The 288,358-nt window shown below is 38.1% G+C and overlaps 12 protein-coding genes across 22 annotated transcripts; 5 read left to right on the top strand and 7 right to left on the bottom strand.

The window, feature by feature from the left end:
* Window positions 1-63,205: 63,205 nt before the first annotated feature.
* n4bp1 (nedd4 binding protein 1) lies at window positions 63,206-75,802 on the top strand. Its single transcript, XM_084409347.1, has 7 exons — window positions 63,206-63,786; window positions 66,928-68,441; window positions 72,661-72,791; window positions 72,907-73,003; window positions 73,429-73,536; window positions 74,180-74,281; window positions 74,364-75,802. The coding sequence occupies exons 1-7, from the start codon at window positions 63,478-63,480 to the stop codon at window positions 74,668-74,670; spliced, it is 2,568 nt and encodes an 855-aa protein (XP_084265473.1). The 5' UTR covers window positions 63,206-63,477; the 3' UTR covers window positions 74,671-75,802.
* A 4,588-nt stretch (window positions 75,803-80,390) lies between these two features.
* Window positions 80,391-99,207, top strand: siah1 (siah E3 ubiquitin protein ligase 1). Of its 2 annotated transcripts, none has more exons than XM_084409833.1 (3): window positions 80,391-80,714; window positions 91,848-91,904; window positions 97,087-99,207. In XM_084409833.1, exons 2-3 carry the CDS (start codon window positions 91,895-91,897, stop codon window positions 97,935-97,937), a joined length of 861 nt encoding a protein of 286 aa, XP_084265959.1. In that variant the 5' UTR covers window positions 80,391-80,714; window positions 91,848-91,894; the 3' UTR covers window positions 97,938-99,207. The 2 variants fall into 2 exon arrangements, with proteins under 2 accessions (XP_084265959.1, XP_084265958.1); XM_084409832.1 differs by lacking the exon at window positions 80,391-80,714 and adding an exon at window positions 87,254-88,050.
* Window positions 99,208-100,385: 1,178 nt separating this feature from the next.
* Window positions 100,386-126,375, bottom strand: lonp2 (lon peptidase 2, peroxisomal). The gene is made up of 15 exons (XM_084409831.1): window positions 125,955-126,375; window positions 123,562-123,796; window positions 120,458-120,589; window positions 120,220-120,342; window positions 119,969-120,132; window positions 118,651-118,745; window positions 115,167-115,425; window positions 113,386-113,527; window positions 110,355-110,505; window positions 110,030-110,156; window positions 108,793-108,920; window positions 106,032-106,150; window positions 103,222-103,429; window positions 102,438-102,622; window positions 100,386-102,361 (listed from the first exon to the last, which is right to left on the bottom strand). Exons 1-15 carry the CDS (start codon window positions 126,185-126,187, stop codon window positions 102,140-102,142), a joined length of 2,523 nt encoding a protein of 840 aa, XP_084265957.1. The 5' UTR covers window positions 126,188-126,375; the 3' UTR covers window positions 100,386-102,139.
* Window positions 126,376-127,688: 1,313 nt separating this feature from the next.
* On the bottom strand, window positions 127,689-134,715 carry il34 (interleukin 34). Its single transcript, XM_084408636.1, has 7 exons — window positions 134,385-134,715; window positions 132,930-133,039; window positions 131,477-131,583; window positions 130,968-131,045; window positions 129,653-129,856; window positions 129,218-129,380; window positions 127,689-128,544 (listed from the first exon to the last, which is right to left on the bottom strand). The coding sequence occupies exons 2-7, from the start codon at window positions 132,967-132,969 to the stop codon at window positions 128,501-128,503; spliced, it is 636 nt and encodes a 211-aa protein (XP_084264762.1). The 5' UTR covers window positions 132,970-133,039; window positions 134,385-134,715; the 3' UTR covers window positions 127,689-128,500.
* Window positions 134,716-136,975: 2,260 nt separating this feature from the next.
* Window positions 136,976-172,302, bottom strand: sf3b3 (splicing factor 3b, subunit 3). Its single transcript, XM_084409830.1, has 27 exons — window positions 172,180-172,302; window positions 171,479-171,597; window positions 165,763-165,918; window positions 165,507-165,677; window positions 165,180-165,352; window positions 164,373-164,514; window positions 163,471-163,583; window positions 163,042-163,179; window positions 162,385-162,488; window positions 160,695-160,860; window positions 160,268-160,363; window positions 160,000-160,072; window positions 155,271-155,422; window positions 154,933-155,088; window positions 154,685-154,840; window positions 154,404-154,547; window positions 153,329-153,451; window positions 153,089-153,243; window positions 150,209-150,383; window positions 146,935-147,140; window positions 146,654-146,810; window positions 146,202-146,327; window positions 143,364-143,576; window positions 142,974-143,072; window positions 138,723-138,866; window positions 138,340-138,444; window positions 136,976-137,769 (listed from the first exon to the last, which is right to left on the bottom strand). Exons 2-27 carry the CDS (start codon window positions 171,546-171,548, stop codon window positions 137,629-137,631), a joined length of 3,654 nt encoding a protein of 1,217 aa, XP_084265956.1. The 5' UTR covers window positions 171,549-171,597; window positions 172,180-172,302; the 3' UTR covers window positions 136,976-137,628.
* A 2,377-nt stretch (window positions 172,303-174,679) lies between these two features.
* st3gal2 (ST3 beta-galactoside alpha-2,3-sialyltransferase 2) lies at window positions 174,680-200,768 on the top strand. Of its 2 annotated transcripts, XM_084408559.1 has the most exons (8): window positions 174,705-175,044; window positions 182,263-182,406; window positions 187,261-189,153; window positions 190,869-191,062; window positions 194,652-194,831; window positions 195,487-195,532; window positions 195,694-195,813; window positions 197,168-200,768. In XM_084408559.1, the coding sequence occupies exons 3-8, from the start codon at window positions 188,668-188,670 to the stop codon at window positions 197,339-197,341; spliced, it is 1,200 nt and encodes a 399-aa protein (XP_084264685.1). In that variant the 5' UTR covers window positions 174,705-175,044; window positions 182,263-182,406; window positions 187,261-188,667; the 3' UTR covers window positions 197,342-200,768. The 2 variants fall into 2 exon arrangements, with proteins under 2 accessions (XP_084264686.1, XP_084264685.1); XM_084408560.1 differs by lacking the exon at window positions 182,263-182,406 and having other exon boundaries at window positions 174,680-175,044.
* Window positions 200,769-203,371: 2,603 nt separating this feature from the next.
* Window positions 203,372-215,278, bottom strand: aars1 (alanyl-tRNA synthetase 1; the record flags this gene model as incomplete). Of its 2 annotated transcripts, none has more annotated exons than XM_084409342.1 (21): window positions 203,372-204,213; window positions 204,983-205,096; window positions 205,203-205,289; window positions 205,383-205,502; window positions 205,596-205,709; window positions 206,180-206,288; window positions 206,616-206,800; window positions 207,020-207,226; window positions 207,388-207,501; window positions 207,588-207,766; window positions 207,856-208,000; window positions 208,303-208,427; window positions 210,022-210,172; window positions 210,355-210,463; window positions 210,546-210,691; window positions 210,769-210,913; window positions 211,732-211,923; window positions 212,008-212,153; window positions 212,327-212,515; window positions 212,598-212,765; window positions 215,182-215,278. In XM_084409342.1, 20 exons carry the CDS (start codon window positions 212,739-212,741, stop codon window positions 204,034-204,036), a joined length of 2,901 nt encoding a protein of 966 aa, XP_084265468.1. In that variant the 3' UTR covers window positions 203,372-204,033. The 2 variants fall into 2 exon arrangements, with proteins under 2 accessions (XP_084265468.1, XP_084265469.1); XM_084409343.1 differs by lacking the exon at window positions 215,182-215,278 and adding an exon at window positions 214,615-214,665.
* Window positions 215,279-217,057: 1,779 nt separating this feature from the next.
* On the bottom strand, window positions 217,058-234,743 carry LOC311290575 (protein-glutamine gamma-glutamyltransferase 2-like). The gene is made up of 13 exons (XM_084409150.1): window positions 234,375-234,743; window positions 230,372-230,548; window positions 222,961-223,191; window positions 222,295-222,413; window positions 221,509-221,637; window positions 221,193-221,370; window positions 220,462-220,600; window positions 220,124-220,227; window positions 219,790-220,032; window positions 218,850-219,116; window positions 218,595-218,755; window positions 217,738-217,874; window positions 217,058-217,610 (listed from the first exon to the last, which is right to left on the bottom strand). The coding sequence occupies exons 1-13, from the start codon at window positions 234,547-234,549 to the stop codon at window positions 217,433-217,435; spliced, it is 2,238 nt and encodes a 745-aa protein (XP_084265276.1). The 5' UTR covers window positions 234,550-234,743; the 3' UTR covers window positions 217,058-217,432.
* Window positions 234,744-240,048: 5,305 nt separating this feature from the next.
* Window positions 240,049-245,291, top strand: pllp (plasmolipin). Of its 3 annotated transcripts, none has more exons than XM_084409146.1 (5): window positions 240,049-240,331; window positions 241,184-241,317; window positions 242,754-242,924; window positions 243,025-243,129; window positions 244,474-245,283. In XM_084409146.1, exons 1-5 carry the CDS (start codon window positions 240,319-240,321, stop codon window positions 244,579-244,581), a joined length of 531 nt encoding a protein of 176 aa, XP_084265272.1. In that variant the 5' UTR covers window positions 240,049-240,318; the 3' UTR covers window positions 244,582-245,283. The 3 variants fall into 3 exon arrangements, with proteins under 3 accessions (XP_084265272.1, XP_084265274.1, XP_084265273.1); XM_084409148.1 differs by having other exon boundaries at window positions 240,202-240,331; window positions 241,120-241,317; window positions 244,474-245,291; XM_084409147.1 differs by having other exon boundaries at window positions 240,215-240,331; window positions 241,193-241,317; window positions 244,474-245,291.
* On the bottom strand, window positions 245,288-248,268 carry arl2bp (ADP-ribosylation factor-like 2 binding protein). Its single transcript, XM_084409145.1, has 7 exons — window positions 248,112-248,268; window positions 247,772-247,841; window positions 247,630-247,691; window positions 247,264-247,370; window positions 247,081-247,166; window positions 246,476-246,572; window positions 245,288-246,268 (listed from the first exon to the last, which is right to left on the bottom strand). Exons 1-7 carry the CDS (start codon window positions 248,230-248,232, stop codon window positions 246,161-246,163), a joined length of 651 nt encoding a protein of 216 aa, XP_084265271.1. The 5' UTR covers window positions 248,233-248,268; the 3' UTR covers window positions 245,288-246,160.
* An 829-nt stretch (window positions 248,269-249,097) lies between these two features.
* arih1 (ariadne ubiquitin-conjugating enzyme E2 binding protein homolog 1) lies at window positions 249,098-268,400 on the top strand. 2 transcript variants are annotated; one of them, XM_084409143.1, is made up of 14 exons: window positions 249,098-249,586; window positions 251,924-251,991; window positions 252,109-252,253; window positions 256,828-256,920; window positions 257,928-257,983; window positions 258,572-258,638; window positions 258,959-259,065; window positions 259,366-259,408; window positions 260,739-260,810; window positions 260,892-261,022; window positions 262,163-262,229; window positions 262,321-262,581; window positions 262,689-262,801; window positions 266,651-268,400. In XM_084409143.1, the coding sequence occupies exons 1-14, from the start codon at window positions 249,302-249,304 to the stop codon at window positions 266,733-266,735; spliced, it is 1,593 nt and encodes a 530-aa protein (XP_084265269.1). In that variant the 5' UTR covers window positions 249,098-249,301; the 3' UTR covers window positions 266,736-268,400. The 2 variants fall into 2 exon arrangements, with proteins under 2 accessions (XP_084265269.1, XP_084265270.1); XM_084409144.1 differs by having other exon boundaries at window positions 249,099-249,586; window positions 262,163-262,220.
* A 1,780-nt stretch (window positions 268,401-270,180) lies between these two features.
* cUnh15orf39 (chromosome Un C15orf39 homolog) lies at window positions 270,181-284,445 on the bottom strand. Of its 5 annotated transcripts, none has more exons than XM_084409140.1 (5): window positions 283,894-284,445; window positions 282,869-282,993; window positions 277,517-280,444; window positions 274,351-274,387; window positions 270,181-271,761 (listed from the first exon to the last, which is right to left on the bottom strand). In XM_084409140.1, the coding sequence occupies exons 3-5, from the start codon at window positions 280,401-280,403 to the stop codon at window positions 271,710-271,712; spliced, it is 2,976 nt and encodes a 991-aa protein (XP_084265266.1). In that variant the 5' UTR covers window positions 280,404-280,444; window positions 282,869-282,993; window positions 283,894-284,445; the 3' UTR covers window positions 270,181-271,709. The 5 variants fall into 5 exon arrangements, 4 of the variants coding, with proteins under 4 accessions (XP_084265266.1, XP_084265267.1, XP_084265265.1 ...); XM_084409141.1 differs by having other exon boundaries at window positions 282,869-283,953; window positions 284,180-284,445; XR_014627409.1 differs by lacking the exons at window positions 282,869-282,993; window positions 283,894-284,445 and adding exons at window positions 271,875-271,974; window positions 282,166-282,414 and having other exon boundaries at window positions 271,621-271,761.
* Window positions 284,446-288,358: the final 3,913 nt, after the last annotated feature.

The following is a 288,358-nucleotide window of genomic DNA, read 5'->3' as shown; positions in this document are numbered from 1 at the left end:
TGTTGGTAACCAGACAGTTGACAGTAACAGTATTTTTTCCTATTATGGAAATCAATGGCTATTCAATTAAATTAAAATATCTTCTTTTGTGTTCAGCAGAAGAAAGAAACTCATTCAGGTTTAATACAACTTGAGGGTGTGTAAGTGATGACAAAATGTTCATTTTTGGGTGGACTATCACTTTAATGTCTATATGAGTAATCTTTAAAAGTGTATTAATACATGCATGGCTTCTCGGAGTTTTAAGAAACCTTTTAGCTCACAATGATCTACAGCTACGGATGTGTTGTACACTATAACTTGCCGTTTGTTCGGTTTAGTTGCCACGTCTCATTTTGCACATCAGAGAACCTGAAATCAAACTGAAATGTCAATGGTACGTTTATATAAAAGGTTTTCTTTATATGTCCTTGGAGTGCCCACAGTTTTAAATGGTCAGGCCTTTTCACACCCAGACCAGTAGAATAGCACACACCCACACACAACCCACTCACACACACACAACGTGAAAAGAGCTTTGACCTTGTCCACCGTGCCCTCAATACACGTCCGTATTTCAGAGTGAAATTTCAGTTCTGCATAAGATTCGCATGGTAATGGACGATGAGGTAAAATATCCACATCGACTTATTTCAAAATCCTCAGTGTATCTGTCTATTTTTTTTTTCTTTTTATTAAAGGAGACATGAATATTTTTCCATGTGTCATTCAATGCTACAGGCACAGGTGTGCGTTTGTGAGATCTAAGTTATTGCATTATTGCACAGTGTTGCCTACACACCCAGGGAATAGAATGATCAAAGAAAACAAGGCCTTTCTTTATGGCTCACTCTGTCTTTATTGTGGTTATTGTTTGTGCTCCAGTGGGGCTGAAACACTTCAGCCTTGTCAATTAAAACTCCCTGTCACCCCAACATAGATAAAACACTGCCACCTCTGAAGGCCACGCATTGCATTCGCTTATACACGCATTTGTAAAGTGGATTTGATATATGTCAGTGTTTGACAAAGAGTCTGCTATAGTATGCACAAGAAGGTCTAGTTTAATTTAGGATTTCTATTATATGACATTAATATTGAATGGCAATATTGCAGTGTTTTATTGGCAAATGCATTTACATTTACTTTCTTCCTTACCAGAGTAACTGCCCCAGATGAATTTTTATTGCTCATACAAAAGGTTGCTCTGTCATAGCTCAGGAAACCCGTTTCATCTAAGTCTCAGGTTTTTCTCCTTAATATCCCTTAAATAAATGAGACAGTTGTTGGCATACAGTTACATTGAATGAATGTGGATAGGATTGCTCAAACATTTCTAAATTCTAAGTTCTAAAATCCCTGACTTTTATTAATTTTTGTACCTTGACAAATCTAACCACAATTTGAAACACAAATTGAGACACATGTGAGATATGGGATTGTTTTGACAAAATTGTCGTCTGTTCGTGAAACTTTTCAAAAACTATACCTTTTAATAGAAATTCTAATTGTCATGATGATGGCTAATTAAAATTGCGTTTTATTGACTTATTGGCTATACAAATCGGTTTGAAAACATTTCTTTAATTTGCTTTTTGTAAAACAAAATTGTATCACAGACAACTTATTTTCAGTAAGTTGAGAGAACAAGTAAAAGCTAGGGAAAAATAGTACTACGATTTTTGTTGTTGTACGGGCTTAATTTTTTTGTGTGTCTGAGAAACTACACAGAAACAGGAGTATTTCTTTCTAGTATATATTCTCTACATGTACATATATATATTATGTTATTTTATGTTTGTGGTTATAATTTAAGTGGGTTTAAGGATAAAACTGCTGTGCTATGACAAAACGTGTTGATACAACCATGTACATTATACCAAGCTATAAGTCCTGTATCATGACTTGCCATCAAAGCAATCTGTTGTGCATTTTCTACTAATTATATACATTTTATACATATTTAATGTTTTTCAGAGTCTGTTAAAAGTGTTTTGGGGAATTAATTGGATGTGTCCTGTTCATTTTTTTTTTAAGATTCATCAATATGATGTTGTGAATAGTTGTCACATAATATAATTTTGCAAACATATAGCAGCAATTTGTTACACTTAGTGTGGAAACAACATGCTTTTTCTTATATGTATGTATATAAGAGTATTTAATCGATGATGGGAGTGCATAGATTCCTCAAAGCACCTTAAAGAGAGATAAAGCATATAAAGAAAGTGAGCTATAGACAGACACACACACACACACACACTTCAAGGTCTCTGTTTTAAATTAAAGCCATTTATTAAAGACCATGATAGCCACTGGAAAGGAACATATTGAGAAGAAAGACGAGGTTTGGTGTGGGGGAAGGGTCTTCTGGTGTCAATATATCACCCTCATTGTTGAATTGATGTCAGTATATCACCCTTTTTGCTTGGATAAAAGGACTTATGAGGATAAAGGGACAGAAAATGATGGAAAAGCAATGCATTAAAAAACATCAATATTTTTTATGATGTTTTTTTGGAATGATGCATACATTTAATGAATAAAAAACTGTACAGATTTCTCATAAATATTGAACATATCCAATCTATAGACCAAAGAAAACAAAATGTTAGACAAAGGAATATTTTCAAAGAAAATTCTCTCATTTACTCACCCTCATGTCATTCCAAAACTTTCTGCAGAACACAAACATTAAAATGATATTTTGTTTGTTGGTTTGGATCCCATTGACTTTCATTGTAAAATCTTCAAAATATCTTCTTTGTGTTCCACAAACAAAAGAGGTTTGGACCAACATGGAGGTGAGTAAATTATGACAAAATTATTTTTTTTGGTAAACTTTGCTTTTAATGTTGGTGCAGTGATACTGTCTGTTAGAGTTTTCAGGTCCTGATGAATGCGTCATGTCAAACACTAGACAGACTCTTCCGAGCCCCGAAAAATCCCATCCCTCTCTCGGCCCCCCACTCACATAAACAGGTGCGCTGGACTGCGGCACTGGATCTATCACGTACACCGTGACAGACCTCTCCTTGGTGCCCATCTCAAGATAGCTAACTTCATAATGTTGCTTTAATAAACAGACAGTCTGTTGTTCACGAACGACGCCATTAACTATTAGCAAAATGAGCGTGTGATTGTCGTATGTAAGTTATTTTGGTGCTCCTGTTCACCATGTTAAGAAAGATGCAGTGAATAGTGGCAGACGCCATATGGTCCAGAGGCTGCTTTCATTATCTTATCACGTAGTGTGTATGTGTGTAAGCTAGCGTGTTATTGTGAGTGAGTGAGGTGAGACAGGATTCTGTGTATAAATACTTTAAAATGAATGCATGCTTGGAAGATCATTTTAAAGTAGTGAGTCCAGTGTTCAAACACATTCATTCTCTGCGTTTTGCCATTTCAATATATATCTTATCTTCAGACTGGAGATACAGTGGCCTTTGTAGGGTATTCAGATAGATATTCCTGCTGAAAGGGACATAGCCATATCATTTTGCTGTTTGTTTTATGTACTTCTGGGTGTTAGCCTGCCTGAGGATATTATCTACTACAAATAGCTGTCATTCATGGCACACGAGTGCAAGAACGCGACTGCTTCAGGCTTTTTTATTGCTCTCTCACACGCTCGTTCCTGCCTTAATTTATCTTTCATTTATGTTCTCATCCTCCTTTCTCTCTCTCGTTGTAATGTGGTAGAATTGTTATCGGTAGCTGAGATGTTTGGTGAGGGCTCTATTTAATTTCTTTAGATCGGCAGAACTTATGAGAGTACGGAGAGAACTCACAAGAACAGATAGAGAAAAAAAGACAATAGGTTGGTTAAAGGAATGCTTCCTCTAAAGATGAAAATGAATGTATTCACCTTAATGTCATCCCAAACTTGAATAATTTTATAGTGTGGTACACAAATAGAGAAATTTTGAAAGAATTGCGCTGTTCGCTCTTTTTCAAGCAGTTAGAATGTATATGGACTGAGGCATTCAGATTTCAAAAAACAATGCAAAAGCACCACAAAGGTATCATAAATGTGTCCATATGACTTATTGATTTGGCAATATTCCAAATCTTCCGAGGACAAATGACAGCTTTGTGTTAGAAAGACTCAAATGTAGGTTGTTATTCTCTGATAATCTGTTCACTTCTTTAACCGGATCATTGATTCAATGAGACAGAAATGAACAGTTAGCGAAATCGTAGTAACTTGTCGCCCATGGGTCTTTGACAAGAGCCACATTTTTATGGTCAGGCTACTGGGTCAGAGTATCTATGAAAAGGTACAGTTTGTGTGTTGCTCCTGGTCAGCCGTGGTGTGAGGAGGGACAAACCACAAACCAGCGACAGGGTGTTGGGCTCCCAAGGCTTCTCAATGCGCAAGGGCAATGACGGCTATCCTGAAGGCTAGTCTGGACCAAACTGACAGAAGGCCTTCTGTGGCACAAGTCACACACTTTTTTAATGATCGTTATAGGAGGAATGAGGCCACAAGACACCCTGATGCATATAGGGCTGTGTAGCCGCAAACCAAGTCCCTATGAAGACCACCGTCGAAAGCTCCTGCGATGGGCACATGAACATCGGATCTGGAATTTGGAGCAGTTGAGGAAGGACACCTGGTCTGATGAGTGGATGGCTGTGTATGTGTGCGCCGTTTACCTGGGGAAGTGATGGGACCAGGATGCACTGTTGGATTGAGAGAGTGTGATGCTCTGGATGATGTTCTGCTGGGAAACCATGGGTCTAGCCATTCATGTGGATGTTAATTGGACATCTTATTTAAACATTAATTGTTGCTGACCAGGTACACCCCTTCATGACAATGGTATTGCCTGCAGTGGCCTCTTTTAGCAGGATGTTGTGCCCTGCCACACATTGTTCAGGAATGGTTTGAGGAACATGATGAAGAGTTACAGGTGTTGCCCTGACCTCAAATTCCTCAGATCTCAATCTGAATAAAGTGTGGGATATACTGGACAAACAAGTCTAATATATTACGGCTCCACCATGTACATGAAAGATCTGCTGCTAATGTTAGATACCACAGGACACTTTCAGGGGTCTGGTAGAGTCCATGCCTTGGCAGGTCGGTGCTGTTTAGCGGGACGTGGAGGACCAACTACATATTTGGCAGCTGGTCATAATGTGTTGGTTCATCTGTGAAGTACAGCACACAACATTTTATGGTGCTTTTGCATTCTTTTAAAAGCTTGAAAGCATCAGTCATCAGTGCCAAAAAAATACATTTAATGACCATCGCCTAAAAAACTATTTGGGCAGAAGAAAAGGAAGTCAAAAGTAATATGGTTCAAAGAACATTCACAAAGTGTGAATAAACAATGACAATTTTTGGGTGTACTATTCCTTTAAGTGAGTTTGTGAGAGAAACACCCACTTTTTCATTGAGCATCCCTCTATTCATTGCTCTGTCAGACACACACACACTTGAGTGGAATGCAAATGATTCCCCATCCACAGCATCCTTTCTGACCTCTACTGCATCTCTAGATGAAGATCACATAGTGTGTGAGCTGCTATAGCCTCAGGCTAATTAGCAAAATGGATGCAGGAGAGTGACTAAGATTCATTTGGCCTCTAAACATCTGAGGGATGTGCTTCCAGAGCCACTCAACACCTTGACCCTCTTCTCAAAAGAATGCCCTTTAGTTTTATAATTCTGATTCTTGAATGGCCTTCTCTTTGCGTGTTTAATGCATCTATATTCTGGCTCACTTCACTGTGTCTACATTTATACCCTAAGTTTCTCTTGCCCTATATCAGAAACACTGGTGTTGATCCGCACAGAGCTCAACATCATGTTCCTCATCTACTAAGCAGCTGTGTGTGCACAGGTGGACTGCACATCAAAGATGGGTATCGAGGTGGGCTCCGAGTCCATCCCCTCCACTTACTCTGACACTGGATTTCTAAAAGCCTTTCCTTCATGTAGTGATCTGAGACACAGCAACTTAAGTGGGCACACCCTACCCCTCTTCCTCTGTGCTGGTGCAGGATCTGGTGCCCTGGATCCATTTATTCATATTTCCACCACAAAAAGGGTGGAAATGTGCTCTCCACCACCCCCTTAAACTTGCTAGTGTTAAATTGATGTTTGATGAAGTCCTCGCAAGTTTGGATTCCAAAACAAAAACTTGTGGAGTAAAAATGCTAAATAAAAGTAGATTGCTCCCATTGTAGTCAACGAATGTATCTCTTCAAGTGCCTGATGCAAAGTTTGGTGTCAGTAATGTATTTTCAACATTGCTAATAATAATAAGAAATGTTACCTAAGCACCATATCAGCAAATTAGAATGATTTTTGAAGGATCATGTGACACTGAAGAGTAATGGCTGCTGAAAATTCAGCTTTACCATCACAGGAATAAATTACATTTGAAAATATATTAAAATTGAAAAACTTCATTTTAAATTGTAATATATTTCAGAAATCTTACTGTTTTAGTATGTTTGATCAAATAAATGCAGCCTTGGTGATCTAAAACATTTAAAAATCGTACTGACCCCAAACTTTGCAGTGTATTTTAAACATTAATCATATAAATATATTTAAATTAATTATTTGCATATCTATTTATAAATATACGTCTATATATTTTGTATAAATACAAAAAAATGGGTATATATATATATATATATATATATATATATATATATATATAGAAGGTGAATCATGATTGAGCTTATTTACTACTGAGCTGGCAAAATGATTCAGACTAACGCTAACTCATCGCTAACCTTTTTGGTGATTTGTTCATGAATCTCTAGCCAACCCAAATCACTAGACACAGTTTGATTGCTGAAATATTGCAATGGAAATGTAACATTGTAGTTCTTGTCAGTGCTGCGCACTTGCTATTTTAACATGTATGTTTTATTGGAGGAACTACGCCATAGTGTTATTAGTAAGTGCTGAATCACAGTAATGTAGAGAACACTTTAAAGCTGTAAAGAGTGAAGAGTCCTCTATTTCTACTTGTATTTATTTTGGACATTCACATTTTCATGCACAAACACATACACATGTAAGAATAGTTGAGATGGGCTCTTAAACAGGACAGGGGGACCCCTGCAGATTGAGGTGGGTGTTACATCCGCCCAGTGAGTCATCAGTGCTAAATTTGCCAAGATCACTCACACGCAAACACACTCGTAATTGTTATTAATAACATCATTGTCTTTTATCATTATCACCATCACAGGCTTCTACAGGAATCAACCACTATAACATCTATCTTAAAACCTCATCTTTATTATTGAATCTTGTATGATTGTATTGTTAGTGTTGTTGTATTTTCAGATATAGTCTTGGGCATAAAAGACTCTTGTGTCCATTGTGCTCTAAATAGCCATATTGTTTATTTCAGAATCTGTTTGTTGATACAAAGACACAGAGCAAGAGCAAGATCAGGATCAATATTAATATACACCCATGTTTTTATATGATATTGTTATCCTAGATGTTTTGTTGTTTAAATATGCACTTTTCTGCATAGATTTCCACCTAAAGTCTTGCTCATAAATAGCAAGAGTGAAACCAGTGAGGCCCTGTTTGCTCCTTCACCTGCCTTCCCTGGTCATCCAGAGCACTTCTGCTCTTTAGACCTGCTGACACAGGTTATTAATGTGGCTCATTTAGCTTAACCCTCCCTCCTTCCCCAGTCCAAAACACACACACTCATATGAGCCTCTGCAGCAATCAAACGCCTCATCCAGATGCTCATTAGAGAATCAAGCTCACTCACACCGCCATACACAAATTATTAAGCCATCTGTAAGCGAGTGATTTTTAGGGACAAATTCCATTTCCAAACTAACAAATATTCACGTTTGTAATCAAATGCAGATGCATTCTGGCACAAAGACTATGGGGGTCTCATCCTGTATTTGGCTGGCAGAGGCTGCAGCGCTCCGCCCATCTTTGAGCCTCTGGTTTCTGCTACAGTCGCTCCATCTGTTCTGCCTTGAGCTCTAGGCACCTCTCAGTCCCCACCACACATATCTGCACCCACTGCTGCTAAACTAGCATGACCAACATCCACATAAGTTAATGTTTGTGTTTTTTAGTCTGTTTGTTGGTTTGAAAATAGTTGCCAATGAACTGTTAAGTAAAAGATAGGCTGAAATCTATGTAAACACGCAGCGTTCTGCACGTACACATTCACAGACGTCTCTCTCTGCATGTGGCTTTGTTTGTTTACCTCAGCCCTAACTGCAACGCTTCTGCGCAGCGAGAGCAAAGTCTCACCCTAGTCCTCTCCAGATTGCAGCTCCCCCTTCAACCCCCTACCATTTCAGCAACTGCTCAAAGCTAAGCTGAGTCACTCCCTAACGTCGTACCCTCTTCCGGCCCGTCGGCTCTCTGGGACAACAGAGCAGAGAGCGGCGGCAGTAATTAAGCCGTGCAGCGGGGGGGCTGGGTTTGGACGGGGTGAAGTGCTGGGTTTTCGGGGGAGAGAAAAGGCCACTCCTGTAGGGCAGACTCACGATGCCATCTGTTGATCGGGCTCTCGGAGGAAACAGGGCGGCTGGGTCTGACGGAGCTGACCCCGGCACACCTGCAGAGAGATTCTCACACACCTAGACTCGCCCGAGAACACTGCGCTGGAGTGCCACGGCTGAGTCTGCTATAACAGAGCCTGTGGCGGTCTGTTATACTACAGAGATCACAAAGCATGTGCAGCTCTGCATAAAAACAATAGATAGAGCAGCATAGTGGTTCTTTTAAACCATTTGTGTGTAATTCTAAATTAGCATAGCAGCAATTGTATGTAGACATTTACGTACCCTCCTGAAAATTTATTATTATTTAAAAAATTTTGATTATATTTTTTTGTTTTATTTATTTTATTTTAATCAAATTGGTCATAATGAATTTGAATTAGTCAAAATTACAAAATATCCCAAATTAAGATCATTCATAGACATTAAATTAAATAATTTTTGGCAGATGAGTAAATCATTGAATAGACATTAAGCTACAAATACTTTCAGAAGTCAGTATATTGTTAATGTTTTATTTCCATATCATTGAACATTAGCCCGTCACTGACCTACAGCGATCCATTTTTCAATAAAGATTACAGGTAATAAGTCTACAGTTAATAATTCTTTTAATTTTTGGTATATATATGTTTTATTTATCTTTTTAACACATTATTTTTATATGTAATTATATAATTTTTATATACTGTAATAATTCTATTATTTGTATTTACTAGCGCACATGCACGCTGTTACACTCAAATGTGAATATGTGTGTGTTTGTGTATTTTTGATTCTGCTATTGGCCGTCCCCCTGGTGTTGTGTGTGTGTGTTGTGCGATGACAGGCTCTGAGTAATACTCTGGTGTCTGTCAGCATGCATTAGTGACATTTGTTAACGTCATGCCCTACTTCCACTGCTCCGCAAAGCTGTAGAGGTGCACATTTCACTGGAGAAAAGCCTGCCTACTTAACGATGATCACCGTTAATGAGCATCACCAACAACATCAGTTATTATGCTCAAATTTCAGAGCGTCGTAAAGCTGCAAAGCCACAGGGACTGTAAATACAGTATGTTGAACAAAGTCATTAATGATGAGCCATAAAAAGTTGATGAACAATGCATGATGTTGTTCAAGTGTTTAAAATTGTTTTATTGGGACAAAGGATACCAGATATATCAGCCGAGTTAAGCGAGTAAGTCAAGTTTATAAAATTGTATCTATTCACAGTTCAGACAGAATATAGATTATGCTTTCTGTGTCCAGGCTGCCAAAAATGGTACTTGAAGGGGAGTTATTACTAAGGAACTGAATGTTTTCTCTCTCTTTCTTCCTCTTGCTTCAGTCCTGTCTGATGCTTACACACACACACACACCGTGGTGGCAGGTGTGAGAGGCTGGGTTTGATGTCACATCGGGGGCCAGTCCCTTCCCTATTAGGCTGAGCAGACCACCTGTCTGGCTCTTGGATGAAGAGCTGTGCTTCAGGCCCGCCGGACTCATTAAGGCCCCGCGAGCAATTACTGCATCCTCCTGCCATGAAATCGACCCAGTGCCCCACCGTAGCTCAGCTGAAATCCCTCTGTTCTCTCCTCACCACCTCACCCTCTTGTGTTTTACCAATTCACAAAAAAAAAAAAAAAAGACCTAAAACGACCCAACTTTACAACCCACCTTCACATGATATTCATAGACCTCTTCCAGTAACACCTCCGTCTTCCCGATGACCCTCTGCCCTTTCTCTCAAACGCACTGTTGATTTGTTGAAATCTGGACATATGTTACCAGTGATTCTTTGTCATACTGACAAGTGGTAAGTTATTGTGAACCTTTTACCATCTCGGTTTCTTTAAGTTTTTGTTTAAAGGGTTAGTTCACCCATAAATGAAAATTCTGTCAGTAATTACTCACCCTCATGTTGTTCCAACCCCGTAAGACCTTCGTTCATCTTCGGAACACAAATTAAGATATTTTTGATTAAATCTTCTAAGGCATTATAACTTGCTGGCCCAGAAAATGTATTAAAGACATCGTTAATATAGTCCAAGTGACTCCAGTGGCTCAATCTTAAGTTTATAAAGCAACGCTGGTCATGTGTGTGATGCGTATCACGCACAAAAAGTATTCTCGTCGCTTTATAAACTTAAGATTGAGCCACTGGAGTCACTTGGACTATATTAACGATGTCTTTAATACATTTTCTGGGCCAGCAAGTTATAGTGTCATAGAAGCCTATGGAGGAGTGATCGAGCTCTCAGATTTAATCAAAAATATCTTAATTTGTGTTCCGAAGATGAACGAAGGACTTACGGGGTTGGAACAACATGAGGGTGAGTAATTACTGACAGAATTTTCATTTTTGGGTGAACTAACCCTTTAAGGACAAATTTGATGTGCTTAAACATTTAGGCTATATTGATATTTCCTAAATCATGTTGCTTCACCTCAAATGGAGAGAGCATGCAAAACTACTCTACAATCATTAGCATCAACTACGAATTCCACAGTGCAAGTGCTATTATTAACCCTAACTCTGGAGACAACAGAGCTGCCAGAAATTGATGTTCCTGTGGGGAAATTATCAGTGGGCCCACATCATTTATAAATGACACAAAGCAGACAGTTTTATAATTTATAAAACACTAGCTTTTCACCTTTAATAAGTCATATTGTTTTATTCAATTCAAGGTGGTGTAAAATAATTATTTGGTTACCAAGACAGCAAACAGAAGCAATGTTAGCTTTTTTTGAAGGTCCAAGTGCATATTTTGGTGTACGTGAATCACAAAGTAAATTTGTGCTCCCTTAAGTTTTTCTGATAAATAGAACACTTTTTTTATTTATTTTTTTATAATAATAATTCCAAGGTTTGGAATGTTTTTACATTTAAATGTGTATCACATAAATGACAGGAACCTGTCATGAAATACATATTTATTGCATAGCCTGGGTTGCACTGTAACTGATTTATTGACCTTGATATATCAGTACTGATATAATGGGCCCTATTTTAACGATCTGAAACGCAAGTGTCAAAGCGCAAGTAACTTTGTGGGCGGGTCTTGGCGCTGTTGCTATTTTCCCGGCGGGATAAATGACTCTTGCGCCTGGCGCAAATCTAAAAGGGGTTGGTCTGAAGTAGCTTCATTATTCATAGGTGTGGTTTGGGCGTAACGTGAAATAAACCAATCAGAGCGACATCTCACATTCCCTTTAAGAGCAGGCGCGCTTGTTCTAAAGCGGATTCCTATTATAACGGCGGATTTGCCAGGCGCACGCCAGGAGCGGTTCACAGCCGAGGAGACCGACGTTCCCGTCAGGGACGTTGGGGATGGAGAAACACACCCAAATTAACTTCGGTTAAACAGGCGTCTGATAATTTGGGTAAATGTGTAAGCTAGATGTATGCTTTTATAATAAAATATCTATCTATCTATCTATCTATCTATCTATCTATCTATCTATCTATCGTAATAATGTATGATTTGCAAAAATGATAACTGCTGCGTCTGTGTGTAGATGAGAGAATCAAAGTGTATGCGCGTTGTGCACACGCTACATTAAGGCCAAGCATGCGCCCTTAAAATAGCATGAATAACATGCGCAACGCGCCACTGACTTTAAACTGTTTTTTTTCGGTCAGTGGCGCAATTGTTTTCTAAACCTGTAAAATAGCACGAGGGAACGTTTGCGCCGGAACACGCCTCCTCTTTGCGCTGAACCGCCCCGGGGAGCGCAAGTGTATTTCTTAGTTAACCGACGTGCGTCTGTGGAGGGAAAAGTCCGCTGTGCGCGGGTGCAAAATAGGAATGATACATGCGTCGGTGTACAAAGTCATTTGCGCTGGGTGCAAGATAGGGCCCATTTTGTTACCATTCCACAGGAAATACACATAATGATACATGATGAGTTTTTTTGGAGACAATTCAAAGTAGAAGGCTAGAGCAAAAGTCCCACTTTGCTCTCCATTGAATATCAGTGCTGTCACGGAGAAAAATCTCACGGATCTCAAAGATGACCTGTGAATTTTTTTGGCATGTATTGTAGTTTAGTTGACCAACTTTGCTATTTCTGAATCTACACTGTAAAAAAATTCTAACCCTCCCAAATCAAAAATTTCAAGTGACCGATAACATCTAAATTTTTCAATTGGCCCAAGTGAAATTCTTGTTGCAATAGTCTGTTAACATTGGCTCAATGAGAAATAATACGTCAGACTAATTGAAAAATTTAGATGTTATCGGTCACTTGAAATTTTTGACTTGGGGATGTAATTTTTTTTTACAGTGTAACTACTGAATTAATAAAATATGATTGCCAGTGAATAAAAAAAACAAATGGCAGATTTTTTTTAAATTACATTTTAATTGACATTTAAATCCAAAATTAGTCTATTTAAAATTAAATAGAGTTTTTGATTGAGGAGTATTTCAGCACAACTTTAAAAAAACAACTTGAAATTCTTCAGCAGCTGCAGTTGTTGTGGCGGAATAGCAATTTGGGTGCTATCATGTCCTACAGGTGACCCGTTGTGAAAAAAAAGAAAAAAGAAAAACACAGAGAAAAAGCTGTTAAACCTTTTTTTGTTCATTCTGTTTGGAATTGCTGCCATAGCAGAACTACTAAAAGACTGTCACAACAGCTCAATGCGTATAGAGTAAAGGGATGAGGGATCACTGACATTTATTTTCCATATTCTTCAACAAACACAAAGAGTGTTTGTGTGTGTGTGATGAGAGAGAAAGAGAGAGAGAGAGAGGGCCAAAGAGATTGCTGAGGTGTGTGTTTGAGAATGTGTAAATGGGGGCGTGGTTTTACTGGAACAACAATTTCTCTTTCAAGAGAGCTGCATCAGCACAAAATGCTTTTGTCAGAGGTCATATTATGTAGATGCACAAAAACACACACACAGTTGTCTGAACATCTGTTTGGGTTAAGTGGAAGCCTCTAACAGACTGGCTTCCCTGCAGCTTAAAAGTCTCCTAAGCCATTTTTTCCTATTATGCCACGTACAAGCAAACACAGTCCTACATAGTCAGGTTTTTGCCCTTGACATTCAGACTTACCACACTGCTTCTTTATTAAGCAGATTGGACTGAACTATCTGGCTGTCTGGCTGCTTCATACACCTGAAGTTCTTTCATTATTCCATTGGCTGGTTAAATATTGTACACCTAATCAATATCTTCTGTAATATGTCCCCTTAAGGTGATGATCCCAAGGTGAAACTGACTGTTTGATTGGTTTATTAACAGTTGCATGAACTGACTGATTTCCCTCAGTGAATGTGTCTATGCTCACCTGTTTCAGAGCATGCCCTCCTCACCAAGATCCCCTGTTCCCATAGAAACAGAGAGCAGCTGGACTGTCAGACCAGGTGTGTTTGATTGACGGGGTCACACTAAGCTGTCCCAGGAGTGGACCGGAGGTAGAACCCCACAGTCTTTTGATCGGTATGATTTTTTAGCTGATGTTCAGTTGTGTGTCATGTACCTTCATTAATGATGCACAGTTTAACGTTTAACATTGATGGTTCAAATGAAAATGCTCACCTTTGAATATGTTACTATATTTTATTGCAAATGTTGTTTGTCACAATGCACTGAAACGTTTTCCTGATCCATGAAGAAAGTAAAAATTTGATGCATTTAAATTTATAATTGAATGATTTTTAACATTTAATCTATTTAGTTCATGAGTGTAGCAAAGTTCGTTGATTAAGGAAGGAGGCGGAAACCGACGAAGTTTTAACGCAATTTTGACCACAAAATACACATTGGAGATGTATTTATGAAATTAGATTGTACTAGAATAATAATTCCAAGATGCACGCCTTTATTTACTAACAGAAGAATAAAATTGAAAAAAGTGATTAAAATAAACTTGAATGGTACACCGCTCATAGAAGTGTACATTTTGAACAAGTATTTGTATATAAAATAATATGCATAAGGTAACATATTTTGCCCTGTCACTATTGCCCTTATACTTCTACATTATATCACTATAGTTCAACTTTTTCATTCATATGATTTTTAATCTCAATACATTTCTTTTAATACTTTATTTCTAAACAAATCATGTTGCTCCGTCAGTATTTAATAAATGACAAATTTGTCATGCACCTTGAGACCAGAAAGAAACAAGTTTTTATTTTTTTTCAATGTGTGTTTGTTCATCCAGTGAAGGTCATTGAGGTCCAATGTTGTTTTAAACCACTCTGACTTTCATTGAACGAAAAAAAAAAAAAAAACAGTAGAAACATTTTCAAAAATATCTTCTTTTGTGTCCCAGAGAAGAAAGAAAGTTATAAGGGTTTGAAATGACATAAGAGTGAGTAAATGAGGACTATCTTTGGTTAAATAATCCATCTATAGTGCCTTTACTCCACGATACCCTATATACACTTCAAATGCTAATTCATGAGTTTGCACTTACATATAATTGGATATAGTAAATAGTATGCATATTTGGCTTCTCCGAGGGGAGGGCTCCGAGCTCGGCAATTGGCCCAAACCCAGAGTATAAATATCAATAAATTCAGTATCTTCATGATTACAAAGAGCACATGTGCTCTTGCCTCCTCGATGACTAACACAGTCACATTCGGCTTGTGATGTATACATTCACCGACCGAGGAGAGACAGTATACTTTGGTGTGTGTACCCTGCTCCCTGTATATTCAAAGCAAACACGAGCCTCATACACTGTAGTGATGGAAAAGCACACACTGCTGGTTCTGGGATGAGGAGGGGTTGATTGAGTTTGCTTTAACAGAGGCTGGGACAGGAGGAGTGAAATATGGGAGTGACAATATTACAGAACACCGGGACACCTGGAGACCAGCCAACTCCCGCAACTAATGTCATCATCTGTTCCAGGGAGTGTGTGCGCATGCTGAGGGAATAGAGGGGGAATGCAGGAGAAAAAGTAATGCGTGATTGAATGATATGTGTAATGGGTGAATGTTTTGTTTAAAGGTGTAAATATACAGACAATTACATATAAACCGCCGTGCAAGTAATGCATGCGACTAAGAAGTCTCATTTGCAGTCTATGACTGGGAATATAAAGAAATAATTCAGGCGTGTGTGTGTGTGTGTGTCACGGGCGAGATGTTCATAATGGAGCCCTTCTGTGGAAGGTAATTGCAGCTTTCAGGTCATTTGCAAGAAAGCCCCCAATTAATGGAATCATAACGCTGCATCCTGCTCCACCTCCGCCCTCACCATGCATTTGATCAGGAACGCCTTCCTGCTCTCATCACTCTCTTACTCCTCCATCACTCCTGCTTTCTTTGCCCGGCTGCCTTAAAACCGTGAAATAATGATAGTTTTGAATTTGCAGACAATATTGCATTAACACGTCAGTTTGAAGAGCACAGGGAGCACGTGGAGACGTTCAAAAGAGGTTTTTTTTCTACGGAGAGCTTCGCCTGCAGGGAGCATTTTCTCCTTGCTGCGTGCTAGTAATGAGCGTGTGTGGATGTGGGAAGACTGCTTGACCCCGATGGTTGTTTGTGGTTTGTAAAAGTCCAATATTTGTATCCTACTTACCTAAAAATATCTCATCAACTCATAAATATTTGATCAGCTATTTCTTCTATTTACAGAACAAAGACGTTTGTTTTAAACCCCTTAGTCTCTCAGCGTCAAATTTACCAATCATATTCAAAGACTGGAAATAACCTTTTTTTTTTAAGGCACATTTATTTTAGGGGAGTTTATTTTATTTAAAATAAGGTTTAATTTTTTTGTTATGTTATCAAGCCTGTGTAAAGCATTTTGTGTTATTAAATTAAATTCAGTATATCAAAAAGTGATTTATGCTGTAGGCCTGATAATGAAAAAGAAAAACGAAGGCATATAAAAGTCCATTTAAAATTCAGTGAATGAATAAATTAAATTAAAAAAGACAAATAAATAATAAAAATCAATTAAAACTAGTAAAAAAGTAAAATTATAAATAAAAAAATTAAATACAATAATGCAGTCCAGACAGTAATGTAAAGTGCAGCACAGTGCTTAGTCAGAGAATGCACTAAACAAATGTGCTTTTTTGTTTGAACGTGGCTACCATCGGGGCACATCTGACATTTCTGGATATAGTTTTTTTGGTGATTTTCCTTTTATTGTGACAGGACAGTAGAGAGATGACAGGAAACGAGGTGGGAGAGAGACGGGGAATGGGATCGGGAAAGGTCCATGAGTCGGGACTCGAACTCGGGCCGCCCGAGCGCAAAGGCGCTACATGTCGGCGCACTGACCACGAGGCCATTGCCGCCAACAACATCTGACATTTCTGGATGCTGATTCCAGCTGTGAATAGCATAATAGCTGCAGTAAATGCTCTCCCCATGTTGAGAATGAATCCAGGGATTTCTTGCTCAACTATTTTACTATCGTTGAACTGTACTTTTATTTTATTCTGGCCTGATACTATAACTACACATTTTATCAAAACGAAAGAAAAGCAAAAGCTAAATGTGGCCAAATTTTCAGTGCACTTGCAGTATTTTGGAGTACAGTGTGTATAGTAAGTAGTATGTGAGGTATTTGCAATCTCTCCCTCTCTCTTTCTCTCTGTAGAAGGTGGATGGAGCGGTCATCAAGGGGCAGTTGAGAGACTCACTACAGAAGAGGAGTGGAAATTAAATCAGCAGGATACACAGGTTTGAGGCAGATGCAATGAGTGCCAAGTGCAAACTAATTTAATTGTGTGTGTGCTGCTATCCCATGATGCCGGGCCCAGACCAACCACCCCATGACCTTCACGACCCTACAGCCTGCCACAGGGAGTCAGTCAACAGTCTGCTGCAGGGGGCGGCTGCGAACACACTTGGTTAGTGGTCTGCACCTAATTTGTCAGAGAGTGTTTGCATGTTTGTATACAGTATAACACTAAATGTGTTTCATGTGCTCATACGGTTGACAAAGACATATACTATAGTTAGATAATCTTAGCATTTGAGAAAAGAAAGAGAAAAATGAAGCATCTCTTAGATAGATCAGATGGAAAAGGAGGCAGAGATTGAATAGAGATGAAGGGGGAAAGAGATCAGGGTGTGATGGAGAGAGGTAGGAAGTGCCACAGGTTTGTCGGTGACGCCGCATGCTGTTGTGTAAGCCAAACAAACAACAGGTGTTGGGCTTCTGTAAAAACCCTCTTGCTCCTGACTGTGAGGAAATTGGAGTCGGCAGACCTGTGAAGTTCAAAAGAGGAGAAAAAAAAACGTTAAACAAGAGAAGTATCACTCTCAGCATGGATGGGAAATCAAATGCCATGCTAACACATATATATGTATACATAAGTAGACACCCATGGGAGCAGACAAACACTTGCACACCTAGGGCCCTATCTTGCACCCAGCGCAATTGACTTTGTACACCGACGCATGTATCATTCCTATTTTGCACCCGCGCACAGCGGACTTTTCCCTCCACAGACGCACGTCGGTTAACTAAGAAATACACTTGCGCTCCCCGGGGCGGTTCAGCGCAAAGAGGCGGCGTGTTCCAGCGCAAACGTTCCCTCATGCTATTTTGCAGGTTTAGAAAACAATTCCGCCACTGACCGAAAAAAACTACACAGAAGCAGCAGTTTTCATTTTTGCAAATCATACATTATTACGATAGATAGATAGATAGATAGATAGATAGATAGATAGATAGATAGATAGATAGATAGATAGACAGTTTATTATAAAGGCATACATCTAGCTTACACATTTACCCAAATTATCATACGCCTGTTTAACCGAAGTCAATTTGGGTGTGTTTCTCCATCCCCAACATCACTTCTCTGTCTTTTACAGCCCTGACGAGAACGTCGGTCTCCTCGGCTGTGAACCGCTCCTGGCGCGCGCCTGGTAAATCCGCCGTTATAATAGGAATCCGCCATGGAACAAGCGCGCCTGCTCTTAAAGGGAATGTGAGATGTCGCTCTGATTGGATTATTTTACGTTACGCCCAAACCACACCTATGAATAATGAAGCTACTTCAGACCAACCCATTTTCGATTTGCGTCGGGCGCAAGAGTCATTTATCCCGCCGGGAAAATAGCAACAGCGCCCAAGACCCGCCCACAAAGTTACTTGCGTTTCGCGCTTGATACTTGCGTTTCAGATCGTTAAAATAGGGCCCCTAATGTTAAATCTTCAGTGTCACATGATCCTTCACATATCATTCATTCTGAATTGGTCCTTATGAATCATTTCTTATTATCAATGTTGAAAATAGTTGTGCTGCTAAATATTTTTTGGAAACCATCCATTTTATTTAGGATTTCAAAAGAACAGTAATTATGATATGCAAATGTTTTACTTTTTCTTTTGATCAGTTTAATGCGTGCTTGCTAAATAAATGTATTAATTTCCTTTAAGAAAAAATATAAGTAGCCTAGAATGAAAAGTGTGTAAAAGATATGTTTCAAACATTCTCCAGTTAAGATGACAATTTATTGTAGTAAAAACATTTAGTTTATGGGAAATATATGTTGGTTGATAATTATAAATCAACATCTTAATGAAAGATTATTTAAAGTGTTAAATATGCAAGCATTTAAGCAAGGTTTAACTGTTGTTTATTGCTACACAAATTAGTTTTACACTATATCCTCAAAAGGGTTCATTTAAAAGGAATATAAATTAAAACATGTCATGTTTAGTTTGACTCCCTGAGGCTGACAAACATTTTGGCACTTTAATGACCATTTGTTGAAAAAGAGACCATTTTTGAAGAGTTTCAGGCTCTATTTTTTACCCAATTTGCGGAAAGTGCCACTTGTTCTTATTTGCGCCTGACTTCCTGATGAGTTATGTAATGATGGGAAAAACACATATTCAGTCATTTGCACAATGGCCAATATAACACAGAACTTAATAACATTTATTTTCCATTTATCATGAATATAAAAGGCTTCCATGGTGAATTCAAATGTTGGCTTGCCATTAAAGCTTAGCTCAGCGGTTCTTCCACTCATTTGCATACTCTTTCGCCCTCCCTCCCTTTCTTTCTGTTTTTTTTCTCTTTACTTCCTCTTGTGTGAGTTGAAGTGAAGTTGATCATCCTGTGCCGCATGTGCTGTCATCAAGGCATTCGCTCTCACCGATTCGATTTGAATTTTCAATCAGTTCATGCTGTGTAAATGTTTCTGTTTTTCATTCACAATTAACCAGTTGGATTTCAATTAATCTTTTTCACATTTATAATGCCTTAAATATGATTACAGTAAAGTGTGCTATTGATCACATAACACAGAAGGTGTGCGTCACATTAAACATCAAGAAATAATAACATGTCTTTGCACAAGCATTTCATTTACATTTTGACACTTTTAATTAAAAGTGACTTATGAAGCATTCAAGGATGTGCTGTGTGACAAACTTTGTTATCTCCTATTACGTTTACCTAAATGGTGTAATTGATACCATGTCTTAATATGATCAGATTGGCTATGAATAGTGGTGATTGGTTGAGATATTTGTAATGTTTCAAGACACTGAAATTTACTTCCAAACATTTTAACATGCATTAGATGTTTTTGATAAATGTGGCTTATAATGCCGTGTGACCTTTAAAAAGCCAAGTCAGGCATATTGAATGTTGTCTGTGAGTGAAGTGGTTTGTGTGTGTGAGTGTGTTTGGATCATCCTGGGCACAATGGGGCATCGTCAAACAGAGGGCACTCCACGTGGGGGCATTTGAGCCAGAAATATGATGGAGAGTCCTTTCATTTGATGTCTTCTTTAAAGGACTCTCCAGTTTGGGTTGAGGTGGGTGGTCCTCTCTAATGAGGAGACCAACCTTAGACCAGGTTAGTTTTTTTCCCTCTGCTTTCTCACTCTTAAGTATGTCACCTTTCTGGATCATGCTGTTCATAAGTAATGGTTCAGGACAGCGAGCTGCGATATGCAATCCTGCTTCCTATTCAATCATTGGGCATAGTCAGTCCCACCCTAGTAACCAAGACTATCAAAGACATTCCCCCCACCTCTCAAATTTTCTACCATGTTTAATACACTCATATGAGGAATTACTATTTAACTGTATATCATATCATGGTATCATGCATTCGGTGCTAAGTGTTCTCATCTGAAACACGCAAGCATGACTAAACTTGTTTATTTAATTTGGCATAAGTGGTGCATGAATTAACAGCACACACCAAAAGTGTGGTAAGATTTGTGCAAAGTGCTCCAATTGCGAGGCTGTTGATAAAATGTGCAAACTTTTGAATTCTATATCAAATTTACTATACAGTACAAGGCTATGTAGAAAGTCAATAATCTAAAAAGACCGATTAGTAAAATGCATAATGAGAAGGCTTTTAACTGCTCATAGCCACCCTTACAGGAATTTTATCAAATTTAATTCAGTACATGTTGTAATTATTATATATTAGTTTTTAATCTACTGTTTTTCATAGAAACTGCTGTAGATTGTTTTTTAAAATGATACACATTTGCCTATAAGCATGGTAATGAGGTGGCATCAGTGGTCTTGCATGTAATTATAGTTTTAACAAATACCACAAGAACTGATACATTTTTATAAGGGCAAGTACAAAGTAGAATCAAGAGCTTTAAAGTCTGGACCATTATAAATTATGTGCATTATAAGTTATGTATTTTCTCTATGTGTAAAATGTGCTCTGTTCTAATTATGATTATATTAGGAAAAAACTGCCTTTCTGATAGGCTATCCAAAAAGATTACATAAATCATTAAAAGCCAGTAGAAATTCAGTAGAAATGCTTCCCATGGCACTTTAAAGTAGAAAATTCAATTGAACTGAAAAGGTTTCAGATGCTTAAATAATATAAAAAACTTCAGACCCGGGTATCCTATGGGATCAAGGAATTATGTTAATTATCAATTATGTTAATAACTAATTAATTGCAGTAATCAACTTTGCATGCGTGGGTTATAAATAAGTTACTACAAGAAACGTGTAGGGGAAAAAAATGTGCATTTCACAAGGGAGAATGCCCCAGGACTGCTAAAACACTTCACTATTCATCCCTCAACCCCCATTCCTATGTTCAAACCAAATCTACACCCTTGTACCCAATCAATCTATTGAAAATGCGCCAGCACAGCCACAACATATTTTCAAATGATAAAGTCCAAGGAGGTCTATAATACCTGGAGAAATATATCCATTAGCATCTGAAAGTATGGGAATCATATTTGTTTTTGAGCTGCTTTTGACTGGTAGTCAATTGGGGAAAGATGTTTTTAGGAGCCAAACGGTGTAGTCATGGCATTTACCAGTAGGGGTGTATTAACCAAACCGTGACTGCTAATCCAGTGGTTCCCTCTTGAAATCACAACAGGATGCCTAATCAAGCAAACCAACACACTTCATCACTGATTTGTGAGTAACCAGCATCCAACAAAACAGGACAATTATATCAACAATAATGTTTAATGATTGTTCAAATTGGCTGTGTCACTTTAACTTCCTTCCACTCTCTCTCTCCAGAGCCGGGCTGCTCTTTTTGAGCAAAATGGGGTCCTTTTTGGGGGTTTTGAAGATCAGGAAAGACATTGTGGCCTTTTGTGACTAGCAAGGTTTTCATTCAACCCACTGATTGAGCTTTCAAGCCCTTCATTCATAATTGAAGGCCATTAACTCCCATGGTAAGTGCCTGTAGTTTAATTAGCTGGTCTGATGGCCTGGGTGCTTCACTAGTGAGGACTGAGCTTTAATTGAGTCTTCGGTCAGCAGGCAGTGATCTAAATCACCTTCAGCACAAATAGAAGTCAAAGTGGACATTTTAAAACTGCCTTTTAAACATGGATTTTAAGTTTCACTGCTCTTTGTTCTGCCTTTAAGAACATCCTCGAATTCACCCTCCTTCTCTGTTCTTGTGTGTCCTTGAAAGCTGTATAAAAAGATGTATTAGAGTTTGAACTGACTAGTTGATTAGTTCTGCCGCTAGTCAATAGGTGTGTTTGAGTTGAACTAGCCTATACTAGGCTTCCAACGACAGGCGTGATTTGCCGGTTGCAGGCGGGAAGGAGTTTAAAAAGCATTTTCTGCCTCACGTAGTAATGCTCGCGAGGTGTTTGCATACTGAAGATGAAGTGGATTAGATGCAATACAGAATCACTTTTCATTCAATACTTATACTGCTTGCTTACAGTGCCATATGTACAAGAATAACGTTCAACATAAGCCTATACTATTTAAATACCAATAAAGTGCTCCATCAGAGCTCGTGCAGCCAATTTGGGGCAACTGCAGCGCCTGACAAAATTTCTAACCAAAATGCATTGTGTTTGTCAGGTACCGATCAGTCTGTGTGGCACCACATTCAGTCAAACACCTACTGTGTTGGGTCTGTGTTGACTAGTGGTGGATCACATGACTTAATTTGCTCCTTGCTCTATACTGTACATCTGAGATGCATTTGGAGTGCCAGAAGTCTTGTAAAACACTCTCAATCTAATCAAATGTCACCAAGGCTGAGTATAGCCTGTCACAAAAAATCTGATTGTTTTACTCACATCTGACACATCTGGATCTTAATTTGTTGCACACGTGTAAACACAGACAAAAAAAAAACACATAAGATTCGCATCCGTTCTGAGCCACTTCCAAATGTGGTTTTTACATATCTTTTTCCGATATCTGGACATCTGACCTATGTCTAAACATGTATATCCGATTCCCAAGGCGAGGGCGACACGTTTGCTCACAAAGACAGCTTTTTAATGTCGTATTATGAAGAAGGCGTTCCTGTCTGCGCTCACTCTATTGAGCTGGAAACTATAAATTGGTAAGAGATTGAGCACACACAGAAACGTTAAGGAGCTTAGAAACGTGTTTTCAACCTCTGCCCCATAAATTGTATAAACACAACGGCTTTGTTACTGAAAGCTACATTATATTTCTCAACAACAAGGTGATAACTTCAGTTTTTGTAATTAAACTGACAGCTTCACTATTACATAGAGGTGCTATACAGACACTTCACACTCACAATCTCTCTCACTCTCTCTCTCTCTTTCTCGTTAATTCATTTATGCGAATTCATTCAAATAAATGGCATCTTACTGCACTACTTTATTTCACTTAAGAATTCTAGATCTTAACAAATCGTTGATAAAATAACAATGGAAAATTACCTTTTTTTTTTTCTATATCCGTTTAGTGCAATTTTGCACCACAAACATCCATGACCGTTTTTAACTTATCCAAGCTGGCAAGTGGTCATGGTACCACCTGACGTGAATTATATAAATCATTTTAATAGCAAGGCCATTCAAAACCCGAGGGTCGACCCAAGAGTCGCGTAGTAAAGCGATCCGAATAATTTTGGGCAGGGATTAATGTAAACACAGATATGGGATACCAGTCGTGTCTAAAGTGAATGGAAACAGGTGGGACAAAAAAAATCAGAAATGGTTAAAAGATCAGGTGTGTAAAAGCAGCCCAAGAGACTGAAAGAAACTTTTGTTGTGTTGTGTTTAATTATATTATTTTAATTTGTTATTGTTTTATTTTATTATTGTGTTTTTGTTTTTTTCTGTTCATGACAATGCAAACTCTCAGTGGATACAGTATGTGTGGAGTGCTGTGGATATTTGACCAGCAACATCTCAGCTGCACATTCTCTCCAATCACAAATACTCTGTCAACACAGCATTACACTTGCCAGAACCCGTAAAGACTGCTGATACTGCTCTGTGTGATTCATTTATGTAAGGTAAACACTGACCCACATGTCACAATTATTCTTAGTTTCGCCCTCATGGACTCTTAGTTTGTGTACCTTCAGTCACGTCTCCTTTGTCCTCAGTTTCCCGCCACTTGTTTGTCTCCTAGGTTACTCATTGTGTTCTTGTTTGTTTCTATGGTTACTCGTCAGTTCCCTTGTTTGTATCACCTGTGTTAATCCATACATCTTTGTTTTCACTTTGTATATATTTGCCTGTGTTTTAGCCTACACCACGCTCAGCCAAAGTGTGACACAACCGTTACTTGTTTATATATCGTATACAAATATTGTGTGTGTGTGTGTATACATACACTTCAGTTAAAGGGGTCATATAATGGTACATGCACTTTTACAAGTTGATTGTACTGAAATGTGTGTTGGCAGTGCCTGTACACAACCATCATAAAATGATAAAAAATCCATCCAGTGTTTTTTTTTTAATCTTCTTATATGTTTTCCCCTGTCTCAAATCAAGCCGGGACGCCCCTCCCACGATTGTTGATTGACAGCAGCGTTTCAACACAGACCCACCCTCACTCGTGAGCGAGCTGTCAATCATAGTTCGCGCGGACCGGCGCGGTCATTGTTGATACGCTGGAGCACTGTCAATGAGCAGAATGGCGTCTAAGCGATTGTGGTGTTCTGTTCTTGGGTGTAATAAGGAACACAGCAGTCATTTTGATGTTCCTAAATCCGAACCGCTGAAGACGCAGTGGCTGAGTTTGTTTTCGAAGGGAATATTCCCCACGATCAACAGCAATGCTTTCATGTTTGCGCGAATCATTTCACACAGACTGCTTTACAAACGAGGTCAGTATAAAGCTGGTTTTGCTAAGAAGCTGCACCTCCAGAAGAAGAAGTGAGTGTAATGTTTTATTAACCTTTATATTAATCTTTGCAAATCGCTAGCACGCTTCACGATGAATGCGGCTGTTTACACTCAGGGTACATTACGGCATGTTTTCTATGTACGACGTTCTCAATATAATTCATAATCCCACGTTTATAATGAACAACGCGTTATAGTTATTGTGTTATTGTGTTACAAACGGTGTACGCACAGAACAGAGGGGCGGGGTGAGCAAAGCTCATTATCATTTAAAGACACATGCACTTAAACGGCGTGCTGAAAACAGAGCTGTTTTTGACCAGGTAAAATGAGTGTTTTCTTACAATACTAATGAGAATTTTTAATTAAAGTATATTACAAACTTTTAATTTAGACCCTAAAGAATCATATAAGCTTGTACAAAAATGGCATTATATGACCCCTTTAAAAAGTTTGAGGTTATATGTTTTTTTTATGTTTTTGAAAGAAGTCTTATGCTCACCAAGGATGCAGTCATTTGATCAAAAATATTGTGAAATATTATTACAATATAAAATATATGGGTAACACTTTACAATGAAGTTTCATTTGTTAACCACTTTAGTTAACATGAACTAAAAATAATACTTTGACAGCATTTATTAATCTTAGTTAGTGTAAATTTCAACATTTATTAATACATTATTAAAATCAAAATTTGCATTTGTTAACATTAGGTAATGCACTGTGAACAAACAACGAACAACTGTATTTTTATTAACTAACATTAACAAAAATGAATAAATACTGTAACAAATGTATTGCTCATTGTTAGTTCATGTTAGTTAATACATTAACATAACTCTGACTCCAGTTCGAACATGTAAGGCTGAACATCGCTGACAGTTTCTTACATTTTCAGTGCGTGAGATTGTCCTGTTCTATTGTTGCCGGTATGCAGCTACACCCTCTTCTTGAAAGGGGGCCGGAAGCAGCAGCTCATTTGCATTTAAAGAGACAAAATAAAAATTCTGGGGACATCTGAGGTTTATTTTACATCTTGTAAAAAGGGACATAATAGGTTCCCTTTAAAATGTAATGAGCAAAACTTTCTCAGCAGCCATTACTCCAGTCTTAAATATTACATGATCCTTCAGAAATCCTTCTAATATATAATGTTTGGTGCTCAAGAAACATTTCTTATCATTATCAATGTTGAAAAACGTTGTGCTGCTTAATATGTTTTGGAAACATATGTAAATGTGTTTACTGTCACTTTTGATTAATTTAATGCATCCTTGCTGAGTAAAAGTAAGAATTTCTTGTGCATATAGTTTATTTGGTTATCAGACCTCTATCTCTAGCTTATCATCTTCCTCACCATTGTCTATCACTTGTTCTCCATCCTCCTCCATTTTTCATTTACTCTCCTCACCTTATCTGAGCTTCCGCTCTCAATTGCTTTATTCTCTTATATCTCCCACTTCCTTCATACATCTGTTGGCATCTGTGTGTGTGTGTGTGTGTGTGTTTATGATTGTGTAGGAGTAGCAGGGAGGGGAAGCTCAGCTGTTCATTAGATGTGATGGGTAGAGGTGAGATTTTCTTACACTTTTCTCATTGCAGTTGGAGCCAGGGGGCAACTAATGTGAACAGAACAATAGACGTAGCATCTCCACAAGGCCAGGCCTTATTGCAAAGAAGGAACACAATGGTGTTTCATAAAGCGTGCGTTCATGTTGTGACCACTATGAAGAACCTTGTCTGTTACCATGTTCATTAATCAGATTTTTTTTTTTTAAGTTCCTTTTGAAAGCATGCAGTTCTTTTAGTATGAGTACGAGTATGACCATTGCATAAGTGCATGCGGGGTCTTTTTAAAAAAAAATTATATGACTTAATAAAGCCTGTATCAGATCAATTTTCTAATGCAACTCCATTCTTGAATATTTTGTCACAAGTGATTTAAATTCCATGCAATCCACCTAAATTTGTAAAAAATTAATTTATTTTAAAATTAAGTTACTTACTAATTTTTGTTGAATTTCTGTATTTTTAGAAATAAAACCTTTTTAAAGGTTTTTTATTAGTAGTATTTAAATAAAGTAGAAACAAATCTAAGATTCTATAGATTTCTGGGAGGGGTTGTTATTATTTCCTGTTGATATTTTTGACTTCACTTGTTCGAAAATCTTTCTTCCTATGTGACAATGTGTGCTATGGGCACAGTGAAAATGCACCTCCTGTAGGTAGCTTGTGGCATTGCATGGCAATAATGAAAGCTACAGTACATCACTGAACACACTAAATAACAACACCTTCATCTTTGGGAGTGTAAATGATTCTCACTGATGTCTCAAGGCTTTTGCCTTAAGATGTATGAAGAGAAACTCCTAGAAACGTTGAACCAGACTGCCTGTCCATCTGTTTCACCTCAAAGTGATGGTGCTTGTGTATAGTGTGCAAGTGTGTCGACATTTGCAGAGCTCCTTAACAGGCTGTTTTTCAGAATGCTTTGGCATTGACAATTGCCCTCTATTTAACATCTCTGAAAATGTGCGATTCTGTTTGTATCTTTTGCTGAGAGTGCTCTACATGACATTTTACAACTTTGCTTTGTCATAAAAAGGACAAATTATATATTTTAGGAGACTTAAAATATGGTTTTCTTTTCAAGAATTTAAAAAAACAAAAAAATCAGAAATTAAAAACATGAACTTCACAGAGGATGTGTATTCAAGTTGTATGTATGAAATGCATTACTACGGAAGCGTATTGCATTCACTTGAGAAAAAAAAAATCTACTCTGTTTTTCTGAATTAATGAGTTAATTATCTCAGAATTACGAGATAATTTTTCATGAAAAAAAAAGTTTTTGCTCTGTTTTTCTGAATTAATGACTTAATTATCTCAAAATTATGAGATAATGTTTTCTTGAAATAAAAATATTTGCTCTGTTTTTCTGAATTAATGACTTAATTATCTCAGAATTATGAGATCATTTTTCATAAAAAAAATATTTTGTTCTGTTTTTCTGAATTAACGACTTAATTATCTCAGAATTCTGAGATAATTAAGTCATTAATTCAGAAAAACAGCAAAAAAAATTTAAATGAAAAATTATCTCATAATTCTGAGATAATTAAGTCGTTAATTCAGAAAAACAGAACAAAATATTTTTTTATGAAAAATTATCTCATAATTCTGAGATAATTAAGTCATTAATTCAGAAAAACAGAGCAAATATTTTTATTTCAAGAAAAAATTATCTCAGAATTCTGAGATAATTAAGTCATTAATTCAGAAAAACAGAGCAAAACATTTTTATTCATGAAAAATTATCTCGTAATTCTGAGATAATTAACTCGTTAATTCAGAAAAACATAGCAAAAAAAAAAAATCATGAAAAATTATCCTGTAATTCTGAGATAATTAACTCGTTAATTCAGAAAAACAGAGTAGATTTTTTTTCCTCAAGTGAATGCAATACGCTTCCGTACATTGCAAATGAATAGAGCTGGACAAAACGTAGGGGCAGAGCTGAAGAACGACAGCTTTTCCAAGTCTGTGAAAATAGACAGATTTCTTCCGATTTCTTCAGGTCCAGGTTCTTTATGAGCAATAATACAACAGTTATATTACTTTGATTTGATTGATCAAACATAAAACTGTTTGAACCAATTCATCCTAGATTGGCTTCAATAAAACTGCACTTTGACTCAATGATGACATTACCGATGTGCTTTTGACCTCAAGTATCTAAGTTTACCCTTCAAACACCTATCCCTGTTCAAGGTGAGAAGAAAAGACAAGATCTGACAGCTACTGCACCAAGGGAGTAGCCAAAACTACAAGCCCTGACACCTGAGATTGATTGATTATGTGTGTCTTGGCTCAAACATGAGGCTGAAGTCACACAAACTCTGCACTTTGGTTGTCCCTGCTCTCAGTATCCCTCTGCATCTACCTCACACACTTACAGACACACGTCTAGTTTATTACATTAATGCCGGGCGTTTCACCTCCTGTCAGCGGCAGAACGACAGCAGTGAAGAGTGTGACAAGGTCGGAGCAGGGCTCACAGTCTAACCAGATTACACGGAAATTAGGCAAGCGTGCGCGTTTAAACTGATGCCTGGGAAATGTGCTTTCAGTTCAGTGGAGTGTGTGTTAAACCACAGGATGATGAGAGTCTGCTCGTATGTCCTTGTGAGCTTCATTACGGGACATGTTTTTAATGTTTATATTGTACCGCATACTGTACTGTATAGTAAGATTGGTAACCAAGAACCAGTTCTTATTCAGAACCCATTCCATTTTCAAAAAGAATACCGGAACCATAACAGTTCTCGCTCATGCGTTGTTCCATCACTGCAGACAAAACAGTACAGTACTTTCAGCTTCATTGAGTAAATAGTGCGGGGAGCTCTGATAGAGTAAAACAGACATGGCAAACAGTGTAGTCCAATTACTGAACGAAATTCTCTGAGGCGGTTCTTTTTGGTGAATAAAAAGCATGCAATCACTGTAGTTATATTCAAGAATAAATGAGTCTTATGTGGCCATTTTTATTAGTGAATCAAAAACACACATAGTTTGGTTTCTATTAATATCGAAGGCCATTTAGTTTAATATGTAGCTCTGGTTGATACATTTTATATCGGGTTCCCTGCTCCATGTCTCTTGTCTCTGCGATCTCTGACCTAGTTTGTTTGCTGGCTTCCGTGGCTACAATGCGCTGTGTTTTCTGCCAAATGGCAACCCGAGGTGTCAAAATATTATTGGGTAAATGTAGCCTAGAAATCTAGACGCACACTAGCGGCAGCAACATTTATTTTGCAGCCAGTGTGGTCTAGCAACTCTCCGTTGACTTTCGAGCTGGAAAAACCAAACTCAGGTCAGGCCAATCACATCGTGTATAGAGTAGGCGGGGCGGGCTTAACATAATGACGACAGAGTTGCGACGGTTCCCTGCTACTTGAAAACAAAGAATGGCTGCTGCTGCTGGCGAACAGCGGTCTTTCGAATCGGCTTTGGCCGCGACTCTGGAGGACTTGGAGTTAAGCTTTTCTTTGAGAAAAGAGCAAAGAACGGCACTTAAGTCATTCTTAGAAAAGGAAGATGTGTTCTGAGTTTTGCCGACTGGATACGGCAAAAGTTTAATATACCAACTAGCCTTCTTCGTTGCTCTGATTGGTTGTAGCGCTATCCTATTGCGTGCAGAGGGATTTTGAGAGACAACCGTTTATCCCGCCCCTCGGATTGAGCCGTGCCAATGGTGAGTTGCCAGACCTAACATCTTGATGTAGGTCTGGCTTGCCAGGCTAGGGTAAATTGGCAGCGGGGTGGGATCACACAGACCAAAACAAAAACAGACATTCCGGCACAAAACACACATTTCAAAGTAGAATGACTGGCTCTAGCATTGTTTTTCCTTTAAACAAGTATGTGAACTTAACATGTTTTATGCAATCATATTATGGGATTTTTTGTGCAATAGTACAGTCAAAACAATTACATACAGCATGAGGAACTGGAATTGGTATTGTATCGTTCTTAATGATTCCCCTCCCTACTGAATAGACCACTGTTTTTGATGGATGGTTCCTACCGGGTAAGTGTAAAATGCAGTGTTTCTGTTGGCTTTCAGGTGTCACTGATGTCCTCGTAGGGCTGGACAGAGAGGGGTCAGCGCCTCCCTGTGTCCCCTACGTCCTGTCTGCTTGCTGACAGTGAGGGCACGGCCCATTCTGACCCCTGGCTCTCGCTCCCCTGAGGTGGCTAACTTCATTTCTGCACAATTGAGTTAAAGCCCAGATTATCCCTGCATATTCAGCAGCCCTCCCTGTTTCATCTTCCACCTACACAAAACAAAAGTGAACACACACGCTATTTCAGATACATATTCATGTTTACCAACCTTGAAACAATGCCGTATACTCTGTGTTTTTTATGTAGTCAATATTTGGGACAGAGCTTACATTTATACTGCGTATTTGACATGTCAGCTGTCATATGTAAAGATTCTCCGTGTGTTTTTAATAAATCAGCTTTACCAGAGTTGTGCAATGCACCATAAATCACTTATTGTCTTGATGCTGGCAATTTTACTGGATCTCTCCCATCTTTCGCCCTCCGTTGCCATTGTGTGTGTGTGTGTGCTCAGAGAGCGCAATGCCTCGTCTTGTCTTGACTCTTATGAAAGCTTTATTGGATTCCACCATCCCCGAAGGGAAAACGCTTTAAATGTCTTTGCAATTATACCTCTAATAACAGCGCTGTGCACTTGGGCCAAGCCAACGATAAGGAACTGCAAGTTAGTCAGTCAATAGAGGGGCTATTAATCTCTGTCACCTGCCTGTCAAGATGAGTCGGCAACAACAGAGGCGTCTCTTGACCTATGTATGCGTCCCGGCACTGTTGAGGAACTCAGTCAGAGCATCAGTCTTTATCAGAGAGGGTGGCGTATATGTCTACGGACCGAAGGAAAGAATTTTACACGCTCTCACGGGACTTGCTTTAGGCTGAAGCCTTCAGACAGTGAGATGAGGAGAGATGGTCGTGAATGCAGACGATTATTAGTTTGTAATTTGCTTTGGCCTTATACGCTCACCGTCCTGACATCTTTTCTCAACATCGCTCCCATATTGTTAAAACGTGCCCTGAAGCAATTATTCACTATATAATATGCAAATTAAGATGGATATCCATTTTCTACAACGATTTCAACAAATTAAAATGATAATTCTTTCATTATTTACTCAATATAATGTCATTCCAAACCTGTATGACTGTATTTCTTCGGTGCAACACATAATGAGAATTCAGAAATTTTGAAATACAAAATTGCAAATGACTTGTGAAGGAACATTTTTACATCAAGATGGCATGAAAAAAATAAATTATTCTGTTTTCTAAATGTTTGTTATTGATCCTATTGTGAATGATTCATCCATGTTTATGTTTATTTTTATTTTTATTTATTTTTTATACCTTAAAATCAAACTGAAACGTCTTACTACTTGCCGGAATTTTCTAATAATTTACTCTGCTAAAACCCTGCCCCTTTCTCACTGTCACAGTTATGTTTAGTTAGTTAGTTTGTTTTAATGGACTTTCAGTTTGTTTTTATACATCACGTGTTCCTTTTGTTCTAGTTCCCGCCACTCATCAGTCACCATGGACATTAATCATCACAGCTGTTCGTCTTTTAGTTAATCATCATTGTGTATTTAAGTTTCTCCCTTTGTTCTGTTCTTTGTATAGTTTGTGTTCAACACACTGTCTCGCATGTTGGCTCTCTTGTTAGTTATTATTTAATAAATGTGTAGTAAATCTTCTGTGGATATTAGCATTACAGAATACCGGACCCATAGATTACGCAGCAAAGTTTGTGGCAGTGGCGCCGAAGGGCCACGATTTTTTTATCCTTTTCTGAGATTTACTGTCTCGCTGTCACCTGCCCTTTCGACGACGAGACCCTGAAGTCACTGTTCACTGAAGTCATCGCCTTGGTCTCCAATGTCAGCGATGACGCTCGATTCCATTGGCTCTCCGTCTGGGCCTGTGGATCCATCGGCCTAGTCTCCCTCGGTCGTCCCCAGTTGCCGTCAGCCTCCGTACCATCTTGGCTCCTCCCTCCCTCTACTCCACCGTAGGCTGTCGGCACTGGCAAGCTCTGGGCCTGTGCTAGCGGACTTTCTCCACAATTGCTAATCCCTTTACCTCGTCCTGCCATCACCACCCCTCTACCATATCCTGCCTTTGCCATGTTCTGCAACTATCCCTTCGCCTCATCCACGTCCCCCTCCAAAACCCCCTCCATTTTGTGTTCGACACACTGGGCCCTATCTTGCACCCAGCGCAATTGACTTTGTACAGCGACGCATGTATCATTCCTATTTTGCACCCGTGCACAGCGGACTTTTCCCTCCACAGACGCATGTCGGTAAACTAGGAAATGCATTTGCGCTCCCGGGGCGCGGTTCAGGGCAAAGAGGAGGCGTGTTCCGGCGCAAACGTTCCCTGGTGCTATTTTGCAGGTTTAGAAAACAATTCCGCCACTGACCAGGAAAAACATAGTCTAAAGTCAGTGGTGCGTTGGGCATGTTATTCATATGCTATTTAAAGGGCGCGTGCTTGGCCATAATCAATGTAGCGTGTGCACAACACGCATGCACTTTGCTTTATCTCATCTACACACAGACGCAGCAGTTCTCATTTTTAGAAAACCATACATTATTACAAGGAACGATATTAACACACGAGGGAAATCATTGTTGTGTCCATGAAGATGTGAAAAAATAGGCATAAATCGAGCTTACACATTTACCCAAATTTTTATACGCCTGTTTAACCGAAGCTAATTTGGGTGGGTTTCTCCCATCCCCATACAATGTCACTTCTCTGTGTTTTACGGGACCTGACGAGAACGTCGGTCTCCTCGGCTGTGAACCGCTCCTGTCGTGCGCCTGGCAAATCCGCCGTTATAATAGCAATCCGCCATGGAACAAGCACGCCTGCTCTTAAAGGGAATGTGAAATGTCGCTCTGATTGGTTTATTTCACGTTAAACCTAAACCACACCTATAAATAATGAAGCTACTTCAGACCAACCCATTTTAGATTTGCGTCGGGCGCAAGAGTCATTTATCCCGCCGGTATAATAGCAACAGCGCCCACAAAGTTACTTGCGTTTCGCGCTTGATACTTGCGTTTCAGATCGTTAAAATAGGGCCCACTGTCTCGCATGTTGGCTCTCTTATTAGTTATTATTTAATAAACCTTGGATTATTATCACCATCTTCGTCTTCTGTGGATATTAGCGTTACACTCACTTTCAGATCTGCCTCCCTCCAATCAACAACCAATAGATAGAACCAAGTCCCCACCCTACATTTGTACTATTTTAATATACATTTCACTTAAATGTACATCATAGTACTGAATAAATGATCTGTCGCTACTTCCAATTCATCACGACTATAAGAGAAAACATGTTTGTGTTTGTAGAAAACAGTTTTGAACCGTTCACACTTGTTAAATCTTATCGGATTTCAATCAGATATGCATCGTATTTGGACTGACAGTCTGAACAAAGCTTGAGTGACACCAACTAGTTCTCACAGTCTCATAATTGAACGCAATGTGGCAAGTTTAAATATGTATCCCATCATTTCTTTCTTTCTTTCTTTCTCTTCCTCCTCATCCCTTGTTCCATCTTCTTCTGTTCGTTCCTCTGATGGGCTCCTACTTTCTTTGTTGCCATTTCTCATTCCTGGATCAAACAATCATCATGACCAACCTCTGTGCTTTCCCCTATCCCATCTTTCTGTGACCTTCCTCGTCTTCTCTCACTGTTTGATGAAGGAAAAGAGATTTGAAATTGCCCCCTGCTGCCACTGTTCTCTTAAATGTCCGGGTCACGCAGGCTCTGAAAGACACTTCCTGAGCCGGATAGGAGAAAGAACTGAAGGAAAACAAGATGGAAGCAATCGAAAAGAGAGAGGGGGGGGGGGAGGCATGATGTAGATGATTGCTGCTGCAGTTTACATAATGAAATATGTGACCTGGAAGGTCTCTATATATGAAAATCCTTTTGAGATATTTGTTGTGATCTTTACAGATTTTATAAAGGTCACCTGGTGTTGTGAGCGCACTGAAAGGGAGTTCGCCGTGTTAGTGCTGATCATAATGCCATGGCACACCGTGACCTCTGAAAACAAACAGACTGTTGAAATGTAAGATACAGGATGAAAAAGAGAGAGATATACAGAGAAGTGAAAAATTCAGCAGGTACGCCAAAGAGGAAGCACTGCAAGGTATAACACAGCGTTCCATCCAAGACATTCCACCTTTCTCCATTCATTTTTAATGTGCCATATATCTCTGCTACACTGGAACATGACATCTACCCTGAAGTGTGGGAGACTTTCATCAGGGATTCTGTGTGTGTGTCTGTCTTGGTAATAGAAATGGATATAGAGGTCTGTGAGTAGGAATACCTTCTGAATGTGTATTTATGTCAGTGATGCTAAAGATTTGCATGTGCGTATCGAATGAAAGATTAAGACCGAAAGCATAGTGCTTTAAGACAGGATGTAAGATGTCTCGCGCACACACTTACACACCCCTTCCATCATCTGTGCTGTAAAAGTTAAATGCCTTGGGCCGTCCCCGCTCGACTCTAAACGCTGTTGAACGCCGTTGTTTGACTGCCGCTGTAAAAACGGAGTGCCTCACTCGTTCTTCTACTTATCACTTCATCCCTCCATATGATCCCTCCGCTCGATACCTCGTAAATCTGCTATCCTCATGCGTTTGCTCCCCTTCCACTTCATAAATATCCATAGCATATTAATTTATTCCTCCATATTCCATATCAAGGTGAGCTTTACAGCTTTTTTCTTTCTTTTTTTTCTTTTCTATATGCACGTCTTCCTCCTTTTTCTGTGATTATATATTTTTTTGTTTACCTATACCTGTATTCCTATACTTATACCCTCTCCTTTATTTATTTATTTGTTTTTGTTTTATTCATTTTGCAGCCAGTGCTTTATCACAGTTGGGAATGCAAGCTTAAAGAAATGTGAATTTATGCAAATGTATGGCTGAAAAATGAGTATTCACCTTCTCGCAAAGTTTAAAGAACAGCAGTGACTTGTTATAATATTTTCCCTTTGTTATGAATCAGCAGAATAATTAAGAATAATTTGTGGACTGAGCAAAACTTTTGCCTTTTTTTTGCCAGCTGATATTCAGTGGTCTGGCTGATTAGACTCCTGTGTAATTTCACCCAGTGGCGGTTTTTAATCATACCACAGGTAGTTGCCAGCACTTATTTGCACAATTACCATTAGTCCATACACCTTTGTTTTTCTGAATATGAGTATGTATCGAGAGAATTTGCATTTATTTATGTTTTTTAGGATCATTGTGGAACTTTACATACGGATGCATACACATTTTTTGGAAAACATTAAAAACTAAATAAAGAAATATTAATATGAAAATACTTGACAGTGAAATGAGCGTCATTGCCACCCTGAAGGACCTTCTGTCATGTTACAGTGCTGACAGTGATGATGCAGACTGCAGTACACTACCCAGCAGGGGTCAGAGGTCATGCGAGCGGGGTCACTGCAGATTGTATGCCCTGACACAGTGACTGACAGATGGATATGTCTCTGCAGCACAGGTCAGGATGCACAGGGTGGCGTTACAGCGGGTCAACTGATGCAGCACTTGGCTGACACAGCAGGTATGATTTTACTTACTCTGTGATGCTCTTGTCCAACCCTCTGCTGAAGAACATAAGCTGTGTTCCCTTCACAGGGTTCTGAGCAACAAAATCAATTCAACTGGAATGCCCTGCAACGTCTTTAAACAGACAACTGACTCTGTTGAGGTATGTGGTATACTTGTGATAATAAATTTCATATAAATGACCATATATGTAAGTAGGCTATGTATATATGTGTTTGATATATACTACTGTTCAAAAGTTTGGGGTCAGTAAGATTTTTTATGTTTTTAAAAGATGTATCTTCTGCTCACCAAGGCTGCATTTATTTGATTAAAAATACATACAAAAACAGTAATATTGTGAAATATTATTCCAATTTAAAACAGCTGTTTTCTATGTGAATTTACAGTACAGTGTAATTTATTTCTGTGATCAAAGCTGAATTTTCAGCATTATTACTCCAGTCTTCAGTGTCACATGATCCTTCAGAAATCATTCTAATATGATGATTTGATGCTCAAGAAACATTTATGATGATTATCAATGTTGAAAACAGTTATTTACATTTTTATTTCATGATGCTATGATGAATAGAAAGTTCAAAAGAACAGCATTTATCTGAAATCTAAAGCTTTTGTAACATTAAACACTACCGATCAAAAGTTTGGGGTCAGTAAGAATAAAAATTTTATTTTTGGGGGAAAGAAATCAAATAAATCAATACTTTTATTCATCAAGGATGAGTTAAACTGATCAAAAGTTACAGTAAAGACATTTAAATTGTTAGAAAATATTCTATTTTAAATAAATGCTGTTCTTTTGAACTTTCTATTCATCAAAGAATTTTGAAAAAAAAAACTGTTTTCAACATTGATAATAATAATGAAGGTTTCTTGAGCATCAAATCATCATATTAGAATGATTTCTGAAGGATCATGTGACACTGAAGAATGGAGTAATGCTGAAAATTCAGCTTTGATCACAGGAATAAATTACAGTTTAAAATATATAAAAAATGTATATTTATTTTTATCAAATAAATGCAACCTTGGTGAGCAGAAGATACTTCTTTTAAAAACATTTTAAAAATCTTACTGACCCCAAACTTTTGAACGGTAGTATATATATATATATATATATATATAGCCTATGTATATATATATTAGAATCAATATTAATAATTAATAATTTGTTTAAATTCTATTTTTCGGTACTGATTAAGACACTTTAAGACATAAGAAATAAACTGAGGCCATTTGTCACCAACAGTACATCTCACATAGACTCTCGTACCCTGAGGAGCGTTCAATCCACTTATGCATTTAATTCTATACTTTGAGTCCGCAGGGACATAAGCGGACAGAGGAATGCCCGACAAACCAATCTTTTCATTATTCATCAGTTTGGCGGTGCTTTTAACTGTATCTACATATTCACGGGGAATTGTGGGAGATGATGTCCTCTGTGGCTCGGATGGTGTCCCGCATCTGCTTTGCTCTTGAGAAGTCATTGAGCGAGTCGGAGAGGAGTCCAGGCAGATGAAATCATCTTTGTGTTGTCTTAAACTGCTCAGCTCCATAGCATTAAGCATCCTTTCTGTTTAATGAGCGTCTGCACAGCGAGGAGAAGCGTGTCGACGCTCTGCTCGCCTGTCATTAACGTGCCAACAGAGGGGACACGGGACGGGCTGAAATGGAGAAATAATAGGCAATTTAGAAATGTGTGGAGAGAAGAGAGGGATGAGAGGGAGGGCAGGGTCATCCCTCGCTCAGTTTTTTGGGGATCCTTTCCTGTCATCCCTGCAGAGCCGTGGATGGATAATGAGGAGTCGCCTGCTGCATAAATAGCCTTAAAATAGAAAGAAGGAATAAATAACTTTAATAGAAAAGAATCAGAGATGGGAGGAAAGGGATGAGGTAGGCGGCCCTGTCCCTTTGTCCGGCCTCTTTCCTTTTCTCCAAACTCATCCATAGAACCACTGGACAAGGCACTGACTGTACAGTCAAAAATGAGTGAAAGAAACTGTTGTTGTCATTGTTGGGTTACACCATCTGAGGTGTTTCTTGACTTGCCATGTAAAGTTCACAATAGGGGCTCAGTAACTAGTTAGTGTCTTAATTTGGTTTCACTTTTTGTTCTTAAATTTGACATGAAACGGAAGTTGCGGTAGTCTTTTCTTCTCTATTGTGATGTACACTCACCTAAAGGATTATTAGGAACACCTGTTAAATTTCTCATTAATGCAATTATCTAATCAACCAATCACATGGCAGTTGCTTCAATGCATTTAGGGGTGTGGTCCTGGTCAAGACAATCTCCTGAACTCCAAACTGAATGTCAGAATGGGAAAGAAAGGTGATTTAAGCAATTTTGAGCGTGGCATGGTTGTTGGTGCCAGACGGGCCGGTCTGAGTATTTCACAATCTGCTCAGTTACTGGGATTTTCATGCACAACCATTTCTAGGGTTTACAAAGAATGGTGTGAAAAGGGAAAAACATCCCGTATGTGGCAGTCCTGTGGGCGAAAATGCCTTGTTGATGCTAGAGGTCAGAGGAGAATGGGCCGACTGATTCAAGCTGATAGAAGAGCAACTTTGACTGAAATAACCACTTGTTACAACCGAGGTATGCAGCAAAGCATTTGTGAAGCCACAACACGCACAACCTTGAGGCGGATGGGCTACAACAGCAGAAGACCCCACCGGGTATCACTCATCTCCACTACAAATAGGAAAAAGAGGCTACAATTTGCACGAGCTCACCAAAATTGGACAGTTGAAGACTGGAAAAATGTTGCCTGGTCTGATGAGTCTCGATTTCTGTTGAGACATTCAGATGGTAGAGTAAACAGAATGAGAACATGGATCCATCATGCCTTGTTACCACTGTGCAGGCTGGTGGTGGTGGTGTAATGGTGTGGGGGATGTTTTCTTGGCACACTTTAGGCCCCTTAGTGCCAATTGGGCATCGTTTAAATGCCACGGCCTACCTGAGCATTGTTTCTGACCATGTCCATCCCTTTATGACCACCATGTACCCATCCTCTGATGGCTACTTCCAGCAGGATAATGCACCATGTCACAAAGCTCGAATCATTTCAAATTGGTTTCTTGAACATGACAATGAGTTCACTGTACTAAAATGGCCCCCACAGTCACCAGATCTCAACCCAATAGAGCATCTTTGGGATGTGGTGGAACGGGAGCTTCGTGCCCTGGATGTGCATCCCACAAATCTCCATCAACTGCAAGATGCTATCCTATCAATATGGGCCAACATTTCTAAAGAATGCTTTCAGCACCTTGTTGAATCAATGCCACGTAGAATTAAGGCAGTTCTGAAGGCGAAAGGGGGTCAAACACAGTATTAGTACGGTGTTCCTAATAATCCTTTAGGTGAGTGTATATATAAGCGAAACGGCTTATCATACAGGAAAAAATGTCACGTCAGTAAACGTATCATCAGAGAAGAGATGTCACAGCAAAAGGGAGGGCACATTAATTTGTGATAATAATAATGTTATTCACAGAAAAAAACATGTATAATAAATATAACAATATTCCATAAAAAATATTGTTCCATATACATTTTTTATGTTTTTGAAAGAAGTCTCTTATGCTCACCAAGGCTGCATTTATTTAATCAAAAATACAGTAAACCAGTAACATTGTGAAATATTACAATTTAAAATAATTATTTTCTATTCATTACTCCAGTCTTCAGTGTCATGTGATCCTTCAGAAATCATTCTCATATACTGATTTGCTGCTCAAGAAACATTTATTATTATCAATGTTGAAAACAGTTTTTGCAGCTTAACATATGTTTTGGAAACAATGATATTCAAACATTTGTGGTAAGATCAAAAAAAGAGAGGAATTAATACATTTATTCATTAAGGATGCATTAAATTGATCAAAAGTGACAGTGAAGGCATTTATAATGTTACAATAAATTTCTATTTGATAAATGCTTTAATAGATTTAATAAATACATTCAATAAATGCTCATTGAACTTGAACATTGAACTTAATAAATGTATGTAAGTATCCTGAAAAAATCATTACCATTTCCACACACACACACAGAAATGTTCAGCAGCATTTCTGAAGGATCATGTGACACTGAAGACTCGAGCAATGATGCTGACAATTCAGCTTTGCCATTAAAGGAATACATTACATTTTAAAATATATTAAAATAGGAAACATTTCTTTTCTTTTTTTACAGTTTTACTGTATTTGTACTGTAAATACAGCCTTGGCAAGCATAAGAGACTTATGAAAAATATTACTGACTCCAAAAAGTAGTGTACTTATCTTTTCTAGAGAGAGAGAGAGCTGACATGGTTGGAGGCTCCCAAGGTTTAACACATAGCTGGTGCATCTGAGTGACTGCCGGTTAACAGCTATTTCTAAATGTGAAAGATTCTTAGTAAAAAGCTTTGTTAAAATGTGTGAAAGTACTCTTAACCTGTTAATGTTCAACCAACACCTCCTATCTTTTCCAGGTGAAAACTTGAAGAATACCTGTTACCTGTGTGTCGTCTCTGATGCGATGAGGTGTGATGATGAATATGTTTGACAGGTGGGCACGACGAGACGGTGGCAATTTGAAACGGTCTAAACTTCAAATCATTTTCAGAGATAGCAGTTTTGTTTTAGCTCTCCTCACCTGTAGCTTAGCCTCGTCTGAACCGTTACTTCACGAGAGCGACAGACAATTAGTAACTCGTGTTTGTGTGTGCGATAATAAATCAACAGGCTAAGGTGCACAGCTGTGAGAGAAGGATAACTGGGTTTTATTTCCAACTTGGTGACTCTGATGTGTGGCAGTGGCTGGGAGAGGAAGAGGAAATCGGTGTAATTATTCTCTGCATGCAAGGGAGCCAGCTGGGGACTCCTTCAACAACATAGGCTAATTTATATCTGCATGGCACTTTCCCAGTTTCTGACAGAGCCCCTCTCTGCTCTCCAGGCTCTCCTGTCCGTACTTCTGGGAGTCTGCAGCTATAAACTCCCTCCAATCTCTCGCTATTCTGCGGCACTGCACTGTGAAGGAGCGAGTCATTATGGGAACAGGCGGATGGCACAGATTGAGTGAGTCACTCTTGGTTCAAATGAACTGTTGCCTCATGAGACTGAACTTTTTAATCTTTTTTTTATATATATACTTCAGTAATCATTCACCCATTCAACTGTTCATTTCATGAGGAAAAAAAAAGGTCTCAAAAGGTATTATTTGTAGCGACGCCATAGAAAAACCATTTAAGTGAACAGCACTTAAAAGAGCCAATTTAATAATCTAAAGAAAACGTTTCCACTATAAAGAAACTTTTGTGCAATAGACTGGTTCAATGGCTGAATTAAAAGATCAATATTTTTGCAGTAAAGTCAAATAGATTGTATATTTTTATTTATTTGTCACCATGAAATCAAAATTGGCCATTCTTCTTTATTATATTATTGTGGAATTTATTCATTTATTATAAATGATTTATCTGTCCACATCATTATTTTAAAAAAATGTATGTGCCGTTGTAATCTTTAATTAAAATAATGGCATTGCAATGGCATCTGTTCTCTGATGATGAGTTTACCAGTGTGAGGGTGGGACAACCTGTCACTCACAGGAGATCGACCAATAGAAAACCACAACGATACAATGATCCAGTCAATTGCTGAAGGACAAAATCAAGTCCCACCCTACATTTTTTTTCTTTTTTCGAGAAGCCATTTCGTATATGTCACAATAGGGAAGACAAAAATATCGCAACTTGTGTTTCATGCCGACTTTAATGCCTTTTGACAAATAATTACATTGTAACATGTAGCTGCTAGTTGTAAACTGTTATTATATTCTATTGTAAGTTCAAAATGGCAATGGAGTACGGTTGCGAACATGCTGAGAATATTGTATGTGGATTCTGAGCACGGTTTCATATTTTTCCTTCCATGCGTACAGCAGCTGTTGATTTGATTTACCTTTCAGCAGCTAATTAGAGTCTTTTAGTTCCTGTGAGAAAAGGTCACTTTCTCGCTCTGCACAGATGCATTAACAAGCCAAGTATTAATACACTCACCTCCATGTACAGGTCAGACTAGAGCAGACAGCTCCTTCAGTTTAAAACAGCCTTTTCCCTCCGGCCTCTCCCCCCAATTTAACTCTCAATTAAACCGTCTTTATGCTTTTGATGTTACAAAATGGTTGACGTGTGTATGCGAGTGTGTGTGTGTGTGTGTGTGTGTGTGTGTGTGTTTTTTTCTGTAAGTATAACAGATAGCTGATTTGTACATGTCCTTCAGACCCTGTTTACACCCGCATCTCTGTAACCAATTTAGATTTTTTTAACAGGGAGGTCTCTGATTTCACAACTAAATACATCACTCACTAAGTCACTGTGATACTGCATTATGACAAAACACAAACACAAAAAAATCCTTCCTTCAGATCTTATCAGAACTCACTTTTTTCTCTCTACTCCTGACAGCTCAATTACAATCCTGAGCAACTGCTGAACCAGCCTGCAACTGTCCAGAACACACATTCACAGTTCACATAACATTCACATGTTATCTTCTCTGTTCATTCAGTTCATGCAAGCGCTCACAAAATTACGCAAAGTGCTGTGCTATTAGGTTGTTGTTTTTCTACTGCTCTGGCTCATGCTGTTTTCGTCTTCCCAGCAGTATTGATTTGTCTTTGGTTTGTCTGTAGCAAGTACCTATTCTTGTCACAGAGACACTTAGGTGAACATCCCTTTAATTGCTTGCCATCTCTTCTGAAATAAACACTGCCCCGGGGTCCTGTTGCCTTTGCATGGTGAGATTTAGTATGAAAGTATTTCCACTGTTAAACTGAATTTAATTTTCCATAAAACGTAAGTTTATATATGCATTGGCTACTTAATTACTATAGTCCTACTGTATATACATTATATGCGCATGTGGTGACCTCACACAAGGTTTAACTTGGTTCTTTGTAGAACTCGGGGGTTATTGTCTTGAATTAACTCTATATGCCAGAAAGGTTCTATATAAAGAGAAATGTCTTCAGTGATTGCATACTTTATTTCAAATGTTTCTTGTGATAAAGTGTGTGTACGAGTCATAAAATGTACCCAAAATAATGGCTCAAAATCAAGCAAATTAAAACTACTGTAAGTCTATACAATGATCACATGTTGGGACCCCAAAAGGTTCTGTATATGTGACGTGCCTGACAGAACCCTTTAAGGTTCTACATAGAACCTTTTCTTCTAAGAGTGTATCAGCAAATAATTATATAATTAATAAACTATGTAACTTTTTTTTGGTTCAAAGTCATTGATCCTTCTTCCAAAGCGTGTTTTTGTCTTACCACTATGGTAAGCCTGTTTATATTTTAGGCCTAGCGAGATGGGTTTCGTGGGAAATTGCTGCCGTCTCGTCATATCTGTAAGTAGAGAAAGGTTGCATTGGCTACATTGAAGTGTTTATGGTGTGGGAGTGGCATAGGTTAGTTGTCAAAACGAGTGAGAAAGGTTGACATGCAGCACACTAAATCTCAAACCTCCAGAGAATCACCCTTTAAAATAAGAAGCTGAATAGAGAAGAATCTGCTGGCAAAAAAAGAGAACGTAGCTCGTAATAAAATAAGAATCAACATTGGCTTGGCTTTTCGGAGATCCAGAGAAATGAGGGATTTGAGATGCCGTTTTATTACTCAACAGGTGAGTAAGGTATTTTATTGAACAGATAAATTGCCATATATAGCTCTCTAGAGTACATTTGAAAGTGTTATGTATTGTAAAGAGTCATTTCATTATGGTTGTTGTAGAGCTGTACTGTTTTTTTTTGTTGTTTTTGTTTTTTAAAGGAAGTGTCGTGTGGGGGTTGGGGGGTTAGTGCATGTGCACGTGAAGGGGGGTGTGGGGAGTGGAGGAGAGAGAAGCATGAAGAGGGAAGTTAGCGAGAGGAGAGATGTCCTAGACAACGACAATGACTAACGTTAGAATTATATTCTCTTGAATTTTGATATGGCCGACACACGACCGAAGAGACGACGTTCCGATGAACAAATAGCAAAGAAGAGGGAAAAGGAGCTAGACTGGGTAAACCCAGCCCGATCTGCTGGCGATTTGATTTCACCCTGCAGCTCAGGTTGGAAAGCTGTACATTCTTCTATCCTGCTTCCATTACAAATTTGCGGGGACCAATCACAAACTGGCTTATCCACCTGGCGCTATTGGCGGGTTTAATCCAATCCAATTCCTTTTAACCTCTCGACAATGCTCAATGGCTTATTTAGTTTAGCAAACAAATCGCTCGAGTGGGTGTAAATACCACTCACTTTCAAGGTTTTTTTTTTGCACAACCTGCAAAAATCGCTCTATGCCATTGCTGCCTCTGCAAACCGCTGATCAATGCTCCAAACCAACACGTTTGTTGACACGTTTCCTGCCTGGAGTTTTTCGCTGCAAAGTACGTCACCTGGTTCATTGGTCTGATTGGTTGAAGGACTATCCAATTGCGTACAGAGTCATTTGATCTATGCCTGTTGATCACGCCTCTTGTGCAGTAGAAAATACAGAGCAGACTCCCCAGACTAATGTTCAGTCTTAAAAGATAGCCAGACTAAAAAGGAGCAGTATTGCTCCCAACATCGCTTACAGCACCTTTAATGGGGATCGCTAGTTACGTCTTGTGCCAGTCAACTTGAGATCTTTTCCATTAATAAACTTTGTATATCACTTAAAGTTAGGGTTGGCAGTTTTTTTTTTATAAACACTTTTTATTATACTGGTTGAAATTCCTCACATTCTGATAGCAAACAATAATAGAAGTGGTCTAAATATTAAAACATGTACATGTATCTTCTGTGGAAGTCTCAGGACTAAGAATGTTCATCCAATGATACAATGTCCTACCTGTCTGTCAGCATATGTATTTCCATGAAATTGCCTGCCCTATCTTTAAGTACTAGTGAATGTTTTGTGAGCAGTATAAGAACCATATTCATCTGCACAGTCACGCAGAGCCGAAGCACAACCAAAACTATGTTATTCCGCAAAATGCATGTAGTTTTGTTTTTTAACCACTCGAGGGCCAAAAGTTACATAGTGCATCTTTAAATTTAAACCGATTCATTTAAAACATTCATTAATGAACAAACCAAGTCTGTAGAAGCAAGTCTTTAAAGGAGTCATAACCTAGTATTACATTGGATACCTACTGCTGTATTATAGTCTTTCAGGCCCTTCTAAAAAAGAAAAGTGGAAAAAAAATAAACACAGACCTACTTTTACCCTTATTTCTGAAGGCATTATTGTCTCGCGAGATCAATGCGATGTCGTGGACGCTCTATATGGCTCTGCACACCACTTGAAAGGGTTGTTGGGACAGCGTCCGATTTTGGGAAATAAAACACATTTACATGTTTTTTATGGCAATCAACCACAGAGCAAGTCCGGTGTGCGCTCGGTTTCTCCATCTTTCTCGACTGAACTGAATATGAGGGGGAGAGGGGAAGTGCGGGCTTCCTGCTGCGGTGTCCATATATGGTATATCCTACTACCTCATGACGTCAAGAGGGAGCTGAAATCCAAATCTCGTATTTGAGTGCGCGTGCACGCGCGCTGGTTTATTTTCCCTGAGGTAAACAAATGCTTCACTTTTAAATATCGGCTTCCCGGCCAGTGTATAATCGTTAGTCGATCATAACATACATTGATTCTCGTAGAAAAGTGAAAATTGCAGGTTATGACTCCTTTAAATCATTCACTAAACTGATTTGTTCAAAATGCTTGGAGTTGCTTTGTGGCTTTGAATGGAACTTTTTGTTTATTGAACTGTTATATTAACGCAAACTGTGTTATATTAATCACAAATGAAAATAAAATATTTAAATAGGAAATCATTTTTACTTACACATGCTGTTCACTGGTGAAAACGTCACTCTCCAAATATTGAATATACCCGGTGTAATGTGTTTTCTTCATGTGGAAAATTATTATTGAATATTTCCTTGTGTGTTTTCTCACGTGGAAAAATTTTCAGGCATTGCTGTTATATTTCATTCTCAACAGCACCAGGATCTTTACACCTTTTGTGAGAGTTTTGGATGGAGTGAATCAGGTGGAATGACAGCAGCAGCAAAGTAAATCCGAACCATTTGAGCTGCAGCGAGGAAAATCTTTAAAACAAACATGGTAACAGGGATTGAATGAGGATAATGGAAAAGAGGTATGAGAGATATGGGGGGGATCAAAAGAAAGACATGGAAGAGAAATTAAATGAGATGAAAAGATCTGCTCTGAGGGATAACAAAGAGAACAGTCGGACACTTTTGAGAGAGTTTGATCCTGTTTGCTGACACCTGTTTCAATAATATATGTTTAATATTTTAAAGCTGTACATATCATACTAGACGTCTGAGGGAAGCATAAAGGGAGATTCGTTGTACAGAGAACCTGTTTCTCTACAAGCATATTGAAAAACTTCATTGGAAAAGACTGTATAATTTGCCATCCCTCCATCCCACAGCCTCCTCCACCCGATGCAGGTGCAAGCGGCTCTATCATATTTCTCTCATCTGAATCTTTCTAATTGATTTCTGAAGAAAGCCTTGGTATGTGTTATTACTTAAATTGTGGTATTAGAGCACTCACACACACACACACACACACACACATTAATACAGCTACTTTGGAAACTTTAGGAATCCTTAATATATCAATCTCTTGAGGGCATGAGAATATGCATAATATAATAGCAATGCTGCCTTCCCCCAAAACTCCCTGGCTGGTTGTGGGTAACATAATTAATGTAGGAGCTGATGGAACAGATAAATGAAGTGGTTAATCTCTGTCAGATTATTGCTGTACCCCCCACACAGTCTGCCACCTCTTCAAAACCAACACACGTATGCATAAATGCTGAATATAATAATTTTACCCCCAATCAAACAGTGCTGATGACTTACAATAAGTTATGTAGAGGCATTATTGTTTTAGTTTTTTTATCAGAACCACGTATAACCAGGAAGCAATGTTATTATGTTTAAAGTGAAGGATTTTCCCGAATTTTAGAAAAGAACCGCCCTCTCCACTTTTTGAAAAAATGCACATGCGCAACACTCTTCCTGCTCCCGAGAGGGAACGCCTATTAAACGTGTGCACGAGAGAGCATGCACGAGCCTAGTTCTCCTCGTGCACGCTCTGTTTACAAGTTGCTGTCGGTGCGTGACTTGTGCTAGCATCGCTAATCATAGCTTACATTAACTTTTACTAGCAGTGATTTTAAATGGATTTCTCCAAATAGCATGCCAAACTTTACCTGTCGAGTAGAAACTTCGCGACTGAGGCATCAGTGGGAAGCCCAACCTGTGCTTTTAGCGCACGCCAGCGTGTGAAATATTCTCCCAAAAACACTCTGGTCTTGTTTCTTTCTTCAGAGGCCTTTCTCTTCTTGTCATACAATTCGTAGACACTTTTTCTCTTGCGACCCTCAGACATTTTGAAAAAACCCGGTGAGAACGGCGAGCTTCAATGAATGGCTGAAACCGTAGCTCACCACACACATACACCTGAAAGTGCGCATGCGCAGAAAGCGAAAACTACCTAGGGACGAGCACGTACGACGGCCTTACGTAAACATATCACCAGAATGATTGACAACTAGGAGGACCAATAGTGTTGATGATCCACCCGGAAAAAGAAAATCCTCCACTATACCTTTAACTGAACAATAAATAAATCAAATAAAAAGATTGCTATAGTTGCCAATAGGACTTTTTTCTAAAGAAAAAAAAATCGCATTTTGACCTATTTACATTACAGCACATAACATAAAAGGTATACGAAATATAGAATTTTGTATACAAAATTAAATGTTTGAACCTCACTGTATGTTTAGGTGCCTTTTATAAACTTTGGGTGACAGCTCTTTCACCACATGTAATCAGCAGTACCTTACCATCTCATAAAATGCTAAAACTGTTTCTCCATGTTGAATTCCCCAGGGCACCATATAGCCTCTATAGCCTCATATTATTGCAAGCTTCCATTAACTGTTAATAGTCGGTCAATAATCAGTCAGTTAAGTTAACTGCGCGTGGATGTGCAATATTTGTTTTCATAGATTATTAATTTCCATCAGTACAGAATTGCACACCTGTGTGCCATAAATATCTCTCTCTCACACACACATTGTTCACCCAGGTAAGAATAATCTGTGCACCCCTGTTTATCCCTGAGCACTCAAAGCTGAGAAAGAGGTCTATTTTTGTTGATTGCTGGGGAAAAAAACAGACTTTGTCTGTCCAATCAAAGCCCTCCACGCTTTCTGCCCGCCATGTTGAGGAGTTAAATGTCATGAATTCTTAATGCTTAATGAGCCCATCAACCCTTGAGTAAAATTCCACTGTAGTGCTTCTGCTAATTGGCTCCAGTGGCTGCTCTCCCATGCTGAGCTGGACCCTGAGAAGAGGAGGAAATAGCAGGAGAAGGAAAAACGGACAAGAGGGTCTGTTTTGGGAAAGGGGTCTGAGATGAGTGGGTCGGTCAGGTCGAGTGGTCTGGAACGGTTTTCATGACACAAATACACATGCACATTTCCCTACCACTCTACTGCTCTTATCAGCTTGTGGAGTATGACACTTAAAGGAGGGGTAGGCAATGTTTTTCATAAACACTTTTTGTTATACTGGTTGAAACTCACTTCACTGAAGCTGTTTGCAACCTGTCTTTCAAAAATCATATTTCATATGTTACAAAAACCGCCTTTTTCCACCTTAGAAACATTGCTAAGCTACGTAATATGCTATCAGTTTCTGATGCAGAAAAGTTAGTTCATGCATTCATGACCTCGAGACTAGATTACTGTAATGCTTTATTAGCCGGTTGTCCTGCATCCTCAATTAACAAGCTACAGTTAGTCCAAAATGCCGTCGCTAGAGTTCTTACTAGATCAAGAAAATTTGACCATATAACACCGATTTTATCATCACTGCATTGGTTACCTATAAAGTTCCGTATTAATTACAAGGTATTGCTACTGACTTATAAAGCCCTAAACGGCTTAGCTCCAGTCTATTTAACGGATCTTCTATCGCCCTATAATCCATCGCGCTCTTTAAGATCACTAAATTCAAGGCTTTTGGTCATACCTAGGATATCCAGAACCACCAAAGGAGGGAGAGCATTTTCACATTTAGCTCCAAAACTCTGGAATAGCCTTCCTGATACTGTTCGTTGCTCAGACTCGCTCTCCCAGTTCAAAACTAGATTAAAGTTGCATCTCTTCAGCCAGGCATTCATATAATATTTTTAATCTTACAGTTCAAATTACAATCCGGCCTCTAGTTAATAAACGCCAGAGGAGAACTGGCCCCCGACTGAGCCTGGGTTCTCCCAAGGTTTTTTTTTCTCCTTTGGGTCACCTGATGGAGTTTTAGGACACTATTAGGTCACTTGATGGAGTTTTTCGGTTCCTTGCCACTGTTGCCTTTGGCTTGCTCAGTTGGGGATATTCTGGGGATATCTAATTTGATTTTATCAATAAATTCCACTAGAAACAAACCTTGTTGTATTATTTTAATTTAATACTGTGAAGCTGCTTTGATACAATCTGTATTGTGAAAAGCGCTATACAAATATACTTGACTTGACTTGACTTGACTTGTTTCTTGTGACGCTTGCTTGGCAGACTCTGCACGTTCATGTGTTTTGGAGTAGGCGTGGCTAAGGCCCTATCCACACTACTGCGTTTTAGTTTAGAAACGGAGAATTAAAACGAATACGATCTCCGTCCACACCAGCGTTTTAGCTGCGTATTAGAATTGAAACGCGGATCACGTGACCATTCACCAACACTGGGCATGCGCGTGCTGGTGTAAGCCTAGAGACTTTCAAACATCAAAATGTCATTTATTAATATGTATTTGTGTCAAAATGACATATAAACATCTTTTCCTATTCTATTTTGCCTGGAAACGCTTCCAACACGCTTGCATGTCACATGAAAAATAGGCGTCGGTTCTATTTCTAGCATGCACGTGTTTTCCGCGCGAGCCTCGCCTGAGACGCGGCAGTTTCTTACTGTAAGAAACTGTTCCAGCGGGTGGAGTTTACTGGTACTGAATATTACCTGTGTATACTCCATGACTGATGACACCCAATCATAGAGCCGAGCGTGAGCCTCTGCGTCATCGTTTCTAAAGTCCTCCGTTTTGACCCGTCTTCACTAAAATGCCCTCCGGAGATTCAAAATGCAAAACGGGGTTGGCAGCGTTTCTAAACTTCTCTGTTTTAGGTCTTCGTTTTTGCCGTTTTAGTCTGGACGGGAGGTGCAAACGTAGCAAAAGGTCTCCGTTTCTAAACGAAAACGCAGTAGTGTGGATGGGGCCTAAGAAGGGACGTGGTGGGATCTAAGGATTTCAAAGCTAGCCTCTTGAGTTTTCTCCTATAATGCCTGATGAGTTTGGAGAACACCTGACAAGAGATCAGAGACCATTCCTCCATGTTGGTGCTTCTCCTCTTAAGTTCAGCCCACTCGTTTTCTATAGGGTTCAGGTCAGGAGACTGGGATGGTCATGGCAGAAGCTTCATTTTGTGCTCAGTGACACATTTTTGTGTTGATTTTGATGTTTGTTTTGGATCGTTGTCCTGATGGAAGATCCAACCACGGCCCATTATAAGATTTTTAGCAGAGGCCGTCAGGTTTTGATCTTTTATCTGTTGGTATTTGCTAGAATCCATAATACCATATATCTTCACAAGATGTCCAGGACCTCCAGCAAAAAAAAAATTGGCCCACAAACTTACAAGATCCAGCAGTATAACTGTTTTAACTGTGGGCATGGGGTACTTCTTGTCCCTGTTTGCACCAAACCTATAGCCTGGGTTTCCCCATGCTGCCTTGTGCGCAGCGCGATTTTATTCACGCTGCTACGCAGCCTGGACACCATGGACCAGATTTTCCCCTCAAAAAGGGAACCAATCACAGAACGGGGAGGGAGCAGCAAGACGATGACGACGTCTATGCGACACACCGAAGCAGTTTGTTTATATCTATGGATCCAACATGGCTGCAGACGCGAAGTTACCTTTCGATGCAGCCTTAGATAAGTAGTTTAGAACGCAAGTTTATTTCGTCTTCTTCCTCGTCGAATTTCTGTCGCTCTACATACGTCATCTGGTATAATTGAAACGATTGGCTATGAGCTACGTACAGGCGCATTTGATAGACATTCGTAGCGCCAAGTAAACGGCTCTGGGCATTCGTAAACCACGCCTCAAATACGAGAAAATGAACATGTGGTTCCCAGACCACGTCTCAATGAGACGAGGTCTGACGTTAGCCAGGCTAGCAAACCTATCTGGTGGGTTTGCTGGCAAAAAGCTTTTTTTTTTTCTTTTTTTTTTTCTGACCATAGAATCCGGTCCCTTTTGAAGTTCCAGCCGTGTTTGACATCTGAATATGCTGGAGTTTGTTTTTTGATGAGCAACAAGGATTTTTCTTGATACCCTCCCAAACAACATGTCATATAGGGGTTATCTGAATTTTTGTGTATTTTATTGTTTGGGGCTTTCTGACCACCAAGACTCAACTAATCTCTGCAATTCTCCTTCTATGACCTTCTGAGAGTCTTTGGCCACTCAAATTTCTTCGTCACAGTGCATTAAGACAATATAGACACACGTCCTCTTCTAGGCAGATTTGTGACATATTTAGTTGATTGGAACTTCTTAATTGTTGCCCTGATGGTGGAAATGGGAACGTTCAAATCTTTAGCAGTTTTTTTACAGCCACTTTCTATTTTGTGAAGCGCAACAATCTTTTGCTGCATATCATAACTAAATTTTTTGGTTTTACTCATTGTGATGGACGATTTGTATTTCCTCATATTTATATTCCTGTGAAACAAGAAGTCATAGCTAGACAATTTCATGTTCCTAGTCACCCTGGTGTCCTATTTTTTTTTTTTTATAATAATGGGAATATAATTCAGAGAAATATTACTCGTAAAAAATTCTAGGGGTGCCAATAATTGTGGCCAATTTGTTTTGGAGAAAAACATTTATTTGATAATAGGCTATGATTTTTCCCCCACTTTCCATTATTTTACTATTATATAGCCTATATATAATTGAAACCAAATTCTTCAAAATATCTTGTGTTCTGCAAAAGAACGAACTGTATACATGTTTGGAACAATGTGAGGGTGTAAATGATGAGAGTAAATGATGACAGAATCTATCGGACTTGACAACAGAAAGATGAACATGCTTGATTATACTCTCAGAGAAAAAGTAACATGTGACACTAAAAACTACTGTTTTGATAACCGCTAGATCTGCAGTCGCTGCGTTTACAGCAGTTCATCCCCAACACTGTTTTTAACAGTAAGCAATCGCTCTTTAAGTGCTTAACACAAAGCCTGTCATGTGAAGTGGTATGATATCCATAAATGAACATGCTTTATCTCCTCTTGGTTATTCATTTTCATTTATTCCGTCCACCTGCAGTTCACAGAGGGGTGTCACTGGCACATTGTCAGTTGAAAAAAAAAAAGGCATCTACAATATGCACAGCTACAGGATAGTGTTAACATATCAGATGGCGAAAACAAGTGGATAAATGTGAAATACAATGAGTGAGTGGGAGTTTAGAGAAGAGGGATGGAGTGAAAAATAAAAAGGGGAGGGTGGGGTGGCGTGTTGAAATGGGTAACATGAGGACTTTTACTTCTCATTCCGGCGACTCCCCTGCACGCTCATTGACAAGTGCGCTCCATCGTCGCCTCCCCTGCCGTCCGTGGCCAGCTTCCTCTAACCACTGCAATTGGCGTGAGTGGCGAGCAGGCACACACCGTCCTCCCCTCCTCTCCCTCACATGCGAGCGCTGTGCCATTCCCAGCAACGCTACCAATTACCTTCCAGCCCAGCTGCCAGGTCTAAATCTGTGTCTGAGGAGAACAGGCATGTCTGCTGATTCAGCCCCTGCAGAGCCTTTACTCCCTGAGCATGGGCCGCCATCGGTGGATGTCTGACTCCCTCAAGAGTGAGGATACCGTCCCAAAGCCTAACCTTCCCACGTCACTCTTACACCCACCTCAGGCTGTTTGCTGCTCCGTCGATATCGACTGGATCAAGATAGTTGTAGATGGTGGATTTGCAGTTTTTCCTTTGTAATATTTTATTTCATCCTCAAATGTTTTTGGATGAGGTATGTTGCTATATTTGCTTTAGTCCCATGTTAGGACAGTGTAAATGTGCTGTGTTCAAGGCTAATGTAGAACCACATCTCATTAGGTAAAACCGAGGTGTAAGAATGTTCACCCCAGCTTCAGTGTAGCAGTGTCACTCTCTGTGATGAGAACCTCACATAGGTTTTCAGCTTATTTTGCAGTGTTCTGAAGATCTCGTAATGACAACCAAAAGTATGAAGGAAGGATTTAAGGATTAGAAATACGATTGGGGAGATTACCAGTTACCAATGACAGTATTGAGCATCAGGCTGTTGCATTCTTTCTTTCTCACAATCCATAAAATGAAAACTGCCCTTTTACATTAAGGCACAGTCAAGTTCAAGTTTATATAAAGCACATTTGAAAATAACAAATGTGCTGTACAACCAAGAAAATGCAATAAATACAAAATTGCAGAATAATAATTAAAATATGGTTAAATAAGAAAATAACAAACATTATACAACATAGGCCATATGCATAAAATCATTTTACATCTCAACATCAAAGGCAATGAAAAACATGCATCTTCAACCTATATAAGCATTATCTCACAAAGCTTGATCTAATTTCAGGGGGGGTTTTAACAAAAGATGTGAAGTTTCTAAAATATTACAAATCTAAAATTAAATAAATATTTCTCTAAAGCTCTCAACAAGTGGGTTGCAAAAAAAAAAAAGCTAAAATGTAAATGCTAATAAAATGCACCATATAAACAAAGCAAAATAAATAGTCTTATCAACTTTTAAAAGGAGGAACACAAATTTTTCAAAGTCTTTTGTTACTGATGATAGTATTTTAGCTCAAATTCATCTGTCACTTGGTAATATATAAACCTAATGCAATATTTGGCCTATAGAGATTGCTCAGGCTGGTGTCAGATGTCTACTGTTGTTAATACATTTACAAAATTGTTAGTATTCCTACTCAGCGTGTTGTGTTAATACATTTCCATATTGGCGGGCCTATTGGGCCTAATGAATGTCATTTTGGTACCGTGTTGGGTCGCCACTTGATGTCCATTGTAAAATCTGGGTTTGAAGCAAGACCAACTGAAGCAAAAGTAGTTGAAGCTGAACCACGAGTGCGATATGAATTGCAAATATCATGTAACCTCCACTGCAATTGGTACATATATTTTCTCTCCAATAAGTGTTTACCAGGCGTAGTGTGACAATTTACTTTTTATCAACAGGCATCCTGCTGGGGCAACCAACCTAGTACATTTTCTCTGGAATCTTATGAGTCCTGTTCCGTGGACCGCCCGAAAGGCCCTATTTGTCTCCCTAATCTTACTCGAAATAACATTTGCATTCAGCCAGCTGCCTGTAATAAAGGCTGGCAGTTATGAGGCATCCTTCCATGCATTACCATTAATCACAATTAAATAGAGCTTAGCGCTTGTCACATGAATATTTACAGTTTGGCCGGGGCCATCTCGCACTGTAAATTCATAAATCATTTGGCCAGATTATGGAATTTATGGCTGTTTTATTATTCATGATCTGCCTTTTATGTGGTGTTATATTTATTTCCCTCTCCACCGGACGGGTACGTTGAGCTGGGTTTAGTGGGCTGTCCATCACACCTGTCACACATCTGGGCCGTCACAGTCACACACCTACAGGGACAGCACACTTCTCCGGTCACTCGCGTATCTGTTGCTCTAACTCTTGTACGCCAGTTTTCTGTACAGCACAGCATGTCGGAGAAGCAAATTAGATTTTTTCTGCCATAGAATGAGTGTGTGCGGGTGTGTGTTTGGCCACCTCCTAAAATAATCGAATCTATCTTCTGCTGTTTCATGTTGTCGAGATCTCAAAATGCTTCAAGGATTCACACAGCTCCTGTTGGACATGGCATCACTTCCCCACCAGCTTTCCTTTTATATTCAAACAAAAGCAGCAGGTGACTTTGCCATGTATTCCTATATGAGAGACTGTGAAGTCACCATCCACCCCCTCCTTTTCTCACTCACAATGGGACAAGTTACTGAGAAAGAAAGTGAAAGATCAGAATAAAAGTTTCTGAGTGAAAAGAGTCAAAACTGCTAATTGAAATCCGCTCATTTTTATGTGCTCTCGTTTTTTATACTCACCTTTATTCTTGGAGTAGCTGTTATTACCTGTTAACTGTCACCTGAGCATAGATGTGAAACTTAATAGCTTTAATAAATGAATTCTTTGGAAGACAGACCTATGGTTGGACTATTTTTAAAGTATAGAAAGTGTAGAAAAACTGAACTGTTTTATTTTATACAAAATATATATTTTACTAAATAATTTGAACTGTAAACTTTCTTGAAAATTAAAGCCATGTGTCTAAGAGTTGTGTTCCAAATTAGAAGTTGATATCTCAAATGACATTAAGGGTCCTGTGCTGTGAGATTTTCTTTCGGGCCCATACTAAAAATAGCCTACATTTTTTTTTTTTTTTTTTTTTTTTTTTTTAATATGCATTCTGTCACAATATCACTTCTATCCAAGGCTGCCAGGTCTGTGCAGCAAAACTAGCCCAAATGGCCAGTAAGAAATAGCCCTATGCGATTCTCTCCGTCGGGGATTGGATCAGTTGGAAAACTGCGGACTTGGCAACACTGCTTCTGGCCAAGTGAACCTTGAGTCTCAGACCTTTCCAACAATTTGCATTTTGTTACAAAAAAGGTTTAATTATAAAATAATGTAGTTCATTTTGTAAAATCTTACACATGACATTGTTTACTAGGGGAAGGAGCCCGCTAAAAAGAATCCAGTTCCAACTGGTCAAAAACATGGTTTTACAGTTTTTAATGCATGTCCACCTACGGTGGCCAAAGTTTCAGAGGTCTATGAGAAGCACCCACATTCTCTGGAAGACATCAGCCTTCCCTCTTAAGTAGTAGGTGCGCTGTTCCATTCGTGATGTATCAAAATGCATCAAAAGTTGTTTAAACATATGAAATGTTGGAGGCCTTTGTTGATTCCAGTTAAGCAAGATGCATTTTATTGAGATATGTGATATTATACCAATTCTTTTTGCAGATATAGGATCAAGTGTCCTGTCCAGCTCCGTACCAAAAAGATTTTGTATAAGCGTAATGTCCAACAGATTATCAAATGACAAATTTGTCTTTGAATCTTGAACTCTGAGATTAAATCTGAAAAAGATTTAAGAGAGCAATTAGTAAACAAATGTTGAAACTGGTGTAAATGCCCATTTTTGAGTGGAAAGAAGAAAAAAAACATGCTTTTTTCGTGCATGTAGGCCTATCTTTAACAAATGAGCTGCTTCTCCACTTTTCAGAAGAGGGTGGAGCCTTTACAGCTCCTGCCTCAGATATTCTGCCAAAAAACTAACAAAACATTTGATTATCATCTCTAAACTTCTCCAACTCTAACGCATTCACCCTGAGACTCACGCAATTGACACTTTTCACACGCTCTCACGCACTGTCACAGAAAAATCGCGAAGCAAAGAGGACACGGAGACCGACAGACTACAGAGCAGGTTACTTATGATATAAAAAAAATAAAAATCTCAGCTCTCAGATTCTGTCAATTTTATTACGAAATTGAAACAATAAATATCGTTTTGCCGCTTGTAAATGTGACGTGACAGATCCCTATCGGCACGTGGACCGATCATCTCTTCTAAGTAAATAAACACGAACACTGTTGAAAGATGCAGTACAACTTACCGAAATGTATATTCCTCATACATGATATCGATCAATCAATGTTGATTGACCTCCCAAAAGAGGTCAATAAAACATCTGGAGAACAATTATGTCATGTAACATTTACCTCAGGAAAGCCATTTAATGACCATAATATAGGCTAGCACGTTAGTTGGCTAGAAAAAAAGAGCTATAGAGAGTAGGCCTATTTAGCTAAATATGTAGGCTATTCTATATTACGTATTTATTATATTTTTACTTGACATATTTTATTTTACTTTTACTAAAGTTGTTATTATAATAAAAAAAAAAACGCATTATATTTAATTTGAGTTATTTTTAACCTTAAATAATACTACCAGCTGATAGGGAGCTGTATGTTCTGTATTCCTGGATTATTGTATTATTGGCCCGCTAAGAAAATTTGGCCAATATATTTAAGCCGATAAATAATGGATTATTTCCTTCAGCTGAGACACAGAACAGATGCGCACTGTTCTCCATGATGTTTTTGAATTGCTTGAAATATAATAGGAATCACTTCAAAAAGGAAAACAGTTAGTGCAACATGTGCAGAGCAAATCTGTCATATAGGCTACATAAAATTATAATGAGAACATTATAATTGTGTGCTTGGGACATGGCTTTTAACTCTTTCCCCGCCATTGATGGAAATTTCTGTCATTTGTGAGACTTGCTTCCCCTGCTATTGACGGAATATTCCAGCTTTTACTGTTATACGGTAGGAGGCGCTATGACGCATTTTCTGAAAGAGTAGGCTACTGAATCTCCTGATCAAAACACAGGTGAAGAATAAGCAGAAAAATGCGATATCATATGTAATTATATGCATGTGTAAAATAATGAGATCACAGCATATTTTATGCATATTTCAACATTAAACAGCATATAAATCAAAACCGCCTAACGTTACTGAATGAAATGTCAACCCGGGAAGAACTGTGCAAACATTAGGGGTGTTGATAAACTCGATCTACTCGTTTTGATCATCGTTCTGAATCGGATCTGGATGTAGTCCAGTTTTTTTTCTTTTCTTTTTTTCTTGTTTTTGCTCAAAATGTTGTTTTAATGAAACCCAAAATGAGGTTTTTGTTTAAAAGCATAGGGTCTGTTCTTTCTTTTGATATAATTCATGTTCAGATATTCATACAACAAAATATTCTGGGGGCCATGAAATGTTTGTGAAAATTATCAAAAACTGAATTGATGTTTTTGTAATCAAGCTCTCAAAAATTATATAAACATTTAGATTTAGATTTATCGGCCAATGTATCAGTTATCGGTTTTCAAATACAAAGAATTATCGGTTATCGGTATCAAACTAAATTTTCATATCAGTGCATCCCTAGAATTAAACAACAAAAGAAAAACAGAAAATTATTCACGGCTCTTTGATAGAATAACTTTGGTAGCTTTAATAAGAATACATTTCTTACTTGAATGCTGCTGTTAAATGCTCTGGCGAGGAGATAAACATGGCGGACTGTGTTCAGCCATAGACAGTAAAAGAAATGGACACAGCGACCCCATTGGAACTCAATTGAGACAAGTGAAGCCCATTTTTAGCGATTTCTTGGCACTTCCTTTCCTGACGCGCAGACTCAAACCGAGCAAAGCGTTACACGGACCACGTGAGCAACCCGTCTGTCTTCTAGTAGCTGTGCCAAGAGAAATCTGAATCATTCCCTTCCGAATCTTGCAGAGACGGAGAGTGTGAGTAGGAGCTGTCCATGAGCTTGGAGCAGGAGCAACTTTTGCTAGGTATTCTGATTAATTATATTGTCATTTTGCCTCCATGTCCCCCCGATTGCCCGCGAGCTTCTCCTCCCGTCCATACGGTAATCTCTCTACTGTGCGACAGAGAGTCGCGTGGTTATGACGCAATCGTTAGCCTACTTTTACAAAAACTGCTTCTACGGGGCCATAACGTAAGCTACAAGGTAATTGAGCATTTTATACATTGTCGTGTTTCTTTAGAAATAAATAATGGACAAATGGAGTCTTTAAACGCCTCAGATGTAAAGTTATTCGCTGTCAAAGTGACGCCAAAATGAATGGGAGTCAATGGGATGCTAACTGCAGGTGAAGTTCTGCTACAAGATGGCGGCACGCGGCCGACTTCAACTTCCGGTCGACTTCCTTCCCCCCTGTGTTCAGCTCACTCAGGGCGGGTCTATGCTAATAGGGCGGAGTCCATCAGCAGTCGTGGGCGGGGCCTGTGCAGTGTGAACGTCACACTGCATAGAAACAGCAAACGGCTTATGCTTATTTTTTATGGGGATTAAAAAAAGGAGTAGGTGGATTTATACCATTATATGATGGTTGTGTACACACACTGCCGACACATTTATGTTCAAACACCATGTCATAGTGAGTTTTGCATTACAGGTCCCCTTTAAAATACAGTTTCAGTAGTAACGCAATGTCCAGTTCCAAAACGGTTTTCACGGGGTGAATGTTACCTAATTTATGATGATTTCTAAAATACGTCATATAGGGAAAAAAGGCAATAGTGCTACCATTACACTGACAGTTAACAGGTTAAGGCAGAGATTTGCCTGAGCTTGATTCCCGTGATTAACAGTTGATTCAGCCGTCGACCTGTGCTGTGCACAGCTGTGGCCTGAGCCCAGCCAATCAGAGCTAAAGTGGACCATGTGTTCAGGGTCAAGACAGACCGGGCCAGGCAGCTGAGAGGACACCAGCTGCCTTCAGCGCGAGAGCCAGCCAGCGCTGTGGCCTTAATGAATGCTCTATAACAGGTAACGCCTAGCTTACAATAGTCAATTTATAATCTTGCTGAACAAATCTTTTGCTTTTCTTCATTATAAATTACTGTTTTGCTCTCTGTATGTAAATGAGGAGAATTTTGGAAAGAAGATTTGGCAAATGGATTAGTCCTGTTTTGTTATTGTGTACGCACAGATGTGATTCATAATGTGCATAGAGGGGGTGTGAGTGGAGCATGAGTGTGTTCCTGTCTTCAGGAACCAACTGACTGGCAGAATGTCAAAAACATAAAAGCAGCATTAAGTAATATTTGCACACAAACTGATCCATGCTGCCTTCTTCTTCTTGAGTAGTAAATTTGCCAATATTTCAGCTGTTTATGTGTATGTGAAGGACAGACTGCATGGTTGCAGATATTACAGTTTCTCCCATCTCCCATCGGATGGACACACTTTCCTTTCCTGTACTGTTTAACACTACATCTCTTCTCTGTGAACTTTAATAAAAACTGTATTCCCCTGATCTGTACGTCTGGACTCCAAATAATGAAACATATTGATCTGCGAATTGCATCTAGCTCAATAGTCACACTGCAGCTGGAAGGGAATCAAGCCAGACGTGGACCAATTCAGGTGGAGAGACAGAGACAGAGAGAGAGAGAGAGAGAGCACCATCTAGTGGTTATAAAACAAACACTCATGACAAATGATAGCTTGCCAGACAAAAAATAAGTACTGAAGTGTACATTTGAGCCTTTAAAAGAGACTGTGAAGAAAGATAGATAGATAGATGGCATTTAAACAATGCTCAATATACTAAGGGGCCCAAAGTGAGCCAAGAAAATATCCTTCTTATCATTACATCATCAGCAGCCTGAACCGTTGATACAAGGCAGGATGGATCCATGCTTTCATGTTGTTTATGCCAAATTCTGACCCTACCATCTTTTCGCAGCAGAAGCTGTGTTTTTTCAGTCTTCTATTGTCCAATAATGGTGAGCGTATGTAAATTATAGCCTCAGTTTCCTGTTCTTATCTGACAGGATTGGCACCCGGTGTGATCTTCTTCTTCTGCTGCTGTAGCCCATCTGCTTCAAGGTTCGTGTTGTGCGTTCAGAGATGCTCTTCTGCAGACCTCGGTTGTAACAAGTGAGTTACTGTTGCTTCTCTATCAGCTCAAACCAGTCTGGCCATTCTCCACTGACCTCTGGCATCAAATAGGCATTTTCGCCCACAGAACTGCCACTCACTGGATATTTTCACTTTTTCGGCCCATTCTCTGTAAACCCTAGAGATGGTTTTGTGTGAAAATCCCAGTAAAACAGCAGTTTCTGAAATACTCAGACCAGCCAGTCTGCCACCAACAACCATGCCACGTTCAAAGTCACTTTTCTTCCCCATTCTGATGCTCAACTTGAACTTCAGCAGATCGTCTTGACCATGTCCACATGCCTAAATGCAGTGAGTTGCTGCCATGATAGAACAGGTGTACCTAATAAAATGGCCGGTGATTGTGTATATATATATATATATATATGTATATATATATACACACACACATATGCATGGTATACACATGGTAATGAACATTATGCCACAAATGCTGTTGATTAAGCTTAATTTGTATTCAATATTCCTTTAATACTGATGTTCCTTTCCAAAAATGGATGTGATGTTGGCAGGTTTCATTTCGATTTGCTTTTAAGAATTATACAGAATTTTACTTTGCTAATTAAAAATATTGTACAGTGGAAATATACCTGTACAGATAAACATCATATGTGATTATTGAAAAGATGGAAAGAAAAGTGAAAGACAGGATAAGGAGGAGTATGGTGTGTGGGTGTACTCACGCGAAGTCACATAACTGCATGTGTGTCTGAATGCGAGCACTCTTTTGTGCTGTCTGAATATTTGTTCTCTCTCGTGTGACGTGTCTAGAGCGAGTGCTCTCATGGCCCTCGATGGATAACAGACTGTTGTGAATGAGCTGTATAGCTGCCTCTGCTTGTGTAGCAAACTGCCTCATGGCCTTGCACTCTTTTACAACAGTCTACTTTTGTTCTGGTTCCTCTTCAGCCCCTCCCTCCTCTGCACAGATGCAGTGCCCACACACTCTCGGTCCCTGAGAGCTTGAAAGGAAAAAGTACTTCTTTTGATGCACAAGTTTTAATTGTATCCTGAAACTCAGGTGTTCAAGTTTTATGCTAGTTAGTTCTGTGAATGAGAGTGCTGTCACTTATGTAAAAGCAGCAGGCGTGGGACATGTCCCCACCACTTTTTGCCAGGGTCGATATTGTCCCCACCACTTTTTAAAACATCTCGCCCCGTCCCGGATGTACCAATACAAATAACTAAAACATCTCAAGTTAACTAGCAGAGCATTCATTTCGTTTGTTTGTTAAATAAGAGGCGATCTAGTGCTGAAATGTGTTTTTTGTTTGTTTTTTTATCAAGTGATCAAAGTGCTTGTTGCAGCTGCTATCAGTGGCGCGGATACAGTGTTCTCTTGTGGCCCGCACAGTCTTCACTCGGAGGCGCGTTTGCACACACACGAATGCACACAAATGTGTCCCTGCTTCATATACAATACAACCACTGATGATGAACAATAACCCCCCCCCCCAATATTTATTATATGGACAATAAAAAACAGTGACTTTTTCAAAATATCTTCTTTTGTGCTAAAGTTTAGAAAAACATGAGTGTATGGAATCCCATTTCCAGAAAAAAATAATAATTCTTTGGTCAATTATAATAATTAAAATTAATATATCAAAATAAGGTACTACACGGTTATCCGGACCACACGTCACCACACGTAAATGTACTATACGGTTAACCTAACCCTAACCCTAACCCTACCCAAATAAATAATGACTTTTTTTATCTCATAATTGTGACTTTATATATCATATTGATGACTTTTTAATCTCATAATTTTGACTTTCTATACCATAAATAAGACGTTTTATGTCATGCTTTGGCAAATCATAACTATGAGGAAAGAAATCATAATTATGAGATACAAGGTCAAAATTATGAGATAAAAATATGAAGCTAAGACATACTAACTCATAATTATGACATAAAGCCATTTATGTCATGATTGACATTTTTTCATAAAAAGTCATAATTGTGATTTAGTATTTAAAAAAATCTCTAGTATTTAGTATCTCTGTTTTTATGCAACGTAATAATTAGGATTTGTCAAAGCATGTTTTTTTCGGGGCTTCCATGTAAGGGTGATTATATAATTTTGTATGTATTTTGGCGTAAACTATGGTTACTACTAGCAACAGACTCTTATCTGCAATCAGAGCAATGACATATCAGCAACGTCGTCGTCTCCTGATGACGTGCGCGGGGTTTTCCGGTTGCGACGGCTTGCTTGAGCTGTTAGGCTAGCAGGCTAACCGAGAGTAACGTCAAAACACCGATACTACAGCGCTGTTGACAAACGTCAAGAGACAGCGGGTGGGAAGCTAACATGAAAGGGGTAAACGATTCATTTTACTAGTACTGGTTTTGAAAGTGAAGTCGCCGTGGTCAACATAGTTTGATATAGCTAAAAAATAAGATGTCAACAACGCGGCCCCTCCTCGGGATGAAGCGAATCACCGAGGTAACCTGTACGGAGCCGCCGAGAGGCAGGCAGTCCCCGACCACCAGCAGAACGCAGGCAGAGCCGCTCACCGTAGACGAGTTCACGGTGCATGAGGACAAGCAGACAGAGCTCAGATGCAGCAAACCGAAGGTCGAACAGGTTTTCCAAGTGACGTTCACGATTATTGGGCTCTTGGATCACACTGGAGCCCACGGAAGTAAGGCTTCCAGACAGATCTGGCTCCAGCTGAAGGGGAAAAAGGAAGATGTGTTTAAAGCGAAGGTAAATGAATAGAAGATGTCTATCGTAAACAATGTTGCTACTTGTCTTTATTATTTATTTATGTATTATTTTTTTTAACCTTAAACTTGTTTTAAGGCAAAGTTGCAACGTAATATCTGGAGGAAGCTGATGTCAGACTGAACTCAGCTGCGTCTGACAACATGTTTGTCTTAATTTGACATAGTTTCCCATGTGTCCGATAGTATCTCTTGTGTGACCTCTTAAAAATGATTTGATCAGACTTTTATTTAACCTACTGAAATAATATTCATTTTCAGACAACTTGGTATTTAAATAAAGTTATACAACAGTTCAAAGAGGACTGATATTTAGTCTTCAGTGTACTTAGTCATAGACTGATCCTTTTAGTCTTTACATTGCTTTGGCTTTACTGGATCCATTATCTTTTGCGGAGATGATAAACAGTGACTAGTTGGCCAGTTTTGGTCGGAAACATAAGTTCAACATTATTTACTTCACTAAAGATCTGGTGTAGAAAAGTAAAATCACATTTACAGTCATAATGTAGAATTGATTGAACGTGAGCAAGGCTGTGATTCATACCTGTGAATCACACTGGCCAAATGCCGGGCCAGCTGTGGTGATACTCAGTACAACAGCGCGCTTGAATAACCCCATCACAGTTGAACTTTATTATATAATTTGGGAATAACTGTTGCCAAACCACACAGATCCAATATAGCCAATGCAATGGGATCAGTGTATTTCATAATGTCTCAGCAGACAGAAACACATTAATAAGCTTTCACACACATTTATAGATTATCCAACCCTGTACATTTTCACACCGATGTTTCCCGTTAATGTGGTGTCGAAAAAATGAGTTTCCAAGACAGCAACAAAAGACGTGGTTTTTCACTGAACACTTGTGGTGTCATCACCTAGTTCTGACATGCCATTGTTTGCAATTCTAGTCCGATCTAATAAGGAAATATAACCACCATTGCCAGTAAACCTGGAATATCCTTATTGTTAAGCCATGAAACGGAAACCACTCATTGGATGTGTTTCGCCACCATGTGGACTTCCTCTTTGCCTAAACATTTTGATTTATTTGTAATACTTTTTCACAGGTGTAATATAATAACTCCAACCACAAAACTAAAATCACATTCACATGCAAAAAGCTCTTGTCTCCACAATCTCATTGACTTAAAAAAAAAAAAATCTCTTCCCGTTTCAATTACAATAACCCGGTATCTGCTTCTCATCCAAACTGTGTCATGAATTTTCTCATGGGTCTTTGACAGAGATCTGTTTGCTTAGTCAGGACAAGATGGGAGGCCCCCAGTGTATTTCACTTTCGGTTTTAGTTACTACTGTGTAGTGGCTTTTAACCTAGTGTCATTACTGGTACTGTATATGAGTATTTCTTTTACCGTAACTTGCTCGCTCAGATCAAAGAAACAAAAAGTTCACCAGAGATGTGGCAGAATGGTCCACCCCAAGGGGTTCCTGTGTTGTTGTTGTTTTTTTTTCAACTTCTGATCTTCAACTGGTAGTTATTTGCCACATAGGCAAGATAGCTTCCTCAAAGCCACTCAATCATGTAAATAATGACTATGAACTATGAAGTTAAGAAACACCAAAGCCCAGTTATACTCATTCTTTTTAACCGCTTTAGTGCATTTTAGAATATATTACTTTCAAGCCTGCGCGATTTGCGGGGAAAATCTAATTGCATTTTTTTTTTTCTGATAAAAATTGCATTTATGTTTTGAAATATGATTTTTTTTTAAAGAGCTCCAGGTTTTCTGTGCTTGTTTGTAGGGCTACACAATTTGGCCAATAATTTTGTGATTATATCAATATGATTGTAAAGTAATAATAAGAATTAAAAAAAATCAATATATGACTATTTCACTGTACAATAAAAACAGTATTTTATGAAAAATAATATACAACTGTAAAATTACACTACTATTTGTGTCTTAATCTTTAATTTTCTAACTTTAAACCATTGAGCTTTTATCGGTGGAAAACCACAGGGTTAAAGCGTCACATGTGTTGGCATGCAATAGGTTTATAAGCTTATCTCATTAAAAACATGAAGTAATTGGCAGGTATTGTGTTTTCAAATGCACATTCTATGACAGCACTTGAGAGATGGAGACCACGTGAAGCAGCATTTACTGAGATCTGAGACACTGTGTTATTATGAGCGGTGTCATGCTTCACTCTGAAACACAGCATGCATATATTTATATAAATCGCAGCCTTTGAGATTTGGCTCTAAGCGTTCAGCCAGAAGTACTTTATACTAATACGTATACTAATATTTTAGCATATAGTGCATTAACTAGTGCTCAGTGTTGGCACATTATGAAATGCATAACACAGAGTAGCTCTGTGTTTTAGCCAGTAACGGTCTACATTTGGGTGTAGTGTCATACTTGCATACTTTCATCGATATGATAATGAGCATGTGGAATCTCCCTAGAATGATTATGTAGCTCTTGGTCATTTGGTCCCTCAAGGCAAATCATATATGCATGCTAGTTTAAAGTTAAGAAACCAGTTTGAATTGTTTTGTTTGTGAGAGTATTAAAGGGTTAGTTCACCCCAAAATGAAAATTCTGTCATTAATTACTCTCCGTCATGTCGTTCCAAACCCGTAAGACCTTCGTTCATCTTTGGAACACAAATGAAGATGTTTTTGATGAAATCCGAGAGCTTTCTGATCCTCTCCCTAAACGTCAACACAACGTCCACTTTCAAGGCTCAGAAAGGTAGTAAAGACTTCGTTAAAATCGTCCATGTGCAGTGGTTCAACCTTAAGTTTATGAAGCGACGAGAATACTTTTTTGTGTGCAAAAACAAAACAAAAATAAAAAAATTCTCTTCCCTGTCATTCTCCTACTCTAAAACATAAACGGCGTTGGAGAATGACAGGAAAGTTGTTGAATAAAGTCGTTATTACAGAAGGGTCAGAAAGCTCTCGAAAGGTCTTACGGGTTTGGAACGAGTAATTAATGGCATAAGTTTTGGGTGAATTATCCCTTTCATTCTAGAGCATTATGCTTGTGTTGTTATGTCACACCATTCTGCTTGTACAAGTGAAGTTTTCTATCTTTTGCAATTTATGTGTTGTAATCCTGTTCTGCTGTGATTGTTTTTCAGGAGTATGTGAAAGGCCTGTGTGACCCAGAACTTCAAAAAGAAGAATGGTACCCAGTGGACATGCACTGCATTTTCGCTGGTGCTCGTGGACTCTTTTTGGACCGGCTGCTTAGAGACACAAGTGCTGAGGTACAAGTTCTGGAGCCGGGCCGCCTGAAGTTAAGCGGGTGCGCGGAGGCCGTCGTCATGGCTCAAAGTCGCGTTCAACAGTTTGTTGCCCTCTTTCAGGAGAAGCGAAGCTTGCCAGCTGACAGGGAGCCCTTGGTTAAGCGCACTTTTAAGACTTTCGTGGAGGACCGGGCTGATAAATATGCAATGGAGCTGCTGTTGCTGCCCAGTGCCCTCAAAGAGGAACTTTTGGGCTTGGCCCAAAGCCCCACACAACCTGTAGTTATCATAGACCTCGAGCAGGACCGCTCTCAGACCAGCACACCCGTAACTGACCTCTCCAACCGTATCCTGGACACCACTTTTGAGGACAAAACCTCAGGTCCTGTGACCACTCCTGACATTATGCCCGGTTTCAACGGTCGTTGCAACAAGCGGCGGTCCTCTGAAAGCGAGCAGAGGGACACTAAACGGCAATATTCGCTGGAGAGGAGAGAAGAAGAGCAGAGAGAAGAACGGCAGCTTCCGGCTGTTACGCCTGCGAAGGGGACACTAGCTGCTAGTGAAGTGGCAAATGAAAATGAGGCTGTGAGTCCTGAGACTAACTTGCGCTGTCTTGTTAACTTCTTCCGAACCATGGGCTACCAGCAGGAGGTGGTGGAGCGGGTGGTACGGGAGACGGGGCAGACGGAGGATACGTTTTTACTGCTGGAACGAATTGTGGGGGAGACCCAGAAGACCCAGAGCACGCAAGGAGCCCAGAGCACCTCTTGCAAACCCGACCCATCACCCTGCGTAAACGCCTCTTCTACATTCACCTCCAGCAGGCTCAAAGAGAAAGAACGGGTGCAGATGCGAGATCTCGCAGAGATCAAGTGCAAAGAAAACATTAGACCTCCTAGTACTAATGGCATAGGTCAGAAGAACCAGACAAGCTGCACGCCACTGGCCTCAGCCACTCTTAAAAGAAACAATGGCGTACAGAACGACATATGTGAAGTGATCATCATTGACGACGATGATAACGACTTCAAAGAGATGGAGAGGAAGCCCAGAATGGCTGCACTTGATTTGAAGTCAGAGCCCCGGTTTGATTACCTACCCCGCGGGAGCTCTCAAACAATGGTTCCTATGCGAATGGAGAATATGACCAATCTCCGCAGCTCCTCTCAAGGCCCTCCTCTTCGGACCACCGACACACGACCAGGTTGCTCTTACCAGACGCTTCCTGGAAGGGCACCTTTACCTCACTCTGAGGCACATGGCACCTCTAAACCAGCACCCCTCACCGGCATGTCTCGTTTTCAGCAGTCCCTGAGAACCCCCTACCGACTAGTGCTACAGAACGAACCGGGCTGCCCTGATCTGCGACACATCATCATTGATGGCAGCAATGTGGCAATGGCGTAAGTCTCCATCAATTTGTATCATTTTTGGGGATATTTACAATTCTCATTCTTTCACGTAGGTCAGCAGCGACATAATTGTGCCATTTTGTCGTTTTAAAGTGAGCAGTGTGTCAAAACAAGGAGTGGTTCACACCACAAGCGCTCAGGGTTGTTTACAGTAATGATCTTTCGGCACTGCTTTCTCTAATATTTTTATCTAGAGCCAAATGCGCTTCATTCAAGCCCTTTCCACTGTGCGTGTTGCATCTCTCTTCCGTTAAAGTGCCACATTAAGAGCTGCAATGACACAGTTATTTTAGCAACAGTAGCAGAAACACATTGAGCAGCAAAATAGATAGTTTTATTTATATACTACTTGCAGAAAAAAGAATGCTGCAAATACAATTATTTGTAACTGTTGTACAGATGACTCCGACTGTTTAACTAAAACAGGTTTGTGACAAGTTAACGCGTGGCGCCTTTACGTGTTTTGTTTTTTTCATGCATTTAGCATTATTTATAAGAGCATTTTATAATAAATAATGTTATAATTTGTCAAATTATATCGAGATGGCAAGGTTAGACAAAAAAAAAAATTACTAGTTAACTTTGTTTTGTGTGCATGATGAGTTTTGATTATTAGATTATGTACGTTGTTTGTTTTTAGTAGTTTATTATGTTGTGCAAAATATAAAAATGGTCCTTCACACTTTGTCAGTTCCAATTGTAATGACAGCTTTGTCAATGGTTTGTAAACCATTTCTTTTCAGTTCTTTTGGTAATTTTTGAGGGAAAAACTTATTTGCTATTTTTTTCTTATATTGACATTACATTGGGCATCAGCTACCCAACTTTGTAGGTTACAGCTATTGAAAAATCCATCTCAGGAGTTAGGGTTGACAGCTAGTTGCTTAATGCAAAAAATATATTACTGTACACTCTCTTAAGCACATTTATTATGAACGTTTCAGCACAACAAGTAGCCTTTGTCAATGTATAGCTAGTTATACCTCCAAAAAGCACCATAATAAGCAATTCATGTGCTATATTCCATGTCTTCTGAAAGCATACACGTTTTATGTGAAGGAAAGACTGAAATTTTAGTCATTATGAACAACTTTGTACAGTGTTCTTGTATGGCTTGAAGACTTGGAATATAGCATTGTATGGGCTACTTTTATGGTGCTTTTTGTGCTTGACAGATCCTGGTCACTGCTGCTTTCATTGTTTGGAAAGGAACAGTGTGAACATTCTTTAAAATGTCTCCTGTTGTGTTCCTTGGGAGAAAGAACATCATGAGAGTGAGTAAATGACAGATTTTTAGGTGACCCAAACTTACTAAAACTAAATGATGCATTCAGTATTTCAAGTTCAGCATTTAATTAATGCTTACTTTATGAAACCATTGTAAAGGACAGATGTGATTGATGCTTTTTCTGGAGACAATTTGAGGGAGTGTGAAAATGTTGAGTACACATAAAGGTTAAAGTCACTTCCAGTAAGGTCTGTGAGTGTTTTTGAACTGTAGTCTCTAAATGTTTGTGTTTGAAAACCTAAAACCAGGTGCAACCCCCTTCTTTTCTTTCTGTCGTTCTCACCCACACCCTCTTCCTCCTTCCCACCTAAAAGGCAACCTCTCAGTGGGTCTCTCCCATTGTCACCCCCTTATTTTTGCCCTTTAAGTGGCTTACCGGAGGTGACTACGCTTCTTAGAAATACTAGTGTGGAAACTGAGGTGTTATACAGGGGTGAAGAGAGGAAAAATATCTTTTTAGACCCTACTGGTGATAGAAATCGTGGGATAAGGTGTTAGGCGGAAGTTTTTATAACCTAAGACCTTTACTTCAACAAAAGATGTGGGCATATACTAGAAAGATCTGAAACATGGAGTATTCTTGAGTTTTTAAGAAATGTTCCCACTCAAATAATAGCAAGAACCAAAAGGTGTGTGTGTAACTAATTACCTCATATTATCCATGCAGAGCACAGAACAGTCACACTATCACATATTCAGCCAGTCTTGAAGACAACAGCTCACACGGTTTCTCATGGCTGATTTGTATGCTTGCATGATATTTGAGATATGAATCCTCAGGTGAAATCTTGTTGCCATAGCAGCCCAAATACGCAGTTACCAAGAACACAGCAGGTCAGGAAGGATCTCAATATCTTGCAGTTGAAGAGAAGCTGTCATTGTGAAGGAGAGGTCAAAGGTCATGTGTTGAAACTGGTGCAACGTATATACAGCTCCTGATCCTGCTGTAATGATGTGGATGTGGTTTGGCACAAATCTAGGATTTTGTTATAGTTTCATTTCTCATATCTGTTTTCTCAGGTGGTATGGTTGTTTTGGAAGGAAATGTTCCTCACACTTATCTAGACTATTCGACTAGCCGATTAAACGATACTGCCAGCTGACTTGGAAATACTGGTTATTTACTTTTTTCTTTTGCACATTTAATGTTTTGCTTTATATTTTTACAAAGTCATGTTAATGTTACATTTTAAAATTAACATATCATTTTGAAAAGTGTAGCTATATCTGGACCGGAAAACAAAATCATTTAATTTAACCTCAGATTTTGCATGCGTTGGATTTCACACGTGCCGGGTTCAGAGAAATGTCCACTTGAAGATGAGCAAAGGTGAGGGAGTGTTTTGAAAGCCTACACAAAACTTTTCCATTTTCTTCTGTCATGTCAAACTAGTCAAACTGCTATAGGCTTGTTATACTACCGGTTATGAGGGATAATACTGTATGACATTTTAAATCGGATTAAAGGAGAAAAATTATGAATGAAACTTAGTTGACACTTGAAAAGTTGCTATATCAACATTGTCAGTGCACGTCAAGCTTTTCCCGCGATTTTTGCCTCCCGTCATGTCTTCAGATACTTTTCATACACGAGAAGCGTGTTCAAACCCGGACACCCAAGTGGTTGCCGTGGTAACGGACAGCAAAACCTTAACTTGCTGACTTATGTGAACTAACTTTTATTTGAGGAAATCTGTTTATAATAGGTTATTGGGTTTGAATGTATTGGGCTCACCTTCTTTTGGTACATTCCGTGGTCTATGCCAGTGTAGACACGGGGTCAGTCTGTACTGACACCATCTAGAATGATTTCAGACGAAGGACCACCTTTACTCTGACCTGATTATCTTAAAATGAAAGGACAGGTAAGAGTCTACAGTCACTGGATAAGATCTTCATATGGATGAGTTAGAGGTGAACCACATGGGTTTTTTATTTGGTGTTTTTGTCAGAAATACAAGGGAGAAATGAAAGGTATTTTTGCATATTTAGCAATTTACATTTCCAGACTGGGAAAGTTATCTGACTCTTTACGTCAACGATCGTTGATTTAGTAACACTTCCTGTTTAAAATAACTTTCTCTCGTAGAGGGAACTTCCCCGTGACCCCTCTGTGGTTCATATGTGTCTGTGTGTGGATGGGTGTGTGTGTGTGTTACACGGGCTGCACATCTGTATACGTGTGTCATTCTCTCTGAGCGTTCTGAATAGATGGAGATGTGCGTCTATTTTTGCACCCTTTTGCGTCAGTTGCATCTAATCGAGACTTGCCGAGCTAAAGGGAAGTAAATGGTTGACCACTGTTCTCAAATGCATTTACATGTGTACTTATCTCTCTATCAGTGGTAGATGCATTGTGAAATTGAATGCAGAGCTGTTTCCTGATCAAGCAAATTGATATTCAAGAGGGAACTTTGGTCTTTGGTTATTTAATCAGCCTTTTAGGTGAATTTAGCATGTTTGAATGTGAATGTAGACTTCTTGCTGCATTTGGGAATATATTGTATATACTGCATACTATTTAAAAATTCAGTTTGCAGAATGCAGTGATAAATGTTTCAAACATCAGTTAGCCTACATTATTTTCAAGTGACCTCACTAAATTGCGTGTTTAATTAATAGCAACTGTCATCCATTTATCATCTTAGTAATGTAGAATTTTAATTACAATTCTGTCAAATATGAGTCTAGAATGAGGTTAAAAAACAAGTTGTGGTTGATATTTATGACTGCACACCCATAAGTGAAGAGTAAACTGGAAAGTGTTGCACTGTGGGCTACATTTTGGCATAAGCAGTAAGTCATCCAAATACACTATGAACATAGAAAATGTTCACACATTGCACAACATACTGCATACTGCTAAAATATGATATTCCAAACTGATCATGAACGTTGACCCTCCCTATTTGCTCTCACCAGGCATGGACTCCATCGGATCTTTTCTTGTCGTGGGATTGCCATCGCTGTAGAGGCCTTTTGGCGCAGGGGACACAGAGAAATCACTGTCTTTGTTCCTCAGTGGAGACAGAAGAAAGACCCCAACATCACTGGTAGGAGCTCAGCTTTCTCCTGTCGTTAGACCAGCAAAACATCTGTTTTATTTATTTACATACATATGATTTTATCTCCAGTTAAAAATAGGATGCCTTGTCCTTATTATTACAGAACAAAACTTTCTGATCCAGCTGGAGAATCTGCGACTCCTTTCTTTTACCCCGTCTAGAGAAGTGTGTGGACAGAGAATTTCCTCCCATGATGACAGGTAAACTGTTAAACATAGATTTTCAATGATGTTTCAGGAAATCACAGAAATGTATGTGGATAGTGATGGGACATAAAAAAAAAATTGATAAACTGTGTCTTATGCACACATCAAAAATGTAAAAATAAATGCACTACATTTATTATGCCACAAATATTATATACTGTGCATATCATCTATTTGCCTATTTTTTAGCACTGTTAAATGCAATCACTGTTTGTAGATGCCAATATCAGTATGGAAAAAATATGAAGTTGAGGTCATGAATAATAAAACAGGTGTTGTATGCATTTACGGTTATTTCAGGAGCAAGTGGGTAGGATTGGAAAAGCAAACCGTTTGTGCATACCCATACTTTGTACACAATTTATATAGGCCCCAGGTTCTTTCTCTGAGCCCTGCTTGATCTATGACTGTCTTCACAGGTTCCTGCTTCATCTGGCTGAGAAGACAGGAGGGGTCATCGTCACCAATGACAACCTGAGGGACTTTGTGAGCCAGTCAGATGCGTGGAGGAGGATTATTCAGGAGAGGTAAGAACAACATCTTTACAGCAAGATGTCTAGATGACCATCAGTGCTTCACTCAATTCCTAATGTTAGTTACATACTTTACCATTCACATTTTTGGAGTCAGTAATTTTTTTTTTATATAAAGAAATAATACTTTTATTCAGAAAGGAGATACTAAATTGATCTAAACTTCCAGTGAAGACGTAAAATGTTACAAAAAGTTAGTTTTTTTCTCTCAAATAAATACTGTTGCCTCAAAGAATCCCCAAAAAAAAAAAATCTGTCTCCATAAAAATCTGTTTTCAACATTGTTTATAATAAATGTTCTAACATATTAGAATGATTTCTGGAGGATCATGTGACACTGACTGAAGACTGGAATAATGATGCTGAATTCAGCTTTGCATCACAGGAATAAATTACATTTTAAAATAATATTAAATAGAAAACAGTTATCTTAAATTGTAATAACATTTTACAATAAACTTAATGTTTTTACTGTATTTTTGGTGAATGCATTCTTGGTGAGCATAAGATACTTATGCATTCTTAGCATTCAAAAAAATTTTTTTTTAAATCTCCCAAAGCCTAAACTTTTCAACGGTAGTGTACATGTTCAGTTCCTGTTTGCTTAGATTTCCAGCTCTTTTTATGGATTTTTCAGACTCTTGCAGTTCACCTTTGTTGAAGATCACTTTATGATCCCAGATGACCCACTCGGAAAGCATGGACCTCACCTAGACGAGTTTCTACTTAAAAACAGTCGGTGAGTTTAAAAACGCTCCAGTGGTTATCACGGATTTGCTGTCTTGTCTGTAACTCCTCATAACTGTTCTGTCCTCTCACAGAGGTAGTCCCATAATGCCCCCCCTGAAGACAGACCTTCGGGCAACCCCGTCAGTTTACGGCCCTGCAGCACAGACCACAGCACATCCCTCTTCCCCTTCCCACTGGCCACACTCCGGCCCTCCAGACTGGCACCTTCCTCGACCGTCCCCTTCTCCACCCCCGCAGCGGTCGCCCTCAGAAACCACAGAGCTCAAAAGGAAGCTGTACGACATCTTTCCTGACCAAAAGCAGCGTATTGACCGCATCCTCAGTGACAACCCATACATGAGGGACCTGAATGCGCTGTCTGGCCTCTTGTTGGGCTGACGCACACTTTAACACAAATTTACAGTTTTCACGTAATTATTTTTAAGGAATACCATGATGGAATTGCGCTGCTACAAGCTTTTTTTTTTTTTTTTTAAGATTTGTTCAAGGGACTCTGTTCTGTCAACTAATTTAGATGAAGATACGACTGCAAGCACAATAAACCTAAGTTATAAATTGTTTAAACGCAAGCTTTAAATATAAGAGAGTGTATAGTCCGAATGCCATAAATTTGATGTAAATATTCACGAAGAATAATCTACTTTTCCTGTAATTATCTGTTCTGAATCTCTAATCTAAAAGGTGTTCCAGCTACACAGTTGTTTTGAACTGGCTTTGCTCAAATTACTGCTCAAGGACAAATGTTGATTTGCTGTTTTTGATATGATTGTGCTTTCTGTAACTTCTGTTCTGTAAATATTGACATTATTGAGCCAAATGAGTACTAGTTTCCAGTCACTCAAAGTGCCCTACTGAAGTGCCCTATCATCTGCTTACAGGATAGAATTGCTCATTTCCTGTTCACTAATTTTAGTTTCTGTTAACTTTGGTGACGGTGACAAAATGGTATGTTGTTTCTAGGAATCCTTGGAGACCCCCTGTATGACCCAGGAGACTGAAACAGTTAAATGGCTAAAAAAAAGGTTTCCAGATTACTCCGTGACCTGACACACCTCTTCCTATGCCTGTTGTGCAAGTCACTGTCAACCAGAGCCGTCATCAAAGTAAATCTTTGTCCCAGTTACGAACATCAGAGGGCGCTGTGGGATTGCCAGCTCTTACCAACCTCATTATGTAATGGGTTTCTGAGGGCATGGACAAAATGCAATGCACAGTTAAAAATCATAGTTTTCTTTTTGAGCATATCATTGCCACTAAAGTTAAATCATAGTTCAGTATTTGCACCGTTATTGTTAACGCGTTGTTAAGACATCACTGAAATATGTTTAGCGTTGCGTTTTGTGAATTGGTATTCAATTTTGGGAATGAATATGCATAGACGTTTAAAACCAAGGAAGCGTCACAGACTCGGCGGGTACTGTGGGTATCTCACAGTATGGCTGCTGAAAACCTTTTGCTTTTTCTGGAAGGCAGTTAATAAAGGCCACATATATGTTTATCAGAATCTCTATATTCTGTCCTTTTTTCATAAGTATCAATTTTTTTTGCATTTCAAATGGGCATTTGGAACTCTTTTGGATTGCACTGTTTACTCTGAGAATGTACTTTTCTGCATTATATCGTCTATGACGGTAGGGGGCGACATCACAGCTTTAAAGATTGAGCTCATACAAAAGCAGTAGTCAGTCGTTGTGAAGCGTATTATGAGAAGTGACGTGACGCTAATGGATTACTTTGCCTGTATACGAGTAATATCAGTATATTATCTTGAACCAATATCATTGAATATACTCAAAATAATCCCCCCATCCTCAATTCCAATTTCATTCGAAGTACAAACATGGTTACCTTCAAAACAATGACATCAGCAAGTCAGGAAACTAGTTTTTGGCAGCGTTACAATGGGGGTGTCCCTGTCCTTCCTTCGTGAACCTACATACATCTCGGGTTCTTTAAGGTTGCACAAGATGAGCAAACTGAAACCTACCTCAATATGCAAATCCGTGCAGGATTTGCATATTGAGGTAGGTTTCAGTTTGCTTTTTAAGTGAATTTAAGTGGTATATTGCGGACTATTACAATGTTTGGGAAAGAATGTTTCTCTTTGAAAAAGTCTTGACTTTTGTGAAAGCATAATGGTTTGGAGGGTCTGCATATGGCACGAGCTCTCAGTGTTTAAGATTAGTGAGTGTTTTTAACTGGTAATATGTTCCCATTGCAGTTTTAAGCATACAAAAATTAGTCACTGTTTAGTCATGAGTGAAAATGTGTTTTGAAGAAAATGGGGGATCGATTGGGGAAGCCTCAACAGCATTTTCCAGACCTAAACCGTTCCATCTGTTCCCACTCTGTCCCTTTTTCTGCTGAACAGCGAGGAAAAAAACAAACTTCTTTGTCCAGTCATGGGCCGGTGGTTTAAATACCATCAACATTCCAGAAAAGCTCAGCATTCTCAGGAACACAGAATTTCTCCTCCCCAGTATTGCTTGTTTCCCTAAACCTACAAAAATTTCCACCGTCTCCATTAATCTCCATCCCTCTCTTTCTCTCTATTTAGTTGGAGAGCATGCTTGCATAACTTGTCAAAGTAATCCCTACCAGCCCTCCCCCACTGTCCTGAACCCACTGGTTTAAGATAAACCAGCAATGATGGGAGCAGCATCTGCTGGGATTACCAGTCAGGATGTCATATAGCCCTTTAATCTTTAACCATAAACATGCCAAATATGCCAGATCTTTATTGCAAATAAAGGAAGCAAGTTTGACTGATCAGAAGAGATCAGCTAGTCATTCATAAGTAGCACAAGTATGCATGGAAACATTTGGTTCTGATAGACTTCATTGAATAGAGACATTGTTAACACAGATTATCATAAGTAGGAAGGCTGAAGCGAGTTGAGGAATGTGGATAATATTAGTTCCAGAAAAAAACAGCATAGTTTAGATAGTTTGTGGTCATGGACTGTATCCAAAATTATAACAAATAATGTTTTTTAGTTTTTATTCATTAAAAAAGGTAACATTTTTCACATTTTAAATTTTTACGATTTCGCTTGAGATTAGTCATGATTATTTGATTCTATTGTTTTCCTTTAAATGTGCAAATTTGTGTGTTTTAAGTTTTTTTTTCTCTAACTGTAACACATTTAAAACAACATGACTAAAAAGTCTGCTTTAAGTAAATTTCCATCAAATTGAATTAAATCGTTTTAAAAAATAATATTCATATTTTGGATTAAGAGATGAAGGCCTGGTTTCACAGACAAGGTTTAGATTAAGTCAGGATTAGGCCTTAGATTTGTAAATGTACCTTAGAAAACGTGTGCATCTTGAGACAAAACAATGGCACTGACATATTTTAAGATATGTCAGTTAAAACAGCTCAAACATGCATTTTAGTCTGGGACAAGCTTAAGCCTTGTCTTTGAAACTGGGGGTTACAGTTTATATATGACAATAAGATGTCAGTAATGGATCTTTATACATGAAAATATCTGCTTTTATATTTTAGAAAGAGGGATGCTTGCCTGAATATCATCATATTTGGGAGTACAGTAAGTCACGCAACAATAAATGCAATGATTTTAATGCAATGTGAATAAGGAGTGGCTTCATTCAGGACTTTGCTGACAAGGCAGTTTCAAGCAGTGATGTAGTGAGAGCAGGAGTGCTCTGGGATTTTAACATACTGGGCTGCACTAAGGGAGATAGAAAGATAGACTGTGACTACACACTGTTTTGAATCATCAGAGTGGCACACTGGTTGCTCCCGTGGCTGAGGGAGGGGACACTCCTATTCCTCCATCTGCTGCAGAGCTGTAAACAATGATGTCATTTCCTCTCAGTGGCTGAGTTGGCGATTTTGGAAACTTATAAGAGCACAGGGCTAATTTAGAGTGAGAGTGCTACTGTCCCATTTTAGGGTGCATTATAGGTTGCAGCTAATCTAAGCATGTTAAAATATGCTTGTGATGTATCTAACAAATGACTCATAATTAGTCATTATTAATATACAACTACAGGTGTGGGTTTATATTTATAGACACATTTCCATAGGTGTGTCTATACAGTCATAGACAATGATGGCACGTTTGTAATAAAGTTTGGCTCTACTGACAGACAGGCGTGTTTTTTTTCCATTCCCAGTACATACTCTGGGAATACTCTCACCTACTTTCAACACCTGTTTTACACAATTCAGGTAAATACAGTGGTTGTATCACTGATGACTGCTAATGTGTTTCTGCTATGTCTGACAGAGCAGGAATAAATATTGTTGTTTTCCTACCATCTGTAACTATGGAACAAACTGCATGTACATATTGGATATTGAATAAATATGTTTATTTTAAATAAATATGATTATATTATATTAATAATATGGGGTGAATTCAGATAAATTGTGCTAGTTTTTAACATTTATGTTACTGTAGCGCTCCAATTTATAGCTGAATTCACCCAATATATAAATTATAAAAAAGCCAGTAAAAGTTGCACTGCAGTTTTATTAAAGAAATTTGCTTTACAGTAATATAATTTCTTTAGTGTGCAGTGGAGTATAAAAGGTGGGCAGACTGGGCACATGTCTCTTGAGATAAACAGCAGCTGTTAATTGCTCTAAACCACTGTCTGTTCATGAGTAGTGACATGTAGAAGAACATATTATTGTGATAATCAGTAATACGATATTTGAAGTATTGACTTGCACCCAATGACAGGTAAAGGTATATCTCTGTTCATTCTAGACGGGGAACTCTCAGGAGTCCTCCATCAATAAATAATTTAAGGACCTTTAAGAGGACAGACAGTAAAAAATAGACAGGCATGGGAAAAGGAATTATTTGCTTAATTACAGCACGTGACGTCACAGACTATGGCACACCTTAATAACGCAAGTGCTCAAGGGAGCGTATTGTTACAATTATGAAGGCTATACATAGAAATCATATAGGCTACAGTTTCAGCATCCTTTGAATAGGGTCTTTTTAAATAAACAATTTTCAGAACTAACATGAAAGATTCGTTCAAGACCTGCACTAAGTCATTAAAAGAGCGAACCGGTCGGATCACAGATGTAATTTCGCCATTTTGACCTGAAAATATGCTGTCATTTAAATTATGATGTCATTCATACCTGAATGTGACGTGGCAATAAAAGTGTATTTTTTATTTTTGACATAGCCTATTAGACATACAAACAAGAGTGAATGTGTCATGTGTCTAATTTCGACATTTTGAATTGAAAATAGACCTATAATGTTGGCTAAGTGATTCATGTAATGTAGCCTATAGGCTTATAGTATCAATGTGAGGAAGCAATTAAGAAACATTAACAAAGGGGTTTGCATCATGGTATGCATATGAGATTAATAATGAATGTGTTCATATTGTGAATGAACTTAGCCTAAATTTAGTAGCTTTCGTGGATTAGCGTTAAATTCGCTTTTCTAAGAAAATGATTCATAAAACAAATATCAGTTGACCACATATGTTTACTTTCTTCTTTACTGACACTGAAATGAAAAGACTATATCAGTCAAAGCTCAGCTTTCGGAGGGGATCGAGACAGCTCGAATGTGGGACCTCGGTGACTATAAAACCCTGCCTACGACCCTGCTCGCAACGGAACCGAGAATCGTATCTTTCGAACCAATCCGAATAGCTTACCGACTGAAGGGGTTCACTTTACAGAAATTTTAGCCTATACATTATAAAACGTGCTGGAGATATGTTTATAACTTTATTGGTGATCGTTTTTTATATTAACATAGGCCTACGACAGGGTTGGTTTTAATAGTATTGTATCAAAACATCCAGGCTTTTCATCCGGGAGATGCACATGAAATTTAGCATTTTGCAAATGTGACGTTACCTTGCTGAATCATGGTCGCAACAACACAGAACACTATTATAACGCTAAACGCACACTAATATACATTAATACAACTTAAGTGAAAAATATAATAAACAATATACGGTATGAATGCATGTGGTTTTATGCGAACATTTTACACTAAACATGGGATGTCAGGGGCCACGTGTTGCTGTTGAAACGGTTTTCTGAATTGGTTCTTTGATATGAACTGTTCAAAAGAACCGATTCGTAGAAATGTAATGAGACGGACATCCCATCATCACTAGTCTGTTGTACAGTCAATGGTCTGTAAGTTGTTGACCCAACGTTGTTCTCCTCCCCGCGTTCATGTGGCTGAAGCGCGTGACTTGTAGCGCCGCTCCCGTGAAAAATATATTTAAACAGCTCCAGTCAGTGCGCGACACCGAGACTGCCGGGCGACAGCAGCGTCTCTTTTTAGCGAATGTGGAAACACAAACATCCAAACGATTAACGGACGAGGACCGACGTGTAGTGGATTATTTTTTTTAATTGTTCCGTTTGGCAGCAGAAGGGTATTTTTCCAGCGGTAAGTGCAGTGTTTAAATCCCTCATTCGAGGATAATGCCTCTGTTGTTGATTTTAGCGAGCTAGCTAGCTTAAAAAGCGGCTAGCCGACCATGCTATCAAACCTTTTACTGCATTCCTCATCAATACACCATTCATTTGACCCATTTTTCTGTTAACACATTACGATTCCCGGTGTGGTTCGTAGCCAGTCTGTTTTAAAATGTTTTATTGATTCTCTTAAACGCTGAGATTTGGTCCATGTAACCATTATTAGCCCGGCTTTGCTAGCTCTCTATGCTTGTGCTAAGTGAGACACTATTAATGTGATGAAATTAAACGGAATCTAACCAACGGAATTCTTTCCAATGTTAATAATCGGATGCATGCATGCAGACATGCTATTTGTGTTTAATATTTAGTTGTAAGCTTGAGGCCTCGTTAATTGACGTTGAATCATACTAGACTATTTCTAAGCGTAAGAGAGATGGCTTGGCTGACAGATAGCCTACTGTATCATTCTCTGCAAAATAATCCTGGCATTAAATACACATGTACACAGAGACAGGGCTAGCTGGGCTAGTATGTGATGTAGGAACCATTTTAGCACCGTTATGGTCAATATAACCTGTAATGATGATTAAGAAATCAGTCCTAAAGAAAACGTGCATAAAGCTAGCAGTCAACCGACACTTGGTGTTGACTCTCTCAAACCCAAGATGTTACAGTAAAAGCATCAGATGTGCGTGTGCATGTGATTGCTTTGAGACCTAAAGAAGCTTAATGTCCACGAATGCTACACACGGGATTTATTTTAAGCTTCCGCGCTCACAGACGCCTTGAACTTGGCATCTGGATCACCACACCGTTCTGTTTACAAAGCGACTGCGATTTGCCAGGGAGATGTTTTGCTTGCATCTTTGTTGCGACTGAATTGAGCTGTACTGTTTTCGTTGTTCTTTATCCTTAAAGATCCATTTAAGCACCTCCCCTATCGATTACAGTAATTGAGGTTAAGTTGCAGTTGGTTGAAGAAATAGCTAGATAGGAGAGGGTCAAATCCCTTCGGTAACTAACCTTATTCTACTATCTTTAGAAAGGTAAGGTTGTTATAAACACTGGAGTGTTGCCACAGACTTGATATTTTGCAGCATTGAATATATTTTAAGAGAACCTTCAGGCTACTTATTTAAAGTGCTGTAAAAAAAGCCCTCATCTTTCTGTGATATCTCATTTGCTGATTGATATCTCTATTGGATTGATGAAGGATTGATTGTCCAGGGTAAATAATAGATATCAACTTAGCTCACAATGCTTTTGAGAAACGCAGAAGGCATAAGCTTAATAATGTATAAACCCTTCTGCCTTGAATTTGGGACGCATTCGATTTGTCTCTGTGTGTCCAGATGCTTGGAAATGCAATCCTTCTCTTTCATTCTCTTTACACACCTCAGCAGTGAACTAGAGATCATGTTATGGAGTGTTCATCACAAAGTTATTGATTATTTCTGTAGAGATTTGTGCACTTTAGTGAGATCTTCAGAAGGCAATGAAAGTTGTTTTTCTGTCTAAATGGTCTAATGCCTACATTTAAAATATGATGTGTTGACTTGCAAGACATTTGTTTCTGCTAAATTGCATTGTTGGGTATTGTTCTTTAGAGTGTTGTTCAATGACTGGAGTCATTTTGTTGTGACTCTTGTGTTTTCAACCTGTGTTTATGGGGCAGCTGCACGATCACTTGATCACAGAAATGTGACCAAGAAATGACATTTGTCTTTTAGAGTTGGACTCCACAGCTTCAGGCCAGGGTAATGGTGAGGTAATCTGACCCTCTTTAGAATAGCTGAAATGGGAGTATAGAGCAGGGATCGACCATTTCACACTCTCTATCCCATTGCGTCGCTCTTCCACCTCATATAGCCTACTTGTTATACCCCTCGATGCTTCAAAGTGGTGTTCGGAGGCTTAAAGGGATACTCCACTTTTTTCGGAAATAAGCTCATTTTACATCTCCCCCAGAGTTAAACAGTTGAGTTTTACCGTTTTAGAATCCATTCAGCCGAACTCCGGGTCTGACGGTACCACTTTTAGCATAGCTTAGCACAGATCATTGATTCTGATGAGTCCAGTAGCATTTCTTTCAAAATGACCAAAGAGTTTCAATATTTTTCCTATTTAAAACTTGACTCTTCTGTAGTTAAACCGTGTACTAAGATCGACGGAAAATGAAAAGTTGCGATTTTCTAAGCCTATATGGCTAGGAACTACTCTCATTCCAGCGTAATAATCAAGGAACTGTGCGGCTGTACCATGGGTGCAGCAGGCGTAATGATATGACGCAGCGCCTGAAAATAGTCCCCAGCTCGGTAACTTCTTCCAACGTGACCGGGACTAAGTTTGTCTAACCTATTAGACCTATTTTCAGGCGCTGCGTCATATCATTACGCCTGCTGCACTCATGGTACAGCCGCACAGTTCCTTGATTATTACGCCGGAATGAGAGTAGTTCCTAGCCATATAGGCTTAGAAAATCGCAACTTTTCATTTTCCGTCGATCTTAGTACACGGTTTAACTACAGAAGAGTCAAGTTTTAAATAGGAAAAATATTGAAACTCTTTGGTCATTTTGAAAGAAATGCTACTGGACTCATCAGAATCAATGATCTGTGCTAAGCTATGCTAAAAGTGGTACCGTCAGACCCGGAGTTCGGCTGAATGGATTCTAAAACGGTAAAACTCAACTGTTTAACTCTGGGGGAGATGTAAAATGAGCATATTTCCGAAAAAAGTGGAGTATCCCTTTAAGCATGGAAATGGCCGAACACCCACAGAAAAACACGAGATATTCTCCATTCATTTTAACTATGGCTGGGCGATATGGCCAAAAAAGTCCATATTGATCATTATCACGATAAATGTCAAATCTTTATTTTTTCCAATTTAAAAGCACTTTTATGCTCCTTAGTGAAAACCAGACTGTTTTTTTGTGTGTTGAATTGTCTGAAGTTTAAAATCATTGGTTACCCGTAAGCCAATCACATAACGTTTGGTTATGACGTGTGTTATGCGCCGCATCTAACTTCCACTGTAAACACATGTATGATGCGAAAACAAAACCATCGAGCGAAATACCGGAGTGAACATGGCTGTGAACGACTTTTGCAGACTGTGTGAAGTAAATCTACGCATCCACGGTACAATCAGCGTCTACGTCACGGCTCTCAGCCCGCCCTCTGTTCGTTGATTGGCCGGCTGTTTTGAGGCCGGAGGAAAACGGGGAGAAAGGTCGCTATCTCAGACTGAGTACAGAAGCGAACTGAAATTGAGCGGAAGTACGAAGTCTGACGTATCAGGCTAAAAGACACAAACCCTCTTGCGTAAGTGTAAAAGGACAACACAAATACACAAAATACCTCATTGTTTGCCCAGAGTGCCCACAGCTTGCATGTGCTAATATACATGGTTATAGCTGCTAGTTACATTAGCAGTCCCTGCCCAGAGCTTTTGCTGTATATAGAGTTACAGGATAGAGCTCTAATGGACTCTGTCCATTGAGAAGGTATCGTAGAGATGAGCAAGAGATAATGGATGGGATAGAATCACAAATGAAGTGTGTGCATGTTATGCATCATTTCTCCCTGTTTGTATTCAGGTGTAGCTTCTGTTTCACTTTTGAAGTGAGTGGCCCATTTGGAGATGACCATAGGGTCAGGCGATATAGCGGTATACACAATCAACGGGTAGAGATTTTTGGACTATCGTGGTTACGGTTGCGTGATGTTGCCGTGAAAGGACATGGATTTTTACTTTCCTTTGACATGGCAACCCCTTTTTTTTTTTTTTTTTTTTACTTGACCTGAAGGAAAGACGCAGGTAATCGCACACACTAAGTCAATCTCTCTCTCTCATCCACTGTCTGTTTATTCGTCTGTCTGAACAAATCACCATGATAAACACAGCACGCATTGCACATTAGTAACTTATTTATATTTAATACACATGCACATCGTGTAAAACAAGAAGGGCATAGCCTTATCGGAAAAAAAACGCAAATATCGTGGTTGCTTGCATTCCTCTACTAATGCCTGCTAGTAGTACTGGAACTGTTATTTAGTGTTAAATTATTGTATTTGGTTTAGGTGGCTTAGGTTTTACTGTGAGTATGTAAATTTGTTGTGTTTTGTATTTATTTATATTTACATATTTAAGTATACTTTAAACTTTTAATATATTGTTCAATTTGAAGAATAATAATAAAAAAAAAAAAAAGCCGTTCTTTAATGTAATCCACCGCTATCATTTGAGGCACCGGTACTGTTTAAAAAGTATCGATTTGGCACCGGTGTCGTTAGAAACCCAAGCGATACCCAACCCTACTGAAATAAGGTTGTGGATGACCTGCTGTCAGTACATGCGCTTTACAATGTTCTTCCGTGTAAAGGCCATTCGTTTAGGCAGACTTAGTAAGGGCAAAAGCCATTTCTCATGCAAAACAACTGTACTGATGATTGTGGGTTTCATAGTAATGTGTGTGTGTGTGTGTTGTTGTTTTTTTTATCCTATATTTTCCACTGGAAACTTGTTTTGCATTCCAGCTGTAGTGGAGAGGAGCTCTGGTGTTTACTCTACCCGGAGCACAATGACCTGCATGGAAATATCATGTCTGAGTCTTCATTTAGATGGTAATACTGGGTAGAATCTCTGCCTTGCCCTCAGCCCTGTTTACAAGTGCTTGTTCTGCGTTGATTGCAGATTTGTACCATTAACAAAACATCTTGCTGTCAGCATATGATCTGGGCCTGTGGGGGGCAATGTGGAGCACATGGTGTGTTTGTTTCCAGAGATGAACTGTAATCATCTTGTTTTACAGTTTGCATTCAATTTAATTAATTTTTTTAATTATTGTACTTTGTCATTAGATGCAGATTTACATTTTACAGATTTACAGATTTGCAGATTTATTCTACTCAAAAATACATTAGATGCAGATCATGACAGTTTAAAACGTGTCATTAAATTCAGAAGATGACCACATTTTTGTGATGTTTTCCATTTCTGAATTAAAATGAATACTTTGTGATATTGTAATGAAGAAAAAAAAACATAAACATTTTATAAGTTTATTCAATTTAAGAAATGACTTATGTTAATTCTTGATTTAATAGTGACTAACAGTTAATGCATTTATAATTATGAAATCCTTGAAAGTTTGTGAATCTGAAAGTTTTTGTGAATAAACATACAGGTCCTTGAAAGTGCTTGAATTTATTTTGTGCAAGAAGTTTTCTGGAAAAAAATTCCATATTATTCCCTCCAGTCCGCTAGTGTGTTATTTATTTCGCCAACTCTTCGTGTCCTATGAATTATAGCTTGCTTGATTTGCTTTTACGTGTTACGCTAAGTGTTTCCCGTGTGAGGTACTTTGTGTTGCACGTTGCCATGACGTTCAAGCGCACAAATCTACTGGGTAAAGGTAACCAAGGTGTGGGAACCCTGTTATAAACAACATGCAAGGAGACATTTTTGTTATGTGAAAAGATGTTTAACAGATTTTTCCTATGAAATCATGTTCATTTGTGTTTTTTGTTTTGTTTTTTTTCTAGCCTGAGACATGGCAAGATGTTTTTCCTTGTATCCGTGTAAACAAACTGGTGAGAAATTAGGAAAAGCACCATTACCACATGCCTGCAGGTGTTTGTCACACTGTACGTGAGGCAGGACAAGGCAAAACCCTTTTTACATGCGTGAACCGTCACATCTGCCCTTTCAAATGATAATGTAGCAACACTGGAACAAAAGGCAAATGGTCTTTGATAATTTTAAAGGCTTTCGTTTCTTTTGTAAGTCCGTCCTTGTATTTAACAGCTCTATGATTAACAGATGTTAGACTGTCTGAAGATGAACACCATTTGTTGTGTCTATAATGGCAAGGATTTTAATAAGAGGTCTCATGAGCACAGCATTGTGGAATTTAATGTTTTGGTTGTCATGTTATCGCTAGTTAAATCTTACAGGGCAGGTTTTGACGAAGGTGAGGGACCAAAGGTCACACGAGATGGTCAGAGCCTTGTAGTGTCACACTGAAACGCTGATATGGGGCCACCGTCTGGGCCTTAATGTCAGTTTCAAGAGCAGAAAGGTCAGATTGTTTTAATCAGCCCCATTATAAGCATGTGTGCATGTGCTGGGGTATTTTGGGTAGTGGTGATAGACGATACTTAGTGGTGAATGATGTGGCTGTACACTATGAGCTTCTTTAAAGCAGTTGAGACTTGCGATATTGGATTTGTTGTAATGTGCCACGTTCTCCCTCTCTCTGTGTTCAAAGACATTAAAGGGCCCATAAATCTGCATTTCTATGCTTTTGTGGTTTTGTCAGTGCCGTTTATGAGCAACGTGTGTAATTGTGGAGTGTTTTGTTTAAGTTGCCGGCTGTTGTAGAGGTGCCATGCTGTAAAGACTCTTTGTCTGGTCGACATGAATAAAGGCAGCGGCTGGAGGAGGAGCTGTGTAATCTGATACGGCTGGGCTCATGAACCGGTCCCACTCCTCGTCCTCAGAGAGAGAGAGAGAGAGCATGCTGTCTTCAGACTGGCATTTGACTCCTCAACCCACAGGCAACAGTGGTGACGGCGCAGGCGGGACTCTCCTTCTTTCTGCGATCGTTCTGAGAGTTCGCTCTTCTGTGCAACAGCATGTTTCTTCCTTCCCCGTCTTCACTTGCCGAGCTGACGGGGTATTCTGAAAGTCATGGGAGTGGTCTTTCTCAAACGAGTCCTGGAATGTGCTTTTAAAGGGAGGAAAACCCCATCAACTCGACTCCTTAACCCTGTTTTTAGTTTTTTCCCTCTTCCCCGGGACTGCAGCTTAAGTCTCCTTCCAGACGCTGGAAACTGGATCTACTTGTGTAACATTCCTAGATTACAGCAAATCCTTTTTTCTCCCCCACTTCCCGTACTCTATTTGTACTCATCCTGAGTATATTCTTTTAAAAAGGAAATCTCCTGCTCTCCACTTTAAGGAACGGCTGCTGGAATTGCGCAAATTGCACGAGTGTGTTGGTGTTCGGGACTCATCCCTTCCTCCTTTGGAGGGGTTGGTGGTGGGGATACCTTACAGTGGCCCTAGGCGACCTGTTGGAGCTGTGTTTCTATCTTGCGGTGTCATTAGAAAAAGACCGTAGGAAAACGAGTGAAACAGGAAAGGAGGAACTTTTGTTTTTATGTAAAGAGCATGATGAAGAGTCAATCTGCTCCCCATGTCTGCTACGGTTAGACTACAGCCTGTGTACTCATGGAAGGGGGTGCTCAAGCTCTTCTCTTGCATAGCGGCCCGAACTGCTAGTAAACCTAAAGGTAACAGAAATATGCTCTCATTGTTTACTACCACCACTAACTCACCTGTAAGAGGCAGGCCATTTCATTTGTCTCTCATTCAGACTGTTTTGGCCATACACTGAAAGTCAAAGGAGTTTAAAACATTGGGCCCCATTGACTTTCATTGTATGTATGTAGTATGTACCAAAAAACACAGAGACATTTTCACAAACCTTGTTTTCTTTGGGCTTCTGGTTACATTCCTATGCTTTCTACTGTTGACGAAGGAAAAGTTGTCTGTTTTGAGAGACAACACTCTTTTCTCTGTTATAAAATGCTGAGAACCCTCCCATCCTTGATTTTTGTTTTCTTTGTCTATGTGTGTGTTTGTTGTCATAGTTTGATAGTGGTAACTTCAATGGAACTGTCATCAGACATATTGCGTGCATTGTTCAAGCGTCTTGTACTCGGCTGTGCTTTTCTGTTCACTCTATTAGTAGTGTAGTTGTGCATACTAGGATTATACACGCATGTGTTTGGAATTGGTGTGGAGTGTTGAACACTAAAGGGGGACTGTACAGTGAGGGCATGCTGTGACTCGTCTGCCTGCTCAGGGAACTATGACTCACAGACAGGAGGATCATGTGTTTCTGTGGCTTGTACATATCAAGAGACATTGAAATCATGCCGACTACCTAAGTAGTAAAATATTTTGAAAATATGAATACGTAAATAATGCTAAAGGATATATCGCGTTTTATCAATCTCAAATTTTAAATTTTATTATGCAATTTTGAGACACAAGGAAAGCCTCTCCAGTAACTGAATAGCTAGAATTTCATTAAATTAATTAAATGTATTTATTTTTTGAAAATTAGATTGGAAATAAAAAGACTCAAAAGACTTTATTGGATCTCGATGACACTTTTCTAAATGTAATTTATAGAGAAATATATATTTTTTCAGTTTATTTATTTATTTATATTTCTTCAAATAAAATTTGATTTGATTTGATCAATTTCCATTGAAATTAAATGTTGATTAAAACTAGAAACTAGTTACAACATCTGAAAGCATAGGACTACACTTTCGCTCACTAGAATCCCCTACATTTCTCAAAATAATATGCATGTCCATTTGTCAACTACCCACAATACATTTAGGGTATATTTCTTAACCTCATCTCACATTTTTATTTTATTTTTTCATTCCAAAGGTTTTCGCTGGTGGCTAAATGACTGCGTTAGTTCTATGACATAGAATTGGTCCTGAGATTTAGAACGGTCACTATATGACTTGTGAAAGGCTTCATAAACTTGTCATGATGTTCTCATACTAGCAGCTCAGTCAATTACAAATGTTGATATCAAAACAAAATTGAGTTTTCAGCTTTTTAAGTCCCTGTTGGCTTTTGGTCACGCTGATCCATGCTATTGACCATCTGCCAGATTTGGACTTCGACACCTCCTAATCTGCTGAATAATTTCACCAGATACTTTAATGCGTATTGATCGTCCTTCCATTCTGAATGGCTTCTGATGAAATATTGAAGTGTGGCCTAATGTGGAGAAATCAATGTGAAGCCCAACCGGTATTGTGCTCCGCATTAGTCCTGCCCACCGTGAGTATCTGCTTTAAACAGGCCTCACATTACAAAAGATAAAAACGGATAAAGTTGTATTTAGGGCTATTTTTGACTTTTTCCATTTGGATAAAAAAAAAAAAAAAAATTCACATACTGCCCAATGTTGTCTTACAATGTTAATGTTGAAGGCTATGAAAACAAATATATGTTAAAGGGGTCATATAATGGTACATGCACTTTTACAAGTTGATTGTACTGAAATGTGTGTTGGCAGTGCCTGTACACAACCATCATAAAATGATAAAAATCCATCCAGTGTTTTTTTTTTAATCTTCTTATATGTTTTCCCCTGTCTCAAATCAAGCCGGGACGCCCCTCCCACGATTGTTGATTGACAGCAGCGTTTCAACATAGACCCGCCCTCGCTCGTGAGCGAGATGTCAATCATAGTCCGTGCGTCATTGTTGATACGCTGGAGCGCTGTCTATGAGCAGAATGGCGTCTAAGTGATTGTGGTGTTCTGTTCTTTTGTGTAATAAGGAACACAGCAGTCATTTTGATGTTCCTAAATCCGAACCACTGAAGACGCAGTGGCTGAGTTTGTTTTCGAAGGGAATATTCCCCACGATCAACGTCAATGCTTTCATGTTTGCGCGAATCATTCCACCAGACTGCTTTATAAACGAGAACATTGAAAAAGGTATTAGCTCCTGTCTGAGTATGTGTTGTTTATGTGCCTAATGACTGTCATAGTCTCACAGACTGGTTATTTTTTTAAACAGATCAGTAAAATGTTAGTGGTTCAGCCCAGACAGTTGTACCTAACACTGCATAGATAACGTTACGCATCACGGACAAGCCTACATTTACCGGAAAAAAGTTTTTCATGACCATTAGCTGTAACATCAGTCTGTCAATGAACTAACGTATACATGCCTATACATAAGTATACATAAGTGACATTACGTTGACCAACCATTCAGAAACGTCCTGTTTTCCGACTCGGGTTCAAATTGATACGGTTGCACAGTGTCCTCAGTCCACAGTGTGCGCACTGCCATTCTTCAAAATATAACGTTACCCTCAACTGTTGTCAAGGCAACACTCCACGTGTGTTGTTGTGGCAAAACGCCCACAGAACAGAGGGGCGGGGTGAGCAAAGCTCATTATCATTTAAAGACACATGCACTTAAACGGCGTGCTGAAAACAGAGCTGTTTTTGACCAGGTAAAATGAGTGTTTTCTTACAATACTAATGAGAATTTTTAATTAAAGTATATTACAAACTTTTAATTTAGACCCTAAAGAATCATATTAGCTTGTACAAAAATGGCATTATATGACAAAATGTAAGTTACCATGTAGGCTATGCTATATGTGCAAAAAAGGGTTAAAACAAAAAAAGTTTAAAGCAGACGTTAAAATTGCTACATCAAAAATGAAAATAGATCAAAACAAAAGCACAGGGTAATTGTTTAATTAGCTTACATTTGATTACCCCATTACAATAGTCAATTTACAGTTACTGCTATAATAAAAATACACTTATTTGTAGGTTTAAAATTCGACGTATTTTCTACAACAACAAATATTTTTGCAAAATGTTAAATGCAATAAACAGTACAAATATCTGTCAGAGCATCTGACGGGGCAAGCTGCGTTGAACTACATGCGTTAACTATATCTTATGAGTTATTTTGAATAATATAAAGCATATCTCATGTTTAGGACAATTTGGACTAGTTTTCAGATGTGCTCATAATACCACACTAACATATATTGATATAAATTGAATTGCGATATAAATTGTATTGCCTCATTCTGTATAGTTTATACAAATATATTGATATATCGTACAAACTCGGTATACCGCCCAGTCCTAGTTGTGTTCATAGGGGCATTAAAAGGAGGACGGTTAGACGGGTGTGTCTGTTTCTCTCAACATCACGGTATGAAGAAATATCTGTTTTACTTGTTTTGTAATTGTATTGTTCCTGGCTTTATTGACTCTTCTGTTATTATACTGTATTGTACAGTTGTTGCTATAGAAAAAACAAAGGTGTTGGTGTTTAGAAAGTCATTCTGGTCTAAGAAGGATGCTTCGTTGCTAAGAAGGATTTGGAACACTTAAATAGTTTAGTTGGCGTTGGAACTTAATGACACTTTAACAGCATGAAAACAGACAATGAACAAAGTCTAGATCTATCTATGCATTTTACAAAACTAACCAAACCTCTCTCTCTCTTTCCAGAGGTCCACACATTTCAAGGAAAAAAGAAAGACGTACTTGGGAATCATATGGACGAAGGCAAGTATTCAGTTTTATGTTCTCACTGTGCATGTTCATGTTCTGAAAATACAACAACAGTAAACAGAACTCACTCATACTGTTTGGGAAAGCCAAGCAGAATCCTCTGCCAATGTGCAGGCTTTTGGAAATGTAGGTTCGTTGAAACTTGCACCAGGGTTGGGTATTTTTTGGCTGTGATGCTTCAATTCATGTTCAGCTGATGTTTACTTCAGCTTGAGTTCATGGGGATGTGGAGCGAATAGAGAAGTGGCAGAGGAAAGATAAATGATAAGGGTTTGTTGCCTGTATTCACTCACAGTCCTCATCTGGATAGCTGGTCAGATCTGTACCATCAAACTCCCATTCCCTCTGAGCCTGTTACCACAGGCAGAACCATTAGACATTGTAGAGTGACCCATCTCTACCAAAATGATCCCTTGTGGGCCACATCACGCTACCATCTCCTTGGCCTTAATCTTTTCATCCACCAGAGCCCTGAATACTGAACCTCTTGTCTGTGCCTTCCATCAAATCTAGAAGGGCTTCTTCCAGAGAACTGTTCCAGAACACTGTTTACAAATGAAACTAGACCAAAAGCAGTTCATTTTATTGGAACGTATCCCAGAATATATCCCACAAACCCCTTCTGCAATCATACATGGCAAGGCAAGGCTAGTTTATTTATATAGCACATTTCATAAACTATGGCAATTCAAAGTGCTTTACATAGAAAGGAATAAAAATAAGCACAAAATAAAAGCAAGGAAAATTAAAACAGATTCAAAATGCTTTACATAGAAAGGAATTAATATCACACTGTGGCAATTCAAAGTGCTTTGCATAGAAAATAAGCACAAAATAAAAGCAAGGGAAATTAAAACGGTTATAAAAGGAATTAAGAGATAAATGATACAGTTATAAAGTGAATTAGAGAAAAATGAATTAAAGTAGTAAAAAGATGATACATAGAATAAACTTCTCATCTGGCAAAACACCAGTATATCTTATTTTGCATATAGTTTTACTCTTACACTCTCTGTGGTGTTTATTCGGCACACCTGAGAATTCCACACGTCTCCGATGGACCCTATTTTTCCCTGACTGACTGACTACATGTGTACTGTACAAGCTTGTTTCCATAGCACATATAAGCCTCATAGAGAAAGTGAAAGAGCTAGTCGAACTTTAATCCTAAATTTAAATAGCCCACAAAGCTTTTATTATCCATTTTGAGAACTGACTTCAGATCTCAGGAATAAAACTAATTCCCATTACAGAATGTTGCAGACCACTAACCACATTACAAAGACTCCAGCGAGCCTAAATCCAATGGGTAACACCTACTGAGTGAACAAAGCTCTTGACCGCAAACATCTCCATGGAGTCTGGCATCAGACCACATCATTACTGTACCTGATAAAACTGCAAGACAGAGTTGGATAAAACTTGCTAACCTTTTTATGTATTAAAGTACACTGTTAATTAGCACTACCATCAATTTATGCAGCTGCAAATGCATATTATTATGCCTCTCGGCTCTCGCTTTACAAAGTGTTGCATTCGTGGTAAGAAACTGTATTCAAGTGTTTAATTAATGTAGATGTTTGTAGCAGAGGTTAGTTACGCAAGTGCCATTGAAAATGACTTTCTTTGATGTTAACATCTGGCAATATCTTAGCTTACAAATAATCATGTTATCGTGTTTGGACCAATTTCATAGTTACATTTAAATAGAAATCTTAAGATGCAAAACTTTGAATAAAATAGTTTTTTATTTTTTTTATTTTTTTTTTCATATATTGTCCTAATTGTTTCAAAAGTTTATTTTACTGAAGTATGAAGTTACAAAATTGTAATAACCTTTATTTAAATATTTTAAGATATTATTTTAGGCTAGAGCTCTCTTTAATTAGAATTCTCACTTTATCTATGCAAAACTTTGAAAGGTGAGATGCACACTTACTTCACAGATAGATGGTGGTCCTTGTGATCAAAAGCTTTGTTTACTCAGTAGGTCTTAGTATTGGGTCGGCTTAAACTGCACAGTATTCTTTAGTCAGAGGTTACAGAAACACAGTGGATGCAAGTATGCAAATGCAAATTCTTGGCAAATGCAAGTTCTTGGCCAAAGCATTGCAAGCAAGTAGTGTCATTGTACATAATGCAGGTTTTTAGGCGGTAATGCTTTCAATTGTCTGTGCCATTAAACCAGATGTGTTTTTAAGTAGCTAGCTATAAACTTTGAGTTGCCCTTTTGAGCTTTTTGCTCAGTGTATTTTACTTGCTTAGTGTATTTTGGTCCTTGGACTTGTCCAATTGCCTTGCTTGGACTCAGCACAACACTAATGCTGATGTTACCCTCAGCATTAATGTTGATGGTTTTTTGCTGAGGCTCCATTAATCTGATGTATTAATCTGTTTACCTGAGACACAAAATAACAGTCTGGGACATTGCGCCATTTTTAAACTCCAGCTTGTGCTGCGTAGGCCAGTTGCATTGCCTTTTGTTCTTCCTAACTCCATTAGAAGACCTGACAACGAGTCTGCTCTAACCACTTCCTCTGGGGTTACAGGATTTCCTGTTATATGTGATGGACTGCAAACTTTCCACTGACATAGCAGCTCAGCACTGCTGGAGAAAAGAGACACACCACAGTCCTTTTGATTCCTAGACGAAGAACTTCACAAATAGAAAATTCAGCAATGCCACAAGGGCTCTTACCACGCTTTGCTTTCTTCCAGAGTTTTAAACAAATCCTTAGTGAAGTCGACTTTTTTTTTTTTTTAAGCCTATAGTAAGTCTACTATATTTATGTGCCATATAATTTTTCTACAGTGCTTTCTAGACTCACTAAAAATGCGTAGGGAATCTACTCTTGGCACAGTGGACTAAAAAGAGAAACAAATTGCAAACCATCACGATTTACATTATAGCTTGCCTAAATAGTAATGCATACTAGACATAAAGCCTTTTTAACATTGCATTGATTTAATGATTAATTGACACTTACTCTTGCTCATTACTTTGAAGGTTATTTAAGATGAGACTATTCATGAGATGAAGAACATGATGTTTAAACATGCTGCGTTGGAATGCTTCCGCCCCCCCCCCCCCCCCCCCCAATATATTTAGTTTTGGCAGAAGCGGGATATTTTGCCTGCCAACCACAACTTACAAAAGTCAATGTCCATAAATAATCCTTTCTCACAAGTCAAGCACTATCTCTCAAACTATTCCCTTTCAATTAATTTTCACTTTTTTTTCTCTTAGTGAGACTCATGCATCACTTCAGCTGTTGTTAAAACCTCAGCTTAATGGAGCAGCACTGTTGTAACAGTAGTGTACGACAGCCATCAGCTGCTCCGACTGTTTCGTGGTGGGAGGTTGGCTTACTGTCTCTTTGGCTTAACTTCAAGCAGACAGGCTGTCTTTGCTTCTCTCATTGTATCGGACATCTGCTCTGGATATGGACACGCATCTCAACAAAAGCCAAGTCTGTCCAGTCGTGCTCCTGGAGGGCCAACATCCTGCAGAGTTTAGCTTCAACCTGCCCCAATACACCTGCGTGGAGTTTCTACTAATCCTGAAGACCTTGACTAGCTGGTTTAGAGTGGTCCTCCAGGACCAGGATTGGACACACCTGAAACAAGTTAACAGGTCACCTGTAAATTTGTTTCTTTAAAATGTGTACCGTTATTGGGGGCTCGTCTGGGATTTGACCACACACCTCCTGCACTCAAGCAAGAATCATAGGTTCATTCAGACATGCACAACATGACTTGTGACTTGTCCAAGTAAGACAGTGTTCCTGTTGTTCAAACAGTGCAGTATTGTGCTAGACTATTAATTAACACCAAGATTTTGGGATAGATTCTCATGAACTTACAAAAATGTATATCTTGAATGCACTGTTGCTTTGGATGCAAACATCTGTCAAATGATATTGTAAAACAGGTCCTAGAACAACAATAATTGATACAAGAACATAAGTTTAACCCTTCTAAAATCTGAGATTTCTGATTGGATGATGTTCCATGACCAATGGATGTTGATCCAGGAACATGTGTAAATCATGTTAGGAATCCATATGATTTGCAATGATACACTTGGAAACAAACGTTTATCTGTTTGTTGGCATTTCTAATCCCTTAGTCTTTGTCTACAAGCCTGGAAAGACATTGAGGGCATGGTGTTAGCTGTTGTGCTTGGACTAATTTTGGCCTCAGTTGTTATACTCTGAGAGCTGCTCATTGAGGGGGCTGAAAATACTTGGCTTTATCAGAGCAGATGTGTTTACTAGCAGATTCTAAGCCACCTACATACACACACACAGCTCGCCGTCCATCCACACCCCCACCCTCCTTTCTGGCACTGTCCTTATTCCTCCACGTGAGACGATTTACTATTCTCTGGTCCTGCCACACTGCTCCTTTGTTCTGTAGTCTCTTTATTCCTCACTTAATTGATGTCTGTGTTAAATCGGCAATCAGTCTTTTTCATTTGCTCCCTGGTGCTGATTTACAGTTGCTCTTGTGCTTCCTATTAACTGATGTGTAGAAGTAGGATATATATATATATAGCGGTAGGGTGTTACGGTTGGGTCATTCCTTTTGTCATGAATTAGGCAAGAAGTCCTATACTTCTCTACACAGGTTGTCCCATACACATTCACACTTCTCACAGCAGCTTGTTGCCATAGGAACACTCTTGCAGCAGACATGCGCTCTGGTCTTCTGAGTCCGTTCTCCATGTCTGGGTTAAAAAAAAAAAATGGGCGAGGCGTGAAGATCTGTGCATTTTACTCATGCCAGAAATAGCTGCCCCGAGTTTTCCCTAGAGGCCCTTGTCTGACTTATCGGTGGCACTAGACTGCTATATCTCTGAGCCACTCAGGGAGAACAGGCATTGCCTGGCTTACAGCACTGTTGAGACTTTTTCATCGCTCTTTGGAGTTCATACTGGTTAAATCAGCAGAAACGTGTACATTTTTACCCTGAGGCTACATTCTAAAATGTCTACTTTATTTTCCGGAAGCAGAAGTGCTCAGATCAGTGCATTAGATGCCAGCTGATCTCTGCTGTCATGCATAATGCAGTTGCTTGGCTGTTTGTGGATGTTCCTTGTAAATGTGTGCACCTCCATTTCTTTATGGTCGTCTGTCAGCCAAGCTAACTCTCCTCTTTATCTCCTTTTCTTTAGAAATGAGTCGTCAGACTGCCACAGCGCTGCCCACAGGAACCTCTAAATGTCCCCCTTCTCAGCGCGTCCCAACCTTGTCGGGCACCACCGCATCCAACAGTGACCTCGCCAGCCTATTTGAGTGTCCTGTCTGTTTTGACTATGTGCTGCCGCCCATCCTGCAGTGCCAGAGCGGCCATTTGGTTTGTAGCAACTGCCGGCCCAAGCTCACCTGCTGCCCCACCTGCAGAGGCCCACTTGGGTCAATCCGCAATTTGGCCATGGAGAAAGTGGCCAACTCAGTGCTTTTCCCCTGCAAGTACGCCTCATCAGGCTGCGAAGTTACCCTACCACATACAGACAAGGCTGAACACGAGGAGCTTTGTGAATTCCGGCCATACTCTTGCCCTTGTCCTGGCGCCTCCTGCAAGTGGCAGGGATCTCTCGATGCCGTCATGCCTCACTTGCTGCACCAGCACAAGTCCATAACCACGCTACAAGGTGAGGATATTGTCTTTCTGGCCACAGACATCAACTTGCCTGGGGCAGTGGACTGGGTCATGATGCAGTCATGCTTCGGCTTCCATTTTATGCTCGTGCTGGAGAAGCAGGAGAAATATGACGGCCACCAGCAGTTCTTTGCCATCGTGCAGCTGATCGGCACACGGAAACAAGCGGAAAACTTCGCCTACCGGTTGGAGTTGAACGGCCACCGGCGGCGGCTCACCTGGGAGGCGACGCCACGTTCCATCCATGAGGGCATTGCCACCGCCATCATGAACAGTGACTGCCTGGTGTTTGACACCTCCATTGCTCAGCTGTTTGCAGAGAATGGCAACCTGGGCATCAATGTCACCATATCCATGTGCTGAGGACTAACAGCCGTGCATACTTGAACACATACACACTTACAAACATAAAACCAGACATTTCAAAACACCGCAGGATACCTTGAGTTGTGCTTGGGGGACGGGGGAGTAGCTAACCTAGGGAACTTTTTGCTGTTGTACGTTCCAAGTAGTCATCAAAAAAACTGTAATTGGTTGGAGCTTCGCTCATCCAACCTGACTTTACTCCTGGGTTCTCAGTTTTATGCTACAATATTATATAAATTAAATAATTAATGTATTCTACATTTTTGAGAGCAACATTCATTGCCCTCAAAGGCATAGGAAAGCCACGTAAGTGGAATGGACCTTTGCAGACGTGGCATTTGGAACAAGGGTTTGAGGAACAGCACGCAGAGCTGGATGGCGGTTGGGAATATTGATCAATTTTCCCAAGACGTTTCACATTTCAGTTTAGATAAAACACTAACGTTCATGTTCAAATATTAGGTTTTGTTTTATGTCCCCCTCCCCCCCACCACCACCACACCTTTTCCCCCCTCTAATTTTCCCTACCTTGAATATGATACAGAAAGGTTCTGATAATTGGTGCATGACCACTGGATTAGTTATAACAAGTCCAGATTTCATTTTAGAGGTCTTGTTTGTTTCTGCCTATCATTGCAGTGTTTCTCCTGTTTGTTTTTGAAGGGATAGTTTCATAACTTGGCACACGCACATCAAGCCAGGTTGTAAAAATAGTCAAGTTTTTTTTTTTTTTTTTTTTTTATCAATGCCACACTTCTTTTGTTATAATATCAAAAACTCTTTAACGGTTAGATTGAAGTTGTGCAGTACGCATGAGATCATACGTTTTGTTTCCAGAGATGGGAGCCCTCCATTACAAACAGTGGAGTAAGCACTGCACTGAATATCAGGCTAGGAACAGGGGCAATTATTACAGTTATTATAATGATATTGTCATAATTATCATTTTGTAATGACTTATAAGGAAATGGAATGAAAAGGCTGTTGTAACCTTGTGGCTAATCTTCAGTGTTTGTAGATAGTGTTGTTCTTCAGAAGATCTCAGTCTTCTTTTTCTCTTTTTGTAAGTCAATATTTTTGTTGCTGTTGTTCTTTGTATGTCTGTATTTCTGTTTTTTTGTTTTGTTTTTTTTGCAAGGATAGGGTGAAGCAAAGCCAAACATCTCTGTGGATACATTGTACTGTTGCTAGTCCTGATCTCTAATTTTATTTGTTTTATTGTTTGTTTTGTTCTATTTTGCCAGTAAATAAATCTATCTTTTTCATACCCATTTTCTCACTCCTCATTCTAAGCTACAGCTGATACAGGTGATGATGGCTTTATTTGCCCCCCCCCCGCTTCATGAGATGCACAGTTAAGGTGCAGTAAGCGATTTCTGTGAAACTGGTGACATTTTAAATCAACCCAAACACACTCCTACCTTCATTGCTCCACCCCCAAAATGCATGAACACGCAATTCAAGAGTCGATGTCTCTATCATAGCAGAAGCAAAGTAATGCTTTGCAAAAAATAGTGCGAAGTTGACGAACTAATGACATGGAAGAACAGAAAATGAGTGGCCACGCCCCCTACTGTTGATTGGCTACAAGTGTGTTGTGGTGCTCTAGCGTTTCTCAGAAATTGTTTACTGCACCTTTAGGTTTGTGTTTGTTTGAATTTCTTTCTTTTTTGCTTAATTTCTTAATGGAAAATCTTAATGGAGAAAATTAACTTACAGAACCAAGACTGCTGATAAAGTGGGCAGTTATTGCTGTACTCTATATTTCCTCTTATGGTACTACTAAGATCAGAATTAATGACATGTGCTCTTGCTTTAGATGTTTTGGTAATGACATGAACATCCTGGGAGGATTTTCCCTCAACGTCAAATGCTGAAATGTGTCATTTCTGTGTCGCTAATATCATGCATATTTGGAGTTGCAAAATGATTCTCAGGTTTGTGCAACATTTCTGTCTTCCAATTGTTGGACAAACATAGTCCAACCCCAAGCTAATGCCATTGGCTGAGGCAATGTTGGATGCAGCGTTTATTCTTTTTGTGGAGATCAACCTACAAATAGCCTATAGCTGTGTCTACACACTTTAGCTTAAAAATAGGTTGTTTCAAGAACAGTGTGTGTGGGGAAATAGGGCTTCTCACAAATCTATATCCTTTATGTATACCCTAACCGACCGACTTCTGTGAAAGTGGTTAGTCTACATCTTTTGACGTTTCCAAACATGCCTTTTGTTTTCAGGCCGGAGCTGTCATGCAGGTATTACAGTCATTGAGAACAAGAATGCATTAACTGTTTATAACTCCCAAACGCAGGTAAAATGTCAGCATTGTTTGCAGTGTAGCATAGCAAATGATCATGTGCATGACAACTACAAATACATGGTTTAGTTGTCAAGAACAAATCACTTAGAGCATTTCATCAGTCCTGGTAAAACAGACAAATAGTACACTGGTGATTTTTAGTTTTTATTATAAATGTAAAATCACATTTATTAATCTGGGCCGTATTCACAAAACATCTTAAGGCTAAAAGTAGCTCTTAACTTGATTCAGGAGAAACTCTTAAAAATAATGGGTGTGTCAGTCCTAATTTTAGGACTCCTACACTTTTCACAAAGCATTTCAGTGCTAAAAGTAAGGGGTAGTCAAGAGGACTCTTAAATCACTGACCAAATCACAAGCAATTCTAAAATAACTGTTTCCGGCAAAGACGCTGTACATCATTGAGGCAATAGGTGATAGCCTTGGGTGCTGAGCCTTTTCTTCATAAATGCAATAAATATTTTGATTTGTAGATTTTAATCTGCAATGACATAACATATAGGTTCATTTATGTACAGGCAAAATGCAGTGTATGATAGAGAGAATAAAACATTGCGGTCAAGTTCAAAATAACATCCTATCGTCGGCTCCGATAGCCTCGTGGGCCGAGTGACCCGAGTTCGGGCTCCTGGATCTCTCCCGATCCTGTGCCCCCTTCGCTTTGTCTACTCACTGTCCTATCATAAAAAGGCAAAAAGCCAAAAATAAAATAACGTCTGATTACATGTGGCAGTTTCACAAGTTCACACTTACAAATGATCGGGTAAAATAAGCGTATTTGGCGTGCTGTCAGAGGGGATTGAGGGCTCCGAACCCAGAGTACACCCCCATATATATATATACACACATGCCCCTCTCGAGCTGATTGGATAGAGATAGACCATTTGAACGCGCTCCCCCAGAACATTTTCTATAAAACATTTGCCGCTTATTCCGCAATCTTTCGAGATGCAGACATGTAAGAGGCTGACAATTAGCTGAACATATACTTGTTTAATTAGTGACACTTTGCCTACATTTTAAAATCTATATTTGAATATGGCAATATTTCTGTGATTAAATCACTGACAGAGACCCCCTCCCCTATCAGCCAATCACTGTGGGCATAGTTAGTAAGCGTGTTGACATCATCCATAGCAATGAGGTCAGCGCCACCCTTTCTCCAGCTGGAGAAGCTTAAGATTTCTCTCTGTTTCGTAGCAAAAGTTGGTCTCAATAGGTTTTTTTAGAGGACACTCTTACCTAAGAACTTCTCTTACTACTATTTAGGAGAACTCTTAGTGGTAAAATGTTTTGTGAATACAGTATAATACAATATAAATGGTCAGACTATTTTACCTTTATGCTATTAAATGATCATCACTGCAATAGCGACTGTAAATTCATTCACAAAGGAAGAATGATGGTTTGAAGGTGCAACCAATTCTAGAAACATTTCCTGTACAGACACAATGAGTTTTCAGGCAATTATTTGATGCTAACCTAAATTTCAAAGATCAAATTTATTCCTTTAAATTGTACTCGCCATACAAAGTTAAAATATTCCAGCCTTCATATTTAAGAACTTTGATATTCATCAGTCTAATTCATTTTATGAGGATCACTAAATATGTTGGTTAAATCACAACTTTCAAAAAAAATTATAAAGCTGGATTAGTGTAATTATCTACAGTATAGGCAGCTCAAAGTTGTCAGATCAACTTTTGTTGTGAGTTCTACAGGAACAAAATTATACTCAGTCCTCTATTATATAATTAGAGGTTATTAAATCAGTGAATTAGAGTACAAGCACCTGAAGCTGATAAGTGCACAAAGATGACAAACTAAGTGCTGAGTGTTCAACTTCCTCTATGTCTTCATATCTAGCAACTACAGTCTCAGAGTTTACTAACAACTTGTGGATGACTGACAGCTGAGGGAAAGCCGCCATCAAAGGCCGCATTCAGGACTTCATCCAGAGTGCTGGCGAAAACGAAATCCAGATCAGCTCGCACATGGGCTGGGATCTCCTCTAAATCTTTCTCGTTGCGCTTGGGGATGATAACGCGTTTTAGATTGGCCCGGTGAGCTGCCAAGACTTTATCCTTTATACCTCCTACCTGTGGAGAGACAAGATATATCATGTCAGTTCAGACATTCAACATCTCTGATGATGAACGGTTTAAGGTTCCTCACCGGCAGAACCAGTCCTCTCAGAGTGATCTCTCCGGTCATGGCCACATCAGAGCGCACCAGACGCCCACTCAACAGTGAGGCCAGGCACGTTACTATGGTAACACCAGCGGAGGGTCCGTCCTTAGTGACGGCCCCTGCCGGGAAGTGCAAGTGGATATCGGTACTCTCCAGAGGATCAGCGCTGCCTACAACATCATCAAACACAAAACATTGTGATAAATCAGTCTCGCTCAGTCAACTATGAACATAAAATGTGGTTGAACTAAAAGCTGAGTCAAGCACAACTTATGTCTATAAATGACTGCTGTAAGTACAGTACCATACAAATGTTTGAGGTCAGTAATCTCTTATTTTGAAAGAAGTCAATCATTTTATTCAGCAAGGATGGATTCAATTGATTAAAAGTGGCAGTAGTGCAATGTTATAAAAGACTGTTATTTTAAATAAATGCAATTGATATTCTTTTAAAAAGTCCTGACATTGTTTTGTACAGTTTCCACAAAAATATTAAGCAGCACAACTGTTTTCAACATTGATAAGAAATGTTTCTTGAGCAGCAAATCAGCATAATATAATGATTTCTGAAGGATCGTCATGATGCTGAAATTTCAGCTTTACCATCACAGGGATATATTACATTTGAAAATATATTCAAATAGAAAACAGTCGTTTTAAAATGTAATAATATTTCACAATATGAAATACTGTTTTTACCAAATAAATGCAACCCAAACTTTTGAACGGTAGTATGCATGTGTATGGATAGTCAATGTCTATTACTTACCACTGGAGAGGAAGTAAGTCTTGGCATTGCTGCGGAGCCAGCTGATAGCTAGATGGGCAGATTCCTTCATGACATCCCCCAGCTGTCCCGTCAGAGTCAACTGACCTTCTCCTTCCATACGACTGGCCTCCACAAACATGATCTCTCCACCCATAGGAGTCCAGGCCAGCCCGATCGCCACACCTGGTAGGGTCAGTCGCTCTGAGACCTACAAACACATACAGCTCTTTGTCAACTTCACATGCTTATCTTAACATGGCAAAAAAAAGAAAAAAAAGAAAAAGAAAAAAGAAAACAGTTATTTTAAATTATATGATCTTAATTTATTTATTATAAATAATATATATATATACACAGTACTGTGCAAAAGTCGTAGGCATGTTAATATCCCCCACCCCCCCGTCCCCCCCCCCCCCCCAAAAAATGGTTTTAAGTCAGTTATTTATATATTTTGCTGTAGTGTGTCAGTAGGAAATATCAGTTTACATTTCCAAACATCCTTTTTGCCATTAATTGTAATAATCCAGAGAGATTTGTGTATGCAAAAGGAGTCTGACAACAGCCGGTATGATCTGATCTCACCATCATCGAGTCCGTCTGTGATTACATGAAGAAACAGAACAAACTGAGACTGACTAAATCCAGAAGAACTGCGGGAACGTCTCCGAGATGCTTGAAGAAACCTTCCTGCAAAGCTCCCTGAAAAACTATGCGCAAGTGTACCTGGACAAAAGCCGTTTTAAACGCAAAGGGTCGTTACACCATATATTGATTTGAATTAGTTAATAGAAGTTAAATCATAAGTAAATTCAATTTGTGATTTAATTTTTGAAAGCATTCTCACTTTACAGCATTTTAACACAAGTGCCAGAACTTTTCACAGTACTGTAGCTTTGCAGGAAGGTTTCTTCATGCATCTCGGAGACGTTCCCGCAGTTCTTCTGGATTTAGTTTGTCTCAGTTTGTTCTGTTTCTTCATGTAATCACAGACGGACTCGATGATGGTGAGATCAGATCATCCCGGCTGTTGTCAGACTCCTTGTGCATACACAAATCTCACTGGATTATTACAATTAATGGCAAAAAGAATGTTTGGAAATGTAAACTGATATTTCCTACTGACACACTACTCAGATAAATGCTGTTCTTTTGAACTTTCTATTCATTGAAGAATCCTGAATTAAAAATGTAAATAACTGTTTTCAACATTGATAATAATGAGAAATTCATTATTTACACTTTACTATACATTCACATAGAAAACAGCTGTTTTAAATTGTCATAATATTTCACAATATTACTGTTTTTTGTTTTGTTTGTTTTTTGCTGTTTTTTCTTAAATAAATGCAGCCTTGGTGAGCAGAAGAGACTTCTTTTAAAAACATTAAAAATCTTAACGATTCAAAAGTTTTGACTGTTAGTTTATATATATATATATATATATATATATATATATATATATATACATTCATTTAGCAGACGCTTTTATCCAAAGTGACTTAGAAATGAGAACAATAGAAGCAGTTAAACTAACAATAGGACAACAATATGCAAGTGCTATGACCCTTCCCAATTTAATCTAACGCAGTACATGTTTATATATATATATATATAAAACGATAGATAGATAGATATAGAATAGAAGAGAAAGTGTTAGTATTAAAGATGTGTCTTCAGCCGTTTGTTGAAAATGGCTACAGACTCAGAAGCTCTGGTTGAGTTAGGCAGATCATTCCACCAGCAGGGAACAGTCAAGGTAAAGGTCCGAGAAAGAGATTTTGTGCCTCTTTGAGATGGCACCACAAGACACACATATATATATATATATATATATAAAATAAACATTTAAACAAATGATATTTGTCTGAAAATGATATGCAGCTTCTTCAGAGCTGCGCTAAATGAACATTTTATTGTATAGTGTTACACATCTTACAAATTCCATAGGGCTGATGTAAACTTATGACCATATCTTTAAATGCAGAAATGAACAGCCAAGCTCTTCTGATTTTTATTTCCAGCTCATTTAGATTGAGAATTTGCCCCATTAAAAAAAGAAGTCCACAGACAGATGACCTGCTTTTATACATGTCCTTTCAAAAAAGTGAACTTTTGCCTGTTTGTATCCTTGGTAAACTAACTGTAGAAAGCTGAATGCTAACACAAGGGTTTGAAGGAGATGATGTGTGTGATAGTTCAGTAGAACTGAAACAGGCTGCTCTCTGACCGCCTCTGGTCTTCCCCTGTCCCGTCCCCATAGGCATGGCAGGAATGCAGCCTCCATTACTAAGAGGAGAGAGCACTTCTCTGAGAAACACAACAGCACACACAGGGCAGAGGCGCGAACAGTCCGACAGCTTGGTGGACAAATGAAGAATAATAAAACATTTCCTTCAGAGACACAAAAAGAGGTGCATCCCAATTTGCGTAATAATGCACTATTCTGTGCCAGTTTGTAGTATAAATAGTGTTCACACTGAAAATCCCAAAAAGAAAAAGTGCACTTTAAGACTGACAAAATAACCGTATAAAGTTCATACACTACACCAGGGGTGTCCAAACTCAGTCCTGGAGGGCCACTGTCCTGCAGAGTTTAGCTCCAACCCCAATTAAACACACCTGAACCAGATAATCAAGGTCTGATTATCTGGTTCAGGTGTGTTTAATTGGGGTTGGAGCTAAACTCTGCAGGACAGTGGCCCTCCAGGACTGAGTTTGGACACCCCTGCACTACACAGTTGAGTACATAGTGTATAGTGCCTCATTTGGGACACAACTAAGAAGCTTTCTGCCATTTATTTAATACTAACCTCCATTTCAAAGAGTGGCGGTCCAAGAATATCCTTAAGCGCAATGTGGTCAATAACGATTGGCATCTCTGGAGGTGCCGCTATCCCAGAATCCTCCACCTTGTTCTCTGTATTCTGGTCTAAAAGATATAGACAGAGAGAAAAGGTGGGAAACTGGTGAAAACTTTGGTGGAATTCTAGGTTTTTCTTCAATTTAAACCTTTAAAAATGGTGTCAATGTAAAAGAGGTTTGACATTTCATGAACTAAAAGTAAACTCCATTTAAGCAGAGATAAAAGCATATTTAGAAAAGTGAATTGCAAGAGGGGGAAAAAAAGTAATAAGGAAAGCAGCTTTAGGGTGTATTTACTTACAAGAGTATGTTTATGTGTCACAGCGAGTGTTGTGTATTAGCCCTTGGCAAGACATACAATTATGTACATGCCCCTTGCTGCCCACAAGTCATGTGACTAGACTGTTAATGACATGCAAAGGAGGAGAATCATGTTCTGAAGAACAAAGAAGGAAATTGCATATGCTATTCTGAGGAAAGATATAATTAAATTGTCTTTTAAGATTTTATTGTGCATGATTGATCAGTGCACATTATTCTAGGAAAAAAAGTTTGCTTTCATAAAAATTCTAAATGAACTTTCTCCACCTTATTTTCTACTAGCATAAACCAAGACAGTCCAGGACAAATAATATTAACCAATAATATCATAGCTCACTTTTCATGATCCAATTAAATTCCGAAGGATAAAATTAAGTCCTGCCCAGCATTATTTTGCACTACATCTTTTCACTCAGAAATGCTTCATTTTACAGAATTTATCATTTTTATAATTTATAATTTATATTTTATTATTGCAGGTGACTGGTCTTAATGTAAATGATTAGTCCCTGCATATTCTTTTCTATAATTTAATTAATTTTTTTTAGTGCTTTTACAAAAATGTTTAAAAAAAATTATGCTGCATTTTTATATCAATTATATGGAGCAGGATGCTTCATGAGGACGTGCATGTTGGTCACATGACCAGCAAAATTTGACTTGCTTTATTTATTAGTAACTGAAAACTTTTGCCTGATGCTGCATCCACATAGTGTTTCACAAACAAAAAGTACACCTTTAAAAAGACTTTCTGCTACCTGACGAACTGATTCTTTCATTTCCCTGTAACTTAGGAGGTTAATGCAAACCATAAGAGGGCCGAAATGTTCTGAGAGAGTGGATATAACAGCAGGAAGCACATGCGACAGCTGTCATGATGTAAAGACCAGGAATAACACCTGCTACAGCGAGCAGCAGACAGAGTCTGAGAAACTGAATACAAAATAAAGCAAAGCAAAAAAGAACCCCTGACCCTCATCTCTCTAAATCTCATCTCACACATGGGCCATGCAGGAGAGGATTGAGAAACAGAGTTGGGGTAAATCAGAATCTAAACAGAGCGTTAACTGGCTGGGCTATTACTTCTGTTACAGAGGAGCAGCTGCAGCGGGACGGTGAAAGGGGGGGGTTCTAAGGCCGTCTGTTAGCACGCTTTACCCTCCTCCACCCCTCTGGGGGCCCGTGCTTAGAGAGATTGATGACCAATATGTGCATGTGTGTGCTGAGGTTCTCATAATGTGCGAGACTAGTTTAACTGACTGTACGTTAGATATTTTCTCAGCATGGGTTTCCTACACGTGCTCTTTAGCCTGAACACACATCTAGAGGTAGTGTGCACTTGATTCTGTCTGTGTGGCACAGCAAGGGTAAGTACGTGTTATGGATTGTGCCGAAGTCAGCCGTCTGTATGTGGCAGAATGCTAAACCATTCCTGAGATGCTGCTGTTGGGGAGCGAAGCACGATACACTTCTTGAATTAAATACATCCTTACTAAGTGTCTTACCAGCTGCGAGACTAGTGGTCCATCATTATATGGATTTTTAAGTACAATACAGATGCCAATAATATATCTAAATAGCAGGGTGGAGCCGACACAAGGGGAACTACTACAACCGTTAAATGGCCAAGCGAGATCAAAAAGGCTAAATCTTGCCAGATTCTTTGACTCATTTAAATTTTGTAATTGAACGTTTTTGAATAGTGTTTCATAGTAAGTGTTTTATAGTTAGGTAATGCAACATGTTTCCAGTAGGGATGTGATGATGATTACATTTTCCCATCGGTAATGCCGCCTATCAAATAGGTGCTTTGAAAACAAATCTTCCACCATCAGTCAGCTCGCATCACTCTCATCATGTGATAAATGAAATCTTACTCCTGCTGCTGATCTGTGCACTGCTTTGAGCAGGCGTGTTCAGTTTTTAATTAATCGTAGTGTCTGTTCTCTAACTGAACTAAATTATTATTATTACTATAAAAAAATCGAAACGATAGTGGGGGGCTGTGCAAGTGATGTCATCGGTGTGCGAATGTCATGAACACCGTGTAACACCAACTATCACAGCAAGCCTAGTTTCCAGCAACATGTACATTTTCCTGTTCTCAAAGAAAGCAAAATACTGCACAAAGTGTCATCCTAGCCAATCAGAACATACTTACCATGTAATGTGTAGCTATTTTAATCCAATCAGATTTCACTGTTGGTGGAGATAGCCATCGGGATGCATCAAAGACAAGAACACACTGTGGTTCCAGTTTTATCTTTTCCCAAAGGCTACTACCATCAATCCAGAGTCTACGACTGAAGCAGAGCCTGGGGGAGCTGTTGTAATTCCAGCCATAAACTACAATGATGTGTGAGATGAAAAAAAAAATCCCACTTTTACCTGCAAGCTGCTCCGTGGGGGACTCTGCTCTAGAGACCCTATGACCTTCAGCGACCTTCACAGCCACCGCTCGACAGATGGCCCCGATCTTCCTCTCCAAAGAGCGCACGCCTGCCTCCCGTGTGTACCTACAAACACATTCACACACAAATCTTTCTGTCATTTACTGCTGGCGCTGCTGGGCCGGGGCCATGTATTGATTGCTTTTTAGCAGATAATCATCCCCAAATTAGCAACCTCTGAGGTAATTAATTAGTTTGCTGTGCAAATATCTCTAATTGACGATCCCTGGTGGACTACAGACTTTTAGAAGAGAAGTTTGGCAGCCTGTCTTAAGATATGGTTTTGAAGGAGAGAGTGAGACAGAAGAGGATCTAGTTTACAGGAGGAGACCCGGCTGTGACCTAAACTGCCCCACTGTTCCTGTTTCACCTGATAATCTCTCTTAGCAGTGAGGCGCTACATTCTCTGAAATGTTATGCTCCCTTCTAGCCTTAATGTACACATTCAAATATATCGCACATGCATTCAAATTTAATCAATTTAATTCCACTCGAAATGCTGTTCAGTTTGCTATCTATTTTTGTTATTTGTTTATATTTTCATTTACTTGAAGTGCTGTCAAATCGATTAATCGTGATTAATCGCATCTAACATAAAAGTTTGTTTACATAATATATGTGTGTGTATATATATATATATATATATATATATTATACTGTATATATGTCTCTGTGTATATACTGTACATATACAGACACGCACACACACCGACATATATAAATTTAAAATATATATACACTTATATTATGTAAACAAACTTTTATGTTAGATGTTGTTAATCGATTTGACAGCACTATACATTTTATGTATGAATTAATTTATTATATATATATATATATATATTTTTTTTTTATTTATTTTTTTTTTACGTAACAGTTTAATTGGTGATTAAAAAAGAAACTCATTCTGTTGATCATGTTGATCATATATCACCATTCAATACATTCACCATTCAGAGTCAATGCATATGGCATGTTAACTTACAAATACCAGAATACTAGTGTATGGATGGAGAGAGGGATTCATTTGTTAGTGTGTGTGATTAGTTCTTAATTGACAATGACTGCTCCTGTCTGAACAATTTAATCTTGTCCTTCTGTCCTCCACGTGGGTTAAAAGTGCCGTTATCAGCCTGAACCTCTTTAGAATACAAAACTTGTGTGTGTGTGCATACTTGCTGATGATCTCCTGTGTGGTGTCCTGTGGGATCTGGAGCTGTTGAGGGGTCAGCCCATGCTGCTCCAGCTGATGAGGGATCAGGTGCCGATGGGCGATTTCTACCTTCTCCTCCTGGATGTACCCTAATGAGACACAAATGCTGATATTCAGAACACAAATTACAATTAACTAATCAAGTATTCAACTGCAAAACCATCTGCTCAGTTGTAGGATAGACTTAATTGAGTCCATGTTAAAATAGTCAGGAATTAATCACTAAAAATGTCACATCATCAACGCCACGTCCTGCTGTGTTTTTTTGTCCGCTATTGAACTCTGACCTGGCACCTGGAGGACCTCCATTCTGTCCAGCAAGGCAGGGGGGATGGTGGCCGTGGTGTTTGCGGTGGCAATGAAGAGGACCTGCGAGAGGTCAAATGGCACGTTGAGGTAATGGTCGGTGAAGCTGTGGTTCTGCTCCGGGTCCAGAACCTGAAAATGACCACAGTTCATTTGCACAAATTTAGGTATTAACACAAAAGTTAGATTTACAAGTTAAAGCGTGCACATTAAATAGATCTCATGATGAACTGTTGATAATTCAATCATGATTCTCATGATTGTGACTGCTCTAGCCTGAAGAGGTAACCATAGCAACAGCCTCCTCAAACCACTTCTGTTAGAATCAGCACTGGATGGTACATCGACAAAACAAACACGGTCATTATTAATTATTTTATTAGGGATTCACATATCATCATACAGTTCCAAACAAAGTTTCCCTTCCACTCTGTTATTAAAATGCTAAACATTAACCAATTAATTAAAAGCATATTTTAATGTTTTTTACAACACCATTACTAATCTTTAATTACATGTTGTCAGATCAACATTTAGTCAGTAAACTGACTGACGCCTCATGCATCTGAAGTATACTTTATCATGGTATAAGTGTTCACCAAAGCATTTCTTCACAAGCCGGCTTTTTTCAATAGTTTGCTATGGGAGCCAGCAGAGTGTCTATTCCACGCTAAATATTGCGCTTGGCTTGGTTTTCTAGCCACCGAGAGTTTTTTTTTTTTTTTTTTTTTACTTTTTCTGTGCTCCATTTACCTGGGAAGAGGGATGTCGGAGCTGGGAATGACATCACACCCAAGTTCACCGCATTCCAGGACACAGGGCGGAAAACTAAGATGGACGCATCCAGACAAACCTTTGCTATGCTTGTTCTTTCGGATTACAAATACATAAAAAAGCGGCATTGTGCACAGATAATGCCAAAGTATCATGTCCACAATTAGAGTTTGGATAGTACTGTGTGCATCACTGAGTTTATTGAGACATAGACAAACAGAAGTGCTAATAAATATTACAATGGTTTCACTATGGTTGATGCACTGAGTAGCCATATTGGAGTCAGTTGCCCCTAGTTTTCCAGTCGCAAGGATTGATAGGACTTGAGAGGACATTCCAGTTAAAAGTTCCTGCTGGGAACTAGGAATTTCCCACTTCCCACCATTTGTCTGTAAGATTGCCGTCCAATCACAGAGATGGTGGGACGGGAAATATATCATTCCGCCAACCATCACATTCTCAATGTACAACGACTGAACAACAATGAGAAAAAAGTTAATACTGCTGGTTTTGAGTATCCATGTCTATACCATATGATATCTCCAGGCTATCACAATATTATGAAAAACATTTCAAAAGAGTGCCTGGAATTTTCAGCTGGCCAAAAAATGCTTTGGTGGACACACGGCCTGATTATACCCAGTTTATTTTGAATCAGACATATCTGAAAAATGACTCACTGTTCAGTGAAGGAGTCAGTAACTGGTTTGATCGAATCACTGACTAAGTGAGTCTGTTTGAAACTGCTAGCTCACACCCATTTTTAACAGGAATCAGCGCAATCAGGGATTTAGTTTGAAAGTAGATTTCGCAGCGGGTTCAAGTTGGTCACGAGGATTCATCACGTTAACCAACAGAACGCTGCTTGGTTTGAAAGTACCTTCTGTGTGAGCTGTGCTTCATACATCACTAAAGTATTGATAACAGATCTTTTTGCCCACAAAATTGCACTAATGTGACAGCACCTTAAATCTACACACATTTAATTAAATTACACAACCACAATGGTATTTGACAAAAAAAAAAGAAAAAGGAAATCGTAAGTCTGATTGTTCAAGACCCATTCACACCAAGGACGATAACTATAATCATAACCATAAAGATATAGTTTTAAAAATAAGAAAAGAAAAGCAGAGTCCACACCTCAACTATTACTATAATGGCACAGTCGAACGATATCATTGGAATCACTTTCAGAGGGATTTTTATCCAGCTGATGAATGAGCCTTTGTGTGAACGGGCCTTTAGTCAAGTAATAACACCTCTCCGAGATGCACCATGAGATGAGTTATGTGCCGAATTTTAATACTCAGGGTTAAGAGTTTAAAACAAGATCGTTATAGCTATAAACAATCGCCTTTAAAGTATTTATTTGGAAATGCTGCCCTAAATAAAGCGTGTATACTCTCAGCCTGTGACAAACTAAATCACAGAGCTTTCTGCAGAGCTTGCTGTCAGGTCACGTCTGCCCTGTGATGAACTTTCCTATCTCCAGATCCTATCTGAAGCTCAATGAAAGGGCTCACATGCTTTACAGTAGGAGATGAACGTCACTCCCTGGATGCTTTTTGAGTGGCGATCTTCTGATTACATGATGCAGACTTCTGATCTCTGGTGAAACGTAAGATACATTTCTCTCCCTCTGAATTATTGTAGAAGTATGTCATGCCAAGAGATAAGGTCACATACACAGATGTTCAGAGCATGCATGGACAATATTTGGATATTTATCTCAGTGGAAACAAACTGGCTCATGTGCAATCAAGTGTATGCAAATGGTGATGTGATCTTGTGTACAGAAAGTACAACAAACTACAACCTATGATATGCAAGCACTAACCTTGCATGCAAAATGATCTTGTAGACCACACATGTAGTTTAAAAACACATTTTTACAAAACTTTTTCTTTCAGTATCCTGGCATATGATGTCATGCAGTGAGTCTGGGTAATACCATACTGGAACAGAGCGACCTGCCCTGTCAGAAAAATCTATCTGTTTTACACTATTCCATCTCTAGGTTTCAATTTGAAATCATATCACAGTACATCTATCCATCCACTTATATAAGGCCAATATTGCCCTTGAGTGCCTTTTAAAACTTTCATCCAGGCAAACTTTACTTTTATAGTTCCCTTTGTTTTGACTTTTTATTTTTATTAAGATTTTCTTGTAGTGTGAGACTGTGGTCAAGGCAAGTAGCAGTACTGTCTGTAACCTACATGTAATTTCTCTCACCTCCAGCAGGGCGGCAGCAGGATCTCCCTGCAGGCTCTTCCCAAGTTTGTCCACCTCGTCCAATAAAAAGACAGGATTGTTTACCCCAACAGTCTTCAGTCCATTTATAATGCGGCCAGGCATGCTACCTACGTATGTGCGTCTGAGGACGGAGACACATGGAAATAAAGTTGAATTGAGAAAAAAAGTAGTGAGAGGGAGAGGTAAAACATAGAGTGAAACATGATAAGGGAAGTAAAAAAGATCTGTAGGTGTGCAAAAAAAAAGAAAAAAAAAAAGATCACAATCTTGCAACTGTTTTGACGCAGTTCTATTCAGGTCTCTGTACTATTGGTTGTCAGTAGGTGTTCCTGCTCCTGGAATATAATTGGTGGGCTGCGTAGCTGATCAAAAATGACATTTAAAATTAAAACAAATGAAATGAATAACGTCTTGACAATGTTGCTGGATGGTGCTTGAGTGCATCTGATGGGGTCGAAAACAGTAAACTGTAGCATTTCGTCCTACTGAACTACCAAATAGGCAGGATACGAAAACAGACAGGATGGAGTTGTGCCCTAATTACAGTCATTAGTGGGTGTAAGACTGTCATTAAACTTTAAACACTCTACTGTAGTAAACTAATGCAGACTCTTTTAAAGAAATGTGTTGTGAAGAGACAAATGCAGAGTTTATGGGGAAAGGTCTTGTAAGAGGACACATTTTCCGTAGGAGAGTGTGAAGTTTGACATTGACCAATCAGAAAACACAGAAGCTCGTCCTGGCCTGCAGGGTGTCATGATGTTATCACCTTCTAGTTTCTATAGTGACGAGATCAAAGGGAACATCAAAAGAAATCACAATGCAGGTCAAGGTTTAAAGTTCCTCTCGTCACTGAAGGATCACTACATCACGTCTCTTTGGTTGGTTCATCATCGCCTGACACCTCAACCTGACACATCTATATCACTGCATGCTTCACATGTTGGTTATGACTCACCATTTGATTGCAAAACAAAGCTTGACTGGCTTGAGGTTTAAACGTCTGAAGGATCTTGGATTAGTAACGTAACACCCGGGTTAATCACAGTAACATGAGGGTTGGGTCACAGGGTTTTAGCAATGCAGTGGAAATATAGCCTTTTTTTGTTTATATAGTATACAAGTTTAAGGTCATAATGTTTTGTTTTTTTTAAGAAATTAATACTTTTATTTAGCAAGGATGCATTAAACTGTGACAAAGTGACAGTGAAGACTTTTACATAAATACTGTTCTTTTGAACATCCATTCATCAAAGAATCCTGTAAAAATGTATCACCGTTTACACAAAAATATTAAGCAACAACTATTTTATGAGCACCAAATCAGCATATTAGAATGATTTCTGAAGGATCATGTGACACAAGACTAGTAATGATGCTGGAAATTCAGCTTTGCCATTACAGGATTACAGTTGTTTTAAAAAATGTAATAATTTTTTTCGCAATATTACAATTTTTTTTATCAAATAAATGCCGCCTTGTTGAGCTTAACATAATTCTTTTCAAAAACATTTTTTTTTTAATCTTACAGACCTCAAACTTTTGCAAGGCAGTATGTATTTTTCGTGCAGTCAGACTTTTGACTACCAGCATGAAGTCTGGTCCACACAGCTCATTCTGGCCAAGAACAGCAGACAAAAGGACTTGACCTGCTACAGTTTCTTCCTCAAAGCAGTCTGACACTGAGACTATATGTATCATGTACCATGCTTGTTTGAAGATCAGACTTTGAGTCTCCTACCATTATGATGACCTCTTACCTGTGGCCACGGATGTCAGACTGATCACAGACTCCCCCCAAGGCGATGCGGTGGAACTCTCGACCCAGTGTGCGAGCGATGGAACGCCCAACGCTGGTCTTTCCCACACCGGGGGGTCCTACAAAACACAGTATGGGCCCCTTAAGGGTACTCTTGAGCTGCCGCACAGCCAGATACTCCAGCACCCTCCTCTTCAGCTTCTCCATGGCATAGTGATCATTATCCAAGAGCACCCGCGCTGCACGGATGTCCAGGCAATCTAAGTAGATAACAATGAAACATGTTATAGAGGTAAAATAATGAGTATAATAAGATTTTTAATTTTTTTTTTAAAGAAATTAATACTTTTATTCAGAAAGGATGCAATGCATTAATCAAAAGTGACACTAAAGACAATTATAATGTTAATAATGCTTTTCTTTTGGACTTTTTATCAAAAACAAATGTATCACGGTTTCAACGAAAATATTAAAGGGTTAGTTCACCCAAAAATGAAAATTCTGTCAGTAATTACTCACCCTCATGTTGTTCTAACACGGTAAGACTTTCGTTCATCTTCGGAACACAAATTAAGATATTTTTGATTAAATCTGAGAGCTGTCTCACTCCTCCATAGACTTCTATGTTATTGAAACTTGCCAGCCCAGAAAAGTTAGTAAAGACAATGTTTAAAATAGTCCAAGTGACTACACTGGCTCAACCATAAGTTTATCAAGCGACGAGAATACTTCTTGTGCGCAAAAAAAACAAAAATAACGACTTTATTCAACTATTCATTTTCTTCTGTGTGGGCCTCTGACGTGAGTTCACGTAGTGTAACAGCACATAGGCTCACTATTGGCCGACACTGGTCATGTGTGATGCGTGTGACGTACAAAAAGTATTCAAGTATAAAAGTATTCTCGTCGCTTGATAAACTTATGGTTGAGCCACTGTAGTCACTTGGACTAGTTTAAACATTGTCTTTACTAACTTTTCTGGGCCAGCAAGTTTCAATAACATAGAAGCCTATGGAGGAGTGAGACAGCTCTCAGATTTAATCAAAAATATCTTAATTTGTGTTCCGAAGATGAACGAAAGTCTTACCGTGTTAGAACAACATGACGGTGAGTAATTACTGACAGAATTTTCATTTTTGGGTGAACTAACCCTTTAAGCAGCACAACTGTTTTCAGCATTTATAATAATATGAAATGTTTCTTGAGCAACTAGTCAGCAAATTATAATGATTTCTGAAGGATTATGTGACACTGAAGACTCAGAATTTAGCTTTGCCATCAAAGGATTCAATTATATTAAAATATATTAAAATAGAAAAGTTATTTTAAATTGTAATAATATTTTACAATATTACTGTTTTTTTGATCAAATAAATGCAGCCTTGGTCAACATAAAAGACATTTTTTCCAAAACATCTTGCAGACCCTAAACAGTTATTGTAGCCCTTGATTGCACGCATGATGTAAAAATTGGGAAAGGAATGTGAGTATTTTATCAAAGACATATGCATCTCCACTACCTCATGTAATAAGATACAGACATATGTGCAGCTGTCTCATAAAGTAAACTTAAACTGGGCACAGAATTTTCTTTATGGTTCTCACAAATCATGAATCGTCTAATTCTGCATTTACAGGAGAACATTCCTGTAAGGGCAGACCTCTCTATTCCCAGCTTTCAGACGCTGATCTAAACCACTAAATCAGTTTTCTTCTAATGCTGACCCACCCTTGAGTGCTGAGCTCAAAGACTGTGTCTAAAAGACTGTGAAATGCACTTCATGTACATGAGACTTTCCCAGCAGAATTCCAGCCCCAAGGTCTGTAACACATCGAGCAAGGGAAATTCAGAGGTGTGTGTATGAGGGCATTCAATAACATGCGCATGTTTGTTTGAGCCCTTCGTAGATAGTCAGAGATCCTATTTCAAGGAAAGCTATAAGCTTAGGATAGTAGGTAATGCATACACTTTTTTACATGCCTTTAAGTGTGCCAGTAAAATTGGTAAAACAAAAAGAAATAGCTGCAATCATGCACATGAGATAATAATAGAAAACAAAACACAGAAAATGAATGAATAGAAAGGTGTTTAATGCTTCTCAACATATGGTCCAAAACTCTAGCTATGCTTGGCAAGATCATGTACTGTACTGGAGTTCTCAGAGTCCCTCATGTGGCCATGAAGAACATGACAAGAATAACACGTGTAAACAGCTCAAATGCCTCTGCATCACTACAGCAGACAGAGCAATTCACTCACAAAATGTGGTAAAAGTCTCCCTCTGCTGATGGCTAAGCAAACTCTCTGATTGATTTTACATGAAAAGCTTAATTAAAAGTTTCAAAGATGTTATCAAAAATTAATCTCAAGACAACAGAAATCTCAAGACAACAGATTTTGGATTAAATTTTACTTAACAAATTTAATTTACAAATTTAATTAAACTATTACATTTATTTAAATTAATTTTCAAAAAGTTTATTTTAAATTAATTTTCAAAAAGTTAATTATACATTTAATGTATATATACGCTACAGTTCAAAAATTGGGGTCAGTTTTTTTTTTTTTTATGAATATACTTTTATTCACAAATGACATTAAATTAATTACAAATTAAGAGTTGTAATATTCATAATGTTACAAAATATTTCTATTTCAAATAACTGCTGTTCTTTTGAACGTTCTATTGATCAAAGCATCCTGGAAGAAATGCATCACCTTTTAAAAAATATTAAGCAGCCCAACTGTTTTCAATATTGATAATAATAATAATAAATGTTTCTTAAACACCAAAATCAGCATATTAGAATGATTTCTGAAAGATCATGTAACACTGACTGAAGACTGGAGTAATCAAAAAAATCTAAATATGGTTTTTATGAGCATGAGAGATTTATTTCAAAAACATTAAAAAAATCTTACAGACCCCAAACTTTTGAACTGTAGTGTACAAAACACTGGTAAAACATTAGCATAGGTCATTTAGAAATATACAATATATCTACAATTAAAAATTGTCAAACAAATAGTTACTAAATCTTATTTTAAACATTTATGTATGGATGGGGTAATTAACATACAGAAATACTACAATACATAATGCTATACTTTGACTTAATTTAATAATATAATACTACATACTTAAATTATATTTAGTATTATATAAAATATACTACTATAATAATTTGAGGTTTAGTTGCAATCTGTTCTGTCTCTGCGGTTAGAATCCTGTGTAAATAGCAACGCTCTGTTTTTCATGGCAACGGTGTGTTATACTTAGCAGCGGTCTGTTATCAAGAAATAACAGACCGCATTCTACATTAGAATTCAACCAAGCCATGTAATAATAGCTTATAATAGTTAGTTTATGATAGTTGTAATAATTAATCATTAGTGTTTGGAAACTTCACTCCAAAAACAAAAATGCATGTATACAAAAATACAAATACATTTTATTTCATTTTATTTTAGAAAGCTTTCTTACCTGTTGTGCTCTTGCTCCAGGGCAGCTCTACCATCATCTCCAGATAGTTCCGGGTGAGGGCATACTCTGGCATGGACTGTGGCATCTTTTTTAATCTGTGGCAAAAAAAAAAAAAAAAAAATACAGAGATATATATATATATATATATATATACACACACACAGTACTGTGCAAAAGTCTTAGGCATGTTATTTTAGGCATGTATATACTTAGCAGGTATTTATAACTTTTGCTGTAGTGTGTCAGTAGGAAATATCAGTTTACATTTCCAAAACATTCTTTTTGCCATTAATTGTAATAATCCAGTGAGATTTCTGTATGCACAAGGAGTCTGACAACAGCCGGTATGATCTGATCTCACCATCATCGAGTCCGTCTGTGATTACATGAAGAAACAGAACAAACTGAGACAGACTAAATCCAGAAGAACTGCGGGAACGTCTCCGAGATGCTTGAAGAAACCTTCCTGCAAAGCTACAGTACTGTGAAAAGTTCTGGCACTTGAGTTAAAATGCTGTAAAGTGAGAATGCTTTCAAAAATTAAATCACAAATTGAATTTACTTATGATTTAACTTCTATTAACTAATTCAAATCAATATATGGTGTAACGACCCTTTGCGTTTAAAACGGCTTTTGTCCAGGTACACTTGCGCATAGTTTTTCAGGGAGCTTTGCAGGAAGGTTTCTTCAAGCATCTCGGAGACGTTCCCGCAGTTCTTCTGGATTTAGTCAGTCTCAGTTTGTTCTGTTTCTTCATGTAATCACAGACGGACTCGATGATGGTGAGATCAGATCATACCGGCTGTTGTCAGATTCCTTTTGCATACACAAATCTCACTGGATTATTACAATTAATGGCATAAAGGATGTTTGGAAATGTAAACCGATATTTCCTACTGACACACTACAGCAAAATATATAAATAACTGACTTTTGCACAGTACTGTATATATATACATATATATATATATATATATATATATATATATATATATATATATATATATATATATACATACATACATACATATATATATACATATATATATATATATATATATATATATATATATATATATATATATATATATATATATATATATACACATACATACATGTTGGGTAGATGAGGAAGAAATCCAGATAGGATGCAGCTCAGGAGGGGGAGTCATGAATGTGCTATTCATTAAAATAATGATTAAACTAAAGATAATGACTTCATTTTAATCGGTCTAAAAACAACTGCAAAAAGTCCCTTGCTGCCTAGTGCGCAGGCAGCTGTGAAATGTGGTTTTGTCTGAAATTACCAGTACATACCGCCTGAGCTCCTTGAGACACACGCGCAGAGCTGCTTCTGGCATAGCTGCTGCCTTCACCTTCTTCTCCAGCAAAACATTGTCATCACCATCTTCATCTTCCACCTCCTCATCCAGCGAGAACTGACGACCTGGGAACACACCACCTTTACGGATGGCCAGCACCTAGGAAAAAGGAGAAGAACTCTGTGATAGAGCAGGAAGTTGTGGAGGGAGCTGACTGTGCAAAAAGAGAAACAAATGTTGGCCTACTCTTTTGTCATCATCAGGTCTGAGTTTGCGTGTCTTTTGCAGTAACTTGAGCCCCTCAATTTGTCTGGTGAGCAGAGGAAGGGCCTTCTTAAACCGTTCCTCCAAGTCTACTGCATCCAGCACCTGACATTCAGAAAACATTTTTAGAAAGGTTTAAACATGGTGCATGATCACATTAGGACTCGGTAAGTCGTACTGACTCTAGAACCGTGCACAATAACCCTTATTACTGTCGCACCTGCAGTTTCTCTTTGTTGGAAGTGCGGATCATGGAGGCCAGGACATCTGGTAAGGTTTCTCTAGGCAGACTGTCCAACAGACGCCGGAGTTTAGCCACCACAGGCACAGACATGTCCAACATCCCAACCAGCTGGACAAAGAGAGGCCAGAGAACACAGTCAATACACTGAATGAAAAGCTTACATGCAATGAATCATTCTGTATCATTTGGCAAGGAATGAAGCCTTTATATTCATTCAGTTTAAATGATGACTCATTGTATAGATGACTGGTGCCAAATGAGAAAAACACTTACAATTCCATTCATCTTTTCTTCAGTCATGAAAAAAGGATGTCTTAGATTTTTTTTAAACATATCTTCAGCATCTATATATAGAGATGATCTTATGGAAAGTACCCCATGCCAATCTCTAGGTATGGTGAAGGCTATGTGATGATGTGGGGCTATTTTAATTCCAAAGGCCAAGGGAACTTTATCAGGATGCATAGTATCCTAAAATTTTTTTTTTTTTTAATACTTAAAAATAAAAATCTGCCTGCCTCTATGGGAATTTAACATAGGGGTGTCCAAACTTATGCACCCTGTATTTTAAGGAAGAACATTTATTTATTTACGATACATTATTCATTCACAAAGAAAATTGGTGTCCTTAAAGGTTGGATTTTTCCTAATTTTTTAAATTAAGGCATTAAAGGGATAGTTCACCCAAAAATGAAAATTCTGTCAGTAATTACTCACCCTCATGTTGTTCCAACCGCGTAAGACCTTCGTTCATCTTCGGAACACAAATTAAGATATTTTTGACGAAATCTGAGCCTTGTCTCACTCCTCCATAGGCTGCTAGGTGGCCCAAACTTGCTGGCCCAAAAAAGTTATTAAAGAGATCGTTAATATAGTCCAAGTGGCTACAGTGGCTCAATCTTAAGTATATCAAGCGACGAGAATACTTTTTGTGTGCAAAAACAAACAAAAATAACGACTTTATTCTACTATTCATTTCCTTCTCTCTGGGCCTCGTAGTGTTTTTGCGCTGCGCGTCTGTGTTGCACGTCATCACGCATCACACACATGACCAGCGTCGGCCAATAGTGAGCCTACGTGGTGACGTGTAACACAGACGCGCTGCGCAAAAACACTACTCGAACCAACTAGAGGCCCAGAGAGAAGGAAATGAATAGTAGAATAAAGTCGTTATTTTTGTTTGTTTTTGCGCACAAAAAGTATTCTCGTCGCTTGATATACTTAAGATTGAGCCACTGTAGCCACTTGGACTATATTAACGATCTCTTTAATAACTTTTTTGGGCCAGCAAGTTTGGGCCATTTTTGGGTGAACTATCCCTTTAATGCCTTAATTTAAAAAATTAGGAAAAATCCAACCTTTAAGGACACCAATTTTCTTTGTGAATGAATAATGTATCGTAAATAAATAAATGTTCTTCCTTAAAATACAGGGTGCATAAGTTTGGACACCCCTATGTTAAATTCCCATAGAGGCAGGCAGATTTTTATTTTTAAGTATTTAAAAAAAAAAAAATTTTAGGATACTATGCATCCTGATAAAGTTCCCTTGGCCTTTGGAATTAAAATAGCCCCACATCATCACATAGCCTTCACCATACCTAGAGATTGGCATGGGGTACTTTCCATAAGATCATCTCTCAATGCAAATCAAACTAGCTATTAGGCTAACTGAAATAAACCATGCCAATCTCCAGGTATGGTGAAGGCTATGTGATGATGTGGGGCTATTTTAATTCCAAGGGCCAAGGGAACTTTATCAGGATGCATAGTATCCTGGATCCATGAAGTAACTGGCCTTTAAAAATAAAAATCTGCCTGACTCTATGGGAATTTAACATAGGGGTGTCCAAACTTATGCACCCTGTATTTTAAGGAAGAACATTTATTTATTTACGGTGCATTATTCATTCACAAAGAAAATTGGTGTCCTTAAAGGTTGGATTTTTCCTAATTTTTTAAATTAAGGCATTAAGGTCAGTTTCCAAAAGATGATTTTTTATTCCTCTTTTTAGTCAACTTTAGTATGGGTGTCTAAACTTATGCATAGCACTGTATATATATATATATATATATATATATATATATATATATATATATATATATATATATATATATATATATATATATATATATATACTACCATTCAAAAATTTGGTGTCAGTAAGATTTTTTTTAAAGGAAATTAATACATTTATTCAGAATAGACGCATTTAATTATGGAAGCTTGTTTCCGCCACAGAATTTTTTATTTTTTTTAAAGATAATTGCAACTTTTTATCTCACAATTCTGACTTTTTTTCTCACCACTGTGAGAGATTCAGAATTGCAAGATATGAACTCACAACTGTGAATTTATATTGCAATGCTGACTTATTTTCTCAGAACTATGAGATATAAACTCGCAATTGCGTGTTATAAAGTCCAATTCTGAGGAAATAAAATATACTTTTTTCTCAGAATTGCGAGTTTATATTTATAACACATATTTGCGACTTTATATCACGCAATTCTAAGAAAAAAAAGTAAGAATTGAGAGACGTAAACTTGCAACTGCGAGAAAAATTGTGAGATAAAAGTCACAGTTTCCTTTTTTATTTTTTATTCCATGGTGGAAACAAGCTTCCATATTAAATTGATCAAAAGTGACAGTAAAGACATTTATGTTACAAAAGATTTCTATTTCAAAAACATTTTTAAAGTATGGTTTTTACAAAAAGAATTATCAAAGTTTTTTGACTGGTTGTAACAAGAAAAGTTTCTTGAGCACCATATTAGAATGACTTCTGAAGGATCATGTGACACTGAAGACTGGAGTAATGATGCTGAAAATTCAGCTTTGCCATCACAGGAATAAATAAAAATTTTAAAAACATTAAACAGTTACTTTGATCTGTAATAATATTTCACAATATTACATTTTGGTCAAATAAATGCAGCCTTGGTGAGCAGAGACTTCTTTCAAAAACTTTTACAAAATCGTACTTAATCTTATATTATACACAGGTGTATCAAGTGAATAATATCTGTGAAGTAATTTTTATAGACTGTTAACAGAATCACAGCACAAACACTGCTGACCTGTACAGCGGCCTGATAGAACCTCTGTGCCAGCTCTCCCAGCTCTCCATCAGCCGGATCTCCCTCTGTGTACTGCTCCAGTTTGTCTAGCTGTTCCACCTCTGCCATGGGGAAAGGTCTCTCTCTCAGCAGCTGGGTCACACGGAAGCGACACAAGCCCGTAATGAGCAGTGTGTAGTGCGGTTTTGGCCAGTTGCTGCCTACGACCTGTACTGCCAGTCCTGCTGTGCCAATACTGAGACAGAAGACAGAAGCACAGATTAAAAAACAGAAGTTATGAAGAAAGATTAAACTAATCTAAACAGATTAGACAGATTAAACTAAGCATTGAGGCCTGAGTTTTGCTTTCTGTCAAATCTAATTTGTGATATTGTAGGTTTCAAATGGGTTTCTTGAACATGACAATGAGTTCACTATACTCAAATGGCCTCCACAGGCACCAGATTTTAATCCAATAGAGCAGCCTCGGGATGTGGTGGAACGAGAGATTTGCGTCATGGATCTACAGCAACTGTGTGATGCTCATGTCAATATGGACTAAAATGGACTCTGAGGAATGTTTCCAGAACCTTGTTGAATCTGTGCCATGAAGAAGTAAGGCAGTTCTGAAGGCAAAAGGGGGACCAACCCGATACTAGAAGGTGTACCTAATAAAGTACACCTATCTAGGAATACATACAGTACTGTGTAAAAGTCTTAGGTCAACATTGTTTTAGCAATGGTATAATGACCATATATAATTATTTCACAGTCTCTTTATTGGAATATAACCAGAAAATACAGGTTATTTGTATGCAGTATTAAAAAAATGATAGGCTAAAGTTGCAAGTATTTCTCTTAAACCTAAATGGAAAAGGACTGGAAGAACAAGAAAAGTTTCAAAATCTGATGAGAAGGTCCAGAATGAGGAGGTCACACTAAATATTGATTTTTGCTTAAAGAAGCCATTTTGTTACTTTTTGTGTACATATTTCCTGTATTTTCTGTTTGTATCTTAATAAAAAGATGTCATTAAAACATTGCTAAAACAACAAAGCTGGTGGTGGCCTTTTGCACAGCACTATATACAGTGCAATGCATAAGTGAATACACCCATGCTAAAGTTGACTAAAAAGAGGAATAAAAAATCATATTTTGGAAATTGAACTTAATGCCTTAATTTAAAACATTAGGAAAAATCCAACCTTTAAGGACACCAATTTTCTTTGTGAATGAATAATGTATCGTAAATAAATAAATGTTCTTCCTTAAAATACATGGTGCATAAGTGAGTACACCCCTATGTTAAATTCCCATAGAGGCAGGCAGATTTTTATTTTTAAGTATTTTTTTTTTTTTTTTTTAGGATACTATGCATCCTGATAAAGTTCCCTTGGCCTTTGGAATTAAAATAGCCCCACATCATCACATAGCCTTCACCATACCTAGAGATTGGCATGGTTTTATTTCAGTTAGCCTAAAAGCTAGTTTGATTTGCATTGAGAGATGATCTTATGGAAAGTACCCCATGCCAATCTCTAGGTATGGTGAAGGCTATGTGATGATGTGGGGCTATTTTAATTCCAAAGGCCAAGGGAACTTTATCAGGATGCATAGTATCCTAAATTTTTTTTTTTTTTAAATACTTAAAAATAAAAATCTGCCTGCCTCTATGGGAATTTAACATAGGGGTGTACTCACTTATGCACCATGTATTTTAAGGAAGAACATTTATTTATTTACGATACATTATTCATTCACAAAGAAAATTGGTGTCTTTAAAGGTTGGATTTTTCCTAATTTTTTTAATTAAGGCATTAAGTTCAATTTCCAAAATATGATTTTTTTATTCCTCTTTTTAGTCAACTTTAGCATGGGTGTATTCACTTATGCATTGCACTGTATATATATTATGACTTTCAACATTTTATTACATTTACATGAGTTCCAGGCTTGTGTTCCTTTCTTATATGTATATGTTTTACATTAAGCCCTGTCTGGAGAGCCATTGATCGCTGACAGAGCAGAGACTCGCAAGGTTAAAGTCCATCTGCTGCTCAAACGATTTTTCTAGAAAACAAACACGGCATTAGCATGTAAAAAAACATAACGAACAGGCATGTAGGTTAATGTTTGAACATTATTCAACTAAAAACACCCAAAGGTAAAGTTCAGTGAATACAAAATAGTGTCTCAATGTCCGTCATCATCACCAGTACAAACATTTCTATGGTAACCACAAAGGTTTCGGGTAAATATCAAAGTTACACATTATAAAATAAAGTTTATAATACAATAAAAGTAACTTATTGTATTATAAAAGCATAATAAATGACTATAGTTTCGAAACTCAATGACAGTTGCATCACACTGGATCTGCAGCGGGTTTGACAGTCTTGACAGCGCAGACACACCTGTGCAAGGACGGGAGCTCATCGCTGTCGTGCTCGGGGTCTCTAGTGTTAGGAATAATCCCTATGATGGTGCTTTTCAGCGAGGTCCCCTTCAGCAGTCTGCTCTTCACTAACTGCATGTTTCTCGCCGTGTCGACGCTGATTCTCATGGTCGAGCCGGGTAACAGCACTCCATCATGAGTACACAGCAGAGGCAGCCGGCTGGGGATTTGAATACCACTGTTGGACGACATTGTGCAAAAGCTGGATAGACGTTTAAAGTTTAAAACTTGTATTCGCAGTGAACTACGGGTGTAAGGAACGCCTTCATCGTTTGACAGACTGGGACAAATGAAAACAGGAAGTTGGAACTACGGCAGGTAAACTAGAACAATCTTTGGAGTGCAAACGGAAACGCCTACTTTTTGTGAAACCCCGCGGAACGCGGCCAAATGTACACTGTGTACTCTCTCTTCGTAGTGTGTTTACTTTGGGGACGAGTTTGGAAAATCAGAAGAAAAAAAAATTGGGAACATTTGAAGCAGGGCTAAAATTCACGCGGCAGAGGTAGAATCTTTATAGATGGCCCAATGACCAACGGGTCCTTAGGGGGCCTCAGCAAACTTCCAAGGTGGCTGCTAAAATGACTGAAAATGACTGAAAATATACTAAAATAATCGAAGCTAAATGCCCAAAAGGCTATATGTTTACAATATGTAAACATATTTCTTAATTTAATTTGTCTCCTCAACTGTTTTTATTTATTTATTAAAGAACATAATTTGGGAAAAATTTCTATGTATTCTCTATGTTATTCTATTCTATTCTATTCTATTGACTAGTTTTTGTTCTACTTTTTAGAGGAAACAGACAAGAGCAAAAAGGTTGAGAACCATTGCCATAGAGGACATTAAAGGCCCAGCGCTTCACAGGGCTCAGAACTAGAGCAATTTTATTATTATTTATAAATTATTATAGTATTCATTAATATTTTCATTAGCTTTTATTTTTATATTTTCAGTTTTCATTTTAATTTGAGTTTGTATTAGCAATTTTCTTATGTGCTTATATATATATATATTTTAAATATTTCTGTTTAGCTTTATTTTATTCCTGATTAGTTCAACTTATTTTATTTCAGTTAGTTGCTAAGACAATATTTCTAGTTTATTATTATTTAAAAAATGCAAAAGGGTAAACATTTTCTTTTAGGGTTAGTCTACAGTGTTTATAATTAGCTATATAAAATAATTTAGGGTAACCAGGGGTGTCGGACTGGGGTTAGAAAGGGGACTGAGTACCCAGCGCCCTCATGTGAGGAGGGCCCAGAAAGATGCTAGAATTAATAGCTGTGGATGTGGGGAGGGGCCCATAGAGAATGGCTTTCTACAGGGCCCAGAATTTTGCACTACGCCCTTGAGGGTAACACTTTTTTTTACTGCCCTTGTTACATATATTACATGCACTTAAAATTATCCATAATTACACGCAACTAACCCTCAACCAAACTCTAATCCTACAGTAAGTACATGTTGTTAATTAATATTCAGTATATAATCAGTACTTAAATATATAATTACACCGTCACAATAAAGTGTAACCTAATTTAGCCGATGTCATCATCTTCATATAAAAATGTGTCTTGTGATATTTATCTTTGATATTGTAAAACCATCAGGTATTGTATGTGTGTGAAAGGTGAGTGTGTTTGTAAAGTAAACTAAAAACTTAAAACAAATGATACATATGAACACATGAGGGTGATAGTGGGAGATTTATTTCCAAGCCATGTTACAACAGTTACCAGAACATTCTGTGGCAGGAGTCCAAATAAATAACCTAGATTAAAATCTGTGTATAAAACATATGCACACCTGATATCAAACCCTCTCGGTCACCCTAAAAAGCTTTTTATTGGAGTACTTTGGTGCAAACTTTCAACATTAAACCAGCAGCAAAGCACAAAGTAAAGAGCCAACGGGTAAAAGCAACAGTGCCGACTAAGCCAGCAGTCAGCACAACATTTGCATGCAAATGATATGTGTACAAAAGAAGCTCCATGTAACTTATACATCTTATCTAAATCTTACCAAGAACATTTACGACGTGGCTTGATGATATGCTGCTTTGGCATTCACCAAGGACAAAATATTAAATTTCCTCAGAAATATAAGTCACAGTGGCAAAGACTTTTTTGGAATTACCAATAGAAAATGCTACAGCGAAGAGTCAAAGCTTCTCTCCTCCATAGAGCACACGCACAGTGCATACATGAACCTTTTGGGCAAAATACTACATCAATATGCAAGTTCGCGGGCGGGTGGACGGAGGTATGGATGTTCTGAATGATGGAGAGCAATAGCTGCAGGGTCAGTAGAGTGTCTTCCAAGTGGTGTGATGGCTGTTGCAGGTTTTTCCATATGGGCAACACCTGTGGAGGCAGTCAGTGACTTCACTGGGACAAGAGGCACACAAGCATACTGCATGTCACTACATAAACCGGGACACACCCTTTTACACCAACACCAGCAACATGAAGACGGGATCAGATACGCTTAGATCTGCTGCTATGTTGTTTTCTTCTCTTTGCTCCTGTTGAGGACTTCACAATCTAGAAATTAACAAAGAGATGAGCACAGATAAGTGGTCACATTTTGTTATTTAGAGTTGCTCATTAGATTGTCTGAATGAAACTGTTACGATAACAAAGACAATGTACATGGTCATACTTGTCATTTTCCCACAGAATTGGTAGAAAGCAAAGACCGGGCATGTTCAGGCTAGTAAAAACATGTGGGCTTCTTAAGGTACTCTACATCCTTCAGACAACCTCAAAGCCTGAATCATGCCACCGTCTCATTCATCATGGAGGGGATAAAGATGTTGATTCAATCCCCTAGAAGTTTTTCTCATTCACAAAGGCCGATTTTTGACCACAGACATGCATCAACAAGCTTCTTTTTGCTACTGTGTGCATACATTTTGGGGTTGCGTAAGGTTATCAAGAAAAATTTGGTGGACTGCTGGAAGAACCCTTCTTGCGGTTGGACTCCAAAATTCCCCAAACTGTTCCAAGTGGTAGCAATCATTAGATGGACCTCAACAGTCTTGCCTCAAACCCTCAAAACACCAATGAGTAAGTCAGTACCATCATTCCCCCCAAAAAATTCCAGAAAAAAAAAGTAGTCTGTGTTTGTTTGGTCTTTTAACCAATCAATGTTTAGCAGATCAATATTCTACAGTCCTACAAATGTAAAATCAAACAATAAGTTCCATTCACTTACAATCATAATTGTCATCCTCTTTTGAGAAGCACTCGTTGAATAGGCAAAGCATGCTCCGATAACTGTTATCCAGTATTGACTTGGGTTTAACAGACTTCCATCCCTGGTAATATGGGTCCGTCAGTCGATCCCAGATGTTTTGTATGCTCTCTGGAAGCTCTCTCTTTTTTGAAACAGGTACAAAGACACATACATTTTGACATGATGAATTTAAATAGAAAAATTGCTTGCATAAATAACATCAGTAACACAGAAGAGGTCAAACTGAGTTAAGATTTACCAAATCAAGAAAACAATAAGCCTATATGTGGTTTTTATTTTCCATTAAAACTGTATTCATGAAGCTTTGAGATACTGTGAGCAGTGGCAGTGGCAGCCAGAATGATTTATAACGTAATGCTGTTGAGAAAGCAGAAATGACATCATTGTCCTAACCTCTGGATCTCTGGGATTGCACTGGTAAAAAAGCGTCTCAAATTTTTGGAAGAGAGTCTCCACATTGGAGAGGTATTTACGCCGTGTAGGATGTCTCTCTGGCAGCACCCTTAAAACCCTCTTTATACCCTGCTGACTAACAAAAAGCCACAAATCCTGTAGATCTCTCCTCTGCATCTTCGGTTCATCTTCATTACTCGTATTCTAGAGAACAGAGAGAGTGAGAGATGAAGAAAGGAGGAGAAGAACTTTAATGGGGGAAATGTTCAATTATATTAGAATGGTTGTGATTTACAGTCATGTATTCTTTTAATATTGAAAAAAATATTTAGTTTTAAGGTCACAGGAGTTACACACCAAATTTACAATTTATAAATCATTGTACAAATGTAACTGTTTTGTGTTCTGATATATTTTTCTCTTTTTCCGCCTTTATACAAGAAAAAACACAATTACCAAGATTATTTCTACAATATAACAGGAACATTATTATTAATATAGTTACAGAATTATTACCAAACACCATATAGCTATCAGTTCTGGAAACAAAATTCTTTTATTCTCCAAAAGTTTTTTTATTTCCCCCTTTTTATAACAGAAACTATATGCAATCTAACCATATAACTTATAATAACTTATAATTCTTAAGAAAATTACCTTGCAGACCGTTTAACATTCAACAAAAGTCTGATTGTTTGGGTTTAATGTATATTCAGTCCATTCACTCAAATAAAATTTAAAGAAAAATTATTTTCATCACAATTTTATATTGTTTAATATATGTATCCATTCTTCAACCATAGGTGGCCGTGGTTTTAATCATTTTCTATAATCTTTCTTAATTTAATGTTATTTTAAATTTAATTTTGACATAAGTGTTTCATTCTTAATTTAATTTAATTTTCAGTAAAATTAAATATTCAATTATCATTATTGTAATGTTAAAAATGTAATATATATATATATGCATAGTGGTAATCTATGCCTTGTGTTTAAAAAAAGTTAAAAAAAATTTTTTATATAATACTATAATACAATCATTTACACTGTTATGAATTGTTTCAGTGAGATTACCCTTGTTTATTTGTAAAATTAGTCATAGGCCTTCAAAGCCCTTAGAAACCCTTAAACTGTGACTCCAATCTGACTCTTTTTGTAAGTCACGACTCACGAGTGTTAAATCTCGGGTGAAAGCCGGCAAACAGGAAAAATGAGCTAATTGGTGTGGGAAGTTGTGGAGAATGTGGCTTTAAGCCATGATGGAAAGTGAGTCAGAGTCTTAGTTGGGGACAGTGTCAGTGGGATAAAGACTTACCAGTCTGCTGATGTTGCGTAGTCTGAACACCTCCTCATAATGCACTTGAATAGTATAGTTAATAGGAAAGTTCATTTTCTGAAAATAAATAAATAAATGTAAAACGTTTTATTGGCATGCCATTCATCCTGCCTCATGATAGATATTTATACAACCATAAGTTCTTTATGCAAGTTGTATATTTTCTTCTTTTTTTTATGTCTGTTCTTTCCATAATTGTTCAGAATATAACACTATCCCCTGGTTTCACAGACAAGAAGGCTTAAGCTAGTCCCAGACTAAAATGCATGTTTGAGCTGTTTTAACTGAAAGCAACTTGCACTGATTTATCTTAAAATATGTCAGTGCCATTGTTTTGTCTCAAGATGCACACCAGCAATGAGTTTTTTCTAAAGCACGTTTAGAAAAGCTACATAAATCCCCTAATTGAACTACGGCTTAACCCTGGCTTAATCTAAGCCCTGTCTGTGAAACCGGGCACATGCTTGAAGTACTGCGCATCTATTTACCATATAGCGTCTCCGTAGGGTTGAGTTTAGGCTGTCCCGTACTGTTTTCAGAGGAGCGCAGATATCGGGTGCTGCACTCGTGCACATTGGTAATAGACAAATAAAACCTAGAGGGAGAGAAGAAGAAAAATAATGGCTTTTAAAATAATGTCATTGCCTATCATCATGAAATGATCGCTGTTTTGTACTTAAACTTTACATCAAAATATGCATAGCATAACACAACACATCTTTAAAACCAAAATTCATATGAGTCTATCTGTAATTAAAATGCCTGTATCTTTATGTCTAGGATCAATACAAATCTTCATGATAAATTTATTCAAAACATTTTGAGTATATATTTCAATTTATTGATCATGACTATTACCTACATCACTTTTTACTTTATGTTTTGCTGACTTTTGGTGTGATGTCTCTTTAAAGGCAATGACGCATAAAGTTGCATAAATAAATCGTCAAAAGATCGATTCTGTGACAAGTCACAAACCTCAAACCACAGCCTGACTTACAAAGAAAAAGGTGCTGCAAAAAAAAAAAAAAAAGCCATATTGCCACAACAGAAGAGCTTTTGCATTCCACAAAAGCATAATATGCATGAGATGATGGGAGCTTTTTCAAGCAGATGAACTGTGAGGCTGATCCTGTATCTATTTTGGAGCTTTTTTTTGTGTTAAAGATAAGTGATTGTGACTGGCTAGCCTTGGGCAGAAAGACAGGGCACCGGCATTCATCTGTCACTTTGCCGTGGATCACAGTGCGGCTGGCCTCTGTGGTTGAGCTGTACTGTAGGGCAGTTACCCAGAGACTGACAGTCAGCAAAGTCTCCGAGCCATGAAACAGACTTCCGAGGGCCAGAGGAATTTGTTATGCCGCAGAACCTGGGCTATTTACTGGTGTCCGACCACTCAACCCCCACCTCCCATCAAAGTTATTCTGGTTGTTTTTGGCCTGGTATCCCCCTCCTTGCCCTCTCTTTTACCTTATGCATCTCTCTATCGCCGATCTCTCTCTTTTTTTCTCTCCTGAACACAGGATGTGGTGAAATTAACAGTCACGTCTTAGTCCTTCAGTGGCAGCACCAAATGCAGTGGCTCATCTCATATGTTTAGCTTGACACTCATTTCAGAAGAAACAAGTGACAAAATACGCAGATGTTAAAACCACAAACTGTTGCCTAAGATAGCTCACATAATCAGCCAGAGAAATTCTTCTCATTCGGACGTATCAGTGGTGTTTGTCCTTTTTGCGTAAATGCACAAGAGTCTCTCTCCATTTAGCGGAGGAAGTAATTCATCTCTTTAAGCATTTTTGCAGTGCCACTTCTGAAATATTTATAGTCTAGTACTGTCACATCCAAATTTCCCACACAAATGAAGATCCTCAATGGTCCCATTGGCACAATACCTAGCATTGTACAAATTAAATCACATAATTACTGGACTTTACTTACCCAGCAGCCCCCTGAGGAGCCGGCATTCAAACTGGATCATGGTTCTGCTTATTCTCTGCTTGCACTTTAATATGAGTCTGGATTCCAGAAAATTCTTATGCACGTTTGGTCTGTTAAAAAAAGAAAGACATAATACAGTCAGAACAAATATCTGGATGGAATGCCATTACATGACTTTATGTTGGACAAAAATAACCAGGGATCAAGCATCTGAATTCATTTACTCTCCCTCTGGATGATAAAATACTTAAATATCGAAAAAGACTGATTCGGCACATCTGATTTTAATGGCCAAAAAAGTTGTAAAAAAATCAAAGTGAAGCAGGAAAGGGGTTCACTGCTCATCTGAAGGACTGGAGCTCTATCATAATGTTCCACTGTTTTTCTCCTACACAGCCTGTGCAGCTGTGTAAAACAAATCCAGATGTTGTCTCTTTTTGCTTTTTTTCGAAAGGAAAAATTAAAATTCCTTTTAGTCCTAATGGGAATTTTAAAACATCTTGAAATGACAGCAGGTTTCTGACTAATATCCATGTGATGAACATGTGTCTTGACTCTTTACATATAATAATAATATCAAAATTTATAATACTTATAATATTCTTTTTTTAAGTTTAAGTTTATAAATATTATTTAAGAATAATAAATTACAAAATGATCATTACTTGTAATAAAAAATACGGAACTGTAAAGCAGAAACAGTAAACAACATAAAGCCAGAACAAATCATATCCTTTATGTAACTACATATTTTAACTGACATAATGGTTTAATTACTATTTTAACATAACTTTCTATTTCGCAATCCGTTTTCTCTGGAAGATCTATTTGATTCTCCTTCTAAAGTAGATTTTGACAAAACCTTTTGAGAAAAAGTCATTGCAGAAACATACTGATAATTCAAATAGTGTTATTTAAGACAGCTATTCTATTGCTATATTTACCATTTGTACATGCACATCATTTGCCAAATAGGGCCAATATTCTGGTTATGCCTTTGGAATAAACTTATGGAAATACTTGAGATGCCATTTTTACCTTTTTTTTTTGTTATAATTGTTTAACTCAATTCACATTCATTTTTAATTGCAAGATGTGGGTCATGCTGTTTTCTTCTTTGTTTTGTTTGTACAATGTTAGTCCCCTCATTGCTCCAAAATTTGTTTATACAACAGCATAATGTTTTCCTGTGCCTAATTACACCCAGGATTACCTTAGTCTGGACATGCACAGAAATAAATGAATGTTTAGTTCTAATAGAATTCTGAAATGTGTGACTCAAAATCCCGATTAATACATTCATGTGCGCATCTAAATCAGAAGCGATCTGTCAGTGGAACGCGTTGGGTCTTGGCTTACATCCTATGAAACGCCTTGTTGCGCTCCATTCCCATATAAAACGCATTAACACGCAACACAATTCAGCAGCACAAGGAATACAAATAAGCCACAAACCTTTCGATTCGATGACCTAGGCTGTCTCACGAGGAAGCCACCTGCAGTGTACTTTCAATAAACAGCAATTGTTTGCTTAACCCTCTAGATATGACCGCTGACACTTCCAGGCGTGCAGAATACTGGACGAAATAGTAAATTCGCTCCTTTTTCAATACAACGTCCACCCAAATGAGTCGGAAACTCCCTTTTCTTTATGTCACGTCTTTATGTTAAGTCGCTATGCACACCCGCCTACAGACTTCTCCGCGCGAAAGAAGCACGAGAAGAACACGCTGAGTAAAGAGCGACAGACGATGAGACTAGTTTCACTTTTGGATCTACATGAACTATTAACTCATCAGTGGCTGGATGTGAGGAACAATTTCACCTTCGTGAGCGAAACAAAATATCAGAGACCTTACTGCTGCCTTTGTTCGACCATTCAAACTACGGGGAAGTATTAAAGTGTAAAATGTTGGGGGTCTTAAAAGTATTTTTTCCCCCCATATAAGTAAATACGCTTCAGTAACCACAAAAGTTTACAAGTTAGTCAGAGCACGCTAAATTTGTTCGCTCGCGATCAGATACCGTCCCGAGTAGGCAACCATATAAGCAACTGCTCAATCGTCTGCCATTTTTAATCAAGTTATTATATATTTAAACATAACAAAATGGTATCTTATCTTATTTTGTATACAAAAAATAATTTCATTTTGTTAATGTTAACTGGACAAGACAATTCCGTGCTCAAAAATGTACTGGCAATAAACAACAAAAACTTAAAGTTGACCAAAGTGCATACTGCACTCAACCTCTGCAGTTTATTAAATATAAAAGAGTAAAAATGACCTTTATGAGTCAAGAAACAAGCAATCAAGCATCAGTTCGGTGTCTTCTTTGCCCAATCCCTTGTAATCCTCATTCACCCACGCACATTACTAATTTATTCCCTACATTTACTGTGGTTCTGTGCTGACCGGCTTGGCACAGTTGTACACTTTTAGGAATTTCATGACTAGACCAAACATCTTTTTTGGACTCTGAAGAGCCTCATCTCGCAGGACAATGGACAATGGGCATATGGGTAACCAACGCGCACTACACACTTGCTTTGTCGTATGATGGCTTTGTCAATTGCCACAATGGCCCCCTTGTTTTGTAGTACCTATAATCTTTCTTTAGGGGCACAATCCCTTGTCGATAGAGCTGTCTTTGCTGTCCTAACAAAGGCCAAATCCACTCAAGACCCAACGAGAGGGACATTCCGAGTCTCCCACCCAAACCTTAGTCAAAAAGTAGTCAAAACACCATCTGTCAACCCAGATTACATCACATAAATATGGAAACCCCCCAAAGGAAGATTAGTGAAATAAAACTATCTCAACCTACTTTAATGACTTTCTTTTTTTATCCGTTAGCAGTGCTGTCACAGAGCCCGGGACTGTTTTTATGAGTGGCGGGGCCCACCATCAGAGACCCCAAGAGAATATTCCTAGTCCCCCACAATCTTGGGGTGCATTCACAACACTTTGAGAGTTGTCCAACCATAGTCTGAATTTGGTGACTTACAGGAACCAGGATTTAGGTTATAAATTACAATAATCATGGTAACAACAATCAGAGCCATCTGATGGCACAGTCAGAAGTTATTTGAGGTGACCGCAATAGTAAAATGTTTAATCTGAGAGACCATAAAAAAAAAAGAAAAAAAAAAAAGACTTTGACTCGAACAACCTCACAGTTTAAAATTCAAGTGTTAGACACACTTGAAAACATTGTGGCTTTCCTCATATTGCTCCATTCTGTACCTTCATTCCACAGCATGTCTTTGCATTTTTGTAAATCTCAAGAAAAAACTATTTATGAATTCTTCTTAAGGGGGCAATTAAAGTGATAACTGGAGTGTAGCTGGAGAGTGGTAGAACCTTTTTTTTTTTTTTTTTTACATTGTGGTCTTTAGTGTGATCTGGATGTGACTCACTCTGAAACTAATACACATCACAGGCTCCACTGACCAAAGCAATTAAAATAAGAAAATTACACAAGATTGATTCATAAAATTGAATAACTCTTGCCAAAAATAGTGATCTACAATAATGAACTTCAACTCCAATAACAAATATAGCCCTATGAGAGTGTGGACTTTCATCATTCTGGAAAAGAACAATCAACATATTTGGTTATAGTTAAAATCAGCTGTAACTTTCATTTATAGCAGTAGTCAACCTAAAGTGTTCTCAAGAGAATGGTGTGACATACATCACACACTGCCAGTGTTGGTCAGACATTAATTAATATGCCATAACATTTTTTAAATCAACACATTTTTTAAGGATGGTGTCAGGTCAAGTGCAATCAGAGTAATTATGAAAAATGTATCCAAAAGATTTAAATGACTGCTTAATATTTGGTGAATTTAATTAAATGAAGTCTGACTCACTAAGTGACTAAGACAAAGGCAAACACAAAATGACTCACTGTCATGAGAACAGATGTAGAAGCTTTACTAAATGGAGAGAAAAAAAGAAAAAGAAAAAAAAGCTTAGGAAAACAGTAAAAACCTGCTTTGCTTGTGGGCTCAGTTAACGACAAGTCTTGTGACACGGAAACACATGAGAAAGTAAAAAAAAGTTTATTTACAAATTCTTTCACACTTCATGACAAACAGCACTATTTCTTTTTGTTGGTTTGGATGATTATGGCTCTTCCAAAAAAAAACGGTTAAAAGCCACAACAGATTTGCTGCTTCCACAGAGACAAAAACTAAAGCTATTTTACAATTTCACTGTTTTTACAAGAGTAGGACCAATTTTTTTACCTTCAAAAGATACACAATTTAAATACTCAAGATGTGAATGATAGAATGTTTTATGCAGACTGATTCATACAATTAAATGTGGATTTAGCTACAAAATTAGTAATAGACATTCTTCAAGTCTATACATATAAAAGCCACATTGATGTAGTCTTATGCATGAAAACATCCCTCCAAAAATATTTTTTCTATGCAGCCACTCAAGTAAGATCTAAAAACTGAGATGCTTTGTACTGAGCACAGTACCAACAGTCATTTCATGCAGGACAAGGTCATCGACCACTGGGACTGTGACGGCTTCCAGCTGGCTCCAGTTAAAGGGGGAACTTCCTTCAGCTGACACCAAAATGTTACTATACTTGTGGTAGGAAAATTGAGACCACAGCCATGGGAAGGCCCAGAAAAACAATTGATTTTCTCATGGTGCTCCTGCCAGATGTAAAGACACTAGAAGGCATAGCGTGTTCTGATGTCTTCCAGTTTCTTCGACACCTCCGGAGGTGTGCGGTCCAACTCCTCAGAGACACTCTTCTGCTTATGGGGGTCCATGGAGTTAAACTGCTCACACAGGTCTCCATCGATCACATTCTAGAAGCATGCAAGCAAAGTCAATGAGAAAAATGACCAATAAGGGACTTAAAAAGTCTGAGTTTTTGCAAAATAATGGTATATTGGTTACCATCTCTTTTAAGATACAGCATTTAAGTATAAGTGGATAGTTAAGAACTAACTAAAAAGTCTGGTTAATACTAGGGCTTCACCGATCCGATATTGGTCCAACAATATTGGTCCGACAGGACTAATGCAAATCTCATACTGTCAGTATGGTTGTTACTATTAAACTCAAAGGATAAAAAAAATTAAGATAATAATAATAATAATAATAATATTATATGCGCACAAACACTTTTATGCACTATATTCCAGGTCTTTTAAAAGGCATTTGGTGGCTTTATTTGAGTTTATTTTATTTTTTACATTGGATAAAATAGTTGGATTTCAGATTTATTGAAATAGGGAATTTTGTGACGTGCACGTTCCCGGAAGAAAACTAAAAGTCGCAGTATCGGTATCTGTATCGGATATAAAAAGGGGTATTGAGCCAACCCTGGTTAATACTAAAGCTGTGTAATGTATTAACTGCGTGTTGGTCCTTACCTTCACTGGGAAATAATAAGAGCGGAAGCTGAGGTGATCACGACCACATAGAGGGGGAAACTCAGAGCGCATGTGCATCTCCAAGTGCTGGAAGAAGTCATGATCCTAAAGACAGATGAGACATTCAGTTTATTTTCACAAATAAAAACCTTATTCAATTATAAAATTATAATATGGCCAACCTTTATTCAATCATTTATTTTATGAGTTTTATAACTAAAGTTGCACCATACAAGTCAAAGTCTCTACTTTGATGGCCTGAATGCAAGTGCCCTGATCAGAGGCTTTCACCTCTTCTGCTTCAGTGGTTTTAGGCTTATGAAAGACCATTGCACATTAGCACTCCTCATGCAATAACTAGTTAACACTTTAAGGAACTGTACCTCATGAGAAGTGAACGGCACCAGGATGCCAATGCCTCCCGATAGCGTGGTGTACACCAGGGACTCTGATCCTCCAGGGATGAGGGTGGTTTTCTGGAGGGACAGCAAAGTCTCTCCTATGTGATAGTTAATAATCACCTCAGCCTGTGATCAACAGGGAAGAAAAATGACAGGTATGGATTAAATTGGGTCTTCAGAAGCATATTTGGGGTCACAGGCAAGCAATTCACTTCAAAATTTGTTTGTTTGTTTATAGTTTAACGCCATGCCAGCTACTCTGTCTATATTCATAATGAAAGATTAAAAAGAAATGATTAAAATAGGTTTTTAAATTTGATCTTGGATAAAAATTCTAAAACTAGATCTGATTTAAAATCTTTTCATAAGAGTTAACTGAAAAATAAAGAGTTCAATCTATCACAGTTCATCAAAATATGCTTAAGTGATGATTTATTTAGAATTGCGTGCCAGAATCCATTGATTATTAAAGCTACAAGTTGTAGTGGGTGATTCCCTCTTATCTTTCATTGTTTAATTAACATTAATTGCAGCAGGTTTATTATATTAAGACCTAATGCACGGATATAATATATTTACATTTATGCATTTGGCAGACGCTTTTATCCAAAGCGACTTACATTGCATTTCAAGGTACACATTAACATTCTTATCAGTTCTTGCTTTCCCTGGGAATCGAACCCATGACCTTGGCAGTGCAAGCGCCAACGCTCTGTTTGAGCTACAGGAAAGTCACACAACATATATAAAGTTACACATATGCGTGCGTGCGTATATATGAAGAGTTCAGATGCAAAAGCCTCTAAGTGCCATCTTTTGCCAAATTTTCTTCTAGAATGATCATTTTTATCAAGCTCGTATATTTAAGTTCAATAATTTCAATTAAATGGCAATGCAAATGACCTATTAATTATCATTTAAGTGAAATTACTTAACTTAAACATACAAGCTTTAGAGTTTGTCATGTCATTTTGCTGTGTACTGAACCTATTCACTGCTCCATCAAAGTTTCATGCCAAATCGCTATATTTCTTTGTTTAAAATGTACTGCAAGATGCAGTTCCTTTCCAAACCGCGATAAGCGCCAAATCTATTTTTAGCCTAAACGCGATACATCCTCTGGACTTATCAGAATTCTCTCTCGCTCTCTCACCCTCAAATCACTTGCGCGTATCGCGTCAGACACTCAATTCGCCTCATTCATGCATCCGCACCGCGCTAAACGCCTCATTCGCGCTGCAGGACCTCCAGATGCACGTAAACGTAAATGTAAAGACTTTGACTTAATGAAAATCACTTGCTCCAGACGCTCTATTCGCGTTTGGTGTGAACACCACTCACTCTCTCACTCACACAAGGTCATGTCGTGATTATTTAACCTGTTAAGCGTTGCCAGTGCGCCCGCGCACTGAAGCGTTATTTATTTATTTAATTCAAAATTACTATCAGATTTAATGTTATACCTTGACAAACTATACATAATTAAAAAGATATAATACTCAAGTTTCAGTATTTGACCACTATTGTATTCTGAGAAACTCATAGTGACAGTTATGTCTTAATTTGTGTCAGGAGTTATGAAATGAAAAAATGAGTCGATACCTTTAATATGAATTATGCGCGTCAGCCGCTTTCATTCATAAAAAACTCCGTGCTGTCGTCATGACAGCGATACACAAAACAACGTCCTTCAGGGCTTTAGCTCAAAACTGTGCAGATTTGGAGAAATATTGATAGATTCTCATAGATTTACATCATATTTCTATAGACAGGAATAATATTTATTGAATTTATACCCAAATGCGTCGATGTAATCTTTATGAGCATTTGGTATTCCGATACTGTGTTTTTTAATTCATACCAACAGCCTGAGGGCGCTACATGCACAATAATAGTCCATATATGGAACATGAAGAAGAGCCATGACCATGTGACATTCCAGGACGTCACTGATACCTGACTGATACACACAAAGCTACAGAGATCGCGCTGTAACATGCAGATACAGATGTTTTGAAGACAATAAACATGATTGCACTGATATTTGAGTTACCTGTGTTTTTCAAGCCATGCCAGGTATTTTCATAATAATAGATTATATTTATAATGTAATGCTAATCTATATAGACTATCATTGTGCAGATTAGAACACTATCCAATAGTATATTTTCTGTCTGATTTTTTTATCTGAAGCCAAATTAGATCACAGAAGATTATTTAAAATACTCAACGTGCGTTAAAAAGTAAGTTTAGAGCACAAACATGGTTTTAATCTCATAAATTGTCGTGTATTGATGGTGTGCTAAGCTAACATGCTAGCTAGCCCTAGGTGCACCTGCTACCTAGAAGTTATACTTTTATTATTTTTTGAATGCTACCTGAAATGTGTCTTTATTCAAGAAATGCATTTGATACAGTTTAAAATGTGTTGTAAACTTTGAGAAAAGAAATTAGGGACTGAAACCCTATGAATAGCCTGTGAATAGCCAGTCGTTAGTAGCTATAATGCAGACAAAAGAAATGCATATTTCGAGCCATAACCAGGCTGGAGAGGTGTGAATGTGTGCAGGGGGAGACTGAGACTGAATGGGGATCGTCTGCACCACAAAACAATAGAGATAATATACTGGATAGATGGTTAGAAGATGACAATAAACATCAGTAGCATTTTAGCGTCAAATCAAAATAAAGTCATTTGACATGGTCTTGAAAAACATTTAACCAAATACAGAGTTTTGGACTTATTATCTTCAGATTTTAAACATAGAATGTTTAGACATATGGCTTTAGCTGTAGTGCATTTCTAGATTGCTCCAGTGCCAACTTCAATTTTATTTTCATGAGGATGTTTCATAAAAATTAATTTCTAATAATTTTACAAAACTTTGAAGCTATTTATAACAATTTTTGTCATTATGACAATAATTAATTCTACATTTACAATAAACTGCCAGGTGTCAGCTTTCAAATGAGATCATACTTGTGCTTTTAATGCAAAGGGTTCATGAACTGTATCTGTTTCAGTTTGGGTATGTCATTTCTGGGGATTTTTCAAAAGTGGGGTTGCAGCTTAACAGGTTAAATTTTTAAGAAAAAACTGAAAAAAAATTGATGATTTATAGCATAAAAGATTAAATTTATAACTTTGAATTTATCATCTACAATTTTGTCGTTTGATTTGACCATGTTCAGACTGAGGCAAAAAAATTTTTTAACTGGATAAACTGAACATTCACAAAATGTGTGGGTTCTCTCTCTCTCTCTCCATTTGAAGTGGATCAAAACCTTTCATCAGTTATACATGAGTTTTCATATGTTGACGCATGTGTGTATTTGTGTGTGTGTATATATATACACACACAGATGGACAAATGGATAACCACTGCAAATCAAAGAACAAGACAGCTATGACAAAGATGTTGGAGTATTAGACGAGTCTGTGTGTGTGGTCTGAAACAGAATTAGATAAACAGAGCATTATGTATGAATCACCTTTACTGGTTACTTAGTGTAAATCTGGTGTGTAAACTTTTCAAAGTAATGAACTTGACTCAGATTATAAACGCATACAGCTTTCCTATTATAACACCAAAACAGAACTTTAAGATATGCTGATAAACAGAAAGTGTTCTATAAGATTTAACCTTTTAAGAGTCCTATCCCTTTATCCATCAACCATTATCTATAATCAGTATCCATTCTAATTAGCACTAGATTTCCAGCAAATTACAATTAAAATCACAGAAAAAATAAATAAAATAAATACTACTATCGGCTGATAACTGATATGGTCATGATATATTGTGCATCCCTAGTCAAATTCCACAATAATGTTTACACCAACCCACCCAGTCCAACTCAGTCCTAATTACACATGCTTTAGGTATGTCCGTCAAAGCTAGACGCAAGTCATTGGTGTGCAAATAGGGACTTTCCCTCGTGTCCAACTAAACATTTCCATGCTCCTAATCTGCACATAATGATATCTGGCGAGAGGACAAAATCTGCTGCTGAGGTTTCAGAGCAAGAGCAGGGCATGGATTCCAGCCAAATGTTTTGGGGTGCAGGTCTATGTGTGTGCGCAAGGAGAACCGCAACCACAAATCCAACCAGACAGACAAAAACAATGAGAAACAAGCGGTTAGGACAGCTCAGTGCCAAAGGTCTTGCGAGCAATTTCCGGGACCAGTGGGACGTGAGGTATTGAGTAATGAGGGTAGCAGAAACTTCTACCTTTTGTGATGCTCCATTAAGCAAGCCTCTGTCCCACAATGCCTTGTTCCCTGTGGGGTCCTCATCAACATCATCGCTGGTATTGGGGGGCAGGCGAACCTGAATTTTTTTTTGTATGGAATTAGTATGCAGTTTAGTTCTGTTGCAAATATATACAGATTATGACACCTCAATTTATCTTTTTTCCTGAATTTACATGTAATTTTATTAGCAGTTGCAATGGAGGGAGAAAATGCACAACACGTCAATATATTAGATGTTAAAAAGCTCATCTATTCTAAAATATTGCCTGAAATGAAAGTTTGTTTACATCGACTTGGCAAACAGTATCTGGTAAATCTGTGATACTGATCTCAAAGTTCTCAAAAGCAAACAGTTGACAATACTCACAACACAGATATTTCCAAACTTATCCGCGGCAGCCATGGTGTCATAATCGAGCAGGCAGGCGGTTGTGACCCAGCGAGGATATGTATCGTCAGCAAAGATGATGAGCTGGTTCTCGTTGCGTCTGTAGCGCACCCAGAATAGACTCTCCTGAACATCAGACACAATCACACGCTGCCCAATAGTGTGGATGCCCGTCACCAAGTTAGGAACATGCTGCAAGATTAAGAAAAGAAGTTAAGTAGGTTGTACCACAAAAAAAAAAAAATCTGTTAAAGACATACAAATATAACGTTTCTAATAGGGTTGTCACTAACAATTACTTTGGTAATAGAGTAATCAGTCGATTATTTTGATGATTGAGAAATAGGTCTATTTTTATTATCACAAAAAATATCCAAAGCAAACAATAGCAATGAGGCAATAATATTTGGTTCAAATAAAGTATCAAAAGCAAGTTAGCATATGGTTTTCTAGAACAACACTGTTTAAGTACCTAATATAAACAATCAACTTATGTACATTATATATTATAATAAATAGGGGATGTAACAATACATTCATATCATGATTCGATACAAATTGCAATACTGAACTCACAATATGATACTATCGCGATATTTTAAGCCAAAATATTGGGTCTATTCAGAAGACTTGGATTTGACCACTCGGTTATTTTTACGATGCCTTTCTGACTTTTTTCCCCCCGATCTTTTAAGTTTTAGAGGAATGGACTTTAAATGGAGGGACAGAAATCTCTAAGGTTTCATAAATATCTTCTTTTGTGTTTAGAAGTCGAACGGAAATCTTATAGGTTTAAAACGACATGTGGGTGGGTAAACGATGACGAATTTACATCTTTGGGTGAATTATATCTTATGCGGTAAAACTGAGCCTTGGATAAAACTCTATAATGCGAATCATATTGTTTACATCAAACATACATATCATTGCAATTTTATGTTGCGTTCTCTCAATATAACAATGTATATTGTTACAATGTTACACCCCAAATAAATGCCTGCAGAGGGTGCCAACAGCCTGGTATAGTTATGCTTAACAACAGATCAAATCCTTGTTTACTATTGGCCAAAAGAAATTTAAAATGTTCACTTAATCTAGTTTACGATAGAAATGCTACAGCCAGTGTCATTTCTTGAACAAGAATAGGTGGACATCAAAACATGCAAACTCAGAGCGAGGCTTAAAACAGTTCAGTTATTTAGAAACATATTGATGTAGGTTTATAAATTATTTACCTTACAAATCTGACCAAATGGCCAACATTGCGTTCCCATATGAATGTTATAAGCAACCCAAACTCGCAGCATATGCAGAGAGTTTGAGACTTGCTCCACACAAGTAAATGATAACAGTTCATATGGAGCAGCATTTAGTGTGAATTGAGCCGCTCTGAGAAACCTGCAGGGTATACATCTATTTAATTGAATCGCAGCCTTTGTGAATTCACAATAGCACTATGCTGTAGTATGGATTTTAAATGGTTAGAAATACATAGTGCAGCCTTAGAACACGGTCTAATAATTCCTGTCCGTGGAATGCACCACTTCCAGTATTTTGCCGGTTATGCCAAGTTCAGACTGCACGATTTTAGGCCCGATTTTGGCTCTCCGACAGGTTTTGAGAAATCGCCGACAAATGCCCGAAATCACAGGCAAATCGGTGCTCGTTCACGCGAGTGACAATCACGCAGTGTGAATGAGCAAAGACGCGATCTGAGAGAATCGCCGACGCCCGTGAGATATTTGGCATGCTAAATATCTGGACCTGTCGGCGATTCAAAATCCTGCTGTGTGAAAAGTGTTCTGACTGAAAACTACATCGGCGATGACCGACAGCCAACGAGAGAGCAAGATACAGAGCAGCGGGGCGTTCGGGGAGGAGTTATAGACCAGAATATCAGTATTTTAATAGATATATTTACAATTATATCAAACAGAAACAAAGCACAAACATTTGCTTGACCAGCAGCACATTATTTATTTACCCACAACTCTCTTTGCAGAACACACAGTCCTTGCTCCCCTCGTCTTCCTAACCATTTCCTCCTGCATAATCTCTCCTTTTTGCTGCAAATCAGCGCACAGACAATTTGGATCGCAATCTTCTTGCAGGCTATCATTTTTAATAACAATTTCAGTCTTGCGAGAGCTCCGGTCTCACGCACGCGTGATCTTGCGTTATTTCCTCATCACTTCTCGCGTGTGTTTGGTTGTGAAACGTAGTTTGCGGACCAGAGAGAAGCTGCCGGAGATTCTTTCTTTTGTAAAGTCATGCAGTGTGAAACCCCCTGCCGCTGATCCATCGTTCAGTGTGAACACACCAGCAACTGAATGTTACCCCAGATAGTCATGCAGTGTGAAAAGAACAGTGACCCAACTACTTTGAAAATCGTGCAGTGTGAACTTGGCGTAACTCGACACAGATAAATTGCAATCAAGGATTCTTTTTTAAATGGAGTACTGTAATTTAATTGAGGAATCATGACAGCCCTAGATTCAAATAAAGATTGTATTCTCCACTTGGTTGTATTTGGTTTTCTCAAATAAATTCAGGCTTCACAGTGTATGCCTGTGCCAGAGGAAAAACTTGAAAGCAAGCTGATTTAACTTGAACATTGCAGTGAAGTACTCTACCCTATAACAACTGTCAAACTTTGTGGTCTAAACTTCTGTTTCAATGTTTTTCATGTGGTTATGCATCAACAGCAAGTACAAGAGTAGTGCGTCATTTACATGACTATCATATTTTTCAATGGCTTTAGGGGAAAAAAATAAAATCACTTCCTCAGAAAACAAAAGTGATTCTGTGACTCCTCACCTTGTTTTCACACTTGCGGAGAAGTTTCTTCTTTCCCAAGTCATAGATGCGCAAGAGTTTGCCAACTCCAACCAACACTCGTCCCTGAAAGGGTGCGATAGCCAGGGGCACGTCCTCCACGGGTGTCTGTCAATCAGAACCCATGTCTTAGTTCAAATCTTGTTTTAGAGGAAGTTGATCAGAAATGTACCTTTTAACATATGGTTTTGATACGCAGCTTGATCAAAGCACCATTAAAGATTTAACTGGACCATAAACATTCAAAACATGGCATTTTTGGGGTCGTGGACTAAACACCTACACCATAAAGTCCAATTTTGTGATTTGCTAAGCTTAAATGGATTTCTTGGGCACATTTAATGATTAGCGGGGAATTCCACATTCCTGAGCCCCCAGCTAACACATGAGACCAATCAGTAGTTTCATGCCAAGTCATTTCCTTTTCCACTCACCTTGTGCAAAAACTCCAGCTTGTCCCCACCTCCAGCTAGCCGATAGGTATAAATATATCCTCCACCAACGGAGCGCGGATTTAGTATCATATCTCTGGCAACACCCACTAACACATACCAGTCATCGCCTCCACCGGAAAAGCGACATACGGCCACACTGCAAGAGACACATGTAAAGAGGAAATAAGATCAGAGAAGAAACTAGCTTAACGAATTTTGCAAGTACACGTTATACCGTTTATCTGATATGTCCCCTTTAATCCATAATTCAGCTTCCTCACCTGAAAGCTGCCTCGTTCTGCTCCAGCTGCACCAGGTCCAGTGTATTGCCCTGGATGGGGTTGATCATGCGCACTAGAGAAGCCCATTGCCCAGAACCTGCTTTAGGTGCCCCAAAGATGGCTTCTGGCAGGTTTTCATTCAAGAAAGCTGCTGCCATTTCTGCAGCCAGCTCTCTTTCATCCTCCCCCGCTGCCTCCACCATTTCCTGTAGAGCAGAAATGTTTTTATTTATATGATGCAATGTATGGCTAAAAATAAGTGTAATATAATAAAAAAAGTAATTGTGTGCACATCCCACCTTCTGGCAGGTGAAGGACAAAAGAAACTAATGAAGTGAAAAAAATGTGATGTCCGCAACACTTCTCTTTGCTCCCATATTTAAAAAAAAAAAAAAAAAATTCAACTGACCCACCCTGTGATATCAATTAGTTTAATTAGCTAATTATTGAATACATTTTTTTGTGATATCAATTAGTTGATTGTAAGACCTCTATCTATCTATCTATCTATCTATCTATCTATCTATCTATCTATCCATCAAATGTGTCCACCATTTTTTATTAAATATGGGAGTAAAGAGCAGTGTTGCGGACAAAACTTTTTTTCACTAAAAATAAGTGTAAACCATTAAGTGCTTGTTTAGCACCTAATTTTTAAACAATTGACATGAATTAATTAGCCGCTAATAGGAGTATCACTGTGTTGGGAAAAGGCTGTGGGCATTTGCTACAATTCAGACACGAACATCAGTGAGCTCAGGCTCTGGTGTAGGTCACCAAGTTTGAATTCATCTCAAAGGAGTTATGTGGGGTTCAGGTCTGGGCTTGTGAAGGCCAGTTAAGTTCCACCACACCAGAACCACTAAATAATTTTGTCCCATTGTCATGCTGAAATAAGACTAGTGCCCTCCATGAACTGTTGCCACAATGTTGGAAGCACAACATTTTCTAGAATTTCATTCTATGTACTAGCATTAAGATTCATCTTCACTGGATTTAAAGGGCCAAACCAAACCCCTTAATTATAAAGGGCCGTCCACAAAGTGTATATAATAATCTTTTTGAGACAATTTGCAGATAAACAAGATAACTTCATGTTAAGCAATACATTCAGAAGCAGTCATTTTACACCACAGTTGCAGACTGTTTATTCTTACAAGATAGACTCAAACACCGGCAGGACCTCAATGATTTATCTTTGAGGGACCACCACAGTAACCATGGCTTGCACATTTTACAGCATTTGTCACTTTTACATTGTCAACGTGGAATTACCCTATGCCATGATGAGGTAGCCACAAAACGGACATGACTGACAACTTCCGACAAGAGAGCAATGAAATTCTGTCTCATACACTAATTTTCCCAGTCTAATCATTGCCTGAGTCAGACAGAAGAGAAAGAAGGAAAGCTAGATGGAGATAAGGAAATTTTTTTTAGAGGAGATGAAGACAAAAGCATTGTTTCTTAAAGGGAAAGTTCACCCAAAAAGAAAATTCTGTAATTATTTACTCACCCTCAAGTTATTCCAAACCTGTATGAGTTAACAAAAGATATAATGCAATACATACAACTGTCCTGTAAAATTAAAAATAAATCTAATATATAATCATGATAAAATATAATATATGTTATAATAAAAAAGTATTAATAGAAATGTTATTAATAATGTTAATTATCATCATTATTTTATTTTTATTTTATGTTACAGAACTATACTTAACATTTATGGTAATTTCTTTGTTTTCAAAGGTTTTGATGGAAAACAGCAGGGAGACCTTATCGCTTCCCTTTGTTGACAACAACAGATTTCTAAACGATCTTCATGACAAATGTTGCGTTCCCAAATGGAAATTATAAGCGACTCAAAAACACAGTACTGTAGCAGTACTGTTACGCCCGTTTCACACATACTCTGTGCGCGACTGTAAGCGGTGCGTGTTGCAGTGCGTATGCGGAACTATTTAAACAACGTAGGCCTATTATTCCATGCATTACTTCTACTTATATTAAGTTGCTCAAGCAAGTGGTCAAATATTTAACCATGTACTTTAATACAATAAATCTTGCATGTCACAAATAACTTGTTTTTCCACCTCCACGAATGAGACGAGTGTTGTTAATTATGTCGCCTTGAGCTAAATTGTAGATTTCCTTGCTTTACCCCGTTCTTTAAGTAAAAAGATGACTGTGAATTTTTTTTTTAATTAAATTAAATACATTAATGGTGAGATTACTACATTTTATTTAATTAAACGCATTTATGGAGAAATTACTACATTTTCAGGTCAATCTGTGTTCATTTTGACCACGAAACCTGCGCAGTCACTTTAATTCAGCATTTGCAGCGCAGCAAAAATAGACTCGGAAACGATCGCAGCACACGCACCGCACCTGGAACGGATTGCCGGACCGCAACCGCGCGCAGTGTGAAAGCTCTAGCCTGTTCTAACCATGCTCTAACATGGGTACGGAAAAAAAAAATACGCACCGCAAACGGAGTACATGTCAAACGGGCATTACTGTGAACTGAAACTGAAAACACAGTACTATAACAGTACTGTTACTGTGAATTGAAACTGAAAACACAGTGCTGTAACAGTACTCTGAAACATGCAGCACAAAGATTATATATAATCTAATAGAATTACATTTAAACCGTTGTGTAGTTTTCCCCCCCAAACCAGTTAAGTGGAAATCCCACCCTGTAGCTAATTCTAAAGATTTAATTGGTCATGCCAATCACTGTACTGATTGCCTACACCAAACACTGATCCCTAAACCTACCCGTCACTGCACAGGGCGGGATTTCCGCTTAACTGTTTTGGGGGAGAAAAAAAAAAATATATATAATAAATCACCCAACAGATTTGAACCCTGGCTAAGTGTCCCGCAGATGGCACCGTGAGCTTGTGCGGCGCCGTCAGAAGCATTACATGCATCAAATAAATTTAATTGTTTCACGATTTTAAATCATCATACAGTAACCACCACACCTTCCCAAAACCATTTTTTTCTCGCATTTACGCAATTCATGTGGGTCATACTTTTCAGGGCGGAAATCCGTGATTAATATTTTTACCCATACCATAGAAGTGAATGGGGCACATCAACTGTTTGGTTACCCATATTCTTAAAAATATATCTTTTTGTTTTCAGCAGAAGAAAGAAATGTATACAGGTTTGAAACAACTTGAGGCTGAGTAAATGATCATTTTGATTTTTGGGTGAACGATCCCTTAAATGTTGCCATGTAAAGGCCAGGTTCACTGACCTCAGCCATCTGCTGCTTGCGCTGGGCTTTGGTGGCTTCAGTGTAGGCATTGTGGTCTGTCTCAATCAGGATCAGGTTGTTCGTTTCTGGGTGGATGACAAACTTGCGAGGTGTATACTGCAGTGGGAATGCCACCTGGTTGAAGACGGCACCCAGTTTCTCAAGAGCTAAAATTCTGAGGGAGGGAGGGATGAGAATGTAAGACCGCAATGCAATCAATTTTAAAGAAGAGTTAAAAATAAAACACATTTAGACATCAGTTAAAGATTAAGTTCAGGAAGCCAAAACCTCCCATTTCCTGGCTGAAATTTGGCAGAATCAGGCATGTGCTGATAAAATGCCAGCTGACCTAGGCGGCAGTGATAAATCACAAACCATGTAGATATAAAAGAGGTCTCTCGATAAAATGGGCAACTAGTACAGACCTCCTATACAAACAGTTTCACTGACTTTCACTGATTTCACAGAAAATATAGAACCAGCATTTGCTTAATTTCCACACATTTACTTTTAAAGCTATATCTGAGTGTCAGATCAGTGTTTCCCACACATAGACTAATTTGTGGCGGTGCGCCACAGAATCAACACCGGCCGCCACATATTGCGTTTCGTTATAAAAAAAATGTTTTTACGCTATTTAAAAAACGCAGTGTATTCATTCAGCTGCATTTCCTTTCCCTGCTCTCCCTCCGTCTCTCTGTTACTCACGCGTCTCTCTCACAAGCTAATTTTTGTCTCGCCAAAGTCTTATTTGATCGGTGAGTGATGATAACTGCTGCGCTTGCAATAGGGCGTATTGCTGAAAGAACGAGCAGAGAGAGGCCTGGTCGCGCGCGTCTTCAAACTGCCTTGATCTCTCGCTCCCTCGCGCATATTAATCAAAATCACGATGGTAAAAGATCGGAAGACCGAAGTTTCACGTGGAGCATTCAGATATTTTTTCCCTGAATTACCGCTGGATGTGAATTGTGCTAAAAAAATAAAAAAAATAAAAAATAAGTTGCCTTATCTTCTCTGAAAAGATTCAGCTGACATAAAAAACACTTTCAAAAAACAAAACAAAACCTATCCAATGATGAAATGTTTTCTGTGTTGACAAATCTTGTGTGATGTCCTAACTGCCGGCTGGGATAATCACACAACGTGTACAAGTCCGCTAATGACACGTCCGATTCGCAAACTAATGACTCCTTTGAACCGATTCCATTTAATGAATGGTTAAAACAACTGATCAACTATTGATGAACTCTGAATCAGTGTATAACAAATCAGTAACACTTTACAATAAGGTTCCATTTATTAAACTCTAGTTAACTACATTAGTTAACATTAAATATTAATAAACTGCACATCTACAACATTAATCAATTAAAAGTTGTATTTATTAATGTTAGTTAGCCTAATGCACTGTGTGAAGTAACAATAAAAATACAGCTGTTCACTGTTTGTTCAACTAAGACTAACAAAGATGAATAAATACAGTAACAAATGTATTGCTCGTGGTTCATTAGTTAGCCTAATACATTAACTAATGTAAACAAATCAAACCACATTTAACACCTCTTAAAATGAGAATGTAAGTGTGCTTACCCCATTTTTTAGTAAGAGTGTTTAGCAAGATTTAACATTTACTGTATTTTCAGATTATCTACTGTATATGACAATGTGTAGAACAATTAGCAAAACAATCTTTTAGTTTAGACTGTTTGCGTAAATGCAGTTGGGTTGTCGAGGTCAAAACTCTAAATAAGCTGTGAATCAAATAAACTTACTATAAATAATGTTATGTCATTTTTTTTTTTACTCTTACATTGAATGTTTGGATTTTGTGATGGTGTGAATCATTTTTGATTCATATTTAATATAATAAAGTTCTATGTAACGAATTATTAATGAAGGACCCCCAACATCTGTACTGTTTGTGATCCAGCTTACGGTCTCCGGAGCGACAGGCCTAACGTTACTGACCACGCAGAAATGAAAGTGAGAGCACGCACTTTATGACAGCTCATCGAGTCATTTTACGGATATAAGGTTTACCAGTTTATTAAGCACCCACTGAAAAGGTGTGTATATATTTGTTTACTGTTAGTTGTAACGAGTGTTTTGTGTACCTCGCTGTGTATGTTGATGATAATGAAAGGGAGAGAGAGAGAGTTTATGGATAAGACTTTAATGCTCACTTCTTATACTGTGTTTATTCAGCTCTTACTGTGATTCTCTGGAGTAAAACTAATGCTCATCTTTTGTGTGATGTACAATAAACTTCACTGAACTCATCAGTATATTTTGGTCATCATTCGGACAGGGTCTGCTACAGCAGGCTTGTATTAATAGTGGATAAAAGCGGATGACAAATAAGTTATAACCATAATTAAACTAAACTATACCTGTTCTATCTCCAAACAGCATATATTCTCTGGCTCTGTGGGCATTATTGTCCGACTCCGAGTCGAAATGAACACAGCAACTGAGAGTTTCTGTTTTGATATTATCAGATGAGATTTTCCTGGCTCTGATCGCGAGCTCTTGAGGCTCCGCCCCCTGTGCCGGAGGCAGCAGTTCATTTGCATTTAAAGGGATATACACTAAAACAGCGCGTTTTTCTGAGCCCCAAGAAATTACAATTTAAACATGCTGTAAAAAATGATCTGTTGGGTATTTTGAGCTAAAACTTCACATACATACTCTGGGGATATCAGAGACTTATTTTACATCTTGTGAAAAGAGTCATAACAGGTGCCCTTTAAAGGATTAAAACTACTGGAACTGACATCAATGAACAACCACAATATGCTTGACATTAATGTTCTCACAAATCTGTGAAGTTTCAAAAAGTTCTTATGTACTGTATACACAAGTAGGAGTACGTGTGTTTACCTCAGTGTGTTGGTGGAAATGGCCACAATACCCTCAGGACACTGTTCAGAAGCGAAGCCTGATGCATACTCTAAGGTTTCATATGACAGGGGGGTCAGGTGGAAACGAGACTGGTATGAGTAACTCAGCCAGGAACGACTGGACATGGCCAGAACCTGCACAGTTAAAGGTCACATGATGGTCAGTAAATTGGCAAGCTGTGCAACACTGCAACAGACATAAAATGCAGATGTGACTCACAGCTTCTTGGCCCTGCATCCGGACTCTGAAAAGCTTGACGGGACGAGAGCCGAGATACCGCGTTCGAGTATCAGACAGGTCCCCGGTCACTGGATCCAAAACAGTACGCAGTAACACTCCGTTCTAAAACAAAGAGGTGATTACAGTAGGAAGAAAATGATTGTCCAGGAAAGTCATGTGATCAAGTAACAGGGAAGGGAGTCACATTGCAGTTCTTTTGGCTTCCTTTCAAAGGCGTTGTTCCAAATGGCACACTTGAAGTATCTTGTGATGTTTATGGTGAGCAAAGAAAAGGCACAAGAACAGAGTGCTCCATTTGCATTTTTAGGTTGTCGAGGGGGTGCTCACAAGAGTGCCTTCCATTAAAGTCAAGATGAAACTGAAGTAACAAATCTTTTTCATATTACAATATTACTGACTATAGAAAAAGTAGTACTGCTACATTATCCATCAGTTGTTGATTGGATGCAAGCAGATCTGAATGAGAGCTTGCAGTCAATTGTAAGAAAGGGGCTGGGTTTAAGCATACTAAATGATTGGAGAAGTTTGCTGCCAGAGAGGAGAAAAAAAAAAAAAAAAAAAAAAAAAAAAATTAATGGGAAAGGGAAACTTTTCTAAATATTTCTTGGAATCAGCAGTTGAAATCATTTTAAGAAAAATTCTGGTATTAGAATAGACCTACGTTTAGGTAGCTGCATTCTTTTGAAATGCCAATCTCTACTATAACATTCCAAACTATAAAATGACTATAAAAACTGATTTCAACAACTTTACAGTTCAAAAACCAGTTTGGCTAAAAAAATAAAAAGGTTTATAAATATATATCAGTCTAATATGTGCATTTACTGGACTATACTGTATGTTTATGCACTATACTGTATGTTTATGCACTGCATACTATATTTGGCATCATAAGGAGGATTTTGTTTGTTGTTGAGAAAAACAGATAGGAAAGCAAAAGGGTGCATGCCTTGCTCAAATGCATGGAAAAGTGATCAATTTCCTGTTTGCCACTAGCTGGGAATGGACCTGAAACCTTTATGTTACCAACCCAGAGCAAGCAAGAGTTTCTTACCTGCAGGCCAATGTTGAGGTATAGGAAGCCAATGGTGCCTTTTTCTCCAAGTTCATCTTGTTTTTCCACTCCACCCATCTCCACAATACAAAGAGACTCCGGCTGGGCAGGAAGAGCCTGCATACTCAATGGCTGCAGACAGTCCTGTGAAACAAAGAGATTACACACATTACACAAAATATTTGTACAGCCAGTGCTCAGTGGGCACAGTGGGCACAGTGACTGGAATCCTTGTTTGAAGCCCAAATCAGCTGACAATAGATGAGCAAATAGTAGCTTACAGATGGATCCAAGGAGATGATACGAACAGTATTGTCCACCAATCCAACAGCCAGGAAACGAGAACGTTGTTCACCAGGTGGCACATTTGCCAAACTCATGCACACCACATCTGCAGACATCTCCTTCCTTTCGGTGTATTCATTAAGCTGCCCAGACTGTAAAGAGAGAAACCATAATGGAAAGACAATCAAACAAAAGATGAAGATTCAGGTGATAACGCATGAAAAGTAAATGACCACCAACATACCGGGTCCATCTCAAAGTAGACCAGTTCTCCTCCGGTCAAAGCAATGACCACCTGCCTCTGATTGACAGCACATCGGACGATTGTCTTCTTCCCTGGAGTCTTCCATTCATTCACTCTCTTATCCGCACGGATGTGACGGATCCCATCGGGATAGACCTTTACCCAGCAAATGAAACAAATCCCAATCAAACAAGAAAATAATTGAACATTTTATAAGCATAATGGTTTTATCTACTTGTTGGGCAAAAACACAGATATCAGAGTGTAATTTAACAAGTAAACAGAAAAGGTTCAGTGGTATATTGTTCATTCATGTAGGTCAGGGAGACGTCGCTCACTTGCACAAGTGCATCTTCCCCAAGCAACGAGCAGGACAGGGTGGGTGTTGTGCCCAAGAAGCCAGAGTCTGTCACTTCTTCCACAGTCTCTCCAATAGAAAGCACCAGGGTGGCGTTAACGAAAGACACAATGATGTAGGCATCAAACTCATCTGTGAACAGGAAACCCACAATGTTCAAACAGTTCTTTGGTTGGAAACTTTGCCACATATGGGCTAATTTGCAACCATAAATGCAAACCAATACTACAACATAAAAAAAAAAAAAAAAAAAGGCACTCCAAACCCATAAGTCATTCATTCAAGTGTGATCAAATGACAATTTTCATTTTTATTTGAACCATCTCTTTTTTTAAATGGAAAATGAACAACACGCAGTGAATAAGGGTCTATTGAGAATGAAAACATTACAGTCTTGAGAGGTAAGAAAATAGTGCATTGAGTCAAAATGAAACTTAAACACTCAAGTACACAGACCACAGTATAAAGCTTGCAGAGCTCAGGCTGCATGCACAAGCCAAAGAAATCTAATAGCAAATCACATGATTTCAGAGAAATATCTGGCAGACAAGTGACAGTTCCTGAAGGCCCAACTTGCACTGCGCATGCCAAGCAAATGTCCTTGTATGCTGATCCAGTACAATTTGGCTTCATTTTTCAGCATGCTCTGACTTGTAAGAACTTTTCATTGACTTTATGCTTCAAGGGGAGAACCTAGAATGTAATCGTCTATGCATTAGGGATGGGCATGTTTCAAAAATATTGCATTCAAATATTCGGGCTCATAAAATCGAATATTCGTTTATTTAAATTACGTTTAATGAAAAATACGTTATTTTTTAAGTTTCAGTTTTTTTTTATGTTTTTGTCATTTCTGAACAAGCTTATGATTAGGCAATATACACAACAAGCTTACAATATAAGTTAAAGTTTTCTTTAGTTGAAAACATTAAACAGTAGGCCTGTGTGTAAACAAAAATATAAAGAACAAAAGCATTTAAGCTCAAGCAGCGCTAACGGAAAAAACGCCTAAAACCAGATATCATACAGAACGTGCACATACACTCGAGTCAGCATACGATTATCGTGTTTATATCGTTTCACGTTTATGTTGAGAAAAAAAATCCACATGCAGGGGGCGCCACCAGCAATTTATGAGAAAACGCTGCGCTTACAGACATTTCAGAGACACATAGACAATGTTCTAAGTTTCTAACAGCACTTTGTGTTTTCTGTTCTTAAACCGGTCTCCCTCAGTGAAACTTAAAGGTCCCATTGCATGGATTATTTTATTATTTTAGAATATTTCCTGGGGTGCCCTTATAATGTTAGTATGTTTTTTTAGATCAAAAGTTGTTATAATATAGAAATAAAAGGCATATTTCCTAGCCTTATTTTAGTCTCTGATTTGAACGCTCTGTTTGAAGGGGCGTGTGTGCTGTGAGACTTCAGTGTAAACGCCCACTGCTGTGATTGGCTGACATGCTTGCATATGAAATATATAGCATTACATGTGGAACTCTGTCGAAAACTTTTACTATTACAGCTATTACACGTTTTCACTATTACAGCTAACGGGATTAACGAATCGTGAGATTTTTTTTTATTTATTTTTTTAAGTATTTAGATCTATTCCCATCACATAAAAGGTTGCAGTGATGAGCATTGAGCAGATGACAGCCTGTTGATCGCGTGAATGAAGATCTTATCATTGCAACGCAGTTTCTGCACTCTCACTAATGATTTCACCAATGCAAACATGAGGTAAGTACAGTGAGAGCTTCGTTGTGCAGTGTAACAGCGTCATTGATTTCATAACGAGTTTTGTCCAATGTCCAAATAAACTTGCGCTGTGTGATTGACAGCCTAGGCGATTGGAAAGGGATTGTTCTTTGATCGCTTTCTGTGTGTGTGTGTGTGTGTGTGTGTGTGTATATAAAAATCACAGTTTAAGTAAGATTATTTTCATCCTACTAAGAGAAACGACGTGAAGTTGATCGTTTAGTCACTGGCTTGATTTACTGATGCATAAACAGTATCGAACGACTTTGAACTTGTCTGAACTTGAACAATTACACATCAGAAATTCACAACCCACTTCTTCAGAGGCTCGGATGAAGGAACTAAAAAAATACTTGTTCATTTTCTCATGGGCGGGCCAAATTCTTTTTGCGGGCAAAGAAGAGAAAGGGGAGGTAACCTTTCCCCTTATGATGACATAAGGGGAAGATTTCTAGATTCGCCCATCTGAGCTTTCATTTTCTCAAAAATACCCAGGGCTTGGTTTACACCCATCAAAACGTCTAGCCACTGGGGGACCATAGGCAGGCTAGGGAAACTCATTAAGGTTAAAAAAAAAACTCAGTGAAATTTTCATGCAATGAGACCTTTAAAGGAAGTATATGTCTCAAAATCATTTTGCTATTAGATAACTTACAGTGCAATGCATAAGTTTAGACACCCAGCTAAAGTTGACTAAAAAGAGGAATAAAAAAATCATATTTTGGAAATTGAACTTAATGCCTTAATTTAAAAAATTAGGAAAAATCCAACCTTTAAGGACACCAATTTTCTTTGTGAATGAATAATGTATCGTAAATAAATAAATGTTCTTCCTTAAAAAACATGGTGCATAAGTTAGTACACCCCTATGTTAAATTCCCATAGAGGCAGGCAGATTTTTATTTTTAAAGGCCAGTTACTTCATGGATCCAGGATACTATGCATCCTGATAAAGTTCCCTTGGCCTTTGGAATTAAAATAGCCCCACATCATCACATAGCCTTCACCATACCTAGAGATTTCATTCACAAAGAAAATTGGTGTCCTTAAAGGTTGGATTTTTCCTAATTTTTTAAATTAAGGAATTAAGTTCAATTTCCAAAATATGATTTTTTATTCCTATTTTTAGTCAACTTTAGCATGGGTGTATTAACTTATTTATTGCACTGTATCTCTGATCAGTCTGCCTGCAGTCATGAATGGAGTGATGACAGCTGTCTTTCCTCAGTCAACTGGTGTTTGGATTTCATGTGATTTATCATTGTGGTGATATTATAACTCAGATTAATTCCATTCTGTTACATCATTTAGTAAGATAATTTAAGTAATTCCAAACTTTGCGAGGCAGACGACAACATTGTGATCAAATACCATCCAACAGTTAGTGCTTAGGATTTATCATGGATTCACTGCCTTTACAGCCAGCAAAGCAACGTAGTAAAATTCGAATAGTATTTTATTTATCGAATAATAATTACAGATCGAATATTCGAAAATTTGAATATTAGTGCACACCCCTACTATGCATGTAAGCCATTTAATCTTACAAAAAGAACTGAGCGTCCAGAAATCATTATGTGGTCCTGCAGGACTCTGAGAAGCCAATATGCCACAATTACATTTCTTGTTGTAGACAGTCAAAATGTTCAAGGGTTTAAATGCATTCCTACAAGTGACTTTAAGAGTGACGAGTATAAATCACCACCTTTATTTTCCAGAGAAACATTTGCAGAAAATTATTTCAAACAAGTTTGCATAGTCCATGAGCAAACACACACTCTACATTAGAGGTCGAACGATTCATCGGTTTTGCCGATATATCGGTACCGATAGTTGATTGGTGGAACTATCGTTATCGGCAAAAATCCATACAGATAGTTTTTCCGGGTTGCGTCCGTTGCAGGAGCGGCTGAGAATGGTGTGCTTTCATTACACAGTACGAGAGCGCTGAGAAAAGACTGCTGGCATTACAGAGCAAGAGCATCCTCTAAAGGACAAATAAACTGTCACTGGCACCGTGTGTTGTTTATTGTAACACGCGAGGCTGCACGCAGCACAGAGATCACAAGCTGCACGGAGAGAACTGACGCTTCATATGGGCATTTAAAACACAGACAGCGAAACAGTATGAATACAGAATACTACAGTCCATGTTGCCATATCATTATAAAGTAATTTATTTGTTGACTAAATGCTGCATTAGCAGAGAAGGAACAGAAGTATGTTTGCAGTCCAGGCTGTGAGGACTCTAACATTAGTACGTCAAGCGGTTAAAACAATAATAAAAACACACGCACACGTGACCCAAATGTTTAATGTCGCAATTGTTACCATCTTTTTGCATTTGTTTATATCCACCTAGTCACTTTTATGCATTCATTAGCCGGCGAAGTTGCATATTTAAAGCTAGTGACGTGATTGCTGTCTCAACTTTGATATGTTCATGCAGCCGACAGAAACAAACAAATCAGAAACTCATTCGATTCTATTCTTTTTTTTATCACTGCAATACATATTGTTATTTTGATCAAGTAATCATCAAGTATTCTAATATAGAAGAGTGAGAGACTATACGTGTAATATACATTTATGCAATTTTAATGCTCTGGCCTTTGCAGATATTAAAGATGGCCATCTTTAAGCATAGCAGACTCTTTGGATTTATATGAAATGCTAACACTTTACAATAAGATAACATTTTTATCATTAACTAAGGTTAATCAATGTTGTAGTATTGATCATTGTTAGTTTGTTAATTTCAATATTTACTAAAACATTTTAAATTTTGTTTTAATTTTTATCTGTTAACCTTAGTTAATATACTATGAACTAACATAAATGATCAAGGTTGATTAATCTGTTATTGGCACATACTGTCAAACCTAAATATCGGTATCTGTAAAATCCACTATTGGTCGACCTCTACTCTACATGAGCTGATCTTTTACCTTCTACATGTCTCCTGACAGTCCACACAGCATTGGGGTTACCAGGCAGCTCAGAAACAGCCATCTCTGACACCTGAAGAAAAAAAAAAGAAAAACACACACGCATTTTAACACATTGAAACATTAATAGTCTTTGGAAAACCCTAGAATGTGATGTGTTAAAACCGCATTAATTGCGTAGGTTTTCTGATGCATCGGGTGTCAAATTTCCATTTTGAAACCATGTTGTGAAAGCTGCCACAGAACTGTGACTCCTAGCATCACAAACCTCCAGTCCATGTCTCAAAACTCTCAGTGTAGATCGGGGTCCTCTGCCACATGCCACATACAGCTGCGGGGTATCTTCATTAGCCAAATCAGCAATCTGCAGAACAAGAAGTTAATTAATAAAAAAATGTAATAAAGTCTGTGGGTTCAACACTCCCTACAGAGGCATCAGTTTCCATCATTACATGACAAGAAGTGATGTAATAAGGGGGGGAGGGAGTCTGAAGCGTTGACATGCTCAATTACACATACTGATGTCTGACTAAACACTTCGCAATTTGGCAACTAGAAAATAAGCAGTTCAATACTGCACAGTCATCCAAGAACTCATTCATTCCCAAACATCTGTTCTCATGCCAACTTAAAATCCCACTTCCCATCAGTAATTCCCGGCTTGAGTATAAACATCAGATTTCACTTTCACACACCTGGCAGGACATGATGGGGGAAAGATTTTCTTGCTCGTCCACTAGCACAAGGTTCTTAAGGGGACGTGGTTGGAAAAAGAATGTGTCTCCTTCCTCCAGAGGCATAGCAGAAGAAAACTCAGGTTCCTCATCGTCATCACCCAAGTGGGCAATCTGATACAGGTAACTAACAAAAAAAAATAAAGTTTTAGATTCAGACTTCCAAAGAACACAATCTGTCCAACAGCGCAGATTATTGAAAAGCTTCAGGTTAAACAGAAAATGAGAAGTATGGCTACATTTAAAACACAGGTTTCAGGTTACTGAAAACTACTGCTCCCACACATTCCACCCTCTTGTTACCAGCTTCTATAAGCTAGTTATTGCACTGAAACTTGGTGAAAATACCACCAAATCAGAAGTATTCAGTAATTATTAGGGCTGCACGATTTGGAAAAAAATAAAAAAATAATCAAATTGCGATTTAAAATGTGATTTTTTTTTTACCAAATTGAAATGAAATATATACACACACATACAGTTGTGGTCAGAATTAATGGCACCACTGGTAAATATGATCAAAGTTTGTAAAAAAAAAAAAAATTTAATCTGCTTATCTTTTTGATATTTTATTCAAAATAATTTGCAAAAATCTAACCTTTAATTGAAGTAAAAAAAAAAAAAAAAACATTATGAAAAAAACACAAACATTATGAAAAATGTTTTTCTCCAAAACACGCTGGCTGTGTTGTTTTATCAACATTAATGACAGACACGGTTGCTGTCACTTTAAGATCTAGTGCACAGATCAGATATCAAAACAAATCTCATCATCAAACAGTCAGAGAAGAGACATGAAGATATTCATCATTTCTGACATAACTATTTTAATCTACAATACCGTTCAAAAGCTCGGGGTCCATAATATTTTTTTATTACATTCATCTCACCTAAATGTTGGCTCACTCATTGTATTTGAGTTTTTACAATGGAGTATTTTATGCTCAAGAGTTTACACAACACAAGGAAGCTTGAATTAAATTGAAAAAGTAGCACAAATAAATACAATAGAATAAAGAGAAAAATGAAATAAAGAGAAGGTTTTTGGGTAGGTCTAACACTAGTATTCAGAAATACTACAGAAACTGAATAAAGTAATCAAATATAAAATAACAGTTTTTAGTCCGGTATTAATTAAATGCATAGGCTATTAAACTTGACTCCTTTATCAACATTAATGACAGACACTGCTGCTGTCACTTTAAAAGCTAAAAGCTATTACATTGTTACACATCAACAGCTTATGTTTAAGACATAACTGACTGCGTTTACCAGGACACTCGCCAAAAACAGAAGTGTGACCATTTTACTCAAGCTGAGAGAGAGAGAGAGAGAGAGAGAGAGAGAGAGAGAGAGAGAGAGAGAGAGAGAGAGAGAGAGAGAGAGAGAGAGAGAGAGAGAGAGAGAGAAATCACTCACACTGTTTGACACGTTGCTTTTTCAAATGCTATAAAAGTTATAAGCGACTCGATCTCGCAGTACTTTCAGAGATAGAGTAACATTTACTGATCACGCTGTGCATATATTTAATTAAAAATTGCAGCCTTTCGGTTTGCAATTGCAATTTCGGTTTGATTTTGATTGTTTAATCGTGCAGTCCTAGTTATTGTTAGGTTAGTGATAAAATGTGCAAGATGTAAAAGTGACTTACTGGTTTCCAAACTCTGAAGAAACAAACAAGAAGCCAGTCTTCAAAACACACATGGCTGTGGCCACTGGAATGGTATCGAAATACTTCATCCTGATCTCTGTCACCTAAAATATGAACAGACTATGTAATCCAAATACATAGCATATCACTTTCCAGCATTTCAACCTCAAGTTCAGTGGAAACTCAATGTTAGATTACAAAATTCACTTTACTCCAGTTTCATTCAGTCAGATATAAGATTTGTATTGCAGGTGAGCAATTTTAAGCAATTTTAAGTTGTTGTTTTTTTACTGTGGTTTACACACCTTTCTCTGCAACGCAAACATTTGTTTAAAGGGTTTTATGATTGCATAATGTAGGAACACTGACTGTTCACAGAATAATATTTGCTTAAAAAAGTAAATGTTTAGCATCAACTGTTTGTTCAGGTGATGTCAAATACTCATTTCTTCAAACCTGGGTTGAAAGTTTCCAAGTCCACCTTCAAGTGGCATTTTATTGCACTTTTCAAAGTAGGAAGTTAGAAATTCTGACTTTCCGTTTTGAATGGAACACAAGTAGTTGAGAGCAATTACATTTTCCCTTGCTTGAAAAACCTCTATGTCCATGAAGTAAAGAAACAGATGACAGTCAGGGTCATTAGCTTTGTGTGCTCACCATCTCCTCGTCAGTTTCCAGTGTAACCTTAAAGATGTCACCCTGTTCTGTCTGGGCTAGAAAGAAAAACATGGATTTGGTCTTGTGGGTGGCAGAGCAGACAAAGATCATGCCTCTCTCAGGATCATCCAGGTCATTCTAAAAGATGCAGAGAAAGAGAAAGGCGCTGTGGTCACATCTCACATGTGTGTTTAATCTATTCTGCAAACACAATGACTGAGAACTATACAACCACAGTTTGAGGTCCAAAACGAATATTATGATCAGAGGTCTTTATGAGTCTCCAGTTCAATAGTCAGAGAAGAGACATGAAAAGCTCATCATTTCGATACTAATAGCTGTCAAGCTGCGATTTAGACACCTCAAGTTGATGTTTAGTGTATTGTGCCCAAACGGAGGGATGCAAAGGGGCAGACAACACAAACTCACCCTCCTGCGTGGGATTGGGCAACGGATGTCCGGCTGGTCACCAAAGTTTTTGTAGGTGATATAGTTCTCAGAGCAAATGAGCACACCGCTGGGACCATCGGAACCTCCAGGAACTACAGCAGACAGGGGAAATGGTCAGATTAACACAGTAACTCAGACACTAGGCTAGATTTTTCTCCTCTGAAAGCAAAACTTCCCATGAGTCCATGAAGATCAGATATCATAACAATCTCTTCACCAAACAGTCAGAGAAGAGACATGAAGATATTCATCATTTCTGACACACTGGAGAACATAACTATTTTAATCTACAATATCGTTCAAGAGCTTGGGGTCCATACTAATTTTATTATTTTATTTTTTTTGAAAGAAGCCTCTTAAACGGATCAAAAATACAGTAAAAACACTAATCTTGAGGAACATTACAATTTCAAATAATTTCCATCTTTCAGAAATCATTCTAAAAAAAGCTGATTTGGTGCTCAAAACATTTTAGTATTATCAGATAAGGTTGAAAACAGTTGACCTGCATAATATTTTTGTGGAAATGTGTTTTCCAGGATTCTTTGATGACTAGAAAGTTCAAAAGAATAGCATTTATTTGAAGTAGAAATCTTTTGTAAAATTATAAACTTAATTTTGATCAATTTAATACATCTTTTCTAAAAGTAGTTTCTTTCAAAAACAATTATGCAATAGTGAATCAGGTGTCAAACAACACCTGATGTAGTCAAACAACTTCAAATCAGGTGAAACAAGTGTTAGATAAAGGTATTGCAACACGTTTGAAACAAGGGTTAGATAAGTGTTCTGTTAAAGGCATTGCAACACATTTTTGCAACACATTTTGTGAATTCTTATCCAACAAGTAAATCTATCTTGACATTCTGAAAGGTCCGAACCTGTGATGAGGAAGTTGCCGTGTTCTTCCAGTGCCTCGCTGTACTTGCGCACGACATGGTTGAGGCCCAAGTCCAACTCATAAAAGGTCAGAGTCTGCTGTGTGTTAGCCGCAGCTTCTCCGGTGGGATCATTATCTGCCTCCTGCAAAACCATTTACCACTATGGGTTAGAGACATACATCACTAGTATTTGAAAAAACATGAAAAATTAAGATCAACTTAAGTAGCATTAACATTGGCTACATGCAAATACATCTCAACCTTTTTGACCTGTTGTCCAACACAATATTTAAAGGACCCCCATATTGACTATTACAAGATATTTCTGCAGTGATTATGACTGCTTTTAAAAAAAGTTTAGAACAGAAACTGTGAATACCGATATATTAAATTAACCAAAATTCATTTTGTGCTTTCCAGAAGTTAATCATCTTGATTTGATCTGTATAAACATTTTAATTTAGATTAAGTTCAGATCATTTCAATATATTCATTTATTATTTTAACTACTTTTAAGTCATCCTGCAGCCCCCATGGGCAGTTTGCTAAAGCCCCAACCCTCTGGTCGAGAACCACTGCACGAGAATGGGTTCTCAACTCTGGCCCTCAAGGTCCACTTTCATGCAGATTTTTAGCTCCAACCCTAATCAAACACACCTGAACAAGCTAATCAATGTCTTTAAAATTACTAGATAGATACAGGCAGGTGAGTCAGTCAAGATTGGAGAGAAAACTGCAGGAAAGTGGATCTCGAGGGCCAGAGTTGAGATCCCCTGCACTAGATGATTTTTCAAGAAGGACTCTGACCTCATAGTCCATCTCCAGGCAGGCAAACATGGGGTTCTCAAAGCCCACGTCCACACCAACCACATGGTAGACAAGTGTATTAGCCTTATGGGCCTCTAGAGGGGAGGAGATGGTAAGGCGGGCGGCTGCATCTCTGTTCAGGATGTATACCAACTTCTGCTTTTCTGTGGCACCTGGGAGAGGAAAAAGTGGATAGTTAAAATTATAAAATGGGTTACATATGAAAATGCTGCTTTATTATGCATATTTTGATTATTGGCTTTCCTACTGCATCTCAAACTGATACAACCTTGTAGCCTTTACTACACAGAGCCTCTGTAGATATACCTATCATAACAGCTCTGCCTTTTGGGTCCACAGCGAGGAACTGCCCTGGCACGATACGTCTGCAGCCACTCTTGCCAAACGTCTCCTGGTGAATCTTTTCAAACATGTTCTTGGAGGGATGGTACTCCAGGATCACAATACGGCCAGAGTCACTCCCCACCACAACATAGTCTAAAAATTACATAATGAGATCCATGTGAATTAAAGTTTCTACATATGAACTATGCAAAACAACAGTTAGAACCAAGTTGCTCACCTTTAGTTCCACCCGTTAGCCTGAAGGCCATGAGGGATCGGATGACACCAAACACCTCCATAGTAAGCAGCGTGTGGACTTTCCCTGTGTTGGCATCAGGGCGCAGCAGTTCCAGGATTTTCCCACGGGAAACAACAATCTCCTGCTGCTTAGTTCCTAGTGAAAGGGAAACACCACTTAGGATTTAAACTTCAGGCTTAAAGTCACCATGAAACCAAAATTGACAATTCTTGTTTTTTAATGGGATTTGCAGTATTTATTATAAAAGGATTTCTCCAATCACATCATCAATAAAAAATTCATGTGTCCTCATAATCTTTAATCAAAACAACTTCCCCTCCAACTTGCAATGACATCTCTAGTGACATGTTTAATGGCGCAAGGGCGGCACAACCTGTCACTCACATGAGATCTCCGCAACAGTCCAAAACAATTTCCGATGAACAAAATGAAGCCCCGCCCTACATTTTTTCTTGTTTGAGAAGTCGTTTTACTCAGATATACATCATAATAAAGAAAACACTACCTCAATCTCAAATTTGATACAATAATTTCTCCAACAAAATATAAGCACACTGCTTTTAAAGTCTCCCTGTGATGAAAATAAAGCTTTTAATGTTGTTTATATATCTATGTGGTGTTTTTAATATGCTTTTAGACAAACCATTTGCAAATTCACAAGTCAGCACCATTGCTGAGTATTTTCTCTTTAAAACTGCAGTAAACCAAAGACAGTCTCAAAAATGCAGTTTGAAATTGCTGGTGTTGGTCACAAACTACCTTGTAACCAATCACATCAACATATGATCTTTTTTGTGATAATTTTAATTTTTTTTATTTTAAAGAGACAATACATACAGGTAAATACACGGCACAAAAATAGAGCTTAAAATATATATTCACATACATACCTATACATATGCATATGCATTAAGGTGGCCCTTATTCTTCAAGTTTTGATTTATAATTGTCTGACCCCCTCAAGTTGTTCCAATACATGAAAAAATTATTCAGGCAAAATATGAGCTCATTTGAACAATATTTAGAGGTGGCTCGATGACGTTGAAGTTTTGTATAATCAGTTATTATGCTCAATTTGTGATAATTACCACTTGCCTAATTTTATTTCAACTATTTAAATTACATACTTGCTTATTTAATGGCAATTCTGAATTTACACCTATTTTGCACAAAAGATATTCTAAGCATTTCTTGCAGAAGCATAAATTGTGTTATTTTGCCACTTTTGTGACTTATTTCAAGTATTTGTTATTACTGGCTGTGATTTGTGGTCGTCGGTACTTCGCAAGATTATCTTGTTAGCCATGTGGAAGGAATTGAAGGGACTAAGCTACCCACAGGGACCATCGTTCTCGGCCATTTTTTACATCGTCACAATGTTCTGAAAGAGGATATTCGAGCAGCAGCAAACAATACCATACAGAGAGTGGAAGAATTTTGGTTCCGGGCAAGAATTCCGGTCAAGCATCGACAGGACTCCGTTAAGTTAAATAATCAATATTTAAAAAACTAAACATTTTTAACTCCGTTTAAAAAACTGAGATGATTTCAAAGCTGCGGAGGCAATAATCAATAGTCTGGCGGTAACAAACGACCATGCAGAACGTGGTGTTGCGCTCATCCAAGATGCGTCACAATCGCGCTTTAGGTGTGAAGAACAGCTGCAGTATTGCTCTGCAAGTCATTGAGCAAAACCTAATACAATTTCCAGATGCCAAGAAATCAACACTGCTTGGTGTTAAGAAACTCTGAACTATTGACTTTGAACTGTGCAAACTGTGAAAAGATGCGTATCATCAGTTATCTTACAAGAGTCAAATGTATGTTGTGTAAGATATATTTGGTTAAATAATAGGGCTGCACGTTTTCAAGTTTTTCATTAACCGTTAACCGAGGCCCTTAGCGGTTAATACTCGGTTAACCATAGTGTGCGCGCCGCAACCCCGAGATAGGCGTAATTTGCGGGTGGGACATGTCCCCACCACTTTTGAAACATCTCGCGGCACGAATGTACCAATACAAATAAACAAAACATCTCCAGTTAACTAGCAGAGCATTCATTCGTTCGTTTTTAAAATAAGAGGCGATCTAGGAATAAAAAAAACTGTACGAGAATAGTCGGCCTTCACTGAAGAGCTATCTTCACAGGTAAGAAAAACAGTTTAATAATTATTATTAATTCATGGCCACGAAATAATTCACCTGAATATTCACCAATTCACAAAAATAGGTCTTTAGCATTCACTAATTAATAGTATCAAACTGTTTTTGGCCACGTTGTAATTCGTTAAATCAGAATGAGGGAGGGAATTAGTACGCGTCCACGATTTATTAAAACGAGTGAACAAATAAGTCGTCGTAACAACTAATTATTTAGATCAGTGGACAGGGCGCATAAGAACAAACAGAGAGAGAGAGCCCTGGACGCGCACGCGCACTCTCACCGCCTTCAAACAACATGAGCACTGTATTGCTCTCTCTCCCTCGCACATATCAACACAACAGTAAAAGGTCGGAAGACCGATTGTGTTTTATAGATTAGTAGTTTGTTCATATAAAGTGTTTGATTAGCAAGTACATGTTTAGGAAATGCATAATACAAATTGTATGGGTTAATGTAACGGTAAACGGACTCTGCGGGTAAAACTGTTGTGATGAAACTGCGCATGCGCGGGGTGAAACTGCTGGGGTAAAGCTGTGGCGCGGATACTTCTGGCTCGCGCACAGCCTTCACTCTCGGACGCGCGCTTTCTTTGCCCGCTTCATATTAGAAAACTGGTCATGACTACTTCTTGTGGACATTACAAATGTCTGGGAGCGCTCTAGCGGTCTCTGGTGGTGCAAAAATGTATTACAACTAAATTCAATACACGCCATTGACGCCACTTAACCGAGCAAAATGTTTCACTCGGTTACGCAATTTTTAACGGTTAATCGGTTAACCGGTTAACCATGGACACCCCTATTAAATAATTAATATTGTACTCACATTGAACTGTGATCAAGTAATAGGCTACGTGATTTGATGCATTCTGCAAACTGTGTATAGTATTGAATACAATGCTCAATGCTAAACGTTTTAGAATGAAGAATTTTGCTGACTTGTAGAATTGCCTACAAAAACAGCGAACTTTGATGTGCTTGAGCTACCTCTAAATATTCATATTTTTGCCCCATTTATTTTCTGGGGTGTTTTTAGCATAAATGGAACAACTCTGGCGGGTCAGGCTGCAGAAAAAAAAAAAAAAAAAATTCGTACACTTAAGGGCCACCCTAATATGCATATACAGACACGTTTGATTAACAACTAAGATAAAATTTTTTTTTTTAAATTACACAATTAAAACCCCAGGTATAACCCACCCACCCCCTGGGATCCAGATCTCCAAATCTCAGTTACATGTTACACCTGAAGCCCACAGAGGGTAGTTAAAAGTGAATGCCAAGCCTCTATCGCTGACTCCTTTGCTCCGTGGACTCCAGCTATCGACAACTCAGAGTAGACAACATCCAAATATGTTAAAACCAAAGCTTAAAAAGAGAGTGAATGTGGAGGTTACCAACGTGTGATAACTAGTTTTTTTGCAGCCGAAAGTCCAGCCAGCAATGCTCTTCTCTTATCCAGTGTCAAACCCAGCCTTGACAAATCATTCAAAATTAGTGTAGCAGGGGAACAGGGCAATCTAATCTTAAACAACCTAGGCCCCATTTACACGTACATGGTTATTTTGAAAAACGGAGACATTCCCTTCGGTTGTGCCCCTCGTTTACACGCAAACGGAGAATTCGCCTCTGAAAACGATTCTTTCTAAAAACTCCGGCCAGAGTGGAGATTTTGGAAAACTCTGTTTGCAGGTAAACTGAGAAAAACTGAGTTTTAGGCAGTCGACGTCACAGTATGCGACAGAACTTGCACTGCGTCAAAGGTGCGACCTATATTTTCGGGATTCTGATCGGCTAACATGGGCTTTGAGCTTCTCGTTACACTGCCACCTACCGGTTTGGCATGCTCTTGACGGCATATACACGGGTTTGTGTAAACGAACACTTTTCTGAAAACGGAGAGGGTGAAATGTACGTTTATGAAAATAACCGGCCACGTGTAAACGTAGCCCTAGAGAGGTTAAAGGCAACCATCTTCCAAAAGTCGGCCACTGAGGTACACTCCCAAACCATGTGAAAATAACTGCCAATCACTTTGGAGGAACAGAAAGTACACATAGGATCGTTAATAACCATCATTTAATGAAGCTTCCTAGGAGTTAAATATACCCTGTGTAGGGATGGGGCCGATCCGATCCAGTATCGGTATCGGGACCCGATACCAGCGTAATTCACGTATCGGATTTTCCCGATCCAACCTGCTGAGATATCCGATATCCATGAGTCATGTCTGCGCTTGCTTTAACGTCTGCTGAAATGACTCCAAAGTCCAAAAGTGATTCCCGCTGGCGAGTCTGCTCGCTGGCTGCAAACTGTGGAATGGATTTCCTGAACGGAGGCGCGGCTCAATGAGACACAGAGTTATGAGACACGCCCCCGCTCAGGAAATCCATTCCACGGTTTGCGGCTAGCCAACAACGTCCGCTGTGTGGAAATACTTCACACTGGAAACACCGCAGAGCAAGACAGCAAAATGCAATGTTTGCAAAGCTGTAATTCAGAGTCCTTTAAAGCTCCCTCGCGTCGTACAACACAACGAACGCAATCAAACATTTAAAAAAGCACCACGTTACTGTGCGTTCACACCAAACGCGAATAGCGCGTCAAATTCGTGTCTACCGCGTCTATTTGGACGCTTGAATATTTTGAATCCATTCGCGCGACCAGAGAAAAATTGACGTGCGTAAAAAGCAAAAGTTTGAAGCGAAATCGACGCGCGTCTGAGGCGAAATCCGCTTGTTTGTTTGCACGATGCTGATGTTGATCGAGCATTCATCGAGAGAGTTACTGCATCTGAGCGAGGATCACCCTTCAGATAGTGTGTGTGTAAGATGTTTACACTTGCACTTTTCTTATATTTCAAGACGCAAGTATTTGACATTTTGGGAATGTAATAAATATTGGCATGACAATCAATTTGAAACCCTTACAGTTGCATATTTGTTTTCAGAATGGGATTTTTCCTGTTAACAGGATTTCCTGTTTTTCTGACTTCCTTTTCTGACCTTATACTTACCTCAAGTTGCCTTTTGGGACATACATGCATACATACGTACATAACATATCATTCATATTTCAGCAACATATAAAATAAACAATAATGATAATAATAATATTAAATCAAACACAGCTCTGGTATCGGAATAGTATCGGTATCGGCCGATATCCAAATTCAGGTATCGGGATCGGATCGGAAGTGAAAAAATGTGGATCGGTGCATCCCTAACCCTGTGCATATAATTATAATGTATTTGCTGATGATCAGGGTGTCAACGTGATCGTTCAGTGGATCTCTGAGCAGGTGTGAATGGGGGCGGGGTAACTTTGCATATTCATAGAACCGCTTATACTAAATGAGGCAAGGGTGTAGAGTTACATTCAAACTATTTTAAGGCATGAAGGAAAAGGAAAAAAAGTTTAAATATGTCATTTTGTTGATCAAATGAGTTATAACTATAAGGGATACAATTATTGACTACAGGGGGACTTTAAGAAATGACCCATGACTCAGTGTTGTTATTCAGTGATGTACCTGAGAAGTTGCCATGGATGGCATGGGAGATGCCAGTTGCCCGCTGCAGGGTCAGGTTGTACAGAAACATGGCTGCTGTCACTGGACCTGAGGCTCAGGACAAAGAGCTAAACCAGCACCTACAAGCAAATCCCAAAGAGATTGTATAAGTAACGTTACCAAAGTAAACAAAGAAATTAAAGTTGAGGACAGCAAAACGACTGGTTACCAGACAAAGCAATAAAAGGGTTTGCCCCACGCACAGAAACGTCACGCTCAAAGCACTGTATAACTACAAATACGTTACAGTTGTGGTTTTATGCTTAATATAACTATGCTAGTGTGCGGAAATTAAACATGATGGCATTCAAACTAAATTTAGGGGAAACATTTATTATATTAGTAGAACCAAGTCAAAACATATTTATGTAAAACAAACTGAAAACTGCGTTGTGAAAGCACGTTTCAGAATTTCACTTTAGATCGTTCGTCGAGTTACAACAACTAGCTAAATAAGCGTTCCTGTAGTTGTACTTCATGGAACACGTAATAATTTACTACTAACGACACTTGAAATTGCAAGCGTTAGTCAGTCCATTCAGCATTAGCCAGTCGGCTATCAAACTTTGTGAAAATAAAGGTTATAACTATAATTTACGAACACAGATTTTAGTACGATTAAGCTATATGGGTTATTTGGGAATTGTATGAAACATATTTACCGAAATAGCAACCAGGATGTTGTAGATTTCAATCAGATGAGAAACTTTTATTTTTCATTGGCCTGGTCGCTCGTTATTTCAAACGGCGCTGAAACGACAGAGGGCCTCCTAGTTCTGTGGCGCATAGAAGTGTTGTCCGAAAACATGCCTGAGAGGAAAGATCGACCTCAAAAAGAGATTAGGTAGAAACGTTTAAAAAACATTTCATGTGTATTTCTCTTTTATATATTTCTTAGTTATGTTATATTATGTTTTTTTTTTATTTAATGTATTTTTTATATTTTATAAACAAACTATTTACATCGAGTCTAGGATCACAGACAGTGGACTGTAGCAACTGTAAGCTTGCGTCCATGGATTTTGAAATTTCATACATTTACCATGGTATTGGTAACCATATTTTTCGCCTAAGTAACAGTTACTGCTGTCACCGGTTGACCATGTCCAAAAAACAAACAAAGTGACCGAACAATTCTGAAAGCTTTTTAAAACTGTTCTAAGGAGCTCCCATAATGATCTAACCATGATATTTTGGTAAAAACTGCCAGCCATTGTAAACCACCGGGTTGATAGTAAAAAACAAAATTCTGTTTAAATACAATATTGTCTTCTAAACCGGAACCAGTTTCTTCCGAAAAGAAGGTCCCCGAAGTTTTAATGCTGCCTTCATTTGCTATCGGAATTGTAAAGTCTCCAAGTTAAAAAATTTAACATGAACTTTCAGGTCAAGATTTGAATCCGATGAGGTCATAATCACGGCTTCAGAAGTGGGAAGTTTCCGATTGCAAGTTTAGGCAGCATACCCCCTCTTTGTGCGTGTGCGTGAGAGAAAGGTTTGCACTGTGGTTGTGGAAATCCCAGAAAATAACCACATACTGTAAAATGTTTCATACTTTTTTCCATTACAGTATAAAACGATGACTAAATTTATATCACTACCACTATTTATGGTTAGAAATTGCAAGAGAACTACCGGTACCCTTATGTCATGCGTTTGAATAATATAACCTACCCTTTTTAACCATTTAAAGCAACATATTTATTTAGGGGTAATAAGGGCGAATGATGTAGCCTAGTTTAATGTTTATATATATATTAAAAAATGTTATTCAATTTTTTTTATTAGGCTTTATCACTATCACTGGCACCTATTTTTTTTTTTTTTTTTTTTCTGTCAATGCATTGTGTTTTATTTATGCATTGGCAATATTATATGTAAAACAAACATGCCAATAAAGTAGCCTACACTGTAAAAAAAAAAAAAAAAACATATATATATATATATATAATAAACATTAAACTAGGCTACATCATTCGCCCTTATTACGCCTAAATAAATATGTTTATTTACTATAAGAAAAAAAAAGTTGTAATAACAAATAATGAATAATATATATATATATATATTATTCATTATTTGTTATTACAACTTTTTTTTTCTTATGTCAGATGAACATATATAATTACTGTGGTTCAGATAACATCATATTTTGATTTTCTGTTGATTAAACCAATCTCTTTCATTGTATTAACTCAAACTTTTAAGTTAACCAGGTTTCTAACGTTTAAGTTAAACCAGCCAACAATATATTTTTTACAGTGTATTGTTAGAACTTGTGCAATATATTGGTACCATTCTCTATTCGGGCAAATTCACGAAGACATTACCAAAATTAATTCACAATGTACCTGAGGTTGCTGCTCAAGCAAAAGACTCCTGACACAAACCCCGTCTTACAGAGGCAACGGTTTGTAGACCTGATCACATTTTTACCTAATTTTGTCTGTCATTTATGACCAAATAAAATTCGTTTAAAAAAAGTGTGTGAAGTTTACACTTTTTATTTGTGCCGTCTCAGTGTAGTGCAAAGAAGGCATGAATCATTTCCACAAGGCGGCAGCAGTGCATCAACTGGGACTTGTCTGGAATGCACATTGAGAATTAATTCCATATATAATGCCACGTATTAAAACTATACACGAGTAAAAATAACAGCCTGAATGCTACGCACTTCTAATACAGCATCTCAACATCATAAAAAGTAATGTTGCCTATATATGTGTCTGTTGGTTATGCCAAAAAGTTTTTTTTTTTTTTTTCAGGACAGTGATTACATTTAACAACAGATATGAATATACGAGAAATAATAGAATATGTATGTAGGACTAAATATTTATATATAGAGAGAGAATATATAATGTATACGTTGTGGACATATTGAATGTATATTCTCTGAGCATCCTCAATCACAGCACTTAGCGGTCTGAATTCCATCTGTTCCAAATGCATTGTGGGAAATGTAGTACAAAAAGGCGCAGGACTCGCACGCAACACCTGCCACCAACTTACACTACTTTTCAGGTGTTGTGTAGATAAATACACAAGAAATAATGTATTGGGAAAGTCACTTGAGTAACTGCACGAGCAAAGTAAAGGTTCGCAGTTTTGTGATAAATCATTTAAAGAACTACATATCCCAGTAGACTGTAAAAGGCGATTGGAGAATGTGGGGTAAGGGTGTCTTGTTGAGGGGGGGCAACACACGGACTGCACGCAACGTTGTGAGAATTACATTGTTGCACATTATCCAAGGGCTTAGAGACGCTGAAACAACGCACAGCAGGACATTTTGTGCACATCTGCATCAGCATATTATGTGGACGCTGCAACAACTACCGACAAAGAATTCATGTGAACAATCAGATGGAAGCTGAATGCTCTTCATTTAGTGCAACATCTACAACAGTCAGCAGAAATTTACGTTCTAGAGAGGAGGAGAAGTGGGTGTCTTTATATCCAAAAACTGCCCAGGTTTTAAGAATTCATCATGATGAAAGGTTATGCATCTTAAGAGGCATTGCAAGGTAAGAAAAGCATGAGCATCATAACATTTTTGATTTGTGTACATTTTGTGTGAGATAACCTGTTGTGGTCAATGCTTATGTGGTTTTCACTCCATTAATGTCTCATCCCTCCTTTTTTATTTTTATTTTTAAAGCAGATAGTCCCAGATTGAGTAGCTAGTGGTCCATGGCCCGCATCATGCATAGAGGCACTCAAGAGGGACCCGTGGCTTGCCCCTTTGTGTCCGAACCCATCTCATTTATGTGAGGGTCTCATTCCACTCTAAACCCACCCTTACCGATCTGCCAGCGTTGCTTAGATACAGGAAAGAAAGAAGGGTAGTAAAGGATTTTCTTGGGGTTGATGTGACAGGGTGACCTAATCAAGTCTTTGTCTCGTGCTTATGCAGTTTGTTCAAAGCAGACACAACTGAACTCCATAAATGTGAATGTAAACTCAGTAAAGTGAAATCAAATAAGCAGTACGTTGTCCAGAAAGACAAAAGACGTTTATTAAAGATCTATTACCATCCATTTTCTTTTTTCAGGGAAACTTATGGTAAAAGTGCAAGATTTCCTTCCATTTTTTTAGCCAAGTAGAATCACTTTAGCCATCCGATACACGGCTGTATCAGAGTTTCAACATCACTTGTGCATTAATAAACTCTGTGCTTTAAAGATTTTCATAGATTTTAGCTGACCAGCATTTTTCTATGCCCTTATCCCCAAAGAACTGTGCATTTAGCAATTATCACAGATAAATTGGTAGGTATTAGTGGTTTTTAAACTAGATTTGCTTAACATTGCTGTTTTAATATATATATATATATATATATATATATAGAGAGAGAGAGAGAGAGAGAGAGAGAGAGAGAGAGAGAGATTTTGAAGAAATGTATATATATATTTTTTTTTTTATTGTTATGTAAAAAATATGTTCTGACCATACCGAGTTGCATAACATATAACCTAAATGACCAAGTTATACTCAAGTATTGGTCTGAACTGATTAAGGTTTGTTTTTTACTAGTATTTGAATTATATGTAGACAGATAAGAGACGATAAAAATTTTGGCAGATCATGATGTTTTAGATGAGTGGCCATTAAGCCCACTTTAACTTCTATATCACACAATATCTCAATATCTAAACACAGGCTTTGCTGCAACACTTTTAATTAATATCTGATTCTATCATGACATTCAATTTGCCCTTTGCTAATTGGTCCCTTTTCAGTGAGAGAACTTGAGGACATTTGCTGTTTGGGTTAATTGCGTCACTGTGGTGATAGGGCTCTCTTTTAGCCTAGAGGTTTTTTTTTGTTGAAGAAATATCATGCATTGCATACTGAAAAATGGTGTATAGGATTTATTTTAAAACAATTTTCACTCAAGAAATTGCTAGTCAATTTTGCAAATAATTACAAAGAAACAACACATTGAATTACCGTGACATTTTGAAGTAGAAAAACTCAAATGGAATCGTCTTGTAAAACACTCTGATAATCTTCAAAATAATAATAATACACTTTATGATAAGGTCTCATTTGTTAACAGTTCATGCATTAGGTCATTAACATGAACTATATTCTTACAGCATTTATTAACCTTTGTTAATGTTAGTTAATAAACAACTTTTGACCTCAAACATGTATTCGTAAATGTTGACATTAATAAATGTTGTAGAAGTATTGGTCGTTGTTATTTCATGTTAAGTGATGTGGTTAACTATTGTTATCAAATGAAACCTATGGTAAAATGTTACCAATATTTTTGTTGTTTTTTCCAGTGTCATGGACACATGCACTCAAAAATAAATCTGTTTTGCAGCTTCACCATGCATATGCAGTCCAGAAAGCAAATGGCCCGGCTGAGTTTAGCATGACGAGTTGTAGACATCCAGTGTAATGTTTCCTAAGGCTTAATGGAGGATCATCAATTTCTTATTAAATCTTCTGTGACGGTATGCACAGTGACTCAGTGCTGAAACCATAATAAATAAATCAAAGCATTGAATATTTTAGTCACCTGATGTGTGTAATGGTAGTTCTGTTTTATTGTCATTGTGTTTTGGTTTGCCTGTCTGCCAGCCAGTTTTAGTGTGGTAAGACTTGTTATTTATCCTGTCGTTTTCCTGAGTGATCGTTTAGTTTACTAAAGATTGTTTCATTGAGTGTCTGTTCACACAACAACGATGTACTAAAAATGTAAGATTGCAGATGACAATGTTGCCAAAATGATCCTCGTTCACATGGATCTGTGAAAACGATAAAGAAACGTGTTATGCTGCCAGGCCAGTAGTTGGCGAAGTCACTTTTTAAAGAAAGACGACGCGCCTATAGACTGTACACGTAATACACATGCACATGATGTCACCGTTTTCACAAATTCACGTTTTTGTAGTTTACACAGATGATAACGGTATCGTCAGAGAATGTCTAATAAGGCGAGAAGTTTCACTCTCAGTACACTTCCGGCTTCTGAACTGGTTGCAGTTCCACTCTTGTTCCATATGAGGGCGCTCACAGGACGAGTGCAGAATGAATGGAGGTCTATGTCAGTATACCCATCAAAATCCACTTTTCTCAGGATATAATTTTTTGTCTAGTAATTTGAATATTGTATTCGAAAGGAGATGCAAAGAAATTACACATTGCTGGGTGTTAGATTTTTTAGAGTCACTTATTTGCTTTAAAAAGTATTTTAAAGTGTCAATGACTTCATACACATAGTCCTTCAGTCACTTTGGTGCTTTCGTGCTCTGCACTTTCTTTTCTCTCGAGGCATCGACAACACAGCTGACACAGGTAAATACACGTGCTAGACGAGTTTTTGTTTTGTTTGTTTCTGGTCCCGCTTCGGATGCCACGATGCCATCAAGCGGTATCTCTGGCCGTAATCAGTCCTTCACTGACCAATCAGCGTTCATTAGCAGAATGCTAGCGTGTAATGGGCAACAACAACTCAACCTGTAAGAAATCGAAAGGACATAAGTACTCGTTCATTCAACTTTCGACCTATAACCCATGTTGAACTTGCAAAACCTACTATCGAATCTGAGATTTCTCAACGGTAATCGGGTGAAAGAGACAAATTTAGCCGTCTAGCCCCATAGACTCCCATTCATTCTGCACTCATGGGCGATCGCCCACAGTGGAACTCTGGTGGAACTACAACCAAAATTCGGTACAATAGGACTTAATAGGGAGTGGGCAGGCTCTCCGTAGACGGGCTCTGGTATCATTTTCAAAAACGTGCTGCCTTAAATTTTTAAGTTCAATCAACTTAGATGTACAAGTCATTTCAACTTAAAAATCAATTGAATTTTGTATAATATTTTGATGGGTTAAAATAATGTAAAAACATGTTGTCATGACTTACTGACATCATTTTTTACAGTGTGGTGTACAAGAGTGGATTAAAAAAAGGACTTTGTGTGTTGTGATAGACTGGAAACTTGTCTTGTTTGAGCAACTGTTCCATATGACAGATGTTCATCTTCTGTAACTAGGCTAACATAGTACCTGGGGAATTTTAGGAGCCAACAAAAGTCCTGCTGACTTAGCCTTAACTAGGTTAACACTGTGTACAGAGGGAGAACGCTGTCAACGAGTCACATATGAGAGCTTTTAAATAGGTTACTCTATAGGAAACCTTTTTCTATCATGGCTAAAATTGGTTAATTCAAAGAGCTGCGACAACACCTGAAATCCAGCTATATCAACTTAAGGGTTAGTTCACCCAAAAATGATTACTCACCCTCATGTTGTTCCAACCCCGACTTTCATTCATCTTCGGAACACAAATTAAGATATTTTTGATGAAATCTGAGAGCTGTCTCACTCCTTCATAGGCTTCTATGTTATTGAAACTTGCCAGCCCAGAAAAGTTAGTAAAGACATTGTTATTATAGTCCAAGTGACTACAGTGGCCCAACCATAAGTTTATCAAGAGACGAGAATACTTTTTGTGCGCAAAAAGAAAAACTACTTTATTCAACTATTCATTTTCTTCTATGTGGGCCTCTGAGTGAGTTCACGTAGTGTAACAGCGCAGCGCTTCTAGGTTGTACGTCAGAACGTAGGCTCACAATTACCTAGCGGCTTATGAAAGGAGTGAGCCAGCTCTCAGATTTCATCAAAAATATCTTAATTTGTGTTCCGAAGTTGAGCGAAACATGGGGTTGGAACAACATGAAGGTAATTACTGACAGAATTTTCATTTTTGGGTGAACTAACCCTTTAAATAGCTCAACTCAACATTTACAGTTATGTTTGCTTCTTCATTTGGAGACCACGTGGATTGTACAGAAAATAACAAATAGGGCACCTGCTGCTGAAGACAAGAGTTGTCTGTATATCTGTATATCTGCGTGTGTTCGTACATGCATGAGTTCTCTGGGCTTCTCTTTCCCTGGGAGACCTGCTCCCAAGCCCAAACAGATGGAATAGTTTTCTTTCAGATGCTCATCATGTCAGATCACTGAAAATGTAATGCTTTTTACACACAGCAACAGTCCCAAAGATACGGACGCTTTTTTCTGCCACAGTATAAATAGATAAAAAGATAATTGCGACTTTTTATCTAGCAGTTTTGACTCTGACATTTGTGCTTATATTGCGCTTACACAATTCTGACTTTATTTCTCACAATTCCAAGTTTATCTCTTGCAGTTCCCATTTTATAATTCACAATTCAAAATGATAACTCCCAATTATGACTTTTTTTCTCAGACCTGTGAGACATAAACTCGGAATTGCAAGTTATAAAGTCTGAATTGTGAGATATAAACTCGCAATTGCTTTTTTTTTTTCGTGGCAGAAACAAGATTCTATAAAAATGTCCTCTTGAGTTCAGCCTAGACAGGAAGGTAACATGACATTCTCACCTTTCTCTATTTAAAAACATTAGATTGATTAGATTATTGCAGTGTGACACTGAACAAGCACACACCACTGTAGCTTACCTCATTTACTAATTGTAAATTAATCCAAATGACTTTTTTTATGACTCAGAATATGTGAGCAACATTCAGTGAGGTGGTCAGATAAGGGTTAACTGTGCCAGCTATGATGGCTTCTGCTGTGGTGCTCCGGAGCCAGCGTTACCCCTGGTTTTCCTCAAAATCGATGGGCTCTGCGACAGGCCTTGGCATCTGGCCCCAGTCTAGGTGGCCTGAGAGGATCTGTACTGGATGAGCGAGGAAGAGAGACATTTCTGAACACAGGAGAAGAAACACTTTGTCATGCAGAGAAAGGGATTAAAAACATTGTTAAATTGAAAGAATGAGTGAGAGAATGGAGAGGGATGACAAGGGGCACAGGCTGAAAGAGCATCTTTTTCTGTACTTGCCAAATAGAAAGAGATACTGTAGATAGATCAGTAGATAGGTACAGCCGCAGATGCATGGATAATTCATGAATATGCCACAGGGGAACAGTGAGAAGATGTGAAAGAGCAACGGAGACAGGGTCAGTAAGGAGGGGGTAGGTCAGGTTGACCACATATTGTATCCATTTGTCTGCTTTTTTAGGGATGATTTCAAAGTGCATCATTTGAAAATACAAGGTTTTATTTATAGGGCTGCATGATATATCGCAAATGTACATATCGTAACTGCTTGCAATAACTGCATGATTTTAACACAAGTTTTAGGGAGGCGCAGACAAAAGAGAGTAGACTGGACACTGCAATTGTCCAAAAACAATGTTATTATATATATATAATAATTGTATGGTCTGTTTGCTGCTTCTTTGAGATGTTTTATGCTCTGAAAACTTCAGTATTCTTCCCAGGCCTTTGAGATCCGTGAGGGCTGTTTTCTACAGCAGTGTGTCTGTGGCTTATCATGGTTGATCATAATAGACCAGCTTCTGTGAGCTGGACGCGGAGGACCTGGCTGGTGTCGGCATCCCCTGTGGATAGATGTAGAAAGGCATGATGAAGGGTCAACAGTAGCTCCAGGAGAATGTGACTCAAGAGGGTGTGTTAACTCATTGCTCTCGGGCACAAACACAATTCATGAATACAGATTGCTTGTATGCTGATAACTGATCCAGTGCCTCCTCAGGGTAATGCCCCATTTAGCATGGATATGAAATATAGTCTCAGAGTTAAAAGAAAGAAAGTGATATTTAATGTCTGTCAAAAAGATGGCATGGAATGTTTTTGTTTATGTTAGATTATTATAAATTTGGTGCGGAAGGATGTTTTTTAGATGAGGACTTAAAGCTTTTTTATCTATGCCCAAGATAATTGTGACATTAAGTTAATCAGGCTTGTTCAGATGAGTCAAAATAGCACCTAAGGTTATATCTAGTTCTACTTTCATGTTTAGTGCACAAGGCTAAATTAATTTTCCCTTGAGAGAGTATAAAATAAGACGAAACTGAAAAAGAAATAAAAATGAGAGCCAGTATTTTATTAGAGAGGCAGAATGGGAAATAAACATGACTGAAGCTGAAGGCTATACATACAATGAAATTGAGACTTGAATTTGATTAGAGATGTAGGCATTTCTTACTTGTTTTTCCATCATTTAGTTGGTTTAAGGGCTTGATGTGAAAGGTTAGTTTTTTTGTGATTAGTGTGACTGTAATGCAAACTAGGACTAGCCTTGTAAAAAAAAAAGTTTCATTTTACAACACATCTTCGATTTAAGTTAAGTATGAACTATGAACTCTGTAAATGAACGTCTTTGTGATTGATAACGTGCAATGGCACTAACAGCATGATGCCACATTCCCAAGAATTAAATGCTATTCCTCTCACAGTTATAGAGTTTCAAAATGTTGACTGAACAAAGAATCATTGAACAAAGGCTTCTGAAAACACATTCCACTGACACCAGATCACCTTGGAAGAAAATGTTGATTGAAATAGCTAAATCATAAAGCATAAATAACAAGCAATAATGTATCCATCTTTAAAAGGGTTTAATCCATTAAACATGAAATTAGATTAAGCCTTAGGGCCAAGCCGCTGAAAATTACTATTTTATGATTAGATTAATCCTCAGTCAAGAGAGAGTGCACGTTTTGACAGTATGTTAACCCTAGAGTCACTGGACAGGCATCGTTTTTCCTCCCTGCTTCCATCCAATCTGATAATAGCGGAAAAGTTGGAGCATTGACTGTTGAATATTTGAGAACAACCCGTCCAGCATGCGAGTCGGAGAGAACGCAAGCCCACCCAGTATGTGAATGTCTGCTCTTCTCTTTCAATTACATTTCCATTGCAGCCAGCTGTGAGGTTTCGTTGCCAAGGCAACTCAGACACCCACTCTACAGTGCTCGGCTCACCCTTGCTGATCAGGCACATTGGTCAAGACCCACTAAAAGCGACTGAATAACAAAAGAGAGAGGGAAAGAAAGGGTAAACTAAGGTCAGTGGATGTTTTGTGTGTAATACCTGTGTCAGTGTTTGAAGGAGGAAGAAATGGAAAAATTGATATTCGTGTTCTCTGCCTGAATTGATCTTTGAGAACGTATTACAAGCATGTGTCATATGTATATGTGTCGAGTCAAGAATGAGTGTTAATATGTTGAGCACAACTGTGAAAGCAATATCTGTAGCAGTTCATGTTTAGATGTGCTGACCAAAAGAGAATATGGAAATAATGGTTCCATATCTCAACTGCCTGTTTGTTTTAAGTCTAGCAAGCAATGTGTGCTGATGGCTTTATAAATGAGAAGACCATTGGATGGGGGTAGACTGTAGAGGATGCAAAGCTTGGTGAGAAAATGAAGCATGAATTGAATAGACAGGGAGCATAATGCTGCTTTAAGAGGATTTTGCCTTTCATTTGAGATTTTATATTCTACTGATTTCCATACTTTTTTTTTTTAGACAGTGCATCACACTTATTTGCTGGTCATAAAACTCTCATGCCGTTTTTACATTGGTTACATTGGCATGTATAGAAATTGAGATGAATATAGAAAAATGAAATAATAAATAAACTATTAGCCAATTATTATTAACTAACTATTATTAATTATGATTCTTTTTCAATAAAATTTTCAGTAACCACAAAAGTTTAATAAAAGTTAGCCTACAGTTTGTTAAAAGTTTTCACTGGCCATCAAACCACGAGTACTGATTATTTGTCATGTTCTGATAAATGTACACATCCAAACTATATTTAAAAAAAATTGTAATTTGTTTACTTTAAAACTAACACGAACCAAACAACTGCCCCAGAACATTACTGACAGAATTATTTTTAAAGGGGTGGTATAATGCCCTTTTCACAAGATGTAAAATAAGTCTTTGATGTCCCCAGAGTGTGTCTGTGAAGTTTTAACTCAAAATACCCCACAGATATTTTTAAATAGCATGTTAAAATGGCTAAAATACACTTTTTGAGGGTGAGCAAAAACACACCGTTTTGTGTCTGTTGCTTTAAATGCAAATGAGCTGCTGCTCCTAGCACACGGGGCGGAGCTTCAACAGCTTGCACTCACATAGACATGCACTGAAAATTTCAAAGGACATTTCTTAACAGTTAGTTGATGAATTTATGTAGCATATGTGTAGTTATCTTATAGTCATTGATTAGCATATTCTTTCTTGATAATCTATAAATTGTGTTCAGGGGGCGGGGTTTATGTGTAGTCCCTACCAGCCGTTTGTTGTCCTCCTTAAAATGCAATTTCTTTAAAATCAAATATCTCCCTTAGCTTTGAACTTTGAGCATTGTAACTTTGCAGATGTTGTTTATGCTCAAACAGCAACATTGCACACTAACTAAAGTTAAAAAAAGTTAAATTATAATCAACCACCCGTCACTGGGGTTACGACCAACCAAGAGCGGTTGTGGTCACATGTGGTCAGGTGTGGTCCGGATAACCGTATAGTACAGTCGAATGTCATTAAATAACCGCACACTACACGCATTTAGTACTCACTGACGACTACATTTTAATTTTAGCTTATTATTTGTACTTAGACTAAAGGAGTTGGAATTTCGAAATCAAAAATAAATGTAACAAAAAGTTTGCGTAATCCCACATAAAAGTAAAAGTTTGGGCACTTTTACGCCTTTCAGAACATCAAACCTGATCGCGCTCCCGTCGCATAACCTGATTACTGGCCAGTAATCAGCAGCAGCATGAAGGGTGTAGCAACTCTGAACTACTACTGACCGTTTTTTTTTTTTTTAAGTCTAATATTAATCCCTCAGAACATAAGGCCTACTGACCGATTATTTTAAGTCGAATATTAATCGCACACACTCATCCACTTACTGATGACAAACGATTACATTGTTGGCAACATAAACATCAGCAGCAGCATGAAGGGTGTAGCAGAAATAAACATTATTAAACTGGAATTGCTATTAAATAACTGTGCATGCACCCTCTTTTGTTGTTTCTATACTCTAAAAATCGTTAGTAGCCTAATTTGTTTAGTTTAAATTTAAAAGTAACTCGAACCGCAACCAACAGCTCTGAACTACTACTGAACGAATTATTTTTTAAAAGTCGAATATTAATCCCTCAGAACATAAGGCCTACTGACCAAATCGAATATTAATCCCTCAGAACATAAGGCCTACTGACCGATTATTTTAAGTCGAATATTAATCGCACACGCCACACACTCATCCACTTACTGACGAGTCGACAAACGATTACGTTGTTGGCAACATAAACTAAAGGAGTTCGAAATCGAAAAGGTAAATGGAACAAAAAGTTTGGGAGCCCACATAAAAGTCGAAACTTGGGCGAGTTCATGCTTTTCAGAACGTCAACCCTGATCGCGCTCCCGTTGCACCAGCAGCAGAAAAAAAACGATTAAACCTGAATTGCTGTAGCAGCATTAAATGACTGTGCATGCACCGCAGCCTCGTTCTGATTCTCTCTTCATAATGTGGGCGTCTAAAAAGAAGTAGCGCGTTTAAGGTTGACAACGTCTGAATCAAAGAAGTAGGCATTTACCTCTGCCGTAGAAAATGAAATCTGACATTCATTTTTCTAATTGGAATGAAAGGGAGAGCATTATGTGATCTCTAGCGGCTCACCCACGCATGCAATCACAAGCACGTGATTTAATCTGCAGCCACAGTGAAAACAGCACGAGCCACCTGTTTGTTTGATATGCTGTCTCAATATATTCTATTAAATCCACGATTGAACTGTTGGCATCAAACTGATGTGTGTAAATATATTATCCTGCATTGCTTTTATTGTCGAAACTGTTCTTACAAACATGCATTTAAATTAATGTTAAAACATGCACAAATTGGTTGGTGTAATTTTGTGAGAGCAGTGAAGTCCATGCCCATGCCCATGCCTGTGCTCCACATATTCAGCTCTGGTAATTTAGCTCAGCGGATGCTCTACAGAGAATATTCAACATAAATCAGTGGTCACAAGAGAGCCCCAAAGATAGAAACACTTCAACTGTGGTGTCTTCACAAAATTTGTGTGAGGGACAGTTATCAGTGAATATGATGAAAATGAAAAGTCAGTGAACAAGAGGGGGGAAAAGAAGGATTGGAAAGTTGAAGGCAGAAACCATAAGGATTTCTGAGCTGCAACTTTTGGTGCATTATGACAGGTAATGCTTATATTACCATGCTTTTCTTTTTTTTCTCATAGTGGCAGAAGAAATGTGAGACCACTTGTAAAAATTCATTTATTTTGTATTGTTTTCTAATTTGATACACTATTTTTATTTGCAAATTATTTTATCAGGGTTAAATTTGACTGCCCTTGGATTGAAAAATTAAAATGAATTGAGAATGGCAGAATTGACCTATGCTAAGCCACGCCCCCAAACGCGATGAGCCAATCACAGTGCGCATAGCTAACCCAATACACTCGGACATTCTCTGCTTCCACGTCCATTGAAATGTATTGCAGTTAGTCGGTTTTCATTCGTTTTTATATGTTTTTTTCTTGTCATTTTAAGTTTAAAATGGTCAAACGGTGTGCATGGGGTACATGCAACTCCGACACTAGGTATCCTGAGAGGCTGGCCTACGGTGTGTATTTTTTACCCTTTCCCAAGCCACATCTCAACCGAGATAAGTGTCTGCTCTGGATTAAGTTATGCGGTAATTTAGACCACAACACCAACTAAACGTGGATAAATTAAACAAGAATGTCTACATCTGTTCTAAGGTAACTTTAAGTCAACAACGTATTTGAACGTTATCTTTAACGTAACGTTAGGCTAACGTTAGCCTAGCTTCTAGCTGAACAAAATGATGGAGTATGTTTTTATGTTTCCACTGTTCGATCGCGCCCGCGCCTCTCTCTCTCTCTCTGACACACACACACATTTCAGCATTGCAATCTTGACATCGCAGCCTGTTCATTATGCTGCGTTCACACCAAACGCGAATAGATACATTTTGAATCCATTAGCGCGTCCAAAGCGAATAGGACGCGGGTTTAAAGCGAAATAGCACCAAACTATAACGTTTACACTGTGATCTGTAAATCTTTGTCTGGAGCTGAAGCTTTTCATCGACCTTCTCAACAATAAAATTATGAATATAACCCTCCAATGCATAGTTAAGGCCCTTTTGGTAACTTCGAGATGATATATATAATCTTTCTGTCTCCAAAAATCATCAATTGCCTACTGTGAAATGTCTCCTACTGTGACAGCTGCCATAGCGCCTGTTACCGAATGTTGACTGTTTGTCCGAGTGAGTGGAGGGGGCGTGGCTTAGCCCAGTATTTGGTTTGTAGCATTGACAGCAGCTCTTGATCTAATCGTGTGATTAAATTACATTTGTTTTGTTTTTTATACAAAGGAGTTCATATCGACAGAAATTGTTGGTGACCTTAGGAATAGTGTAGAAAATTTTCATAATCATTTTTCCATAACCTTTTCATTAGGTTTACGTTTTTCAAAATCCTTTCAGTGTGTCTCAGACTTTAGAACAGCCCCTGTACATTTGTAGAAACATTTGTGGTATGTTTTTCAAAACACTGCTTTATTTTTCTGTGTACATTTCAGTCATATTATTGTAATTTGTGATAAATGCAGAAAAATGTCTCAGGAGCAAAACACATTTTGGCATGTAACTGTGTGATATATATATATTTAAAATTTTGCTTGCCAATAATCTGCTATTTTTTGGCAGTTTTCTGAAAGTTTGAATATGAAAATCTGTCTTAGAATTTGTGCAACTAAAAAATAATAACATTATGAATGCAAATCCCTGTCTTGATATGCACTACATAATTCTGCACTTCTCTGTCTGTCTGTTACCCTGTAGTTTGGAAGGTCGCCCTAAATCAAGAAGAGCAGCTGAAGACAACAGCATCTGGATTCCTCTATGATTCTGATGCACTGCACCCTCTCCGACTGACGGGTTTTCTCGGCAGCAAACTGGCAAAGAGAAAGAGAGATCACACAGGTGGGCCAGCAGCATCCCAGAGATTATAGATTTGGAGATTACAGTACAACAGCAGGTCAGGGCACATTGCCTTGTTGAAATCCGAGTTCTCCACCTCACCAATTCCGTTAAAAGCTGTCATCGTGAAATTGGCAGGCGAGTCCTGCGACGCAACACACGTTCGCACGCACTCGACTGATCACGTACTCCTCTAGCTGCTAGACAACTGCAGTGTTTGAAGAAAATCTGATGGAGTGATGGCATTTTGTTGTTTGCCTTTTTCTATAATCCAGCTCCTTGGCTCTCAAATCCCTTTTTTGTTCTTGAGCCATTAGATTCTTTTAATCGTCTTTGTTGCCATCTTTTACTCCTTTTTTTTATTTGGTTCATTTTTATCATCCACTGACCTGGAGAGAGTCAAAGTGCTCAACTTATCAAACTATGATGTAGAATGTCCTAAAGTGCACAGTTAGACTGGAATGTTCAAACCCCACTGCTGTTTTCCAGACGGTTGTGAATTGAAAGCTCAAAGTTGAATCTGTTTCATTGAAGACATCATAAAGACCAATGATCAAGACAAATGAGGCGGCATGTCTCTGCACTTAAAATAATTCGCAGGATACGCGACTACAACGAAATGAATGAGGCGGAAAGAGTTTAGAGTGTTGTATAATATAAAGCTATTCAAGATGTCTGCAAAAGAACTTCATTACAAGTCTGTGAGAAAACTCCACCCTGTTCCTCCTCTGGCTGTGAAGTTCAGCACGGTGGCTCGGTAGACAGAGCGTAAGGATGCGGTCAAACCAAATTACAGTGACAAATTTGGACTCATAGAGGACTGTAATGGAACAGACACGGATGACAGCCTAGCTTGTCTGGCACTGAGATGTCAAAACCGCAGAGAGGGCTATTCTTCCAACTGTCACTGCGAGGAGAATAGAGCAGATCTCACACACACGCCTACAAGCAGACTGATTTTTTTAGAGGCGAAAGACTGGTGTTTGTTTGAACCGTGACAGTTCAGAAGCGTGAAAGAGAGAGCTGGAGGAGATCCCATAGGGGGAAGAGATCGAAAATAAAGAGCGGTAAAAGGCTCCACGGCAGCGGTGACACGTTGAAAGAGAAGACAGACAGACGGCAGATCAGCAGTGGTAGTTCACAGGCAAACAGTTTTGTGAGATTCACACACTTTTGGGTTTAAAGCTTGTGTCGCTCAGTACGCCAAGTAGTACTGAGTCCAGGTTGGGCACGGTGGCAGGGGCCGGTTCATGGCAGTGGGGCGGGCGCATGCCGTCTGTGCCTCCGCAGCGAGAGGGACGCTTGGGCTTGGGTTGGGGATGGGGATGGGCCACATGGGCACGAACTCCGAGGACGGGTGAGCTGAGGCCCTGGGCGCCCGTTGGAGCTGTGGCGGCAGGAGAACGCGGGGGCATGCGATGCTCCCTGCGCGTCTGCGTGGTCTTGGGATCCCTGGCCCTCCTGTTCCTCACCTCGCTCTTCTTCTCCTTCTCCCTGAGAGGAGGAGCCGGCCTGCCTTACTTTGAACCCCCGGGATGGGAAGAGTCGCGCAGGGTTAAGCTAGTTCCCAGCTATGCTGGTTCCCACCGAGTGATCCCAGCTGAGAGCTCTCAGCAAAAGACATGTGCCTGCTCTCGGTGCGTGGGCGACCCAGGCGTTTCCGACTGGTTCGACGAGAACTACGACCCGGACATCTCGCCTGTGTGGATCCGGGACAACATCCAGCTGCCTTCAGACGTGTACTACTGGTGGGTGGTAAGTGATCTTACTCAGTTGCAGCTTTTATATCAGGATTGCATTCCCTTGACGTGGTTAGACTTTGTTGTGGTTCGATTTCGTGAAATGCTTTTGACCTCATGCATTAACTAAATGGTAAAAACAAAATGAAATGTCTGCAAAACTCCCACTGTCCTTAATTAAAAGAAACCTATTTTACTGTGCTTCTTTCCTTTTAGTGAGGGATGTTAGCGGTCTGCAGTTGTGCTTATGCATCATGTTTAAGCGACACGAAGCCAAGAGAACATGAGAAATGTCTGAAAAAAGTGTGTCAGCTGAAAAATGTTAGTCTGTAATACTTGCGCGGAGTAAATTAAAAGCAGGGAGGGTGGAGGACTGCATTAAGCAAAAGAAGCAGAAAGATTTGGGGATGAGGGTTGGGAAAATGTCTGCACTTCTGGAAACTACAGAATTTTGCACTTCAAAAACATGCTGTCCCAATGCTGTTCTAGGTGTTTGCTTACTGGTAATAATAATAAAATAAAATAGAAACTGCTAAAGTCCCCCTGTGGTGAAAATCAAGCTTTTAATGTTGTTTATATGTGTGTATGCTTTAAGACAAACAATGTGCAAATTCATAAGTCAGCACCACTGCTGAGTATTTTCTCTTTTAAACTGCAATGAACCAAAGACAAAAACGCGGTTTGAAATTGCTGTTGTTTGTTTCTGACGTCACAAACTACACAATCACGTCAACGTGATCGTTCAACGAGTGGATCTCTGAGCTGGTGTGAGTGAGTGGAGGCAGGGTTAATTTGCATATTCATAGAACCGCATATACTAAAGCCATTCAAGCTATTTTAAGGCATCAAGGAAAAAACATTTAAATATGTCATTTTGGTGATCAAAGATGAGTTTTAAGAGATAAAATTGTTGACTACAGGGAGACTTTAAATGTTTTGGCAATATTGGAATTTTTGGACTTTACTGAACTTTAGAAAATGTCTAATCAGAGTATAATGGGCATAATTACTCAAAATGAATTGTGTAATTTGTTTAATCATGAAGCTTTTGTTGGACTAATGAAATTAGTCAAAGTTTTTGAATTGCAATTAATTAAATTCCTCTTCCTTTTATTCCAATTCCAATTTTAAATTCAGATTTTTGCCTAAATCTGCTATACATTTAAAGATGCACATATACTGTATCTTAAATGAATATATACACTACTGGTCAAAATCTTGGGGGTTGGTACGTTTTTGTTAAATGTTTTTGAAAAAAGTATTTTTTGCTCACCAAGGATGGATTTATTTGATCAAAAATACAGTTAAAAAATAATTCTGTTGGTGACCGAGTTTTCACATTAAACACAATGGCTTCCATCATGTAGATGGGTGTACCCAGAGAACATCTGCCCAGAATTATTAGCTACAATAGAGACCTGACAAAACTGGGGACAGTGAGGAGGAGAAGGAAAGGAAAGAAACCGGAGAATGAAGGGATGTCAGTAAAACACAAAAGAAAAGATTTTAGGTCTGGTCTTGAACGTTTTTTTTAAATGTATTCATTCCTCACCGCAGAGGGCTTTATTGGCACAGTGGCTAATTGGCTGCCTGGATGTTTATTTTAGTATGCATGTGTGCGCAGGCAGGTGTGCAGATGGTTTGAAGTTAAAAGATAACTGCCCAACCTTATGTCAGTTTCTTTCTTTCTTCCTCCCTCCCTCCCTTCTCTTCCCTCTGGGTCCTGTACAGATGTTGCAGCCTCAATTCAAACCCCACAACATCCAGCAAGTTCTACAGAGGCTGTTCCAGGTCATTCCAGGCCGTTCCCCATACGGTTCGTGGGACCCTGCCCGCTGTCTGCGCTGTGCCGTGGTGGGGAATTCAGGAAACCTCCGCGGGGCAGGTTACGGTCCAGTGATTGATGACCACGACTTCATTATGAGGTGAGTCTTGAAATGCCTCTGGGAAAAGAAGTAGGGAAAGAAATGGAATCTAAGTACATATTCAAGATTATGATTGGGTTTTGAAACAAAATATGAAAAAGGTTGTTGTTGTTTTTTCAGTTTATTTATTATTTTTTTTTTATAGGTGAAATATGTAATTTCTCTACTTCTAGCAAAAATAAGTTTTTTTTTCAAATGGGTTTCCTTAACACCCCCATCATCTTCTATTGGTTGATCAATACGATAGTTCCTTTGCAAATTTAGAACATAGGTTGAATTTCAGCCCAATTTTAGCCTAGGATAGCCTGGAAATCCAGACCTAAATCTGAAAGATTAATGGTCTGGCATCGACTAATGAAAATCGGCCAGCTCGAGGGGCGGCACCAAGCATGCATTTGAAAATCTCACTGCACGCAATTGGATAACACTATGACCAATCACAACAAGCCCCATACGCTTAGCTACCAGCGGAGCTAACTGGTAGATTAGACTCTTGCCGTATCCGGTCGGCAAAACAGCAAAAACGCTCTTCTTGCAAAGGAACGATTCGAGCGCCGTCTTCTGTTCCTCTTTTAGAGAAAAAGCCAAGTCTAACTCGTTCATTGTAGCGGCCAAAGCCGTTTCAAACAACTGGTGTTCATCCATAGCCATCTTGCAATGTTTACTAATGACGACTTCGTCACAGCGCTGTCGTCATCTGTTTAGCTCGCCTCTGGCATTAAACATTAAAAACAATTACATAACCTTTTAAGGAATAAAATGAGAAACCAACAGAACATTGCTCGAGCAAGACCTTTGATGAAAGAAAGCCACGTCTATATCTTTTTCCGTATCAATATATTTATAGTTGTATTTATTTTATAGCTTATAGCAATGTTTTTGAATCAGGAGTATTCACCTTAGTTTTAGTATGCAACAATGGTCCTGTTTTCTGGGACACTGATCACAGCCAGATATGGTGGATTGACATTTGCAATTTCAGGTTTCAGTCGAATGAAAATGGAAAAGGGCAGATTGTGCGTATTGCTGCTTAAAGAAAAGAGTAAAATAATGGCCTTCGGGAGACAGAACAGTGTATGTTTAGTAGAGATCAGAGAGACGGAGAGGCTGAAAGAGATGGAGGTATAAATTGAGGTGCTATTTCAGTGAAGTCTTAAATTAATCCCGTCCTCCGACGAATCCATCTATTTCTTCAGCTGTCTCCTCGTCTCTTTATTTGTTTAACTGCTGTCTGCTCTCATTTCGACACTGTTTAAGAGATGGTTTAAGAGATGGTATGAGTTTTCTTCCCCAGTCGAATGTGTTTGTTGCCGTTTATTGGCTCATATAAATTTGCATTGTCCTGAAAGGTTTTTTAATGGTAATTAAACGGTACAGTTAGCATCCTTGTAGCATCCATGTATCCCACGTTTTCTGTATATACTTCTATATTACGTACTGGTGTGGATTTTCTGTATAATTATTTGTGACTTGATTTTATAAAGGGATAGTTCACCCAAAAATGAAAATTCTGTCATCATTTACTCACCCTCAAGTTGTTCCAAACCTGTATGAGTTTCTTTGTTCTGCTGAACACAAAGGAAGATATTTGGAAGAACGTTTGTAATCAACAGATCTCGGTCCCCATTGACTTCCATAGTAGGAAAAAAATATACTATGGTAGTCAATGGGGACCGAGATCTGTTTGGTCACAAACATTCTTCCAAATATCTTTCTTTGTGTTCAGCAGAACAAAGAAACTCATACAGGTTTGGAACAACTTGAGGGTGAGTAAACAATGATAGAATTTTCATTTTTGGGTGAACTATCCCTTTAATGTCAAATATTTTTAACTTTTTGAGGGCAGGTGTGAAAACCAATGCTATGTAAAAAAAATAAAAAATATCACCAAATGTATAATACTAAACACCAAAACCGAGCTCTAGAATAATAAACCTTCCTTGTGGTTTCATTAAAAAAAAAAAATCTTCATTTTAAATGAGTATTGTGGTTTCCAGTTTAAGCCATGTTTTTTTTGGCCTGTGTTTATTAAAGATTGATGATATAAGAAGAAAAGCACTTGAGATTTGATTGGTAAATCATCTGCCTGGCTTTGAGACAAGCTTTGAGTCTTAAGAAGATAAAGAGAGAAACAGGCGGACATGTACATTTGTTGTTTTGCATTAAAATCTCCAGGACTATTACATCTAAAGCTTCCTGCTGGCTCTATACAAGCTTGAGATTCGACATGTTACAAAATCCTGGTGATGTAAGGTAGTTCTCTGAATTTGAGTGAATACATGTAGGATGCAGATAGAGAATGAGAAATGGTAGCAGGGTTTTTCTTTTTTTTCTTCTAATCGGAGAATTTTGTTGAGAGGACATGAGCTGTGAAATATAAAGCTCTGAAATCCATCGGCGCAATAGACGTGTCTCCGAACAGACACCGACCCCGTCTGCGTTCCCGTCTGATCCACCCTTTCTCCATCATCTTGCTAGTCTCTTGCAGTCTGTCTCTCTTAAAGGACTAGCTCGCCCAAAAATGAAAATTGTGTCATTTATTCATCCTCATTCTCAAGTCTTAAAATGTCTTAAAATCAATTTGATCAAATTTAAGGCCATAAAAGTCTTAAATATCCTAAATGGTTTAGCAATGTCTTAATTATCACAAGGTCTTAAATTTGGGGATGAACTGTGATGTGATGGGCCTAATGTGATTATTAAACTTCAAAGGTGATGATTTAATTAAATAAATGTGTGAACGCTGCACAGTCTAAGTGAAAATGTCATGCCATTGCATGTTCTTCAGGTTTGCAGTTTTAGAGCAATTCTAAATCAATGAATATCACTCATTTATGCCAATAATGATCTACCGTTATCTAGCGTTGATGTATTATGACAATTTTGCAATTAAAAACCTAGACATTTCAAAATAAAATTCTTGTTGTTTTGTATTTTTTAGTCTTGCTTTATGCATAAAATACTTTCTCTGATGTTATTATTATTTGGTTATTTTAGTGACACATTAAACTGGATCTGGCATTTAAAATTTCATCATTAAATTCAGTATATAAATTTGACTAGTATCTGCAAAAAGCTTTTTAAATGCATTATAGAATCAGCAAAATATTGATTGATTTCTAATTCATCTGTATTGAGATGACGTGAGCCAATTTCAGTACTTATGTACAGTATCGATTAAAACATGTCTTGTGTATTTTAAACTCGCTCTTTCCCTCTTTTGAAGTTGAATATGTGCTGCAGCCCGTTTAATTAAAATAAGCTGAGATACGTGGTTACTCATTTTATTCATGCAGGTCTTACATTTATTTGATTTTAGCAACTCTGCAGATACCCTGTCATGTTTTTCTTCTTCTGTGGAACACAAAAGGAGAATTTTGAATAATGTCCTGATTACTCTTTTCTATGCCATTACAATGAGTGGCGAGGGTTTCATTCTGTCTGCTTTTTTCAACCTGAATGCTCTTTCTGTTTGTTCATTTCACTCTATCATGGGGAAAATAATGAAATGCCAAAGTAATATGGCTTGCTTCAGTGAAAAAGAGAGAGGGTTTTCACGGTCTAATTCAATTGGATCTGTGTGTTCCAGGATGAACCTGGCCCCCACTGTAGGGTACGAAGAGGATGCCGGCAGCCGTACCACACACCACTTCATGTACCCAGAGAGTGCCAAAAACCTGGCGGCCAACGTGAGCTTTGTGCTGGTGCCCTTCAAGACTCTCGACTTGTTGTGGATCACAAGTGCTCTCTCCACCGGCCAGATCCGCTTGTGAGCACAATAACATTTTTCATTTCATTTTCATTCTTTCTTTTCTTCTTTTTCTTTCCTTTTTCATTTAATTTATATTGTCATTTTAATATGGTAAAAAAAAAAAAAGTCATAAGAATGTGACATCCCATCGATAAACGAGTTTTTCAGTTTTCAGACACTGGATTTAATGAAAATTTGGTTGTCAATGCCTAAACCGTTTTTTTTTTTTAAATCAAATTCTTATTTAAATATTTTTTCTTTTTTTTTTAAGAGTGTGACATCTCATCAATAAATTAGTATTTCAGTTCAGTTTACAGGCGCAATGTGGATTTAATAAAAATTTGGTTGTCAATTCCTGCATTTTGAGTAAAATGAGTTGTAGAATGCCGTAGTAGCTGCAGCATGGCCAATGAGACATTGATTATATTCTGTCTATGAACACACTGCAGTGTTCTGTACCCATAAATTCAACATTCAAAGCACACACACACACACTGCCACACATCGTAGCACTTTATCAACAATATTCTCTACTTCACTGAAAAACACTAGAAAGTTAGCAGCAGTTCAACTCCCGGGTTTTTATGAAAAGATGAAGAGATGTCAGTGGGAAGACTTATAACTTTATCTTTCCAAATCGCCCTCTCTTTCTCTCTCTCTCTCTCTCTCTTAGTACTTACGCTCCAGTGAAGCAGTTTCTGCGTGTGGATAAAGACAAGGTAATATATTCCCATCCTCCTATCCCATCTCTCAAAGATTTATATTCTCTGAATTAAGACACTCTTTAGATCCTGAACAATAGAACACTATCAATCTCACATTGAGTCTTTATCTGTTTTCTCTGTGCTGCTATAAATCTGCATATGTATCAAACCTGTAGGTTCAGATCTTCAACCCAGCTTTCTTTAAATACATCCATGACCGCTGGACACATCATCATGGGCGCTATCCCTCCACTGGCATGCTCGTCCTGTTCTTTGCTCTACATGTATGTGATGAGGTAAGACCTTAGGAGGGCATGATACACACACACACACACACACACACTCACCAGTAACTTTATTAGGTACACCTTTCTAGTACCGGGTTGGACCCCCTTTTGTCTTCAGAGCTGCCTTAATTCTTCGTGGCACAGATTCAACAAGGTTCTGGAAACATTCCTCAGAGATTTTAGTCCATATTGACATGAGCATCACGCAGTTGCTGCAGATTTTTCTGCTGCACATCCATGACGTGAATCTCCGGTTCCACCGCATCCCAAAGCTGCTCTATTGGATTGAGATCTGGTGACTGCGGTGGCCATTTGAGTATAGTGAACTCATTGCAAAGTTCAAGAAACCAGTTTGAGATGATGTGAGCTTTGTGACATGTCACATTATCCAGCTGGAAGTAGCCATCAGAAGATGGGTACACTGTGGTCATAAAGGGATGGACATGGACAGTAACAATACTCAGGTAGACTGTGGTGTTTAAATGATGCTCAATTGGTACTAAGGGACCCAAAGTGAGTCAAGAAAATATCCTTCTCACCATTACACCACCAGCAGCCTGAACTGTTGATACAAGGCAGGATGGATCCATGCTTTCATGTTGTTTATGCCAAATTCTGACTCTACCATCTGAATGTCGCAGCAGAAGTCGAGGCCAGGCAACATTTTTCCAATCTTCTATTGTCCAATATTGGTGAGCCTGTGTGATTTGTAGCCTCAGTTTCCTGTTCTTATCTGACAGGATTGGCACCCGGTGTGATCTTCTTCTTCTGCTGCTGTAGCCCATCTGCTTCAAGGTTTGAAGTGTTGCGCGTTCACTGTTCAGAGATGCTCTTGCGCAGACCTCGGTTGTAACGAGTGGTTATTTGAGTTACTGTTGCCCTGATGCTCAGTTTTAACTTCAGCAGATCATCTTGACCATGTCTACATGCCTAGTGAGTTGCTGCCATGTGATTGGCTGATTAGATATTTTTGTCAACGGGCATATGAACAGGTGTGTGTGTGTGTACACTACGATTGAAAAGTTTTGGAAACAATGTTTTTGAAAGAAGTCTCTTATGCTCACAAAAATACACTAATATTGTGAAATATTATTCAAACTTTTCTTTTACTAAGTTTTCTATTTTAATTTATTTTAATTAGTAATTTATTTCTGTAATGGTGAAACTGAAATGTCTTTACTGTCACTTATGATCAATTCCATGCTTCCAGGCTAAATAAAAGCAGTTTTTTTCACAAAAGAAAAAATCGTATGAACAGTAGTGTGAACTACGTAAGATTATATTATAAATCATAAAAATTTTAAGTTTTATTTACATTTCCAAGCAGTGACTGTGAATTAATTTCTGCCTCTTGACTCTATAGGTGAATGTATTTGGTTTTGGGGCGGACAGTCGGGGAAACTGGCACCACTATTGGGAGCAGAACCGCTATTCTGGAGAGTTTCGTAAAACAGGTGTCCATGATGCAGACTACGAGGCCCAGATCATCGACAAGCTGGCCAAGGCTGGCAAGATCTCAGTGTTTCCTGGAAAGTGAATCTGGGCACCAGGTGCAAAGAAATGGACCAACTGATGGACTACCATAAACAAAACCACCCATTATCCACTTGACACACTTAGTGTGCCTGTTAAACATGATCAAGAAGTAGTTTCATGATCTTATTACCATTCTGTGCTGTCCTGAGTGGTCAGGAGTCTGGACAAGTGTCCCCCATAATGTGGTGGTTTTGAGAGGAGACGCTAGTAAATGTGCTTTTCCTTGCAAGCCTACCTCAACTGGGACAAGGAACTTGACTTGGAAAGGAACACTAATATCTCACCACTAAACAGCATGTTAGGTATATGTGCTGGGAATGGAATAAACTCATATTTATGACTTTTGTTGAGTAGTGATGATACGAGAACTCTTTCCCGCCTATCTCTTATGTGTGCTCACGCCGAGGTAAGATAGATGAGTGAGACCTACAATCACCATAGTGTATCATTGTACTCTGTGATTCATTGAAGGGACAGTTCAAAAAAAGAAAATTCTGTCATCATTTACTCTCCCTCATATTGTTCCAAACCTGTATGGTGTACTTTCTTCAGCAAAACACAAAAGAAGATATTTTGAAGAATGTTTTTGAAAAAACTGTTGTCAATGAAAGTCAATGGGGTCCAAAGTTGTTTTGCACCATTGAATTCGAAGAAAGAAAAAAAATGCCGCAGAGACATTTATCGAAACATCCTCTTTTGTGTTTTATAGAAGGAAAAAGCTGGGCAGATTTGGAATGACGTGAGGGTGAGTAAATTACAGAATTTACATTTTTAGGTGAACTATCCCTTTAACTAAAAGCTTGGACATAATGGCGGCTCGTTTCACTACTCCTCACGTCACCGGGCATAAACCAAGCTTTACTCTGTCTTATAAGATATTTTATGTTTAGTTGTTCGTGTTTGAAATGATCCTGCTAACAGTTTGCTATCACTGTGTGCTTGCATCAGTCTGAACAACTTTGCTTTTTGGTTAGTTTTTTGTTTTTGCTAATTACATCTTGAGTACTGATCGTTCCTCTGGTCTGAGGAGGATGGACAGATACTCAAAACCACTGACGCAGTCCAATATGAACACATATGAGCAATATATTCAAAATACGTGGAGTACATTTAGAAATCAACGCTAATACAGCCGTGGTGATTGTTTTAGAGATGCACTGTGAACAGTAGTAGCGCTTCGTTGTTGATCTACAGCACATACTCCCTTAAATCTAAACTACTGAAATAGTATTAAATGATGGAAAGAAACTGCAAAAAGCATCAGATTGAGAGAAATAAGCTTTCATTTATGAAGCCTGATGCATTGCGATACAATTCAAAACTAGCTGACAGATCTTGGTAAAATTGATGGATCTCATTGATAAATGTTTTCTTGAAAGCATGTAGAGTAGACACTCCTTTGCTGCTGTTCAGTCATTTACCATCAAAAATAGGTTTTTCTTGTGTAATTTATTACATTATACATTTTTAAGACAAAGGATAACAAGAAAGATCCATGTGAACGCCAAGTGTTTTCTACGGAGGCCCTAAAGGACATGGTGATGTGGGGGAAATGAGATGGGAGGATAATTATTCCAATGCTTTAGTTATCTTTTGTTATAGTTTATACATTTTGCATTAGCTTGAAAATGTTTGCTTTCCTCCGAGAAACTTTGGGTTAGCTTCCCAGAGAAATTATGCGCACGTTTGCACAACGCTTGCGTTCTCCTGAGAAACTTTGGGTTAGCTTCCCAGAGAAATTATGCGCACGTTTGCACAACGCTTGCGTTCTCCTGAGAAACTTTGGGTTAGCTTCCCAGAGAAATTATGCGCACGTTTGCACAACGCTTGCGTTCTCCTGAGAAACTTTGGATTCGCGCTCAAAACTTTTGACGTCTTTGTGAGCAAACACAAAGGGATGCAGAGGTTCTGCGAGCGAACGCAAAAAGTTTTGCGAGAGAGATTTTGCAAGGTTTCGGGGGAACGTAAAACATTCCAGAGAGAACGCAAAAGCACTGAAATACGATCGATTTTACTTCCCCTCTCCTATCGCCATTTCCCTTTGGGGGTCCGTAGCTTTCTGTTTTGGCCTAGTCCAAGTTTTGACTTTCAGGTGCAGTAGTTCTTTTTCAAAATGTAGACATATCAGCTATTTCAGTGTGCAAATGCACATATGTTACATGCTTGGGTGCCTTGTCCTCGCTTCTGGACACATCCTCTCTCCAGAGCACCGCTAACCTCATTATAAGACGCATAAACACATGTTATTGTTCCTTTAGTCTTCTTACAGAGCATTTATTGACACATTCGCGCGCGCACAAATCTGGGCTCTAAAATAGGGCAAGGATCGTCTACCCACCAGCTGTCCTCCACCCACACATGATTCACGGCTTCTCCTGTGCGCCACCATCTCATCCTCTTGTCTGTTCTACTTTAAACTAAGCTGAGCGCCGTGCCTTCGGGATCAGGGTGGGAAAAGTTCTCTCACCTGAAAACTTTCTCCCCTCTTCATTTTTTTAAGCGCTACCTACCTGCATTCGCTTTCACGTCGGAAAAGTCTCCTGAACCTTTAGAAAATCTAGACTTGTGGCACACAAGTGCTTTTATACATTGCCAATAAAGTGTAATCGTCTTTTGACGGTTATATACCGGGGAATATTAAATACACAGTGCTGCAGTTGACCTATTCTGAGGGATTATTATAAGGCGTTTTACAGTGAAATTCTAATATCACGGACACGTAGGATGGGCTGCAATCTTATTGGTAGAATATCGAGATGTGCAGTTGGTCACCAAAGACTTTTAACCAATTACTTATCCTGATTTTTTTTTTTAAAATGTATTGTTCAGAAAATTTAGATTAAGAAAAACGCTGGCTCGTGAAGTTCTTGTATGTATTGCTCTTAACAGTATTCAGTAATCCTATGGTACTAGTGGGCTATGAGGGATGTTTCTCTTCTTGTTTTTGTGTCAAATCGTAGCCTGCCGAATGATATTCAGGCAAACCTCAAACAATTTATGAAAGACTACATTATTTCTCTGTTCTCTCCATTTGAAACGTTCTGTCTGTGGCCAAATTGCATGACGAGATCAATTCGAAATTGGCTTTTTCTCTTTATGCTCTTGCCAATGTTCTCAGCACTAAATTACTGGTATTTGTGGATCCTTATTGTCACACTGAGAGAGCTTTTTAGGACTTCATATCATCTTTTGCTGAATTGTTTATAGAATTAAAGGATGCAAAGTTGTCAATGTTATGAACATTACACAGCCTGTGAGACTTAAGTTTTCCACAATCAAACACATGATTGTGCCTCCAGGATAGATGTTGAGTGAGGGAGGCAGTTTCATTTTGTTTTCTTGACATTTTTGAAAGGCTTTATGGTAAATTCCCCTTTCGATTTGAAGAAATAATTAAAACGGCAGCCAAAAAAAAAAAAAAAAAAAAATGAGGCTACAGTATTTAGATATGTCCATTTGAGTAGAACAAACTCCATTATCCACACAATGTTGAATCCAGTTCTTCATTTGATGGAACCCTTCAACAGACTGTACATATCCTCACTGTGCCACTGTGTTTGCTTTCATTAACTTATCATTAGTGTTGATATAGTGTCTATTGGTCAGTGCTTTTTCTTTCCTTTCACAACCGCAGTCTTTGTGTAATTATGGACTGTTTTTAATCTTTATGCTACTGTAAGAAATAAACACATTTAAAAATGGTTTATTTTTGTGTGCTTGGACATTTATTTACAAGCAAACCATTTTTTGATTCTTTGATGCAGTACATTTTTATTACAATCTCAGTTTTAAACTCTTGATTTGATTGAAATAAAAGTTTATGTACTTTTATCAGAATATGTGATTTCTTTTTATTTATTTCTTCACTATTACAATTTCATCCTTTTTCATCCATGTCCCAGTGTGCTATGAAACTTCCTACATGGAAAAGCTTGCATGTAAAATGTCCCATGCAGGCGTTTCATCTTATTGTCAAAATGTTAAACGTTTTCCTCATGCCCTCAAAACCAAGGTCCATCTCGTTATTCTTTTGTAATATTGCTTAAAAACCGCACAAACATCAGTAATGAATGATGGATTTGTGGAATTCTTGGATGTGTGGGATCAACACTGTAAAAAATTAACTAATTACATTAAACTGATCTCAATATATAATACTAATCTTGTATAACTTATAAAACGGTGAAAATTGCGTAACTTATTACTTAATGTAAAACCACTTAATGATTATATAATGTTTGATTCTCATAACCAAACTTTTATAAGACAGTTAAACTTCACATTGAATCCCTCACTAAGCAATGACTAACTTTATACAATGGCAAAATAGTGAAAATGGCTAAAGTTAATGTGTCTGAGCTTGACTGGAGCATATGTCTGAACGTCTGGTGCAATTATTCATAGAAATTGCAACACAAGCATATTCTGTGTTTAAAATGTAAGAGTTCGGGAAAACAAAAATGATCGGCTAGTTTTCAAAATAAGTTTGCATGGTTGAGCAGCAGCTGTGCAAGAGTGGTATAATGAAAAGTAGGGATGAATTTGGTGAATCAATGCTAAATGTAGTTAAATTTAGATGACTGGATGAAAGGCCTTATTGTGAAACTCCCCCAAGAAAGGCGTTCTTCAGAGTTGAGACAACTGGAGTGGCATCAAATTGCTCTCAGTCCCATTAAAAGCCATCTGTAGAGTTCTTCTATACAGGAATGACAGGCTTTAAACTCAGACAAGAACAAGCCAGATTCAGAAGTGGAAGAGGTAGCACAGACTCTGAGAAACATCAGAGCAGTGCATCAAGTGGAACAGCCCTCCAATATCAATTTTTTAGACTAAGAAATCATTCGACAGTGATACTTTATGGAAATTGGTATTCTACGGAGTTCCACCAAAAACGCTGTATGAGGCTGTTCTACAGGAAGATGGAATGTAGCGTCAGAATGGTTTCCTGTAAAGTCCGATGTGAGGCAAACTGTATCCTCTTCCTGGTCACCATTGAGTTGATCATGTGGAAAACAACAGGCATCCAGTAGACCCCCTTCACACAGCTTGAAGACCTTGACTTTTCCGATGACCTTGCTGTAGTCTCCACAAAAATCAAACATCTCAAAGAAAAGAGCGAAAGGCTGAATGGCTTCTAGTTGGGGGCCTTAAGGACATTTTCGCGCAAATTCAAAAAAATGTTCGAAAAACATATCAAGTTTGTATTTGTAACTCATGTGGTTCAAAAGTTAAAGCCAGAACCCTTTTTGGGCAGCGGCCATATTGGATTTGGCCGCCATCTTGGCCCCGAGGGTCGCTGGCTCCGGCGCCCTAGCTAAATCATTTCGGTATGACCTGAGCTACATCTGTGCCAAATTTGGCGCTTTTAGATGAATTTGCGCGAAATTACCTATTTATGTGCTTAAGGCCCCCAACTATTCGTTGTGCAGGTGGGCCTGAACATTAATCCTTCCAAGACCAAAGTTAAGTGCATTAATTCCATCCCTAATGCACCAATCAAAGTCAATAATGAACCACTGGAATATGTCAACAATTTCACATATCTAGGAAGCTTCATCAGCAAGGATAACGTGGCACAAAAAGACGTAAAAGCAAAGTTTGGAAAAGATAGAGATGCATTCGCTAGATTAAAGACGGTCTGAAAATCTAGGCAATACAGCTACGTTTGTACAACAGCTTTGTCATATATTGTATATTCTGGCCTATGAAAATCCCCAATGAACTCAAGTCAATGAGTCAAGTGGTCACCGAGATCAAGCGTTCTCGCATCCGATGGCTTGGTACCAGGCCCAAATCCCAGACTGCCCTGAGATGGACACCACCTGTCAGAAGAAAACAAGGGCGACCTAAAACATCAAGGAGACGCAAAGCGATGGCAGAACTTGAGGAGATGGGTCTGACATGGGGCAGGGTGCAGTACGCCGCAAACGATCAAGCCAAGTGAAGGCCAATAGTTGATGACTTGTGTCTCACTCAGGACAGTAAGTAAGTGTGCTGAATTAATCACATTCAAATAAACATCACTCCACAGGACAATGAAAAGTCATTTATGCATTTGAAATCATTGCTTTTTTTATTACCGTTCCCAAATGATACATTTTATGTGACTGGTGATAAATGACTCATTTCCCCAAAACAGATGCTATAAGACCTACTGAAAGGTTAACAGTGTTGGCATGAATTCATCTGAAATATTACGACATCCATCCTGTTAAAGAGACAGACCAACAATTCCACAAATGTAATGAAAATCTTAAGAGATAAAAAGACACCTTCTAATAGAATAAAGACAATGATTTTCGTCCTTGTATGTTCAGAACGATAACAATGGCCATGAGGATGATTTTAGCTAGCAACATTAAACTGTTAATCTAAATGTAATTATCCAATCAGAAAACATGCACAGCCCCATGTGCTTTGCATCATAGAGTCAGGACGGTTTGATAGATCAGTTGATATATGCATGTGGTCCTGCAGTGACCTAGTTAACTGAGAGAGGGCGCTAGTTATTTCCCTTCCTATCCATAATTGACAAATGACACATTTCTGTACAGTTTTTACATTTACCAGCCGGGAATGTCCAGTTTGTAAATTCAGCAGGCATAGCTGGAACAGGACAGGAGGAGGGTTAAGACCAAACTAAGGACCTCTTTTCAGATTAAACTCTACCTACACAACTCTATCCATTTGTCCTTAATTTTCACCCAGTTTGAGTTGGGCAAACTCATTGGCCAGCTGCAGAGCCTCCTGTATGCAGTGCGTGTTTCTACCCGTGGCCTGGGCAGACATGTCTTTACCGCCTCCTTTTCCATCCAGCAGAGGGCACACTTCCTGAACCCACTCGTTGGCCTTAAGGCCCCGGTTTGCAACATCCTGGAAACACACAAAGAGCAAATTGGTGATTTTAAATTGATACTTTACACATGCATTAATGTGTTACTCTAGTACCAATGCAAGTCAACGTAATACTTAACCAGCATTAAATGTCAAAGTGAACACAAAATGGCATTTGAAACCCATTTTACTTCTGAGGTGAGCTAAAAAGCCAGCTGTTACATTTCTCTTAACATAATAATGTACGCACTGATGAATCATTCACAATACGACTAGGAATGTATATTAAGAAAATACACTACCGTTCAAAAGTTTTTCATGTTTTTGAAAGTCTCTTTATGCACATCAAGGATGTATTTATTTGATGAAAACAAACAATTGATAAAATAACAATAAAAGCAGTAATATTCTGAAATATTATTACAATTTCAAATAAATGTTTTCCATTTTAATATATTGTAAAATGTAATTTATTTTTTGTGATGGCAAAGCTTAATTTTCAGCACCATTACTCCAGTCTTCAGTGTCACATGATCCTTCAGAAATCATTCCAATGCTGATTTGGAGCTCAAAAATATTATTATTATTATTATTATAACTCTTTCAGGACTCGTCAAAAAAGTTCAAAAGAACAAAATTTTTTGGAAATAGAAAACTTTTGTAAGTACGTAGAAGTTATTGTAACTTATGTTCAATTTATTGCGTCCTAGCTGAATAAATATATTAATTTCTTTCAAAACAAAAAGAAATCCTGAGCTTTAAAGTAGATCTTGATCAATATTTAAAGAGACCCCTAAGCCAGCTTTACCTGAGGAACTTGGCACAAGCAGATGATTTTTCCTGCATCGTTGTCCACAGCAAAAAGCATAGCAGCAGTCTGTGGTGAATTTGTCTTCAGTAACTTCAAAGACTCATTCAAAGCCTGTGGAAGCACAGAGGAATCATTTAGACTTTCACTGAAGACTATTTAAAAACTGCATTCATTTCAACAATAGATCCCAATTTTGAAAGGACAGTGAGCCATTTACCTTTGCAGATGCTCCACTCTCCATCTCCATCACAATTAGAGGTTGGTTAGGTTTGCTGTCGATGATCTCCTTCGTCTTTTCCAGGACCTAAAAATGAACCATGCGTTCACAGCTGGTCTTAGACTTTCCAATAATCTCTGTGACTAACCATCAAACATCTGAAACATGTTTTTTTCTTACCCTCTTCTGTACATCAGCCTTGCTGGCACGGTCCAGGTCATCCATGATCTTTTTAAGACCCTTCAGGGAATCCCTCATCTCATCCTTCTGCCACTGAGAGATCACTGCAGTGCCCAGGGACTGAATATATGCATACACAGATTCAGTACACTTAAAAAAAAAAAAGGTTTATACCATACAAGCAAGAGCAGAACATGTTTGAGTTGAACTCACCTCTGTCATATCAGCAATCTCCTTCTGAACGTCTTTATTCGGGGAGGTCTGAGCCTTCACTTTCTCTGCCATGGCATCTAAACCCAACTTCAGGGCATCAGCTTTCCTCTGGGCCTGACAACACAAACATCCACCTGTCACGAACTATTAGGAATGGGAATCATAAGGAACTTCTTTATTCTGCTTCCTAAATGATTCAATAATTGGTCCTAAAAATATACTGTACTAAAAAGTATTTAAATGTAAAAAATGTATATGCTATATGAATTATCAGTCAGTAATAATATTGATTTAACTCTCACAAGTCTTAAGTACATGTCTTCATGACTGATTCACTGAATTAACAGAACTGGCTCAAAAGATACATTTGTGAATCAGACTACACTAGCCACACTGTGCGTGCAAACACCAAAGGCAATTGACACATTTAATCCTTGTATTATTCAGGTCTTCCTTTCAAAGCACATTCAAATCAGACAGCAAGAACCGGTTCTAGATTCCCCACCCTACATCACATACTACAAAGTATCAGTCAAAAATAAAAGCGTGTGCGCATATTCATGTTGGCCTTCTCTTTCTCCAACCTTCTGAGCCTCTGCTCCAGTCACTGCCACAATCCTCCTGATTCCTTTAGCAATGGCCTCCTCTGATACAATCACAAATGGAGCAGCATGACCAGAGTTCTGCAGGTGCCTATGGGTAAAAATGATCAATAAGAAAACTACGAGTAGCCATACTCCAAAAACAGTTAATTCATTAGGGCTAAGGAAAATATTATTTAACAACACTTTCATAAACATTTTAATTGCATTAATGAAAACAAAAAACAATATTTTTTTTATTTTATTACTAGTAATTTTCATGAAGCATAGACAGGACCAAATTCAGAATATTACATATAAAGTTGATCATTTTTGTTCATTTCCACAGAAATCTACATGTGCTGCACATGAATGAAAGCGAGGAGCTGAGTAAGCCTACTACTGCAATAGTTGAAGTTTATAATATTAAAGCTCATACGTTCCACCGCAGAACTCGATGGAGGTAAGTGAGCCTGCAGGGCTGTTCGGATCGGCCAGCAGCTCCTCCACTGAGACGCCAACAGACACCACTCTAACAGGATCAGGGTACGTCTCATCAAACACTGCCCGCAGACCTTGGATGGCTTTAGCTGCTGCAAGGGGAGCATCCAGAGCATAGACCGGCTGAAGAAAGAGAGAGCATTTCAAATTGTGAGAGAAAATATGAAAGAATACAAAAGTGATCTCAAGAAAACTAAATTTCTGCTTTCGACAGGATAACTTACAATAGGTTATCGTTTTGTTTTCGTACTGTGAATACAACATGTGAAGAAAGTTTCAAGCGGTATGAATATGAACGCTTCATTGAAAAGTGTCTTTGAAAGCCTGTTGAATGGTCCTGACCTTAGCGTCGCGAATCATGTTGGAGGCGATCTCTTCTGTGCGGTGCACTTCATCTGTGCTCATTGCACCTTTAGCGGTGAAGTCAAAGCGCAGTCTGTCTGGAGCAACCAAAGAGCCCCGCTGATCTGCCTCTCCCAAGACTGAACGCAAAGCAAAGTTAAGGATGTGTGTGGCGGTATGGTTACTCATGATGGGCCTACGACGAGCCTGAGAAGGAGAGAAAAAGAGAGAGGGGAATCATATTGCATTCTGTGCTCTCTCAATCCACATTATGTTCCATCTTTGCCTATAAATGTACATAATAACATCCTATCCATCTCTCTTTTTTGTCTGAACCAAACATTTTTAGAAGTCACTTGGTTACATACCTCATCCACATGCAGAGTTAGGCGGTCTCCAACCTTCAGTGTGCCGTATACTGTACCAATATGCAGCACGTATCCTCCACGCACCTGAGTGTTCTTCACAGTGAACTCCATCCTCTGAAGCAGCAAAACAAAACATGACATGACAGCAAAACTAAACTAAGCATCTCAGCTTCTTTCCACAACCACTCTCAGTTTCTTACATCCTCAGCAGAGTCGTTTTCTCGGAGCATGTAGCCTTCATCAAAGCTCTGCCCACCCTGCTCGGCGTAGAAAGAGGTCTTGTCGAGCAGCACTCCGCACTCTTGACCTGTGGTCACTTCATCAACAAATGCACGCTCCCTCCTGAGAGCCAACACTGTGCCCACTGTCTGTTCAAACTCTGAGAGAGACACACAATGTCACACGCATGAACACCTACGCATAATCGACCGTAAAACCCAACAGGAATAGCGAAGGTGTAACTCGCACCATAGTTGCCATTATCATCTGAAGTGTACTTGTACTTGGGGCTGTCGTCAGTGGCAGCAACATCTTTGTTTCTGAGCTCTTCAATGGCGTAGATGTCCAGCATGATGTGGTCCTCGTCCCCAGAGCCTTTGCCTTGAGACTTTAACTGTGTACACGTTTTTATTTAGACCCATTTACAATAACAAAACACTTATTGTTATCAGTTAATATTGGATATATGTCAGCTGATATAGGATTTTTAATTGTGCATGCTCTTTTTTGTCTATTTTTACATTTAAATTAGCTTTGCTGTCATTATAAATAAAACATGTTACATGTGAAATTTGGCACCAAAACATTACAGTTAAAAGTATGATGGATTTTCAGTCCTCGATGTGTTTTATAACTATGAAATTATTCTGTGCTTAATGGAAATTGCACTGCATAAAATAATGAACTGATTTCCACCTGAGCAGCTTTCTTCTCCTCCTCAAAGGCCTGCCTGTCCACCCCCATTCCCCTTTCTTCAGCGATCAGGGCAGTGAGGTCCAGAGGAAAACCATATGTATCGTACAGCAGCCAGGCTGTGTCACCTACACAAAACAATGACAGTTATATATACACAATACAATACTACAAAATTAGTCTTAATTTCTTTCCTTCCAAATGTTAAACCATAGAGCTTTTATTTTGGCAGAAACACACCACAGAGAAACCTTAAAGCCTCTCTTCTGTTGACAACACATTTATAAATAATTCTCAAAACAATTTTGGGAAGATGGTTGGCGAGTGTTGCGTTTTATAAATACGCATTACAAGTAACCCAAACTCCTTCCCCTCCAATTTAAAAAACTCAAATTAAGATTCAAAACTGTTTTATGCCAAAAGGTGACAAGTTTGCATCCCTGCACCTCATCTAAGGGCGTTTGGCTCAGCACCTGGCTCGTTTAGAGCATTTGTTTCAGAACCCAACCGGGTGTGTTTTCACCCTTAGTTCGGTTCGTTTAAGCATATATGAACACGGCAATCGCTCTCGGATCCGTACCAAAACAATCACACCAAGATCGCTTGAATGAGGTGGTCTTGGCCCGACTGAAAACGAATTCTGTGGTGGTTCGGTTGAGGTGAGAAATCAATGCGACCCAACAGACCAATGAACCAAGCGGTATCATAATTCATAACCGTGAATTTGCTTTATAAAAAGCAGCAGTGTCTAATTCTGTGAGTGAGCACATTAGTTATCGCAGTTGAAAACCAAATAGCACCTCTTCTTAAAATGTTGTGCAATTGCCCTTCTACGTGCATTGCAAGAATGCTGTACCGACGAAGCCTTGATTCCAGCTCTAACTGCATTATAAATTGAAATGATTTAAAAAGAGATATATATTGTTACGATACCATAATTCCAGTAGTTGGTATCATTAAAATTTTACGATACTTGGTACCAATTTTGATACCACAGCAAAATCTGTTGGATCTATTTTTCTATTTGAAAGAAATATTAAATTAAATGGTTATCTTAAGTAAATAATATACATAAACAATGAAGGTTACATGCCGTTTAAAAGTAAACACTGTTTATAAAAATATCAAGTGAAAAATAAGTAACCTTAAATGCACACATTATTATTATTAGTAGTAGTAGTAGTATTACATTGCTATACATGCAGTAGCCTAATATAATTATTTGTGTCAATTTCTTCAAGTTAAACCGAACTTTTATTTTGACGGGTTGCCGTGAAGACCTTGAGTTTCTGTGTGTGGATGATATGACGATAGTTTTTCTCAAATGAAACGGTAAAATGCTCGTGAAGTGACTCTCAGAGTGGCTCTTGAGATGAAGTACCTCTGAGTACTAGAAGTACAAGCTTGCAGTTTAATATTCACTGACACTAGTATATATCGTGGTATACATTGGCTTCAGTGATCCTAGTCAAAAAGTTAGTCTGGAGCTCTGCGCTTAGATGAACATGGAAACGACTGAAAGCAGCTGCCTATTAGTGGGTACCGAATATACCCGGTACTCGGTACTACAGAAATGGTGGTCTCGTCAAATTTTCTACATTTCAGTACCAACTTGGTATTGAAGTACTTCTGACAACCCTATACTGTACTGATATACAATCAAACGATTTATAGATCTGAAGACGCCTTAAAATAACATATGTGTGGTAGTATGTGCTTTACCTGGAATTGTCTTGCTGTCTCCAAGACTCTGGATCTTGCGGTCCAGGATACGGCGTCCCCTGCTAAGGGTTTTGAGGAACTGTGTCTCTTCCTCATTGATGATATCCTTCACCATATCAGGATCTTTCCGCAACTCTGGGAAAGCATCACCCTGTAGAGAGAACCATTAAATGGCCATCAGAGATAAAACTGAAACTGTATTTAATGAAAGCGCATTTCAATAGTGCATTGGCTGCCACTTTGAATAACTGTCAAAGCAGCAGACAGGAGGTTCCTTAAGTATGAGAGACATAAAGTTATGAGAGAAAAACATTGTAGAGGTAGAGGCCTTACCAGGGACTCAACCACTACATCTACTAAGGAGGCGAAAAAACCCCTCTGTGCACCCAGCTTCTCGTGAGAGTATCGCACTGCACGACGTAGAATTCTCCTCAGCACATAGCTGCGAACACAAAAACAGGGTCACATATACATACATTGGGTATATATCAAGAACACGGCAAACTATTACACCATCACCTCACCCTCTGCCTGTGTTGTCAGGTCTCCCGCCATCAGACAAGGCGATAGTAATGGTTCGGGCGTGATCAGCCAGGACACGGTATGCCATGTCGATACCATCTGTGTCTTCTGAACCAACCTTTCCTGTGTATGCCCTGGCACCTGTGCCCTGAGAACCAAGACAATTTTTTTAATTGCATGCAAAAGAGTTTGGTCATGTCTCGTGTGTTTTTTTTATGATTGTACCTTCTGAATGGCTTCAAAATAAGGGATGAACAGGTCAGTGTCGTAGTTGGACATCTTGTTTTGCAGTACAGAGACCAAGCGCTCCAGTCCCATCCCTGTGTCAATGCTCTTCTTGGGCAGAGGCTTTAGCACTGTCTCCGACTCCCTGCATGAAGAGGCCAAGCCATATGCGTTTAGAACAATATGTGAATACTTACAGTATCTTTGTGTAAAGAATTACAGGTTTCAATAAGGATCCAATGTTAAAATTCAATAATGAAATTATACTACGGTCGGTAGATTTTTTTAAAGTTTTGAAAGTCTCTTATGATCACCAAGGTTAAATTTATTTAATCAAAAGCATAAGAGATATTAAATTGTAATTTATTCCTATGATAGCAAAGCTGAATTTTCAGCATCATTACTCCAGTCTTCAGTGTCACATGATCCTTCAGAAATCATTTTAATATGCTGATTTGGAGCTCAAGAAACATTTATTATTATCCATGTTGAAATCAGTTGCTGTTTGATATTTTTGTGGAAACGGTGTTTTTTCAGGATTCTTTGATGAAAATAAAGTTAAAGAGAAATGCTTTGTAACATTATAAATATCATTACTGTCATTTTTGATCAATTTCATGCAATTCAATTATTATATAGGCTATTTTAAATAAATTGTATTTATATATAACTTTAAGTGATAACCAATAAATGGCTAAAAAAAACATCCATCCATTGAACGGATCAAACATTCAAATAATTGTTTTAAATATTAATTAATCTACTTAATATTAAATATCCAATATAGGCTGACATCAATTAAAAAACATCTCTAATTTCAGTCAATAACTAATATATTGTGCATTCATATGAACAATACATTACATAAGAAGTGTCTCTAAAAATAATATCTCTAAGTATGTGTGAACTTTTAATAAAGTGTTTACCATTGTTAGTTGTAGTTAACAAGGAGCAGTAGTTTACCTGTTAAACTGGATGAACACCAGGTTCCAGATTTCAAGGACATTCGGGTCATCCATGTTGACCAAGTGTGCGGCATCTCTGCCTCCAATGCGATCAAAGTGGATCTCGCTGCACGGTCCACATGGACCAGTGTCACCCATCTCCCAGAAATTATCTTTCATACTGCCGGGCAGAATACGGCTCTCCTCCATTCTGGGACCGAGTCGAGACAAACGAGAAATATCTTACTATTACACATCAATAACTCAATACACCTTGTACATATTTTGTACTCACCCCAAGTCCAGCCAGATCTGCTTGCACTCCAGGTCAGGCTCCAGGCCTGCATCAGCATGACCACCAAAATAAGTCACATAGAGGCGTTCGATAGGTATGCCAAACTCCTGCGTCAGCAGCTCCAGTGCCATCTTGCAGGCCAGGTGCTAGATATAGAATGAACAAAAAAAGAAATGAAGGGATGCAAAGAGAAAAGACCAAAATTAGTTTTTCATTTATAATTTTTACAGCACATATAAAAAAAGAAAAAGAAAATCAGTACTATAAAGAGATACGCCATGATTTTACAATATACAACACCTCTCTCTCTATCTCTTACTTTGAAATAATCTCCAAAGGACCAAGAGCCTAACATCTCAAAGAAAGTGTGATGGTACACGTCTTTGCCCACATCATCAAGATCATTGTGCTTGCCACCGGCACGAATGCACTTCTGTGTGTTTGCAGCACGGCGAAGTCTGGCCATCGGGTGGGACGGGTCGATGGTGTTCAGGAAGATGGGCTTGAACTATTGAGAAGATGAAGATAACAGTTATTATTCTATAACAAATTAGACACCCATTTATGTAACTAGGTTCAAATCTCCTAACCTGGTTCATCCCGGCATTGGCAAAGAGCAGAGTGGGGTCATCTAGCGGAATGGTGGCTGACGAGTGGACGTACTGGTGCTCATAGCGACGGAAGAAGTCAATGAACTTCTCACGGATCTGTGCAGCAGTCAGCGAAGAGTCCATGCTGGTTGTGTTTTTCTCAGGGGACTAGGGATATATACAAACACACAGTGAGTCAGAAACCGGTTTTACAAAAACAGCGGCTGGAGTAAGCATGCAGCTGCAGCTTGTTATGCTATTAATAATCAACAATCAAGAATGTGTAATGGAAATCTGCACACCTCAGGATCACTACATGATCTGTATACCAGGACATTCAAGAGACGAACCCGTTTAGTGAGGAAGTAAAGCTTGAAAACCCACAAAACAGACAAAATTCTCACTGCTAGGCAGTGAGAAATTGTGATGGCCAAGTATGGTAACCTACACTCTTAATTTGTCCTCTGCATTTAACCCATCCAAGTTAGCGCACACACATTAGTAGCAGTGAGTAGTGAACACTGCAAACCATGGACACACACCCGGAGCAGTGGGCAGCAGTGAGAATCAAACCCGCAACCTTAGGTTACCAGTCTGACTCTCTAACCATCAGGCCATGCCCACAACTGCCCCCAAATATGTCCCCAAATATGTCCACGAAACAAATAATATTTTATAATTACTTAATGTTTTTCTTTCAGATGTATGGGGTCATTTGTGGATATATTAATACATAAATTTTCATTCAAATCATTTATTTTACCAACTACCTACCACTACGGGCAAAATGCAAAAAATTGTATGCTTGAATCTTCCTCACAGGAATATAAAAGGAAGCTCCTCAGCAGGTGCAGTCAGTATGCAGCAAACAATAGACATCCCTGAAGTAGTTACAGCACCACTCCCATTACAACTCATTCAAAACAAAAACGGCTTTTTCCAAATGACAATTACATAACCACTCCAGCCATACATGCCAGAAACCACATCCATTGTGAAATAATTAACTAAACTGCTTCAACATCTGCATGCTGAGAACCAGAATTTCCTTGCTATGATGACGTGGACTTAAAAATAGTTAGCCTATTATTTTAAAATAAAGCTGAACTTGATTTACAATCAATACGTGCTCAACAATATGGAACACATTTTCACTTGTCCAGTCAATGGTTTTACTGGACCCAAGACCCATCATGTTTTTATGTGTTTTTAAGTTTTCTTTGCAAAATAATAATAATATACTGGGAAATACTGATATTTATCATTTTCAGCCTTCTCTAAATTATGCTTCCAAGAAGAATATCACAATTTATAGCCTAACATTTCCCTGAATACCATAATTAAACCATACAAATTTGACAACCATTACAAAAATAAAGCCACACATGGACAATCAACAAACGTAAGATAGAGTGATGCTCATGTTACGAATAGGATCGCTTAATCGTTATATTTTCCAATTTGAAGCCAGTGTGAATAAAAGCTTCTGCTAAACGATTAAATGTAATCTATAATAATAATAACAACCATAATAATAATAATAAAACTCAATAACAGCTATAGATTCATATACTGTAAATACATAAATCACTTTTATTATATTCCATGAAGTCAGTCTGAATAGGAGCATCTGCTAAATTAATAAATGTAAATGTAATGACGACGCAGGCAGGACAGGACCGTGAAGAGGAACTTATTTCATAGATTTAGGTTTAAAAACCTTACTGATATTAAATCTATTTTAAAGGAAAGACCTGGCAAAGACTGCAGCAAAAAAACAAAAAACCTTCAAATTCAAAATGACTGGCCCTGTGGTACATTCTTTTTGTTGAATCCTGGATATAAATGTTAAACGATACAGTGTAAAATGCATCTTAATATAAATACATAATATAAATGTATTATTATATTATTTATTATTATCTGACAATGCTTTGTGAAGGACATGAGAAACGGGCACTTAACATGATGCAACATTAGTGAGCAAAACAAGTCAACTGCACACAGTGAGGTTCACCTGACAATAGAAGAAAGCTTTGGCACATAAAAATGTGAGATGAAGAGCCATAGATAATGATGCTCTATGATCCTAGAGGAGGTATAACACGATTTACTACAATACGAATACCTACAAATCCCCATTTCCATGAATACAGAACCATATAACGCAAACTACATGATAGTTTTACACATGTATAAATAAAACTAATTCGTTTTTTGCTGCACTGCATTAACCAGTGCACTGACATAGGCCAAACCCCTAGACTACAGTATGATGCAAGTTAGTGCTGACTAGTGCACATCAACATCATGATTTGCATTATCTGGATTCTGTATTAGACAAGTAACCCAGTCATTATGTCAAAGTAACTTACATAAAGCGTTGAATAGAAGTCTTTCAGATTTATATTACAATAGCATGCTTCCTCTAAGCACGAGACAAGGCTAAGCTGACAATCCAGTCATTCACTAAAATACCATGTAACTGGATTAATACAGTCTCATAATACGGACCATAAAGATATATAGTAAAAACAAATGACATATACCGTCATGAAACAAATATAAAGCTAATGAAACTTACGAATAATAATCTTATAGCCGCTTCAGAAGCCAATCACACTACTTCCCACGCCGGTTGAAACCAAAAGAAGGTGAGACGACAAAGTGCCGCCCACAACTTAGATGATTGGTTCAGGAAGAGTGATGTTTCAGTGTACGTAGTTTCTATTGGTTTAGGATGCTGTCGATCAAGACAAAGACGGGACTGGATATGACAACTGTGCAAAGGACGGAACTGGATGATGCAATGATAAAGTAACAGTGCAGTGATATTTATGTTCTTATTTATTATCTTTATTTTGTCATACATCGTGATTTACAATCTGCTTGTTTTCTTCTAGTTTATAATAATTTTATTTATTTATTAAGATGTTATATGCTTACATAGGTCATTATGCGTGGTCATTTGTAACTTTTCTTTTCTTCTTCTTCTTCTTCTTCTTCTTCTTATTGGTATCATACAAGCATTCAAATCCATGCAGCGGTAGTATATTCAAACTATGATATAATAAAAGGATGAAATATTTTGTAAATTTTTTGCAAGGGTAAACGTTTAAAACGATGAAATAAAATAAAAAGCACTATATATTGTGTATTTGAGAGGGACAGTAAGCATTTCCTCACAGCAGGTGGCGATCAAGATCTTGTTTATGCACAAACTTTAACAACCCCACATTCTTCTTTCAAGTGACCAGCAGGATTAGTAAATAGATATGAGTTTTAAACTATGGTTTTAAACCATATGAGAGAGTTGATCATTTACATGACATACTGTTTACTCAGAAATGTACCTGTAATAAATGTCACCTGCTCGCTGGTAATGTTCAGAGGTGGACAGTAGGCTAACAAAGCAGGCCTACATTTACTGAGGAGTAGCCTACATTTACTAAGTAGCCTACTGTAGCCTTTAGTATAATATTTCCTGGAAACTTTTTACTTTAACTTCACTGAAGGACAAATATGGTACTTTTTACTCCACTACATTTCTGTCCAGGTCCTTAAAAGTAATAACGTAAATCGGATTGACATCAGAACCCGATGTCAGATTGACGTCAACATCCAACGTCGGACAGACGTTGGATTTTGGTTGGAAAATAAAGTCGGGTTAACGTCAGAACCCGACGTCGGTTTGATGTCAGAACCTGACGCCAAATGTTTGATGTTTGACGTCAGAACCCAACTTCGGTTTGACGTCAACATCCAACATCGGTTTGACGTCAGAACCCGACGTCAACATCGACGTTGGATTTAGCTTGGAAATGAAAGTCGGCTTGACGTCAGAACCTGTTGGTTTCTGACATCAACCTGATTTTCATTTTCAGTGTTGGGTTTGGTCTTCTAAATGCAAAATGTGTCATTGTTTTGGAGCACACTAGCTTATAGATAACAGTAAGGCTAACATATTCATACTAAAAGCCAAAAAACTTTAAATAGGGCACTATTTGAGGGAACAGCCATTTGGGTGTCCGAAACCATTGTGGATGTTATTGAGTGCACTTCTCACATTCAATCCCACTACTGGAACTGTGTTCTAGAAATAAATTGGATATTGATATGTGGGTAGGCAGGCATTGATTAAGAGGCATAAGGTACTGTAAGTATACATACAACAATGCAACAATAATAAAACAATGCATTGACATTTACTTATTACTTTTGATACTTAAGTACTTTTAAAAACGAGTACTTCTGTACTTTTACTTAAGTAAAAATCGGTCTTTTCAACTTTTACTTGTAACGGAGTAATATTTTACCAGTAGTATCTGTACTTTCACTCAAGTAAGGAAGTTGTGTACTTTGTCCACCTCTGATTATAATATAGCCAAACCTAAAATAACATTGATAAACAGTGATAAACACTTGGAGAAATATAAAATATATATCTGACAGTCATATTTACATGCATGTATTTTTATTTATTTATTACATAACATTTATTTCAAACACAACAACAACATTATCCAGAAAGTAAAAAGTAAACAATTGTTTCTGGACATTTTACATGTAGAAAAATAGCTTTTGTGGTTTTTATATTCAATGTCTGTATGAAAGCATGCAAAGATATCATTTATGATCATAATTATAAGTAATTATAAAGGAAATGTTGCATATATATAACATTTATAAATATATGTAAATGTTCTTTATATAAACAAATAGCAAACAAAATGTAACAAGCAAAAAAGCTGTAAGCAAGCCAAGTATAGTGCATTAACGGTATTATTTACAAACACACAAAATGATTTATGGTTCTCTAAATTGTACATGCTTGTCTAGATTTCTGTGACAGCATTCATATTTCGCATTTTTTTTCGAACAATGATAGAGGCTTCTCCCTTGACATCTCTCAGTCTGTCTGAGTCAAAGTCGACAAGCAGTTTCCTCAGGCCAGCACGGGTGGGTTTGAAGGAGAATTTAACTGTCACATCCTGACCAGGTTCAATCTTACCACTAGAGAAAGACAGATATTAACAGTCAACCATAACTTGGATGTCTTGGATCATGTCTGATGCACTTTAGGAAATGTATACTGGATCCTAGAATTCTTACTTATGTAATTTCTAAAACTAGTACATACTGTGTTTTTATTTCTCTGGCCTCTGTTAGTCCTGCTCCCTCCACGGTAAACACGCCTCCTTGAAGACTGACAGGCAAAGGATTGGTGAAGGCGATGTGTGCTGTCAATTTGCGTGATACAATCGCATTTCCAATAATCTGAAATGTAGAGCAAACGTTGGTTATTAGTAAAAGTGGTCAGTAAAGCCTCACTCATCATTTACTCACCCTCATGCCATCCCTGATGTAAATAACGTTCTTTCTTCAGATAAGCACAAATTTATTTATTTAGGAAAATAATCCATCTCTGAATCCATATAATGTCATTGAACGGGTGATGTTCAGTTGACGCTTGAAAAACCACACACAGTGACCCTACGATTTTAAATATCGACTAAAACGACTAAATTTTGTATTTAGTATTTTAAAATATATATTAAAAAAAAGTTTTATCTATAAATCATTGCTCTGCTCTACTGTCATATGTTCATGAGAGGGACGTTGTGAGACTGTCCGGATGCTTCCAGGTTACTTCTCGCACAAACTTTACAATGCACGTTTATGTCAAGCTGAACTTGTGAACATGCCTTTGACAGTTGGCCGGAAGCTAAGCTTTATAGTTTCAGAAGACATGGATTTATCCACTGTGGTCGTATGGATTACCATCATGATCGCAGTGTGTGGTTTTTCAAATGTAAATCGAGCGGCACCCATTTACTGGCATTATATTGACTCACAGATATGGATTAGTTTCCTAAAAATCTTTGTTTGTGTTTATCTAAAGATGAAGAAAGAAAGTCTTATACATTGGGGATGGCATGAGTCAGTGTAAATGATTAGAGAACTTATTATTTTTGGGTAAACTATGCCTTTAATTACCTTGATATGAAGTGCTGGCATTTTCAAGGGGATGTTGATTTCTTGCAGGATGATGTTGTCTTGATCAGTGGGTTGAAGGAGGGCTGTGACCCTTATCATGTGATGTTCAGATACACACGCCCCATAATGGTCATACTGAAGTCGCAATACTTCTTTATGAGCTAAATAATAATGCAAAGATATTTGAGGAATTATTGTCAAGGGCAAAATTTGTTTACAGATGCCATATGTGCAACATCATTTTGCTAGTCTTACCTTTGTGAGCTGGTAATGTAAGAGAGGATGTCTTTCTCTGGCACTCTCCGCGGTGGATACTATTGTAGGTTATCGCGTTCGACGTGACTGTGAGTTGTGCATCTGTGTCCTCCCTGCCAGCATTATACACCTCTATGAACACATCAAAGTCTGTCCCGTGTATAGCTGGAGCGTGCTTGATGAAAAGCTCAAGCTGTCCTGGGACTTCCTTCTTTTGGCCCACTTGTCTTCCTGCCTTTTTATAAACCTGTCGCTCCTTCATTGAGCCTGTGGTGGGACAAAGCATTAATATCAAGTGTCAAAAATGTCAGAATCAGTTGGCATGGACAAATATAAATAAAATGATTTTCTTAACAATATGTCTTATTGTGAATAATTTGCAGGTGAAATGTCTTTCTTTTTTATGCCAGCATCAGCGAGATATTTCAAGATTTTAGGAACAATTTAATAATATTTATAATATAATTAAAAAAAGAAATAAATGTTTCCGGTACAATAGAATATTAGACAATGAACTTCAAGTCACCATGAAATCGAAATGGATAATTCTTGTTTTTTTTAAATTGAATATTACAGGATTTATTATGATTTATCCATACACATCATTGTTTTTTTTATTAATGTGCCCTCATAATCTTTAATCAAAATAACTTCCCCTCCAACATGCAATGACATCTCTGATGACGTCTTTACGGTTGCGAGGGCGAGACAACCTGTCACTCACATGATTTCACAGCAACAGCCAACCACAATGATCCAACGATGGACAAAATCAAGTGTCCCCCTATATTTTTTCTTGTTACGCCACAATAGGGAAGAAATGACTATTGCAACTTCCGTTTCATGCAGAATTTAATTTCAGAAGAGATTTGTTTAGTTCATTATAGAGTGTTTCAATAAAGTTGAAACAAATGAGTAGATTCGACTTGTTGAACATTACCTTCAGGATATTTGTAATTAGCAGTAATGTCCTCTCTGAAGTCTCCATACACACTCTTAGTGCTAATGTTCCGTCCAATAATTTTACTGTTTTGGGACACCTGAGAGCGTTCCCCATCAGGATGAACAATCCAGACAATCAGATCTGCGTTCACCTCAGAAAACACAAATGGGGTGTCGTACTTCAACCCCACCTCTCCTTCCTTGACTGCATGGACTGGGCAAGGCCCACAGCAGAAAACTCCTATAAGAACATAGAAGCAGAGGATGTAGTCAAACTAATATTCCAGTTTTTTATACTTTAAGGAGTAAAGCTTACTTATAAGAGAGATTACCATCACTCCTTTCTTGAGGCGTTGGATCTAGCACCTGCCATCCATCGTAACCTTCTGGGAGGTCATCGCGTTTCATCCAGGACTCAACCCAACAGTGGTAATTCCTGAAAAAAAAGGATGAAGCTAACAGATCAGGGACTACAGAAGAGAATGTTTTTTGCTCATTCTTTCATAACTTATGAAACTTATGCTCTAACTTATGCCTTAAGTATCAACTTTGTCTCAGATCTTTCTCCTGCAATTGCTTAGGAGAAATAAAAAACAGACAGAAATGAAACAACTGTGGTCATACAGAAAGGGTTTAGAGCTATACATTTTATGTGGATCTCATAACTTACCAGATGCTGTCCTTCCTTCCTTCAGACACACTTTCAAGTTGATCATCGAAGACATAATCCACAGAAATGTTTGCATCAGTGTCATGAGCAGATGAGTAATTAGTGATGCATCTGGTTGGAATGCCAAGACAGCGGAGGACTGAGGAAAGGTGAAGTTACAGATCACGTGTAAGACACAGACACAAATAATAACAGTAGTACGCTATTCTGAATTTAGCAAATGATTCAGAAACCTCTCTGATAGTTCAGTTCAGAGAAGAATTTTACTATTCACTAAATGAACCGCCTCATTCATTCGGGAATCAGACTTCAGTGCTTGCACTGTATGTTTTTGACTCATTAAAAGGACTCATAAGAGTCACTTGTTCATGAATCGGACTGCTGGACTGGTCGTGTATGTTTTAATTCACTAAAAAGAACCGTCTCATAACAATCATGAATCCAACTGGTACTGTATATTTTGATTCACTATAAAGAACCTGCTCATAGTTATTTGCTCATAAATTGGTTTAGTTGACTAAGAAGAACCGTGTCATTTGTTTGTGAATAAGGCTGCCCTGATCGCGCTGTACATTTCCCCCCACTATTTCGCGGTGCGTGGTCTTTTCATTGCATCACTGCAAACCCGGAACTCAGGTAAAATATGATTTCTTTTGTTATGCCGCTAAAGATTCAGCAGCAGGCGAGAAAAGTGGTGCAGGATACAATGACACTGATTCTATTTTTCTCACCTGTGCATGCCACTCCTGTGAACACCCAGCACTGCCCATAACGTACTTTCTGTCCTCCACCCTCACTCCAGCGCCTCAGGATGGGCACACTGCCATTCCAACGTGTGGGTGCCACTCCATCACTGTACTCTCCATCCCAGCGCCCAGATACCACCCCGCGGTCATCATTAGCATTCACCTATTCACGATTATGTATGCATGTAAACCACTTTTTATAGTGTAGTTTAATTCAGTGAAAAAGTAATTTATGCCTGAGCAAATAATGATTATAAGAAGAGGTGGAGACAACGCATGGCCATGCTAATAGATGCCTTACCATGGCAGTAATAGTCCTGCTAACATAAACAGGGCTTGCTCTGTTGACAATGTCCATCTCTGAGTTTTTCATGGCAGCAGGCGAATTGTCCAGCACTTCAAAGCAAATATCCACCACATCTTTCTCAAACTGTTTGAAAAGAAAATGCAAGGATATGAATATCTTGTTTTACTTGCATCAGTGTTAAAAAGTAGGCCTACTGAGGGGTATAGAGGTTTTCTTAAAGGAATATTCTGAATTAAATACAGTTAAAGTAAGCAGTGACATGCTGTTGGTTACCACAGAAAAGAATCACAGAAGCTGTATCTGCCTGTATGTGCATAACAGCACATATTTTGTTTATATGATTGAGATTATTGTGGTAAATGCTGTCCGTAGTGCCAAACTTGCATTTTACAGAGAAAGCTTAGCACAAAACCCATACTAATGTTGTGAATTGAGTTTTTCTTGATCCCCCAGACCTGGGTGTACTGTCTGACTGAAAGGGGATAGTCACTTGTTTGTGAGACAGATATTGTTGCTAAAATGTTTTACATCTACAGAGAGTGATTACACAGCAGACATGCGGTTCTCCTGCCACCGATCTGTCACAATTCACACTCTGCCTCATCTGAATTCCACCACCATGCAACATCGCCCATAAATCCTGACTGTGTGTCAGTCATCTCAGGCCATGGCACTTTCTCAGAGAGGGCACTGACCACAAGACTGACTAAACAGATAGGGACTGTATAAATTTGGATTTTATATCTTTGGTGAGCACGTGTGAATGCATTTGTAGGTTACCTGCCCAAAGTTCCAGGGCACAGTGGTGATATCATCCCATGAGCCCTGGTACAAGATCCCGTTTTCATTTAAAATGTACTCAACCAGCAGTTCCTCACTGGGAAGGTACACTGAGTCATCTACAGGAAGAAATATAATTGAGCTTTGTGTGTAAGCCCATAATGATCACATATGTAACAATTATTTTGAATTTGGTATAACAGCGTTCTTTCTGTGTGATATGTTTTTAAATATCATTTGAATATTCTTGGCTTGCCAAAACATTTGATAACATGCAGACTACAATTTTTAATCCCAATTTGCGCAGCTATAAAGAATCTAAGCGAAAAAAAGATTTAACTTAATAGCAAGGACATTAACTATAGCCTACTATAAAGTTTTAATAATCGTTGTAAGTAAAACCTCGACAGCTAATCCACAAGGCTTTAAAGAACTGGTGAATTTTAAGGCCTGTTCACATGATCACATCAAGGGTGATTATTAAAATGAGAACTAAATAAGTTTTAATAATTGTTCTAATCCTATGAGAATAGGGAAGTCCACAACACACAGCGTTAAAATATCATCTTCCGCTTTAAATGAAAGAAATCAAATGAAACGTTTTTATGGAAGAAACAAAGTCATGAATTTAGATTTTTCAGGTGAGCAATCCCTTTAAATACTCACCTTTGCACCACGGATTGAAAAGCAGGTAGAAGGTCTGAGGCTTGGTTTGCTCCAGGATCTGCCCATCAGCTGAGAGCAAAACCACAGTCATGCTGTACAGACCCACAGGAGCATCAGCAGGGCTGTGGAGGGTCAGCATCACCTCACCCTGAGCATTACGCTGACTGAACCACCATTTCCCATGATCCTGCTCTGAGTCTGAAACCTTCAAGACCACTTCATTATTCTTACCTGTAACACACAAACATATGCACAGAAATTAGATGATAAATATGGCTTTGCATCACTGTAAAACAAATTTAATTTAGGAAAATTGTGGAAACTGACAATTACATATATTGGATCAATAAATGACTTCCAAATAAGTATCCCCATGTAAAAAGATGCATTGTACTAATCTAGCTTAAAAGGGCACCTGTTATCCAAAATTCACTTTTACATGACATTTGAACATAAGTGCACCCTATAATGATAAAAATCCACCCATTTTTTAATCCCCATAATTCATAAGCAGTGTCTCAGAACAAGCCGTTTTCAGTTTAGGGGCAATGTGACATACTTTTGCACAAGCCCCGCCCACGACTGTTGACGGACACTGCAGTTTTAGCGTAGTCCAGCCCTGAGTGAGCTAACGTTAAACACAGTCCGCCATTGTAGCATCTGTAGATAATAATGTCTCCTTCGCGATTTAGGTGTTTTGTTATAAGATTTAAGAATGAACATAGCAGTCTCTTCATTTACTCTCGTTGTTACTCTCGATGGATCTGTACCAACAGTTCGTGATCCAGCTCACAGTCTCCGGAGCGATAGGCCTAACATTAACGTTTTTTATCACGGCAGAAATGAAAGTGAGAGCGCGCACTTCATGACAGCTCATCGAGTCGTTTAACGGATATACAGTTTACCAGTTTATTAAGCACCCACTGAAAAGGTGTGTATATATTTTTTTTACTGTTAACGTTAGTTGTCAGGAGTGTTTTATGTACTTCGCTGTGTATGTTGATGATATTGAAAGGGAGAGAGAGAGAGTTTATGGATACGACTTTAATGCGCACTTCTTATACTGTGTTTATCCAGCCCTTGCCGTGATTTTCTGGAGTAAAACTGACGCTTCATCTTTTGTGTGATGTAATACACTTAATTAAATTCATCAGTATATTCTTGGCCATCATTCGGACGGGGTAAGCTTCAACAGGCTTGTATTAATTTGTATTATACAATATTGTATTAGTGGATAAAAGCAGATGACAAATACGTTATATTTAATTATTCTAAGTCAATCTATCAAGTCGAAGTGAAAAAACTGTTGGTTAAAAAAATAAAAGGTTTACGCATGCGCAAAATCAAAATGTGCCTCATGAAAACCGTTGGTAATGGTATCTATGGAGATTGGAGAATTCAAATGGGGATGCGCGGGAGAGAGTGAGCGTGCGTACCTTAACGAACATTCCCAAGAGAATACAGAAGATTTTCATCGTCACAAGTTTCAAGACGTTATGGTTAGTATTGAGCACTGAAATTATTCTCCAAAGGTTTGCTTTATAAAGTTTAAAAGGCATTTTGTAGAGGCAAAGTTCATGCGAATTGGTTTCATGATCGTGTTTTACCGGTGACCACAAAGTTATCTTACGGTATAACGTACTAGACAATAGTTACATTTTCCTCATGTCATATATGTCTAAAATACTTTTTGATCGACATAGTATATTATGTAATAAATTTGAATGATATGTGGGCCATGATACCGCTGAAAACAGTGTAGTTAGATTTCAGTTGGTGTCGGCCTCTTCTGGGGCTTTTACACATCAAGCTGATTTTCTGATTCATCAGTTCTTTTTTATCGCTCATCTATTGCTCGTGTCAGTAACTTTAAGCAGTCCTGAAAAGCTGTATATATGTACATACCACGAAATAAACGATAAAGCAAAATCTACATTGACTAACACAAGTCTCATCCTCATTAAATTAACTTCTGTTCTGTCACTTGCCAGATGTTATCCAGGGGAACTTTGTCATTAATGTTAAAGGGATACTCCACTTTTTTTTGGAAATAGGCTCATTTTACAACTCCCCCAGAGTTAAACAGTTGAGTTTTACCGTTTTCGAATCCATTCAGCCGATCTCCGGGTCTGGCGGTACCACTTTTAGCATAGCTTAGCATAGATCATTGAATTGGACAAGACCATTAGCATCTCTCTCTATAGTTCCTAGTCATATCAGCCTAGAAAATCGCAACTTTACATTTTCCGTCTGTCTTAGTACACGATGTAACTACTGTAGAGTCAAGTTTTAAATAGGAAAAATATCGAAACTCTTTGGTCATTTTTTTTGAGAGAGATGCTAATGGTCTTGTCCGATTCAATGATCTATGCTAAGCTATGCTAAAAGTGGTACCGCCAGACCCGGAGATCGGCTGAAATGGATTAGAAAACGGTAAAACTCAACTGTTTAAAGGGACAATAAGTAGCTTTTTAGGTATTTTATTATCTAAAATCAATATTTTTATTCATAAATATGCCCTCAATGGTTTACAAATACCTATGCCAATGATCAGACTAATCCTCGTAAACAAAGAATTTATTATCTTTATATACATGGGACGGGTAGGTCCACGGAGGCTTCCATGTAGTTCCGCCATCTTGAAAAACTATAATAGCAGAGAGGGACAAAAAGTACTAGGCCAACGCGTTTCCACAACGCGTTTCGTTCAGAGCCAGCGTCACGTGACTGAAGCCAGCAGAAGCGGAGGAGCAGAGCAGTTGAGAGGCGCTTGTCACTGCCGCGGCAAGTTTAAAAGGCTGCACTGCACGGTTATTTATACACTGTTCATTCATACATACCGTACATATGAGTCACAGGATAAGGAGTCCTCGTCATCGATAAAATCCAAAATAGACCGTAAAAGGAAACGTGACCGGAGATTACAAAAACAAGGGTTAATGTCGGGATTGCTAATGCAGGAGAAAGCTTTCAAAACAAGAGATGCTGAAGTTGTCTGCTTACTTCTCGACAGGTAAGTCAATGTTACGGTCTTAATTACAAGCTTATTTTTCATTGCTTGGTAATGAACTTTATTATATAGATAGTAGAACATTTATAGTTATATCTATTTATCTATTCTATTCATAGTAAGTTAAACAGGCTCTTTGATGAATAGCAGCTATTGAGTAAAGTAACGTTAGAGAAGGCACGGATGATGATGATATCTAACAATGTACCAAGGGTGCAGCGATTTGTATTATTTTGAAGCACCCCCGGACGCCGCCATTGGCTAACGGAACCCCACCTGCAGTTAGCATCCAATTGACTCCCATTCATTTTGGCGTCACTTTGACAGCGAATAACTTCACATCTGAGGCGTTTAAAGACTCCATTTGTCCATTATTTAGGCCATCCTTAAAAATATTCTTGTTTGCCGTAACCCGACCGACCCTGTCAATTTAGTACCGACCCAATTATTTATTTTTTTTCCCTTTCAGTCCGACCGACTTGCCGGTTGTAAACTTGCGTTAAGACCGACCGATTTTTTTTTAACTCTTCAAACAACTAATACAAATGCAATAAAATAATATTAGTTAAGTATTGTGAATATAAATTGCCTAGACCTACATACAAACATAAGCTACGTTCTTTCTTTAAATAAAAACCCGTGGCGCGTCATCTATGATTATGTTTACACCATTGGTTAACCGTTAACGCATGTCACACTACTGGCTGCAAGCTAAGTTTGCTTCGTTTCATTCACTGTCAATGGTTCGCGCTTGGTAATGATGGCTGCGGCTTTACTCTAAAGATTATTTCATTTTTATATGTTGTTGAATATGGTTTATTAAAAAATAAACATGCGAGAGCGTGTTATAGGCTATATGTCATGTTTTAGTCAGATATGACGACGCTACTGCAACACGCATTGCCGCAGATGAGAAGCTGAGCATCAACGTGCAAACGATCGCAAATCAAAGTGAAAGTAAGTCGCTGACGCTTAACACACAATCATCATCATTAAATGTAAAGAAACGAAATGATCTTACCAGGGCTGTTTCCGCTTTCTCTTATTGCGGGCTTTGATTCAGAAATTTTAGCTGATGATAAATAAAATAATGTAGTCATAACTGTTGCTTTCGGTGACGTGCACTCCATTAAATCTACATAGAGCGGTAATTGAAGATCGGATTTATATCCGCAAAAAAACAACAACACACATTTAGCCTATGTAACCAGGTGTAAATGGAATCGTTTTGATAAATCAGATTGCAATCCGATCTGAGAAAACGCATGAAGTGGCCTGGTGTAAACAGCCCTTAGACATAGGTGAAAAATGTCACCTAATGTCACCCGACCCTGATTTTTTTTTTTTTATGAAAAAATATATACTTTTTAATATAATTTTTTATATATATATAAAAATATAGACCGACCTACCGACCCTTTTTTTCTTTTTTTTTTGCTGTTACTGCAAACCAAAATATTTTTAAGGATGGCCTTATTTCTAAAGAAACACGAAAATGTATAAAAGGCTCCATTACCTTGTAGCTTACGTTATGGCCCTGTAGAAGCAGTTTTTGTAAAAGTAGGCTAACGATTGCGTCACAGCCACGCGACTCTCTGTCGCACAGTAGGAAATTACCGTATGGACAGGAAGAGAAGCTCGCGGGCAATCGGGAGGACGTCGAGGCAAAATGACAAATTAATTAATCAGAACACCTACAAAAAGTTTCTCCTGCTCCAAGATCATGGACAGCTCCTACTCACGCTCTCCGTCTCTGCGAGTTTCGGAAGGTAATGATTCAGATTGATCTTGGCACAGCCACTAGAAGACAGACGGTTTGCTCACGTCACATCTACGTCGTCGAGCTCAGTTTGAGTCTGCGCAGTACGCTGGACCCCCAGGAAGTAAAAGTTTCTAATGGGCTTCACTTTGTCTCCGTTGAATCCAATGGGGTCGCTGTGTCCATTTCTTTTACTGTCTATGCAATGTACGTACTTCAAAAATATAACGAATAAAGGCGGCATTACTACTAACTACCATAGTTAATGTTTTTCACAGTCAGTAATTTATACTGTAACATTCTTTTTTTTCGTTGATTCAAGTTTCAGTTTGTTTTAAATAACAAACCTGTTCACCCGAAGAAAAACTCGAAGTGCTATTATAAGACATCCTGTCATAGCTTTTTGGTACATAACGTCTACCGTAGATGCAACGTGCATTTGAAAAAGTGAGGCGCTGGAGAGCATTATTCATTTGAATGCAAAATACAGTTTCACCACTAGATGGGGGAAATTTCTACTTAGTGTCCCTTTAACTCTGGGGGAGTTGTAAAATGAGCCTATTTCCAAAAAAAAGTGGAGTATCCCTTTAAGACATCCTGTTAAGCAGAAGAATCATCCTGAATATATTAAAGTCCCCCTGGCTGTAGTCAATCATTTTATCCCTTCAAACTCATCTTTGATCATCGAAACGACATGTTTAAACTTTTTTCCCCTGTGAAATAGCTTCATTCCTTAAAATTGCTTGAATGTAAATTTACACCCTTGCTTAATTTAGTATGTGGATCTATGAATAGGCAAATTTCTTGTGGTTGAGTTTTTTTTTTTTTTTTTACTTGATAAAGACCTGTGGTTTAAAGACCACTAAACTTAGCTAACCTAGTGACTTGTCTTAAACTCCAAGGCCTGGTTTAACAGACAAGGCTTAGATTAAGCCAGGATTAGGCCTTACCCCCAATTTCCACCAGATGCGTAACGGCTGCGGAACGGCTCCGCTGCGTGACAGCTCCGTGTTCCGTCGTCCGTCAATACCCACCAGTAGGGGTGGGCAAAAAAATCGATTCACATATGAATCGCGATTCAAACTTTACCGATTCAAAATCGATTCATAGAATTCCAAAAATCGATTCTTGTTTTTTTTTTTTTTTTTTTTTAAATATATATTTTTTGGTATTGTCCTGAAATGAGTCTAGCTTGCCATTCCCATAGATGGCGCAGCATCGAATTCACACTTGCACTACGCCTGCACACTCTTGTCATAGCCAAAAGAAGAAGTGCAGCAGAAGCGGAGCAGAAGGAAGGCTGGCTGTGTGGCGTGTCTGTTTTTATTTCGGCTCCCATTAGCAGGTTAGAGCTTGCACACAGCCTGCGTGACACGCGCGTCTCAGGTGTGGCCCGAGTCGTGCGGAAAACGAGTGCATGAAATAGAACCGACGCCTATTTTTCTCGCGACACGCAAGCGTGTTGGAAGCGTTTCCAGGCAAAATAGAATGTTTATATATGTCATTTTGACACGAATATTCATATTAATAAATTACATTTTGATGTTTGAAAGTCTAGGTTTTGACATAAATGCAGATATAATGTAGGCTTATTGTATTTTTTTTTTATCGATTTTCAAAAATTGCACCTGTCAATACAGAACGAAATATTCTGTAGCCTATTTTGCCGCCAATAGCCTACTCCTTAAACTACATTTAGCAGTATTGTTTGTTTGATCTGACTACAGCACTTTAAAGCTAAATGTAAAAAAATATATATTTAAGTTTTAATTTAAACTTGAATTAAATGTATTTGAAAGCTGGCCAAAGCTTGGCACTTTGCACTGTTTAGTTGCAAAAGTTTTTATGAAGACAAAGTAATATAAAACTTCATTTAATTTGTTATTTCTTTTCTTTTAAATTGTATGTCTACTGCAATCACACAGGAAAAAGTCAACTACATTTACATAGGCCTACTGTGAATCGTTTTTTGAATCGAAAATCGATTTTGAATCGAATCTTGAGACTAAAAATCGGTATCGAATCGAATCGTGAAATTTTCTGAATCGTGCACCCCTACCCACCAGGTCCGGATTTGTTGCGGAACGGCTGCGGTCATGACTGACAGCTGAAGTCACAAGGACCCACGAGATCTCGCAAATTCACGTATGATCGCGCGATATAAGTGCTGAATTGCTGCGGAGCTCTCCGGCATCCGGCAAAAATAGAAGCTCTGCGTATCTGCTCCGGAGGGCTGCAGATCGCCGGAGTCGGAACGCAGCTGTACCGCATTCAGTGGAAATACACTCATTGACTTTAATGGAAACCTATTGACTCCGCCGCCGTGCCGGAGCCGTAATGCAGCTGGTGGAAATTGGGGGTTAGTTCAATTAGGGCATTTAAGTAGCTTTTATAAACATGCCCTAGAATTTTTTTTTCGATATTCATGCCCTATTTTAAGATATGTCAGTGCAAGTTGCTTTCAGTTAAAACAGCTCAAACATTCATTTTAGTCTAGGACTAGCTTAAGCCTTGTCTGTGAAACCAGGGGCAAAAATACAGATCAATATAAGATTATTACAGGTTCAAGCCGCAGTCCAAATCCTGTAAGCCATCTGTTTTCTCGCTGCTTAATCTGTTACTCTCTCCGCCAGATTACTCACCCAGGTGTAGTATGAGGTTGAGGTGGTGGTCTGGGATCTGTGGGATGTGCTCAGTACACTGCAGGACTAAAGAGAAGGGCTGACCTCTGCGCACCAGCAGACGCTCCACGTCCATCTCCTCTGTGCGGTGAGCATGGTTATTCTCATAACACTGCAGATCCAAGTCACTCAGTATGGCTGGACACAAAAGAAATCAATAAATATACTATATCCAATATTCTAAATATTAATTTCTTTGTAGTGAGCCTCTAAAATCCTCTGTTACTGAATGGTGCATGCAATATTTTTGGGTGGCTAAATTGATTTTAATTATGGGATAGATTAGTGATAGCAACTTTTGTTTTCCAGCCTTGCTGACAAGTTTGAGATATGCACTGGAGATTTCACTCACAAGAAGTGTTTCATTTGTCTTCTGGGTGAAGTATTTTTTTTTAATCATCATCTTACGAACTGCAGTATTGACTTGCATTACATTTGCATACATTATCTTTGTATGTATATTGGGGTCTAAAAGTCTGAGACAGAAAAGTTATGACAAAATAAAATGAATAATACATTTTTAAGATCTAAGGCTCTCATAGGCACTAGTCAGATGTAAGCAAATTGTTAACTTCCACAAAAAGTCAAATGTTCTTGCTTCCACTGAAGAACACGATGGTCTTTGGGACGTCATCAAAAATTCTTATTCTCAACATGTTTAGTCTGCATATGAGTTGGGGCCAAATAACACATTCCTTTTGGGGAAGGAAGATAATATAATAAACTGCTGATGATGTGTGTGAAGTTTCAGTTTGTGGTGGCAAGGGTGTGTAACTTGAAGACCAAACTAAAACCTTTTTTTTTTCTTTTTTTTTTTTTACAAAACATTTGGTAAATGCAGCCCTGATCAGTTTGGATTCTCCTTATTGCTACTTGATGCTACATTTACTTTTATTGTTACTAGCATGCAACTTTCTTTTTCGCTTTCCAAGATGAGGCTATAAAGCTCAGACCTCACAAAGAGATCGGATACTGGACCGAATAAAATATCAGTCTGCCAACAAGTCAGTGGTCCGTTTCCATATTTATTTTAACAATGCAGAGCATTTCTAACCCACCTGCCCAACATGAAACATAGCCAACAGTATTGCCACCACGAATATTTCACTTGGACCTTAGAGCATCTTATTTTGCTGTTTGAGAAATAATATAATTTATTGAAATGGTGTAATACATTTTTTATTTGAACCAGGGTAGAAAGACCACATTAGTGGAATATAAATTAAAACCTGCAGTTTCCTCCACTAATGGAAAAGTATCATTCATGACAAAACAAAAAAAAAGTATACAATAAAACAAATATACAAATTATATACCCAGTGCTTTCATTTCAGTAATGTCTACTGACATTACTGTTCAGGAGTAATATGGGCTAAAAAGACATCTAATAAAGTCAGATGTAAAATAACACTGCATAGTTTATCATAGATACAGCGGGGGAAATAAGTATTGAACACGTCACCATTTTTCTCAGTAAATATATTTCCAAAGGTGCTATTGACTTGAAATTTTCACCAGATGTTGATAACAACCCAAGGAATCAGTACATACAAAGAAACCAAAACAAATAAGCTCAGAAATTAAGTTATGTGTAATAATGTGAAATGACACAGGGAAAAAGTATTGAACACATGAAGAAAGGGAGGTGCAAAAAGGCATGGAAAGCCAAGACAACAGCTTAAAACTATTAGTCATTAAAAAGCAATCCAGCCCCCTGTCCGTGCAAATTAATAACAGCTGGTTCAGTCCCAACGGATGGCCTACAAAAAGGTCTCATTGCCAAGGTGTCACACAAGACACATCTCATGATGGGTAAAAGCAAAGAGCTGTCTCCAGACCTTCGCAACCTAATTGTTCCAACACATAATGATGGCGTTGGTTATAGGCGCCATTCTAAGCTTCTGAATGTTCCAGTGAGCACTGTTGGGGCCATAATACGGAAGTGGAAAGACAATCATTTCACCATAAATTTGCCTCGACCAGGTGCTCCTCGCAAGATTTCTGACAGAGGAGTGAAAAGAATAATCAGAAGAGTTGTCCAAGAGCCAAGGACCACTTGTGGAGAGCTTCAAAAAGACCTGCAGATAGCAAGTACTGTGTTCTCAAAGAAAACAGTAAGTAATGCACTCCACCTCCATGGCCTGTATGCACGCTCACCACGCAAGACTCCATTACTGAAGAAAAAAAGCATGTTGAAGCTCGTTTAATGTTTGCTGCACAACATTTGGAAAAGCCAGGGAAATACTGGGAGAATTTAGTGTGGTCACATGAGAGCAAAAGAAGAGCATGAGAGCATTCAGAAGCTTAGAATGGCGCCTATAACCAATGCCATCATTATGTGTTGGAACAATTAGGTTGCGAAGGTCTGGAGACAGCTCTTTGCTTTTACCCATCATGAGATGTGTCTTGTGTGACACCTTGGCAATGAGATCTTTTTGTAGGCCATCCGTTGGGACTGAACCAGCTGTTATTAATTTGCACGGACAGGGGGCTGGATTGCTTTTTAATTACTAATAGTTTTAAGCTGTTGTCTTGGCTTTCCATGCCTTTTTGCACCTCCCTTTCTTCATGTGTTCAATACTTTTTCCCTGTGTCATTTCACATTATTACACATAACTTAATTTCTGAGCTTATTTGTTTTGGTTTCTTTGTATGTACTGATTCCTATGTGAAAATTTCAAGTCAATAGCACCTTTGGAAATATATTTACTGAGAAAAATGGTGACGTGTTCAATACTTTTTCCCCCGCTGTAGATTAAAGCTTATAAAAGCCAAAATTATTCATTCAAGAGCTGCGACTGATTTTCTCTTTGCCTTTTGTTGTTTGATTCACATTAATGGAGCAATCGTCAGCAGGTTTATTAGACTGCTGCCTCTTTAAGACCAAATGTAGATCTAATCATTATTACGCATCATATTTTCTCCCAACTATTTACGTCCATTTAAGATATAAACTGTATTTAAGTGAATAAACTGTTTAAGTGAATCTCCAAAAGACGGCCATTTTGACATATTTTTGTGTATATTTGATCGTTTAGATGCGCACATGAAGCCCAAAATATACGTTGCTTGTCTCGTTGCGGTGTGTTTCGGAGCGCGCGCCGCGTTTGGAACAGCGTCTATTGCGTCAATTTTGGTACTTTTAATAGCCTTTTATTATCAAACGCGTCCCGCAGTTTAGCAACAGTATAGACTACATTTTACAACAGTCACCAATAGTGTAGATTCTGACGTTACGTTTGGGTTGGAAGTTGAGACAGAATGCGACTTTAGTTTTTAATGGTTATACCTCAAATAGCTTCTTTTTTATAATCATTGAAAGCCAAAATCTAGATCTAAAATAAAATTAGTTTAATATCAAAGATCTAAAGTGTAACCGTTTGAATGTTTAGTTCTGTCCTCATCGTCACTCATTAAGCAGGGCTGTTGTGTTGTGCCCGCCGTGGCTCCGCGTGAAAGATCGCTCTCTCTCTCTCTCTCACACACACACACACATACTCTCTCTCTTTAGCAAAAATGCATCACAGACAAATGGTTCAATATTATTATATATAGAAGTGGCTGGCGAGATTAAATTTGCAAGATAATAATTTCTTAATAGCAATAATAAATAGCACGTGTACTTTCTTAATTTCTCCAGTACCGACAGCAGAACCGATAACGTCCGAGCTTATCGATCCAGCGGGCTTTCATAATTCAGCACCGGGGCCCGTTTAATACCGGGTTTCGGTACCCATCCCTACTTAAAACACTGTTTTTATAAACATCACAATACCATAAAAAACAATCTTTACAGTAATTAATTAGTAAACAAAAAATATTCTATTTATAATGCACGTGTGTGTGTAACAGGTGTTTATGCTAAATAGCACACTATTATTGCTCTGAATCATGAATATACTTAATTCTGACTTTGAGCTTAATAATACAAATATATTAAGTGATATTAAAGTGATTTTCTTACCATTATGCCTGGCCATTGATGGATTAAGTCTAACACTTCTTGTAAGTGATCGGTGAGGCTTTGTAAAATCCTGCTCTTGGCGTTTTTTCGTAAATTTACGTAGTCCAGTCCAAGTCAGCCGTCTTCCCTGTAACACGTTTGCTTTTTTAGGATCCGTTTTATAATGAAAGAGCATCCACGCCCCCTGACGCCCCACCGTCTCAATAGTTGACTGTTCTTCTTTCTGCAAAAGACACACCCTGACTCACACATCCTCCCCGTGGCCTTTATGACCTCTGACATCACACACACATACAAGATCCTCAAGCAGCCAGAAGTGCTATGTGTGTACAGACATAGCTCTACCTCTGCCGCTGTGGAAAAAGGATCAAGGCAAGGGAATTTACTACAACCGGCGTCATTTCTCGAATCACGTCATTACTGGAAACACTCTCTTTTACATAAGGGCCAGGGTCACACACAGGGGACTTTGTTCAAAAGAGAAGTTCTGATGGTTGGGTAACACGTCCATAGTATTCCATTGATTTACTCAACCTCTATTTTTCTGACTCATAGTCAGATACTTAAAACTGAATCAACACATGTTCCGGGTAACGTCAAGGCCTCAAATGTTGGATTTAATAAGGCTACACTTTTTCCTGGCATAAAAAGTTAAAATCAGGCATTTGACTTTAGTTTATTTGTTTTATTTCAAAGTTCAACAGCATGAAGGCAGATGGGTCATCAAATATTTGCAGAGACTAAATAAAACTTTTCCTCCACAAACTTTCTCTGTACAAATGAATGTAAAACATGCATTGAGTTACACGCACGATATAGCGGTTTAACATATATTATATATAATGTGTAAAGTGTAATGCACTGGCATGAAATACCTGACCTGTCAGATAAAGGGTCAAAGAATCATATTGCGGAAACAACTAAAACTTCTGACATAATTTTGTGAGAAATTTCCCTACTATTTGTGGAGTTAATTAAATTCCATTAAGCTCCCTCACTGATGTTATGACAGCATTAAACTTTTAACAACTGGGAGTCACATAGATCATTAGAATTCTCTTTCCCAAAATAAAGTCATCTGTCTGCTGTATTGTCTGGAAGAACAATGACCTCTCCGGCAGTGGATTCTCACCATGCTGTGACATTACTACAGTGCTTTTTGATTACACAGGCACACAGAAGGGTCTCTGTCTTGCTTATATGATGGGAAGCAACAACACCACACCTACACATAGAAAAAACATTATTTGTGCATGTGTGTGTCATTGAGATGAGGAATGCCCGAAAGGGTAGTTTTCAGGAAAAAGACCCACACCACCTCTTCCACAAAGCAAGCACAAAGATTATGAACACAGATTTTTGTTGAATTTCACATTACGCTCTAACTGATGAATCATCAAAGAGTTATCGTCATACAAGTGAGGAACATACTAGTAACTCTTTGGATATAAGCGTCTGCTAAATGAATCAGAGGTTCAACTCACATAGTCTGCTGTTATCTGTCAAACCTCTAGTGTACGGAAACCATTTTACTGTAAGTGGGTGAGACAGTGAGAAATATAAATGGAGATATAAGTAAAAAAATATGTAAAAATAATTGCTAAAACCTTGTTTAAAAAATATTATTTACCTCCCCTTAAAGTTCCACATGCTTACAGTAAACGTCATGACTATTTTGCCACTGACAGAATTTCCTTTTAGTCCTATAAATATTTTTTGTAGTTTTCCTATTTGAATTGAAGTTTTCAATTCTAAATGGATATTATATTTAAGCATAACTCTTCATCTATTAAAGGGATACTTCAGGATTTAGCATTAAGCTTTGTATTAGTAGAAAACCTGTAGTATTTTTGAATTACCATGCTTTCCACCCTCATATCCCCCTGAGACGAGAGATTTCTGTATTTTTTTTGTCTGGAAAAAATCCTCCAATGATGCAAAAATCATAATTTTGCGTCATCGGAGGATTTTTTGGCCAGAGGCTAAAGACTACAGCCAGTAGTAGGGGCTGTCCCGCATGTTTTCAACCCGCCCATAGAGGGTGGGACCTCACTCACAGAATGTACACAGTGTCAGCCATCTTTTTTTGGAAGCTAAGCTAGCAGGCTCTTGTTCTGTGGAGAAAGCTGAGTAGTAGGGGTTACCATCCTCTTTTTCCCGGACATGTCCGGCCGTCAAGATCGTCCAAAATGTCCGGGATTTGGCTTTTGCTTTCTGCAGTTGCCATTCATTGTTTACATGCACATCTTTTGTTTCAATCTAATTGAATTCATTCCGATTGGTGAATCTGAATGTAGTGTTTACATGAACGCTAAACAAGTGATCGGTTGATGTGCGTTTTAACATTGCTAAGAAAAGTCCCGCTCCTCCATGAGAGATACGAGACTGGTGCGTCTCACAGGTGTCGCTCATCAGTAACCACGCCACCGGCCTCTCATCGTTCTCCCACGGCCCTCATCTCGTCCTGCTCGCCACAGTAAACATAATGAATGGCGACTGTAGAACGCAAAAGCCTACCAGTAAGAAAGCGCAGTTAAACAAATCCCGGGCAGACTCGTCACGGAGACTCACTAGTAGCCTAGTCTTGTTGTTTAACTGCGCTTTCTTACTGGTAGGCTTGGCTTGGGAGTGGCCTCCTAGGGCAGCGAAGCAAGTGCATTCTGGGAGTTGTTGTCTTTCATCCACATAAGTCAAAAATAAATTTTCTTGCTTTTCTCAGTCTACAGGGTTTCCGTGGGGTCTTAAAAAGTCTTAAAAAGTCTAAAATTCTGACCTTTAAATTTAAGGCCTTAAAAAGTCTTAAAAACGGCCAGATTTTCATCCTAGGTCTTAAATTTAATTTAGTCAGGTCTAAAAAAGTGTTTACCCTCCTTCATTTCCAGAAACGCTGGCCGCAGAAAGTTATTGCAAAGTAGCAAAAAAGTATCGAGTTGTAGAACCTAGAGCAGGGGTCTCCAACACGTCGCTCGCGTGCTACTAATAGCTCGTGGCTTGATATGAGCTAGCTCGCCAGAGGCCGTTCACATATCGCATCTTTTATATCGCGCAGCAAGCGCGCTCATAATTGAAGCGACGCGCTAATTTTTTTACCAGGCGCAACGAGATGAAAAAAATCTAAACTTTTCAGAATGCCGCAAACGCACCGCAGGTCATGTGACAGGAACCAACCAATCACCCCTTTCCAAAACAAACATTGAAAGCTCAGTCAACATGAAGGATGGGGGTGCACCCAAACACTACTAATAAATATAAGCTAATCAGTAATTTTTCTTTTTATAAAAAATTATTTAAAGGCTGAAATATGAGGTTTATCTTTGTATAAAACCTTTTTTTGTCAACTTTATTTGAACTTGTACATGTTAGTAGATAACATGTTGCAAGACACTCTTTTAAAATCTGGCCATCATTTTTAATGGTATTTTAATGTTTACGTAAACAAAAAGTGCATATTGATGCTAATCAATTTGTTATTTGCTGTTTTTCGACATAAAACTTGTTGAATTGACTTCATTCTGTAGTATTAGTACTTTTTGAACAGGATTCTGTGAGAACCGTGATAATTTTGGTCACTTTAATCATCTCATCATTTCCTCTCTAAAATCTACCTCTCCCTCTCTCTCACACACACATCAGATAATCCTAGATAAATAGATGGATAGATAGATAGATAGATACTCTAATGATCCCGAGGTAACTATCTATCTAACTTGGATAATGCGTCGTGTAGGTCTTAAATTTCAATCTTTATGGTCTTAAAATGTCTTAAAAAGGTCTTAAATTTGACTTACTGAAACCTGCAGAAACCCTGGTCTAGAAAGCTCCAAATTCAAAAATAATTTCACATTTCTTCTACATAAATGACCCATTTTAAATACACATTCATCTTTCCAGAGGTGAAGAATCCCTTTAAGTACAAACTCATAAAGTATTAAAGGGGACCTATTATTCCCCTTCTTACAAGATGTAATTTAAGTCTCAGGTGTCCCCAGAATGTGTCTGTGAAGTTTCTGTTGTGTTTTTAAAGTAAACATAAACGTAAGCAAGTAAAGAAATGCATGTGAATATTAGATCTGTATATTAAAGTGACAGCAGCGTCATATACAGTACCTACTGCTGTATATGCTGCTAATATGAATCAAACAAAAGAAAAACAGTAATTCACTCACTGCTTTTGATTGAATACCTATAGTTAGCTTCAATAAGAATACATTTCTTACTTGAATGCTGCTGTTAAATGCTCTGGCAAGGAGATAAAAACGGCGGACTGAGTTTACTGAAGGAAGGAGCTAAAGCTAATAGGGAAGATTCCGTCGCCAGTCGTGAGCAAACAGTTAAAAAACAATTCTTTAACATATCATCCACTAACCTGCAACAGTCATTTCTGTACTGCGCTCATTGACACAGTTAATTTTTAGCCACTTTTCTGCGGCAGACAGATGTAAAACTTTGCTGTTGTCGTTTATTTTTGCTGGTATCTACTCTCTGTGAGGTATGAAACAGACTTTGGTTCCTGGAGAACCATCCAGTTAACCTTTTCACCAAAAAAAAAAAGATTCTTGTCAGAAGTGGGATTCGAACCCACGCCTCCAGAGGAGACTGCGACCTGAACGCAGCGCCTTAGACCGCTCGGCCATCCTGACACTCTGAATTGTGGGTATTTTTTGGCCCTCTAGTGGTGGTGACTTTATTTTTCTCATTTTTATCTTGTTTCTTTAATGTAACTGTTAAACACAGCCATACAATTTATATTATATCCAGCAATGTATATTGTTTAGATTATATACTATATTATAGTGTTTTAGAGAGTTTTTTTTTTGTGTCCTGTGACATCTAGGGTGGCCATTTCTATAACGCCAAAATTAAGGTGCTAAAAATGCTCTTTCATGCAATAAGAATAATAAGACACCAAAGGGCTGAAACCAAATTACAATAGGCTACATTTCAGTATCCACAAAATCCATCTTTGCGCTGCAGAAACGGCACAACATCTGAAGTGGCATTTAGATGCATTTACACTGCAGTTACAATTGCATAATCATTTTGAGATTATTGTTTAAAATATATTGGTGACACTTTTTAGGGTGTCATTTGTTTTCACAAGTTAACTAAATGAGTTAAAGAACAATAGGCTACTGTTAATTTCAGCATTTACTAATACATTGCAAAGATGGATATTGTGGATACTGAAATTTAGGTGATTTGTTATCAGCCCTATAGTGTCTTATTATTCTCATCGCATAAGAAAGCATGACAAATTTCTACATTCCTACATTTAATAAGGTTAGAAAATGTGCATGTATACACGTAAAAAATACCTCTTGAAATCAATTTAGGGGGAAACTATCTAATATAAGCTGTAAAAAAATATCTAAATAGAAAAGTTTATTTCTGTCACTGCTTAGAGGATTATTTTGCAGTTTTTATCCTGGCTTCACTGAATCCTGCAAAATGTCCTTAATTTTGGCGTTATAGAAATGGCCACCCTAGATGTCACAGGACACAAAAAAAACCTCTCTAAAACACTATAATATAGTATATAATCTAAACAATATACATTGCTGGATATAATATAAATTGTATGGCTCTGTTTAACGGTTACATTAAAGAAACAAGATAAAAATGAGAAAAATAAAGTCACCACCACTAGAGGGCCAAAAATTACCCACAGTTCAGAGTGTCAGGATGGCCGAGCGGTCTAAGGCGCTGCGTTCAGGTCGCAGTCTCCTCTGGAGGCGTGGGTTCGAATCCCACTTCTGACAAGAATCTTTTTTTTTTTTTTTTTTGCTGAAAAGGTTAACTGGATGGTTCTCCAGGGACCAAAGTCTGTTTCATACCTCACAGAGAGTAGATACCAGCAAAAATAAACGACAACAGCAAAGTTTTACATCTGTCTGCCGCAGAAAAGTGGCTAAAAATGAACTGAGTCAACGAGCACAGTACAGAAATGACTGTTGCAGGTTAGTGTGGATGATATGTTAAAGAATTGTTTTTTACTATTTTTATATAATGTGAGTGTTTCAAAGGAAGGAGTGCAATGCATTTTGTATATAGGAAAGAGTATTCTACATAATAAACAGTTTCATATTTGAATGACGAATGTTATGAGTGTTAAAAGTAGCCATTATCTACAGTGATACTGTTTTTTCGCTTGTTTCTGTTTGATAAAATGATAAGATTTGCATTTTGTGTGCATTGCTGTTGGGTAGCTTTAACATTCAAAGTCCACCAACATGATGACCATATATATACTGTGTTGTACACACACGGTATGTGTGTGTGTGTGTGTGTGTGTGTGTGCGCGTGTATATATATATATATATACGTGTGTGTGTGTGTGTGTGTGTGTAAAATTGTGTTAATTTGTTTTACTTGTAATGCTTGTGTACATGCAACATATCCTCTTCTGTCAATGATTCTGACCATTTAAGGTTTTTAACCCTTAATTGTAACTTCTGTTGTTTGCTATTCTGCTGTTTCCTTTTTTACAAGAGGAAGGGAGAGGGTTCTCACTTTTATTATGCTTACTGAAGTTATTTATTACTTTGTTCAAACAGATTTATCCGCCTAACCTGCATGATCATATTAAATACATTTTAAGTGTGCAAAGGTGTATGGAGAGAGAGAGAGAGAGAAAGAGACAGAGAGAGAGAGAGAGAGAGAGAGAGGGTGTGAAAGAGGGTGTGAAAGAGAGAAAACTAGGTAGTGACAACACCTACATTACCTGTTCTGGTGTGTCTCCACTCAGGTTCAGGCTTTCTTTTTTTTCTAAAGTGACATTTTCATATAATCAACTCTTTTATACTGAGGAGAAATGGCAGATTTTCCTGGTAAGGTCAGCACTCAGACCAGCTCTCAAGAACCTCAAAGAAGTTATGGAATCCTATCGAGTGTTGACATGAACTTCATTAAGAGCATTCCTGGTATTCTACTTTTGGCTGAGATTGTAAGTTGGAAAAACTGTCAACCACATTTTCCATGCTTTATCATATGTGTTTTTTACTCTGTTTTTGCTTTTGAAAACTATTTCTTTCTTCCTTCATACACTCACACCCACTTTTCTACGCTGTTTCTTCATTCTTTAAAAGTAATGCGGGATTTCCAGTATGAGAAATATTGAGACGTTCTAGGTGTTGGTTGATAAAACAAACTTAACCAGGCCCATTTTCTTTGGATTATGGTCATAATGTTTCATACAACTAGGATATTGTGCCGGTGTTCGATTTATTACCACACACAGTCCTGCATGCTTACACAGAGTTTGCGTAGAGGTAGATGTAATGTTTACATTGTGGTACTTGTATTAGGTGTGTTTCACTGATCTATGTCGCTGTGTTATTTAGAAACATTAAAACTAGGTTCAGCTGTACATATGGACATGTAACTATCAAGACAAAGCATACAGAAAAATATTTATCTGACTATGAGCAAACATAAATGACTAATTAAGTTGTACAATAAACATTTCTGAATATCAGTATTTAAGAAGATGATCATCTTATCTATCGTATCATTGATTATTGGGTCAATAACCCTAATAAAATGCTTCCCTCAATACAAATACATAACATATGTAATCATTGTTGAATCAGTAAATATGAATGCAATAATATTGAGCTTTAGTGTTTATTTGACCTGAGATGTGTCTGTTTTTAGTCTTTATTTTGTGGAGCAAGTCACAGTTGTTGTTTGTTGGTATCTTGTGTCAGACACAGCCTGGAATCTGAGACCTTTATCAGATGAATAATACATCATGAACTTTTGATATTCATTGTACAAATGAATGTCATTGACACCATCTGCTCATAAAAAAGATATATATTTCTGTATTTGCATTTTCTGTGCTTGTATTTCTTTTTTTAAATGTATAACTGTGATTGTGAAAACATGCCTGAGGACATACATCAATACTTCCAATTCTAAACATGATATAATAATATCATATAATATAAGATATCTAATGACCATCAGCAGGATGATTCACACTCACGTCACTCTCATTTTAAAGCTCACGTGTTTCAGAGCGTGTATGTCATCTAAATTAATTACAACACCCTTACGTTTAGAAAAGCCTTAGTGAAAATACCCTAAAATGATAACTAAAGGTTTTCTTGACTCAAAGGATTAATTTCCCCCAAAATGAAAATTCTGCAATCATTTAGTCACCCTTATGTCCTTTTTGAAACATGTATGGCTTTCTTTCTTCTGTGAAACTTGGCCCATACGAAGAAAGTCAACAGGGTCCAATGCTGTTTTTAGACTCCACTGACTTTGTTGTACGAACAATTTAAAAATACAAATAAAAAATCCTTTTTTGGGAGGACTATCCCTTTAAGTGAGCGTATTTGTCATTGATGTTTAACATGATCATCCTCTGTTCAGGTTGTTGGACTACTGGTTTGGGCGCTGATCGCCAGTACTCACTCCACTGCATCTGCTTATGTCTGGGTCATGATTGTCAGCGTGATGCTGTGGATTTTGAGCATCGCCCTGTTGGTTGTGCTATTGCTGAGTTTTCATCAGAGTCTACCCTTAATACCCTGGCCTTTGGTGGTGAGACTCTCACTCGTCTCATGGAGGAGATAGCATATTTTAATCAAGACTTTGTTGATCAAATCAAGTTTGTAATCCTGTCTCCCTTTCTTCTTTGTAGCTCATGGTGTTTTACTCAGTCGCAGCTGTTCTATACCTAACTGCCTTTTTGGCTAATGCTGCATCCGTTCCTTTTCTTTACCGTGGTCATCTGGGAACTTCTGCAGTGAGTGAAAACATCTCTTGAACGCACTCTCCACACGTTCACACACTATGAGCTTTTAGAGGTGTGTCTGACTGTACACTTCATACCTCATTTCTAAAGTAAAGTAAGGTGTATCTGTAAAGCACCCACTGATAACAGGTCAGGTGATTCAGATGTCAGCAGATGTCAAGACCTAACAAAGTACTACCGTTTAAAAGTATGGGTTAGTAAGATTTTTTTATGTATATATTTTTAAAGAAATGAATGATAAGAGTGTTATCGTGGTTTCCACAAAAAAATTAAACGGCACAGCATTTTTCACCACTGATAATAAGAAATGTTTCTTGAGCAGCAAATCAGCATATTAGAATGATTTCTGAAGGATCATGTGACTGAAGACTGGCGTAATGATGCTGAAAATTCAGCTTTGCTATCACATGAATAATTTACATTTTAAAATATATTAAAATAAAAAACATTTATAAAAAAAAAGAAGAAGAATTTTAACAATATTTTATAATATTTTTGATCAGATAAATGCAGCCTTGGAGACTCCTTTCAAAAACATTAAGAAATCGTATATAAATGTTTGAATGGAAGTTGACTGGATAGAGCCTTAGAAAATATTGATTTCAAAAATAAGTTGCTACGCCAAAGCATCTAATCTGAAGCAAGGCCTTCACTTTAACCGTATAAAGCATGTTTCATTACTCAATGGAATACACAATACAGTATTATAGGTCAAATAAAAGGCTTTTAAGAGATGGTAAAAATGTGAAACTGTCAGATGAGTTCAAAAGCACGGTTCAGTAGAGTAGTATGTGTTTTATTGGGCTTTAAAAGACACATGGGCCAGAGTCCAGATTAAAATGTGCAGCAAGCACATGACAACCCCATACTGCTCTACAGTGGAGAAGTGTCATCACAATTTATACCTCCTCCATGTGTAAAGGTTAACAGCTTAAGTTTCTAAATTATTACAGCATTTTTAAAACTACATATCTGCTCAATGAATGCTTATATATGTAAAAACAGATATGTGCCCTGAAATCACTTATCTGGGGTTTAGCTTGTATTAAAGGGCTTACCCAATGTTCTTAAAAGGTTAGTTGACCCAAAAATGAAAATTCTGTTATATTTACTCATACTGATGTTGTTTCCAGCTTGTATGTCTTTCTTTCTACTGTGAAACACAAACTATATTTTGAACTCATACAATAAAGGTCAATGGGGTCCAAAACAACATTGTATGGAGGAACATATATATATTTTTTTTATATATATTCTTTTGTGAACTACATACATCTTGTACTTATGAATTTGTAAGATCTTCATCATTTTTTATTCATATATTTCTTCTTGCAGTTCTTTGCCATAGTGGTGACCCTGTTATATGCAGCTAGCAGCTACTTTGCCTATTTGGGCTGGAGAGGTGAAGGGCAAAACGCAGCGGGGAGTACAGTGCCTGTGTAGACCATCCTCCGATTAACACTGTCATACTCCATGTGAGGACACTTCCAAGAGGATAATACTCAGATGATTTGGTATCGCTGAAAATCCTCTTCAGGAACGTCCGACAACCCTTCTGAATAACGGTGCCCAGCATAATTGCTAGATGGTTTGTAACTTGGACATTGTGTGTACTGAGAGTCATCAGCCTTCACTTCCTTTGGAGTCAGTACGATTTTTTTTTTTTGTTGAAATAAATGAATACTTTTATTCAACACGGAGGTATTTATTAAAGTGACGACATTTATAATGTTACAAACAATTCTATTTCAAATAAATGCTGTTCTTTTGAATTTTCTGTTCATTAAGGAATCCCGAAAAAAAAAAGCTTTGCCATCACAGGAATACATCCTGTTTTAATATTCAAATAGAAAATTCAAATAGAAAAGTTGTTTTAAAAATAAATAAAAAATAATTCACGATATTACTTTTTTTATTGTATTTTTGATCAAATAAATGCTTCCTTAGTTGAGCATTGGAGATTCCTTCAAAAACTTAAAAAAATCTGACCAACCCCAACCTTTTGAATGATAGTGCACTGTTTTTGTAAGATAAACAAGCTGACTTGAGCAAATATGTATTTAAGTGGTGAGGTTCTGGCATTATTGTACAGTTATGCTTGAGAACATAATTGATTCATTGTTTTGAGAATAAAAATGTTTTGATAAAATATGATTAAAGAAAAATTGTATTTATTTCTTCCATACACAGGTTCAAATATTTCTATATATACAAATAATAAACAAATATACACAATTGCGCAACATTCATCTAGTAGGAACAACACATTCTATGTAAAGAAGGGAGCAAAAAAGCAGAAATTTGCACTATACATCAACAAAACGTATTATTAAAAAAACTCACTTTCACAATATATGGGAGAAATCCAAAACATGGACTCAACATCACATTAAAAAGCATGGAAAACTATGAGATTATTTGCATTGTTTCTGGGAATTGTATAAACATTTTTTTTTTTTTTTACAATGTAATATTTCACCTGGGGAAACTTCAAGCCTTGTGAATGTTAAAAAGGGGTTTTCAGAACTGTTGTCATATCAGGCACATTGTATAATACTTTTTTAATGAAAAGCCCTTTTTGATTGTCAAGTGAAAGGAATTATTTTGGTGTCTAACGGTATATAAAATGGAGGGGTTATTGCGTGAAAGTATGCAATGGCAGCTTTGAGATGTTGAGGCTCATTAAAACTTTCTACATTAACTTGCTCAGGAACGGAGATAGTGTTTTGCTGCACTGTAGGCCAAAACAAGATATGAGCTGATCCAGACCGAGTGGATTTAGTGACAGATCATGGGAATACTGTTAGAGGAGTCTCACTAAATGAGCTGATGGTTAGCCTGAATTTTATGTTTAAACATTAACCTAAATTAAACAAAGACTGCCTTCTGTCAGTTTAGTTTAACAACGAGTGTTTGTTTTGGGAGGAGTCGGAAAGGAATTTTCAATGGGTATTCATCTTTTTAAAGGGGAGAAATAATCGCTGATTAAGTTCATTTCCATGAAATCCCCATTTTCAATGGTTCAGCTCGATTGTGAGGCCATGCTGGAGGTCAGAGGTGAAGCTGAAGCAGAATTTAATGACTTCACTACTAGTCCAGTACTAAGGTCCAATCCTCTACCCTCCTTTTCCTATAAAAAGAAGATTGGGAAAATGAGTTTCTGCCACAGACTACTGGCACATTTATAGCTTTTGTTCATGGTAGTAGAAAAGTAGGCCAAAGTGAACTAAGCAGAACAGCTTTTCTCTAAACTCTAGAAGAATCTGAATACACATTATTTTACATTATAAATCCTAGATTTTGAAGTTTTAAGAAAAGAACAGATTTTTTTACTTACTGCTCTGTAATCAATGAACATCTCTTTAAAGGCCATAAAGTCAGTGAAAGTCAGCAGCATGTCAAGTATGTCACCTGACACTTCATCTTTGTGTTGTCTAATTGGAAAAAAAAGAGAGAAGGATTACAAATCAACAGGTAAAAGTCACCATTAAGGAATCATTTTCAATGTAAACGCCTCCATCTAGTGGTATATTATGTGTATTACAATAAGACATTTTAGACAAGGTTTTTTTTTAAACGGGGGTCCAGGGGGCCGCAAAAACAGTGTAAAAAAAAAAGATATTTGTAATCTAATTTTTTATAGTTCAAACTGGGTCTTTATACTTGAAAATATATAGCTGCCCTATACATTTTAGGATGGGGGTCCCTCACATTACATTATCATATTTAGGGGCACATGGCATCTAAAAGACTGAAACCCCCATCTGACTTAGACTGGGTTGCTCTGGTCTGTATGGTTTATTTTAATATATATATATATATATAAAATAAACAATCCAAACTTTTGACTGGTACTGTATTTATACACATACATGTATTGACAGGCACTGTTAAGCCTGAGGATTATATTTGGGTTTAGAACAGCTGGTGAATTCGCCATACTTAAGTGAATGGGTGAAGGAATCCATGTTGAATCCAGGAATTCGCTCTACCAACTGCTGTTCCAGATGCTTTTCTAGAATTTCAATCTGAAATCGCGGCAAAAAAAATCATAAATGACGGTTTAATATTTCCATCTCAAGAAGGGTCACAAATGCGTGGTATAAAACTCAAAGTATCACGTACATATTCATTAAATATAGGTGTATAGCTGAGCTTATTCTCCTCAGACTCATCAAACTCAAGGTAATATTTCTCCATGAAAGACTGCTGAAGATATTGGAATTCATCCTCTGTGGAGAAAATGTGTTAGTTACAACTTGGGGAATTTCATTATAACTATGTCATATTTCACCCAAAACCATAAGAATAAAGGAGGGAAAAGAAATGACATTTAAAAAAAAAAAAAGCAAATTTTTTCACATAAATTGACTGGGACATGTTCTTGACAGATATGTAAGAATCATTCTTGTTAAAGATGAATTGTACTAGATTATATTAATGATTTAAAGTTATGGCCATAAATGATTTAATAAAATAATAGATGAATACCCATAATAATGTCCTCGATGTTCCCAATTACCATGTCAAATTCTGCATCAGCATCGGTTGATCTGGAGAGACAAAATATTATGGATGTGTAAATTTGATAAAGCTACTTGCATTTTCACAGAAAACAATCTTTATAACTCACTTTGAAACAGCAAAGTCCTCTTCTTCCAAATTCTGCATGTCAACTATGTTCTCGATGCCACTCAGCAGATCTTCAGGGTTTCAAAGAAAGTTGAGATATAGAAGTGTAAATAACGTTACAAAAACCACAGCTAGAATTTTAAATATCCGGCGAACAGTCGCGACCGATATGATGGCAATCATGAAATTAGTCTGACAGATTTCAATAAGCTAGCTGGTTGTGGAGCAGGTGCGTGGCTGACGCACTGAAGCTTTCAAGACGCCAGCGCACAATCAAACGGGAGATACAGTCGAATATTTTCAATTCGCACGTTTATGAATATTTTGAAACAATTAATCACCTGTCTCTTGAGAATCCATCATAAATCGCCCTAACGTTCTTCCTGAAGTCGCTGCTGCCACGGCAACGGGAGAACGCGTACTTGTTCGAAATGTTTCCGGTAGAAACAACTTTCCTTTCATTTAGTTCCGCCTATTTGAGTCACAGGACAACCCAACACCAGAAAAATAAGGTACGCTATTTCCGGACCATTACACAGGCTTTTAGATGTTGCGTTTGGCCTTTTCTAAGTAATGAGCCTTTGGTAAGTCAGGTGATACGCGTTTAAAGTTGGACGAAATTGACAAGATCATAACAAGAGGCAGCACTCAGAAAATAGGTCAAATCATTTTAATAATGACCTACTTATTGTGGAGGGACAAGAAATCATGCTTATTTAGATGCTATCATGCCATATAACCGGCATCATGAAATATAGCCATTTTGTCTTATTTCGACACACTGAACAAAAATCTATCCATATCTATCTTTTTTTTTTTTTTTTTTTTTACTTTTTTTTATTGAAGATGTAAATGTAAAAACGTACAGGACAACAAAGGAGACAATGCAATTCCACAACAACACTTTATACAAAGGCAAAGCCACCCTGCAATGCAATTATTAGATTCACATTTCTAAAATGTACGGAATTTGGAACATTTCGTATGTATCTGATGTTTACCGAATATAATTATTAGTTGTATCCCTACTATATATTTATTTTCAATGCAAAATGTCATCTTTAAAATAAAATACCACATTAGATACACTAACCCGTAAAGTATATAGAATATATATTTCAATTTCTTCTGGGAACAATATTCAATAGAAACAAAGGTAAAACAAATGAAGAACTGTTTCAGTAAATAATGTAAAATCTACAAAAACACTTATTGTAGTTCTTCAAAATGTGTTTTATATTTTGTTGTAGTTTCAAATTCATTATATTATTACATTTTAACGCAGCTGCCTAACAACTTTCCTTGTTTTGTGTCACGCGCATGACGTCACTCGGCGTCGGCCCGTGACGCTGCGTCTCTTTGTTGGGCCAGCAGCAGCGTCGCTCCTCTGTTGTTGTTTTCTCTGCTGCTGGAAAAACTGGAATGCTAGCAGCTAAAGAAGTATTCTCGTTTTGTTTTTGCTCTGTCTGCCAAATAATACACATCGAACTTATCTCACTTGGCGTGTCGCTACACTAAACGCAACCCAGTCATGGACTCAGACGAGGGTTACAATTACGAATTCGACGACGAGGAAGAGGAATGCAGCGAAGACAGCGGCGAAGATGAGACCGCGGACGACACCCTGGAGCTCGGCGAGGTGGAGTTGGTTGATCCCGTTGTGGCCGGCGGAGAGCGAGACGACTGCGGGGAGACCGGGGGCAGCGGCCTCGGGCCCGGGCAGGATGAGGAAGACTACCGCTTTGAAGTTCTCACTGCCGAACAGATCCTGCAGCATATGGTGGAGTGTATAAGGGAGGTCAACGAGGTCATCCAGGTAAGTGTTTTCAGGGAACCCCCTGGGCTCAGATCGCCCTGGAATACCCGTTATAACAAAAGAGAAAATTTTTACATCGTTCTGGGAAACTTTGCCCCGACGTTGGCAACACACGAGACGTGAAAAAGCCACCAGTTGTCCTTTAAACCAAAGTGAATGAAAAGACAGTGTTAATACGTCAACAGGATACATATATGGTTATGAAGGAGCATGTTTGCGTCAACCCTGTCTTCTCCCCGTCCTTGGCTCATCCAGTAATGACATAAGATGCTTAACTAGCTTCTAGTTCACCTGCATGTAAAATCATGCTGACATGTCTCCCTTCAGTGTGCTTAATTTAAACAAAAGTACATTTCTATTGCCAAAACGTTTGCGTCAGAACTTATAATAAACCAAGTCACATAAAGTAAAATAATGATATTGTAAATCTCTCCCATTTTATTTGAGTCCCCTTGTTCCTGGTCACACTAGCTTAGTAAGCTAACCACGAGCAAACAGCCCCGGTTTAAGTGCATTAAAAAAGCTATATTGCGATGTGTTCATATGTTTCATATGTCTTCAGGGCTGGTTGTTGATAGTCCGACGAAGAAGGTGTCCTCTTCATCATCTGTTTAGCTGGGATATGGGTTAGGTCGCGTTAGCATGTGTGAGTTACCTAGTCTTTTATAGTTGCTCCCGACAACAACATGGCGGAACCGATGCTTCATCATGGCTGGTTATGTTTGATTAAACATCACAAAAATAGCTCATCAAAGTGAATTTGAGTCATGATTAATGTTAGCTTTCTGCTGCGGAGTCATAGCCACAGGCTGTTTAGAGTCTCGTGAAGCTCGACATTTCACTCTGCCAACAGCGGTTTGATTGTTTTGCTTAGTTTATGCTGGTTAAGTCACAGATTTTGCGTTTTACTTGTCAGATTGGCACCTTCTATGCAGTCAGCAAACGCCTTTTTATGTGTGCATGCTGTTATTGTGTGAGCTGAGTGATGCTGTGCCTCACTTTATAATATACCTATTACAATGAGTACACCCATTTCTGTGTTGGAGTTTAATCTGTCTGTTTGTCCCAGTGCAGTGCAAGCTTTCTCAACACGCCTGACATTTTCAACTGAACCCAATGAAGACCCTGGTTTAGTTCAGGAATGTCAAATTGGGGTGGTTGTGAAATTCAGAAGGTTATGCTGGGCTCCTCGTATCCCTCTGCACTGCCTGCCAATATGCACTTTGATAAACTTTTTGGAGTATTGCGGTACATGCTTTGTCTCCCTGACAAGCAAGAATGCACTCTGTTGTCTTAATAAAAAATAAAAAAAACATGTCATTACTGCTCTTTGAAGCATTGTCCTTCATGCCACAAACCCCAAGATGTCCTCGCAGACTGTATCGCGATGACGTACTGGATTAAATCCAATGCATGTAGTGGACATGTCATTCCCCCCCTACAAGGGGTTAGCATTTGTTGTAGCATTGTGTAGGCAATCAGCACTGTGATTGACATTAGCAGTGAAATATTTACACATATATTACAAAAATATATTAGACATTCAAATAACTAGCAGTTATTTGTAGGGGTGTAACGATACCCTCATGTCACGATTCGATACGTATCACAATACTGAACTCACGATACAATATTATTGCGCTACTCCAAGACATATGATAAAAGGTTAAGTTTTGATATTACATTGTGTGTATAAATAAATATTCTTGGACTTGGTGCTGGAAACCCAAAGCACAGGACAATAGAGACACCAGAATAAAAATATTCATGATTCTGAAGCTGAAAATACAGAGTTATTTTAGACGAATACGTTTCTCTGTCACCGACTAGATACATTTAAAATAATGTAGGCCACTTTTTTACACAGATGTTCCCCCATTGCATTATTATACATTATATTCAACATTATATATAATATTTTAATGTAGTCCTGACACTAAAACTCTGAAAACTTTAATTTTTTCTCACGTAGTAATTTTTCACGATACATATTGTTGCATTTTTGTATTGCGATATATTGTGACACGATATATTGTTACACCCCTAGTTATTTGGGCTTTAATTAGTATTTTTGTCAAGTAATAATAATGGCAATAATCAATATCAGTTGTTTTCCTGACAAATTATTAATTTAGCAATGATTTTCAGCAGAAAATTAGGTGTTTGTGACCATTAACTCAATGTGTGTAGGCTAATTTATTAATATTTTTGTCTTCTGTGTCAGTATGGTAGTCAAAAGTATAACTGATCTGAAAACTATAGTATATATCTGTCTAGTACACACAGACACACACTTGCTGTATATAAAATGATGTATGCCTTTGTCTCTTGTTACAGAATCCTGCTACAATCACTAGAATATTACTTAGTCATTTCAACTGGGACAAAGAAAAGCTGATGGAAAGGTAATTGTTCTCTGTGGTCTACTCCCTCCCACCAGATTATTAGTCAGCTCACACCTGTCTCTGTTCAATACTGAACCAGCAAAGTTTGAGAATAATGTAACGTTTATCTCTTTGCAGGTACTTTGATGGTAACCTGGACAAGCTGTTCTCAGAGTGTCATGTTATAAACCCCAGCAAGAAGTCTCGGACACGCCTCATGAACACAAGATCGTCGGCACAGGACATGCCATGTCAGATCTGCTATCTCAACTATCCTAACTCGGTCAGTGCCCTCAGCGCAGTCGCTTTCGTTGCCTCTGATTAATCTATTTCCACGGCTGCTGTGCTGATATTTTATAAGCAGAATCACTGGAAATACAGCTGCCATCGTTCACACAGTTCTGCACATCCTCTATCCCTGGAATGTTCTATGTTAGACGGTTTGGCTAATTTGATTAATAATTATAGTCAATAAAAAGAAGTGTGGTACTCTCCGCTCCATTTAATATACACTACTGTTCAAAAATTTGGTTTTGGAAAGATTGTTTTTTTATATATGTTTGAAAGAAGTCTCTTATGCTCACCAAGGCTGCATTTATTTGATCAAAATGGTGAAATATTTGTACAACTTAAAATAATAGTTTTCTGTTTTAATATATTTTAAAATGTAATTTATTAATATAATGGCAAAGCTAAATTCCTCCAGTCTTCAGTGTCACATTCTATTATGCCAATTTGGTGCTTAAGAAACATTTCTTATTGATAATTCGATGATAATTAATATAATTATATACGTCTTTTTGATATAATTTTAACGGATATTATTTTCTCATTACTATTAGTTGAAAATTGTTTGGAATTGATGAATAGAAAGTTCAAAAGAACCGTATTTATTTGAAATATATATTTTTTGTAAGAGTCTCTTTACTGTCACTTTTGATCAATTTAATGTGTCTTTGCTAAATAAAAGTATTAATTACTTTCATAAAAAAAAAAAAAAAACATTGGACCCCAAACTTTTGCACAGTTGTGTATTTGCTATATTTAAATCCATTTTACAGAATTCCATAGATTTCCTCCCAAAATCATTTGATAAAATGCAACGTATGAAGATTCCATCTGTGGCTGTTTATTTCAGTGGATCTGTTGAATCGCTTAGCAGTGTGAACAGATTGTGTACCACATGGATTGGATGCTGTTGCATTGTGGGGTATGTTAAGGTGTTATGCAGTATTATTTGGATATATCTTGTGTTTTCGTGTTTGCCACTCTGTGCTACACACTGCAGTGTCTCAGCCGTCAGGAAGGATTTCTAATGAGCTCTTTTCGTCAGTAATCTCTTCACTGGATTACTCAAATTGTATACAAAGCAGCTGAGGAGAGGAACAGGCGGGTCTTTGGATTTGCAGGGAACCTTGAGAAATGTTGTGTGTATGTCAGTGAAAGGATAGATTAATTGTGGCATGCATGTATTGTTTTGATCAGCTTTGTCATGTGACTGTATGAAATAAAACTCTGGATTAAGCATCAGGGATTTGGAAACTGTTCTATTTATTGCTTTGAATTGTGACTGAACTATTTAACTGGAATAGCAACCGGTGAAAGTTCCTTTCTCACTGCTTGTCAGCTCGAAGTAAAGGGTCAGCTGGTGGTCACATGATACAGCTAACTTCATCTTTGGCAAATGTAACTAACATCAGTTTGACGTTGAGAGTTCTGCTTAACTGAGCCAAAAATTTGATTACGGGTGTATGCAGTATATCAGTTTATTAGGATGATTAATTTAACCCAATGTCTAATTCAGATTTCAGTGTTTATGTGTTGCTTCATAAAGCTGACCACCACTCTGTTCCCAAGAGATGTTCCCTAAATACCATTAGTGCCGTCTGCACAGTGTTGTTAAAGTACTTGTGATGTTGTTGTAAGCAATACTCTGCTTGCGTCAGTCCTACCACAAATATTAAGCTGATTTGTTCTTGCCTGTGTTGTCTGCTGTCCCAAGAGAGAGAACCAGGCATTTACTACCAGGGGGCCTGAGACTAGAGCTGGGCTATATGACGATATATATCATTACCACCAGAGTTTGAAATTAACTTTTTCACTCACCGGCCAATGTAGCTTCTACATTTTTAAGTTACCTGCTATTGAGAACTTCATGCTAGCCAAAAAAAGAAGAAATGAACCAGATTAACTATGTCACATCTTAAAAAACATAAGCATAATTAACATAAAAATGGTAGAATGTTGGAAAATAACAGTGTCCTTTCTGTAAACAAATGCTTTTTAATCTTCGCTATTGCTTCATTGCAAATGAATAAGCGCTGCGTTATTTGTTGCGTAGTGACGTGCATGCTCAAGTAAGCCAGATTTGCGCAGGTTCTGCACAATACGCTGTATTTGATATATCATGATGATTCATGAGTTGAGTATTTGCGTTAAATCTGTGCAGATTTGGCGTACGCTTCCCCAGCAAAGTGAGTAAACATAATAACTAGTGATTTGACAGCGTTACCCGCAACAATTGATTTTTACCCGCATTTGGCAGGTTGGCGGTTGTTAATTTCAAACCCTGGTTACCACGGTATAAAATGTCTATCTATAGATTTTGCTATAACGTGTATATAAATATATAGCACTGTCGACACTTCAGAGTGATGAAAGGCACGAATGAGAATATAAAGAGCGGGACGTGCTTGATGTTAAAAAGACTTATAAGTGCAGTATATCCTGCTCGTGCTGACTGGCACCCTCCCAAAGTGTGCGCACAGAAAGCTGCCTCTCTCAGAAGGCGATCGTGAATTTGGGTCGTACTCGATGTTGAGTAGTGCTTGAATGGTCAAATACACACGCAATTATGTCAAAATGCCTATTGTGTGGAGTATTCATGTAAACACAGCCAGTAAAGTAAACGGTTGGGTGTAAATCGGATGTGTATCAGTAAATTGGATCCGTGCTTTGGTCTTAAAGTGACAGCAGCCTAATATACCTACCTGGTGCTCTGTGACATTAATGTGAATCAAACAAAAGAGAAAATAACTTACTGCTCTTGACTAAATAACCTTTTTTTTCCAGCTTTAATAAGAATACATTTAGATGTAACTAAAACAGTGCCTACTATGCAATATTAAATTTGGTTAAATTTCTGTGCTAATTCTAACTAGTACTAACTAAAAAGAGGACCACAATCAATGGCTTTTTTGTGTATATTATCCTTGACAGTTTCTGAAATGTTTTATAAACTTTCTTTGTACAATTATTTTTTTAAATCTAGTTTGCCACATGTTAAATAAACCTAATGTACCTGAAAAATGTAATTTGTTTAGGCTAAATCATATTTTTGTTATTGTATTTGACCTGTTGTTTGTAATTTGCTTCTTTTTCAAATTTTTTATAACAGAAATGAGACAAAATTAACACAAAATAACTATATTGTAATATGTATCGTTATCATGAAATACAATTTCTCATATCATGAAATAAGAATTTGGTCTTATCGCCCACCCCTACATGATAATATAAAACGCATGACAAAGGGATACTTTGCTGGAGCAGTAGATAATCACTATGGCTGACTCTTCTGTCACCTGTTCAGAACGGCTTCATAAGATCACTATCTGAGCCAAAACAACAGTGTTGTTGGTTTTATCGATCTGTTGAAGAGAACAAGGCTCATTGTATTTCATGGGCACACAACACTGGATAGCTGTTTGCTAGATTTTTTTTCATTGCTTTTTTAGGTTTAATGTTTTGCAGTAGGCTATTTGACATTTGTATTTCTGGGGCTGGGTATTGACAAAAATGTCACGTTTCAGTTTGATTTCGATTCACAAGCTCGCGTTTCGATCCAGTTCCAGTTTCGATTCAATAATTGGGGTACGTTTCGGGTACAAATTACTAGAGGAAAATATATATCTCTCAACTAATGTTGTAAACTATACAGGGAACCCCAGTTGGTTCATTAATATAATATTAAAGGTTAAAATTTGTATAGGCTATTTGCATTTAAATTACAATAGGAAGTCTTTATAATAATAATAATAATGTTATAATAATATTTTTATGATAATTATGTTTCTATTTGTTTTTTGAAAACATTTAAATGGTGGCCAGTAAAAAACATGACAGATTTATTCAAATAAATAGGTTAAAATACAATGATATGCAATATAGTTCATATATCTATAAAAATATTTATTTTAATAAATTTTTACAATATTTTTCTTGCGAACCAACGAGTTTATGGTCACTGATTGGCAATTCTGAGGTAAATGTAACGTTACCTGAAATATTGTGTACCAGCTGTTTTATTGATGTCTTTACGCTGTTAAAACACTGATTAATTGATTACATCAGACATGATACGTTTCAGTAAGTCGTTCTATATCTTTCAACATACCTTCTGATGTTCATTCATGTTTATTTTGTGCTTTAACTAGTAGTAAAGAGATGATCAGTTCACGTGGTGCTTAAACTGATGCACCTACAGCAATCTGTCGCGCCACATTAAAGAGCGCAGAAACGTCATTTATTTGAATTTCATAATAAAATTGACAGAATTTGAAAGCAGAGACTTTGTTTCATATCAAAAGTAACTAAGCTTATTGTGATATTTTGGATGGGAGACATGCTACAATGTTTTGTTCATTCATCAACTGAAAACAGCATTGACTGAAAGATTGATCCTTGGGATTTCAATATTCATCAAAATGAGAATCGATTAAAATCGAGAAATGTATATATTTAACCCAGCCCTAATGAAATTGTATTTAAACATTTACACTGTTCTCAGAGCTTGTGTTATTAATTTGTAACTTCTGATTTTAAATGTGGATTTGGTGTTGGCTGTTCTTTTTGCAGTACTTCACTGGTCTGGAATGTGGGCACAAGTTCTGCATGCAGTGCTGGGGCGATTACTTAACCACCAAAATCATAGAGGAAGGAATGGGACAGGTACATATTCCAGCTCTCAGTACACATAGCCTTTAGATTGGGTTGTTGTTATACCAAAATGTCAGTAGTTGATACCAATACCAGTGGATTTTCATGGCTCTTAATGTCACAGCAAAACTAATATGAACACCTTTATTTAAACATTTGAAGATGAATAATATACACTACAGTTCAAAAGTCTCGGGTCGGTAGGATTTTGTATAAGTTTTTGAAAGAAGTCTCATTGCGGATGCATAAATACATGTGGATATTTCATCAAACAGTTTAAACAGTAATATTTGGTTCTCATGAAACATTTCTTATTAATATCAATGTTGAAAACAGTTGTGCTGCTTAATATTTTTATGAAAACCACAATACATTTTTGCAGGATTATTTGAAGAACAGATACTTAAAAAAAACAGCATTTGCTTGAATATTTTAGACATTAATGTCTTTAGTTTTAATCAATTTTATGAATCCTCGCTGAATAAAATGAAAAAATATTTTTAAATCGTACTAATCCCAAACTTTTGAACTGTAGTGTAGCCATCAAGTACTTCTCAATTAAGTAAACATTGCTTTAAGTAAAATGAAGAGCAGTGATTCCCCCCCACACACACACATTTCATATGTAGATGTTGCTTGCTTAATATTATAGACATAACTGGCAGTCGCTGCATTTACACTGCAAGGTCTAATGCACAAACCAAATGTTTTGACACTGACTGTTTGTCTCATGTAAATGTAACAGACTATATTTATAGCATTTTGACCAAGAAGTGCATTTGACAGTTGATGCATTACTATTAGACGCTGTCTCTCTTCTGAGAGCACTCGCTCTTACACAAATACACATGAGAAAGCAGCCAATCACTCTGACAGGCTGATGTAAATACTGCAGCGCCTGTGTTTTTAGCTGTTAAGCTATTCACACTTGCCATAGCAGATTTTTTTTTCTGTGTCAACTGACATTTTTTCTGTTTCTCTGACCTATTGTAACACAAGCTTCTTTGTTTCCATTCTAGACCATTTCTTGTCCTGCTCATAGCTGTGATATTCTGGTGGATGACAACACAGTCATGTAAGTGTTTGAGAAATAAATCATTTTTTAATATATTTTTTTTATCCCTCTCTCTGTGGCCATCGTGTTAACATCCTCCAAACGTTTTTTTATGTAGCAGTTGTTTCAGTAAAGGTAATTATCTTAATCTCAGTATTAGAATTGGTTTGAGAATCACATCAAAAATCATGCCATTAAAATGTATTTTTCTAAGAGTAGTCGGTCTCCTCTCCCTTTGTCTCATGTCACCGTTGCTCATGATATATAAAAGCCTCATAAGATTAATTCTTCTTAATGGTGTGTTCTGAAGTATATTATGGCTACCCTAGATGAGCTGATAGTTTATTCAGAAGTAGGACACTCTGTTACTCTGTCTTGCTGGAAGTGTGAGTCACAACACAGCACCTCCTGTCGATTCAGTTAGATTATTTTGGATCCGCACAGTTGTCTTAACCTACATATGATCTCCCTGCTGCTTTTAAGACACAGGTACAGGGTCTGATCCTTTTTATATGCTCGTTGTGGCCTCTGGTGGATAATAAATATATTATGTAGAAGCATGCATGTCTGTTTTTGTCTGATCTAAATATGTCTCAATTCTTTCAACAGGCGACTGATTACAGATTCGAAAGTGAAGTTGAAGTACCAGCATTTAATAACCAATAGTTTTGTAGAGGTGGGATTTCATTCCATTCTATTATATAGTGTAATCTGGGATTTTTTTTAAAAACCTAAATAAAAGCTTTAAGATTTTGGCTAATTTAAAATAAAGTTGTGAAATACTGTGAAGAAATGTTTTCTTGGTCATCAAATGTAAGCAAATCTGTGTCATTGACCATGTGAACAATTTGTACTAAAGGTCAGGTTTCTTTGCTTTTATTGAAACAAGACTTTTCTCAAATAATGCTGGATAACACGAATCATCATATATGGAAGCATTAAGTTGCTTCACTTGTGATTTGTAAATCTGGCTTATTCTGGTCTCTTTATCTGCAGTGTAACCGACTGTTAAAATGGTGTCCAGCACCTGACTGTCATCACGTTGTCAAAGTACAGTACCCAGATGCCAAACCTGTACGGTGCAAATGTGGTCGGCAGTTTTGGTAAGACACTGAACTGATAATGAGATCAAATACTTTTAGTACGTGGCCTCAGATCAGGTTTAGGGCTTCCAACAGCTCAGGGCAGACCTGATCAAGCCAGTGACACTAGAACTCTAGAGGATGGCACTGGTAATCTTATCCAGCCATCAAAGCTACCTGTTAATTTTACCAAGCAAAGAGTCATTAGAGCCATTAGAAAATGTGCATACATGTATACACTCACACTTTTAAAAGAGATTTTGTTTTTGTTATGTTTGTGCTCGATCAGAGAATGCTTATGTGCTCTCAATTCATTTGCAGCTTCAACTGTGGAGAAAATTGGCACGATCCAGTGAAGTGTAAGGTATGTTGAGGACTCATTGTATTTTTAAAAATCCTTAAAGGGTTAGTTCACCCAACAATGAAAATTCTGTCATCATTTACTCACCCTCACGCTGTTCCAAACCTGTATGAATTTCTTTCCTCTATGAACTACCCTTTTAAGATCAACTAGAATTGCACAACAATGCTATCAGTGTTTATATATAAATATATCGAGTCATGGTTTTGTGTCTTGTACTTTTTTTGAAGCTTTTTTATTGTCAACAATGGCTTCTGTGTTTTTCACAGTTCAGCAGTTACTGTTATTTCTGGCAGAAAAACCTGGATCCTACTTTTCTATAAATACACTGATTTATTTATTTTTTACATTTGATGTGTAAAAAATGTATGTGCAAAACACCCACTGTGTCTAAATTCTGAGGCAAAATGAGTAGATATTTTTTTATTAGTAGAATGCACAGTTCCATTGCCATTAAAGGTAGGGTTGGTAATTTTGGAGAGGCTAGCAATAGCAAGCTAGCTCTGAAATCATAAGATCCCACCCCCTCCTTTCAGAGTGTCTCCAAAGCCAAGCCTCCTCCAAAACACATGAACGCGCACAGCCAGAGCAGTGTATCCGAAGCGTCACGAGAGACGGCGTTAAATTACCTCATGCCACAATACACATAACATTACAATAACAATGAACGTAACGTGGCTTGTACCCACCTGACTGCTGCAGATTTATTTCGCATTTATTATTATGCAAAAATGTTTGAACATTGGAACACTGCAATGATTGGACGAAAATGTTTTGGTCTTGAGACTTCCACAGAAGATATATGCACATTTCTTATTATTTAGACCACTTCTATTATTGATTGCTATCAGGATGTGAAGAGTGTTCCAACCAGTATAACAACAACTGTTTATGAAAAACATTGCCTACCCTACCTTGAATAGACTGAAAGTAATGAAAATACCCTTTTTCCATTCTGAAAGGACAGCACTGAATGAAGTAATGCACATTTACTGTGTAGAAAGTGTTGATTTGGTATGGCAAGTTTTTCTATCTGAACAAAGAAAGCTAGCAGACTGCCACCTCTCCTACTCTCAGCATTAAGAGGCTCTTCAGAGACTTGTCTTGTTATTGTGGGGGTAGTCTTGGCAAAAACAAAGGAATCTTCTAGTCCCTTGTGCTTCTCATATGGGGATTACAATCATCTTCCATTGAGAGAGAACATTTAACCCTTCATAGTACTGCCGCAACTCCCTGCTCTTGTACATGTTTTTATGTAATGTTCTGTGTCATGAATACCTCACTTTTTTTATTCTTGTATGTCCTCTGATGTTATTTTACCTCTCGTTCCCAGTGGTTAAGGAAATGGATTAAAAAATGTGACGATGACAGTGAGACATCAAACTGGATCGCAGCAAATACAAAGGTCAGTGGTTAGACTCACTTTGTGCTGAATTTTTCTCTCTGGCATCTGATGACCAACAGCCATCTTGCTGTTGTGTTGCAGGAATGTCCGAAATGCCACGTCACCATAGAGAAAGATGGTGGCTGCAACCACATGGTGTGCCGAAACCAGAACTGCAAAGCAGAATTCTGCTGGGTTTGTCTGGGGCCCTGGGAGCCACATGGCTCTGCATGGTAGGTTCAGATATATGTATTTTTTTTAGAAATGTAGAATTTATTGTGATGATTTTTTTTTTATTTGTTGGGTTGTTTAAGGCTGTAAAGACATCACAATATTCATACCTTCTGGGCTGTTAGTATTTATCCGCAAGGATTGCAGTTGTTCCCAACTTGAAACTTATATGCTTTGCGGTTAAATATGGATGCATAACCCTTATGTTTCTTTGAATGCTTCAAACAATCGGCTACTGATCGCAAACAGCTAATAATCACTTTTATTGATTCGATGCGCAGTATCTCAACTTGCCGATCACATTTTAATTATGTGAATTAAGGTATGGCGAAGCTCAGCATCTACAAGGTGTGTGTAACTCAAGCCTAACCAATTGGCAATAACAGTAGTTGCTCTTCAGTCTGCATACGTGTGCTCTTCTCCTTCCACTTTTTCCATAGGTTTTCTTATATTCAACGGGGCTTCAAGGACAAAAGTTTGTGCATTGTGATTCAAAGCTGTGATATATTGCAGTCATTTCTCATTCATCTTCACTGGACTTCAGTACTTTGCGCAATTATCTTCTTAGCCTGTGAATGCAATGCCCCAATGAGAGCATATGAGAACAGTGGAGTGACTTTAATTCAAAGTGTTCAGTAAACGCTCCACTCCGTGTTTTCCATGTTTCACTATGCACTGGTGAAAGTAACCGGATTCCCCAAAAATGTTGCTCACTCTTGGTGATCCACTGCAAAGGTCTTTCATTATGTTTGCTTTTTAATGTTATGAAATTCTTGTCTCAAGATTTAAACAAAAAATCAACACTAAAAAGTACAACTTTCAATCTACTGTTCTACCTTTTCCCAAGGCAACGTTTACATATGCACGTCTGGGATCAGTAGGTCCATCTTAAACCTGAGACCTCAAAGACGAGCTTTCCCCTCCTCCTTGTTCCATGCAGTCATCCGTTTACAAATCACTTGCAAACATCACTTAGGAAAAGTGACTCATTCAGCTGACAACCACTGAAAATCAGAGTTTAATGTGTTAGTAAACAGAATTTGTTGAAATTTACATTTCTTTATTGATGGTATGTAGCCAAAATTATTGGCTAATAGAACTAATTCTTGGAATGTGTGTTTTTTTGTTTTTTTTACCCATAGGTATAACTGCAATCGCTACAACGAGGATGATGCCAAGGCAGCGCGGGATGCTCAAGAGGTAAATAATGTCAGTCCTTTTGTGCTGGTGTTTGAATATGCAAATTTAGTTCTTAATCTTAAACGTTTATCTAATCCCGTGTTTGATCTGTGTTGCGCAGCGTTCCAGAGCAGCCCTGCAGAGGTACCTGTTCTACTGCAACCGCTACATGAACCACATGCAGAGCCTGCGCTTCGAGCACAAGCTGTACGCCCAGGTCAAACAGAAGATGGAGGAGATGCAGCAGCACAACATGTCGTGGATCGAGGTGCAGTTTCTGAAGAAGGCCGTGGACGTGCTGTGCCAGTGCCGCTCCACGCTCATGTTCACCTACGTCTTTGCATTCTACCTCAAGAAGAACAACCAGTCTATCATCTTCGAGGTAAACCGGAGATGGTCGTTTGTAATGTGATTTATTGAATTGTGCTGTCAAAAAAAATGGAAAATCTGTCATTTTAAATGTTTGATGGTTTGTGTGTTTGCACCCAGAATAACCAGGCAGATCTGGAGAATGCCACAGAGGTTCTGTCTGGATATCTGGAACGAGACATTTCCCAAGATTCTCTGCAGGACATTAAGCAGAAAGTACAAGATAAATATAGGTAAGTGTACAAATAGAAATTTTGTTTAACACTAACATTTGTCTGACTATGACAAGCATGGATTTAAGACCCATTCACAACAAGTCTAATGTAACATAAAAAAACAAAATGTTTGCCTGCAGTTTTTGCAGCAAAAATATTCACATAAGGCAATGCCAAATGTACAGCATTTTAAAAAAAATAAATGGAGGGCGTGCAGTCAACATAAGCCATTCGTGGACTCGCTAATTAATACTAATACTGTAAATTAATTTAAATTCCCTTGTATGAGGTGTACCATAAAGCTTACATGATACAATTTTGGTATTGCGTATGTAACTTTCTGTCATTATTTGTTTGCCAAACGACTGTAATTTTCTTCAAATCTACCAGTTACAGAGGGCTTCGGATAAGCGGATCCACAACAGCTTTGATGCCTACGCTCTGTTGTTATGTATCGTCATCATTGTCCTGCGTTCTCATTGGTTTGCTGGCATATGGGGGATTTCATGATCAGGGAAAGCTGTCCACAAATCACTCGCCCAAGACAAAAAATGTGCTGTTGCTGCCAGATCTCGTTCAATGAAATTCACATTGTATTTGATCCAAAACTAAATAGACTAAATATATCTTCTTTTTTTTTTTACTAAAACGAATAAACCATTAAAGACAAACCTACTGTAAGTTGACCTACTGTCACTATCCGAGGTTGTTAATCAATAGTCTGTGCGTTTGTTAAAGGGATATTTCACCGCTGGAAAGATGAATGTGTATTTAAATTGGGTCATTTATGTAATAGAAATGTGAAATTATTTTAGAAGTTGGTGCCTTCTAGACTGAGAAAAGCCAGAAAATGTATTTTTGGCTCTTGTGGATGAAAGACCAACAACTCCCAGAATGCACTTGCTTCGCTGCCCTACGAGGCCACTCCCAAGCTACGCCTACCGGTTACAGAGGGCAGTATCGGAAGAAATGATACAACTAGGCTACTAGTTGACTCGAAACTGAAAAGACGCCCGCTCTTAGGGTGCTTGTGAAGCCATGTGTCAACAGGTGAATGTAGGCTACTTTCAAGAAAAGGTCCAATATATTAAGAATACTTTTAGCTGTGTTGCTACGCGTCATGAGAGTAAGCAATTGAGCAGCTAACACTCTGTATAGGGCAAACTCAAACGTTTCACTTATAATAAACCCATCTAATGTATATATATCTATATCACGTCATACAGTGCAAGAGAGCTGCACAAATGCTTCTACCGCGTTTTGCAGGTTTTCATGTGTGCTTTCAGTAACTCGCAGCGACGGATATATAAGGGTTTTAGATCCATCAGTTTTGTGTTCTACGCACGACTCGAATGCTCTGCTCTCCATATTTTTTGTATTTAAATATTTGTTACATTTATTTTTAAATGCAATACTTAAAGGCAGGGTAGGTAGGTCTTTATATACCAATACATAATTAAAATGTAAGTACTCTGAAAAAGAGAGTATAAAAATCGAGTGTCTGTAGTCCTCTCAGGGCTGCAATAAACACAGCTACTTATTTCCATTCACTCCCACCCCCTCCCTTCTGGGCTCCTTCCGGGCTCCTTCCAAAGCCACGCCCCCAAAACACATGAACGCGCGATGCCGACCGCTCAGCTGGAGGACGCTGTAACAAAATTCAAGGAAGGAAGAGGACAGGGTCGGCTTGCGGAGCTGTGGGCGTGTTTATTTATAAAAATAAATAAATAAAAAAAGTAGCGCACACAGCGCTGTAGCAGCAAAGAGCAAAGTCCAATGTAATCAGCGATCGCGTCCTCGCGCTTCCCGCACTCTCACTATCAGCCCACAGATCTCCGCGTGTCTGTCTCCATGAATGAGGTTTTCCCCGTCCCTTATGTGCGATCTCTCCACGCCAATCACTGAAACAAGACACAGGTGTTTGTCATTTGCACTTGACCCACTTACGCCGCACCTGTCTCCCTATCCTCTCTCCCGTCACAGACTTCGCTAGATAACGCCCCCCTTGCCACAGACGCGTTTGCCAGTGCCGAGCGAAGCGCAGTGCATGTAGTGACATCATGTCAGAACATGTAATAAAATACCCTACTTTATCATTATGAATATAAACAACTAACATGGCTGTTAGTACCAGAGGTGGGAGTAAGTCACACATGTTCAAGTCACAAGCAAGTCTAAAGTCGCAGTACACACATCCAAGTCAAGTCAATTCAGTGGTTCACTTCAAGCAAGTCAAGTCGAGTCCTGCTAAGGGTCAAGTCGAAGTCAAGTTACAATACCAAACAGAAAAAAAGTTGTTTATATTGGCCTCAAACTTATTTATTTTTCCCTCAAAAATGATTACCTTTCTTATACATTTATATCGTAATATTCATATAATTTATTAGCATGTATTTATGATTATCAAAATTTGGAATTATTATTATTATAATAACAATGATACAAAATGTTTTGAAGATAAAACATTTGAAGGTAAATTCACAAGTGTGATGCATTAATTATATTGGTTTCATAGTAAATGTCATATGTTTAACTTTGCTTACCGTATATATTTTTTTTATGGAATATCATCGGCAGACATTAACTTTCCCATTAAGAGCCAATATTTGACCCCTTAAATTGATTTCCAGGGGCATTCTTTTCAAACTATGTTCTAACCATTTATTTTTCTAACCATGCATTTAAACTGCAATTACAACACCATAAATAATGTTATGAGATTAATGATTAGTCATATAGAAAAAATTAGATGCTAAAAAATAATAAATAATATATTTTTAATTATGAAGTTAAAACCGTCATAGAAGCAATCATTCAGCTGATTTTGATAGTCTATGCAATTGTGCAAAAGTCACGCAATTGCGACTTTATATCGTGCAATTCTGACTTTGTATCTCCAAATTGCGACTTTGTTTCTCAGAATTGCGACTTTATATCTCGCAATTGCGACTTTATTTCTCAGAATTGCGACTTTATATCACGCAATTGCGACTTTATATCGTGCAATTCTGACTTTATATCTCCCAATTGCGACTTTGTTTCTCAGAATTGCGACTTTATATCTCGCAATTGCGACTTTATTTCTCAGAATTGCGACTTTATATCACGCAATTGCGACTTTATTTCTCACAATTCTGACTTCATATCTCGCAATTGTGAGAAAAATAGTCAGAATTGTGAGATAAAAAGTCGCTATTATTATTATTTATTTATTATTCATTGGCGGAAACAAGCTTCCATAGTAACGAGCTAGTAACATATGGCAAAGCTAAAAACAGGTTGCACTGATACACGTTTTCCCATTACCTTCGCTGACTGTATATGCAGGTACTGGGAATTTTGACCGCTCTTTCTCTGTCATAATTGTGATTCTTCCTATCTGCCGTGCCTCTCTCCGTGCCTCTTCGCCTCCTCGACTCAAACGGGTGCGCGCATGTGGGCAGCTCCTGTAGCGGCAGGGGTGGTAGCCATGGTAGTGAGGGAGAGTGACAGTCGCCCAGCCAATCATTTCATTCGTTCCGAATGGAAATAAGTAGCTGTGTTTATTGCAGCCCTGAGAGGACTAGAGACACTCGATTTTTATACTCTCTTTTTCAGACTACTTACATTTTAATTATTCCAGTTTAAACAAATTTGGGAAAAAGTTTTTTTGAAAAAACCTGCCTACCCCACCTTTAAGTTAACTTTGACATCCCTAAAAATGCATTTTGAAAAAAAAAAAAAAAACATTCACTCAAATTTTCTGTCTGCTCCCTAGACCCCAGTTTGCAAACCACTGATCTAAGGCAACTTTCTGGTTCTCTGGCCTTGTTGTTTTGCCGTGCTCTTCCTTTATAACAATCCACGTTTTGATGCTCCTGTGCGCAGATACTGTGAGAGCAGACGGAGAGTGCTGCTGCAACACGTTCATGAAGGCTACGACAAGGACCTGTGGGAGTACATCGAGGATTGAGGCTACACCTCCACACCACACCACAGACTCTCTGAGAGAAACTCCACCCACTAGAGCGCTGATGCAACGACAAGAGCTCTGCTGCCTCCTCCCTGGCAAACCGCCCTGCGTTGCAGAATTTTTTTCCAGATTTTTGTTCCATGAAAAGCATAAGAGTAAATTATATTTAATTGAAAAAAGTTAGAGAATATTAAAAATACAAATATTACATGTTCAACAGTATTGTTAGCAGCGTGAAGCGCAAGACCTGAGAAATCCAACAAAACGCTCTTGCCCTCGGAAGTCTTTTTCCTTCTTACCGGTTATGTTCGTGGACGTGTTCCGTTTGACTTTATTTTATATAATCTTTTTGCGTGTTGAAAATGGACTTTGTTTTCAAAATGGCTTTAATTCTGACCATGTCTGGCGAGATCCGTGTTAGGGTTTGCTGAATGTTGATTGGTTGATTGTAAGGAGACGACATTTTTGGCACACAGACGTTAGTGGAATAGGACACAAAAAAACACCCAAAAAAAACAAAAAACAAGACAAAAATCGGTATTTTTCAATTTGTAAATAATGCATATGCATGGAAGTTAAAGAGTAAGAGTGGCATGTGTTTGCATCATTTTTAAAAGATATTTATCTTTACAAATATAAAAAAAAAAAAAAAATGTATATTTGCTGTGTAGATTTGAGTGTCTTTCCTATCTTGGATCGCCCCTCTGAAGAGGTTTGGACTCGACATATGCTTGACGTAAACGGGGAGCCCGTGTGTCTCCCTCCGCTCCTCCCCTTTGCTCCTCAGGGACGGAGCAGGGCTATATTCTGCCAAATCCAGCAGATCATGCCAAGGTGGTGCGCTTCTGCCGACTACAAGTTTTGTGGGAGCTTCTTGGCTTTACAGTTGGAGGAAATGGGGGTAGTTTAATGTTCGCTGCTTTTTCCAAGAGTTCAAGTTTTTCCAACAGAACAGTGGTTTCCTCTGCTCTGCCTTCTTTGCTGTTATTCTTCTCCTAGGTAGATTTAGGATGGTATGATTTTAAGAGTTATATGAATAATTTCTGAGAGCCAAACTGAGTGACATTCACTCATATAACCTTTTATATTTTTTCTTTTTGTCTCTCTGAAGTTCATTCTTCGTTCCTGACCCCCGGCTCGAGGTTCTTTTCTCTGTCCGCCCATCATTCACGTAGATTAAATTGAACCGATGGGCCTCGTTGAGCTGCTTTCTTGACATCTGTTGTCAAGTGTTCTGACTGAGCCATTGGCAAACAGGGTTAGGCATTTCCCACATGATCCGTTTTTTTTCTTTTCTTTTTTTTCTTTTTTTGCACACCGCAGAACTAGTAGTCAGAAGCCACTGTTATCTCCACACTGCTTTAAATTAATTTAGTGTAAAATAATCACACGTTTGCACCCGGGATGGATTTCCAAAGGGCCCGTTTGAGTCATGATATAGTTTGCAGGGAATGTGATGTAACCTTTGTACTGTGATGTTGCATTTGTGTACACTTTGTTCATGCATTGTGTGTGTGTGGACACACCGTGGCTATCATTGAAGCACTGAGACCCTCTCTTCAGGGGTACTGGGGTGGGGTTCCGGGATAGACACAGGTGGGACGGTGTCATTGTAGATCAAGTTGGCTTATTCAGACAACACCAAAGTGTCAGTCTCAAACTGGTGATTTTTTTTTTCTTTCTTTTTTCCCTCCCTCTCTTTCTGCTGGAAGTGTGATTCATATATTGGCTTTTCTTTCTTTCTTTTTTTTTACGTTTCAAATGTGCGCCATGAAAATAAATGTCCTAAAATGCATTTTTCATTTAAAGTAATATCATTCTCTTGTGTTTGCCTATTAATCATTTTTTTGCTTTGTGTGCTGGGAATGATTGCAGTTTGTTTTCAAGTTTTGAGTGCCGAGATGGTCTTCCAGGTATAAACATATATCAATTGACTATTAAATGAGAATTAGACATTTCATGCAAGCATATTGCAGAATAATAAATGGGAAAATCTTCCAAGTTTGGCTACTTATTTTGCAGGTCCCTGTAGTTTCCATTACAAAGGAATGCACGGTGTGTTCTGCAAAAACATGGAATGGTTATACTGGCTCTGTATGCAGTGTGTGTGTGTGTGTGTGTGTGTAACTGTCCCCTTCCGGCCTGTTTGCTTCTCAGCTACGCCTATTTGATCATGTCTGGTAGTTCTTGAGCATCCAAAATTAACATTCAAGGTAACAAAAAGCAGCTACTCTCATTTTGTTGAGACATCCAAAAACTTTTAATACTTTTCTACATGTATCCTTTCTTTATGCGATTTAATTTTTTTTTTTTTTTTGGATTTCTTGTATACATAGTGTACAAATGTGTAAGAAATTAGTTGTTTGTTTTTGAAGAAAACAAATATTAAAGTGCAAAATGTTGCAAACATTGCTTTAGTTTGTGTGCTTTTGTTTATTTCAAGCTAGCGCTAGTTTGGCGTATCTTGGATTTTGGTTGGCTTGGATTGTTTGTCATTAACACAAGCATGTTATGCTTTATATAAAAAAACTCATCCAAAGGATTATGCATTGCAGTCCACAAATAAAGCTCATAGATGTCGTGACTCCACATAGATGACAGACATTTGAGAGAGGGAGCGTAGTTTCGCCTTCAATGTTCACAATGAAAATGTCCACAAGAGGGAGACCAATATTAACCGATGTGACTAAACTGAAGAATTGTAACGGTAGTAAAGCATGGCCTTCGGAAATGGGTGGATATTGCTCATTGTTCAGGTATGAGATTAAATTATTAATCTGTTCTACCTTCTCTTCAACTTTATGTCCCGTGAGAAACTCATTTACCACCAGACTTGAAGAATGTATTGTGAAAATCCTTTTTAAAACGAAAGCCTACAAGACAAATGGGATGTAGAAAAATGTCACTAATTTCTCTGAAGAGTTTCTTAAAACGGTTTTGTCGCAGGACAAATGTTGATTTCTAAGTTCATCTTTAAGGTACCTAAGTAAAAAACAATCTAACTGTGAGAGTCACAATGTTCAAAAGTTTGGGGTCAGTTATTTTTTCAAGAGATGGATACTTTTATTCAGCAAGGACGCTTAAAATTGATAAAAAAGTGACAGATTATAATGTTACACAATATTTTTTTTATTTCAAATACTGTTCTTCCGAACCATCAAAAATCCGGAAAATAAGGATATTATGGCTTCCACAAATGTTTTAAAAAGCACAACCGTTTTTATAGTAAGAAATGCTTGTGCAGTAAATCAGCATATTAGAATGATTTCTGAAGGATCATGTGACACTGAAGACTGCTGAACATTCAGCTTTGCATCACAGGAATAAATTCATCATTAACAGTTTTCACAATATTACCAGTTTTTACTGTATTTTTGTATCAAATTAATGCAGCATTGGTGAGAATAACTTCAAAAACATTTAAAAAATCGTACCGATCCCAATCATTTGTATGTTAGTGTACAAAGTTACAATTATCTTTATTAACTCTTAAGGTAGGAATGTTTCCATAAAGATTTCAATAAAAAAACATGAGAATATTCACTAAAGAGCTCTTTAAAAACGTCACAATGAAATCTCAAATGTCAATTTAAAAATGAATTTTAAAAAGGGTTAAAAATCAGGTACATGACAACAGCCAATATAAAAAAATAATTATTCTGTAAACAGTTAAACATCTTGCTTTACAGCAATTCCTTTCATCCCGATCACATGGAATGCTTAAACACAGTTATCAAAATGTCAACTGCTGGGAATGTTTGCCAACAACTTTACAGCAAGAACTGAAACATTGCTGACACCAGAAACAAAGATGAGTTGAAACTGAAAACACTGTAACTTAAAACGTGTCAGGTTTTTTGTTGCAAAAATTAATTCAAAACTTAGTCAATAATCGTTTGACTGCTTCATTGGTAATCAATTCGACTTATTTTCACAGTTTAGAATTAATTTAGTTCTCAGGTGCAAAATAAAAACGATAATACCGTCAAGAAGTCTTAGTTCTCAACTTTCAACCATCCTTTCTTATAGTCTAACAGCAGCTCAAGATAGTACTGCCACTCGGGCTCGCTATCGTATTTGACCTCAAACACAGTTTTCAGTGGGTTGGTATGTGGCTCATGGATACGCAGCACTACTCCCCTGTACCACACTTCTGTTTTGTCGTTTTCCTCATACAAGTGCCATATCCTCTTCCCCACCAGTTCAGGATATCTGTTGTCCATGGCCTGCTGGGCAGACTGCACAGTGGAGCGCAGGACCCATCTGCGCCGGTGCTTGGAACCATGTTTTTTTGAGAGGTAGGGATGGTTTTGAGAGTGCGAACTGAAAGAAAACTCCCCGTCCGCGTGGCGTCTTTTGCGCTGGGATGATTTGTGTTTCTTTTTCCTGTAATGGTCACTGTCTGTGTGTCTGAACCCTGGAGTTTTGGAAGAATCTGTGACCTTCTGGTAGTGGGGGACTCTGCCCCTGTGACCCTCACTGTAGAAGACCTTCCTCAGCTTGAGGACCATGCTGGAGGGCCCTTTGGACAAGCCTTGAGCAGACCCCGCTGAGCCGGATCTGCGGATCTGAAAGGACATTGATGACGTGCTTTCAGTCTCTTCGGAGCTATCAGAGGTGAGGTCATCAGAGGTCAAAGGTCGCGCCCAGGAGGAGTACTCAGGCTCTTCCTGGGTTTCATCTTCAATGTTTACCTCCACATGTGGTCCCCGGTCATTGCGAGTCACAAGAGACACTTCCCATTCATCTCTCTCTATGGAATTGACCACGCTCCACCTCACCGGTTCCTCAGTAAACTCATCCTCTTGTGATGAACTGGTCTCATCTAAAAATGTCCTCTTGGAGGAAATCTTTACTCTCCCTTTCTTTTTCTCGGTGTTCAGGCAATATTTGTCCACACATGTGGTTTCCGAAGTGAGTGGTCTGGAGGACTCCAGGTAGAATCCTTCAGTGCCATTCACACGGCCGGACGATTTATCTGAGCTGTCCGTGCTCTCTCTCCTGAAGGTTAAGCTGGTTTCTGCTCCTGTAGAAAGAAAACAAACTGGGATTTAGTTTCAGCATTTGTTAAATGACCACTATTGAAGCTAGATTGCAATTAAATAATAATAATAATTATATTAATAATATGTGAACAACCAGACTTAGAATCAGACTCATGTTGAACTAAGGGACTGTTCACCCCAATTGTCATCATCTAATTAGCCACGTCATTCCAAATGGTATGTCTTTCCTTCTTCTGTAGAACACAATAGAAATTCTTTGAATAGTTTTCTTCTTTCTAAATAGAAAATGCATGTCAGATAACACAGTAGTTCTCTTCTCTTCTCTAAAAAAAAAAAAAAAAATCCAAACAACTTGACAGAGCCTTTTTGAATGTATGAAAGCATAAGAATAATTTCAGCGAATATTGAATATCCTATGGCTTCAGACCACTTATAGACCGTAGAAATCATACAGTTTTGGAATGACATGAATGTGAGTAGATGAAATAATTTTTTTTTTTTTTTTTTTTGGTGAACTAGTATTTTGAAGTGTTAAAGGGCAATTACACAGAACACGCTCTTGCATTCTGTCTGAAATGTTGTTAGTGAACGTGTAAATGAGTCAGACTGAACTTTGAGATCTTTGTTGCTTTGCACCAGAATTAAGACGTTATATATATCACCTATATATGAACACACCTGATACCTGATTATCTTTTAGTCATGCATTCTCCGCCTGCATTCTTAAAGCAACACAACAGAAGCATAAATAAAATGTAAATCGAACAGGTTACTATTAATAGAAGCTATATTACCCAACCATGTCAACAAGAACAATAAGCCATCTAATGAAACAGAATAGGTGAAAGAGCAATTAAATGGTTTCTGAAATTGTTAGAACACTGCAGAAAAAGATGGAAACAAAAAAAGAAAAAATAGGGATCTCTTAACCCTTATGCACTGTTGGGGTCTAGGGAAACCCCAAAAACAACTTTGCTAAAAAAAAAAAAAAAAGTTCCCTTCATCTAAATGGCATAAGACTTGACTTTGTCGACACTTGCTAGCTCTACAAACAACTAAATAAATTGGAATGATATCTGGTTGTAGTGTCCCAGTCAGGATGTTCTCCCCACACCCCATTCTGGAAATGAAGTGGCAACATTATAAACATCCACAATGTGGAATGCTTGAGTTCACCCCCCAAAAAATCACCCACCAATCAATGGGTCACTATAAAAAAAAATCTGTTACATAAATTGTCCAAAAGGCGGCAGATTTAACTAAGTCTGTTTTTCTGAATTTGAGGCCTTGAGATATTTAAAAACAATGACACAAGTTTGGTCATGTGACGCATATTGAACCCATAGATATTATGTTCATATTGGTATCGTGCCCGTTATGTGCTATTCACTTTCACAGTTTGTTAAAATGTGTTACTTTGCACACTCTTCATATCACTGTCCTGCGGTAAACCGTGAGAGCAGTTGTGTTTTAGACCAAACATATAATGTTGAGTGAGTGCGACCTGGAACGCATCAGTGAATGGTGAGATATTTTGCTCAATAAAATGATCCTGCCAGAAGAATTGCGTGATAAGTTGATTATGTCTTGTTCTGACTGTATCATCTCAGTGAGCTTTTATGAGGGTTTACGCATGCACTGTAAGGTGAATTTAGCATCTTCCGACGTTTCAGTGTAGATGAGAAACTTTTGGAAATCTATCCTGATTAATGTAGACGTAGCCCAAGTTGAATATGCTCAGCGAGTTACTCTGGTGTTAAGTAATGATGCCCATTAAATATGCCCCTCGATCTGAGCTGCACCAATCACATCGGGTTATCTGATATAGGCGGGGCCAGAGGCGAGCTAAACAGATGACGGCAGCGCTGTGACGTCGAAGTCATTGGTAAACATTACAAGATGGCTATGGATAAACACCAGTTGTTTGAAACGGCTTTGGCCGCTACAATGAACGAGTTAGACATGAACAGAAGACGTCGCTCGAATCGTTCCTTTGCAAGAAGGACGTTTTTGCTGTTTTGAGTATAATCTACCAGTTAGCTCCGCTGGTAGCTAAGCGTATGGGGCTTGTTGTGATTGGTCGCAGTGTTATCCAATTGCGTGCAGTGAGATTTTCAAATGCATGCTTGGTGCCGCCCCTCGAGCTGGCCGATTTTCATTAGTCGACGCCAGACCATTAATCTTTTAGATTTAGGTCTGGATTCCCAGGCTAACTGAAATGTACAAAAGAAAAGAAAACAAACAAACATCTGAACTCTGTAACTAATAACAGACAGCTGTCAACCCCTGGTGGTCTGTAATTGCACTGCAGGTGAGAAATGTTAGCTAGTGCGTCTGGCAACCACTTCCATCCCCCATCCGCCTTAGCATTCCTCCAAAAGAATTCTAACTTCCTTCCCTAAAGTGCATGCATCTGAAACTGAAAGACATCCTAAAGCATATCACTGTTCCGTTCCAGACTATATCTGATCAGAAAACACCTGCAACAAAACTGCACCAGGAAGAAACATGAGCAGTTCAAAGATTTACAAAGTGTGCTCTACAACTGTCAACGAGATCTGTTTGTGATTGGGGAGAGAGTTTTGGGGGACAAAGTAATAAGAAGGTACCTGGGCATTTTTTGGACACCATCTGTAGCAGTGGAATCTGCAACAAAAAATGTGTATCAAATCAAAAAAGTATGACAAAAGTATGATTAAAAATAAATCATAAAGCATGAACAATAAAAGTGATGTCACCACAGGTATGCGCCATGTATGTAATTAAAATAATTAAAGTAAATGTAAATGATCAAAATAATTCAAATAACAGACCTTCCAAAATCAAAAAGGTATAACATATAAAAAAATATAACATTTCTAATAATTTTGCAGTTTAAAGACTTGATCTAGGACTAAACTTTAATATCAGGGATTATGTAATGTTAAACCTATCTAAAGAGTAAGAATTCAGTCAGAATGTGTAATACAATAAACTAACAATCAAGAGACAAAACAATTTGATCATTCTTTTAAATGTGGAACTGAAATTGAATATTACTAAAATTATAACAGTTTCAGTATTCACAGTAATCCTTCCAATGTTTTCACTCCTTGTGACAGCTTTTTATTTTAAGAGACCTTTGCAAAACTAAAAAAAAAGGAACCATAAATCATATCCTTTAACTGAATATGCTGCAGTATGTTTCAGGCAATGAAGATAACAGTACCGTCATTACCATAGTGCAAGATCCAAAAATGAACAATGATTTAATGAATATAATTTTATTAAGAATGGCAAAAACGGTTTTATTAGGGTTACACCAATATTAAAATTCTGACCAATACTACAGAATGTTTCAAGGTTGATATTAAAATTCTGTACTTTTTATAAAAAATTATAGAAATAAAAAATATATTTAATTTTAATGTAATTTATTTAAACAAAATAGAACCGAATTTTAATATCGACCTGCAAAAGTATTTGTACTCCATCCCCCCCCCCCCCCCACCCCACCCCACCCCACCCATTTTATGTTGCTGCCTTATGTTAAAATACTTTAAATTACTTCTCTTTTTTTTTCACACCAATCTACACTCCATACACCATAATGACAAATCAAATAACAGATTTGTAATACCTTTGCAAACTTATTAAAAAAGAAAAACTGAAATAAGTACATACTTAAGTACATAAGCACGTATTTGTACCCTTAACTCAGAAGCACCTTTATAGCCTCAAGCCACTCTTGCATTGTCTTAGCTGTGTGCTTAGGGTCATTGTCCTGTGGGAAGGTGAACCTTCTGCCCTGTCTGAGCTTCTGAATACATCAGACTAGGTTTTCATTAAGGCTAACTCTATATTTTGCTGCGTTGAGCTTTCCTTCTACCCTGATGAGTCTCCCAGTCCCTGTGGCTGAACATACATGATGCTTGGAACTGAGGTCCACCAGACCAGAGAATCTTGTTTCTCACAGACTGATAGAGTCCTTTAGGTGCTTTTTTTATAAATTACAAGTGGGGTTTTCATGCGTCTTCACTGAGGAGAGGCTTGAGTCTGGGTGCTCAAAGCCCATATAAGTGGAGTGTTGCAGTGATGATTGTCCTTCTGTAAGTTTCTCTCATATCCATATGAGATCATGGAGCTCAACTAGAGTGACCAGCTTCTTGGTCACCACTCTAACCAAGGCCCTTCACCATCGATCGCTCAGTGTGGCAAGAAGGCCAGCTCTTGGAAGAATCCTGGGTTGTGTTTCCCAAAAGCATCTTAAGTATGGATGCACCAACATTCTTGCAGTGGAAAATTATCTTCCGAAAATGGTATTTTCGTTTTTTTTGGACGAAATGGAAAAAAGGCCAAAAATATGAGCTGAAAATACATGCCGCCAAGCAAAGAGACTATAAGTTTGTACCAGCACCCAGTTTGCTCTGCTCAAGCTGCTCACGGCCCAAGTGAAAGCTCCACTCATGTACCGCTCATGCTCACCGGAAAAGCAAAGTCCGACAAGAAAGTCTGCTGACATGAAATTTCTCTGTAGTAGACTTATTTTTGTTTGCAATAGCAGCACTTTGCTGTAACATGGTGTGGTAATGCCTGGCAACGCTGGTAAAAATGACATTACCCTCTCGTTCACTGATCCGCTGCTCGCTATCTGCTCTGATAATAATAGTTTTCTAGGACTACATTTTATTTTGATAATTGGTCAAAAAAGAAATCTGTTAAATCTGATTCTGTTGCATAGAACTGAATGAAGAATAATATATTGATATTTAATATTATTTTAATATATTTTCTGTCCAATTTTGGTGTTACTTTAAATGAGTGTGGTTATTTTATTTTATTGGCATGTATTTTATAAATTCAGATCCAATAAAATTATTAAATAGAATAAAAAAAAGTCTAATATTAATACAAGTGTACAAAAAAAACAAATTAATAATTAAGAAAAAATAATTTTCGGTTTTGGTTTTCGGTCTAGAATTTTCATTTCGGTGCACCCCTAATCATAAGCCTAAGTGGAACATAGAGCCATTGCTACAAGTGGTCTCTATGATCAACTTAGCTCATGCCTTTGAGAAACACAGCCCTGGTTGTTCCAAACTTCTTCCAATAAGGATTATGGAGGCTTCATGCTTCTGTGAAATGCAGCAGGATTTGTTTGTAGTCTTCCCCAGATCAGTCTCAACACAAACCTGTCTCTGAGCTCCACATGCAGTTCTATTGACCTCATGGCTTGGTTTTTGCTCTGATATGCATTTTCAGCCGTTAAACCTTTTATTGAGAGGTGTGTACCTTTCCAAATTAAATCTGTTTTTTGCTTTGTCATTATGGTGTATGGAGTGTAGATTGATGTGAAAAAAGGAGTAATTTAAAGTAGTTAAAGGCACAAGGCAGCAACATAAAATTTTTTTGAAAAAAGAAGGGGTATGAATACTTTTGCAAGGCAGTGTATTTACATTATATATATATATATGTAAATTAAAAGCTAAAAAGCTCAAATAAATAGCACAACAGTATAATGCAAAGTATGAAACATTTATATTAATTTTGATATTTGATCAAATTACATTTAATTATATTTAAAATGTACATTTATTAAATTTAGGTGAGCGTTTACTTGACTACAAAGATAATCTAAATGCAAAAATAGAGAAAATGAGCATGTACAATTAAATATCCAATATCAACTGATATGATAAACAACAAAAAAACTTTAATAACAGCTGTTAACTGACCAACATTTTGTGCATTCCTACGTCTTACGTTATTTATAGTGGTCAACCATCCAGCACTCACCAATGAACTTGGAGACGTTGTCATAGTAGAGAAGGTTGAGGACATCAGGGTATATATCTGGCAGATGTTTAAGGGACAGAAGTCGCCGGAGTTTCGAAGAGAAAGCCTTTCTGTGGAGTTGAGTCAGCTGCCTCTCCTCTGAGAGGGTGGTGGGCCTGAGCTCCACTCGATGCTCTTGCAGGACCTGGTCTATGAATGTGCCTTGAACCTGAGGAAACAGCACCTCTTTGACCACCAACATGGGAATGAATACCGCACCAGCCCTCATGACATGAGGAAAGGGACAGTCGCGGTTTTCGACGTAGCTTTGAAGCTGACAGACCACCTTTTGAAGAGACCCCTCCATTTCCTCACCTTTCAGCCATAATTGCCTCATTTTCAACCCCAAGAGACAAGATACTTTCTGAGCTTTGCCTGACTCTCGAAGGTCCAGTTTGCATAACCAGTCCCTGAGCTCCTGACACGGGGTTCGAGTAACACAGCAGTATATGAGTCTACAGAGGGACTGGTGAAGCTCCATAAACTGATGACGGGCATGTTTGCTGCTGCTCATAATTGGCTTGTCCTCCACTGGAGACTGAGGAACCTCAACAGGTTGTGTTGGTGGAGCTTTTAGGACCGCAGGGATGACTATCTTAAAATTTGACAATTTAAGGCAATGAGGTGGGATTTTAGTGAGAGAGAATCTATTCAACGGAGGCGGCACTGGAGGTGTTGAGGGCAACGTAGGAAATGAAATAGACTCCATGTCATCTTTCACAGCATTCTTGCATGTGGCTGAAGATTCATACTTTTCTACTAAGGGTGGGTTGCTTTCTTCTTCAAAGTCATTTTTTACTACAACATGACAAGAAAGAGAGCCAGACATACTTGTGTCTGAATCTCTTTGCTCTTCTTTGACCACAGGATCATGAGCCTCATGATTCATCTCCTCAGCGATGCTCACTTTCATTTCCGACTGATAAGCTACGTCATCTGGATCCAATTTTTCTTTTTTGATCTTTACAGAATCTGGCATTTCAACTGGATCGTCACTGTTAGCTGGTGACATTTGGGCTTCTTGTTTCAACCTGACGTCCCTTTCACCTGAATTTGGTTCTAGATCACAGTTTTCAATTTCCGGCTCTTGTTTAAGCCGGGTCGCCTCAAGCTGTGGCTTTGGACTTTTTGAATCTCCTAGGGAAGTCAACATGCCTGTAGCTTCAAAATAGACTTTATAAGGAGCCAAGCTAAAAACTTTATTAATAACTGGCATTGGTGGGGAGGACGGTGACTGAGACTCATCATCTGACAACTCATGGGTTAAGTCAATCTTTTGCTTTTTACCGGCCATGTCTGTTTGAAGTTCCTCTCTGGGCCGCCTTTTAGCTAACACATCTTTATCAGGTGAATCTGAAACATGATGCCTGTTCTTAAATACCTCTTCAGAGGACTTCATAGGAAATTCTTTGGAGCCACCAACAGGAAAACCAGTTTCAGACTTCTCTGAGTGTTCAAGGGTAGTGGTGTTACTGAGACGTCTGTAGTGGGCTGGAGTAGGATGGAAAGCCCCAGAAGTTCCAGACTGTCTATAAAGCTCTCGAGGGGAGTCGGGTGTCTGCACTCTTCGTATAGAAAAATCAAGTGGTCGCTCTGATTGATGCATTGGGAAAGGGGGATGTGGCTGCTCATGCATGGGTGCTTGGTTACTATTTAAATGCACCCCATAAGGATGATAAGTAGGATATTTTGAGATTAACGGATGGTGTGGGGGGGCAACAGAGCAGGACGGTGACATCAAGTCAGCTTGAGGGGAATGGAACTGATCCATATGATGATGTTGACCATGCTCGTCTGTAATAGCACTGGGATCTGTTCGGTAAGCCTCAGGGTGACTCTGAGGAAAATAGACATTGGGACACGGAGGCATATGTGTGTATTTAGATATCTGAGGATGGTTCTGATATACTTTTGAAGGGACTCCACGGTGTGCCATAGTCCTTGGGTCATAAGCATAGGGAAGACCCGTGTGCATCTGTGGACGAATTGGGGCACGCTGGCAGTACTCTGGTGTAGCACCAACAAATGGACGTGCAGTGTTGTAAGTATAGCTCGGTTCCATTAAAGGAAGAGATCTCCTGGGCCCGTTTGATCCGATACCATGGTAGCCCTCTGTCTTTCCGTCCTTTATAGCCTCCACACCATGCTCTAACTGCAAAACCCTCTGTTGCGTCAATGCCTCCGTGCCCTTTTTATGCAGGTAAGCAAGACGGCTGAAATGAGCAGCCCATTCGCCATCATATATGTGAGGGGACATCCTATGAGGCCCATGTTCAATGCTGTAGCTATGCCCTGTAGTGCATCCACGCTCAGTGCAGCAGGGGCTATGACCGTATACTGGTTTTGGAATAGCCAGCCCAACACAGCTTTCTGCATCTGACCCTCCAATGTGACCCTTGGGTACTGCCACTGGTGAGATGACCCCTGCTGCTCTGGGACTGTGCTGTCTGGGACTGCTGGCATAATAGGCCAACCTTTGCTTCGCTGCCAACTCTTGCGGTAGAGCACACCGGCCACCACCAACATCCACTGGGAAAGACACTTTATCAGGCCTGTAAACAGCTGGAATTGTAATTGACCCCTCCGTGGCCGATGAATGAATCCTTGGGGATGGCCCATTTCTCACACAGGTTTTTGAAGGGCCCCATGGAGAAGGAAAGTCAAGAGTGTCTTGTCCACTGAGAGAGTAAGGGAAGTAAGCCCTGCTGATTGGTAGAGCTTTATCATGGGAATAGTGTTGTAGGCGCTCGGCTTTAGAGTGCCCCACGGGGACTACGGTGCCCACTGCACCTTCCATATTACTTTGAACTAGAGGGTTGATGCAGCTCCGTCCCTGCTTACTGCTCATCTTGGATTCCCAGGCTCTGACTTGACCCAGCTAAATCATATCTATACAAGAAAATAGGAAGAAAAAAAAACACACATTTTGAGTTTATATGTTAAATTATCATTATCAATGTTGTACAATCATTGGAATAAGTACCCTGACAAGAGTGAGATATTTTTTTTAAAAGTCACCCAGCTTCACCTCTGTGGTTTATTTATCTACTTAGAAATACCTTCCTTTCTGTTAAAACATGGTCGCTTAGCTGTACGGTTCTTCATTCTATTTTGATAAATGTCACGTGACAGGTTCCTCCAAACATTAGGAAGAAATGTTTGAGCGGTAACCACAACAAGAAAAAAACAGGCACTTTTCTGCTTCACAACAGTGGGTGCACCTTCCTTCCTTTGCGTGCAAGAGCGTATTGCAGTTTGGCAAATACGCGTATATCAAAGTTAATCATGTGTGAATATGCACAAATGTTCTGTCACATGCATTTTGAGTTCAGTTAATATAGAAAATATAACAATTAAGGATATATACACATGTATGTATACACAATCATTTCTAATTGCTCTTCCTGTGCTTTTACAATCAATATTATGTTTTTGTATCTAGTAAATTAAACAAATTAGAAAAATAATTGAATTATGCATTTTGACATGTCATACTCATACAGATTTAATATTCGTGTACATATCTTTATACATTTCGATTTTCTTTACATTTCTTTATATTTTTATAATGTAAAAGTTTCAATTGAAACATTTATAATATTTTTAAAACTTAATATTTATAAAACGCAATAGCTACCATTTGAACAGTGTTCACATAGAGGGGAGATGCACTCATTCCCTTCAGTGATGTTCCCTAATGAGCAAAGAGAGCATAATGATGCTCACAGGAGGGTAACACAAGGCTTGACACTGGCAGTGAAGGGGGATTTAAGTGGTTTATCAGTGGTGGAGACAGTCAGTCCCCAGGTGAGGCCACCCTGAGGTTTCAAAGTGATGAAACAACCCCCAACATCTTTCAGCATACTGTGGCTGTGTGTCAAAACCTAGTGAGTTGCCTTCGTAGTCAGCTTTTATGAGCATCATAGGCGCGTGCCGCATTTGGACGCGGCCATAATGTCCAAATAAGCCTAATGTGCCTATATGATGCTAAAGTAACACAGGAAGAAGTGTGTTATGAACTGAAACTTCTAAACAGTTACCAAATGTTAATAAAAAAGTATACATTAACATTATACTGTGTAACGTACACAACCTTATTGCTCCCTGACAAATTGAAGACAAGACTCTATTATGCGCGCGAGGTGAACATGCAAATTCATTCATGCAAATCCGCGTTTAGAGAAGAGAAGACACCATTTGGGACACGTTATGGGTGTTTTGGTAAACTTTCGTCAACATTTACCTGATCTAAATATTTGCATTAGACACTTCTGTAAACTGTGGGGAAACGAAAGCGAAAAAAACGTCAAGAGCCTTCGATATGTTAAGGATTCATCGTAATTAAACGTACATTTAAATAAACAATGTAAACCGTGTGTTTAATATACTAACGTTACACTGTTTTTTACTTCGGATAATTCTGATAGCGTTTATCATATAAGCTGAAAAGCGGTCTCAAAGTCCAATGCCAAACTTTACACCCGAGCCAAACACAGTTGTCAACATTCATCTGTGTATTGATAATGTTCGTAAAACTTCGTCAATCTTCGCCAACAAGTTCACGTTGTAACAACCCCTAAACCAACTTTTGTTTATGCAGCAACACTCACCTCGTGCACTGAAATTCCTATCCGTCCGCAACCAATCCATGACAACTGAAACACCCAAAAGTATAACCCAAACGATTTGGGAGCGGATGAAGTATTGTTCAGGAGAGCAGAGAGAAGAAGCATGCTGCTTTAACGTCGCTGCTTATTTTCCGAGAGGTTATTTAGCACTAGCAGTCGAAGTATGTCGGTGGTAGCACGTATAGCCAATCGAACGGCGACAGTAAAAAAAGAGGGCGGGGCTTAAACGCACAGGCGGCAGCAGTTAAATCATGCGTGAGTGTGAGGCTAGATGGTAACGTATATTTCTTAAAACAACAACGTCTTCTTAACCCGTTTCTGACCATTTCTATATTTAGCACAAGCACAGGTCAAGCATAATAGTAATACAAATGTTAAATAAATTAGATTTTGTCTTGGTTGCACTGAATAAAAGATGCAGAAGAATTTTAGACAACATAAATAGATTGTTATTAAAGAAAGTTAGGGTACAGTCCAAACGTCTGCGAAAAAAAAGGCTTCTATTTTGCATTATATTCTTATTTAAATAAACTTTTTTCTTTACAGCTTAAATGATTAGCATTGCGTGCAAAGTTTAACTGCAAAACATGAGCAATGATTTCAGAATGCCTGTATTCGTTGGCCACCCTTAGTTTTAATGATATCAGCACTAAAGCTCCATGAACTCCATGCATTTGTGACAAACCTGATGATGGTGTTCTCCAGCATGATTTGAGAATGATCCAAAGAGCATTTTGTGCTGCACTTGAAGCAAAAACATCTGACCGTCTGTACAAAGGTCCACATGATTAGTGTAAAAAAAAATCTGACCTAGAAAAAAATGTGGAATGTTATTTCTTCTTCATTCTATGTCAGTTTTTATTTTACATTATTAAAAATCTCCAAACTTGTCTCTTTAGGTTAAAAAAAACAAACAAAAAAACATTACAACTTATTAATTATTAAACTTATTAATGTTTTAGATTTATGGATGCCATAGACCTATTTTCTTGCTACACTGGGAAATATTGTGATGTATAAGTGACGCTGCAGATTTATTGCCCTTAAAAGTCACTAAAAATCTAATTTAACCAGTGTAAATCAACATTAGTATTAATAGGAAATAGAAAACTAATTTAAAAAGGATGTTACTATCAAACAGTCATGAGCTAGAACACACATATCCTGTAGGCCTACATGTGGTTTGTGATGTTTGACATGCCTATCACACACCTCTGCGTGGAAATTTCACCAACTGTCAGTTTAAGATGGCATGATGAACACACAACAGCTAAACCCTGGTTTTGTTGCTCGGCTCGGCTAACTGAATAGCTTTTCTTACAAGGGATGAAAATGGAAATGTAGCCTGCTTAGACAGACTGGGCTTCTTTGTCAAGTTTCTTCATGCTATTATGTCATTCATGTAAAATGTCAAAGTACCAGTCAGTACTTGGGATGAACATAACATTTCTACAACAGACGGAGAAGCTGAGAACTTAGCGGTTAGAAAGTACTATGACACAATATGTAATGTAGTTGTGAGTTTGTGTGACAAATGCAGTGCGTAAAATACTTAGTGAGGGAAATTATAATTATAAACTCATAATTAGTATGAAGATGTGTGTTTGTTTATAAATGCCATTCAGTTTAAGTTTATAAAGTTCACTATGCCTCATTAGTCCAACTGTTATACATGAAGTTTATTTACTCTAGTATGGAATGGTGACTAACCTCATGACATTATTTACCTTACATTTATCCGCTCTGCTGGATTTCTGTTTGCTCAAACTCCTGCTAATAAAAAATAAAAAAATATTAGTGGCAGAACAAAGGAAATGATGCAACACTCTTTTACTAACAAGTCTTTGTCTTTCGTCTCACACCTAGAAGTGATCTTAAAACACATTTTTTACCCCTCTGAGCACTGGCATCTTTCCACATTTCTGTCTGTCTAGGACCGAAATACTTCCCTTTTTATCTATCCTGAGACGCAGATGTTTCCAGTCGTCATGCTTACCCTAACACAATTTCAGGACAACAGATCACGTTGACCTAAAAAGATAGAACCAAACATGATATAAGAAAATTAAACAGGAAATCAGCTGTCATGGTTCTCCCATGACCAGGAATGACACAACGTTTCCTTAAAGAATGTTCTTCAAACCGACGTGTCAGACACCATAAATTGGAGAAGTTGTAACTCTTGCTGAGACTTATTGCTCATGTGCTCTTTCACAAAGCTACCATCACCCCCTGTTAGGACGCATAAGAGAGCTGATAGGTAGTCCAAACATTGCCGGTGGGAATGATCATTCCATTTCAGTGTTTACGCTCAACGGTTCTAGCTTATCTAGCTAGAGGGAAAAAAAGGGAAGGTTAATGTTATTCTGTATAGTCAGACTGATTGGAGAATGAAATGTAATAATCATTCTGATTAAAAAAGTGCATCTACTAAAGGGTAGTGTGTGTGTGTGTGCCCAGGTGCATTGAATAAAGAAGACATTATACTCTGCTAATGCTAGAAGAATTCAGACCATTTTGAAACTGCACTGGATGTAAATCTCACAGCGTTCACATTGTAATATTGATTTTGCAATACTCCTGTAGGTATTTTGCAATACTGCTGTAGCCTACAGCAGTATTACAAAATCAAAGTTTCTTTACTTCAATATATGCTTAAAGTCAGCATGAAAAGGAAGTCACAATAGTCTTTTTATTTATATTTTTATTGTCCATCGGGAATTGATTCATCGGATCATAGGATTGTTGTCGTTTGCTATTGCTGTGATCTCATGTGAGTGACAGGTTGTCCCGTCCTCGCACTGGTAAACAGCAACAAAGTTATTTTAATAAAGATTATGAGGGCACATCTTTTTTTTATTTTTTTTTTATAATGATGTGTAGATTAAAAAGTGCAATATTCCATAAAAAATACGAATTGATTGAATACATTTTGATTTCATGGTTGACTTTAAATATATTTTGTACAGTGGTGGTCAAAATTGATGGCACCCCTGATAAATATGATAAAAAATGGCTGTAAAAAATAAATCTGCATTGTTTATCCTTTTGATCTTTCCTTCAAAAAATTAGCAAAAATCTAACCTTTCATTGAAGTAAAAGAATTCAAATTTGGGGGTAAATCACATTATGAAATAAATGTTTTTCTCCAAAACACGCTGGCCATAATTGTTGGCACCCCTAGAATTTTTTATGAGAAAAATATCTCTGAAGTATATTCCCATTAATATTTACCTTTTTTAGCACATCAGGGGGACTAGGAACATGAAATTGTCCAGCTATGACTTCTTGTTTCACAGGAGTTTAAATATGAGGAAACACAAAGGCCAAATTCCCTTAATCGTCCATCACAATGAATAAAACCAAAGAATATAGTTCTGATGTGCAGCAAAAGATTGTTGAGCATCACAAAATAGAAAGTGGCTGTAAGAAAATATCTAAAGAATTGAAAATCCCCATTTTGACCATCAGGGCAATAATTAAGAAGTTATAATCAACTAAAGATGTTACGAATCTGCCAGGAAGAGGACGTGTGTCTATATTGTCTTAATGGATAGTGTGGAGGATGGTTTGAGTGGCCAAAGACTCTCCAAGGATCACAGATGGAGAATTGCAGAGATTAGTTGAGTCTTGGGGTCAGAAAGCCTAAAAAAAAATTATCAAACAACCCCTACATCACCACATGTTGTTTGGGAGGGTTTAAGAAAAATCCTCCTCGCTCCTCCAAAAAAAAAAACTCCAGCATATTCAGTGGTCAGACACGACTGGATCTTCAAAAGGGACCGGATTCTATGGTCAGATAAAACTAAAAAAAAGGGCTTTTTGGCAGCAAACCCAGCAGATGTGTTTGGTGCAAACAGGGATGAAGAGTACCCCATGCCTACGGTTAAATAAATACACTGCTGGATCTTATATGTTGTGGGCCTATTTATTTGCTGGAGGTCCTGGACATCTTGTTCAGATACATGGTATTATGGATTCTAGCAAATACAAACAGATAAAAAATCTAAACCTGACGGCCTCTGCTAGAAATCTTATAATGGGCCGTGGTTGGATCTTCCATCAGGACAACTGTCCAAAACAAACATCAAAATCAACACAAAATTGTGTAACTGAGCACAAAATGAAGCTTCTGCCATGACCGTCCCAGTTCCCTGACCTGATGAGTGGGCTGAACTGAAGAGAAGAAGCACCAACATGAACTTGTGAATCTGAAGGATCTGGAGAGATTCTGTATGAAGGAATGGTCTCTGATCTCTTGTCAGGTGTTCTCCAAACTCATCAGGCATTATAGAAGAAAACTCAGATCTGTTATCTTGGCAAAAGGAGGTTGCAAAAAGTATTTAATAACAGGGTGCCAACAATTATGGCCAGCGTGTATTGGAGAAAAACATTTATTTCATAATGTGATTTACCCCCACTTTCAATTATTTTACTTCAATGAAAGGTTAGATTTTTGTGAATTTTTTGAATGAAAGATCAAAAGGATAAGCAATGCAGATTTATTTTTTACAGCCATTTTTTATCATATTTATCAGGGGTGCCATCAATTTTGACCACCACTGTAGTTGCAATTGAATACATCATAATCCAATAAGTATCATCTCTTAAAGGGACAGATCACCCAAAAATGAAACTTCTGTCATCATTTACTTGTCATTCCTTTCTTTCTTTTTTCTACAGAACACAATAAAAGACACTGAATGTTTTATCTGTTTTTGTCCATACAATAAATGGCCATGTATGGATACCTTCATTGTATGGATACTGTTTCTTGTGGGTGCAAAGGATTTTTGGATAATTGTAACATGAGTTGCACATGTTTGTGCACTTCTAATCCATCTACTGTAAATCTGCAAGAGATCTTCTGAAAATACTCGACACACACCTCCTTTCATAAAGATTCCAGCAATTTAAAATATGAATGAATGTATATCTATTAAAAATTGAAAAATTTGATAGCGTATAAAACGTTAAATTTTCAGTGATTGTTAGTATTAACATGGAGGGGAAATTCCAAGCGCTCACTCAGTATGTTCCATTACCTCCTTATCCTCGCAACGGTCAAGAGCTTTGATCTCAATGCGTGCTAGTATCAAAGATATTGTATCATCCTGTATAATAAATGGTTGAGGGCAAACAAGTAAGGTCAATAACTTCTGCAGCACTTCCTCTAATTATTAATACCCGTATGAAAATTGCTCTCTGTATACAGAGATCATATAATCTATGATTATAATCATAGAAGGATGTCTTATAAGTATTTTGACCCAGATAAGCAAAAGTAAACAACATTGCTCGGAAGGAAAAAGTAGCTTTAATGAATTACCTCGCACACATAAATAGGGCACATCAGTCTTATCATACACATGACCATTTTACTACAGAGCACTTTAGAAGACACTTCTGCAATAATAAGTGAATTCAAATGTCACAAATCCTCTTCAAAATTTTGAAGGGTATTGTAAGAATAATTGGGGCCTGAGTGACCCCGGTGACCTAGTCTACCATGGTCAGCTAGAAGAGTAAATATATCTTAACATGTGTTGCTTCTCTCAAAAACAAGGAGAAAGCACGTTCCAGTGAGAAGACATGGAATTCTATAACTACCTAAATCCTTTAGAGTCAGTATTCGAGAATCCACCCCTTCACTATATACAGTGAGGAAAATAAGTATTTGAACACCCTGCTATTTTGCAAGTTCTCCCACTTAGAAATCATGGAGGGGTCTGAAATTGTCATCGTAGGTGCATGTCCACTGTGAGAGACATAATCTAAAAAAAAAAAAAATCCAGAAATCACAGTGTATGATTTTTTAACTATTTAACTTGTATGATACAGCTGCAAATAAGTATTTGAACACCTGAGAAAATCAATGTTAATATTTGGTTCAGTAGCCTTTGTTTGCAATTACAGAGGTCAAACGTTTCCTGTAGTTTTTCACCAGGTTTGCACACACTGCAGGAGGGATTTTGGCCCACTCCTCCACACAGATCTTCTCTAGATCAGTCAGGTTTCTGGGCTGTCGCTGAGAAACACGGAGTTTGAGCTCCCTCCAAAGATTCTCTATTGGGTTTAGGTCTGGAGACTGGCTAGGCCACGCCCGAACCTTGATATGCTTCTTACAGAGCCACTCCTTGGTTATCCTGACTGTGTGCTTCGGGTCATTGTCATG

The sequence above is a fragment of the Rutilus rutilus genome, assembly GCF_951802725.1.
Source record: "Rutilus rutilus genome assembly, chromosome: 5".
NCBI lineage: Eukaryota > Metazoa > Chordata > Actinopteri > Cypriniformes > Leuciscidae > Rutilus > Rutilus rutilus.
This window is presented reverse-complemented; position numbering and strand designations above follow the sequence as displayed.

Bases quoted from the DNA above. Each gene is read 5' to 3' on its own strand.
- n4bp1 (XM_084409347.1), top strand. From the start codon at position 63,478: ATGTCAACAACGCGGCCCCTCCTCGGGATGAAGCGAATCACCGAGGTA. The intron at 72,792-72,906 runs GTAGGAGCTCAG...TTATTATTACAG, and splicing joins GAAAGACCCCAACATCACTG to AACAAAACTTTCTGATCCAG. The intron at 73,004-73,428 runs GTAAACTGTTAA...CTGTCTTCACAG, and splicing joins ATTTCCTCCCATGATGACAG to GTTCCTGCTTCATCTGGCTG.
- siah1 (XM_084409832.1), top strand. From the start codon at position 87,954: ATGTCTGCTACGGTTAGACTACAGCCTGTGTACTCATGGAAGGGGGTG. The intron at 88,051-91,847 runs GTAACAGAAATA...CTCTCTTTCCAG, and splicing joins AACTGCTAGTAAACCTAAAG to AGGTCCACACATTTCAAGGA. The intron at 91,905-97,086 runs GCAAGTATTCAG...CCTTTTCTTTAG, and splicing joins TGGGAATCATATGGACGAAG to AAATGAGTCGTCAGACTGCC.
- arl2bp (XM_084409145.1), bottom strand. From the start codon at position 248,232: ATGAAAGGAAAGTTGTTTCTACCGGAAACATTTCGAACAAGTACGCGT. The intron at 247,842-248,111 runs GTGATTAATTGT...GAAACCCTGAAG, and splicing joins GATGGATTCTCAAGAGACAG to ATCTGCTGAGTGGCATCGAG. The intron at 247,167-247,263 runs GTACGTGATACT...CCGCGATTTCAG, and splicing joins CACCTATATTTAATGAATAT to ATTGAAATTCTAGAAAAGCA.
- sf3b3 (XM_084409830.1), bottom strand. From the start codon at position 171,548: ATGTTTCTGTACAACCTGACCCTGCAGCGGGCAACTGGCATCTCCCAT. The intron at 164,515-165,179 runs GTCAGAGTCCTT...ATGGTTTTGCAG, and splicing joins GCCTGGAGATGGACTATGAG to GAGGCAGATAATGATCCCAC. The intron at 160,861-162,384 runs GTAAGTCACTTT...TTTTTTTGTTAG, and splicing joins TCTTCAGAGTTTGGAAACCA to TTACCTGTATCAGATTGCCC.
- cUnh15orf39 (XM_084409140.1), bottom strand. From the start codon at position 280,403: ATGAGCAGTAAGCAGGGACGGAGCTGCATCAACCCTCTAGTTCAAAGT. The intron at 274,388-277,516 runs GTGAGTGCTGGA...TTTTTGTTGCAG, and splicing joins CAACGTCTCCAAGTTCATTG to ATTCCACTGCTACAGATGGT. The intron at 271,762-274,350 runs GTACCTTCTTAT...TTCTTTCTACAG, and splicing joins GGTGTCCAAAAAATGCCCAG to GAGCAGAAACCAGCTTAACC.
- il34 (XM_084408636.1), bottom strand. From the start codon at position 132,969: ATGATCCAGTTTGAATGCCGGCTCCTCAGGGGGCTGCTGG. The intron at 131,584-132,929 runs GTAAGTAAAGTC...CTCTCCCTCTAG, and splicing joins GCTCCTCAGGGGGCTGCTGG to GTTTTATTTGTCTATTACCA. The intron at 128,545-129,217 runs GTAAGTGAATGG...GTTAATTTCTAG, and splicing joins AGAGGATGACAATTATGATT to ATTGTGAAGTCCTCAACAGG.
- LOC311290575 (XM_084409150.1), bottom strand. From the start codon at position 234,549: ATGCTCTTTCATTATAAAACGGATCCTAAAAAAGCAAACGTGTTACAG. The intron at 230,549-234,374 runs GTAAGAAAATCA...TTTTGTGTCCAG, and splicing joins ATCAATGGCCAGGCATAATG to CCATACTGAGTGACTTGGAT. The intron at 221,638-222,294 runs GTAACCTACAAA...CTTTTCAAACAG, and splicing joins TGCCCTGGAACTTTGGGCAG to TTTGAGAAAGATGTGGTGGA.
- arih1 (XM_084409143.1), top strand. From the start codon at position 249,302: ATGGACTCAGACGAGGGTTACAATTACGAATTCGACGACGAGGAAGAG. The intron at 256,921-257,927 runs GTACATATTCCA...TTTCCATTCTAG, and splicing joins TAGAGGAAGGAATGGGACAG to ACCATTTCTTGTCCTGCTCA. The intron at 262,802-266,650 runs GTAAGTGTACAA...TCCTGTGCGCAG, and splicing joins AAAGTACAAGATAAATATAG to ATACTGTGAGAGCAGACGGA.
- st3gal2 (XM_084408560.1), top strand. From the start codon at position 188,668: ATGCCGTCTGTGCCTCCGCAGCGAGAGGGACGCTTGGGCTTGGGTTGG. The intron at 189,154-190,868 runs GTAAGTGATCTT...GGTCCTGTACAG, and splicing joins ACGTGTACTACTGGTGGGTG to ATGTTGCAGCCTCAATTCAA. The intron at 195,533-195,693 runs GTAATATATTCC...TCAAACCTGTAG, and splicing joins TGCGTGTGGATAAAGACAAG to GTTCAGATCTTCAACCCAGC.
- lonp2 (XM_084409831.1), bottom strand. From the start codon at position 126,187: ATGTCGTCCAACAGTGGTATTCAAATCCCCAGCCGGCTGCCTCTGCTG. The intron at 118,746-119,968 runs GTATGTACTGGT...TTTTTGCCACAG, and splicing joins TGTCTCAAGGAGCTCAGGCG to ATTAAAAAAGATGCCACAGT. The intron at 106,151-108,792 runs GTAAAAGTGGGA...TATATCTTTTAG, and splicing joins CCCCACGGAGCAGCTTGCAG to ACCAGAATACAGAGAACAAG.
- pllp (XM_084409146.1), top strand. The intron at 241,318-242,753 runs GTAAGTTGGAAA...TCCTCTGTTCAG, and splicing joins TTCTACTTTTGGCTGAGATT to GTTGTTGGACTACTGGTTTG. The intron at 242,925-243,024 runs GTGAGACTCTCA...TCTTCTTTGTAG, and splicing joins TAATACCCTGGCCTTTGGTG to CTCATGGTGTTTTACTCAGT.